The sequence below is a fragment of the Castanea sativa genome, chromosome 6 (assembly GCF_040712315.1).
Source record: "Castanea sativa cultivar Marrone di Chiusa Pesio chromosome 6, ASM4071231v1".
Taxonomy (NCBI): Eukaryota; Viridiplantae; Streptophyta; class Magnoliopsida; order Fagales; family Fagaceae; genus Castanea; species Castanea sativa.
In genome coordinates this window covers 970,058-1,199,769 of record NC_134018.1, presented here as the reverse complement: position 1 = coordinate 1,199,769, position 229,712 = coordinate 970,058, and the positions used below count along the sequence as shown (strand labels likewise).

Sequence of the window (229,712 nt, the reverse complement as noted above, 5' to 3'; positions counted from 1 at the left end):
GATTCCTCTTGTATCTTTATTTTTGAGATGCTTGATGACAAAGAAGAAGAAGATATGTTGTACTTTTCTGATAAAAATATTAGGTTTTATTGAATTCAAAGTTGTATTACATCTAGCAGTCTGTTATCATATTTGGGGAGGAGATTAATGCTCACTCTCCACACGAAGCTCTTAAACCTCACGCAATATTTAGAAAGTACCCCGTACGAATCCAATAAAAAATAATATTTTTTAGCATGTTTGGGGTGAACAATTATTAATACTAGTATTGAGTATTCAATTGTTACTTTTTTTTAATGAATAATCCATTGAAAGTGCTTTCAGTCTTCATAGTTTGATAATTCATAGGTTTCATGAAGGATACATGGTATACAATTATATAATTATATTTTCAAATAATAGACAAAGGAGAAGTGCCGCTTTTGGAAAAGCTTCAACTGGATCAATTCCACAACTAAAAGAGTTGGTCCCTAGCATTAACAACATGATGAAAAGTCTTTTGAACTGCAAAACATTATGAATTTATGAGGAATGGTTCGTTGTCCATACTCTTAATTTAGAGATAATCTATTTTGTTTATGAAGTTTGAGTGTTGTTTCTGTGTTTAGTGATTATTCTTGGATAATAGTTTATCAAGACGATATCATTCCAATGGCTGTTAATATACAGTCCATAACTTGTGATGTATTAATAATCTTAAACTAATTGTCACAAATCCATGTATAGATTAGATTCCTTTAGGAAATGAAGGATTTGACATTAAACAAATTATTTGAACCTATCTTTATTTTGTACTTTTAAAAAATACTATTCTTTATCAATATGCATACTTTGATGGAGTAATGGGAAAAGCAATGGAGAAAGAGAGAAAATGAAGAACCTTTGTCGATACTCGGGAAGTTTTTGCACAAAGTTGCATCACCTTGATAGGTTGCATGCACAAACAAACAAAAAAAACAATAAATAAAAGACAGGGCACTGACCCAATTGATTTAATTGGATCCCATCTTGGTCTATTTTTAATGTTTGAAGTACTCAAATTATTATAAATTTTTTAATTTGTAAATTGCAGAAAATGAGAAGTAGATTTATTTTTATTGTTGTACTATCTTTTTCGTTTTTCTTATTTTGCTTTCATCGTGGTCTGAGTGAAAGGTACATATATGCCTCGAACTTTTTGACTAATTGAACAAGATAATGATTGCCCAACAAACTCAAAGACTTTTGAGTTTTGCGAATTAAAATTAACCTTAGAGCATCTCGAATAGTGTATGTAAAGGAAAATATTACCTATAATAGAGAATGAAACCATAAAACTAGCCTCCAACTGCTTCTCTATACTTGAATTTTTTTTTTGGCTCATGAACAGTAGCTCATCAAATTTGATGGGCTACTATTCATTCTTCAAAATTTTTTTTTTCTATTATAATAATCAGATATTGAATAAAAAAAAATGTTGGAAGATGTGTAGTTGTTAAAAAAAGGATAAAGAATAAATGAAGAAATAATATTTAAATGAGATAGAGAATGTGATAGATAATCTGTTCGAAAATGTATTTGAAAAAGTGGGTAAGTAATAGCTAAATGTCACTGTTCATTCTCCAAACAGTACAAAAATTTAGAGAATCTGCTAGAGATGCTCTGTGTTTTGAGATTTAAAAGCTCATTCCGTCCAATATATATATATATATATATATATATATATATATATATATATATCAAAGAAAATCTAAGATGACTAATTTACTCAACTAACTAAGTAAAACTATCTTATTATCACCATTAATAAATGTTTTCATGCATAAGCACAACTTACAAGCTAGTGCATTATAAATTTTGAGCTCTGTATCATCATGCCGTCCAATGCAATAAATTTGTTTTACGATTTGAGGGTGGAATTGACAAACTCAGCCCATTAATCAATTTATGATAATTCACCTTTTGAGCCTTAGAAAAGTTCAATCCGGCCTTGTTTTTGTAATTCCAATGAGTATTTGCCTATGATAACATAAAACTTGTGTCCCCTTTTTCTTTGCAACATTTAAATGTAAGATCCAGGTAAAGTCTACAAGATATCCTATTATTATGACTATTATAATATAATTTTAGCATACAAGCAATGATATTATCAGTTTATCACCTTAAAAACTTTAGCTCCGTTTGGTATAGTAGTTTAATAATGTGTTTTCAGTTTTTAAACAACATTACATGTATTTTTACACATTTTTTCACTCACACGTACTTTTTTATTTAAAAAAACAACATTACTAAAATAACTTTATCAAATAGCCCTGTGTTGCTGAACAATCACTACCATAATACTAGAGACTTAAGTCACTATGGGACATATTCAGTTTCAAAGATTGTTGAATTTTAATACAAGTAATAAATAGGTGTTGGCCAATCAAGTCACCATGTGTAGAGACTTAAGTCAGTGGGACATATTCTGTTTCAAAGATTGTTGAATTTTGATACAAGTAATAAATGGGTATTGACCGATCAAGTCACCATGCGTTGCATTAGATGGATGGATGGGTCCGCTTTTTAATGTGTGGTTGAAATTGAAAGTATCAAAACAAACTCCTCAAGCACGATACAATAAGCGTGAGTTTGGATTGGGCGTTTTGAGCAATCTCATGTCAACGTTTTGTCTGCGGATTCTATAGGTACTGTTCACAGACCTTCATCTAAACACAAATTTTAATATAAATTTAGTACCTACAGCATTATTCACATATTTAAAAATTATTTTACTACAATATTTTCAGTAATAAATTTTCAATTTTTAACAAATAAGTCGTGTTCAAATGACCCATTTGCAACAATCACTACCATAATACCAGAGACTTAAGTCATTGTGGGGACTATGCTATTTTAAAGATGGTTGAATTTTGATACAAATAATGAATGGGTATTGACTAAATTAAGTTAGAAAATTGATATGTATCCAAATAGAGGGTCCCATCTACAAGACTTAGTCAGTCAATCCCTATGTGTGGTTGAAATTCAAAGCATCAAAAAACCGACTAAAAGCTCAAACAAACTCCACTCCTCGAGCACAATACAAAAAGATGGATGGGTCCGCTTCCTATAAATAAGTCCTATGCCATTGGTACCGAACGTAACAAAATCATAAACCAGTTTTATTTTTATAAAAGCATGATGATGATGATGAAGAAGAAGAAGGAGGGTTCGTTGTTGAGAACAGTAATAGCTGTTACTTTAACCCTTCTCCTTTGTTTCCTCACTACCGACTCTGAGATTCGTTGCATTGAAAGCGAGAGACGCGCGCTTCTAAACTTCAAGCAAGACCTTGATGTTCCTTCAGACTGGCTTGCCTCTTGGACTGCATCTGACGTGGATTGTTGTGACTGGGTCGGTGTTGTCTGCCACAACCACACCGGTCATGTCCTCCAACTCCATCTCGCATCCTTTATGTTCGGAGGTGAGATAAATCCTTCTCTGCTTGATTTGAAGCATTTGATTTACTTGGACCTCAGTGGCAATTATTTCATTCATACTCCAATTCCCAAATTCCTCGGTTCAATGGGGAGCTTAAGATATCTTAATCTCTCCAATGCGGGATTTGTGGGATTGATTCCTCATCAACTTGGGAATCTCTCTAATTTGCAATATCTCGATCTTGAATGTGATTATTATGATTTACATGTGAAGAACCTTCAATGGCTCTCTGGTCTTCCTTTACTACAACACCTTGATTTGAGTTCTGCAAACCTGAGCCAAGCCTCTGATTGGCTACAGGAGATAAACAAACTCCCTTCCTTGTCAAAGTTGCGATTGTCAGGTTGTGCCCTTTCTGGTTTCATCCCACCACCAATACCCAGTAGTATTAACTTCTCATCTCTCACCACCCTTGATCTTTCATCCAACAGTCTTGACTTCAATTCGATTCTGTTTTGGGTCTTTGGCCTTCATAATCTGATTTCTCTTGATCTATCTGAAAATTTGTTTCCAGCTCCAATCCCTGTTCATCTCCAGAACTTGACTTCACTTAGGCACCTCGATCTATCTTTAACCTTTTTCGACTCTTCAATCCCCAATTGGCTGTACAGTTTTAGTCATCTTGAGTTCCTCAACCTCGGGTACAATAATTTGCAGGGTAGAATCTCTAGTGCCATTGGAAACCTAACATCTGCCATTAGCATAGACTTGTCATACAATAAACTTGAAGGAAATGTGCCAAGATCTATAGGAAATCTTTCCTCTTTGAGATCCTTGGACCTTGGGCATAATCAAATTAACGGAACTCTCCCTCAAAGCTTTGGACAGCTCTCCAAATTAGAGTCTCTGAATATTGGTTTCAATATGTTGGAGGGTGTGGTGTCAGAAGTTCATTTTGCCAAATTAATGAGATTAAAAAAACTTTTTGCATCTCATAACCAACTAACTTTAAAAGTAAGTGACAATTGGACCCCTCCTTTTAAACTCAACACCTTAGTTTTGCGATCATGGAATTTAGGGTCAAAATTTCCTTCGTGGCTCTATTCACAAAAGCAACTTCTGAGCTTGGACATATCCAACACAGGGATTATAGATGCAGTTCCTCCTTGGTTTTGGAACTTGTCTTCTCAGTTTGATTTTCTAAATATCTCTCACAATCAAATCTATGGAGAGTTTCCACATATCCCTTTGATGTTGTCCTATCTTTCAACAATTGATTTGAGTTCAAATAACTTCACAGGTCCATTACCTTGTATATCCTCAAATGTGACCTTTCTTGATCTTTCTAACAATTTATTGTCTGGATCTATCTCTCACTTTTTGTGTTACAAGATAAATGATTCCCAAAGTATGGAATTTCTCAATCTTGGAAACAATCTTTTATCAGGGAAAATAAGTAATTGTTGGATGAAGTGGCAAAGCTTGATTCTCTTAAATTTGGAGAACAACAATTTCACTGGTAAAATTCCAGCATCCATTGGATCTTTAGTTAATCTTCAGTCTTTGCATATGTTCAACAACAAATTATCTGGAAAACTTCTATCCTTGTTGAAAAATTGTATAGACTTGGTTACTATTGATATTGGCAAAAATGAATTTGATGGGAGCATACCTAAGTGGATTGGACATAGACTTTCAAGCTTGAAGATTCTCAGCCTTCGCTCCAATAATTTCTGTGGTCAAATACCGGATGAACTTTGTGCTCTAGCTTCACTCCAAATCCTTGACCTTTCACATAATAAGCTGTTTGGAAGCATACCTAAATGTGTTAACAATTTCATTACGATGGCCAGAAATAACAATTCAATTTCTCCCTTTTATTTTTTTTATGTTGTGTCACCAGATTATAGTGATGGGCCTTTTGAAAGTGAATTGCTTGTGATTAAGGGAAATTCTCTTGAATATTCCACCACACTTGGACTGGTAAATATTATAGATCTTTCCAACAACAATTTGTCAGGAGAGATTCCTAAAGAAGTGGCTAGTCTTCAAGGACTACAATCATTGAATTTGTCATTTAATATCCTAACTGGAAGGATCCCGGAGAATATAGGTGATATGAGATCAATAGAATCTATTGATTTCTCTATAAACCAACTTTCAGGTCAAATTCCTCAAAGTATGTCAAGTTTGACATTTTTGAGCCACTTGAACTTGTCAAACAACAATTTGATTGGGAGAATCCCTTCAAGCACTCAGCTACAGAGCCTCAGCCCATCCAGTTTTTTTGGAAACAAGCTTTGTGGGCCTCCACTTATTGATAATTGTACTATAAATTATGTAAAACCAAACATTGAAAACAAAAGGAGCAAGGGTTTTGGTGGGCATATGGTGGATTGGTTTTTTGTAAGTATGGCACTTGGATTTGTGGTTGGGTTTTGGGTTGTATTGGGTCCTTTACTATGGAACAAGCAATGGAGAATTTTGTATTTTCAATTCCTAGATCACCTAGGGTACAAGCGTACTGGTGTAGTGGCACAAATCTGGTATAGCATTGTAAGTAAATGTTGTAAGATTCTTAATATTTAGTCCAAGTATCATGTAATCATATTAATCAATATTTTGATGATTTCTATATGATCTTCGACTTGGTTAATATTTATGATCATCTATATTTACTCTATTAACATGTATGATAGGATATTTGTTATGAATGTACACAGCAGTCCAATTTTAGTTTGATTATTCCTATACATTAGTGGTGTAAAATCACATTTCAGTTCATACAAGCAATTAATTTGTTAGAAGTAATATCCAATACCTTGTAATGATGCCCACTTTCTCTGTAGAATATCTTAGTGATCACTTTGTAAAGTCTCAATGAAAGACAACAAGTTTGTGCTTATTCAGGCAAAATAAGCAGGCTCTTTGTATCAAATTCGAAGGCTATTTTGGTAGATTCCTTGCAACCAAGTTTGTGCTTATTCGGGCAAAGTAATGAAGTTTCAGCAGTTAAGCTATAAAGGAGCTAGTCTGCCAAGTCTACTTTGTCCCGTGGAAGAATTGAAGGGGCTATGAGTCAGGCTCCATGCCACGGCTCTCATGTCCTGCCAGCCCAATCAGGTACAACAACCCATAATCTATCTCAATTCTAAATTCTAAAAATTGACTTGAGAAAAAGAACATGTTATTGGTTGTTAATTTTGAATTTTGTGTCTCTACGTAAGTGGGTAGATACAGATACATGGCTTATATGTGATTTTTGAAATGAAATTTTGCTAAATTGGTGATTTACCCAATTGGGGTACGTTGAAGTTGTGGGGCAAATTTAATTCTCTGTGGTGTTTTGTTGGGAATCTAACGTTGTTTGCAATGATTTAACAACGATTTTGTTTCAAATCTATTTGGTATGTTAGAAGATAGTCAACTAACAAAAAAAAAAATTGCAATTAAAGATAGCACCCTCTCTCTCTCTCTATCAACATTAGGGTCAATAACATGTGTACTTTGATTAGCACCCTAGAAGTGTTTTTATTTTTTATTTATTTGCTAGGTAAGTAGCGGGAAGAGGACTAGTGGGATTCAAACCCTAGTGTCAAGCACAACAAGAGGCGTTTTTGTTGTCTGAGATTTTCTTTAAATTAATTTGCATGTGTCTCATCATTTAAGCTATAGTTTTGTTTGGGTTGCTCTTGATACTTTTAGGTGTGATTTTATCATTTACTGAAGATATGTGTATGATGCTGAGACACAAACAGTGAAAACAATGTAGAGATTGCATTTGAATTTGGTTGAGTGATTTTGGAAAGTCTTTTCTTAAAACTTTTCTTGCATATAAATTTTAGACCCCTTTTGTAGAAATTTTAGGAAGTCTTGTTTTTGTGACATACTGTGTATCCCAAAAGCTAAAGCAAATGGGTTTTGAAAATTGAGCCCAATAATGTTATATTAATTTTTTCTTCGTTTCTTGTCATATGGAATTTCCACTCACGTGTGTATGTGCAACAATTTTTTTGCTTCTTAATATTTTGATTAGTCTTCTTTCTTCTTCTTTTTGGTAAGAGGTTTCTCTAAACATGTAGGATCTGGTTGGACAGCTATCATTTGACCCTCCTTTTTGTTCTAATACTTGTGCAGCATGATCAATTCTTCACTCAACACAATTTGAGTATGAGAAGCTTTGTATTTTCTGTATCTACAAGTGTAATTGTTAATTATATTTCACCACCAGAGGTTGCTTTCCTAAGAAGAATTACAGCTCTATTTAATCCAAAAATGACAAAACTGGTCTTTTGGTTTCTAGGACAAGATGAGATTGAGCCTTCAACCAACTAGACTTATGGTCCCTCTTAAAGAATCTTACATTTGTCAAGACATTTGCCTGTAGTGAAACTGATTATTTACAAGCTCATGAAGAAGAGCTAGAAGTTTTTGCATTAATTTGCGAATGGTGTTCCACTGAGCTTCAGTTACAGTTATGATCCAGTAACTCCATTCTTGAATTACATTGACAATGGCAACTTCTCTGTTAATGATGTGCTGGCTGATGTCCCACTTATACTCCATCAAAGGCTATAGGTTAATTTTTGTCTTTTTCACCCTTGTTAAGAAAGGTGTTCACCTGAAATCATCCATACCTAAAAACTTTATTGTATTGGTTCATTTTAAATTTCAAGCTGTTTTGATTGCTGTACATTCTCTTAAAAAATTAAATTGCTCTGCCTACCTGAATCCTCTAACAGATGTATTGGATTTCTAACAATCAAATCCATAAAGCTTCTAATTGCGATTTCCTTGGATTTGGCTACCAGGACTTGTTGCTAAATTTCTCCTTTGCCCATTTCTTGACCTTGTAGCACATTCAATGTGAACTGTTTTACTATTTGTCAGTGGATTCATGTGGATATCAGATTGCATTTCTAGATAATCTTAAAAACTTTCCTGCATTTTCTTAACTGGTGCTATTTCTAAATTTGAATAGTCATGTTCATGATTCATCCTACCCTTCATATGAAGTTAATTGTTTAATAAATTTAAACAGAAAAAATTACTAAGACTCGAACTCATTGTTTTTTGGAGACTTTTCAATTTCATTCTCAGTCCTGGGACTATCTTTAATGCAGAGCTCCTTGATCTGGTTACTATAGAAATGAAAATGGATTTTGTTCTATTATTAGTGCTTGCATATGATTTTTGTATATCACATTATCTCATGCCACAATTGCATTTTAGGAATTGAAGGATTAAAATATCATTTCTTATAGTTGCATTTCATTTAACAGTAATAACTTGATAATTCTGACATAATTAGTTAGTTTTCTCTATGATAGATTATTGCCTGTTCATTTCAATAATATTTTCTTCAAGATGCTGATCGCTCCTCACATTGCAGATTGCTTTGCTCATCCAGGCCAAAATGCTTCAGCAGAAGGTATATCACTATTGCATTTTGCTTCTAATCAAAGCTGATTCTTTTCTCCTCATAACTGATCGATAAGGTTGTCTAACTGTATGTTTTCATGAAAATACTTTTTTTTAGAATATTATTGTTGACCTTTTTCCTTCACCTCCCTCACTCCACAGCGAATCCTTTGGTTATCTCTAAATATGGAGCAAGCAAAGATTACCCGGTTGTATGGATTTAGCATATAGGAAAGCTATTGATGATCGTGTAGATACACTTGACTGTCTTGTTCGATTGGCAAAGTATGGGACTCCGTTTTGCTTTACTATTATTTTTTTCTAAGCATACCTGTGCTAATAGAATTTGGTTGAATGATAATTATATTGGTCAAATTTGGTCTAGGGGGCTCTAATGTGCACAACCATCTTCAGCTCTTTGCACAGGACATTGCAGAGGTCTAGGAATTCTTGAAGCAGAAAGGAGGTGACATTGGCTGTTAAGACTTTTTCTATGATGTTTTTAAAGAGCAAGATTAATCTTAATACTGGTTCAATATATATTACACTTGAGGTACAAATTGTGGATTTGAGGAGATAAGATTTGCTCGCTATCTAAAATTTTGATTGTTGTTTGAAACTAAGGATGAAAGATTTATTTGATGAGCATGTGTAGAAAGGAACATAACTTGGGTATGCTGTTCTTAATTAAAGATAACCTTATGAGTTATGACTGATTTAATTGACTTGACTTATTTGGTAGATTAAAATGATGAACATATGTAATTGGTATTAGTTGCCTCTGTTCACTAGCAGTCAACAGTAAAAAAAAATGACAGAATCAAATTAGGTGACATCAGTGGTTTCATCTTGTGTGTCATATTCAATTACCTGCGGTTGTTGTGCTGATTCTACAAGACACTAACTAAAAATCTTGAGCTTGGAAATTGTTTTTGCTTTGGGTTCAAGAATAGGGTACATCTTATCCTGATGCCTTGCTATCCAAACCTGAAAAACCACAAACTATCCATAAAAACCAACACAAAGTAAGTTGTAAAAGAAAATAATGATAAAAGTGACTCCTTGTCAAGAATAACCTAATAATTATTTTATGCTTTTTTTTTTCCAATTAGATGGGACTTGCTAATTTCATCTTTTCCAATTCTTATAATCATGCTAGCATAGTGTTCTTACCGTACCAACACAGAAGCAAGTCTCTATAATCCATCTTTCTTTTGAAAGTATGGTAAAGTTTCACTATCACAAAAGTTCATGAATTTTGACACTTAATACAATTTGTTCCATTTTTAGTCAAAGTTTGCCAACAAAAGAAGAAGATCAGTGAAAAGCAAGTTACTAATATATATGGGCAAATTACAACTTATTTATCTTTGGTTTGGCCAAAATTTAAGTCGTCTATTTATAGTTTGAAATTTGACATTTTACTTACTTGAGGTTAGCTCAGTTAGATTTTTGTAACTCACTTCTGTTAAAAACAAGACTAAATATGTAATTTTGCCCCACTTTAATATCTCCTTTCTCCAAAAAACATAAAAATACAAGATCAAAAAGAATCTAGTGGAACACTTGTATCATGAGATTTTAAATCACAGACAACTTAAATTTTGGTCAAACCTTAAGTGGGTAAAGTGTCAAATTTTAAACTACATGTAAGAAATTTAAATTTTAGATAAACCACAAGTGACTAAGTTGTAATTTGCCCAATATATATTGGCATGGATCTCAGGATGAACAAATTTAGTAACAAAAAGCTGGTGAATCTCCCAAGATAAACCTGCTTGTTAAATTTTTGACTTGACAACAGAAATTTATTTTGTTTGCAAACGAGCTAGTTGTGTATAAAGATCTGGAGTCTAAATTTGTTTATAATAATGATCAACTCATTGACATATTTTGATCAAGTCCTCTCTTTTCAAATTTTCATTGATCTCAACCACAAAGACACAAACTCATGCTCACCACTGTGCCCATTCATGTGTCAAGACAGTTGTCGAGTTAATTACCAATTTGTTGTAGCCCTTTGCTTTGAATCAGTTATCAATATGCTGTGATGTTTAATTGAGCGGTAACAATAGTTGTTAATGTATTTCCACACAACTTAGCTGTTAAGAAGAGGAAGAAGAAGAAACCTCATAGAACTCCATTTTGTTTTTGATTTATTTATAAGTTTTATAATGTTTTTAGTATAATTTTGCATTTTTGCATTGTCTTCATCACAGGTCAATAATCTTTAATTAATAACAAACAGCTAGTGAGAGAAGACCTGCTTGTTAAGTGTTGACCAAAATCTATTTTGTTCTACACATTGTTAATTTGTTATCACAATATCAGTCAATCATTTTTTGAATGAATGTTTTCCAGTAGGATATGTTGATTGTATTAGGGAAGGCAGTGTACAACTAGTCCTAAGTTTCTCTAAGTAAAAAATACATGCAATTGGATCATATTTCTATATAAACCACCATTAGTTTCTTGTTTGATATTTTCTTCCTAATTGACCTATTGAATTTAGTTAAGTACGCTATTGATATATCCAATTGGAACTTTAAAATGAGTGGCATTGGAAGTTTCATCAATACCACATATTGGTGGGATGAATGTTACCAAAAATAAAATTAGCATAAACTGATTTTATGCATATTTTTGAATAACCTCACTAAAATTACTAACAAGCACAACAACTTGGACGCTCCTTCATTTGACATTACATGAAATTCTGCTTCGTATTTGTAAGGCATTTTTTAGAAATTGTAGGCTTTGATTGAAATGCTCGGGTTGTGTGCATGGTTTGTGTTTAATTGTAGGTATATGGGCTTGGTAGTTTCTGTTCAAAAGACGCATTTTAATTTTTCTTCAGAAATTATCTAAAGAAAATATTATGCACGCACAAGAATTGAAAGGTTTTTAGCTTTTCTTGAATTCAAAAATGTTATTTGGAATTCGAATAAATTTTTTCAGATTTTTAATTTGTGTACGCTTTGTTGTGGATCAAATTTTAAGTCTATATGTACTGGTGATAATCAATGACAATGATTTTTAGATTTATTGGTATATTAATTTATTTTTCTTTTCCAATCTTTTCTACAACTTATAATGAAGATTTTAAATTCAAGATATCAATCTCTTTTACTTTTCTTTATTCCCCTGTGCTTCTTGTCTAATCTAAATCGTTTTCATACAAATTGTTTTTGCTATAGGAAAATTACCAGCAAGTCAATAGTACAAATTGTTGGCTTGAGTTTACTGAAATAATTGTTTGCTTGAAAAAGTACCAAAAAAAAATTTGTCAAATGTTTTAACCATGTCTAATGTGAATAAACTATGACAAGATGCAAAAGACCCTCCAACTTAGGGCCACTTTCACACATACTTCGGTTGTTTTAATTTAATTTTTCAACCCATAGGATAAGTGAAATTATCATATTGATTATTTTGTCCGCTCAATGACTGGAAAAAATGTATATACAATAACTCGACCATGGTTTTTGAGTAGAGTTGGAGTGTACCTTTGTGATAAAACTATTTTTCTAATAAAAAAAAAAAAAGTACAATGACTCGTAAAAAAAAAAGTAAAATATAATATAGATTTTTTTTTTCATCTTCTTCCTTTCTCTATCTTAATTCCTTCTTCCCTCTCATGAAACACACAAAAAACTCTCATCTGCCAAGAACCCCCATTAGCTTTAATCCATTCAAGAAACTGAGACACCAGTTGCCTATATATGCACCAAAACTTTGTTAAGAAATTAACATCATCTTCAACAGCCCGAGCTTCTTCTTGTTCACACATGAAGTCTTCTTAAACAAGAAATAAGTCATATGATAAGAGTAAAAATGATATATCTTAAAAAAGTGATGGAAAAAATGGAATTTGATCCTAAGTCTCTAATTAAAACTTTTATGCACAAGGGCTTTTTTGTTTTTTATAATTCAATCGTTACAACATGGGGAGGGTGACCTCATTCCTAATAATTCATAAAGAAGAGCCAACAATGTCATTAAAGTAAAAGACTCTTGATCATATACCTATACATGCCACCATTGGTATTTTATTTTTAGTAGTTTTTCCTAATCGACAAATTCAACCCAGTTAATTAAGCTATTAATATATGCAATAGGAACTTTAAAATAAGTGGAACTAGTGGTGTGTTTGAATGGCATGGTTTGGGTATTTGGAAGAGGCTTGAATTAATGGTGAGTTGGATTTAATAAGTTAAAGAATGTGTAAAATTGCAATATTTTTTTATATTAATATTGTTTAAAAAATGAAAAAAAAAAAAAAGATGGCATAGCTACTGGCGTAGCTCAACTGGAGCGTAGCAACAATAAATGCTACAGTTTAGCTTTTAAATATATACATACATACATATATATATATATATATATATATATATATATATATATATATATATATATATATATATATATATTGTTTTTGTTCTTCAGAGTGGTTTAAATGTATTCAAGGTCATACGTCTAGCTCACATGAATACATTTGATTGGAATAACATTGACAATGAGCAATGTTTATATATTAAAATCAGATAGTACAATGAGTTGTGAGGATTTGAATAGTAATTCTCCTAAGAAAGGAGAACATATATGCCATCGAGCTATAGGACTTTTAGTAATGATCAAATTATTTGAAACTATTTTTATTTCGTAATTTTTTATTATTATTATAAATACAATAGTTACAATTGGAGATAAGTGATTTGAATCATGAAAATTTCTATTGAAAATACCAAAAATTGAGTTACAAAATTTTTAGCGTACTTTTTAAAATACAATTCTTTGTAGCATACTTTGATGGAGTTATGGAAAAACAAGGGAGAAGAATAGAAAATAAATAAAACGTTTGTCAATGCCAGGAAGTTTTGCAAATAGTTGCAATACTTTGATAGTTTGCATAAACAAACTATAAATAAATAGTAAAAGATAGGGAACCAAAATAAATAGAAAAGAAGCACAATGGAACATATTGTTTGGCTAGGTTATTGCAAGAATGTGTGTTTTCAATGAAATGTGTTGCGAAAACATTAGTTGCGTATAAAATTAACATTTCAAGAAAAGCAACTTCTTCCTTCAGTTTTAAAACCCAAGTTTTGAGCATTTTTAAAAACACAATTTCTTAACAAAATCCTAGTTAGACACATGTTTTTTGCCTTGCTCAAATGCCCAATCAAACATGCTATTCAATATCATGTTAGTATATATGTTTGTCAGCTTAGTCCAGTGGGCTTGGCCTAGTATACTGTACTTATAGTACACTTACGTTACTTGAATTTCACACATAATATACTTATATAAGGCCATTTATTGTACAGTGTTACATATACAGAATATATATCAATATACAAATTATTTGGTTTCTTTCTTTTACTTTGCATTCTTAACGATCATTAGTTGGAAAAGGAATTTGATAAGATTCACATTAACTATCGCCATTTGATTTAAAAATTTTTTTTTTATAGGAAAAAAGTGATTTGTAGATCGTTGATGAAATATGATCCAATCATGTTAAATTTTTAATGATTAAATTACTCCAATCATGATAAAATTATAAAATTAAAAATTAAAAACCTTTGTCAATACTCAAAAACTTTGAAAATTTTCATTAGAATTCTCTCTTTTAGTATTCGTTTGGGACAAGTTGAAAATTTCAGTTTATTTGCAATTCAGTTTATTTTTGCCACTATTCATAGGTTCCACTGCACTTTTTGATATTATTCATAGGTCTTACTGTACTATTCAATTAATTTTGGATTCTACTGTATTTTCAGTAAAAAAATTTCAGTTTCAACTAAATAAGCTGTTTCTAAACAAACATTTCATGCTTTGTTTCATGCTTTGTTTAGCGGATCAAGATCATGACCTGACTGCTTACCTAAATGACTAAATCCTAGTATCCCTCATCCAATGGGAAAGATCTGACTTTTCTCTTCCTTCATCCAAAAGCTCTACCGGCAGTGATGGTTGTTCACGTTGAAAGATTCAACAAAATAATTAAGATACCTTAATCAAGATGTCTTGTCCCCATCGGGCTAACAAGACACCGAATAAAAGAACTTTTAAATATGGGCCAGCCCAGCCCAATATCCCATCCATTATCCTCCTTTTTAACCCAGTCAAATAACCCATAACATCAAATTCACCCCCCTCTCTCTCTCTCTGTGAAATTTGGAAAAAAAAAAAAAAAAACATGGCTATATCGTAGTTTCGAACTCCGTGACGCTCACTTCGATTCAGCCTCTCTTTTCCGACAATCCTCAGGTAAATTTTACCTGCCATTAGAAACGACGTCGTTAAGGTCGGTTTGAGCCGAATACGTCATAGAAAGTCAGTAATTTTCATAATTTTCCCGAGAAAACGTAAGAGAAAGATAATTAATTTAACTCTGGAAGAAATTTTGGAAATATATGAACAAAATTGTTAATTTCTGAATTAGTCTCTTAAGGATTAGCTACTATATAAACCAAGCGCCAACATGTACATTTCAATATATTAAATATGTAGCCACCAAGCGCTTTTCGCTATAGATGTGGTATGCAGGAAACTTTCAGTGTGTAAACATTTTAGTACCATGTGTTCTTTATCTTAAAAATTTCATTCTTATACATGGATTTCTCTACAGTTTATTTGCAATATGACAGCTACCCAAGTGCATATTAAAAAAAAAAAAAAATGATGGCTAGCAAGTTCGAATTATTAGTTTTATGATGAAAAACATGAATGATTCAGACTTTTTGACAGCTTTCTTGATGTTGTTGATATTCTGGGTTCCTCTGCTTAATCTAATAGACTATTTAACTTGATAACTTTTTTTTTATAGCTTAGTACACTTTCAAATGCTACTTATGCTTGGCTTAATTACTTACTGAGTCTTTAAAACATGGCCTTGCTTTATATGGTGTATATCCAATATTTTCATTCTCATAATTTGTGGGAGAACTCTTTTAGCTTGGATTTTTCAATTAATTAATTTATAGTGTGATATATGGTATGAACATAGGAATGGAGTTAGACTGAAGAGAGCTCAGATGACGATGAAGGTCCTGAGATCTTGAAATGGGAATCAATAATTTGGCTTTTGATTATGACAGCTTGGATCTCAATCCTATCCGAATATTTAGTTCATGCAATAGAGGTAATATTTTCTTGTTAGTGTTTCTTTCTCCTAGAAAATTTATGATTATATACTTTTGTAGGATAAATCAATTTTTTAAGGATATATATAATTTCCTTTTTCCCTCTTTACATGTAGGACCCATTGCAATTGGAAACTCTAATGACATAATACTTTGTTTTGCCATATTTTGATGTTTGTATCAAATGCTGGTTTGGTATATGGTTACTTTTCTATCACGTTTTGGGGCATTGACTGATATAAGTGACATAGGGCTGATATTCCAAATCTCTCTGCTTGTGCTTATGATGAGCTAAAGGGTTTGGATGTTGGGGATTTGGAGCTATGGATTATTGCTAAGACTTGTAGTTTGTTTCTGTCCTGAATAGATAGGATTGAATGGCAAAAGTGGGCTGAAATAAAGAACAAGCAGGTTGCAAGATTTCTTGGGCAGCAGAAAATATATAATTTAAGAGGCATGTTTTGATTGATTGTATGGTGGTTATTTGGTAGAGCAAAAATTGGCAAGGAACTTTTTCCCCCCCAAAAAAGGGCAGCTGCTGTCAAACTTAGGAAGCATAGGCATAGGTACAGGTACTAGTACGACACAAGCAATTTCTGAAAAGTTATAAAATAACATGGTGAGTGCAAAACTGGTATGACATAGTTATGTAACCTTTAAATGAAGTGTTAGTGCTTCCTAGGTTCAAACTCTAATTCTGGAAATAAGTCGGTGCCCTTTTACCTACCAGATAGAAGATGATTGAGGGCCAACTATTGTTGCGTTATGAAAGTATGTGGGGTTTTAGGATTTTGATGTATAAGTAGAACGGGATTCATTTGGGGTTGTAAAGAAGGAAAAGTGAGAAGTTTGTTGCTGTTTTGGGGCTGTGTGAAGAGTACTTGAACAGTAATGCAGGCCAAAGAAGAGAAGAGAGAGAAGAACATTCTAGGAACACATCTTCAATAATGCAAATCACCGATAATTCTGTTGATTAAGTTTGAGTTCTGTAAATACAATGAAGCATATATATATATATATATATATATATATATATATATATATATATATATTTGATAAGTAAATTGAATTTTTTATTTTTATTTTTTATATATATAAACTGATTGAATCTTATTTAACCTAGTTGGACCTGACTCCTAATATTGATTTCTAAAGTAAACCCTAAGAAATTCCACTAAAACAGTCCTAATAATATTACAAACTCTAGAATAATCTAGACCAAATATGATTAAGAAAATAACCCTAAAGTAAAATTATGTGCAGGAATCTTTGAAATTCCATAGTTTCTATTTGAAATGTTACCTTTTTACTATCACAATAGATGAAAGTTCTAATGGCAATCTTCTAGTAATTTTATATTTTTTTTCTCTACTGTTCTTTGACTCACGAAATCTTTGATTGGTTGATTGTTTTGCAAGGAGCATCTATTGCATGGAATGTGCCACTTGAATTTGTTAGTGTTGTTTTGCTCCCAATTGTGGGGAATGCCACAGAGCATGGAAGTGCTATTATGTTTGCCGTGAAAGACAAGCTTGTAAGCTTTCTAACATTCTCTTCTAACATTTTCTTTTTAGAATGAGTTTTAAGAATTGAGTTTCGTCACAGGACATTTCATTAGGAGTGGCAATACGATCATCAACTCAGATATCTATTTGATGTTTTTACTTTTAAAAAATAAGAGTTTGTTTGACCTTAGATTAATTTCTTGTTTATACTGTTTAATTTGAGTTGCATTTGAACCTATATTTGAATCACAGAAATGGATTGAACCATTTCAATCTTCAAAACTATCCTCTAACTTCTAAGTTATTGACAAGTCATTAAGTGTTTTGTGCATCCTCATGTTAAATAAATTTTTTCTTTTTTAGTAAATGAATAACTGAAAATTTTCGAGGAACAAAAAAGTGATGTGTTTCTTCAGCTGCTTTGAAATTCTGTTAAAATATTAAATATCTCTTTCATCGTTAAAACTATATTAGTAAATGGAGTTTGATCATCCCTTCCCCTGTCATGTTTCCTCCAAGACAAAGGCGTATACAACAGAAGTCCCAATCTCAATCAAGGCTTGTCATCTTCAAGAATACAGGAATAGTCCTTTTGTAGCCTTAGTTTTACCCCCCCATTGGCTGTCTCAACATATGGAATTATGGATAAAATTCTTAGCCGGAAAAGAGAGCTGTTGAGAATCACACTTACTGTCATGAGTAATTTCTTCTTTTGGAGCAGCTCCACCTTTTTATGGCAGGAATGTTGTACACTTTGAAATATATGCTTCTATTAAGACCTATTTACATGAATTTGTTTCGTGTGATATTTGTTACCTGTGATGTGATGTTTATTACAGCTTGAACAAGAAACCCTTGAGACAAATCCACTGTTTCAAAAAAACAAAAAAATGAGAGACGTTATTATTCTCTGTTTGTTTAGCTTCAGAAAAGTCTGTTACTTTATATATAATTATACATGTTTTATCATGCTGGGAGCAGGATTAGGTTCTCATCTGCATTGTTTTTCATGTTTGGATATTGTCATTAAAATGGCATCCCTGTACAAACCATTTTGTGCTTGGAGGCCTATTCATATATGAGATACTGTGCTTTGATGATTGTTCTATTGAGTATTACTGTATTGATGATTTTCATTTTGGCATCAATATCCGCTAAAATCATCTTTATATTGCTGCAGCTTCCCATTTCTGTACTTGTTGGTTGGATTCTGGGGCAACCTATGGACTTAAACTTTCAGCTTTTCGAGACAGCAATGCTTTTTTATGACTGTGTTAGTAGTAGCCTTCATGCTGCAGTTATGTATTTCGGTGACAAAGAATTAAAAATCTCTGTAGTTTGGTCAGATGTTTATAAGAGAAGGAAGCATTTTAAATAATATTTGCGATGGTAGGCTCTGATATAAGCTGGATGGTTATATATGCATTTTTAAAATAAGTCCACCTGCATTCTGAGTTCTCTTGTTTGCTCAATTCTGTTTTGAAATAAGTTTGTGATAATAATTACTCTCTTAATTGTTGTGGATTCCATTTTTGCGATATTTTTATCTTTTGGTAATTTTATGTACATAATTACATATTCTTATGTGTCGCAAATTTTTTGTTTGCAGGAATGAACTTCTAATTATTTTAAAGGTCTTATGCTTATTCTTTGCTATCTGATAGTCGCTGCAAGTTTTTTTGTTCAAGTAATCATTCTCAAGCAGGTCAGTTTAAAGTTTCTGCTGTTCATGCTTCAATTTCTTCATTGGATGAATACCTATATTAAAACATTCCTGATTTTATATTTCTGCAGGTGATATGTAATAAAAAAAAAATCAAAGAAGCTATTGATTCATGAGGTAGATCACCAAAAGCTTTGGTTCATTCACTAATATATCCCAATTTTCAACCATTACATTGTTCCAACCTCCCCTGCTTGTGCTTGTCAGTGAATTGACTTGACCGGTATCTTGCATATTGTATTCTCTCTTCTTCAGCTACTGTTTTGATTCAAAAGCTCACTTGGATCTGCAAGAGAGGTAATTTTTTTTTCCTTTCTTTTCAAATAACATGTACTGTTCCATTTTTGTTATTAAGGGGCATGCATCCAATAAAATTGATTGATTATGTTGTACACCTATTTTGAAGGTATAAATTCATCATAATGAATGGGATTTTTAGAACATAAGAAAACCAGCAGGACTGGTGGTAGATTATTGGTTTTGGGATATTATAAATTAAAAAAAAAAAATTATTGTAAAGTTAATTTTTATAATCTTATCCAATCATGTTGACCATATCTTGTAATGGCACCAATTAAGATGCTTGTTATGTGTAGAAAGTTTGGCAGCTTAGTAGCCGTTTGTTGCAAGGTGGAAGGATTAGTATGCGACTTGAGTTCCTGTTTCTTTATATTTCAGATGCTTAATGACATTGTTGATATGATGTACTTTTTCTTAAAAATGTTAGCTTTTATTGAATTCAAAGTTGCATCACATCTAGCTTAATAGTCTGTTATGGAGAAATTGTATTATACTTCCAGATTTTAATAACACCTCTCCCTTTTCGATAAGTAATAAGTAAAAAAAGCTAGTTGTAAACCCGGTAAAATATATAGTTAAGTAGTGCAGGTATTATTTAAAAGTATTTTTTATTTTTATAAGTTTTATGTAATATGAAATATTTAAATTGTATAATTATAATATTGTTTTATATAAATGGAAAAAATGTTTTAAAATGAGTTTTTTGAAAAAAATACCAGAAGTGGTTGACTAACTTGAACACATCCAAGAAATATTTAAAAAAAAAATAAAATGAACACCCCATTCCATGGACACATGTAACATGTTACACTAAGTTTAAATTATTACATATGTTTTAAATTTTAGCTCCCCCCCCCCCCCCCCACAATAATATATATATATATATATATATATATATATATATATATATATATATATAATGCCTATATTATTATTAAAACTTGAATTTTAAGGTCATCTTTTGAATATTATCTTCTTCTTCTTCTTCTTCTTCTTTTTTTGCCTTTTTAGGGCCTATATTTCTTATTTCTAATACCTATTTTGTTTGTATTTTTAGCCCAAAATTAAAGACTATGGCTCAAATAGAATAAAATTTCATAAATTTTAACCCAAAAATTAAGAAAAAATAAAAATTTGAGGTAACTTACAAAAATAATCAATTTAAAGGCATAATTAGTCCAAAATGGACTGAAGTAGACTGATAGGACCAAAGTGGACTGAAGTGTACCAAATGGACAAAAGTGGACTGAATGGACCAGAATTTATTGAATGGACCAAATGGGAGCGAAGTGGACCGGATTGGACGCAATAGGCCAAACGTACTTGTTGGACCAAAGTGATCTGAAGTAGTCCAAATTGGATCATATGGACTGAAATAAACTGAAGTGATCAAAGTGAACTAAATGGACGGAAGTGAATTGAAATGATATTGCTCAAAAAAAGCATAATAACGATAAATGCTATATTTCAGTTTTTAAATATTATATAGATTTGAAAGACATGTAGTAAAATTTTGCACTAACTACAGTATCACTAAAAAATAATTAAGAATTTATTTATTATGTTGTTGATGTGAAACTAATCAATCATGCCACTTTGTAAGTTGGTTAGTTAGTAAATGATATCCTTTAAAGTTTTAATTTTTACTATTAAAAATTTAAATGAAAACATTTATAAGATCCATTGCTTAAAAGATTTTACTGTTTGTAAGTGGGCATTGATTTCGTAATATATAGGCTACCTTGTGGTGGACTGGAGTGTCACTGCTTCACTGGCCACTCCTTTAGGTTGTTCCTGTGTGGGTCTCTTTTCTGTTGTCTTTTATTTGATCAGACATAATGGGATTCATTAATCACGGTGCACTATGCTAGAATTTTAGTGCTACGTGGGATGAGATCCTGAAGCCCTTAGGAAAAAAACGTCATTAACGCTTTGTTTATTGACTTGTCAAACATGTATTCATCCATATGTGCACACTAGCCTATTCTTAATAAATCAAGACTTAGGTGTGTTTGTCTGTTTCATGGGAGATGAAATAAGGCGGATGAAAAATTTTAGAGAAAAAATAGAATTTTTTTTTTAGTGTGTTTAGTTAGGTGGGAAGGAAGGAAAATAAATTGTAGAGCCTAGGTGTTTTGTTTCCAAGCTCACCAAAAAGTTCTCTCTCCAAGATTAAGAGAAAACTGCGAAATTATGCATCATTTTTGGACGAAAATGCCCATGTTTAATGAATTCATCCACATTACTTTTCTTCATACCTTTTTTTCCTTTTTTTTTTTCCCTTTGATTTACTGAGCAGGCGTTGCCTGCCTCTTCTTTTTCATTTTTTTTTTTTTTTTTAATTTACTGTCAGGCTTGTCCAGTTTTTTTTTTTTTTTAATAAGTTTAGGTGATCGATTTTTTTTTTGATTGTTTATCACTTTTTTGGTTTTAATTGGACATCATTTTTTAATATTATTGAGTATTGAACACTTGCCTCACAATTTGTATTGCCCTCGAATCCAAACAACACCTTTTACTCGTGGACTTTGCCAAATTACATTTAACTCGAACACCCCAGACGGTTGATCTCAAGTCCCTTTGTTTCATCACTTTTGAAAATTTTCCTTTGCTAGTGCCTCAGACACTGAAGTAATGAATTCATGCAAATACTTTTTTTGGCCTAATGTTAGTTAAATTTTCCTTAGCTAATGCCTCAGAAATTAAGTTGTGAATTGATCACAATGTTTGAATTTTGGTTATTATAAGTTGGGAACTATTTGCAAAATAATGGCAATAGCAATTAATTTGAGAGAAATTTCCTTGAAAAAATCTTTTAAATATGTGAAAAATTTGTCATGATAAGGCAGAGCTATCAAATGGTTGAGAAAGAATTACAAATGTGAAACCAAAGAAAATATGATTTCCTAAAATATCTATCTATAAAAGTAACTTAGAAGTCGCATACTATTCACAAACCTTACATTGGATAGTGTTTTGGAGTTTCTTTTGCTAGTTGTAATGCAAAGGTAAGGAATTTGTGTAAGAGCATAAAGACTGTAGTGTTTTATCAAATAAACTCAATTTGCTTATATCCCTTTTGGGGCCCCAAGCAATTCTTGTTAAGAAACAGACTGGTCATCATGTGAGTTAACTCTCCATTGGTTCGTTAAGTCCGACTTAATACTGTTTATTCTATTATTCTGGTCCCAAACACACAAATCCAAGCCTAGACATAAACCCACATTCATATAGAAAGGCCTAGACACAAAAATTCAGCGAGCCCAAAAATTAAAGTCCACTAGCCAACACTCATTCAATTGCAAATTGACCTCAAACTTTCAAAAAATTCCAATTTATCTACAAACCATCCCAAAATTACAACTTAACCCCAAACCTTTCTAAAATTATATTTTCCAACCCTTAAACCTTCAAAATTGCACAAAAGCCTCGAAGATCATGAAAATCATCACTTGGATCTTAAATTTCATCAAAATAATTGGAGTATTTCCAAGATTAATAAAATTATCAAATGTCATTCCAGTTGTCCAAAATATAGACCATTGCTTTCCCTTTGTCTTCTTTTTGCATGAGAAATTGCCTTGGAAAACAAATTGCCCAATTGAGCTATTTGAGCTAGGCTAAGGAGTGAGATAACTTTTCTTTGCTTTGAGTCACTTTGAATGGCTTCGTTCCATGGTGAAGAGAGAGGATTGTTCCTATGTTCTAAGTCTAGCTACTACGAGAGAGTCAAACAACAAATAAAAAATAATATTTTTTTAGCATGTTTGAGGTGAACAATTATTAATACTAGTATTGAGCAGGGGCGGTGGCACTTGAAGGCCAGGGTGGTCACATGACCATGCTGACTTGAAATTTATATATAATAATAATAATAATAATAATAATAATAATTTAAAATGTTATATTTGTCTACCATTCAAAAAAATTTTGGGAGCATCCTCAGTTTTTTTATGTCAATAAAAGTAAACTTTGCTTCATAATTTGTTCTACTTAACAATATACTGGGGCTTTCAAGCAAAAGGAAGCCCTAAAAAAAAATTTTGAACTAAAATCTAAAAAAGAAAAAAAATTATAATATAGCTAGCCTAAATGCCCAATAGACCCCAGGAAAAAAGCTCAAGATCTATCCCTTTTATTAGATTGTGTAATTTATGCTTCTTAAGGAACATTTTGAGAAAAATTCCTAGAGCTACCACTGGTATTGAGTATTCAATTGTTAATTTTTTTTTAATGAATAATCAATGAAAAGTGCTTTAAGTGTTCATAGTTTGATAATTCTTAGGCTTCATGAAGGATATGTGGGCATACAATTATATTTTCAAATAATAAACAAAGGAGAATGGCCTCTTTTGGAAAAGCTTCAATTGGATCTATTCCGCAACTAAAAGAGTTGGTCCCTAGCATTAACGACATGATGAAAAGTCTCTTGAACTGCAAAACATTATGAATTTATGAGGAATGGTCCGTTGTCCATACTTTTTAGAAATAATCTATTTTGTTAATAAAGTTTGAGTTTGTCTTTGTGTTTAGTGATTACTCTTGGATAATAGTTTATCAAGAAGATATCATACCATTTACCAATGACTATTAATATATAGTCCATAACTTGTAATGTATTAATAATCTTAAACTGATTGTCACAAATCCATGTATAGATTAGAATCCTCTAAGAAATGAAGGATTTCACATTAAACAAATTATTTGAACTTATCTTTATTTTGTACTTCCTAAAATACTATTCTTCATCAATATGCATACTTTGATGGAGTAATGGGAAAAGCAATGGAGAAAGAGAGAAAATGAAGAACCTTTGTCAATACTCGGGAAGTTTTTGCACAAAGTTTCATCACTTTGATAGCTTGCACGCACAAACAACCAAACAAAACAATAAATAAAAGACAGGGCACTGACCTAATTGATTTAATTGGATCCCATCGTGGTCTATTTTTAGTGTTTGAAGTACTATAATCATTATAAATTTTTTGATCTGTAAATTGCAAAAACTGAGAAGTAGATTTGTTTTTATTGTTGTACTATCTTTTTCGTTTTTCTTATTTTGCTTTCATCGTGGTCTGAGTGAAAGGTACACATATGCCTCAAATTTTTTGACTAATTGAACAAGATAATGACTGCCCAACAAACTCAAAAGACTTTTCGAGTTTTGCAATTTAAAATTAACCTTATGTTTTGCGGTTTAAAAGCTCATGCCGTCCAATAAATACATATATATATACGTATACATATACATATATATGTATGTATATATATATCAAAGAAAATCTAAGATGACTAAGGGGCTGTTTGGGTTTTTTATTTATTATTATTTTTTTTTTATCACTTATCACTTCTCACCCAATTTTCGTAACTCATTACCCATCACTTAAAATACCCCAATTTTCTAAAGCCCACATGTTTGGCACCTTAACTCAGTTTTGTTTTTCAACTTAAAAAACAGTCCCATTTTTAAAACTTAAGTCAAATAATGCGGCTGGTTTCACCCAAAAAAAAAATAAAAAAATCAATCGGTTTGTCAAACATTGTAGCTAGGTTTGTCAAACATTGCATCTAGGTATGTGTGTTTAATTACGAAAATGTTATCATAACTCTGTTTCTATAACTTGAAAACATTTAAAATATGTTTTCAGTTTTTATAACTCATCACTAAAAAATCAGAGAATTGAGTGATGGAGACAAAACTTGAAAACAAATCTAAATAGAGTTTTTTTTGTGGGACCCAAATTTTTGAGTTATGGGTGATGGAAACAGAGTTATGAGTTATGGAATCAGGAGATTGTTTTAGGTAATGTAGTTTTCAATGGGTCCTAAGTCTTTCTAACTAAAAGATTCAAGTAGAAGGGTTATTTTTATTTTTTTTTTTGATAATTCAATCATGACAACATGGGAAGTTTGTCCTCAATCCTCATAATTTATAACATCAAAAAATTATGCAATTCTTGCCAAAAAAAAAAAATTATTGAGATAAGTAAACTTCATTTTCAAGGGAATGTCGAAATTAGGTTAAACCACATATAGTGCTTTAAATGAATTTAGGACAGAAGGCCATTACTATCTAACATTTAAAAAAAAAGAAAAAGGCTTTTATCTATGAAATCAACTTAAAAATGTGTGGCAGTTTAATGTATGGCACCTTGAGATCCATTCCCCGCGTACAAAGTTTCTCATGATATCAACTTAAAAATGAATATTGGCTTGATTGTTTTTTTCAACCCTTGTTTGAAATATCAGAGGTAGTAATGAAGGGATTCACCTATGATTTTTGCATTTTTAGAGAAAACAATAAAAATAAAAGAAAAAAAAGTTTTAAAATGGAAATAGCTATCACAAATTATGTAAACAAGTAAAAATAGTGGGATTTATAAAAAAAATAACAAATCAAAATCATGTTTAAACAAGTAAACATAGTGGGATTTATTACAAATGACAAATCAAAATCCTGTTTAAGAAATGGTCATTTGGAGACATGTCATGGTGGGAACTTTCTTCTCTACTCCCACTTATTAGGAAATTTTTGTTGTTGGAAGCATTTGAAATTAAAAACAAATGTGGATCAGGCTGGCCTGCTTTTCTTTGTCTTTGTTTATTTATTTCTTTATAGGATTTGCAAGGAATTTTCCTGTTTTCACTTTTCCCAAGCTTTGGTTGACTGCACTGAAGGGAGAAGGAAATTGTAGTGAAGTTTCTTGGAAGTGACCTTAAAGTGTCTGTGGGCGGCCTATTGTCTTTGTTTTCCATGCAGTGGTTTTTATTTTAATGACATACATTTTCCACGAAATAGTTGACCGGTTTCTCTAAAATAGATGATGCCTTTCGTTGACAAGGCTTGAGAATGTATCTCATTCACTCGTATCGTACGCATTATCTCTCTTATAGTGTATGTATTCCACCCTAAGGTCATAATAGACCTATGGAGAGTGACTTGATTGTATGACATTGTCACAGTAATTTCCTCAGTGAATGCTTGGAAAAGTAGTAATGGTACGTATAGCCTGGAATTTGGAATTACTAGAACAATTTCCTTTTTCGTTCCATGCACGTCACGTGTGAGAAGGGAAAAGGGAAATTCAGACTTCATAGACTCATAGTCATGCCCACGTGATAAGCATTTGTGATTTATTTGGAATTACTGGAACAATTTCTTTTTCGTTCCATGCATGTCACGAGTGAGAAGGAAAATAAGGGAAATTCGGACTTCATAGACTCATAGTCATGCCCACAAGAGAGAGAGAGTCAGGTGTCAAACATTTTTGGGTTTAGAGATAGATCTAGAATGTAATAAAGAGGGTAATTAATGAGATTTTAATAAAAATATTTGTAATAATAAGAGTCTTCTTTTAACTGTTGGATTTACTTAAATCCAACGGTTTAAAAAATTAAAAAAAATATTTTGATAATATAATTAAATTTAATAACAAATAAAATGAAAAAAGAATTAATTCAAAATTTAAGATTAAAAAATAAATTGTACTTGTACACTTAAAAAAAATTTAATTTTTATTTCTTATTTTGATATTTAAATAATTTGTTTTAGTGTTGATTTCATTCAAATGGTTATAAATTATATCAACCCTAAACCAGCATATGTATCCATATGTAACATTCTAAATTAATAATAAATAAAAATATAATACTTTAACTTAATGTAACATTCTAACTTACTAATAAATAAATATAACAACCTAACTTAATGTAACGTTTGTAATTGTATTGTGTTTTATCCTTTAAGAACACACGCACGCACACACACATACACACATATTTTTATTATCATAAAATAACACAAATGTTAATATTACACATGAAAAAATAATGAATTCAATAATTGAAACGGTTGAAAACAAAATTAAGCCAAAACCTCAATTCATTAATGAAAAAATATCCAAAATTTTGAACTAATAAAAAAACGGAGTCAAGTAATGATAGACTTACATAGAAATTTGGACGGATGAATTTTCTCGTATCCAATTTCATGTTGACATTAAATTTTACTTTTAATTAAAGAATATAGATTAGAAGGAACAAAGCACCATACAAAAGCCATAACAAATTAAATCCATTATAAAATATTGATGTCAACAACAAATAACCATGTAATAAAAAATAAAAAAATACAAATATATTGCTTGTTATATTGACTTCTAAAAAAAACACTAAAATGTGTGATCAAATATAGAATCTCAGCCTATGTATAAAACTTGTTGATAAAAATCATATTATATATAATAAAAAGGCAATAAATGCACAAAATCTATTCAATTTGATGAAAAAAAAAATACTTGTAAGGTTGTAGCTAGGGTAGAGAGGAGAAAGGAAGAATATAACAAATAATTGTAAAATACATAATATAAATAATGAAACACCAAAAAGCTATGTGTATATATAGGACTGGTTTGGATAGCGTCTGCGTTTCCCACGACTAACTTTTGGCCTTTTTGTGTGGGTCTCGTGCACTGCTCACAAGACCCACAAGTACTTCATTCAGTAACTTTTGCTTTAAAACTGGGTCCCACGACAGTATGCACACATTTAAAATTTATTTTACTACAGTGTTTTCAGCTTTTAGTTTTCAGCAATAAGAAATATCCAAACACACCTATAGTGGGAATTTTAGATTGTGAAGAAGATGATATGAACAAAAAGAAGTTCTTTAGGTGAAACTCAAATACATTTTTTTTTTTTTAAACTTTATTATTGGGAAAAAGATGACATAAGATGCAAATTTATCCATTAAAAAAAAAAAACTTAGGAAAAAAAAATACAAGTTCTTATCTTTTTTTTCCTACGAAGGAAAAAAAATGTGAATTTGATCTTTTTTTTTTCTTTTACATTTTTTTTATCTCTCTTTTTTATTTAAATTCTATCCTTAAGTAATTCTATTCTATTGATTTTAAGTTTTGTTGATAATATTTTAGATAGACACAGCTGTTATAGTTGTAAATCAATTACTATTTTCTTTCGTTACTTGATTTGTCATATTTATCCAAAAAATATGTAAATATCTATTCTTAAAATCTAAAAATTTATTAAAATTTTTGCAATTTGGTGAAGCTACTTGGTGCAACCACGACGTCTAAGCTCAACTTTTATTATATAGAATATGATATATATATATATATATATATATATATGTATATAGTAATGAATGATGATGACCATTCAAAACTCCGTGTAAAAGATGTTGTACTGCAGTTTTCTCACGTTAGAAAATTGATATATGTTTCCAAAAATGAACCTATTATAATGTCCTACAAAATGACCACATTTACAAGACTTACAGAGTCAATACGTGGTGCCAAATCCTTAATGTGTGGTAGAAATTAAAGGGTCATATTCCATTTTAATGATCCTTGATTTTTTTTGATAAAGTAATGAATGATGATGACCATTCAAAACTCTGTATAAAAGAAGTTTTACTGCACTTTTCTCAAGTTAGAAAATTGATATATGTATCCAAAAATGAGCCTATTATAATGTCTCACAAAATGACCACATTTACAAGACTTACAGAGTTAATGCGTGGCGCCAAATCCTTAATGTGTGGTAGAAATTAAAAGCATAAGAAAACCGATTAAGCTCAAACAAACTCTTCCCTCCTCAGCAGTACAATACAATAAGACTTTCCGTTTCCTATATTATTATTACTATTATTATATAATTTTAGCATACAAGTAGCGGTATTATTATCACCTTAAAATTTTTTTTTTTATATGAGAGATTATCCCCTTAAACTTTGTTTTTATTAAAGATTGTTGAATTTTGATACAAATAATGAATGAGTAGTGTTAACCAAAAAAAGAAAAAAAAAAAGAAAAAAATATAATAAATGTTTTTGGGTTTAGACTTTAGAGATAGGTCTAAAATATAATAAATGAAGGTAATTAATGAGGTCCTAATAAGAATATTTGTAATAATGTAGGGTTTTTTTTTTTAACCATTGGATTTACTTAAATCTATCGGTTTAAGAGTTACACTAGGTGTAACTTGAATTCATGCCCGTGCGATGCACGGCTTAATAAAAAATATTTTGATAATATAATTAAATTTAATAACAAATAAAGTGAAAAAAGAATTAATTCATAATTTAAGATTAAAAATAAATTGTACTTGTACACATAAAAGAAATTTAATTTTTATTTAATTTTTTTTTTTGATAGGAAACTTAAAAACTTTATTAAAAAAAAATCAAGAAAGAACATAATGTGAAAGAGCTTGCTCAATAAAGTAAGGATTCTCTTCCATCCATACAAGAAAATCATCCATGCCTACGGCATATTTTACTAATAAATGAGCTAGTCTATTGCCATTTTTCTTAACATGAGAAAATTCAATCTTCCTAAACTCCTTGCACAAATCTAGCATCTCCATCACAACTGAAGCTACCGATGAAGGTGGTAATGAAGCTTCACAAAGAGCGTTATAAATAATCAACGAGTCACCCTCTAAAATAACATCTTGAATACCAATGTCTCTTGCAAGGAGCAGACCAGCTTCAAATGCTTTGCCTCAACCTCCAACGCACCCAAAGGGACCAACACCTTCTTGCTCATCGCTGCCTCCACTCTACCTTTATCATCCCTTATTATAACACTCAAACCTGCTGCCTTCCGAGATGCAAACACAGCCCCATCAACATTGATCTTAAATTATTTGTTTTAGTGTTGATTTCATTCAAATGGTTATAAATTATATCAACCCTAAACCAGCATATGTATCTATATGTAACATTCTAAATTAATAATAAATAAAAATATAACACTCTAACTTAAAGTGATGTTTGTAATTGTATTGTGTTTTAACCTTTAAGAACACACACACACACACACACAAATATATATATATATATATTTATTTATTTATTATCACAAAAAAAAACACAAATATTAATATTACACATGAAAAAATAATGAATTCAATAATTGAAACGGTTGAAAACAAAATTAAGCCAAAACCTCAATTCATTAATGAAAAAATATCCAAATTTTTTAACTTGAAAAAAAAAACGGTGTTAAGTAATGATAGTCTACAAAATATCTTATTATTATGACTATTATTATATAATTTTAGCATACAAGCAGTGATATTATCAATTTATCAACTTAAAAACTTTAGCCTTGTTTGGTATAGTAGTTTAATAACATATTTTCAATTTTTAAACAATATTACACATATTTTCATATACGTTTTTATTTACACATTTTTTTTTATTTTAAAAAAAACCTCTTAGAACTACTTTATCAAATGATCCTTTGTTGCTGAACAATCACTGCCATAACACCGGAGACTTAAGTCATGGTCGGACATATTCTCTCTTAAAGATTGTTGAATTTCGATACAAGTAATGAATAGGTATTGACTTAAGTTACCATGCGTTGCACACTTGCACTTTTCATAAGTTAGAAAATTGATATGTATCCAAACAGAGGGTCCCACCTACAAGGCTTGGATGGATGGGTCCGCTCAATTTCAAGTTATAATACATTTCAAGTTATTCTTAATAATCTCAATTTTGGTTTTATAATTATATAGTCACTTCACATTTTCATACGTAAAGCATATGACTTTCTAGTAGGGTGGTCGATACCATACCGGTACCGATTGTACTGGCTAATACATACTGTACCAGCCAGTGCACGGGTACCGGTACACTTCTATTTTGTACTGAAAAAAAAACCGGCCATATCGGCTAATTTCGGACAATACTGGCTGATACTGGACGTACTAGCAAGTACAGAATTTTTTTTTTTTTTTTTTAGTTTTCTAATTTTTGAATTTTTGTAAGGGCATAATGGTAACTTATTTATATTAACTTATTAGTATTATTTGTTTTCTTAGTATGCAATGAACAACTAAGCTTTCTATTTTTTATATTGTGTTTTTTTTTCTTTTAATTGATACTAAAGTCTAAAACTATGAATAATTTGTTCTGAATTGAGGTAATATTTTATAATAAACTTTTATATTTAGTATAATATAAGTGAAATATTATATGCTTATAAACATGGTTCTAGAGATTTTGGTGTGTGTGTGTGTATATATATAAAATAGCGGTAAACCCGAAACGGTACACCGGTATTGACTGGTATCCGAAATATATCGTACCGGTGGCCAAACCGGTACAGCCTCCAATACGGTATTGACTTCCTTACTTTCTAGTAATTAACCAACTAAAGCTATATCACAACATCAAGAAACAAACCCAATGTAATCGGTAAGAAATTCCTGTGTCTCCTATTTAATCAAATGAACATTGAATTGAATCACACAAATTTTGATTAGTAAAGATGCTCGCCAAGGTCTAACACGTTTTGACTTGACATGGATCATGGACGGCACGATCCACAACATATTATTATTTATGAAGAAAATAAAAGCTCTTGAGTGATTTAACGTTAGTGTGCAGGGGAAGAAATTTCGTTCAGGTAAGAAAATATATTTTCGAAGAAAGTTGTGCTGAGGACAAGAATGCAAACACTGAGAAGAAAAGCAATGTCCCCACTTTTTTCTTTTACTAAGATTTTGTTACTCACACATTCATAAACTTTTGATTTTACTCAGATGATGCTTGTTTGGTTTCAAAAAAGTGGTGTATCTACTTTTCATTTTCTTTATTTTATATTCAAATTTTTAAAAAAAATCCTGAATTTGAATATAGAAAAAAGTTTCACTGAATCAACTTTTTTTCACTTGTTTTTTAGATCAATCTTCTTATTTTTAATGATACTATTTCTTATATTTGAGCAACACACTTCTTAATACATTAAACCCAACTTAAATCTACCTTATTATAAGTAAAGCGCATTTTGTCAAAAGAAAAGGACCCAAAATATGCAAGGTCCACATTTACAAGACTTACCGTCAATGCTTGTCGCCAAATGTGTGGTAACATCAACAAACAAACCCACATTGTCTATATGAGTAGAAAAATCAAGGTGTTTTTTTTTTTTTTCCCCTTTTGTTTTTGAAACTGCTCCTGCATTTCAAGAGTTCATATTAGTAAAGGCAGTTTTTCTTTTCTTTTAATGCTTTTTGCTTTTTTGTTTCAATTTTTTTCCAAATAATCTAACTTTTTTTCTTCAAATAAACTAGTTTTTAATTTTTTAAACATATTTAACATAAAAATTACTAAAATTATATATATTTTTTTGATAAACACTGTAAAAATAAGCAACCAAAGCTCAACACAATATGCATGACTCATGTACAGTAAATATTGACACCTTTCCAAAGACACCAATATTTAAGATAGAATCCATCCAATGTAAGTATGTAACTAATTTGTTTTGCAACTCCACCAATAATAAATAAATAAATTTTTCTTTGATCGAGAGCTCCATAATTATTTCAATCCCGAACATTTTTTTAGAAATTAGAAAAAATTAGAAAAGAAAAAAAACAACTGAAACTTTTTATATTTTTTCATAAAAGTAGTATCAAAACTTTTTTAAGATGATCTATTAATAAATGACCTAAAAGCACCCGTTAACTAAACCTTTTTGTAATTCTAATAAGCAATATTTACCTAATGATCTCATTAATAATGCTTTTGTCATTTTTCCCCCACAATATTTCAAAGTAAATCCAGCTAAACCTCACTTTATAATAATAATAATAATCTATCCATCAAAATAGTACCACCTTAAAAAAAATCACTAGAATAAATACCAGCTAATTAAAAGTTAAAAGTTTTTTTTTTTTAATACAAGATAGAATTTCTATTTAGTCTAATCTAAGTGTATATGTGTGTGAAACTCGCTCTTGAAGACTTGAACCCCAGCCCTTTCCCCCACACTCCCACACCCCGGCCTTTGCCCCCACACCTCACAAGCACTTATACTTGTGGAGTGACCACCGCATTAAGGGTGCGCGGTGGTAAAGTTAAAAGTTAAAATTAAAGGGTCATATTCCATTTTAATGATCCTTGATTTTTTTAAAATTTTTTTTGATAAAGTAATGAATGATGATGACCATTCAAAACTCCGTGTAGAAGAAGTTATATTGCACTTTTCTCAAGTTAGAAAATTGATATATGTTTCCAAAAATGAACCTATTATAATGTCCTACAAAATGACTACATCTACAAGACTTACAGAGTCAATGTGTGGCGCCAAATCCTTAATGTGTGGTAGAAATTAAAGGGTCATATTCCATTTTAATGATCCTTGATTTTTTTTTAAATTTTTTGATAAAGTAATGAATGATGATGACCATTCAAAACTCCGTGGAAAAGAAGTTGTACTACACTTTTCTCAAGTTAGAAAATTGATATATGTTTCCAAAAATGAACCTATTATAATGTCCATAATATGACCACATCTACAAGACTTACAGAGTCAATGCGTGACGCCAAATCCTTAATGTGTGGTAGAAATTAAAGGGTCATATTCCATTTTAATGATCCTTGATTTAAAAAAAAAAAATTTTTTGATAAAGTAATGAATGATGATGACCATTCAACACTCCATGTAAAAGAAGTTGTATTGCACTTTTCTCAAGTTAGAAAATTGATATATGTATTAAAAAATGAATTTATTATAATGTCCCACAAAATGACCACATCTACAAGACTTACAGAGTCAATGCGTGGTGCCAAATCCCTAATGTGTGGTATTTACAAAGAAGGCATTCTCAATAATCACAATTTCGGTTAATAATTATTTCACCTCTTTATGTTAGGGAAATAAATACCTTAGGAAGCTTCCTTGAATAATTAATATAATTTATAAAAACACATTTTAACTTAAAAGGCCTAAGCTCAATGGGTATGTATTCAATTATGTTATATTAACCACTCATTCTTCTCATCACTATTCAATATGGGACTTTACTCACATGCGTAACCCAATGCTTCACACATAAAGCACATGACTTTCTATTAATCCAGTGTATACACGCTGTAAAAAATTACGATGTCTCCTATTTTGTCAAATGATTAGCAAATCATGGGCCAGGGCCTCACTCTTTTTGACTTGACGTGGATGGTATTTTCCACAACATGTTATCATATAAAGAAAAAAAAATCTATTGAGTGAATTTAACGTTAGGTTGAATGGAAAGAAATTAATTTTTATTAACCCAATGTATACGCACCAAGGAAGTCAATACCGTACCGGAGGCTGTATCGGTTTGGCCAGCGGTACGATATATTTCGGATACCGGTCAATACCGGTGTACCGTTTCGGATTTATCGCTATTTTTTTTACTATTTTATATGATATACAAAGTTATATTTCTAATAACTCAATATATCATTTTGGCAACTTTTTATATTTTTTTATGGAATTATCAAGATATAAATATATAATAATGAGAAGACACTTACCTCAAATAAAATAAAATATTTAAATCATCTAATAATTTAAAAATTAAAATAATTATTTAATAATTTATAATTATAAGTATAAGTATATCTATTTCAAAAAAAATAAAAAACTTTAAATATCATAGAAACATTAGTATTATAATATTTTACACAATTTTTATCACAACTCGTTATATGATAAGTTGTGAGAGGTGAAAAAATTTGTGGGTGTATGTGGGTTCACATTTTCATCACTTACAACTTTTTACACAACAAATTATGACAAAAATTGTTTAAAATGTTGTAATATTAACATTCTTTCAAATATAAATTTGTTGCAATGCAATGACAATTTGGCAATACGTGTATGTTATGTCACATCACATTGGGTCAAAAACCAAAGCTGAAAAGAACAACTGAATTCAGCTCATCCACACATTTTTTTTTTTCTTTTTTCTTTCCTCTTTTTTTCTCCACCACACCTTTCCATTAGCTGTATCTCCACTTTTCTTTTTTCTTTTGTTCTCTAGTACTCTCTGGACTTCACTTTCCTTTTCTTTTCTTTTTTTTCTTTTTTCCTTCTCTTCTCTTCTCTTCTCTTCGTCTACTCCACCGGAGCTCTCCACATTTCTTTTTTCTTTTCTTCTCTTCGTCTACTCCACCGGAGCTCTCTTCACTTTTCTTTTTTCTTTTCTTCTCTTCCACTTCATCTCCAGCTCTTTTCGTCTACACCACCGCAGGTCCTCCTCCCCACCGAGGCTCAGATGGGTCAGTTTTGTTCTTTCTTTTCTTTTTTTTTGTTCTAATTTGATTAGTTTTAAAATTGTGATTGGAGTTTATATTTTGATTGAGAGCTTCGTCAATTTTGTGCTTCACCGTTATTTTCTGATGAGAAGCAAATAGTGAGTTTTGTTCTTCATTTTCTCCTTCTCCTCTGTTTTCTATCCTTGCAAATGAGAATTTTTGTGTTTCGGTCCGGTATCCATTTACCGGCCGAAACAGCCGAATTTCGCCGGTACAGCCGGTATGCGGCCGGTACGGCCGGTATTTTCTCCGGTACGAAACAGGGGTGTACTTGTACCGGTTCATTGGCCGGCACGGTATATACCGGCCGTACCGGCCGGTACGGTACGGTATCACCCACACTGATATGCACAGTAGGAAATTACAATGTCTCCTATTTTGTCAAATAATTAGCAATTCTTGGGCCAAGGCATTGCTCTTTTTGACTTGACGTGGATGGTATTTTCCACATGTTATCATTTAAAGAAAAAAAATCTATTGAGTGAATTTTATGTTAGGTTGAATGGAAAGAAATTTCTTTCTATTAACCTAGTGTACACGTGTGGTAAGAAATTACAATGTCTCCTATTATGTCAAATGATTAGCAAATAATGGTCTAGGGCCTCGCTCTTTTTGACTTGATGTGGATGGTATTTTCCATAACATGTTATCCTATAAAGAAAAAAAAATATTAAGTGAATTTAACATTACGTTGAATGGAAAGGAATTATGTTGAATGGAAAAGAATTATGTTATATTAACCACTCATTCTTCTCATCACTATTCAATGTGGGACTTTACTTACATGCGTAACCCAATGCTTCACACATAAAGCACATGACTTTCTATTAATCCAGTGTATACACGCTGTAAGAAATTACGATGTCTCCTATTTTGTCAAATAATTAGTAAATCATGGGCCAGGGCCTCACTCTTTTTGACTTGACGTGGATGGTATTTTCCACAACATGTTATCATATAAAGAAAAAAAATCTATTGAGTGAATTTAACGTTAGGTTGAATGGAAAGAAATTAATTTTTATTAACCCAGTGTATACGCATAGTAGGAAATTACAATGTCTCCTATTTTGTCAAATAATTAGCAATTCTTGAGCCAGGGCATTGCTCTTTTTGACTTGACGTGGATGGTATTTTCCACATGTTATCATTTAAAGAAAAAAAATCTATTAAGTGAATTTTATGTTAGGTTGAATGGAAAGAAATTTCTTTCTATTAACCCAGTGTACACGTGTAGTAAGAAATTACAATGTCTCCTATTATACCAAATGATTAGCAAATCATGGGCCAGGGCCTCGCTCTTTTTGACTTGATGTGGATGGTATTTTCCATAACATGTTATCCTATATAAAAAAAAAATATTAAGTGAATTTAACATTACGTTGAATGGAAAGGAATTATGTTGAATGGAAAGGAATTATGTTATATTAACCACTCATTCTTCTCATCACTATTCAATGTGGGACTTTACTCATATGCGTAACCCAATGCTTCACACATAAAGCACATGACTTTCTATTAATCCAGTGTATACACGCTATAAGAAATTACGATGTCTCCTATTTTGTCAAATGATTAGCAAATCATGGGCCAGGGCCTCACTCTTTTTGACTTGACGTGGATGGTATTTTCCACATGTTATCATATAAAGAAAAAAAAATCTATTGAGTGAATTTAACGTTAGGTTGAATGGAAAGAAATTAATTTTTATTAACCAAGTGTATACGCACAGTAGGAAATTACAATGTCTCCTATTTTGTCAAATAATTAGCAATTCTTGGGCCAGGGCATTGCTCTTTTTGACTTGACGTGGATGGTATTTTCCACATGTTATCATTTAAAGAAAAAAAATCTATTGAGTGAATTTTATGTTAGGTTGAATGGAAAGAAATTTCTTTCCATTAACCCAGTGTACACGTGCAGTAAGAAATTACAATGTCTCCTAATATGTCAAATGATTAGCAAATCATGGGCCAGGGCCTCGCTCTTTTTGACTTGATGTGGATGGTATTTTTCATAACATGTTATCCTATATAAAAAAAAAATATTAAGTGAATTTAACATTACGTTGAATGGAAAGGAATTATGTTGAATGGAAAGGAATTATGTTATATTAACCACTCATTCTTCTCATCACTATTCAATGTGGGACTTTACTCACATGCGTAACCCAATGCTTTACACATAAAGCGGATGACTTTCTATTAATCCAGTGTATACACGCTGTAAGAAATTACGATGTCTCCTATTTTGTTAAATGATTAGCAAATCATGGGTCAGCGCCTCACTCTTTTTGACTTGACGTGGATGGTATTTTCCCCAACATGTTATCATATAAAGAAAAAAAAAAAAAAACTATTAAGGGTTTGTTTGGAATCCGCCTATTTTGCTAAAACTGAAAACTTTTTGCTGAAAGTAATGTAGATAAAGGTAAAAGTTAGCTAAAATAGTATAGTAGGATCTATGAATAATACCAAAAAATGCATTAGGGCCCATAAATAATAGGAAAAATAAAATAAATAGTAAAATAAGCTGGACAAAATAATTCTTTCCAAACGCATACTAAAGTTGTATTTAACATTAGTTTGAATGGGAAGAGATTTAGTTCTTGGAAGAAACAACTTTTTGAAGAAAGTTGTGCCCAGCACGAGAAACAATTCCAAGATACAAGCACTGATTGACAAGAAAATCAATGTCTCCATTTCTTTTTTGACACACTTAAAAGTTATGACATTCATAAATTTTTGTTTTACTTGTAGTTTTAGATGATAAAATTCATAATATTGTGCCTCTCATTCCATGAGTTCAGTTCATTGAGCTTCCCATGCGCACTAAAATTTTGACACCATGTAGAAATACACCAGTTTCATAGGGGTGGGACATCTTTCAGTCCACCAATCAGAAGTGAGACAAAAGGATGATTTAGATTTAGTGATTTACCCTAATTTGAAGGGTTCTTTTTGCATTTTGTCAAAGAATTAATAAGCATAACAATTTTCATAAAATGAGGCAGAGATCAAATGTAAAAATTAGGATAAACCACCACTAGTTACGTATTTTGCAATGGATTCTAGAAAACATTGTGTTTGATGTCAAAATTTTGGTTCACATTCATGACACTTACGTAAAAGTTATTCTTAATAATCTCAATTTTGGTTTATAATTATATAGTCACTTCACATTTTCATACGTAAAGCACATGACTTTCTAGTAATTAACCAACTAAAGCTATATCACAACATCAAGAAACAAACCCAACGTAATCGGTAAGAAATTCCTGTGTCTCCTATTTAATCAAATGAACGTTGAATTGAATCACACAAATTTTGATTAGTAAAGATGCTCGGCAAGGTCTAACACGTTTTGACTTGACATAGATCATGGACGGCACTTTCCACAACATATTATTATTTATGGAGAAAATAAAAGCTCTTGAATGATTTAAAGTTAGTGTGCAGGGGAAGAAATTTCGTTCAGGTAAGAAAATATATTTTCAAAGAAAGTTGTGCTGAGGACAAGAATGCAAAGTGCAAACACTGAGAAGAAAAGCAATGTCCCCACCTTTTTCTTTTACTAAGATTTTGTTACTCACACATTCATAAACTTTTGACTTTACCCAGATAATGCTTGTTTGGTTTCAAAAAAGTGGTGTATCTACTTTTCATTTTCTTTATTTTATATTCAAATTTTAAAAAAAAAATCCTGAATTTGAATATAGAAAAAAGTTTCACTGAATCAACTTTTCTTCACTTATTTTTTAGATCAATCTTCTTATTTTTAATGATACTACTTGTTATGTTTGAGCAACACACTTCTTGATACATTAAACTAAACTTAAATCTACCTTATTATAAGTAAAGTGCATTTTGTCAAAAGAAAAGGACCCAAAATATGCAAATATGCAAGGTCCACATCTACAAGACTTACAGTCAATGCTTCTCGCCAAATGTGTGGTAACATCAACAAACCCACATTGTCTATATGAGTAGAAAAATCAAGGTGTTTTTTTTTTTTTTTTCCCCTTTTGTTTTTGAAACTGCTCCTGCATTTCAAGAGTTCGTATTAGTAAAGGCAGTTTTTCTTTTCTTTTAATGCTTTTTGCTTTTTTGTTTCAATTTTTTTTTCCAAATAATCTAACTTTTTTTTTCTTCAAATAAACTAGTTTTTAATTTTTTATACATATTTAACATAAAAATTACTGAAATTATATTTTTTTTTTGATAAACACTGTAAAATTAAGCAACCGAAGCTCAACACAATATGCATGACTCATGTACAGTAAATATTGACACCTTTCCAAAGACACCAATATTTAAGATAGAATCCATCCAATGTAAGCATGTAACTAATTTGTTTTGCAACTCCACCAATAATAAATAAATAAATTTGTCTTTGATCGAGAGCTCTAGAATTATTTCAATCCCAAACATTTTTTTAGAAATTAAAAAAAATTAGAAAAGAAAAAAAAAACAACTGAAACTTTTTATATTTTTTCATAAAAGTAGTATCAAAACTTTTTTGAGATCTATTAATAAATGACCTAAGAGCACCCGTTAACTAAACCTTTTTGTAATTCTAATAAGCAATATTTACCTAATGATCTCATTAATAATGCTTTTGTCATTTTTCCCCCACAATATTTCAAAGTAAATCCAGCTAAACCTCACTTTATAATAATAATAATAATAATAATAATAATAATAATCTATCCATCAAAATAGTACCACCTTAAAAAAAAAATCACTAGAATAAATACCAGCTAATTAAAAGTTAAAAGTTTTTTTTTTTAATACAAGATAGAATTTCTATTTTAGTCTAATCTAAGTGTGTATATGTGTGAAACTTGCTCTTGAAGACTTGAACCTCAGCCCTTGCCCCCACACCCCACAAGTACTTATACTTGTGGAGTGACCACAGCATTAAGGGTGCGTGGTGGTAAAGTTAATAGTTAAAATCAAAGGGTCATATTCCATTTTAATGATCCTTGATTTTTTTTAAAATTTTTTTGATAAAGTAATGAATGATGATGACCATTCAAAACTCCGTGTAGAAGAAGTTATACTGCACTTTTCTCAAGTTAGAAAATTGATATATGTTTCCAAAAATGAACCTATTATAATGTCCTACAAAATGACCACATCTACAAGACTTATAGAGTCAATGCGTGGCGCCAAATCCTTAATGTGTGGTGGAAATTAAAGGGTCATATTCCATTTTAATGATCCTTGATTTTTTTTAAAATTTTTTGATAAAGTAATGAATGATGATGACCATTCAAAACTCCGTGTAGAAAAAGTTGTAATGCACTTTTCTCAAGTTAGAAAATTAATATATGTTTCCAAAAATGAACCTATTATAATGTCCTACAAAATGACCACATCTACAAGACTTATAGAGTCAATGCGTGGCGCCAAATCCTTAATGTGTGGTAGAAATTAAAGGGTCATATTCCATTTTAATGATCCTTGATTTTTTTTAAAATTTTTTAATAAAGTAATGAATGATGATGACCATTCAAAACTCCGTGTAAAAGAAGTTGTACTGCACTTTTCTCAAGTTAGAAAATTGATATATGTTTCCAAAAATGAACCTATTATAATGTCCTACAAAATGACCACATCTACAAGACTTACAAAGTCAATGCGTGGCGCCAAATCCTTAATGTGTGGTAGAAATTAAAGGGTCATATTCCATTTTAATGATCCTTGATTTTTTTAAAATTGTTTTTGATAAAGTAATGAATGATGATGACCATTCAAAACTCTGTGTAAAAGAAGTTGTATTGCACTTTTCTCAAGTTAAAAAATTGAGATATGTATCCAAAAATGAACCTATTATAATGTCCCACAAAATGACCACATCTACAAGACTTATAGAGTCAATGCGTGGCGCCAAATTCTTAATGTGTGGTAGAAATTAAAAGCATAAGAAAACCGATTAAGCTTAACAAACTCTTCCCTCCTCAGCAGTACAATACAAGAAGACATTTTGTTTCCTATATTATTATTACTATTATTATATAATTTTAGCATACAAGTAGTGGTATTATTATCACCTTAAACATTTTTTTTTTTTTATATATGAGAGATTATCACCTTAAACTTTGTTTTTATTCAAGATGGTTGAATTTTGATACAAATAATGAATGAGTAGTGTTAACCAAAAAAAAAGAAAAAAAAGAATGAGTATTCACCCAGCAAATTACCGTCTAAAATACTTAGAAAAAAAAAATATTTACTGTCCAAAATGCGTAGCACTTTTCGTAAGGATAGAAATTTGATACGATGTTTCTCAAAAAAGAATAAAAAGAAAAAGATAAAATTGATATGTATCCAAATAGAGGGTCCCATCTACAAGTCAGTCAATCCCTAATATGTGGTTGAAATTGAAAGCATTAAACAGACTCCTCCAGCACAATACAACAAGATGGATGGGTCCGCTTCCTATAAATAAGTCCTATGCCATTTGGTTCCAAACATAACAAAATCATATATCAGTTTTATTATTATTATTATTTTCATAAAAGCATGATGATGATGAAGAAGAAGGAGGGTTCCTTGTTAAGAATAATAATAGCTGTTACTTTAACCCTTCTCTTTTGTTTCCTCACTGCCGACTCTGAGGTTCGTTGCATTGAAAGCGAGCGACCCGCCCTTCTCAACTTCAAGCAAGATCTTGAAGATCCTTCAAACCGGCTTGCCTCTTGGACTGCTGCTGCTGCATCTGACGTGGATTGTTGTGATTGGATCGGTGTTGTCTGCGACAACCGCACTGGTCATGTCCTCCAACTCCATCTCACAACCTTTTATCCTCTGTATGACGAGCTTACTGATGATGTCCAATGGGATGCTCAATATGAAGCTTATGAGAGGTCAAGGTTCGGAGGTAAGATAAATCATTCTCTGCTTGATTTGAAGCATTTGATTTACTTGGACCTCAGTGGCAATGATTTCAATCATACTCCAATTCCCAAATTCCTTGGTTCAATGGGGAGCTTAAGATATCTTAATCTCTCCGATGCGGGATTTGGGGGATTGAATCCTCATCAACTTGGGAATCTCTCTAATTTGCAATATCTCGATCTTAGACTTAATTATTATGATTTACATGCGAAGAACCTTCAATGGCTCTCCGGTCTTCCTTTACTACAACACCTTGATTTGAGTTCTGCAAACCTTAGCCAAGCCTCTGATTGGCTACAGGAGATAAACAAACTCCCTTCCTTGTCAGAGTTGCGATTGTCATATTGTAAACTTTCTGGTTTCATCCCACCGCCGATACCCAGTAGTATTAACTTTTCATCTCTCACCACCCTTCATCTGTCAAACAACTATTTTGAAAACACTTCCATTCTGTTTTGGTTCTTTGGTCTTCATAATCTGGTTTCTCTTGATCTATCTTACAATAAGTTTCAAGGTCCACTCCCTGTTCATCTCCAGAACTTGACTTCACTTAGGCACCTCGATCTATCTGTCAACGTTTTCAACTCTTCAATCCCCAATTGGCTGTACTGTTTTAGTCATCTTGAGTTCCTCAACCTCGGGGGAAATATTTTGCAGGGTAGAATCTCTAGTGCCATTGGAAACCTAACATCTGCCATTAGCATAGACTTGTCATCCAATGAACTTGAAGGAAAGGTACCAAGATCTTTAGGTAGTCTCTGCAAATTAAGGGAAATTAGATTGTCATACTTCAATTGGGGTCAAGAGAAATCTGAAATCTTTGAAAGTCTATCAGGATGTGTTTCAAATGGACTAGAGATCTTAGACTTGTTTGGTGCTCAACTGTCTGGGCATTTGACTGATGAACTTGGGAAATTTAAAAATCTGGTCATCCTTTCTTTGGGGTATACTTCAATTTCAGGTCCAATTCCATTGTCTATAGGAAATCTTTCCTCTTTGAGATCCTTGGACCTTCAAAGTAATCAAATTAATGGTACTCTTCCTCAAAGTTTTGGACAGCTCTCCAAATTAGAGTCTCTGAATATTGGTTTCAATATGTTGGAGGGTGTGGTGTCAGAAGTTCATTTTGCCAAATTAATGAGATTAAAAAAACTTTTTGCATCTCATAACCGACTAACTTTAAAAGTAAGTGACAATTGGACCCCTCCTTTTCAACTCAACACCTTAGTTTTGCGATCATGGAATTTAGGGTCAAAATTTCCTTCGTGGCTCTATTCACAAAAGCAACTTCTGAGCTTGGACATATCCAACACAGGGATTATAGATGCAGTTCCTCCTTGGTTTTGGAACTTGTCTTCTCAGTTTGATTATCTAAATATCTCTCACAATCAAATCTATGGAGAGATTCCACATATCCCTTTGATTTTGTCCTATATGTCAGCAATTGATGTGAGTTCAAATAACTTCACTGGTCCATTACCTTGTATATCCTCGAATGTGACCTTTCTTGATCTTTCTAACAATTCACTATTTGGATCTATTTCTCACTTTTTGTGTTACAAGATGAATGAGACCAAATTTATGGAATTTCTCAATCTTGGAAAAAATCTTTTATCAGGGAAAATAAGTAATTGTTGGATGAAGTGGCAAAGCTTGATTGTCTTAAATTTGGAGAACAACAATTTTACTGGTAAAATTCCAGCATCCATTGGATCTTTAATTAATCTTCAGTTTTTGCATCTATACAAGAACAAATTCTCCGGAAAACTTCTATCCTTGTTGAAAAATTGTACAGACTTGTTTACTATTTATGTTGGCAAAAATGAATTTGATGGGAGCATACCTAAGTGGATTGGACATAGACTTTCAAGCTTGAAGATTCTCAGCCTTCACTCCAATAATTTCTATGGTCAAATACCGGATGAACTTTGTGCTCTATCTTCACTCCAAATCCTTGACCTTTCACATAATAAGCTGTCTGGAAGCATACCTAAATGTGTTAACAATTTCATTACGATGGCCAAAAATAACAATTCAAATTTTGAGGCTCTGTTTCTACGTGGTAATTCTTATTTTGAAAGTGAAGTGCTTGTTATTAAGGGAAATTCTCTTGAATATTCCACCACACTTGGACTGGTAAATATTATAGATCTTTCCAATAACAATTTGTCAGGAGAGATTCCTAAAGAAGTGGCTAGTCTCCAAGGACTACAATCATTGAATTTGTCATTTAATATCTTGACTGGAAGGATCCCGGAGAATATAGGTGATATGAGATCAATAGAATCTATTGATTTCTCTATAAACCAACTTTCAGGTCAAATTCCTCAAAGTATGTCAAGTTTGACGTTTTTGAGCCACTTGAACTTGTCGAACAACAATTTGATTGGGAGAATCCCTTCAAGCACTCAGCTACAGAGCCTCAGCGCATCCAGTTTTTTTGGAAACAAGCTTTGTGGACCTCCACTTACTGATAATTGTACTATAAATTATGTAAAACCAAACATTGAAAACAAAAGGAGCAAGGGTTTGGGTGGGCATATGGTGGATTGGTTTTTTGTAAGTATGGCATTTGGATTTGTGGTTGGGTTTTGGGTTGTATTGGGTCCTTTACTATTGAACAAGCAATGGAGAATTTTGTATTTTCAATTCCTAGATCACCTTGGGTACAAGCTTAGTGGTGTAGTGGCACAAACCTGGTATAGCATTGTAAGTAAATGTTGTAAGATTCTTAATATTTAGTCCAAGTGTCATGTAATCATATTAATCAATATTTTGATGATTTCTATATGATCTTCGACCTGGTTAATATTTATGATCATCTATATTTACTCTATTAACATGTATGAATAGGATATTTGTTATGAATGTACACATCAGTCCAATTTTAGTTTTATTATTCCTATAGATTAGTGGTTTAAAATCACATTTCAGTTCATACAAGCAATTCATTCGATAGAAGTAAAATCCAATACCTTCTAATGATGTCCACTTTCTCTGTAGAATATCTTAGTGATCACTTTGTAAAGTCTCAATGAAAGACAACAAGTTTGTGCTTATTCGGGCAAAATAAGCAGGCTCTTTGTATCAAATTCGAAGGCTATTTTGGTAGATTCCTTGCAACCACTATAATGAAGCTTAAGCAGTTAAGCTTTAAAAGAGCCAGTGTGCCAAGTCTACTTTGTCCTGTGGAAGAATTGAAAAGGCTGTGAGTCAGGCTCCATGGCACGGCTCTCATGTCTTGCCAGCCCAATCAGGTGCAACAACCCATAATCTATCTCAAATTTTGTTTTATATCACACTTTTAAATGCTACATATGGAGAATTCTTTTAGCTTGGATTTTTCAATTAGTTAATTTATAGTGTGATATATGGTATGAACATAGGAATGGAGTCAGACTGAAGAGAGCTCAGATGAAAATGAATGTCCTGAGATCTTGAAATGGGAATCAATAATTTGGCTTTTGATTATGAAAACTTAGATCTCAATCCTATCTGAATATTTAGTTCATGCAATAGAGGTAATATTTTCTTGTTAGTGTTTCTTTCTTCTAGAAAATTTGTGATTATACACTTTTGAAGGATATATCAATTCTTAAGGGATATGTATAATTTCCTTTTTCCCTCTTTACATGTAGGAGCCATTGCAATTGGAAATAATGACATAATACTTTGTTTGGCCATATTTTGATGTTTGTATCAAATGCTGGTTTGGTATATGGTTACTTTTCTATCATGTTTGGGGGCATTGACTGATATAAGTGACATAGGGCTGATATTCCAAATCTCTCTGCTTGTGCTTATTATGAGCTAAAGGGTTTGGAAGTTGGGGTTTTAGAGCTATGGATTATTGCTAAGGCTTGTAGTTTGTTTCTGTCCTGAATAGATAGGATTGAATGGCAAAAGTGGGCTGAAATAAAGAACAAGCAGATTGCAAGATTTCTTGGGCAGCAGAAAATATATAATTTAAGAGGCTTGTTTTGATTGATTGTATGATGGTTATTTGGTAGACCAAAAATTGGCAAGGAACTTTTTCCCCCCAAAAAATGGGCAGCTGCTGTCGAACCTAGGAAGCATAGGCATAGGTACGGGTACTTGTACGACACAAGCAATTTTTGAAAAGTTATAAAATAACATGGTGAGTGCAAAACTGATATGACACAGTTATGGCACCCTAAATGAAGTGTCAGTACTTCTTAGGATAAACTCTAATTCTGGAAATAAGTTGGTGCCCTTTTACCTACCAGATAGAAGATGGTTGAGGGCCAACTATTGTTGTGTTGTGAAAGTGTGTAAAGAGTACTTAAACAGTAATGCAGGCCAAAGAAGAGAAGAGAGAGAAGAACATTCTAGGAACACATCTTCAATAATGCAAATCACCGATAATTTCGTTGATTAAGTTTGAGTTCTGTAAATACAATGAAGCATATATATATATATATATATATATATATATATATATATATATATATATCAGATAAGTAAATAGAATTTTTTTTTTTATGTAGACTGATTGAATCTTATTTAACCTAGTTGGACCTGACTCCTAATATTGATTTCTAAACTAAACCCTAAGAAATTCCACTAAAATAGTCCTAATACTATTACAAACTTTAGAATTATCTAGACCAAATATGATTAAGAAAATAACCCTAGAGTAAAAATTATGTGCAGGAATCATTGAAATTCCAGAGTTTCTATTAGAAACGTTACCTTTTTACTATCACAATAGATGAAAGTTCTAATGGCAATCTTCTAGTAATTTTATATTTTTTCTCTACTGTTCTTTGACTCACTAAATCTTTGATTGGTTGATTGTTTTGCAAGGAGCATCTATTGCATGGAATGTGCCACTTAAATTTGTTAGTGTTGTTTTGCTCCCAATTGTGGGGAATGCCACAATGCATGCAAGTGCTATTATGTATGCCGTGAAAGACAAGCTTGTAAGCTTTCTAACATTCTCTTCTAACAATTTCTTATTAGAATGAGTTTTTAGAATTGAGTTTCTTCACAGGACATTTCATTAGGAGTGGCAATAGGATCATTAACTCATATATCTATTTTATGTTTTTACTTTAAAAAAATAAGAGTTTGTTTGACCTTAGTTTAATTTCCTGTTTATACTGTTTAATCTGAGTTGCATTTGAACCTATATTTGAATCACAGAAATGGATAGAACCATTTCAATCTTCAAAAATATCCTCTAACTTCTATGTTACTGTTGGTCATTAAGTGTTTTGTGCATCCTCATGTTAAATGAATGTATTCTTTTTTAGTAACTGAATAACTGAAAATTTTCAAGGAACAAAAAAGTGATTTGTTTCTTCAGGTGCTTTGAAATTCTGTTAAAATATTAAATATCTCTTTCATCGTTAAAACTATATTAGTAAATGGAGTTTGATCATCCCCTCCCCTGTCATGTTTCCTCCAAGACAAAGGCATATACAACAGAAGTCCCAATCTCAGTCAAGGCTTGTCATCTTCAAGAATACAGGAATAGTCCTTCTGTAGCCTTAGTTTTACACCCCATTGGCTGTCTCAACATATGGAATTATGGATAAAATTCTTAGCTGGAAAAGAGAGCTGTTGAGAATCACACTTACTTTCATGAGTAATTTCTTCTTTTGGAGCAGCTCCACCTTTTTATGGCAGAAATCTTGTACACTTTGAAATATATGCTTCTATTAAGACCTATTTACATGAATTTGTTTTGTGTGATATTTGTTACCTGTGATGTGATGTTTATTGCAGCTTGAACAAGAAACCCTTGAGACAAATCCACACTGGTTCAAAACAAAAAAAATGAGAGACATTATTATTCTCTGTTTGTTTAGCTTCAGCAAAGTCCGTTACTTTATATATAATTTTACATGTTTTATCATGCCGGGAGCAGGATTAGGTTCTCATCTGCATTGTTTTTCATGTTTGGATATTGTCATTAAAATGGCATCCCTGTACAATCCATTTTGTGCTTGGAGGCCTATTCATATATGAGATACTGTGCTTTGATGATTGTTCTGTTTAGTATCACTGTATTGATGATTTTCATATTGGCATCAATATCCGCTAAAATCATTTTTATATTGCTGCAGCTTCCCATTTCTGTACTTGTTGGTTGGATTCTGGGGCAACCTATGGACTTAAACTTTCAGCTTTTCGAGACAGCAATGCTTTTTATGACTGTATTAGTAGTAGCCTTCATGCTGCAGGTATGTATTTCAGTGACAAAGAATTAAAAATCTCTATAGTTTCATCAGATGTTTATAAGAGAAGGAAGCATTTTAAATAATATTTGCGATGGTAGGCTCTGATATAAGCTGGATGGTTACATATGCATTTTTAATATAAGTCCAACTGCATTCTGAGTTCTCTTGTTTGCTCAATTCTGTTTTGAAATAAGTTTGTGATAATAATTACTCTCTTAATTGTTGTGGATTCCATTTTTGCGATATTTTTATCTTTTCGTAATTTTATGTACATAATTACATATTCTTACGTGTCACAAATTTTTTGTTTGCAGAAATGAACTTCTAATTATTTTAAAGGTCTTATGCTTATTCTTTGCTATCTGATAGTCGCTGCAAGTTTTTTTGTACAAGTAGATCATTCTCAAGCAGGTCAGTTTAAAGTTTCTACTTTTCGTGCTTAAATTCTTCATTGTATGAATACCTATATTAAAACATTCCTGATTTTATATTTCGGCAGGTGATATGTAATAAAAAACATGATCAATGAAGCTATTGATTCATGAGGTAGATCACCAAAAGCTTTGGTTCATTCAAATAATATATCCCAATTTTCAACCATTACATTGTTCCAACCTCCCCTGCTTGTGCTTGTCAGTGAATTGACTTGACCGGTATCTTGCATAATGTATTCTCTCTTCTTCAGCTACTGTTTTGATTCAAAAGTTCACTTGGATCTGCAAGAGAGGTGTAATTTTTTTTCCTTTCTTTTCAAATAACATGCACTGTTCCATTTTTGTTATTAAGGGGCATTCATCCAATAAAATTGATTGATTATGTTGTACACCTATTTTGAAGGTATAATTCATCATAATGAATGGGATTTTTAGAACATAAGAAAACCAGCAGGACTGGTGGTAGATTATTGGTTTTGGGATATTATGAATTTAAAATATATATATATATATATATATATATATATATATATATATATATATATTGTAAAGTTAATTTTTATAATCTTATCCAATCATGTTGACCATATCTTGTAATGGCACCAATTAAGATGCTTGTTATGTGTAGAAAGTTTTACTTGAAATACATTGGCAGCTTAGTAGCTGTTTGTTGCGAGGTGGAAGGATTAGTATGCGACTTGAGTTCCTGGTTCTTTATATTTCAGATGCTTAATGACATTGTTGATATGATATACTTTTTCTTAAAAATGTTAGCTTTTATTGAAGTCAAGGTTGCACCACATCTAGCTTAATAGTCTGTTATGGAAAAATTGTATTATACTTCTAGATTTTAATAACACCTCTCCCTTAGTAAGTAAAAAAAGCTAGTTGTAAACCCGGTAAAATTTATAGTTTAAATAGTGCAGATATTATTTAAAAGTATTTTCTATTTTATAAGTTTTATGTAATATGATATATTTCAATTATATAATTGTAATATTGTTTTATATAAATGGAAAAAATGTTTTAGAAGGATTTAAAAAAAAAAAAAAAACCATAATTGGTTGGCGAACTTGAACACATCCAAGAAGCATTAAAAAAAGAAATTGTACACCCCATTCCATGGACACATGTAACATGTTACACTAAGTTTAAATTATTATATATGCTTTAAATTGTAACTCAACCCCCCCCCCCCCTACCCAACAATATATATATATATATAAATAATGCCTATATTATTATTAAAACTTGAATTTTAAGGTCATCTTTTAAATATTATCTTCTTCTTTTTTTTGCCTTTTTAGGGCCCATATTTTTAATTTCTAATACATATTTTGTTTGTATTTTTAGCCCAAAATTAAAGACTATGGCTCAAATAGAATAAAATTTCATAAATTATAACCCAAAAATTAAGAAAAAATAAAAATTTGAGGTAACTTACAAAAGTAATCAATTTAAAGGCATAATTAGTCCAAAATGGAATGAAGTAGACTAATAGGACCAAAATAGACCGAAGTGTACCAAATGGACGAAAGTGCACTGAATAGACTAAAATTTACTGAATGGACCAAATTGGACCAAATGGGAGTGAAGTGGACCGAATTGGACGCAATAGGCCAAACGTACCTGTTGGACCAAAGTGAACTAAAGTAGTCCGAATTGGATCATATGGACCAAAATAAACTAAATTAACCAAAGTGGACTAAATGGATGGAAGTGAATCGAAATGATATTGCTCAAAAGGAGTCTAATAACGATAAATGTTATATTTCAGTTTTTAGATATTATATAGATTTGTAAGACTTATATGTAGTAAAATTTTGCGCTCGCTACAATATCACTAAAAAATAATTAAAAATTTATTTATTATGTTGTTGGTGTGAAACTAATCAATCATGTCACTTTGTAAGTTGGTTAGTTAGTAAATGATATCATTTAAAATTTTAATTTTTACTATTAAAAATTTAAATGAAAACATTTATAAGATCCATTGCTTAAAAGATTTTACTATTTGTATGTGGGCATGGATTTCGTAATATATAGGCTACCTTGTGGTGGATTGGAGTGTCACTGCCTCACCAGCCACTCCTTTAGGTTGCTCCTGTTGTAGGTCTCTTTTCTTTTGTCATTTATTTGATCAGCCATAATCGGATTCATTAATATATCACGGTGCAATTTGTAACTGTTAAGCCTTGACTTTGCTAGTTCACAATTTTAATGCTACGTGGGATGAGGTCCTGAAGCCCTCAGAAAAAAAAAAATGTCATTAATGAATCAAGACTTGGTCACGATTTTGACGCTGTAAGTTATGTTACTTTTATTTATTTATTATAAAATGGTTTCAGAGTTTCAACCTATGTTGTCTGTTCTTGATATATAATAGTATTTTATTATTAAATCAAGACACTAATTAGTTTTTGATGTAGATAAAGATTGATAACTAGATCTCTTATTTAATCATAAATTTTTTTACCAGTTTAGTTAATTGAAACTAACAATTTACGTTACTTGTTATATAAGGAGTTTAGCTTTGTTGAACTCCTCTATGCTCTTTCTTATTTGCAAATAGCTTGTCAGATACATAATGGCCTCTCCCAACCACTCAATGCTCTTTCTTTGCTTTAGTTTTCTTCCCTTCCTTTTCTTTCACTCTTGTTCTGCTTTGCCCTTCAATCCACATGATGCCTTCTCGCTTGTCGACCAAATTTGTGGACAAACCAAAGACGTTAAGTTCTGCCGGAGTACATTCAACTCGAACCCTCGCGCTGCAACAGCTAATCTCAAGACCCTTTGTTTCATCATTTTGAAAATTTCCTATGCTAATGTCACGGACAATGAAGCTTATATTGCTGAGTTGCTTAACAATGCTAAAGACCGTGCAGTGAAGGAAGGTCTTCACCATTGCACCATCAACTATCTTGGATCAGTTATTGCTCTAGAGGAATCCTTTTATGACTTTAAAGATAGTTACTATAAAGGGGTACAAAAAAAGTCTAGGATTGCCTATCAAAATTCGAGAGATTGTGAGCATGCATTCATCAAAGGACCAGCCCATCAGTCACCCTTAACGAGTAGGAACAATGAACTAATACAGTTAACTGAAATCATCAATATTATCATTGTTATGCTTCTCAAATCAATGTGATTACATGCTTTGGTTATGTTTGAATGATCAAATTGTTCTCATTATCATTTCTATAGAGAATGAAAGACCATAATTATAGTTCAATTAGCTTATGTCAAGAAAACCTTGAAATGAGGGACTACATAAATACTAAATGTTAGTGGGTTTATTGTTTTATATGGAACCATCTTGTTAATTGTTAATGCTTGTGCCTTGTTGTAGCTTTCTATGCATGTGGTAGTTTCTCATATATTTTAAAGTTAACTCCTTTTTGGTCATTTACTTGCATGTAATTTAGTTGAGTGCATGATAGACAAGTGGAAGATTGTCATTAATGTTTGAAAATATATTCATATATTTTGAAAAGTCTAGAATCAATTCAATGAAGAAGAAGAAAAATAAATAAATTATAAACTCTCTCTCTCTCTCTCTCTTGTTTTGGAAAATATTTGTTATCCCATTAGAAAAATTGTTATTTGGTGGCAAAATCTTAGAAAATGTCATCAAAATCAATGTGCTCCTTTATTCTAAGCTAATACATTTTAAGAAAAACAAGTCTTTTTATCCTTTTTAATCTATCCATCAGCTCTTAAAATTGCATGAAGGCTCAATTTTCAACACAACTTTAAAATTTGGCCTTATGTTTTTCTTTGGGTTTATTGTTTTAAGGGTTATGTTTAGATTAAACTTGTTATAACTCTTTGTTATATTACACCACTATACAATTGTTTTTATTGAACAAGTATTTTGACGATCAATCATTGGATTACATTGCCCTATTATATTCTTCATGTTTCTAAAATAGCAAGGATATTAGAGTTCAATAATTGTCTCATCATAAAATATTGGGTAAATTATGTATTTAGTCTTTTGCTTTTACGTTGTGTGTCAATTTGATCACTAGCTTTTTAAATGTGTTAATTTAATCCATAACCATTTGATCTTGTGTCAAAATGGTCCCTATCGATTATCGTTAAGTGATGGATGAAAAATACTCATATGGCTTTTTATGTTACGTAAATTGCCACCTCGACTGCCTTGTCAACATAACATTAAAAAAAAAAAAAAAAACGCCTTGTCCCCTCAAATTATTCTTCAATTTGAATTCTTATTGCAATCAAATATCAAGAAGTTTGATCTACACTAAGAATCAATCATCCCACACCTTATACACATTGGCATTAATCTAAGGAAATACTTAAAAAGACCCTAGATGTCACTTTGTGAAACAAGACACTTAAAAATGCCACTTTTATTAACTTAGGAATCGGAGAATCCCTCATCGTTACAACCCAACAAACTTAAGGTTTTGTTTTCTCAATATTTGCAGGCATTTGAAATTGCCTAGCAATAACCACCAAACTCAATGGCTTAGTAGACTCAACAGACTTAAGCTTAGAGTACACATGACAATGTAGGTCTATAGTGTGCCATTCGAAACTCTACAACCCTAACATTATGGTGGATCTATATGTGTTCACATCTCAACCATTTACAACTCGCTATGTGATAGTTGTTGCAACAATCGTGTAAATTGTTGTAGTTCGAGCATTTTTCTCAATTGAGAGATTTTTCTTTAGGATCAAGGATTTCTCTCTTTGTAGTAGCAAAGATATGTGGTTTGAATCAAAGAGGGAGAATGTTTGATTTGTTGTAGGCTTGTAGCAAAGAGAGTTGGAAGGTTACCTACAGAAGGTGAATTTTAATTTTTTTTATTATATATATAAGTAGTGTGTTAACAAGAACCAACTTTTTGAGTTTCATTTATTTATTACTTTAGCGGTATTTTCAGCCACTTTCATTAATTCATGCTAATTTTTTTATTCTTTTTAATTAATTGGATCCTATAATAATTCATTCTTAAAGAATGCTTCTCGGTGCTTGTTAGCATTTCTCACACATAGATGCATATATATTGCAGGATGTTCTTTTACCCCATGTATTGTCAACGTCACCAACTAAAGACTTATGTTGTTGCTTTCACCACAAGTAATCCATAATTGATTTTCCATCAAGCCTCAATAAATTGGCTTCTTTGATTGCTTTCACCTCAATAATTGCATACTATCATATCTCAATAATGGACCGGCAAACTACAACTATTCTCAATAATAGCCTATACACTTGTATTCATACTTCCTATAGGCCGTTACTATTCTCTTCTGACTCAAGTTTCAGAAAAAAAGTTTAGGCAATTTGAACACCGAGCTAAAACTCAGGCAATTTGTTTTCGTAAACAATATTCATTAAGCATAATTTGTCTCTAATATTAGAAATGTAAAACAGAAGAGAGAGAGAGATAGAGAGAGAGTGTGTGTGTGTTAAAAGATTTCGGAAAGTGGAGGGAAGCTTCAACGCTGTTTAGATGTTGATATCGGATGGGACTCTTTTTCTTAAGTACCATTCGAGTTACTTTACAGCTGTGGCGTAATTAAGAGTTAAAACATAATTGATGTAGTAGTAGACTCAATGTATGTGGCTCAATAGCAAGAAAGTATAATGAAAGTAGGTGGAAGCTTATCTTTTTGAGAAAACCCAAAAACGTAAGCGAGTGTGGAAGCTTGATCATAGAGAAGAACCAAATTCAGATGAAATGATGTCAGTTTCCTTGGAGTAAAAAATACACGATATGGCACAGGATGCAGTGTCCTCTCTTATTGACAAGCTGCTTCCTTTGCTGACCAAAGAAGCAAAACTGTTACGAGGCATCCATGGAGAAGTTGCCGACATCAAAGGTGAGCTTGATAGCATTCAGTCCTTCCTTAAGGATGCAGACATAAGGGCAGCAGCTGAAGAAGACATGAGTGAGGGTGTCAAAACATGGGTAAAACAAGTAAGAGAAGTTGCTTTTCGTATAGATGTTGCGACCGACCAATACTTGGTTCAGGTGGCACTACATGATCCTCATTGGCGTGGCTTCGGTGGTTTACTACAGAAAACCACTCACTTGCTCAAAACATTAAAACCACGCCATGAGATAGCCGCTGAGATTCAAAAGATCAAAGCATCAATTCAGAAAATCAAGGAAAGAAGTGAAAGATATGGTTTCCAATCCACAGATCAAGGATCAAGTAGTGGTTCTCAGAGTGTTATGTGGGTTGACCCTCGAAAGGATTCCTTTTATCTTGATGATACTGACGTTGTAGGAATTGAAACTCATAGAGATAAATTGATCGGCTGGCTGGTAAAAGGACGTTCTCACCGTACTGTGCTTTCGGTGGTGGGAATGGGGGGATTGGGCAAGACCACTCTTGTTAAGAAAGTCTATGATCACAGGAGGGTACAAGGACACTTTGATTGCCATGCTTGGATTCCAGTGTCTCAATCGTACAACGTGGAAGGTTTACTAAGAAGCATGATAAGACAATTTCGCAATGCTAGAATGGAGTCTCTCGTGGCAAGAATAGATGCAATGGATGAGGAGTCGTTGATTCATGAATTGAGAAATTACTTACAAAAAAAGAGGTACGTGGTCGTACTTGATGATGTATGGAAAATAGACTTTTGGGAGGATATAAAACATGCTTTAATTGATAATAACAAGGGTAGTAGAATTATGATCACAACACGAAACACAGAGGTTGTTGATTTTTGTAAAAAATCTTCACCCGTTCATGTTTACGAGTTGCAACTACTACCTCCTGTTGAGGCTTGGAAGCTATTTTGCAAAAGGGCCTTCAAATTTGATTTTGAAGGACATTGCCCCCCAGAGTTGAGGGAATTGTCTTATGACATTATTGAGAAATGCAAAGGATTACCACTTGCTATTGTTGCTATTGGTAGCCTTTTGTCAACCAAAGATAAAACTATCTTTGAATGGAAAAGCTTGCATGATAGCCTTGAATTTGAGCTAGGAAGAAGTCCACATTTTTCAGGTGTCAACAAAATTTTATCTTTGAGTTTTGAAGATTTGCCTTACAACCTCAAGTCTTCCTTATTATACCTTGGTATGTACCCGGAGGACTATTCAATTAATTGCGTAAGATTGATCAGACAATGGATAGCTGAAGGCTTTGTGAAGGAAACTGAGGGTAAAACATTTGAGGAGGTTGCACGAGAATACTTGACAGAATTAATCCACAGAAGCTTGGTTCAAGTATCAGAGTTTGATTTTGATGGAAAAGCTAGACGATGTCGACTCCATCATCTTCTTCGTGAGATTATCCTCCAAAAGATGAAGGATTTTAGTTTTTGTCATGTTTTGTCACAAAAGGCGTCCAACTTTGAAGGACTGACTCGACGTATGTCAGTTGATAGAGTTTCATATGATGTACTAAAGGGATTTGAGGACTCTCACATTCATTCTCTTTTATTGTTCAATCTAGATGAGTTGCCAAAGTCCTTTATGCGTACTTTTTTTGCTAATTTCAAGCTTTTGAAAGTAATGGATTTTGAAGATGCTTTACTGGATTTCATTCCTGAAGATGTGGGAAGTTTATTTCACTTAAGGTATTTAAGTTTGAGAAATACAAAGGTAAGAATGCTTCCAAAATCCATAGGAAAGTTGCAAAATCTAGAAACTTTAGATCTAAAGCAATCTCTAGTGTTTGATATACCAATAGAGATTAACAAGCTCCGTAAGTTGAGACATCTTATAGCCTACCATCGCGACCTCCAAATTGATTTCAGTTTGACTCATGAAAAAGGGATAAAGATACAAAAGGGGGTTGGTTGTTTGAAGAACTTGCAAAAGCTGTATCATGTGGAGTTGAATCATGGAGGAGTTCATCTAATTAATGAGTTGGGAAGGTTAAGACAATTGAGGAAGCTAGGAATAAAAAACTTGTCAAAGGAAACCGCGAGGGCTTTGTGTGAGTCTATTGAAAAGATGAACTACCTTGAATCTCTAGATATATCCTCAACAAGTGAAGATGAGAAAATTGATTTGCAATCCATTTCACCTCCACCTCAGTTTCTTCAGCGCCTTCACATAAAGGGGTATTTAGAAAAGTTGCCGGACTGGATTTCAAAACTTCAACATCTAGTCAGATTAAAGATTTTTTGGTCAAGGTTGAATGATGACCCTTTGAAAGCCCTTCAAAATCTACCTAACTTATGTGACCTAGACATCTCATCCCAAGCATACAATGGAGAGCAATTACATTTTAAGAGAGGAGGGTTTTCAAAACTCCGTTTTCTATGTCTTAGGGAATTGGATGGATTGAACTTGTTGATTATAGATAAAGGAGCAATGGTCCTTCTTGACACACTTTTGATTGGGCCTAGTCCACAGTTAAAGAAGGTGCCCTCTGGAATCCGTTATTTGAAAAACCTCAAAGTATTGGGATTTTGTGATATGCCAAAAGAATTCGAAGAAAGTTTGAATCCTAAGAAAGGTCTATGTTACTCTATCGTTGAGCATGTAGCGCTTGTTTACCTTCGTCACAAGGTTGGCAAAGGATATTATGACTATACCAACTGCATTATCCGTTCCAAGAATTTGACTTTGGCAAGTTGAAGAGGGCAAACAATCGGACAAAATGATGATTACAAAGATTGCAACAACATCAAGGAAAATTATTAGGCACTCCCATATTGCGGTCACAACGTTTTTACTGAGAAAGGTTAGTGCAATTTGGTTTTAGAGTTGGTAGTTTTTGTTTTTGTTTTTCTTTGCTGGTGAATAAGGCCATGGAGTTGTGATGATGAGTAGTATTATAAATGCAATGGTTGTCCCTTCTTTGATTCACAACCTACAGTTTCTATACTCTTGTGGCATTTGGAATTCACTTGTTTTCATATTATGCTTGTATTGCTGACATTAGGAGCGTCTTGGAAATAATACTATACAATACTAATTGTTTTGAAGACCACCAAAACATTGTGGAAGTAATTAATTTGAGATTGATACTTATATTTTTCTGTTAGTGTAATTCTATTACCTATCAAAGTTTGTCCATTTGTGGTAGGTAAACAATCAAGTTCCACTCAGTGATGCTAATCCAAATCTATAAGCACGTTTTCTCCATAATTCGACGCTTTAATACTTTGAATCTATTCTCATTAGAACATTTTTATTCGCATCTTAATTAGTTCTGGAATTGTTGTGCTTTGTCTATAGACTTGCATGGAGAGTGATAATTAATGTTACTGTTGCTGCTGGGAGCCTGGGATACGTTGGTTTTATTTTCTCAAGACAATCAACCTGGAAAATCAGAAGGTTTTCATTTTAAATTTTTACAGTTGAATCCTGTACTAATCCGCTCATTTTTAATTTTACTTCAAATTAGTGGTTGTTTATTATGTGAAAGGATATGAACCATTTTCAATTATGCTCTTTTTTTGGTTTTGATATGTGTCTTTTGTTTCTCAAAAAAAAAAAAAAAAGATGTGTCTTTTGTACATTACTAGTTTTGAGGCATGTGCAAATCATGTGTAAAATTTAGAGAGTATTAATAACAGACAACATTATGATTCTATCACATGTAATATATATAGTCGAGATCAAGTTACATATGATATAATTTTAAGCAACATTAGATGAAAAAAACGATCTATAAAATAATTGATATAGTCCAAATGGATCTATGCAAGTGCTTTTCAGAGCTATAGTGGCGTTTTTGAAGCGCTAGGGTAGACATTTTTGTGTGTGGTGTTAGTAGTATCTCTAGAGTCCACTTCTATCCCATATAAGAGTGAAAGAGAAAATATAAAGACTACCATTGAAGTAGACTATCCATATAAATTATATATCTATTATCTATGCGAATACGAAGGAATTATTCCATTATCATTTCTATCCAATACTTTTTGTTGAATTAATATTTTGAAAATTTTACAATTAGATTATATGCTTTCTATGTTTTTAACAAGTATGTCCAATTTTATGTTAATCAAATGTTATTTATTATTCAATTCATAAACGTATTTATGCATAGTTTTAAAATATATAAACTTACAATTTAAATATTTTATAGATGAGATAATTTATTGCTCTTAGATTATTGTGAAATTTTACAAACTTAGAGGGTATAAAAAGAATATATATTCCAATTGTGGATTTGTCTAATATATGCATGAAATTAAGAAAAAAGAAGTTAACCATGATTCACTTGAACCCACTCATAACAACATAACTTTGTTATCACAAATAAGAAATAGTTTTTTTTTTTTTTTGAAATATAAGAAATGGTTAATCAAAATAAGAGAATGCAAGGAAGTGGATCATATCCACTATAATATTTTAATGGGTAAAACTTAAGTATAATTTTTCTTAGGAAATTCCCCGATTAAACTTAGGTACATCAGGTCTATTAATGACAACTTTTATTATACACCCATAAGAATAAGTCACACCAATGGTCCTAAAAAATTGTGAACATTTTTATGCCTTTAGATATGTTGACCTTGGGGAGGTTAATTAGTGCAATTGGGATGACGATTTTGCCATGCCTGCAGAGGTGATTGGGCAAGGATGGGGTGAGTAGCGATGATGGGTTTAGTCTTTTTAGTCCTACCCCGCCTTGATTTGCACTAATGATTATTTTGTTATGTATTAGGAGTTTGGATTATGTTGTTATGTAAAAGGCTATTAATGTTAAAGACATGGTTTGTATTACTAAGTATTTTTTGTATTATTAAATATTTAAATTCATGGACATTAAGACTTTTTATTTTTATTTTTTCTTATTAAATACCTTGGACAATATTATTAGCTATTGCTAAAATTAGTTTCAATTGAGGTGATATAATAAGACAAATTTTATATAAAAAAATATTGTAACAAGTGTGGGGCAAGGTGGATTAACACAAAGTAGAGTTTTGTGCTGGGAGGGCAAGGGACCGGGATGGGGCAAGGCAATTTGCTTTGTCATACAGGGCAGTGCAGGAATGAGACAAAACAAAACCATGCAAGGTGGGGTGAAAGACTTATCCTTCAGTCTTGCCCCACCCCACTGGCATCGCTAAGTGTAATGTTAGAGTCCAATTGTAACTTTACCATATCAACTAAAATATTCCATTCAGTTAAATCTAAACACAATTATTGATAGATTGCAGATTTTTTATTTTTTTAAGTCCACTGTTATAATGGGAGTAGAGGAGATTTAAACTTGGACTTCAGTTAGAAACATTAGGTGAATGTTTGGATAGAGCTAGAAAGTGTTTTCAGCTGCATTGTGCGTTTCTAGTGAGTCCCATATACTATTCACAAGACCTGCAAGTACTTTATTCAGCAAAAAAAACTTTAAAACTAGGTCCCAAAGTACTATTCACACATTTAAAAATTATTTTACTACAGTATTTTCAGTTTTCAGTAATAAGCTGTATCCAAATAGACAAGTATCAGTTAAGCCACATATTACTTAACAGGACTCTCAAGCGTCCAAGAAGTGGTGGATGGCTTGAGGCTTACTCAACTGCTGAAGCTCAAGGCAATTTTTGTGTTACCTCAATCTGGCTTCAGTTCTCACTCAAATTTAGAATAGTTCTTTTATATCTTCAATGGAATGGAATTTCAGGTTGGTCGGTGATAGGCTGAAAGCTAGCTTGGTTATCTGTGTTCTCTATCTCTTTATGTTTTCAGTGTAATAGCATTTTGTGTTCGTGCTAGTTTGGCTGTGGCATTGTTGGTGCATTTGTTATGTTTGACAAATTTGCTCAATGAACTGAATGTTCAAAAAGTGTTCTTGAATATGATTATATGTAGTAAAACATTTAAAATATATGTTTTGTTTGACATTTTCCTTTAAAAAAGGGTTCTAGAATATGATTATACTTTTTTTTGATAGGTAATCAGAAAGCTTTTATAAATGATAGAAAAAAGAGACATACAGGCATGTTTAGGAATGTGATCATTAAATCAGATTCTCTTGCACCAATTGATAATGCTATGTTTCGTTTTAATGGCTTCTCGTGTATCTGCACAGCTGCTTTCAATGCACTACAAAAAGTTGGATGGTTTTACTTTTAGTCTGTGGTTTTGTTTAGATAGGTAAGATTGATCGTTAATGGTTGATATTTGCAAGAGAGATTACAAACACCAAAAATGGTCCCAAATCCGTTTCAGGAGCAAAAACCCCTCACTTAATTTTGTGACAACAATATTCTATAACTGTAACACAAGCCACACCCCATTTCTCTTCACAATTCTGTTTCGTACAATTATTTATAAAAATCATGCTATTAAAATTAGAAACTTATATTGAATTAGACTAAGCATGAACAAATTTCTTGGACTTCTAATTTTCATCTATATTTTAAAATGTAGGATTTAACTTTTACTTTCATAACATAGCCTCATTCTACCTACTAATCCTCCCGCTTGATGAGATACTTATAAAATTATTATTTGAGACATTATGAAGTGTACATAAAATAAACTTTAAGCTTAGATGTGATTTCTATCTCAGAGAAAGATGCTAAAATTTTCTGCATCTTATTCATTCAGATGAAAGTAGATCATTGTCTGGAGGTTTACGAGGGAGTAGTATTCTGACGTTTATCTGCGTTGTGTATATGAGCATAAAGACTGTAGTTTTCTCAAACAAACTCAACTTGCTGATTGTTTTTGGGCCAACAGCAATTCTTGTTCAGAAATTGACTGACAAATCTGTGAGTTGCATTTCTCTCTGCCTTGATTCATTTGTTTCATTCTTTGAATAGGTTTTTGTTTATTTTGTTGAGGTGGATTACAGGCTTGGGTCTTCTTTCTAAGCTTAGTGGGCATAACACCTTTGGCTGAGCGTTTAGGTTATGCTACAGAGTAAGGATTTCTGTTTCTCTATTTTCTTTTCTTTTATTCTTTCAAAGAATTTGAATTATTAAGTAGCTAATGTGTTGATTTTCACTTTGATTTAGGCAGCTTGCTTTTTACACTGGACCTACAGGTAAAGTTTTTGTTGTTTCTCAATATTAACTAGAAATTTTATGCTTTTCCCCTCTTGAGTCCTTTTCAGTTTATAGCCTCAAATTTTAAAAAAATTCCTTCTAGTTTTTGTTGGATGTCATATAATTTCTCAAGCGCCATAGATATTGTTCATTTGACTTCCTCTCCCTTTGTATTGATCTCATTGAGGAAAATAGACTGGAAAATCTTATTGGGATTTTTCTTTTTTTCAAAATGCATTCCTGATCAGGAGATCAGGGGAGGAACTCAGTTTCTTCTTTGTTAGCCACAATCTTTTTAAAATATGTAATGAACATTGTGACACCCTGAATTGAGCGGATTTGGATTGTCAAGATGTTGTGTAGGCATTTGCTCAGTCCCACATCAGGTGTGAACTAGATCATTTTGAGCTTTCTAAGTGATTGTGGGGAGCTTTGATTGTGACTAGTCTTTTTAAAATATAGTGCAAATGTAGCTACCACTTTTCACAGGTAGTGGCAAATATTATCATACGCAACTTGATGTTACCATGCACATTGTTTATGTTCACCTTTAGGTTGGTAATTAGTTTTATTATCTGGATTTGTTTTTAATAGTGAATTTGAAACTGCAGTCGGTGGCCTTGTGAATGCTACTTTGGGAATGCAACAGAATTAATAATTTCAATCCTTGCACTAAAAAGTGGAATGATACGTGTTGTTCAGCTGTCATTATTGGGTTCAATTCTGTCAAACTTGTTGCTGGTACTTGGATGTGCGTTCTTTTGTGGTGGGTTTGTTCTTCATAAGGAACAACTGTTCAATAAGGTGGATGTATTAGTAACTATTCTAATTTTTTTCTTTTCTTTTAATTGTCCTGTATCTTCATGCTAAAGCTGATATATATGATATGCAGACAACTGCTGTTGTAAACTCCGGATTGCTGTTTATGGCAGTCATGGGCCTGCTTTTTCCAGCTGTTCTTCATTATACACACACTGAGCTTTATTTTGGGAAGTCAGAGTTGGCTCTTTCAAGATTTAGCAGCTGCATTATGCTTGTGACATATGCTGCATACCTTTTTTTTCCAACTAAAGAGTCAAAGAAATTTCAATGTTCCTCTTAATGAGGTTGGTTATGCATTTTGTCATACTCTCCACATACTCCCCCTTCCCACCAATTATTTACAAAATGTCAGTGTGTAAATTTTTAAGCACCATGCATTTTCCTATTTATTTATTTTATAACATTCTTATGCATGGATATATTAGGTTTTATTGTTTCCTTACTGTCAAGTGCTTCAAAGTTCAAATCACTAATTATTGTCAATCTGGAAAATTACTTATATTCTTAAATTTTCCAAGTTAGACACTTTTCATCTGACCGATATTGTTTAAACTAATCCTGTTTTATGCTGTCTCTTCTACATCTTTCTACGAATAGATTAAACAATTAAACTTCTTCTACATTTGACTGATTTTTCTAATGGCCTATGGAGTCATTTAGGATATTTATATTATGACCTCAAAACTGGTTGCTGCAGCACATTCAACAATTATCAATCAATTGTAGTTGTCCAAAAGAAAAGAAAAGATATAGGCTACACTACCCTTTTAGTTGTTAACCAGTGACTACACAAGCACTGGTTATATGTTTTAAAATTATCATATCATTATATAGTCAATAATCTACTATCCTTAGACAAGCACTACACAAGCAGTCAACATATAACCAACAAATTTTAAAGTTGTAATTAACCTCTTTAATTATTTACCTAAAAAAAATCTTTTTAATTTCTTAAAAGACACAAAATAACAAAAACACTACCAAATAAAACTACAAATCTACACTAAAATGCACAGAAATGTCAGAACATCTCATGGACATTATGTTTTTTTACGTAGTTCACGGGCATTGTGTTATTTTAAGTAGTTCACAGTTGTTAGTCACTAGACTAAAGACAAAACACCACCTGACCACCATTTATTAAAAAAAAAAAAAAAAACTTTGGTCTTACTAAAGATTGAAAGAGAAAGATCAAAGGTGGAGTGCCTTCCTTTCAATTTTCTTCACAACACTGTCAACACATATGATTAAATCTAAGTTAATCAACCAACTAAACAAGCATTAGAGATTCAATCACCAGACCTCTGGCACTAGTGGCTCTAGTGGCTAAGCCACCAATTTTAGTAATTTCTTTAAAAAAATTTACTTTTCATACCAAATTCTCGAAAATTTTTTACATATATCTTTTACCCATAAAATATTTTACGTTTAAAAAATGTAAAATACTTTACTTCAAAACAGAGTGAGCGTTAAAGACCTCGTGCATGCACCGTGATATTAGGACAGTACTAAAAATGCAGTAAAAGCGTCAAAACTTTCAAAGAAGAATATGGAAGGGGGGGGGGGGTGGGGGGAAGAAGATCTGCAATCACCCTTACAAAGAAGCTTTTCTTCACCTAGTGGTCAGAAGGAGCCCCTTGAAAGAACGGGTAATTAAATTCAGAAACCCATCTCTCTTAACAAAACAGAGTTTTTAAAGCTTTATTCAATCAAAACAGAGTCTTAACAAACAAGAAGCATTTGCTACAAACTTCAGCCTAACAATCACGACCATGACTACTCTACTCAACTTTCAATGACAGACTAAGGCAGGCCCCAAGATACAACATATATAATACTTTGTTTTGGTTTTTGTTTTTTGAATTTTTTCTCCATACTCTTCCATTGTGAATCCTTTTCATTCCTAAACCTACATCTATATGATAGATGCTCAAGCCATTTTGCATATTGAGTGTTTCACACTTCTTCCCTTAAACTTGGTTTTGCCCAATTCATCTCATCAATAGCCGTCTAGATTAAAGTAATACATCTACTTTGGACTATCTTTCTTAAGCTGAGAGGAATATCATCTAACCAAAAGCTCTACTCACTCACATTTAATGATGATTTAGCCAACTAAAACTCCATTCTGTTTCTTTGGCCTTGAAACATAGCATAATTCTACCTTCTAAATGAACCAATAAGCAATTACAAGTCCTCCACTAGCATGCCTTTCACGTATATCATTATAACTTTTGCCCTCCCCCCTCAACTTAAATCCTGGCTCCGCCACTGCTTGTGAGCAGCCTGTCTTTTGATAGCCAGCCAAGTCAGAAAGCATGTTTAGAAATCTGATCAGAAAATTAGATGCTCTTGCTATATATTTCTTTCTAATGGCTACCTAAGTGTCTGCACAGCTTCTTTCAATCAATTACACAAATTTAGATCGTTTTGCTTTTATTAGTATGCGATGATGTGAAAATCATTGTAATCTTCCCGAGACCGTCCTTTCTTGTGCTGAACCTTGGACTTGATCTTGTACTTGATTTTTAATGCTTGCAACTCAAAACAAGATACATTGTCATGGATTTGCCAACACCATACCTAAGATATTGAATTTGGAAATTTATATCGAATGACACCATGCAGGAATTTCTTGGATTTCTAATATTCCATCAACAATTAGGCTTTAACTTTTACTTTCATACCATAGCCTTATTCTACTCACTAATCCTCTCACTTGGTGAGCTTTTTACACCATTGTTAATTGAGCCATTATGATGTATACATATACTTAAAATAAATAATAAGCTTTGAGGTAATTCCTAGCTTGGAAAAGCATGCTAAAAAATTGCATCCTATTTGTACAGCTGAAAGTGGATCGCCTTCTGGAGGTTCACGGGTTAGTGGCATCAAGACATTGATCTATGTTGTGTATAAGAGCATAAGGACTGTTGTTTTCTCCAATAAACTCAACTTGCTGCTCCCTTTTGGGCCAGCAGCAATTCTTGTTCAGGAACTGACTGATCAATCTGTGAGTTGCAGTTCTCATTGACTTGAATCATTTAAATCATTGGTCGAAGATTTTTTTTTGTTTATTTGTTTTGAGGTGGATTACAGGCTTGGGTCTTCTTTCTAAGCTTAGTGGGTATAGCACCTTCGGCTGAGCGTTTAGGTTATGCTACAGAGTAAGGATTTCTGTCTCTCTCTCTCTCTAAAGAATATGATTTTTTTTTGAAAGGGAACATGAATTATTAAGTTGCTAATGTGTTGGTTTTCACTCTAATTTAGGCAGCTAGCCTTTTACACTGGACCAACAGGTAAAGTTTTTGCTGTATCTCAATTTTAAAAGTCCTACATTGCTATCCTCAGTATATGCCCAATTCACTTGGTTTTAGTATCAGGCACATGTATACATTACTCATTTTCATCGTTAGGTTGCGAATCAGTATTCTATCTGAATTTTTTTTTTTAATGTAGTGTCAAAAATTGAGAGAACGATAAATAAACTTCCTGGTATTATTGATTGTGAGTTATTTTCATCATTAGCTTCCCTTATATGTACAAGAGGAGGTACCACTAAGGCCAACCAAACAAGATTAACCAATTAGTTAACAAATAACTAATTCTATCTAATTACAAAAGATAAATGTGGAAAATATTGAAATTATGTAAAATTTCTGATATGTAGTGAATTTGAAATTTGCAGTTGGAGGTCTATTGAATGCTACTTTTGGGAATGCAACAGAACTTATTATATCAATCTTTGCTTTGAAAAGTGGATTGATACGTATTGTTCAGCTGTCGTTATTGGGTTCAATTCTGTCAAACTTGTTGCTGGTGCTTGGATGTGCATTCTTTTGTGGTGGGCTTGTTCTTCAAAAGGAGCAGTTGTTTAATAAGGTGGATCTATTAGCAGATTTTTTGAGTTTTTTTATTTTAATTGTCCTGTTATATTTCATGCTAAAGCTGATATATGTGGTATGCAGGTAACTGCTGTGGTAAACTCCGGATTGCTGTTGATGGCAATCATGGGCCTACTTTTTCCAACTGTTCTTCATTATACACACACTGAGGTTTATTTTGGGAAGTCAGAGTTGGATCTTTCAAGATTTAGCAGTTGCATCATGCTTGTCACATATGCTGCATACCTTTTTTTCCAGCTCAAGAGTCAAAGTAATCTATATGTTTCTCTTAATGAGGTTGGTTATGAATATTGTTATAAACTTTTTAGTAGCATATTTTTTTGGTATTTTTCTAACGTTATTATACATGGAATGATTATTTTTAACCTGGAAAGATACTTATATTATTTAATAATTTAAGTTGATGAGTCAAAGTCTTTTCATCTAACAGATAATGTTTAGACTTCTACAATTTTAAGCTGTCTCTTCTATATCTTTGGCACTAATACAATTAAAAGATTGAACATCTTCTACATTTGGCTGGTTTTTCTAATGGTCTATAAAAGTAGCTGCTGCAGCATATTCAAAGTGCACGAATCAATAGTATTTTCCAAATATATATAGTTTGCTAAAAAGAATATATGTGGCTTGCCCTAGTTATTCTGTTGAGATCCAAAGCTAGCTGACTCCAAAATTTTGGGACTTTGGCTTGGTTATTATTGCTACTGTTGTAGTTTTATAGTTTGCTCTAGAAGTGACTGTTTTGAAATTTTTTGTTGTACCTTATAGGGGACAATGACTAAGTAGAGATTCTAGTGTTACAGATACATTTGTACTGGGTTTACGTGTTTTATTATGAGTAAAGGCTCAACAGGCCCAATTATGCTGTAAAGCCTATATGGGACTAACACAACTCCTATAGTCCCTATATATACCCTACTAGGGTTCATTGTAATTTATAGTTGAGAATACAGTAAAGATGTAGCGACCAATGCCATAAATACAAGTCATCATATCTTTTTCTTTGGTTTAGGTTGGGGAGAAATGCAACATATTTCTAATGCCAATAAGGGATAAAATGCACATTTTAACTCCATCGAGACCACCTCAGCCGACCACACAATAATTTTAATACAACATTCTTATATTGAGAATTTTATTGGCTTAGTGACTTACTGAGTCTTTACAACTTACAAGGAGGCATTGCTATATATGTAGTATACTATATTTTCATTGTCATATTTTATAGGAACATTTCTTTAAGCATAGATTATTCAATTTATTAATTTATGACTCAACTAGTTGGCATCTTATGGTGTTTTTCATAGAAATTTCGGGGTTCAAATTTCCCCCTCTTATTGTAACTATCAAATTATAAAATAAAAAATATATTTATTTATGATGTTATATATGGCATGAACATAGGAAGGGATGCAGATTGAAGAGGGCGTAGATGATGACGAAGCTCCCCAGATCTCAAAATGGGAGTCAGTAATCTGGCTTTTGGTTATAACTACTTGCGTCTCAATCCTATCTGAATATTTAGTTGATACAATAGAGGTAATATTTTCTTGTTAATGTTTCTTTCTCCGTGGAATTTGTTATTATAGATTTTTAGATATACAAGTCTGGCTCCGCTTTTAATTTTTACATCTTGGAGCCATTGCAATTGGACACTCTAATTACCCACGAAATACATTATTTTGCTTTCTTTATATCAAATGCTGGCTTGGTATATGGTTACTTTTCTAGGCGTGCTTATGATGGACTTAGGGTTTTAAAGTTGAGGTTTGGAGCTATGCATTATAGTTTAGGCTTGTACTTTTTAAATTATTTGAAGACGAAGAATTAAATGGCAAAGAAGGGAAATAGAAAACAAGCAGGTTGCAATATTTCTTAGGCAACAAGCAAATAATAGAACCTAAAAAAGCTCGTTTGATGGGTTATTTGGTAGACAAAGTATATGAGGTTTTAATTCGGGCTTTGATATGTAAGTAGAAGGATTTGGTTTGGGGTTGTATAGAAGGAAAAGAGAGAATTTTTTTTAGGGGTTGTGTGAACTACGGACTTGAATAGTAATATCAGCCCAAAGAAGAAGAAGACCAAGAAGAGAGAGATGAGAAAGAACATTCTAGGCACACAGTTCTTCAATAATGCAAATCACTCATAATTCCATTGTTCAAGGTTAAATTCTTTAAATAAAATGAAGTATATTTTTAAAGACTCTTTGACTCTTTTTTGTTGATAATTCGATAGTTAGAAACATAAGAAGGTGTGAATCAGTTGAGTTAACCTAATAAGGCTTCCAACTCCTAATTTGATTGATAAATTATAGTCCAAGAAATCCCATTAAAAAATTCATGATTCTATTACAAACTCTAGAATAATTTAGACCTGATATAAATAACAAAATAATCCTAAAAATAAGGGAGGAGATTCTCGAACGAGGAAAAGGATCCAACAAAGTCAAAAGAATTGAACGAGGAGCGGTATGAGTTGCAGTAAGGGTGACTTTTCTGTCAACTTTTCCGCTATCACCCCCCAAAAAAACCAAAAGCTATTTAAATGCTAAGACTTATGAATTACTATAATATAAGCATCAAAAGCAGATAGGTCTTGCTTCTATCTGACATCTTATAATGGCCTCATGTATGTAAAACCCATAATTCATAGTTCTGCACAAAAGTACTTTTTTTTTTTTTTTATAGATACCAAACACCTACAAATCATCAGTATAGAAGTATAATTGGTGTAAAGCAAGGTGAAAATTGGGAGGATGGACAATGGAACCATTCAAGGGTCCATATGGGGTTGATTTGTGAAAAAGTATAAGCAGGGGATGTGAGTCCTCCAAATTTTTTACATTTTGAGGTATGAGATGGTTCAGAGTGAGATTTTGGTCAAGCATTTGGTGTGGTGACAATGCTCTCAAGGAATTCCCAGACCCTTACACCTTGGTGGTGAACAAGGAGGCATTGGTAGCACCATATCTAGCCAACCCAGATGAGGGAGAGATCTGACATTGGAGTCCTCTTTATTCAGGCTTCTCTGGATTGGGAGCTGGAATCAGTTGCTTCTTTTTTTGAGTTACTCTATGATAATTTACCTTCTGTGTGAGGTAATGATTGTGCCTTGCAGACGTCATTGAAAAAAAAATGGATGTTTGAGGTTAATTTGTTCTATAATGCCATTATGGGATTCCGCAGTTTCTTTCTTCCCGTGGAAGAGCACCTAGATCGCTAAGGCTCCTCGAAAGGTGGCATACTTTGTATGGACTGCAAACTCTTGCAAAAATCTTGGCATTCAATAATCTTTGTAGGAGGCTTTTGATGATGGTTGGTATTGTATGTGTTAGAGCAGCGTGGAATCTATTGATCACTTGCTTCTTCAATGTCCTGTCACAACAAATATTTGGTTCTTTGTTTTCACTTTTCAAATAGTTTGGGTTAGTGTTGTTGATGCCCAATCTGTGCATGAGCTATTAGGATGTTGGCACAGACGTTTTTATTGCCATAGAGCAGCCAAGGTGTGTGAGCCGTGCCTCTATGTGTCATGAAGAATCTGTAATACGAAAAAAATAAGTGGATATTCCCTACTTTTATAATCAAAGAACATAATTTGCAGTCTTTATGTGATTGGATGCATGTGCTAGGCAGCAACCCTTCGATGTCTTTTATTGATTTTTTTACTCTCTTTCCCTATGATTTATATTCTTTGAAAGGGATCACACATCCTTATATGCGTCCCCTCTTATCCTTTTCTAATGAAATTATTTACTTATAAAAAGAAATTGTTTATCAACTTTCTGATTGGTTGATTGTTTTGCAGGGTACAGCTATTGCATTGAATATTCCACTTTCATTTATTAGTGTTATTTTGCTCCCACTTGTAGGGAATGCTGTAGATCATGCAAGTGCTATCACGTTTGCCATGAAAGATAAGCTTGTAAGCTTTCTAACATTCACTTTTAACAATTTTTTTTTCTTAATTTTTATTATTATTTTAGAATGAGTTTTACAATTTGAGCTTCTCCACATGCAGGACATAACATTAGGAGTCTCAATAGGGTCAACAACGCAGATAGCTTTGTTCGTGGTAGGTATTAACAATATGAGTTCCTTTTAATTTCTAGTTTACATTTTTTTTACTTCCAAAAAATAAGAGTTATTTATAGTTAGTATTTGTACAGTTTAATCTAAATTACCTTGGAATCAAAATTTGAAGGAAGTAAATGCTTGGAGCCTGTTTCAATTGTCAATATATCACTGTGTTATTGATGAGTCACTTTGTGTTATTGCTTCCTCAAGATAGTAAATTCATTCTTTTTTTTGGTTGGTTGAAGTTTAGCTAAAATGTCTTTTGTAGTTAAAAATATGTTAGTAATTGGTGCATATAACAGACATCTCAATCCATATCAAGGCCAGTCATCTGCCAGAGTTTGGGAATTAAAGCTCTTTGAAAGTTTTTTGTTTTGCGTCACATTGGCTGTCTCAGCAAATGGATAAAGTTTTTAACTGGAAAAGAGAGCTGGTGATGTTCATATTGATCATAAGTAGTTTCTACTTTCTGCACTGCTATTGTTGCATCATCTGTCTGAAACTTATGTCATACACCTTCAATGATATGCTCCTGTTAATACCTATTAACATGAATTTGGTTTGGGTGATCTTTGCTGCTTGTGATGTTCATTGCAGCTTGAGCAAGAAACCTTTGAGACATTAATTTAGAGAAATGAAAGAATAGAAATGTACAAGTAGGGAGACATATTGAAGATGTTGGCGAGATAGTAATTTTAAGTCTATTATTATCTGTTTGTTTAGCACCAAAAACTGGCATTTCTTTGAGATACATTTGTATTGATGATTGTAGTGTTTAGTATTACTTCATTGAAGATTTTTATTTTATATTATTTTATCAACATCTGCTAAAACCATTATTATATTGCTGCAGATTCCTTTTTCTGTAGTCCTTGGTTGGATTATGGGGCAAGCTATGGACTTAAACTTTCAGCTTTTTGAGACAACTACACTTGTTATATCCATCTTAGTAGTAGCCTTAATGCTGCAGGTTTGTATTTCAGTGATAGAAAAGCAAATCTCCATGATCTGGTCAAATTTTTATAAGAGAAGGAAGCATTTTAAGTAATATATGCCATGATGGGTTCTAATTTAAGCTGGATGATGGGAAATTCCGAAATTGTATATTTCAACATCTTTTTGAGTTGTCTTATTCACTTGTGTTTTAAACAAGTTTGTGCTAATAGTTTTCCTTTAATTGTTATGGATTCCATTTTCTTTCGTAATTATTATTATTAACTTTTGTTAATTTTATATACACATTCTTATATGCTGCAAATGCTTTTTTGCAGGAAGGAACTTCCCACTATTTTAAAGGACTAATACTTCTTCTTTGCTATCTGATAGTTGCTGCAAGTTTTTTTGTACATGATTCATCTGCAGGAGGTCAGTTCTGACTTGAAGTGTCCATTTTTCAAGCTTAACTTGCATCTAGTCTACTTCCCATTGAGAATTTATAATTATATGAATACACTATATAAAGTTTGTCTTGAAGTGGAGGGTGACTGTATCAGTAATCAATAGTGTCTGCAGATGATAGGCAATACAAAATGTAGTTAGTGAAGCAATGGATTCATGAGGTCTATTTCCAAAAGCTTTGGTCTGTGTTTTTAGCCTTCTGCTTGTTCTTGTCAGTAAATTCAATTGACTGGTATCTTGCCTATTATGTTCTCTCTTCTTCAGCTAGTGCTTGGAGGTCAAATGTTCACTTATATTTACAAGGCAGAAGTGCCTTGTAAAAAATTGAGATACTTTTTCTTGTTAAATAATTTGTACCTTTTCATTTAGTTATGAAGGGGAAACACCCAATGAAATACTGGTTATACGGTCTGTGTCATTTGAAGAATTAAATGCATAATCGTGGAAGGGATTTTCAGATTACACATTTGCATCTCGCGTATTATATAAAATCGAGATTTTTTTGGTTATATGACATGTACCTTTCCATATTACAGAACATGCTTCCAATGTTGTATGCCTCATTTGAAAGTATGAATTTCTCATCATAAGTGGGATTTTTGGAACTTACGGAAGCCATTGGGACTGGTAGTAGAGAATTTTTTTAGGAATTATAAAATGTTCATTATTATTATTGAAAATTTTTATTATTTTTATTAAATCTTATCTAATGGTGTTTGTGATATTTTGTAATGGCCTGACTCAAGAAGATTGTCATGTGTAGAAAGTTTACAAAAAATACATTGGTAGGTTAGTAGCTGTATATTTGTGGTTTTGTGTCAGGTGCTTAATGGCATTGTTGGACTGGTAAGTGGTATTTGAGAAATGTACTTTGAATTTGATGGTTCAAATTGAAGACCCTTTTGAGTTTTGAGTATAATAATACAATGGGTAAACACCAACAGTTTTAGGAATTGGATATAATCTAGATTAGGACCACAGTGGGCCGGATAGGACCAATGTCGACTGTATAGGACTGAAGTAGATAGAATGGACTGAACAAGACGAATGTGGACTGAATAGAACTAAATTAGGTAAAATGGACTGAATGACCCGAATAGGACTAAAGTGGACATAATGGACCAAATAGGACCAATGTGGACCGAATAAAAATGAAGTGTATAGAATAGGACCAATGTGGACCAAATAAGACCAAGTGGACCGAATAGAACTTTTGAATATTTATCATTTTTATTGCATTTTTAGTGCTCATATTTCTAATTTCTAATGTCTATTTTTTTTTTAACTCAAAACTAAAAAGTTTAGCCCAAATATAAAATTTCATACTTTTTAACCCAAAAATTATGAAGAATAAAAAAATTGAACTAAACTTGAAAAGGCTACCTACAAAAAATAAAAAAATAAATAAAAATTAAAGGTCCAATTAGTCCAAAGGGGACTGAAATTGACCGAGTGGACCAAATTGGACTAAAGCAGACCTAAGTAGACCAAATAGAAATTGTTTAATTTTTAGGGAGAACAAATTATCTTCAACAAATTTTACAGAACAAATTATACGTTATATTACATTTACAAAATAATTATTTATTCTCACGCATCACGTGAACCTGCGACTAGTATACATAATAGCCTTTCCCAGCCACTCAATGCTATTTTTTGCTTGAATTTCCTTCCCAATCTTTTCTTTCACTCTTCTGTTGCAAACTGAAATCATTGATATTATCACTGGTATGCTCTTTTTTGCTTGAATTTCCTTCCCAGCCTTTTCTTTCACTCATGTGTTGCAAACTAAAATCACTAATATTATCACTGGTATGCTTTTCAAATCAATGCAACTACATGCATTGGTCATGTTTTTATGATCAAATTGTCGTCATCATCAATTCCATGGAGAATGAAGAACTGTAGTCATCTATAAACTTGGAGTTGGTAAATCTTGACAAATGGAAGTGATTTTACTCAATTTTTCTTTGTTTGATTAAGTTTTATTTTTTATTTTTTTTATGTTGGTACTTACAAATAATTTCATTTAATTGAGTTATTGAAATAGGTATTTGAGATTGGGTTTCAATATTTGATTGTGAGAATGAAATGGTTAAGAAAGTGTTTGGGAGGTTGCTAGTTTATCCTAATTTTAGGATATGAAAGTATTTTACGTTTTAAATTATTATTTATAGATTTCAAAATTGTTTAATCAGTTTAAAAAGTAAAGTCTACTTTTTATATTAATTATAATAATATGTTATAGTCTCTTATAAATATTGAAAAACTAGGCATTTCCATATTCTGAAAAATCTAGATTAGTAAAGCAATTCCACTTAATATTGGGAAACCAATTTTAGGAAAAAAAAATTTATAAAATATGAATTAAGAAGATCGAGTTTCAAAGCGTTTAGCAATATTTTGAGAAAACAAAAGTATTATACAACAAAATGAATATTATATATAAGTCTTAAAAAACATAAAAATTATTTTCAACATTTTGCTTGGGACTTGATGAAACTGGGTACTTAGAGAGAATGCCTTGTGACTTTTCCTTTTGTATGTATAGTTCTTATGAGTAAATAAAATTTCCCCTTCAGACCAAAAAATTTTTAAAAAAAATCCTATACATTTTAATTAGGCCCTTTTCTCTAAAATAAGAAAACATGTTAAAATACATACATTTTTTTTAAACATTTTCAATGATTATAGGTGTCATGCTTCAAACTCAAAAAGGTCCAAAGCATGAGAAAAACATCTCAAAGATTCCTGTAGATTTTTCCTTTTTAACAATTCGATCTAAATAAATCATATCAAGTACAACATCAAGAATTATCATAATAATTCCATTAAAGATATTCCCAAAGTAAATCAGAGCTCTATGCAATAATTACAATGACCATTGGCCACAAAAGAAAGGAGTTTGAATAAATAATTACACATTATTTACTTGTCCCATTAGTGGAAATGAAGTCATAACCACTATCATATACAAAAGAATGAATCTTGTCTACTCTATGATATACATCATTTAAATATCTTCATCACAAAAGTCTAGCTTCCATCAGTAGTTAGTCTAACTACTGCTAGCCACAAAAACTTATCTCAAAATGATCATTGCCTACTCTGAGAAACTTTATAAAAGAATGGGATGAGACAGAACCCAATAAGTAGCATCATTAATGGGAGTGGGAGAAATGCAAGTTTCATGATGATGAACAATTTACAAAGCATGTTTTAGTTTGGGAAATTTCTAATTGAATACTACAAGATCATTTTCAATAATAATATGACAATAATGATCAAATAATGCCACCTAAGACTTCTAAAAAAATGATCACCATGAAACTATATATATATATATATATATATATATATATATATATATATATATATATTTTTTTTTTTTGTGAGCATAACAACCTTTTTCTAAAAGATTGAAAAGCCAACCCAAGTCACAAGACAAGCCACCACAAAGATGGAAATGTCACAGACATTATACCACCATAGAGACAAGTCAAAACCCACAAACCACTAGCATGATATGTATCTCTTTTGGCATATAGTATATTGGCCTTGCCTAGCCTCACTCACTCCCTCAAGGATTTACCTATACCCCCATGAGCAGTAGGGGATAACGCATCGTGTAGTACCTCTTTTGTATGCAATCTCTTGGCTTTGCCTAGCCTCACCCACACACTTAAAAATTTACCTCTTTCCCTCATGGATAGCAAGGAATGACGGGTCACACAGTACCCTTTTTGCATGTGATCTTTTGGCCCTAAGGGCAATAGCTTCATCCACACACTAAAGGATTTACGTGCGTCATGCAAAGTGAAAGGCTTTAACTTGACTTGTCATCACAAAGACGGAGTAATTACAAGTCACAAAGATGTTGTCACAAAGATAGGGTAATCACCAACATCATAGCACAAGGGCAAACCCACATCAAAAACTCACAAGTTAAATGTATTCAAATACATAGTTTACTTCCAAGCAGTTTCATAAGATATTTCAATAACCAAATATTCACAACATTCTCAAAGTCCTCAAAACTATTTCTACTCAAAATATTTCTACTCAAAATATTTTGTATCAATTTCCCAATTAACAAGACAAGACAAGTATCTTTAAATTTCCTATTTTACCATAAAATCCATGAATTCATTATTAAAGGATTAAATCAAAGATGCTCATATTTCCTATGTCAACAATTCATGTATTTCCCCATATGCAATATTAAATATGATGTGCTTTTTTATATATAATAATATATAATAGTGTTACAATACAACACTTTTTAAGAAAACATAATCTCATAAATAATTTTCCAAAATGTGTTAACCCAAAAACAACGTTTATGCAACATAGTTATTTTCCAAAAAATCGCCATTAAAAAGTTACTTACCTTGAAACTCACAAAAAACCTAATTCTCCAAGTTCCAAAGGAGATTAGCTAGAACTTAAACAATACCAAGAAAACCTATCACGATAAGCATAAAGCTTGACATTGTGTCTAGTTATGAATTAGAGATTGCTAACTAAGCAATTAATTAGACAAGTCTAAGTATTTAACCTCATAAATAATGTATCCCACTTCCAAAGCTACCCAACAATTTAATTCACAAGACATAAGCTCCATTTGGTTTGCATTTGTGGACTGTGCGTTTGCGTTTTCAGCTTTTTTTAAAAAAAAAAAATTTAAGTCTAGCGTCTGTTGCACTATTCAAGGGACATGAACAGTGCAATCAGGCCAATAAACAGTAAATTCATTAATTAACAATAACCAAATTTTTTTTTTTTATTGTTTTCAGTTTTCAGCAAAATAAGCAGTATCCAAACGCACACTAAACTTCAATTTATAAAATTAAATCATCTCCCTAATACTTAAATCTTAACAATTTATAAGTAGCTCCCACAAAATTTACGCAACATCATCAAGAGACCTATGACACCAAAATAATAATATTCTCCAAGACAAACAATTTGAATCTTTAACTAGCTCAAATTAATCAATAAAAATTATATTTACCATCTACTTCACATTAAAAAGCCAAAACCCTTAAATCTTCACTACTTAGATAATCACCATTGTAAAAACTATAAACTCACTCATTAAATAAATCCACTAAGACAAAACCTATACACATAAATACATGAATATGACTTCTAAAACTCATAATCACATGGGTATTATTATTAAAGCTTAGATAAAGAAAGTCTTTATCAAAAGCATATAAACTCACCAAAAAGATTAGAAATTTTTATTTCAAATAAAATGAATAAAGATGTTTAGAGGTTTTGATTTTTTCGGTGACGATGGAGATGGTGTTAGGAAGTGAGGTACCGGTGGGAAAGTGTGAGGGACTGAGAGAGAGTTTTAGTGTGTTTGTGAGAAAATGAGAAATAAAAGTAGAGAGGACCACTAAGTTCACCGGCCAAGAGAAAATTAAAGACATATGTGAGATTTGAGTGGCTGAAGGGAGTGGGGTAACTGGAGTCAGACGTGTGTCTCTCCAAAAAAAATCTAATCTCTTTTTTTTTTTTTGGCATCGGGCTGGGGCGTTACAGTAGGCCATTTCCACTAAAAACAGAAAACAAGTTGTGAAAAAAATTTAAAAATCCGCATATTTTATTAAACATTGATGATGATTTCGAAGAGAGCCTTTTTAAAAAGGTGTTAAAAAGAAACATTTCAAAATTTAAGGTCTGTTTGGATAGAATTTATTGCTATAAATTAAAAATTGAAAACTGAAAACACTGTAATAAAATAATTTTTAAATGTGTGAATAGTATTGTGAGACTCATTTTTGATAAAAAAAATGGCTGAAAATGAAATTTGTGGATCCGTAAATAGTGTACCAATGAATGGTTCATGGAAAAAAATGGCTGAAAAGTTAGAAATATACGATTACTGTTCATGAACAGTAGCGGTTTGTCCCCTTAAAGGCGTACTGCAGCAAAAAAAAAAAAAAAAAAAAAAGGTGAAACGCAGGAAAGTCAACAAGTGCGGCTGGAAAAAAAAAATTGCAAAACGCACTTAGGCTAAACGCAACGCCAAAACGCTCTATCTAAACACATTCTTATATTGATCACATGCGAGATTATTTGGCATTTATAATATTCCCAATTTCATGATTTATATTGAGAATATTTTGCATTCAATGACTCAATATTTCCAACAGTACGTGTCACACTTTAACTACAATCCAAACTGTGGTAGCTAAGCTTTCACTAAACTTCCACCAAAATTTCAAAACTAAATGCGTACAAGCAAAGAATAAGACTTTCATTTCTGTCTTTTTTTTTTTTTTTTTTAAGATAATTATAACAGCATAAATTTTTGTTCCCTTCAACCCTGAAGTACTTTGTACATAAAAAGATATTAACTTAAAAAGATATTAATTCAACCAGAAGGCCCGTACTTTGTATATAAAAAGATATTAATTCAACTAGAAGACCCTCGGTCAATCCGTTGTTTCTTTAGTCGCTAGAGAAGGTAGCAATTGAAAAACTTGCCAAAGTTAAAGGAGTATTTTCTTGGTCAATCAAGAAGAAGAGGAATAAGGCCAAGACATGTTACTCTCAATCCTTTCTAGGATTTGATGCATATATTGTTTTTTAAGTAATGATATGACTTTAAAGCTATAGCACCAAGTGTCCTCACGTTTTTTCTTTACATCTGTTAAGAGCTCTTGACAGGTCTATTCCTTTGTGATATTAGAAAAGTATAACACAATAGAACTTGATAATTTTCAAGGGAGAGACATGGGTGGTGAGGAAGAAGATCAGGAATCACCTTTACTAGGAAGCTTTGCTCAACCTGATGAACCTGAGGAGCCTCTCAAAAGAACAGGTAATTAAACTTGAAATTCAGTTTTGCAGTTATTGCACATATAGTAGTCTTTTCTTCTTATTTCATTTCCTTTTTATGTCTCCTTTCTCCTTTTTCTCTTTTGGTATATAATTTATTGAGTAGCTAAGTCTAATATGGGTAAGGATGAAAATTGAAAATTTGAAACAATATCTGTATCTCTACAGAATGGGTAGAGCCTAATAGTGACTTTGGTGAAAACAGAATGGGTGACTGCAGTAATGCCATATGACCAAATCTTCTGCCTTTTGGGAACAGAGAACCATTTTCCAATAGAGAAATTATCTCATGCATTCATTGGATGCATATAATCTCTCATAGTAAGTAGTGACTTTCACATAATTTGGCCATATCTTGCACGCAACTGCTGTATATTTCTATCTTCAGTTGTCAGCGAAAATAACAATTCAAGTGGGTGCTAGATATTTTCCTCTTAGATTGCATATGGGAAGTGCAAAAAAAGTCAGTTTTTGGGTTTTTTGAGCTTATTTTGGCAGACCCATACAAAAAACTTTTCTCTATTATTTTCTACAATACTTTCAGTAAACAAACAATCAGCAAGCGGACACTTGGGACTGTTAACCCTATTGCATATTACTGTGCTCTAAAATGTGATTCAGCAATACGCACTGCACAAAGTCGGATATTTTCACTTTTAGTATGTGGTGGTATTTTGGTAGGAAGGAATATTGGAGGTTGCAATCAGGAGAGCACAAACACCAAAGATGGTCCCAACTCTAATTAAAATACCTTCCACTCTTGACAACTCCCTTTCAATACAATACAATACAATTATTTATACAAAGCATTATCGAAATTGGAATCTTATATATAATTGAACCAAGCATGATTATCTTGGCCTTCTAATATCCATTTTAATTTTCAAAATTTAAGTTTCATCCTTCACCCTCATACCACAGCCTTATTCTATGCACCAAGCGTGCGTTTGGATTGGGCATTTTGCCCAATCCGTGCATCTACTTTTTTTAGTGGGTTCGTGAACAATACCCATGGGTACTATTTATGGACCCACAAAAGTTAGCAAAACACAGATTTCTAGGTAAATTTGGGTCTTACAGTACTATTCACACTTTTAAAAATTATTTTGTTACCGTGTTTTCAACAATAAGTTTTCAGTTTTTAGAAAATAAGCGGTATTCAAACACACCCTAATTCTCCCCACTAGTTGAGCTTTTTATTTTTTATTTTTCTGAATGAATAAACTTTAATTAAGTCATCATGTAGCTAAGAGTCTTATATATCAACTCGCATCTGGTGTTTTTCACAAAGATCTTTAGGCTTCAAATTACCCTTTCCCCAACTATCAAATTATCAACCAAAAAAAATTTCATATGTTACGACTTTTTGGGCTAATATTTGTCTTTATTTTTGTGAAGGGACCATATGGACTTCAATAGCATATATAATAACAGGAGTGATTGGGGCAGGAGTTTTGTCTCTTGCATGGACTGTGGCTCAACTAGGGTGGATTGCAGGTCCATTACTCATGATAGTCTTTGCAGGCATCACCATTATTTCTACAAACCTTCTATGTGATTGCTATAGACACCCAGATCCTGAATGTGGCCCTGCTAGAATTCGGTCCTATATGGAAGCTGTCAAGGTGTATTTAGGTGAGAGATTTAATCCCAATTTTCTTATCTTTCTCAACCATCAATCAACGATGTATTGTCTTAGCTAAGTGATATTTGTCTTGCAAGTTGAAGTTTCTAAAATGTGGACCCATTTGGCAGAAAAGAAATCAAGAAGTGTGTGTGTGTTACGCTCCATTTATATTAATCTATAAGTTTTAGTGTGTGCTTAAGCTAGCTAATAGTAGGTTTGGGTTTTGATTAGTAAAAATAATAAACAAATAAATTCTAAATCCCTTTTAGCTTTGTTTTTAAGTTAATCAGTAATTCATGACAAAAAACAAAAGTTCATAAACTGTTCATTAGGATGAAATTCATGTTAACATTTTTTAATGTTGATCCTTGTTAAAAGATTGGAATTATAAGAATCGCATTCTAATAATCATCTTAAGGAAAAAATTTCGTTCAATCCAGTTGCAATTGAATAACTATCTATGTTATTTTTAATCACAAGACCGATTTAATAGTAATGTAAAGTGACCAAAGCTTTGAGAAGTCTTTATTGTTGTCTACTAAAAAGAAAGAACTAAGTAGTCCACCAGACCTGCAGATGTTTCACTAGTCTGCACTAGTGAAAACCCTTTTTATTGGGGGTGCCAATACATCTAATAATAAACATTGACCTTATAATGTACATGGAAATGCAGGAGAGAAGAGCCAGAAGGTGAGTGGAGTGATTGTGCTGGAGGGCTTATGGGGGGGTGCAGCTGCCTATGTCATTACGGCTGCTACCAGCATGAGGTATTCCTCATCTTTATTAAAATGTCAGTTTTTTTTTTTTTTGGTCACATGCTAGCTAAATCACTAACATTCTTAAATATTAATAGTCCTTTATATTAACTCCTCTGCCTACATCTCTTCAAAGAAAATCTTTTATTTTATTGTATTGACATGAAGATATATGTGTTAGTCTACACTTCAGACTACCATCCTACTAATGAGAAACCATCTCCTTTGTCAGCTTCATGGAGTGGGTGTCAAACAAGCCTCTAGGCAGGAGTCACAGACTTTTAAGAGGTCACTCCATAGATGGGGGTACAAGATAATTAGTATAACAAGACACGATAGCTCCAGGGACTTGGGCCATGGAAACTGGAAACTTTTGTTTCTAGTCTAAATGGGCTTTGCAGTGCCAGCCTCCAGCTGGCTCTGTTCCAATCAAATGCCAAGCCTGGCTAGCCACAAAATTTGACCTTCAAATGAAAAGGAAAAAACTAAGGCTTTGTTTGGTTGGAGGAGTGAAAAAGTGGGGGAGGATGGAAAATTAGTGGGAAGATAGAAAAGTTTTGGTTTTCCCTCATGTGTGTTTGGTTGGAGGGGTGGAAAAATGGGAGGGTAGAAAACTCTTTTGTTTAGTTGGAGAGAAAAGTGAGAGGATGGAAAATGTAGTTTATATGAATTGACTATTATGTGAAGAGATGGGAAAGTGAAGGGTAGGTGAGTGTAATAAAAGTGAAGATATTTGTATAATTTATTATCCAAATCATTTTTTCTCCTTAGTTTTCCTTCCAAATTGGTAGGACAAAATTATGTGGGCCTAGAGGGATTATTTTTCACACCATTTTCTTTCTCTCTTGTTTTCTCTCTTAAACCAAACAAAAGAAAATTTCATTTTTCACCTTAATTTTCTCTCTTTCTTTTCCATCCTCTCTGTTTTCACCCAACCAAACGAGGCCTAAGGAATAAGGTTAACAATAGGGAAAAGGAAAAATTTTCTCTTAAACCCGTTCACCTTCACTATTTTATGGCAATATATATTTGGTAATATTGTGCAAAGGGTGATAGGACTAAATAAACAGTGCAGCCAGATGACACATGGTTATGGGTCCACTCCATGTCCTTTACTAGTTAGATTTTGAGATTCTTGAAATCAAGTCTAAAGTTTCTCAAGCTGAAGATGATGTGAAAGGTCACGTTAGGTGTATTGAGGAAACAAACACAGCAACAAGAGTAAAAAAACAGGATGAAACATCCCTTTAGAAATGGTATCATGTTGGAATCGGAATCAGCTAAAGAGGCTGTGTTTCAAACTGCCTTTTTTTCTCCTTCATAGTTTAGGTTCTAAATGAGACTGTATATCTTCATGATGCTGAGAAACTATCCATGCAAAAGCCTTGTAAGTTTTAAGTCTAACCTTGCAGAATCTCACTGATCATGGCTTCGAAAACGCTTGAATGGCTTTAGGTCCTACTGCAGCCTTCAAATGATTGTCAAATTGGGGAGTAATCACCATGGTGTCAAGTACATGATACGTTTCTCCTTTAGTAGCCCATCAAGTAGCTGGCAACTCTTGTGTTGTCTTTTACAACTTACTAGAATTATTGGAACACTACAAAAATGACGAAGCTTATACAGCCACGTTCAAAATTTAATGTAATTTTAATCACTTGATCAATGATACATAAATGTGCACACATGCATGCACTCACTTAGGACCAATTTAAGGCTTTGTAGAACTGATGGAACATTCTGCCACAGCAAGCTAGTTAGTTTAGATGGAGATAAAAAGAAACATAAAATGTTAGCTGTCACAAGCATGGTATATTTATTTACATTTATGTATGTGTGACATAGTGTTTTGTTGCGCTGTTTCCAGATCATATTCGGACTGAGTCTGATTGCTTACGTAATTACTATAGCAACCAGTAGAAATAGAGTATAATAAAAATTTGTGAATTGCGAAATTGTCTTTGCACATCTCTCTCTTTTTATCTTCTTCATGTTCTCCTCTTTAACCCTTTGAACGTTCATTCTAGTATGAGTGTCATCTTCATCAGCTATGTTTATGATCCACTCTTTTTCTTTTCTTTCGCCCTTTCTGATTGAGTTCAAGTTGGCTAAGTTTAATCTTCCTAATGTTATACTTTTCCTTTCTTTGATATGTTCATAATTCACATATTTTCCTTTCTTTGTTATATTCATGCAGGGCAATTCAGAAATCAAACTGCTATCACAAAGAAGGGCACCAAGCTCCATGTGCATATGGTGATACTTTTTATATGCTTCTCTTTGGACTTGTTCAGATTGTTATGTCACAGATTCCGGATTTCCATAAAATGGAATGGCTTTCGGTTGTTGCTGCAATGATGTCCTTTACCTACTCTTCTATTGGAATAGCACTTGGCTTTGCAAAAGTAATAGGTATGGAAGTGTTTGCCTTCTTTTTGTCAATCACAGGCCTCCAATTTTACAACAAAAACACACCCTGTGATCACATAAAGATGTATACAGTAGTATGAAAAGTTGTTTCACTCTCTAAAATGTTGTAGTAATTCTTCAGGTTGCTGAGATAACCTATGAAAAGAATTAATTTTAGAACTTTGAGTTTTATATTTTCTTATCACTCCAAACTTGCAAAAGCAAGAGCTTTCACTCAAATGAGGCTAAAGCATATATATGATAAAGCAACAATCTGGTATCATCAAGAAAAAATTTTCAGAATGCGGCAGCTAAATGGAGGGTACTAGAAATGTTTGGTTCACCTAATAGGAAAGTTGGCTGCTTTGCCATTCATATATCAACATCCATGAGTTGTATTTGCAGAAAATGGGAAGATTATGGGAAGCATTACAGGAGTCCCGGCTTCTACTCTTGCCAATAAACTTTGGTTAGTCTTCGAAGCATTTGGGGACATTGCTTTTGCCTATCCGTACTCAATTATTGTTCTTGAGATCCAGGTATGGAGTACTATCTCATAATAAACCAGATTATAAACAAAAGCATATGAACTTTTAAGTTTGAACTTAACATTATAAATTTAGTAATAAATAAATAACTGCTCATATAAGTTCAGTATGTAAAATGTTTGGTGAAATTTGTTAAATGAAGGATACTTTGAAGTCCCCTCCCCCAGAAAACCAGACCATGAAGAGGGCCTCAATGGTTGCCATTTTTGTCACAACCTGTTTCTACCTCTGCTGTGGATGCTTTGGATATGCAGCCTTTGGAAATGATACACCCGGAAACATATTGACAGGATTTGGTTTCTATGAACCTTATTGGCTCATTGATTTTGCTAATGCCTGCGTTGTTCTTCATTTGGTAGGAGGATATCAGGTACTAACAATCAATATACAATTTGAAAATAATAAAGCCATAACTCACTTTTTGTTGACCTTTTCAAAATTTTGTTTACGCCCAAATGTTCGTGGCACATTCACTGGCAAAAAGTCTTGTGGCTTATGCAAGAAGCATTGCTTAAAAAGAAAAGTTTGTTGAACAGGAGTCAAATCCTTTGTAACATTTTTCTGTCATGCATAAGTAACCCAACTTTTCAAAATTATATGGCAAAATATATCAAGATATGCTTTGATTTTCAAACATATTTTTTTTCTTTTCCGTATTTCCTAGTCAAATCCTTTTTTGTAGTACTAGTGATTACTCATTGTCTTTGATTCCATACTGTAGGCGCTAGGCAGTGCCGAATGTTAATTACTTCTCTGCATCCTTGGCTTGCTTGTAGTTACATTCTTTCACATATTTTCTCTCTCAGATTTATAGTCAGCCAGTATTTGCATTTTGTGAAAGATGGTTTACCAAGAAATTCCCAAACAGTGGCTTTGTAAATAACTTCTATACCGTCAAACTCCCATTGTTGCCGGGTTTTCAATGGAATCTTCTCAGGCTATGTTTCCGAACTGCATACGTTGTATCAACCACTGGAATTGCAATGCTCTTCCCTTACTTCAATTCATTCTTGGGACTGTTGGGGGCCTTGAACTTTTGGCCTCTGACTATATATTTCCCTGTGGAGATGTACTTTGTACAAAAGAAAATAGGAGCTTGGACAAAAAAATGGATTGTACTCAGGACATTTAGCTTTGTCTGCTTTCTTGTGACAGTTGTCGGTTTTATTGGATCACTTGAAGCTATTATAAGCGCCAAACTCAGCTGAGTAATTACTGTAATTCTATAACGAATGGGGAAAATAAACAATATCTTATTCTTTTCATGATCTTAAATATAATCCAAGCTTTCAGGATGCTATGATTACAGATAAAAACTGCAATTTGTCAGTTTCTTCCCTGAGCAATCCACAACCACAATACTACTTTGGAAGTGGGCTTTTAACCACAAATCAATTGTGATTACATTGAGTTGCATTAAGATTTCTAGTATATTTTGACATTTAACTCTTTGTTAGTTCAGAATTTCCAAAATGTTTTCAAAATTAAAAGACCATTTTGTTTTCCACAAAGTTCACAAAATCAAAACCATTAACATCATCCCTCGTGCATCAGCCTTGATAAATGCAAATAGATTTACAAATTCACATTGAATTATGCCCTTGAGCATCACACTTGGACTCTCACAAACCCTCCATCGGACAAGAAACTCATTGGTTGCAAATGGGTTAACAAAGTCAAGTACAACCCTGATGGTTTCGTGGAGCGATACAAAGCATGATTGGTGTCCAAAGGTTATTGTGAGATAATGCTACTAACACCTAGCAAATATTTAGATCCCAATAGTATATATTACAGCTTAATCACAATAAATCCACTGACAATTGAAGCCCAATATACATAAGTAACCGATTTCACAGTCCATGTTTTGCAATGAACAAAATATTAAGCTTTTACTGGGCTCAAGTACACTAACTAAACAACATGTAATCCCATAGAAAATACATCAAAATATTAAGAATCATATGCAAATTTGGCATGGAATAAAGGCAACACAAATACATGGAAATATACAACTTAACAATTACAATTAGGGTGAAGGGAATACAGTTTGGTAACGTATCCTAGTCTTGTGCATGCGTTTGGAATTCATGTTGACCCCAAGAGTCTAGGACATGAATGTTGGGTACATGACAGAGTGATTTTGGAGGGGTTGAGCGTAGCTTTGAGTTTATCATAATTCATGAGTGATTTGAAGACACTCAATCTAATGTGATCAGATAGGTGTAAGGAAAACCAACTCGTTTTTTTAGGGTTCAACTAGCCACACAGTCAGGCTATTGTGTCCTAGAGGGACAAGTCAACTAGAAATTTTGCTGAATTGATTTGTGGAATTGCCAACTGCAGAGAGTTTGAATTTCCTTGAAGAAAGTGAGATTTTCATACTTCAATCTAACTAGTTTAATTCGTTCTAATTTTTTTCCCTACCTATAATTTATTTCATTACGATTTATTCTAATTTTAATTATCTTTTTAATTTTTATTATATTTTAGTGTATTATCACGAACACATTTGATTAAACATTGACAATGATTTATAAGCCCTTTTCACTAAAAAAGAAAACAGATTGTAAAAAAAAAAAAAAAAACATTTGATTAGAAATTGACGATAATTTGGAAGAAAGTCATTTAAAAAGGTGTTAGAAAAGAACCATTTAAAAATTGATATCAATCAATTCTCAAAAAAAAAAAAAATGTTGATATCAATCCCATGTGATGAAGTCCAACCTTTGCCGATCAATATTCCCAATAGTACCACTGTACACTTTTGGTGCAATGGTCATTCCATAAGTATAAGTGTTTGTAGAGTGTGGGGGGCAAGAGCCGGGGTTCAAGTTTTCAGGAGAGAGCTTTACACACATATACACTTAGATTAGACTAGTGTAAAATTCTATCTTGTAAAAAAAAAAAAAAAATTCCCAATAGTACAATGTGCGCACGTAGCTTTCATTTAATTTCCACCAAACTTTCAAAACTAAATGCGTATAAGCAAAGCATATAAGACTTTCATGTCTTTGTTTCTTTAATCAGTATAGAGGGTGGTGATATAAGACTTTCTACAGTTAGGAGTGGTAGATCCAAGAAATATGTGCTTGATGAATCAAAAGAAGTGAAGCTGTCCAATGGGGCCAAGACGTGTTACATTCAATCCTTTCTGGGATTTGATGGATCCTGTTGTTTTTCAACTAATTGTATGAAAGCTCTTGCACTAAATGACCCCACCACTGGTCTGTGCCTGGTGATATTGGAAAAGTACAAGACAAATAGAACTTGATAAATTTTCAAGGGAGAGATATGGGTGGTGAGGAAGAAGATCAGCAATCACCTTTACTTACAAGCTCTTCTCAACCTGATGAAACTGAGGAGCCTTTCAAAAGAACAGGTAATTGGTTGCAAATTGCATATACTATGGTTTCATTTCTTCTTATCTTTTTGGTAGAGTTCTACAAGATAAGGTATATAGTCTTTACTTTCCACACATTTGGTTTTGGCTTTATGTTTCCTTGATCATATCTATCCTAAGAGCTTTCATTTTCTTTGGATGTCTTCTCTCCTTTTTCTCTTTTGGTATATGATTATGGTGTAGTTAAGTCTAATATGGGCAATGATGGAAGTTGAAATCTTGAAATCATATCTTTTAGTGCAGTGCCATATTACCAAATCTTCTGCTATTAGTAGCAGAGGACCATTTTCCAACTGAGAAGCTATCTTCATTATGGAGGAGAAATAGTTGTGCATGTCTCATAGTAAGTGGTGACTTGCACATAAATAGACCATGTCCTGCATGTAATGGATGCACAAGATATGCATTCCATCTCCAAAAGTTGAAGGCAAATCTCTATCTTCAATTGCTGGAGAAAATATGAAATATCAATTCAAGTGGATTCTGGATATTTTTTTCTCTAAGATTACTTATGGGGAAGTGCCAAAAAAAGTTAGTTTTTGGGCTTTCTAAATTTTTTTTTGGTAGACCCGTGTATATATATATATATATAATTCTTCATTTGTTTGGGATTCGCTTATTTTGTTAAAAGTACTGTAGATAAAAGTAAAAGTTAGCTGAAATAGTACAGTGAGATATATGAATAATATCAAAAATTGCAGTAAAACCTATGAATAATAGCAAAAATAAACTGAATAGTAAAATAAGTTGGCTTTTTAATTTGGAGCCAAACACACACTTTGTTTGTAAATCCTATTGCCTATTATCATTCTCCAAACTGTGATTCAGCAATATACACTGTACAATAGTTTGGTAGGTAGGAATATCGGAGGTCAATATTTGTAAAGAGGTACTTAAAACACCAAAAATGGTCCCAACTTTAATTTAGATACCTACCATTCTTGAGTCTTGACTCTTGGCAGCTCCTTTTCTATATAGTTCAATTATTATTTATACAAAGCATGTTATTGAAATTGGAATCTTATATTGAATTTATCCAAGCATGAATTTCATGCCTCATCCTCCCTCTTAGAATATACTTTTTTTTTTTTTTTTTTTTAATTTAGTTTTGAGAATCAATTAGAATATACTTTAATTAAGCTTTCATGTAACAACTTTCTGGGCTAATATTAATATTTATTCTTGTGAAGGGACCTTGTGGACTTCAATAGCATATATAATAACAGGAGTTATTGGGGCAGGAGTTTTGTCTCTTGCATGGAGTGTCGCTCAGCTTGGGTGGATTGCAGGTCCATTGCTCATGATAGCCTTTGCAGGCATCACCATTGTTTCCACAAACCTTCTATGTGATTGCTATAGATACCCAGATCCTGAATGTGGCCCAGCTAGAAATAGGTCCTATATGAAAGCTGTCAAGTTTTTTTTAGGTGAGAGATTTCAATCCAACTCTTCTAACCTATATCTATGTCACGTGATTTACATCTCAACAGTCAATCAATAATGCATGGTCTTAGACTCTTAGCTAGTGATATTTGTCTTACAAGTTGAAATTTCTAAACTGTGGACCACCACGTAGCCAAAAAAAATAATCAAGAATTGTGGTTTGTTACGCTACTTATATTGCATTTATTAATCTATAATTTCCAGTGTGTGATTGAGTTAGGTGAGAACAGGTTAAGGCTCTGATTAGCAAAATATTATATAGATCTCTTTCATTTCTGTTTTCTCTTTGATCTGTCTCATCTGTCAGTTTTGTTTTAAGGTGAATAAACATTCAAGACAGAAATAAATATACAGTACATTTGAATGAATTTCACCTTAACATTTTCTAACGTTGATCGGTGTCAAAAGATGGGAATTACTAGCATCACACTATCACAATCATCACGTGGACAAAACAAGTTATTATAATTTTTTTAATGAATAGACCCTAGTAATTAACTAAGCATTCCAATTTTACACAATAAGACCAAAACAAGCAATATTAAAGTGGCAAAACTCTGACCAGAGCCCTAAATTGTGGTTCGCTAAAAAAGAAAGAGTAACTTTCTTACTGCACCAAACCTACATATATAGACTCCACTAGTCAGCACATTGACTCTATAATGTATAATTATAGGAGAGAAGAGCCATAAGGTGTGTGGAGTGATTGTGCAGGAGAGCTTATGTGGGACCGCAATTGCCTATGTCATCACCTCTGCTAGCAGCATAAAGTATTCTTCATGAACCACTTTCTCTTTCTATTCTGCATTGAAATATAGGTTTTTTTTTCTTCCTCAATTATTTATTTATTTTTTTTGCTTGTTTTTTTTGTCATATACTTTATTACCAATTAATCTGTTGAATATCCGTAGTCGACGTCAAAATTTTGAGATTAAGCTTTGTTGTTAGTTGTTGTCATTGTCCTTTGAGAATGAGAATTTTCTAAGCTTAGAGTTTGACAATGATTATACTTACAGAGGATTATATAGAGACTGTAGTGTTCTCACGTTAACTTTACTATAGAGTTTTTAAAACTTTGGCTATTTATGGGTGATTTAAATTTTATCATGCCATTGATATTAAATTTTTTTTTTATTCCTATTTTAATATCTATTTATGTTATTGATGATGTAGTAAACCTGTAAAACACTCAAACTAAATGATATATGTAAAACACTGGGGACTTGGGCTATGGAAACTCTTGTTTCTAGTCCCACACTGTAATTTATGGGGCCTTTCCAGTGTCAGTTTCCTGCTGGATTTGGCCTAATCAAATGCCAAGCCACAAAATTGGACCTTTCAAATGAAAAAGACAAAACATAAAGGATGAGGTTAGTATTCCCAAAGCAAAATAAATAATGTAGGGTCAATTAAGAATTTACATTTGGATGGAATCTTGGGCATGGGACCTTGGAATTTTTGTCAACATACTTGCTTTCATCTCCCTTGGTATGTGTGAGAAGGCAGCAGAGCAATAATGTCAAAGAAAAGTAGAAGGTCGAGTAGCAAATGAAAATTGAAAATTTTAACTAGGCATATACATTTTTATTTTTTATGGAAGCATTATATTTAAGGCTATATCCTGTTATATACAACTTATTTCAGTTAAAATTGTGAAATGATCAAAAATTTTACTCAAATCATATTTTCAAAAAACGATTTCAGCTGACATGCTATTGTGTGTCTCGTACACACGGTGTGTAACTATCACCACTCTATATTTAGATCGGTACCAACTTCTAAACCAACGCTTAAAGTAAGAAATGCTTTCTTAATGAAAGAGGGAATTGCTTTTTGAAAAAGATTATGATATGGTTGCAATAAAGAGACACTAGCAACATAACCTTTTTCACAATTCACTCGTGTCAAATTTTGATATAATCTTACCAATGACAACACTTTTATTGTGTATCAATTGCTGCAAGTTTATGTGTAATAATAGGAAACTTGGAATCAGTATTGCAGTGGAGATGCTATTACCGTTGGAAGTAAAAATGGTATGGCCTCCAAAGTTAGATGCTTTTGTTGTCAATAAATATGATAATAAGAGGCACTTGTGGTGTATATGTAAACAAGCAGATACCTGTTCCATGTCTGCAAGTACAAGGGGGTGTCATATTGCTTGAACTTACTAGTTTCAGTAATTTCGCAACTTGCAGTTTCCTTGTAGCTCAGTAAAACCAGAAGATGCAAAGGATGCACGGTTCTTGTTGTATTAGGACACTGGACAGCCAGTTCATTCTGGGTAATTGAAGTGAAAAAGCTGACTCGTGTTAATGTTTTCAGCACAGAAGCATTACCCTTTGGTAATATTGTGCAAAGGATGATAGGACTATATAAAGGCTGCAGCTGACACATGACTGTGGGTCTCCCCTGTTCCTTTCACCTTTTTCTAGTAAGATTTTGAGATTCTTGAAAGCAAGTCCAAAGTTTCTCAACTTGCAAATGATGTGAAAGGTTATGTTAGGTGTATTGAGAAAACAAACACAGCAACAAGAGTCAAAAAACAGGATGAAATGTCCTTTGAGAAATGGTCCTATGTTTGAATCGGTATTAGTTAAAGAGGCTGCGTATCAAACTTTCTTTAAGAAAAGGGATACTACCTTTTTTTTCTGGAAATTAGCAATTGGAGTATTGTCCATTGCAAAGGAAAAAAATTATGCTTGATTTCAAACTTTTACTTTGTTAGATAAGAAGACTATCCATTCACCCACTCATTGCTATTATTTGATTCTAAATAAAGTAGGGAGAAAGTAATAAAGAGGGAAGGTGAAAATTCCATGATGAACATGACAGCCAATTTCTCCAATATTGTTTAAGTTCTAAATGAGACAATATATCTTCTTGATGCTGAGAAATATCCTTGCAAAAGCCTTGTAACTAGTAAGCTGTAAACCTTGTAAGTTGTAACCTTGCATACTGTTTAGGCTTTTGTAAGTTGTGAGTCTAACCTTGCAGAATCTCACTGATGATGGCTTCAAAAACGCATGAATGGCTTTAGGTCCTATTGCTGACTTCAAACGATTGCCAAATTGGGAAGTAAATAAGTTTCTCCTTTTAGTAATCCATCTAGTAGGTACTAACCAAAAAAAAAATCCATCAAGTAGCTTACTAGAATTATAGTAACACTAAATAAATGATGAAGATTCGCATGTAATTTTAATCACCTGATCAATGATATTAATACATACACGCAAACGCATGCATTCGCTCACTTAGGACCTATTTAAAGCTTCTGTAAGAGTAAGAAGTGATGGTCATAGCTTCATAGAACTGATGGAACATTCTTATGTTATAGAAGCCTTCATTAAGAGTCACTCATAGTCATTATATTTGACCATCACATAATGGAGGCCACAGCTAGCTAGTTATTTTAGAGGGAGAATAATTAGCTACATAAAATTTTAGCTGTCACAAGCATGGTATTTGATTATGCATTGATGTATGTGTGACATAGTGTTTTGTGTCCGGAGACTTTTATATTGGTCTGTGACATAGTGTTCTGTGTGTTAGCCTCCTAGGCCTTTATATTGGGTATACAGGTATCAAACTTCTTGGCCTTCTTTTGAGTTGAATAAACATGGCTGTCCAACACTCTTTTGAAGTAGCTAATGGTTCCTATGATGACGATGGACATCCGAGAAGAACCGGTAAAGATTTCTTTCTAGGACCATTCACTAGTTTCTTTAAATTTACTTTCAATTCAGTCTTGAATTCAGTCCCTTTTGTGGGCAACTCAATCAGGAACCTTGTGGAGTTGCGTAGCTCATATCATTACTGCTGTTATTGGCTCTGGAGTTTTGTCTCTGGCATGGAGTACTTCACAGTTAGGATGGATAGCAGGGCCAGTTACCTTGCTTTGTTTTGCAATCATCACCTATGTTTCTGTATACCTCATTTCCGATTGTTACAGGTGTCCTGACTCCATAACTGGGACACGAAACCACTGTTACATGGATGCTGTTAGAGTGAATCTTGGTAGTAAAAGCACCGACTTCTTTTTCCTTCTTTTTCATTAAAAGGTTCTATATAATCTTTGACTTAGGACATGATTTGCAAAGATTGTAATCTTTTATATGCACCCTGACTTGATTTAGTGGAAGTTCAGGAAGAAAACACACGTGGTTTTGTGGTTTGCTTCAATATTTGAGCTTGTATGGGACCTGTATTGCTTATGTATTTACTACCGCTTCCAGTATGAGGTACTTTCACTGTGAATAGTGAATAATATAATTTTTAGAATTAGGAAATTGTCTCTGCACATCTCTCTATAGTTATCTCTTTCTTCTTATGATTTTTATTTTATTTTTTATAATAAATTTCAAATAATGTTCCTTTGAATGTTCATTTTATAATGGTTGTCTTCTTCCTAATCTATGTATATAATCCACTCTTTTTACTCTCTCCCATTTCTACTTTAGTTCAAGTTGGCTAAATATTTTGTTCCTATTTCTTATAATTTTCTTTTTTTTGATATATTAATTCAGGGCAATTCAAAGATCAAACTGTTATCACAAAGAAGGTCACCAAGCTACATGTGATTATGGGGATACTTTTTATATGCTGCTCTTTGGACTCGTTCAGATCGTTGTGTCACAGATTCCAGATTTCCATAACATGGAATGGCTTTCAGTTGTTGCTGCACTGATGTCCTTTACCTACTCTTTTATAGGATTCTCACTTGGCGTTGCAAAAGTCATAGGTATGGATGTGTATTTGCCTTCTTTTTGCCAATTACAGGCCTCCAATTTTACAACAAAAACAAAAACTCTTTGATCAATTAAAAGCTATTGACAGCAGAAAGAAAAGTTATTTCATTCACTAAAATTCTGTAGTACTCCATCATCATCAGGTTGCTAAGATAACCTATGAAAAGGATAAAAATCAGAACTTTGAATTTTATATTTTCTTGTCACTCCAAACTTTGCCAAAACAATAACTTCTACCCAAATGAGCTTAATGCAACTATCTGGTTTCATCAGAGAAAAAATTTCAGAATGTAGCATGTAAAGGGAGGGTAAAAGAAATGTTTGGTTTATCTAGTACAAAAGCTGGCTGCTTTGACATTTATATATTAACATTCATGTCTTTTTAATTGTAGAAAATGGGAAGATTATGGGGAGCATTACAGGAGTACCAGCTTCTAGTCTTGCTAATAAATTATGGTTAGTCTTCCAGGCACTTGGGGACATTGCTTTTGCCTATCCATACTCAATTATTGTTCTTGAGATCCAGGTATGGATTACCGTCTCTTAATAAACCAAATAATAAGCAAAAGCATAAGAAAATTTAAGTTTAAAGTAAACATTATATATTTAGTAATTACTCAAATAATATTAGTATCTTAAATGAATTCCGAAATTTGTTAAATGCAGGACACTTTGAAGTCTCCTCCTCCAGAAAACAAGACCATGAAGAGGGCCTCAATGGTTGCCATCTTTGTCACAACGTTTTTCTACCTCTGCTGTGGATGCTTTGGATATGCAGCCTTTGGAAATGATACACCAGGAAATCTATTGACAGGATTTGGTTTCTATGAACCTTATTGGCTCATTGATTTTGCCAATGCTTGCATTGTTCTTCATTTGGTAGGAGGATATCAGGTACTACCAATTAATATAGAATTTAAAAATAGCAAAGCTGTAACTTACTTTCTCATTGACCTTCTAAAAATAGCAACAAGCATTTTCCTGGACTGGTAAAAGGTATCATGGCTTATGCAACAAAGTTTTTTTTTTTTTTTTTAACTATTTTTTTAAAAAAGAGGTTTCTTGAACAAGACTTAAATCCTATGTGACATTTTCCTTAATGCATCCCAACTTTTCAAAATTATTCAGGAAAATATATTAGCACATGCTTCTTTGTTAAAACAAATGTTTTCCTTTATCTTCTATCATAGTCAAATCCCACTTTCTAAAGAAATAAATACCATTGATAACCCATTGATTTTAGCCACCAGAAAAAAAAGAAAAAGAAAAAAAGATAACCCCTTGTCTCTGATTCCATATTGTAGGCAGTACTGAATTTAGTTAATTCTTTGCACCCTTGGCTTGTTTGTAGTTACATTCTTTTTCCCATATTTTATCTCTCAGATTTTTAGTCAGCCAATCTTTGCATTTGCTGAAGGATGGTTTGCCAAGAAATTCCCAAACAGTGGCTTTGTAAATAATTTCTACACCTTCAAACTCCCACTGTTGCCTGGTTTTCAGCTGAATCTTCTCAGGCTATGTTTCCGAACTGCATACGTTATATTGACCACAGGAATTGCAATGCTCTTCCCGTACTTCAATTCAGTATTGGGACTGTTAGGGGCCTTGAATTTTTGGCCTTTGACTATATACTTCCCTGTGGAAATGTACTTTGTACAAAAGAAAATAGGGGCTTGGACTAGAAAGTGGATTGTACTTAGGACATTCAGCTTTGTTTGCTTTCTTGTGACAGTTGTGGGTTTTATTGGGTCACTTGAAGGACTTATAAGTGCCAAACTGAGCTGATGCATTACTGTAATTCTAAATGAATGGGGAAAAGAAATAATGTCCTCAACTTTTCATGACCATAAATATAATCCAAGGTTTCAGGGTGCTATGATTTCACTTTAAGCAGTAATGCTTTCAGACTACATTTCTCAGCTTGTTCCCCTGAGCAATTCACAACCACAATAGTACTTTGGAAGTTGGCATGCCTAAACACCTAGTTTTTGTGGATTTTAACCACAAATCTATGTACAAATTTATAACATCTTCATAATTGCTTCACATATAAACGGTGCTGAATTCCAAAAGAGCATGAAAATTGAAAACTCATATTTCTACAAAGAAATGAGGAAAAAACTCCTCTTGGAGTGAGGTAAGACTGACATTACGATCTCCCTTACATCTAATGAAGCATCCAATATCAATGTAGAACAGCTTCACATATTTTAATATGATCTGCACAAAGAAAGGCGCCGCTAGTCCTTTCTCAACTCTAGCTCTGGATCCGCAATTAATGTTCTCTGATTGCAATCTACAAAGTCTTCACATAATGTAACATTAAGACACGATGTGAGCAAGTGCGTATGCATGTGTCTTACAGATGATTTAAAACCGTAATAGTATATGACATTACATTGAATACCAAAAATTCTCTCTACTTATATACATAAAAAAAAAAAAAATTATCCAACCAAATTACCTAAACCTAAATCATATTTAAGCCCCTAATTTAAAAATAAAAAATAAAAATAAAATTACTTGTAGGGGTTTCAACAACTTAATGGTGGTGGGAGGCCGATATGATGGAGGTGGCGGCCCCTTAAATTCATCTTTCTCTCTCTTACAAATGCTTTGTCAATCTCAAGTTTTTTATTTTGGTAATAGTGAAACAGTTGCATTTTATTTAACAATTAACAACATTTTTGTCTCTCTATTGCTCCCCAAGACCTTATTTAGTTATTTATTAGTTATTACTATTAGTCCTTTTTAAAAAAAAAAAAAAAAAACTAAAACGATGGGTATGCTAAAAGATAGGAAAAAGAGATAAATGTGTGGTGTAAGCTCAGACAATTAATGAGAGATTAATGATATAATCGTAAAAATAAAGTAATGTGAACTTTTGGGTAGAAATAAAAAATGCTAAATGCAAAATTAGAGTGCCACATAGCAGGACCGCATGCACTTCCACATGAGGTTTTTGCAAGGTAAGATTATTATTTTTTTTTAAGGGTGTGTTTATTTGGAGGTGAAATAGGGCAAATGGAAAACTTTGGGAAGAAAATGGGAAGAAAAGCTTTTTGGAGTGTGTTTGGTTGGGTAAGGAGGAAGGAAAATAAATGGTGGAGCTCAAGTTTTTTCTCTCCAGGCCCACCAAAAATTTTTCTTCCCAAATTGGAGAGAAAAGTGAAAAGAAAAAAAATGAGGCTACTTAATGGACAAATTAAGATTCCCATGTGCACTTACACATGGGCAATTCGTCCAATTCCTTTTTTTCTTTTCTTTTTTGTGTAGTCTTGGGGATGTTGCCTCCCCCTTTTTTTTTTTTTTTGCCTTTTCCTTACCTAGGCTGGACGTTGCCTTCTTTTTCTTCTTTTGTTTTTGTTTTTTTTTTTTTTCCTATTTCTTTGTTTAACTAGACATGATTTTTTTTTTATAATAAATTGGGTGATTGTTTTTTTTTTTTGACACTTTTTTGTTTTACTTGGCCATCATTTTTTAATAAGGGTGTATGAGTAAATTTATATAAACTCATTTTTTCTATCCCTTCACTTTTCACTCCGAACCAAACAAAAATGAGAGAAGTTAAAATCTTTTTTTTTTTTTTTCCCACTTTTCCATCTTTTTACCATTCTCTTTCCTCCTACTTTTCTACACCTCCAACCAAATGAATCCTAAGTCATGAAACCAAAAATAAATACAAAAGAGTAATAAGAACATGAAAATCAATTGATTTGTGTTGTGTTCTTAGATTGCATACCATGAAATGAAGTATGCTCAACTTTCTCACTATCTTGTACTCATTGATAGTGGGACATTAAGACATAGTGTAGGCAAGTGTGTATTCATGTGTCTAATAAATAATTTAAAAACCATGATAAAATATGACTTTACATTCTGAACCAAATATTCTCTCTACTTATATGCCTAAAACAAAATCTATCTAACCAAATTACCCAAACATAAATAATATTTAAGCCCCTAATTTAAAAAGAAAAAAAATAATTACTCGTATGGGTTTTGGGGGTTTAATGATAGTGGGAGGCCAATATGATGGAGGTAACGGCTCCTTAGATTCCTCTTTCTCTCTTACAAATGCTTTTTCAATCTCAGGTCTTTTATTTTGATAATAGTGAAACAATGCATTTCATTTAGTAATCTACAACAGTTTTATGTCTCTCTATCTCTTCCTAGAGGCTTATTTGATTAGTTATTACTATTAGTACTTTTTTTTGTTTTTTTTTTAATATTAAAATAGTGGGTATGCTAAAAGACATGAAGAAGAGAGAAAGATGTGATATAAGCTCAGGTAATTAATGATAAATTAATGAGATAATAGTAAAAATAAGTTAACATGAACTTTTGGGTAATAGAAAAAATTTTTTTTAATGAAAAGAGGTAAAAAAAATGCTAAAAGTTAAGACATAAAATTTAATGTTGTCATGCTCTTGTTGAGCCACCTTAACAGTTACATCATACTCTTTTTTTTTTATTCATTTAATTGTTTATGATATCTGATTTTTCTATTTTTTATATAAAAGAATTAAATATAATTCATGGGCAAACCTATTGATGCACTACCTTGCTATTCAATTGTCTTAAATGCAAATTTTTTTGTTCCAAATTACAAATGTTACTATTTGTTGGATACAAGTACATGACTATCTAGCTACCCAAATTGATTTCAACTTTTTGTTTTATTCTTTCTAATTTTAAGTAATTGTTAAAACTGAATAATTCATTATCTTTTTAGTGGATACAATTAAAATTTCAAGTATCCAAACCGAACTTTAGCACCCAAATCTCCAGCTTAGAGTTGCATTCAGTGTCTTTTTGTTTATTTACCGTTATATTGTTTTCTCTTCTAAAATTTCAGTTTTTCACAACCTCATCACTCTCTCAGTCACACATTGATTATTTATTTAAGTTTTGCAATGTTATATATACCAATGCACATTCTAGATATGATCACCCCATCATCTACAACAAAAATTTTAGTGCAATAATAATTGTTCTCCATATTTTTCAATCAAGCTTTAATTTTCACCATTTTGAGAAGACATCGATTGTTTTTGTTAGAAATTTTCAAAGTTAAGGCAACAATAGGAAGACTATTGAGGTGAACAAAATGCACAATCAAAAGTGATCTTTTTTAAAAAATTTCTTTTTAGCATTCTTACATTTTGTGATGTGATTTTGTTGTTTTCCTTGCCAAAATTTTCAATGATATTGGCTTTTGTTATTGTTAATTGACTTAGAATTTTCAATGCAATTTTATTTGGTCTATTGAAACACATTGATTATGAACATTTTTTTTGTCTTTATTTGTAGAGTATCAAAAAAGTAAAAAAGTATTCAATATAGTAATTTTGTTATTGTTCCATCCCATTTTTTTGGTAAAATTTCTTTTAAATATCTTATGTGTTTTTCTCAAATCCGTTTGTTATTTTTATTTTGGTCATTCTATTACAAATAATCGGCATTTCCAACACCAAATTTTTTGCTAATCTGAGCTTTCTTGGAAAAATTTTACTTTGCTTAGTTGATCATCTTTAACGAAAGGGCCAAAAAGAGAATAAGACAAAATATAATTTATTCTAGAGTAGCATTATGCTATTATTATTATTATTATTATTATTTTTATGTATAAATACTTAAGGAACTTGATTATTTCTGTGGGGGGAGTTAGGCCCAAGTGACCCATTTTTACCCATTGGATCAAAACCCAACATAAAACCTAAGGCCCAACAGACGAATTAAGCTTGGTACACAGGGAGAGAGATAACCCTGGGCCCTATCACAATGGGCCCAACCCTGAGGTCGGGATTGTGACCAAGGAGACGACTACTTGAGGGATTCTTAAGTGGCCGGCTAAAGGCTGACCAATAATGAAAGAAGTCAGGGTGAAACATGAACCTAGTGAGATTGGTAGTCGAGGACTGATAGTGCCATTGGGGAACCACCACCGAACACTATCTGGTGTCTGGAACAAGTTTCAAGAGAATCCTCTAAAGTCATAAGGATCCCTTGGGATTCTGATGAAAATAGGAATATGTGTGAAGGGGGAAGGTAATGATGATCAGCCCACTAACAAGAGATTATAAGAAGGGGAAGAAGGTGGATGTTGAGGGGTTGGAAAATCTGGGGAGTGAGAGAGCGAGAGAGAGGAGAAACACAGGGAAACATAGGGGAATTGAGAGGAACCAAGTAAAGTTTGGGGCCTAATCCGTAGGATTGAGACTTAACTCACCCATAATAAATTATGACCTAAATACTTTCGTCAAAGCAGTCTTGGGTGGCCACAATTTCTTTGTTGGAATTCCTAATATCCTTATGTCTAGCCTTTTAGATTAATTTTTAGGGGTTCAAGTGATAGCTTAGCAACGATCTTTATGGTGTCCCATGTTTGTGGTTCAAACCCCACCATCCCCCCTCCACCACCATCTCTCTCTCTCTCTCTCTCTCTCTCTCTCTCTCTCTCTTTATATATATATATATGTGTGTGTGTGTGTGTGTGTGTGTGTGTGTGTGTGTGTATAATCGTCTGTTCAAATTAAGAATTCTCCATCATATGTTACTCTTTAAAGATCTTATTAGATGTATAGATGGTACTTTTGGTTTATGATACAAAATCAACAAAACGTGATTTTTATATAATTATTTTATCTAGACTACACTACAATGTCATGATGGATGGGTTGTTCTAATTTATTATAAAATCTAAGTTATCATGTAATTTAAGAATTAAAAAAAAAATCCTTTTGCCTTTTGCATTTATTTTATTTTATATTTCCACTTTATAATATATTATTTATTGATTATGATCTGTTGCATATTTATTTTTATTTACTTTTTCACTTAGTTTCAACCGCGAGGAAGATAGAGACATGGATCTATGTTTTGGAGAAAAATATACCTATAAAAATATATTATTCCATTGTGTTTTCATATGTATCTCACTATATATAATACCTAACTACAAAATATTTTTTGTTACACTACAAAAAACTTCTAATTTAAAACATAATTTCAAATAACACATATTGACTTTTTAAAAATATACAATCTAATATATTAATTCAATAATTACCAATAAAAAATAATTATATCAAATCTTTTCGTGCAATGCACGGGTTTGCCACTAGTATTCGATAATATGGTTAGTCATTTCAATGATATTGGCTTTTCTTATTGTTAATTAACTTAGAATTGTCAATGCAATTTTATTTGCCCTATTGAAACATATTGATTATGAATGTCTTTATTTGTAGAGTATCAAAAACGTAAAAAAATATTCAGTGTTGTAATTTTTGTTATTGTTGCATCTCATTTGTTTGGTAAATTTTCTTTTAGAAATCTTATGTGTTTTTCTCAAATCCGTTTGTTATTTTTATTTTGGTCATTCTATTACAAATAATTGGGCTACCATCAAATTTTTTACTGATCTGAGCTTTCTTGGTAAACTTTTATTTTGCTTAGTTGATCATCTTTAAGGAAATGGCCAAAAAGAGAATAAGACAAAATATAATTTATTCTAGAGCAGCAGTATCCTTTTTTTTTTTTTTTAATTATTTTTATTTTTTATGTATAGATACTCAAGGAACTTGATTATTTCTTTGTTGGAATTCCCGATGTCCTCACATCTAGCCCCTTAGATTAAATTTTGGGGGTTCAAGTGATAGTCTAGCGACATTCTTTATGGTGTCCCATGTTTGTGGTTCAAACCCCATTATCCCCCCTCCACCACCATCTACATCTCTCTCACTCTCTCTCTCTCTCTCTCTCTCTCTTTATATATATATATATATATATATATATATATATATATATATATATATATATTATAATCGTTTGCTCAAATTAAGAATTCTCCATCATATAATACTCTTTAAAGATCTTATTACATATATAGATGATATTTTTGGATTATGAGACAAAATCAACAAAACGTGATTTTGATATAATTATTATATCTAGACTAAATTGCAATGTCATGATGGATGGGTTGGTTTAATTTATTATAAAATCTAAGTTATTATGTGGTTTAAGAATTTGAAGAGATATATATTGCTAGATTTTTTTCATATGTTCATATGATGAAAAAAAATTGCTTTTTGCATTTTATTTTATTTAATATTTCTGCTTTATGATATATTATTTATTGATTATGATCTATTGCATATTTATCTTTATTTACTTTTTCACTTAGTTTCAACTGTGAGGAAGATAGAGATATGGATCTATGTTTTGGAGAAAAATATACCTATAAAAATATATTATTGTATTGTGTTTTCATACATATCTCACCATATATAATACCTAACTACAAAATATATTTTGTTACACTACAAAAAACTTCTAATTTAAAACATAATTTCAAATAACACATATTGACTTTTTAAAAGTATATATACAATCTAATATATTAACTCAATAATTACCAATAAAAAATAATTATATCAAATTTTTCCGCGCATTGGTTGGTTTTGCGACTAGTATTTGATAATATGGTCAGTCCTTTCACATATTTAGGTGGGAATTAGGATTACAATTTCATGGAAAATTAGACTAATATTGGTGGGAAAGAGGGCTGGTATAGTAGAGAATTTCGTAACAAAATGCTCTACCATGCTGAAGGTATGAGCATGGGGCAAGCTGCGTATGAACTCACTGGTCAACAGCTTTTCAAACTTGATCTTCGTACAATCTTTTGCCTTTTACCAATGCAGTTTGTAGGTACGACAAACACTTCAGTGCACTTCCTCTTTTGCACTTGGACCACTCCAAACCTCAAGCCCAGTACATGTAATATTTACATAGAAACAAAGAAATATTGAAACGCAAATACAATGAATGAAATTTGTCATGGTATTAGCCAACACTACAAGACTTAACAATTCTTTTCCATCCTTCTATCCTATCCAAAACCATTCTCTCATACCTTTTTAGCTCAATATGATATGCTATTTTTTATTACTTATACTAAAGTTATTTTAGTTCGTTCTATTTAATTCAATCCACTTGAATAATGCTTTGCGAACAAAGGTTTGTATAGAAAGAAAAGTTGTTTCGTTGACAAATATGTCAAATTCTTATCATAATGTTGGTAGTTTCTTAATAAAATTACACTTTTCTTACGATATTAAAATCTTGTATTTATTTTTTCTAACATGGAACAAATTGGCTGTTATCAAAATACAGGAACCAAAATATTCGTGACCTCAAAATATAGAGACCAAAATGGTATTTTCGTCTTCAAAAAAGGAAGTACACTATCAACAGCTGTCCTTAAGGAATTTATTAATTAATCATTTTAGGAATGTTGTAATATAATTTTTTTTAAAGAAATATATAAAAAAATCAATTAAATAATTTTTTGTCCTTTTCTCATCAAAGAAAATTTAAAATACATCTTAACTATAATAACTTTTCGACGCACGTGCCCATTTTATATTGTTGCATTGACATGAAGATGAAGATAGCTGTAGGGACTTGGGCTGTGGAAACTGGAAACTCTTGTTTGTAGTCCCACACTCTAACTTATTGGGCCTTTGCAGTGTCAGTTTCCAGCTGGATTCGGCCTAATCAAATGCCAAGCCTGGCCGCCAGCCACAAAATAGGATCTTTGAAATGAAAAAAAGACAAAACATAAAGGATAAGTAAGAGATTAGTATTGCCAAAGAAAATAAATAATTTACAAGCGTCAACTAAGAATTTTCATTTGGAATTGGATGGAATCTTGTGCATGGGCCCTTACTTTTTGTCAACATGCTCCCAAACCTACCGATCGACCGATTTCCTTGGTGTGAGTGAGCGGCGGCAGCAGAGAGTGTGAGTGTGACATTGTGGAAACTAGAAACAAAAAGAATAGTACAAAGGTCGAATAGCAAATGAAAATTAAAAATTTTAACTAGGTGTGTTATGGAGATTGGTGTACAAATAAAATACATTTAAAAAAAAAAAATTATAATGGAAGTGATATATTTATATCAGCACTAGCTTTTGGACCGATGTTTAAAGTAAGAAATGCCTTCTTAACCAAATAATCAATTGTTTTTTGCAAAAGATTAGATATGGTTACATTAAAAAGTTTTTTCACAACTTGCTTACGTGTCAAGTTTTGAGCGAAATAATATCACTTTTATATGATAACATTAATGAAGCATTTTTATTGTGTACTAATTACTACCTATAGTCTTAAGAGTATTGAAAATTTTTAGGCAATAATCCAAAACTAACTTTCTAACTTTCAATCTTTTTCATTTTTGTCTTATAACTTTCATTTTTGTCATTTTAGTTCTCCAACTTTCAATTTTTGTCAGTGTAATATTTCGTTAGAGCTCAGTTAGGTGTTACCGTTAAGGGTGCTGAAACGACGTTGTTTTGGCTTTTTTTTTTTTTTTTTTTTTTTTTTAATTTTGGAATTAAAAGGAAATAAGAAAAATCTGTAAAAAAAAAAAAAAAAAAAACATTTAAGGGGAATGCCCTTCCCCTAAAATCAAAACAAAGAACACGATGGTATGACACCGAAATCCCTAACTTGGAATCTGGAGCTGCTTGTACCTATAACTTATTTCATTACGATTTTATTCTAAATTTAATTATCTTTTTAGTGTATTACCACGAACACATTTGATTAAACATTTACAATGATTTATAAGCCCTTTTCACTAAAAAAGAAAACAGACTGTAAAAAAAAAAAAAAAAAAAAAAAATTTGATTAGAAATTGACAATAATTTGGAGGAAAGTCATTTAAAAAGGTGTTATAAAAGAACTATTTCAAAATTGATATCAATCGATTCTCAAAAAAAAAAAAAAAAAAAAAAATTGATATCAATCCCATGTGATGAAGTCCAACCTTTGGTATTCAATATTCCCAATAGTGCGATGTGCGCACGTAGCTTTCATTTAATTTCCACCAAACTTTCAAAGCTAAATGCGTATAAGCAAAGCATAGCATATAAGACGTTCATGTCTTTGTTTCCTTAATCAGTATAGAAGGTGGTGATATAAAGACTTTCTATAGTTAGGAGTTGCAGATCCAAGAAATATGTGCTTGATGAATCAAAAGAAGTGAGGCTATCCAATGGGGCCAAGACGTGTTACATTCAATCATTTCTAGGATTTTATTGCAGATCGTTTAAGGGAGAAGAAAATATTTTAATATTTTATGTCGTTTTATCATTCCTAGTGGAATTAGGATTTATTTGCTTTTATAAGTTCAAATAAAATTATTTTTCTAGTTGAATTAGGATTTTAATTGTTTTTCTTTTCTTAATTAAATTGTTTTTCTTTTCTCAAGTAGAAGTAAGTTTATTATTTCTTTTCCTAAGTAGGAGAAATTCTATTTCTATAAATACTCTTTATAGAGAGGTTGATTATTGTTATGAGTTGATTAATAAAAGCTTGTTAGATAGGTTTTCTCTATTATTTTGCTTACTAGTCTAGTATTCTTGTAGAACTTAAGTTTCATAGAAGAGTTATAATTGTGTGTCACAGATTCTGCTTCTACACGCCTACGCTGCATTAGATTTGATGGATGCTGTTGTTTTTCAACTAATTGTATGAAAGCTCTTGCACTAAATGACCCCACCACTGGTCTATGCCTTGTGATATTGGAAAAGTATAAGACAAATAGAACTTGATAAATTTTCAAGGGAGAGATATGGGTGGTGAGGAAGAAGATCAGCAATCACCTTTACTAACAAGATCAGTAATTTCGCAACTTGCACTTTACTTGTAGCTTAGTAAAACCAGAAGATGCAAAGGATGCAGGGTTCTTGTTGTGTTAGGACACTGGACAACCAGTTCATTCTGGGTAATTGAAGTGAAAAAGCCGACTCATGTTAATGTTTTCAGCTCAGAATCATTACCCTTCGGTAATATAGTGCAAAGGATGATAGGACTATATAAAGGCTGCAGATGACACATGCATGACTGTGAGTCTCCCCTGTTCCTTTCACCTTTTTCTAGTAAGATTTTGAGATTCTTGAAAGCAAGTCCAAAGTTTCTCAACTTGCAAATGATGTGAAAGGTCATGTTAGGTTTATTGAGAAAACAAACACAGCAACAAGAGTCAAAAAACAGTATGAAACATCCTTTGAGAAATGGTCCCATGTTTGAATCAGTATCAGTTAAAGGGGCTGTGTATCAAACTTTCTATGAGAAAAGGGATACTACCTTTTTTATTCTAGACATTAGCTATTGGAGTATTGTCCGTTGCAAAGGAAAAAAATTATGCTTGATTTCAATCTTTTACTTTGTTAGATAAGAAGACTATCCATTCACCCACTCATTGCTGTTATTTGATTCTAAATAAAGTGGGGAGAAAGTAATAACGAGGGAAGGTGAAAATTCCGTGATGAACATGACAGTCAATTTCTCCAATATTGTTTAGGTTCTAAATGAGACAATATATCTTCATGATGCTGAGAAATATCCTTGCAAAAGCCTTGTAAGTTGTAAGCTGTAAGCTGTAAGCCTTGTAAGTTCTAACCTTACATATTGTTTAGGCTTTTGTAAGTTGTAAGTCTAACCTTGCAGAATCTCACTGATAATGGCTTCAAAAACGCTTGAATGGCTTTAGGTCCTATTGCTGACTTCAAACGATTGTCAAATTGGGAAGCAATCAAAATAGTGTCAAGTAAATAAGTTTCTCCTTTTACTAATCCATCTGGTAGGTACTAACCAAAAAAAAAAAAAATCCATCAAGTAGCTTACTAGAATTATTGTAACACTAGATAAATAATGAAGATTCGCATGTAATTTTAATCACCTGATCAATGATATTGATACATACACACAAACACATGCATTCGCTCACTTAGGACCTATTTAAAGCTTCCATAAGAGTGAAGAAGTGATGGTCATAGCTTCATAGAACTGATGGAACATTCTTATGTTAAGAGTCACTCATGGTCATTATATTTGTCCATCACATAATGGAGGCCACAGCTAGCTAGTTATTTTAGAGGGAAATTAATTAGCAACTTAAAATTTTAGCTGAAACAAGCATGGTATTTGTTTATGCATTGAAGTGTGTGTGACATAGTGTTTTGTGTCCGGAGACTTTATATTGGTCTGTGGCGTTGTGTTCAGTGTCTTAGCCTCCTAGGCCCTTTATATTGGGTATACAGGTATCAAACTTCTTGGCCTTCTTTTGAGTTAAATAAACATGGCTGTCCAACACTCTTTTGAAGTAGCTAATTGTTCCTATGATGACGATGGACATCCAAGAAGAACCGGTAAAGATTTCTTTCTAGGACCATTCACTAGTTTCTTTAAATTTACTTTCAATTCAGTCTTGAATTCAGTCCCTTTTGTGGGCAACTCAATCAGGAACCTTGTGGAGTTGCGTAGCTCATATCATTACTGCTGTTATTGGCTCTGGAGTTTTGTCTCTGGCATGGAGTACTTCACAGTTAGGATGGATAGCAGGGCCAGTTACCTTGCTTTGTTTTGCAATCGTCACCTATGTTTCTGTATACCTCATTTCCGATTGTTACAGGTGTCCTGACTCCATAACCGGGACACGAAACTACTGTTACATGGATGCTGTTAGAGTGAATCTTGGTAGTACAAGCACCAACTTCTTTTTCCTTCTTCTTCCTTTAAAGGACATGCTTTGCAAAGATAGTTATCTTTTATATGCACCCTGACTTGATTTAGTGGAAGTTCAGGAAGAAAACACACGTGGTTTTGTGGTTTGCTTCAATATTTGAGCTTGTATGGGACCTGTATTGCTTATGTATTTACTACCGCTTCCAGTATGAGGTACTTCAACTGTGAATAGTAATAATATATTTTTTTGAATTAGGAAATTGTCTCCGCACATCTCTCTCTAGTTATCTTTTTCTTCTTCTGGTTTTTTTAATTTTTTTTTTTTTTATAATAAATGTCAAATAATGCCCCTTTGAATGTTTATTTTATAATGATTGTCTTCTTCCTAATCTATGTATATAATCCACTCTTTTTATTCTCTCTCCCATTCTACTTTAGTTCAAGTTTGCTAAATATTTTGTTCCTAATTCTTATAATTTTCTTTTTTTGATATATTAATGCAGGGCAATTCAAAGATCAAACTGTTATCACAAAGAAGGTCACCAAGCTGCATGTGAATATGGGGATACTTTTTATATGCTGCTCTTTGGACTCGTTCAGATCGTTGTGTCACAGATTCCAGATTTCCATAACATGGAATGGCTTTCAGTTGTTGCTGCACTGATGTCCTTTACCTACTCTATTATAGGATTCTCACTTGGCTTTGCAAAAGTCGTAGGTATGGATGTGTATTTGCCTTCTTTTTGTCAATTACGGGCCTCCAATTTTACAAAAAAAAATACGAACGTTTTGATCAGTTAAAAGCTATGTACAGCAGAAAGAAAAGTTATTTCATTCACTAAAATTCTGTAGTACTCCATCACCATCAGGTTGCTGAGATAACCTATGAAAAGGATCAAAATCAGAACTTTGAATTTTATATTTTGTTGTCACTCCAAACTTGCCAAAACAATGACTTCTACTCAAATGAGCTTAATACAACTATCTGGTTTCATCAGAGAAAAATTTTCAGTATGTAGCATGTAAAGGGAGGGTAATAGAAATGTTTGCTTATCTAGTACAAAAGCTGGCTGCTTTGACATTTATATATTAACATTCATGTCTTTTTAATTGTAGAAAATGGGAAGATTATGGGGAGCATTACAGGAGTACCAGCTTCTAGTCTTGCTAATAAATTATGGTTAGTCTTCCAAGCACTTGGGGACATTGCTTTTGCCTATCCATACTCAATTATTGTTCTTGAGATCCAGGTATGGATTACTGTCTCTTAATAAACCAAATAATAAGCAAAAGCATAAGAAAATTTAAGTTTAAAGTAAACAATATATATTTAGTAATTACTCAAATAATATTAGTATCTGAAATGAATTCCGAAATTTGTTAAATGCAGGACACTTTGAAGTCTCCTCCTCCAGAAAACAAGACCATGAAGAGGGCCTCAATGGTTGCCATCTTTGTCACAACCTTTTTCTACCTCTGCTGTGGATGCTTTGGATATGCAGCCTTTGGAAATGATACACCAGGAAATCTATTGACAGGATTTGGTTTCTATGAACCTTATTGGCTCATTGATTTTGCCAATGCTTGCATTGTTCTTCATTTGGTAGGAGGATATCAGGTACTACCAATTAATATAGAATTTAAAAATACTAAAGCCATAACTTTCTCTCTCATTGACCTTGTAAATATTTTGTTTATGCCCAAATGATCTAGACACTTTTACTGGCAAAAGGTAATATTGGTTTATGCAACAAATATTTTTTTTTAGAAGAAAGCTTTTTAAGCAACAAGCATTTTCCTGGACTGGCAAAGGTATCATGGCTTATGCAACAATTTTTTTTTTTTAATCTAAAATATATATTTATTAAGAGAGGTTTCTTGAACAAGACTGAAATCCTATCCTATGTGACATTTTCCTTGACATGCATAAGTAATGTATTCCAACTTTTCAAAATTATTCATGAAAATATATCAGGATATGCTTCTATGTTAAAACAAATGTTTTCCTCTACGTTCCATCCTAGTCAAATCACACTTTTTAAAGAAATAAATACCATTGATAACCCATTCGTTTTAGCCACCAATATATATATATATATATATATATATATATATATATATATATGAAAATCCATTTTCTTTGATTCCATATCGTAGGCAGTACTGAATTTTAGTTACTGCTTTGAACCCTTGGCTTGTTTGTAGTTACATTCTTTTTCCCATATTTTATCTCTCAGATTTTTAGTCAGCCAATCTTTGCATTTGCTGAAGGATGGTTTGCCAAGAAATTCCCAAACAGTGGCTTTGTAAATAATTTCTACACCTTCAAACTCCCACTGTTGCCGGGTTGTCAGTTGAATCTTCTCAGGCTATGTTTCCGAACTGCATACGTTATATCGACCACAGGAATTGCAATGCTCTTCCCTTATTTCAATTCAGTCTTGGGACTGTTAGGGGCCTTGAATTTTTGGCCTTTGACTATATACTTCCCTGTGGAAATGTACTTTGTACAAAAGAAAATAGGGGCTTGGACTAGAAAATGGATTGTACTTAGGACATTCAGCTTTGTTTGCTTTCTTGTGACAGTTGTAGGTTTTATTGGGTCAGTTGAAGGACTTATAAGTGCCAAACTGAGCTGATGCATTACAGTAATTCTAAATGAATGGGGAAAAGAAATAATGTCCTCTACGTTTCATTACCATAAATATAATCCAAGGTTTCAGGGTGCTATGATTTCACTTTAAGTAGTAATGCTTTCAGACTGCATTTCTATTGTGGTTGTGGATTGTTTCCTGAGCAATCCACAACCACAATAGTACTTTGGAACTTGGCATGCCTAAACCCCTAGTTGTTGTGGATTTTAACCACAAATCTATGTACAAATATATAACATCTTCGTAATTGCTTCACACATAAACGGTTCTAAATTCCAAAAGAGCATGAAGAAAAGTGAAAACTCACATTTCTACAAAGAAATGAGGAAAAAACTCCTCTAGGAGTGAGGCAAGACTGACATTACGATCTCCCATGCATCTAATAAAGCATCCAATATCAATGCAGAACAGCTTCACATATTTTAATGTGAACTGCATAAAGAAAGCCACCGCTAGTCCTTTCTTAACTCTAGCTCTGGATTCTCTATTAATGTCCACTGATTGCAATCTCCAAGTCTTCACATCCATATCTGCCGTTTATCTTTGAAAAAAGTCTTCACATTTATATCTATATATATATCTAAAAACTGAGATGTAATATTTAATGTTGCTATATTCTTGTTAAGGCCTAAGGCGAAAATTTTAAACGGGCCTTTTATATCTAAATATCACTTAAATAATATTTAGTTTATTTTTTAATATATTTTTTGTTTCAAATTTAATACTAATTCATACTTATTAATATGAATAATTCACCCAAAGTGAGCTAATGATACTTACTATATACGTTTTACAAATTAGCATATCACCAATTAAAAAAAAAAAAAAGTTATTCAAACATTCATTTATATATAGTTTAAGTGACACTAATCACATTACTGTTACATCAGTTTGCAAGATTTTTGTCGTAAAATTTGTATTAGCTTTAGTATTTTTCATATACTTAATGGAGATCAAGTTTCATTTCTATCATTTTTTTTTTTTTTTTGTGGAGAAAATACTAAACTTACTATAAATTTTATTACAAAAAGCTTACAAACTGATGTGACAATGAGGTGACACTTCAATAAAAAAATAAATGATAATTGAATTATTTCAAGTGATTGGTGACATGTCAATTTATAGAAGTTATATAATAAAACTTATAATATACTAGCATAACTCGAATATTATGACTTTGGGAAAAAATGTACACTTAACTCGCATTTTTCTTTAATTAAAAAAAAAAAAAACCTTACTGCCCCCATATTTGGGGGCCTTTCCATGTTAGGGGAGCCTTAGGCCATGGTCTAAATGGCCTAGGCTTAGGACTTGCCCTGAATGTAGGGCCAAAATGATATTTTTGCCTTCTAAAAAAAGAAGAGCTTTATTAACGGCTATCCTTAAAAAATTTGTTAATAAATCATTTTAGAAAAGTTGTAATATCATTTTTATAAGAAATACATAAACAAAAAATGTTAAAAAAAAAAATTGCATATATTTTTTTTCTTTCTCATCAAAAAATATTTTAAAATACTTATCAGTTAACCAATGCTTATCAGTTAACTTTTTTTTTTTTTGGCCAAGAAAGAATAAGAGGAGAAAAACCATAACTATAAACTTTTCTACGCACGTGCCCATTTGTGGAAACTGGAAACTCAAGTTTCTAGTCCCACACTGTAACTTATTGGGCCTTTGCACTGTCAGTTTCCAGCTGGATTCGGCCTAATCAAATGCCAAGCCTGGCCGCCAGCCACAAAAATGGATCTTTGAAATGAAAAAAAGACAAAACATATAGGATGAGAATGAGATTAGTATTGCCGAAGAAAATAAATAATGTCCAAGGGTCAATTATGAATTTTCATTTGGATGGAATCTTGTGCTTGGGCCCTTACCTTTTGTCAACATGCTCCCAAACTTACCGATTGACCAATTTTCCTTGTTGTGAGTGAGAAGGCAGCAGAGAGTGTGAGTGTGGCATAGTATAAACTAGAAACAAAGAAGAGTACAAATGTCGAGTAGCAAATGAAAAATAAAAATTTTAACTAGGTGTGTCATGGAGATTGCTGTACAAATAATATACTTTATTTACTTATTTATTAGAATGAAAATGCTAAATTTATATTAGTACTAGCTTCTGGACTAATGTTTAAAGTAAGAAATGCCTTCTTAATTTAAGAATTAATTACTTAAATAAGTGTCAAGTTTTGAGTGGACATCACTTTTATATGATATCATTAAAAGTGATATCATGACAGCATTTTTATTGTGTACCAATGACTACCTATAGTCTTAAGAGTAGTCAAAATTTGTGTGCCGCCAGAGAAGATGCTGGTGACATGTTTATGTAACAATAAGACACTTGGAATCAGTATTAAATAAGAGGATAAGAATTACTTGTGGGGTATATGTAAGCCATGTCGGCAAGTATATATACGGGGGTGTCATATTGCTAGAACTAGTTTCATTAATTTCCCAATTCCTGTACTTTCCTAGTATCTTACTAAGATGCAAAGGCTGCATAGTTTCTTGTTAAATTAGGACACCCAGTTCATCCTGGGAAGTAAAAAACCTGACCCATATCAGTGTTTTCAGCTCAGGATCGGAAGCATAAGTAACTCTGTGATAATATTGTGCAAAGGAAGGATAGGACTAAATATTGTGAAGATGCAAAGGTGTGGGTCTCCTTCATGTCCTTTTACCTTTTTCTAGTTAGATTTTGAGATTCTTGAAAGCAAGTCCAAAGTTTCTCAACTTGCAAATGATATGAAAGGTCATGTTAGGTGCATTGAGGAAACAAACACAGCAACAAGAGTCAAAAAAAGGATGAAACATCCCTTTAGAAACGGTGTCACGTTTGAATCAGTATCAATTAAAGAGGTTGTGTCAAACTTTCTATGAGAAAAGGGGTACTGCCTTTTTTTCTGGACACTAGCTATTGGAGTATTCTCCATTGCAAGGGACAAAATTTATGCTTGATTTCAATCATTTACTTTGTTAGAAAAGAAGACTATCACTCACCCACTCATAGCTACTAAAGTCATAAAGAGGGAAGGTGAAAATTCCATAATGAACATGACAGTCAATTTCTCTATTATTGTTTAGGTTCAAAATGAGATTATATATCTTCATGATGATGAGATACTATGTTTTGCAACAGCCTTGTAAGTTGTGAGTCTAACCTTGCAGAATCTCACTGATCATGGCTTCAAAAAAGCTGGGATGGCTTTAGTTCCTATTGCAGCCTTCAAACGATTGTCAATTAGGGGTGCATCAAGTACAAGAGTGGCAAGTACTTGATCGGTTTCTCCTTTTACTAGTCCATCAAGTAGGTACTTACCAAACAAAAAGTTCCATCAAGTAGCTGGCAACTCTTTTATTGTCTTTTACAGCTTACTAGAATCATTGGAACACTTCAAAACTGATGAAGCTTATGTGGCCATGATCGAATTCTCATGTAATTTTAATCACCTGATCAATGATGTTGATACATACACGCGAACACTCACTTAGGACATATTTAAAGCTTCTGTAAGAGTGAAGAAGTGATGATTATTGCTACATAGAACTAATGGAACATTGTTATGTTATAGAAGCCTTCATTTAGATCACTCATGGTCGCTAACTATATTTTTGTCCATCACATAATAGCACCACAAAATTTTAGCTGTCCCAAGCATGGTATTTTTTTTATGCATTGATGTATGTATGACATAGTGTTTTGTGTCCGGAGAATTTTATATTGGTCTGTGGCATAGTGTTCTGTGTCTTCGCCTCTTAGGCCTTTTATATTGGGTATACAGGTATCAAACTCCGTGGCCATCTTTTGAGTTGAATAAACATGGCTGTTCGACACTCTTTTGAAGTAGCTAATGGTTCCTGTGATGACGATGGGCATCCGAGAAGAACTGGTAAAGATTTTTTTCTAGGACCATCCACTAGTTGTTTTAAATTTACTTCCAATTGAGTGCTGAATTCAGTGCCTTTGTGGGTAACACAATCAGGAACCTTGTGGAGTTGTGTAGCGCATATCATTACTGCTGTTATTGGCGCTGGAGTTTTGTCTCTGGCATGGAGTACTTCACAGTTAGGATGGATAGCAGGGCCAGTTACCTTGCTTTGTTTTGCAATTGTCACCTATGTTTCTGCATTCCTCCTTTCCGATTGTTACAGGTGTCCTGACTCCATAACAGGAACACGAAACTACTCTTACATGGATGCTGTTAGAGTGAATCTTGGTAGTATAGGCACCAACTTCTTTCCCTTCTTCTTTTAAAGTTTCTATATAATCTTTGACTTAGGATATGCTTTACAAATTTATATGCACCCTGACTTGGTTTAGTGGAAGTTCAGGAAGAAAACACACGTGGTTTTGTGGTTTGCTTCAATATTTGAGCATGTATGGGACTGGTATTGCTTATGTAATTACTACAGCTACCTGTATGAGGTACTTCCACTGAGAATATAGCATAACAGAAATTTCTGAATTAGGAAATTGTCTCTGCACATCTCTCTTTATTTATCTTTTCCTTCTGTTTATTTATTTATTTATTATTATTTATTTTTTAATTTCAAATAATTCCCCTTTGAATGTTCATTTTATAATGATTGTCTTCTTCCTCAGCTATGTTTGTAATCCACTTTTTTTCTTTTCTTCCTCAGCTATTGTCTTCTTCCTAATTCTTATATTTTTCCTTTCTTTGATATATATGCAGGGCAATCCAGAGATCAAACTGTTATCATAAAGAAGGGCACCAAGCTCCATGTGCATATGGGGTTACCTTTTATATGCTGCTCTTTGGACTTATTCAGATCGTTATGTCACAGATTCCAGATTTCCATAACATGGAATGGCTTTCTGTGGTTGCTGCAATTATGTCTTTTACCTACTCTTTTATCGGATTCTCACTTGGCTTTGCAAAAGTAATAGGTATGTCTGTGGTTTTGCCATCTTTTTATCAATTACTACAAAACCACAATCCCTTTGATCACTTATAGCTATATACAGTAGAAGGAAAAGATGTTTCATTCACTAAGATGCTGTAGTACTCCATTAGGCTGCTGAGATAACCTACAAAAATGATATAAAATCAGAGCTTTGAATTTTATATTTTCACGTCACTTCAAATTTGTAAAAAAAAAAACATATTCAGCAAAACATAAAAAGCTTCCATATGAGCAAGCCTAATGCAACTATTTAGTTTCATCAAGAAAAAATTGTCAGAATGTAGCAGGCAGATGGAGGGTAATAGAAATGTATGTAATTGCAGAAAATGGGAAGATTATGGGGAGCATTACAGGAGTCCCAGCTTCCAGTCTTGCTAATAAAATATGGTTAGTCTTCCAAGCACTTGGGGACATTGCTTTTGCCTATCCATACTCAATTATTGTTATTGAGATCCAGGTAAGGATAACTATCTCTTAATAATTTATTTTATAAGCAAAAAAAAAAAAAAAAAAAAGTTTAAAGTAAACATTATATATTTATTGATAAATAAATAATTGCTCATATAATTTAGTACCTAAATGAATTGTGAAAATTTTTAAATGAAGGACACTTTGAAGTCTCCTCCTCCAGAAAACAAGACCATGAAGAGGGCCTCAATGGTTGCCACCTTTGTCACAACCTTTTTCTACCTTTGCTGTGGATGCTTTGGATATGCAGCCTTTGGAAATGATACACCAGGAAACCTATTGACAGGATTTGGTTTCTATGAACCTTATTGGCTCATTGATTTTGCTAATGCTTGCATTGTTCTTCATTTGGTAGGAGGATATCAGGTACTACCCATTAATATAGAATTTCAAAATAGTAAACCATAACTTACTTTCTCATTAACCTTGTAAAGATTTTGTTTATTTTCATATGTTCTTGACACTTTAATTGGCAAAAGGTAATATGGCTTATGCAACAAGGTTTTCTAAAAGGAAAAGTTTCTTGAATCCTATCTAACATTTAGAGAGGTTTCTTGAACAAGATTGAATTCCAATGTAACATTTTCCCTGGCATGCATAAGTATTGACTGTATTGTATCCTGACTTTTCAAAATTATTCAAAAAAATATATCTGGTTTTCCATTGTAAAACAAATGTTTTCCTTTTCTTTACTAGTCAAATCCCTCCTTAAAAAAAAAAAAAAAAAAAAAAAAAAAAAAAAAAAAAAAAAAATGATTACCCATTGTCTTTGATTCCATAATGTAGGCAGTGCTGAATTTTCGTTACTTCTATGCATCCTTGGCTTGCTTGTACTTACATTCATTTTCCCATATTTTATCTGTCAGATTTATAGTCAGCCAGTCTTTGCATTTGTTGAAGGATGGTTTGCCAAGAAATTCCCAAACAGTGGCTTTGTACATAATTTCTACAACTTCAAACTCCCACTGTTGCCAGGCTTTCAGTTAAATCTTCTCAGGCTATGTTTCCGAACTGCATATGTTGTATCAACCACAGGAATTGCGATGCTCTTCCCGTACTTCAATTCAGTCTTGGGACTGTTAGGGGCCGTGACCTTTTGGCCTTTGGCTATATTTTTCCCTGTGGAAATGTACTTTGTACAAAAGAAAGTAGGGGCTTGGACAAAAAAATGGATTGTACTTAGGACATTTAGCTTTGTTTGCTTTCTTGTGACAGTTGTCGGTTGTATTGGGTCACTTGAAGGACTTACAAGTGCCAAACTGAGCTGAGGCATTACTGTAATTCTAAATGAATGGGAAAAAGACAATGTCTTATACTTTCAATGACCATAATTATAATCCAAGCTTTCAGGGTGCTATGATTTCACTTTAAGCAGTAATGCTTTCAGATTGCAATTCTCAGCTTCTTCCCTGAGCAATCCACAAGTACAATACTAATTTGGAAGTGGGCATGGCTAAACTCCCAATTGTAGTGGCTTTTAACCACAAATCAATGTACAAAATTATAAAATCTCCACGAGTGCTTCACGTATAAAGTAGCCAAAATTTACAATTAGATATTAAGTAGATTGTAAGATTTTAATTTTGTTCTGCCATTCCAATAGAGCATGAAAACCCACAAATTCTACAAAAAAAAGGAGGAAAGAACTCCTCTTGGAGTGAGGCAAGACTGACTTTGTGATATCCCTGACATCTAATAAAGCATTCAAGATCAATGTAGAACGGCTTCACATATTTTAATTTGATATGTACAAAGAAAGCCATTGAACTAAGCTTATATACTAATGAAACATAGATGCACCTCCATGCAAAATGCTGCAATATATCCTAAAAGCAACAATAACCAATCTTTAGTCCCAAATTTTGGAGTCAGTTATGAATCCTTAATAGACTAAGTTAGCCATATGCATTCTTACCCGTCCTTCTATCCTATCCAAAATCATTCTCTCATACTTCTGTAATTCAAATTGACATGTCCTATTTTATTACTTCAGGATGAAAACACACGTGGTTTTGTGGTTTGCTTCAATATTTGAGCTTGTATTGGACCTGTATTGATTATGTATTTACTACCGCTTCCAGTATGAGGCAATTCCACTATGAATAGTGAAAAATATAATTTTTTGAATTAGGAAATTCTCTGCACATCTCTCTATAATTATCTTTTTCTTCTTCTGGTTTTTATTTTATTTTATTTTTTATAATAAATTTCAAATAATGCCCCTTTGAATGTTCATTTTATAATGGTTGTCTTCCTAATTCTTATAATTTTCTTTTTATTTTGATATATTAATTTAGGGCAAAGCTCAAAGATGAAAATAATGGTTGTCTTCCTAATTCTTATAATGGTTGTCTTCCTAATATTGTGGGGAGTAAAAAGACCTTGATGGGAATATGGGCCGTTGGGTCTTGCTAAGTAGAGCCGACCTGCTCTTGGGTTTAGGGTTTGTTGGTACTACGGGTCGGCCCATACGCCGAGGATCCGAAGATCCAGCCGAGGATGTTTTTCCCCTCAGACTGACGTCGGAGAACCCGAGACTTCATGGTAAAGGTTAGGGAATGACACGGTCAAGACCAATGGTTAGAGGGAGTGAACCTTTGAATGTCCTAGAAGCACCGATGTTGGAAAAATGTCAAAGATAAAGGCTGCTACCTCCACATTAAAGACCCTGCACCTACCACCCTGGCCGCATTAATGGGGAAGTGACACTTGAACAATGGAAGGGAAACTTCTGATTACTGTTCAAAGGCACTAAGAAAAGAAATATCTAGGCTAAGGGAGGAGTTGGGGCAACACGTGTACAAAGTATTAAAAAGAGGAGTATTTAAGGAGGAACCTGGAACCGAAACAAGGACAGACTTTTTGTAACCTAAAAAGAAAAAAGACAAAGAGAAAGATATAATATAAGAACAGCTCTCGGCTTACATCCGAGGAGGCCGATTTACAATATTCCTTGTTGTTTCCAAGTACTTGCAATCTTTAGTTTGTCATTTAATCCCCACACACTTCTAACCTGAGTTTCAAGCCCACACTCTACAAATTCATATTGTTTAAGGCTCATTGGGCCTGGGCCCATAACTGTTCTTGGGGCCAGGTGCACTTGTGCACTTACAATTGGCACCGTCTGTGGAAATCTAGTCTAGAAGAGGTAGGGGTATTATGGCAGGCTTAGGCTCTCACCATGCAGAGTCACAAGGATCACAGCCGGAAGATCATTTCGAACGTCTTGAACATCGTAGGGATCGTGAGGGAAGCGTCCATACAGAATACCCAGGGGCTAGCCATACTCATGGAGGGGGTAGCACTACCCATGATGAGGGTTCTAAATCCATGCAGAAGGAAATCAATCGTTTGAAGAGGAAGTTACGCCGTGCTAAACGTAAGGTTTCCCCGTCCTCGTCTAGTTCTTCCTCAGAGAAGGATAGGGGAGTTGGCTACAGTTCAAGGTCATGTTCCCCCACCAGCACAACATCCTCCGGTGAGGAGGACGACCAGCCAACTCGTAGACGTAAGAAGCTACGTTCTAGGGGCTTAGGCAACGATACCATGAGTAGGGCATTGCACCAACTCTCTAAATCTCCGTTTTCGCGGAGGATTGAGAGGGGGAGGCTTCCCAGGAGGTTCACCCAGCCCACCTTTACCATCTATAATGGTCGGACTGATCCGGTGGAGCATGTGAGTCACTTCAACCAGAGGATGGCAGTGCACTCTCACAACGAGACTCTGATGTGTAAAGTCTTCCCCTCCAGCTTGGGACCTGTGGCTATGAGATGGTTTAATGGTCTCAAATCGGGGTCTGTAGGCTCATTTGGGGAGCTAACTAGGGCATTTGCTTCGCGGTTCATTACGTGTAGCAGAGTCCCTCGGCCATTGGACTCGTTGCTATCCATGGCCATGAAGGAAGGGGAGACACTGAAAGCATACTCCAACCGATACTGGGAGATGTTTAATGAAATAAATGATGACTTTGATGAGGTGGCGCTTAATACCTTTAAGGTGGGTCTCCCTACTGATCACGACCTAAGAAAGTCTTTGACGAAAAAGCCCGTCCGCAGCGTACGCCGTCTTATGGATCGTATTGATGAGTACAAAAGGGTAGAGGAAGACCAGCAGCAGGGGAAAGGAAAGGAGAAGGTTATCCCGCAGGAGAGAAGGGATTTCAGGTCGGACAGATATCACAACAACAAGCCGAGGAGGGATTACTTCGGACAATCCGGCTCGACAGCACCTCAGGCTGTAAGTACTGTGTTCCGAGAACCAGTGCATCAGTTATTAGAAAAAATTCATAAAGAGCCCTTCTTCAGATGGCCCGGAAAGATGGCAGGGGACCCTGCGAGAAGAAATCAAAACCTCTTTTGTCAGTACCATCAGGATGTGGGCCACACTACCGAGAACTGTCGGACCCTGTGGAACCATCTAGAGCAGCTCGTCGGTGAGGGAAAGTTAAAGCAGCACTTGTGTCAGCACACTAGGCAGGTTAGTCAAGTTGGTTCAAACAACCAGAGGAACAATTCATCCTGGCCAGCATTGGGAACAATTAATGTTATCTTCGCTGCACCTGGTAGGACCGGCTCAGGTCCCACTAGGGTGATGGCGGTTTCCCATACTCAGGCCGAGGATGTGGGTAGCAGGCTGAAGAGATTAAAGGGCACTTTACCCGTCTTGGGTTTCTCCGAGGAGGATAAAGTAGGGACTATCCAGCCCCATGATGATGCTCTTGTGGTTACCCTCAGAATAGGGAATTATGATGTGAGAAGGGTGATGATAGATCAGGGCAGCGGTGCAAATATCATGTACCCTGATCTATTTAAAGGGCTAAGGTTGGAGTTGGAAGATCTAACTCCTTACGACTCCCCACTTATAAGCTTTGAAGGGAGAGCCGTTGTGCCGAAGGGACAGATCCGTTTACCCGTTCAATCCGGCACCGAAACGGTTGAGGTGGATTTCATTGTGGTTGACGCGTACTCTCCATATACAGCCATCCTCGCTAGGCCATGGCTGCAAGCTCTGGGAGCCGTCTCCTCTACCTTACATGTTAAGGTGAAATTCCCCTCGGGGGAGCATGTTGAGGAAATCCTCGGCAGCAAGGTGGTGGCTAGGCAATGCATATCGGCTGCGGTGCTTCGTCAGTCAGAAATTGAGTCATCAACTTTGCCCATCCAGGAGTCATAGCAATTAACAGCTCCGGAGGCACCTGGAGCGATGACAGGAGATGAGGCTGTTTGTGAGGAGTTAGAGAAGTTTGTAATAACAGATGATCCAGAGAGGTTCTTCCAAGTTGGCATACGTTTGCCACACCAAGAGAAGATGGAGTTGTTGAAATTTCTGAAGGATAATTTAGATGTCTTTGCGTGGGACCCCTATGAGGCTCTAGGTGTAGATCCGAACTTCATTTGTCATCGTTTAAACGTCAATCCTGCCATTGTTCCGAGGAGGCAGCCACCTCGGCGATCTTCCCGAGAACATTCTGAGGCTGTGAAGGAAGAGGTTCTTAAACTCAAAAGGGTGGGGGCTATCAAAGAAGTTTTCTACCCTGAATGGTTGGCTCATACTGTTGTTGTTAAAAAGAAGAACGGCAAGTGGAGAGTATGTGTGGACTTTACTGATCTGAACAAGGCCTGTCCTAAAGATTCGTTCCCAATGCCACGGATTGATCAACTGGTAGATGCTACTGTCGGACATCCTCGGATGAGTTTCTTGGACGCCTTCCAGGGTTACCACCAAATTCCCTTGGCGTTAGAGGATCAGGAGAAGACTGCTTTCATTACTCCAACCGGGAACTATCATTATAAGGTCATGCCATTTGGGTTAAAAAATGCTGGGGCTACTTACCAAAGAATGATGACCCGAATGTTTGAACAGCAACTGGGAAAAACCATAGAAGTATACGTGGATGATATGGTGGTGAAGAGTAAGACAGTACCTTCGCACATGACAGATTTGGCCGACACCTTCCAGATGCTAAGGAAGTATAAGTTGCGCCTTAACGCCTCCAAGTGTTCTTTTGGCGTGGGATCTGAAAAATTCTTGGGATATATGATTACTCATAGGGGCATAGAGGTAAACCCAATGCAAGTTAAGGCTATTCAGAATTTGCAGCCGCCTAGGAACCCAAAAGAAATTCAGAAATTGACTGGAATGATTGCTGCGTTGAATAGATTTATTTCTCGGTCAGCTGACCGGTGCCGTCCTTTCTTTCAATTGTTGAACAAGTGGAAAGGGTTTCAATGGACCGAGGACTGCGAGTTAGCTTTCCAACAGCTTAAGCAATATCTTTCTCGGCCACCCATTTTATCTCGCCCTGAGGTGGACGAGGTTTTATTCGCTTATCTGGCCGTGGCTATTCACGCGGTGAGCTTAGTCCTTATAAGGAATGAAAGCGGAGTGCAGAGATCGATCTACTACGTTAGTAAGTCCTTGAATGAGGCCGAGGTGCGCTATCTGCCCTTGGAAAAAGCGGTTCTGGCTGTAGTCCACGCCACGCGCAAACTTCTTCATTATTTCCAATCTCATACTGTGGTTGTTTTGACCCAGTTGCCTCTCAAGGCTGTGTTGCATAGTGCTGATTATTCTGGCAGGGTGGCAAAATGGGGAACCATTTTGGGAGCCTTTGATGTTAAGTACAAGCCTCGCACTTCGGTAAAGGGACAGGTCCTCGCTGATTTGGTGGCAGAGTTTGCTGAACCATTGTTAGAAGAAACTTCAAAAGAAGTACACATGGGTGAAAAATCAGTTGGTGTGATCACAGCCGTATCGCCCTCAGCTTGGAGAGTTTATGTGGATGGGGCTGCGAATCAAAAAGGGTCTGGTGTTGGACTTGTTTTAATGTCCCTTGAAGGAATTGTTTTCGAAAAATCTTTGAGATTGGCCTTCTCGGCTACTAACAATGAGGCCGAGTATGAAGCAGTCTTAGTAGGCATGCAGATGGTACATAAGATAGGTGGCAAGGAAATCCATGTGTTCTCAGACTCTCAGTTAGTGGTCGGCCAGGTCATGGGGACCATGGAGGCTAGAGACCCCAGAATGCAGGAATATTTGGCCCAGGTCAAACGCCAGCAGGCTGAATTCGACTTCTTTGCCCTAACTCATGTTTCTAGGAGTGGAAACACTCATGCAGATTCCTTGGCTACGTTGGCAACATCCTCGGCTCAAGGTTTACCAAGGGTTATCCTCGTTCAGGATTTGGTAGAACCTTCTCTTGTAACTGCTAACGCGCCTCGCATCCATCTAATAAGGCCTGGTCCTAGCTGGATGGATTCGATCATATCTTTTCGTAAAAATGACATTCTTCCCTAAGACAGGGCTGAAGCAGAAAAGGTACGTCGAAAGGCGCCGCGTTTCTGGTTGTCCGAGGACCAGAAGCTATACAAACGATCCTTTTCAGGACCGTATTTGTTGTGTGTGCACCCTGAATCAACAGAAATATTATTGGAGGAACTGCATGAGGGAATTTGTGGGAGCCATACTGGGGGAAGATCCTTAGCCCATAGAGCCCTGACTCAGGGTTATTGGTGGCCTAATATGCAGAGGGAGGCTCAGGATTATGCCAGAAAATGTGATCAATGCCAGAGGTTCGCCCCTAATATCCACCAACCTGGAGGGGTTCTTAACCCTCTCTCCAGCCCTTGGCCTTTCGCACAATGGGGCTTGGACATTGTAGGGCCATTTCCGAGAGCCGCTGGCAACAAAAGATGGTTGCTCGTGGGAACAGACTACTTCACTAAATGGGTTGAGGCTGAGCCCTTAGCCAATATCCGAGATGTTGATTCCAAGAAATTTATATGGAAAAATATTGTTACTAGATTTGGTATACCGCATACACTTATCTCAGACAATGGCGTTCAATTTGACAGCAACGCCTTTAGGCAATATTGTGGTGACATGGGTATCACAAATAGATATTCTACCCCAGCTTATCCTCGAGGAAATGGGCAAGCCGAGGCCGTTAACAAGGTCATAGTCAACGGGCTGAAGAAGAGGTTGGATGATGCGAAAGAAAAATGGGTAGAAGAGCTCCCTCATGTCCTATGGACGTATCGGACCACTCCGCGCAGGTCCACTGGAGAAACGCCATTCTCTATAACTTATGGAGCCGAGGCGGTGATACCACTGGAATCTGGTTTTCCTACTCTAAAGACAAGTTCTTTTAGTCCAGAGAATAACAAGGGACTTCTAGAGAAAGATCTTGATTTACTTGAGGAACGGCGTGAGGCAGCTATGGTCCAAATGGCTTATTATCAACAGAAGCTAAAATGAGGATATGACGCCCACGTGAAGCTAAGCCCACTTGCGCTTGGTGATCTTGTATTAAGGAAAGTTGTAGGCACATCTAAGAACCCAGCTTGGGGTAAGCTGGGACCTAACTGGGAAGGCCCCTATCGCATTGTTTCAATAGCAGGCATAGGGTCGTATAGGCTAGCTGACCTAGACGAACGAATTGTACCACGTCCATGGAATGTAAATAATCTTAGAAGGTATTATTATTAATGAAATGAGCTTTTGTCAATTAATATTTCAAAGTTATGGGTAGCTCTGATGCTCGCAGTTATTATTTTTAAAGAATCAAACAGAAACTTGGTTAAGTGCAGTCCTCGGACCATAAACCTTGTGGAAATTGATGTCTTGTCACTTGTTAAACAGAACCTTAGTTATGCCGGGTCTTCGGACCTCCTACTTTGGGAAAATTAACATTTGAAGTTACAATTTTTAAGAATCAAACAGAAACTTGGTTAAGTGTCGTCCTCGGACCATAAACCTTGTGGAAATTGATGTCTTGTCACTTGTTAAACAGAACCTTAGTTATGCTGGGTCTTCGGACCTCTTACTTTGGGAAAATTAACATTTGAAGTTACTGTTCTAAAGAATCAAACAGAAACTTGGTTAAGTGCAGTCCTCAGACCACAAACCTTGTGGAAATTGATGTCTTGTCACTTGTTAAACAGAACCTTAGTTATGCCGGGTCTTTGGACCTCCTACTTTGGGGAAATTAACATTTGAAGTTACAATTTTTAAGAATTAAACGAAAGATTGGTTAAGACTTATCTTCGGACCACGACTTTGATTAAAGTTAACTTCTGATTATGCCTGGGTGTTAATGCGTTGCTGTTTATTAACTTGGATCTTAAGTCTTATATCCTTAAATGTCAAGCAAATTTGTGTAAGGAATGGCCCTCGGACCTTACATCCTACTAGAAAGGATGCTGTACATTACAAGGGTTTAATCGTTATACAGGATCTTCTCTCCTTTTTTAATCAAAGGCACTGTTTAAATATCTCAACCATACCACCTTTTGTTAAACCTTTAATAATGTGCATATGATTATGTGGAAGTTATGATTGTGTAATCCTTGGAGTTAGATTTGTTTACTTTGAGAAATTTTTGTTATGTGCTAATGGCAATCTTTATAACAAATACAAAAAAAAAGGAGTAAAGTAAAACAGATACATCCCAAGTGAAAAGCAAAATGAAATTGTTCTTCATTAATTAGTCAAATATACATTACATATATATAATTCAAACATAGAAAAAGAGAAGTCCTAAAGATAGGTCCTAAGCTTTTGTAGGGGGGTCTTGCTGAGAGGTACTAGTGCCCTCGGTCTCCCTCAACTCCAGCTCAAAGGGGGTCAAAACTTGCTTTCCCTTATCTGCTGTCTTCGGTGGAAGGACGTTGGGTTCCACTGTCTGGTTCAGGTCCTTCTCTGCATCCCCTCTTCCTTCCTTCTCTTTGTTGGAACCAGAAGGTTCTGTAGGATCAGGAATTTGTTGTGGGACCACCGGAGGTAGAGCAGGAAGAGTTGTCTCAGGGGTAGGAGTGGCAGCAGGAGCCTCTTCAATCTCCTGTATTTCCAGGGGAAGCCAAACGTTCTCGGACTTCCTCAGATCCGAAGATAGAGGAACTCCTGCTACGTTTAAAGCTTCCCCCATACTTTTTGACAGTATTCGCGGCATAAAGCCGCGAGCTCCTCTGTCAGCTGCTCCTCTGTGGTTGCTACCCCTTCTTCGAAACTCGCTTGCTTGGCAGCTTGAAGAGAGAGTTGGAAGGAGCTGGCTTCTTTCTTCATCAACGCCAGTTCCTTCTTCAGATCCGAGCACTCCCTTTGAGCTTGGGAGAGCTCTTCATCTCTTTCACGAAGGAGCTTGCGCTGTCCTTCTATCTGGGTCTTCATGGTCTTCAAGTTTGACTCGACCCCATTTTTCTCTCTCCTCAGATCAGCCACCTCTGAGGTCAACTTCTCATTCTCAGCAAGGGCTGTGCCCAAGGACTTCTCAGTTTCCAGCCTGATTTCGAGCTCAGTTCTGGCTACCTTTTGAGTGTCTTCTATAAACTTCTCGGCTACAAAGACCTCCTGAATAGCCTGTAACAAAGGATGATGGAGTTAAGAATATTAAAAAACAAACTTACTTATAAGTATTGTTAAAAGTGGAATCTTCCTAAAAAAGGGAAAAACTTACCAGCGTTAAGTCTCTTTTTAGTGAGAGAAATAATTGTGGCTGGCCCATTTTTTCCAAGGTCTCCATGTCCTTGGGCAGCAGGAGAGGGCGTTCCAAAACCTCGGCCAAGTGGTGGGCATGGCCTTGTTGAACCGCCCTTATACTGGACTGGCAGGAGATGGGTGCGCCGTCCAGTCTTAGATCGGGGGACCAGGTGGTCGGTGCTCGGCGCACTTCAGCCTCGTCCCTGAATTCCCCGATTTCAACCGAGCGGGCCCTACCCTTGCCTTTGTCTAGCTTCTGCTGCTGGGCTGGTGGGAGTTGTTGTCGTGGTTTCTTGGGGTCCTTATTAGTCGTCCCCTCGTTATCTCCCTTCCTCTTCTTCTTGGGATCCTCGGCTGGAAGTTTTGGCTCAGCTGGAGGAGGGGGAGGTGGTAAAGATGGGGGAACTTGAGACGTCCCCGTCTTTTTCTCTACAACCTTAGCAGCCCTATTGGTGAGGAGACCCTGCATTCTTCCCATGTCTTCTTCAGATTCGTCCTCGGGTAGGGCAACCACAAACCCTGCAATTCCAAAGGCCTCGGTGGCTTCTTCCTCCTCGTCGGAAAGTACCACAAACTGGTTCCCGTGAGGTCTCTCGGTGTCTTCGAGATGGAATTGATCTATCTCGTCGTCAAGTGTGTGCGAAGAAGACACCTGCTCTTCTGGAACGACAGTTGCTTGTGAGTGCACAGCAAGGGGAATTGCTGCTATAAGCTGGTTGTATAAAACGGTGTTAGGAGCGTCCGGGAGGTCGCGGTCATCCAGAAAGTGGGGCCGAGCTACGTTTATCCTCCTTCGTCTTCGGTCACCCGCAATTATGGCGTTTTCTATCTCCTGGAAGTCCGAGGAAAGGGGAGTGTACCCTAGAATGAGATGAGCAGCTTGGAGTTGTAAATCTTCGCTAACGAACACCTCGGAGCGAAGTACTCGGTTTAGATCTGCGACGTTACAGTGACTCAGACGAGGACCCACGTGTTGCTTATCTGCAAAAAAGACATCAAAACAAACAAACCTGGTCAGATTCACACAGATATTTAATAAGTTTAAGTAATTACGAATACGCATTTCTGTGTGTGTTAGAAGAAGTTGTGTTGTGGGGAGATTAATCCTACGGCATCGCACCTGGATCCCCCCCACTCAACTGGGCAGTGGAGGCCGTCGTGCCAGTTCCCAGACACGGTCAAGTAGTCGTCCTTCATGCCTTTGTTGGATTTGGGCAGACAGGAGATTAGCCTAACGGTGCTGGACCGAGACTTAATATAATAACCTACCTTAGAAAGTTTATGAGACTCATATAGGAACACGACATCGTGCCATGTGAGGTTTAAACCCATCTGCTCGTTTAGAGCATCTACACTACCCAAAACTCTAAAAACGTTTGGGAGGCATTGATCGGGACACAACCGGTGGTTGCGAAGGTACTCCCTAGTTACAGGTTTCATTGGAAGGGTCATCCCACCCTCTATAAAGGCTATCATAGGGATGATAACCTCTCCCTCTTTCCTAGAACCGGCCACGGCTTCTGCCGGGCAATATTTTAACCCTACATCGCTGGGAATATGGTATTTGGCCCTAAAGCCTTCCATCCCAGCGGCGGTATCAACTAGAAACTTAAACCTACCCATTAGAAAAGAACGAAAGGCTAAACTCTAAAAGGGAGAATATTTACGAAGACAGCCGAGGAATGTATCCGAGGAGAAAAGGTTAAGAATAGAGAGAGCAAGAACTTACAATGTTGAAGGTACAGGTTCCCACGGTTTTCTGCTGGTAAAGAATGATTGTTGGTGTTTTGATGGGATTGGTCCCTGATGAATTAAATGAAGGCGCAGGTTCCCGAAGCGTCACGACGTGCGAAAAGGCGGCCTCGAAATTATATTTGTCCCGCCTAAAATTTCGTGGAGTAACGAAGATCGTTGGATGCCCATCTCACCGTTGAACATGGGAGACAAAGAGTAACTTACAGTAATAAATGCGCGCGTTTTTGAAAATAAAACCGCCAAATGGCATCTTCTGGGACACGAAACGATTTCCACACGTGCCATCACTTATAAAGTGTGTGGAGTGGATCCTCGTCAAATCAAAACCCTATTTTTCTCCTCGGATGTCGAAAATTAGAGTTTTGAGGGGCTATTGTGGGGAGTAAAAAGACCTTGATGGGAATATGGGCCGTTGGGTCTTGCTAAGTAGGGCCGACCTGCTCTTGGATTTAGGGTTTGTTGGTACTACGGGTCGGCCCATACGCCGAGGATCCGAAGATCCAGCCGAGGATGTTTTTCCCCTCAGACTGACGTCGAAGAACCCGGGACTTCATGGTAAAGGTTAGGGAATGACACGGTCAAGACCAATGGTTAGAGGGAGTGAACCCTTGAATGTCCTAGAAGCACCGATGTTGGAAAAATGTCAAAGATAAAAGCTGCTACCTCCACATTAAAGACCCTGCACCTACCACCCTGGCCGCATTAATGGGGAAGTAACACTTGAACAGTGGAAGGGAAACTTCTGGTTACTGTTCAAAGGCACTAAGAAAAGAAATATCTAGGCTAAGGGAGGAGTTGGGGCAACACGTGTACAAAATATTAAAAAGAGGAGTATTTAAGGAGGAACCTGGAACCGAAACAAGGACGGACTTTTTGTAACCTAAAAAGAAAAAAGACAAAGAGAAAGATATAATATAAGAACAGCTCTCGGCTTACATCCGAGGAGGCCGATTTACAATATTCCTTGTTGTTTCCAAGTACTTGCAATCTTTAGTTTGTCATTTAATCCCCACACACTTCTAACCTGGGTTTCAAGCCCACACTCTACAAATTCATATTGTTTAAGGCTCATTGGGCCTGGGCCCATAACTGTTCTTGGGGCCAGGTGCACTTGTGCACTTACAAATATATATTGCTAGATTTTTTTCATATGTTCATATGATGAAAATAAATTGCTTTTTGCATTTTATTTTATTTTATATTTTCACTTTATAATATATTATTTATTGATTATGATCTATTGTATATTTATATTTATTTACTTTTTCACTTAATTTCAATTGTGAGGAAGATAGAGAAATGAATTTATGTTTTGGAGAAAAATATACTTACAAAAATATATTATTGCATTGTGTTTTTATACATATCTCAATATATATAATAACTAACTACAAAATATATTTTGTTACGCTACTAAAAATTTCTAATTTAAAACATAATTTCAAATAATATATATATATATATATTAACTTTTTAAAAAATATATAATCTAATATATTTATTCAATAATTACCAATAAAAAATAATTATATCAAAATTTTCCACGCATTGTGTGAGTTTGCAACTAGCATTTGATAATATGCTTAGTCCTTTCACATATTTAGGTGGGAATTAGGATTAAAATTTCGTGGAAAATTAGACTAATTAATATGGGTAGGAAAGAGGGCTGGGATAGTAGAGAATTTCATAACTGAATACTCTACCATGCTGAAGGTATGAGCATGAGGCGAGCTGCGTATGAACTCACTGATCAACAGCTTTTCAAACTTGATTTTCGTATCATCTTTGCCTCGTACCAATGCAGTTCGTAGGTACGATAAACACTTCAGCAAGCTTCCTCTTTTGCACTTGGACCACTTCAAACCTCAAGCCCAGTACATGTAAAATTTGCATAGAAACAAATAAATATTGATACGTACGCAAATACAATGAATGAAATTTGTCATGGTATTAGCCCACTACAAGACTTACCAATTCTTTTCCATCCTTTTATCCTATCCAAAACCATTCTCTCATACCTTTTTAGCTCAATATGATACTTTAGGAGCAAAGGTTTGTGTAGAAAGAGAAGTTGCTTCGTTGACAAATATGTCAAATTCTCATCATAATGTTGGTAGTTTTTTAATAAAATTACAGTTTTCTTGTGATATTAAAATCTTGTATTCATTTTTTTTTTCTAAACATGAACAAAATTGACTGTTATCAAAATGTTCGTAACCTTAAAATATAGGACCAAAATAGTATTTTCACCTTTTAAAAAAGAAAGAGCCCTATTAACGGCTATTTTTAAGGAATTTGTTAATGAATTATTTTAGAAAGTTGTAATATTATTTTTATGAGAAATATATAAAAAAAAATACTAAAAAAAATCAATTACATACTTTTTTTTTTTCTTTTCTCATAAAAAATATTTAAAAATAATTTTTAAATCAATGCTTATCGGTAAACTTTTTTTTTTCCTAAGAAAGAATAAGAAGAGAAAAACCATAACTATAATAACATTTCTACGCACGTGCCCATTTCTTTTATTGCATTGACATGAAGATGAAGATAGCTGTAGGGACTTGGGCTGAGGAAATTGGAAACTCTTGTTTCTAGTCCCACACTGTATTTTTTTTGGGCTTTTGCTGTGCCAGTCTTCAGCGGGGTTTAGTCCAATCAAATGCCAAGTCTGGCCAGCCACAAAATTGGATCTTTGAAAAAAAAAGAAAAAAAGACAAAACGTAAAGGATGAGAATGAGATTAGTATTGCCGAAGAAAATAAACAATGTCCAAGGGTCAATTAAGAATATTTGTTTGGATGGAATCTTGTGCATGGGCCCTTACTTTTTGTCAACATGCTCCAAAACCAACCGATCGACCAATTTCCTTGGTGTGAGTGAGAAGGCAGCAGAGAGTGTGAGTGTAACATACTTTTAATTAGGTGTAGAGTAGCAAATGAAAAATAAAATTTTTAACTATGTGTGTTATGAAGATTGGTGTGCAAATAATATACTTTTTTTTTATTATAATGGAAATGCTATATTTATATAAGCACTAGCTCTTGGACCGATGTTTAAAGTAAGAAATGCTTTCTTAATTAAAGAATCATTTGCTTAGATAAGTGTCAAAGTTTTGAGTGGAATAACATCACTTTTATTGTGTACCAATTACTACCTATAGTTTTAAGAGTAGTGAAAATTTTTGTGTCACCATACTTATTCACAAATGTTAGAGAAGATGCTGGTGACATGTTTATGTGTAACAATAAGACACTTGGAATCAGTATTAAATAAGACGGTAAGAAATACTTGTGGTGTATATGTAATCCATGTCGGCAAGTATATATAAGGGGGTGCCATATTGCTAGAACTTACTCTAGTTTCATTAATTTCCCAATTCCTGTACTTTCCAAGTATCTTACTAAAACCATAAGATGCAAAGGCTGCACGGTTTCTTGTTAAGTTAGGACACCCAGTTCAACTTGGGAAATTGAAGTAAAAAACCTGACCCATGTCAGTGTTTTCAGCTCAGGATCAGAAGCATAACTCTGTGATAATATTGTGCAAAAGAAGGATAGGACTAAATATTGTGAAGATGCAAAGGTGTGGGTCTCCTTCATGTCCTTTTATTAGATTTTGAGATTCTAGAGAGCAAGTCCAAAGTTTCTCAACTTTTGCAAATGATATGAAAGGTCATGTAAGGTGCATGAATGAAACAAACACGGCAACAAGAGTCAAAAAAAGGATGAAACATCCCTTTAGAAACGGTGTCACGTTTGAATCAGTATCAATTAAAGAGATTGTGTGTCAAACTTTCTATGAGAAAAGGGGTATTGCCTTTTTTTCTAGACACTAGCTATTGGAGTATTCTCCATTGCAGATGACAAAATTTATGCTTGATTTCAATCATTTAGTGCACGTTTGGATTGCACTGAAAAGGAAAGTAGACGCCATCTGTGTTTTTTGTGTGGGTCTCATGCACTGTTCATGAGACCCGCAAGTACTTTTTTTTAGCAAAAATCACTTTAAAATTGGGTCTCACGGCACTATTCACACATTTTAAAATTATTTTGCTACAGTGTTTTCAGTTTTCAGTAATAAGCGGTATCCAAACAGACCATTATTTTGTTAGAAAAGAAGACTATCACTCACCCAGTCATAGCTACCAGTTGATTCAAAATAAAGTTGGGAGAAAGTAATAAAGAGGGAAGGTGAGAATTCCATAATGAACAACACAGTCAATTTCTCCATTATTGTTTAGGTTCAAAATGAGATTATATATCTTCATGATGCTGAGAAACTATCCTTGCAACAGCCTTGTAAGTTATGAGTCTAACTTTGCAGAATCTCACTGATCATGGCTTCAAAAAAGCTGGGATGGCTTTAGTTTCTATTGCACTAGAGGCTACAATATGTTTAAATATTAAAAGAATCCCTAAGGCGGTTAGGGCAACACCCAGAAACCCTAATTCGCACTAATCACGTAATTAGGTTGCAAAATAGTGATTTTTGGCAAAAACAGCAAAATTGAGATAATTGCGGAAATTGAAGATACTGTCTCTAAGAGACGTCTCAAAATAGACAAGACCTTATCCTAAATTTTAATCTAAAAATTATTAAGGAAAAACAAATATAACTATAAATAGGAAAAACAATATTTTCAGGGTCTTAACGAAGGAATTTGCATAAACTTAGGACACTCATGGTAATCATGAGTTAGGATTAGAATGCCGCTTCCCTTCAACCTATCAAATTTCATGCAATTCCGATATTGTCACCCCAATGGCCTCTATTGGCACCCCCCCTTGATCTTAAGTTGTGACTTTCGGTGCTCCTGCTGCTCTAGGAAGGCATGTGCTGTCTGTTCTACATCAATTACTCAATTTTTGTTGAACCCAAATTTTTGTAATTTTAAAGTCAGAGTATTCAACATTTTTATTAGAATGGTCACAATAAGTTAGTTTAGCATATAATTTTTTTTTTTTGGCAAGTACATATATACATTTTTTTTTAGAAGTCAGGGTGGTCTTGTGACCACCCTAACTTGCATGTGGAGCCGCTTATATATACTGTGGGGATAAGAAAATTGAGCGGGAACCTGAGAATAATCAAACATTAGGATAAGCATATGGGTCCATAGGCCGAGGACGAGGGTAAATAGCAAAGAACTGGTGATGTCTCCTGAGGAGCCAAGCCTCCTTGGCATACATTGTGGAGGGGTGGAGTCTAACTGCCTAGAGAATACTGTGTAAGAGGTAACCATACTTTTGAAGATAAGCTTCAGAGAAAGGAGTCAATAGTGAACTAATAAATATATGAGAAGAAGGCTTCCACCACCACATTAAATGTTCTACACCTAATCTCCTGGCCAAATTTATGTGGAAATAACACCAGAATAGGGATATTTAGTCTTACAGCTACATCCAAAACTTATAGGAGAATTCTGATGGGAAAAGCATCTAAGAGATCGTCTACATAATCAACAAGTGGAAGGCTGGAATGAAAGGAAAGAAGAAGACTATACAAGGGGAGGGCCACCATGAAAGAAGGGGCATCGAATCTAGTAGAAAAGAAAAGAAAGAGCTCTGTGTACTTAGAAAAAGTTGGAATATATATAAGAACATACCTTTCTCAGATTTGATTGAGGAGTTTTTCTCCCTTCAAATTATATTTCTTAATCATTCTAACACTAATCCAATCTATTGTGGCCCATATTTGATTCATTAAGTCTTCGCTTGTAAAATCCACTCTCTAGCAAATCTATTGTTGTGGGCTTATTAGGCCATCACTCACACCTTTTGGGCTGAGGGTCAATTTGAGTCCTTACATATATATATATATATATATATATATATATATATATTTATTGTAATCAATTCACAAGTGAATTATTGACTAATAACTAATTAATTCTCTCGTCAATCTAGCAAGAGTATAATTTGGATTTTGAAGTAATGCATAATGTTACATCTACAACATTTTAACAACAATTTCGCAACAAATTATAAGTGACAAATTGTTATTGGTAAGTAAAAGAGTGACATTAGTAATATGTCCAGATAAGAACCAATAACAACTTATCACCTAAAATTTATTGTGAAAATTTTATAAATCTAACATTACTCTTATTTTTAATTAATTTATATTCTTGAATTTTTTTTTTTTTTTTTTCAAGTCAAGGTGATGCTATAAACATCTTACTATAAGGTAGAGCGGCCACTGAGTCAAAGCATGTAACACATTGTGAAGAAGAGTACTTATTCATTCTAACGGAATTATTAAACCCATGAACGCATTTTCATGGCAACATCAGCTTTGTCCTCTCTTGAGTAATTGAAAATGTGGGAAGTGGATGTAATTATGAATCTCATCTTGCATTTGAACTCGTTTTCAAATCAATACTTTGCTGCCGCTAGCTATGTTATAGGCATATGCTTGTTAGTACAATATTCCATACGTAGATGGTTTCGTTGTCGGTCTATATATATACAACGTTGAGGACCACCAACAGGATGGTCCCTACCCTATAATTATTAACCCGGTAAGAAATTAACGTTTGACGGCCTGAAGAAAGGCAAAAGTACCTTTGCCAAAATTTAGGGGGCGTTTGGTAAATGTTTTTAAACAACAATTTTTAGTTTTTAAATAACATTACACATATATTTATACACTTTTTTATTTATACGTATTTTCAAAAAAATCTTTTAAATTTGAAAATTATTGTTTAAACACACGTGCCAAACGGGTCCTTAAATCTCAACCTCACTTACTATTAGGGCTGTCCACGGGTCGGGTTTGTGCCCAACCCGGAACCGACCTGTTGGAATCGGGTGGAGAAAAAACGCACCCGTTGCCAACCCGCCGGAGTAATTGGGTTGGCGGTTCAGATCATCAACGGGTGGCGGGCGGGTCAGTCAGAACCATAGATCTGAGAAGACGACGAGAAATCGATGAAAAAACACACAAATCTGGCGAAGAAACCCAGATTCCGGCAAAGTTTTCCAGATACCGACGATATTTCTCTTAGATTCGGTGAGATTTCGCAAGATCTGGCGAAAATCTCACCGGATTGGATGAGATTTCTCCAGATCCAGTCAAAATCTCACCGGATCTAAGGAAATATATCGCCGGAATTTGGGTTTTTTGTCGGATTCTAGAAAAATATTGCCGGTTTCTGGAAAAAAGTTGCCGAATTCTGGAAAAAACTTGTCGGATTCTGGAAATTTCGCTGGAATCTGGAAATCTCTCGGTCGATTCGGTTTTTTCAGGAGGAAAACCGAAACTGACCCGCCGAAAATCGGTTTCTGGTGGTGAAGACCCGCCGCCGACTCGCCGGAGCAGTCGGGTCGGCCGAATTCAGGTCGGATCTGGTCGGTTCTTCAGGTGGGTCGGGTTACCGGATCCTTCTGGACAGCCCTACTTACCATTTACATTGGGCTCTACATGATTTAATCAGAGATAAGCCTTGGGACACGTGAAAAGATCTCCGAAGTGCCACACGGAATAATCCATGCAAAATCAGAGATTTCAAGCCTCAAGACACGTGGAAAGATCTCTGGGGTGGCACACCGAACGATTCACGCAAAACCAAATAGAGGGAATATATATATATATATAACTTTGTTTGATGCGGATTGCAAAAGTGTCAAAATGTAAAACACATCTACTTTTAAAAAATAAGAAATAAAACACATTTGCTTATGAAAATAACCTCGAATCCATGAGGGTTCAAGGTGGCACACCAAAAAATTCATGCAAAATCAGAGAGAGTAAAGAATATATATAACTTTGTTTGATGAGGGATGCGGAGGTATCAAGAAGCAGAACACATCTACTTCTAGAAAATGAAAAACAAAACACGTTTACTTTTGAAAATAACATCGAATTCACAAGGGTTCCTTAAATCCACAAAGAGAAAAGGTTTTGGAATCCACCAAAGAAATAATAGACAAAAGTCTGAATTTTTATCAATATCAATAATAATGAAAAACGTTTACAGACTTGGAGGTCTATTTAAGGACTCAGTAAAATTTGATAGATAGGAAAATATATTTTAAAATAAGCCCTAATTAACACCTAACCATAATAGGAACCAAATTTGACCTAAAAAGAATTATAAACACCTAAAAAAAAAAAGGAAATAAATCAACTAAACCTAAAATAACGTTTTTTTACATAAAAATACCAAAATTAAATCAATACAAAAATTAAATTGTAGATTTTGTCCTACATCCGACCCCTACACTTGAAACAAACTTGTCCTTGAGTTCATCTTTGAAATCTAAAATCTCCCATGCCATGAAAACAAATACTTTGTATACTTCATCTTCTTTGTCTTATTGCCAAACGTGAAAGTCATTAATTGGGCAACTTGAACCTCTTCTGCCTTTATCTTCATGCAATTAACAATATTCACTACATAATAGTCAATGATCAAATCAAATATTTCCACCCCAATAAAATCAATAAACTTTGTTTCGGTGTCTCCCACCAAAATAATAGGAGCTTGAATGTTGCAATAATCTAACTTGACTTCATCAAGATTGTTGACAACTTCGTCTATAATTTCTTCTTTAATGGTCTCTACAATCTCGACCCTAAGATCTTTCTCTATGATAGGGTCTTTATTAATCACCTCCACAATCTTGATTTTAGGTTTTTCTTCTATAACAAGGCTTTAATTAATTTCCTAAAAAATCTCTATATTTTCTTCTTTGACTTTTACATATTCTTCAAGAAAAGTAAATTCTTCAACATGTAATTTTTCTCTTAATGGTGGAATATATGGCTCTTTAAAATAATTCAAGTGTGAACTTCTTGGCCAATAATAATCTTGTTTTGTATACGACAAAAGTTCATCACAATCCAAAGGATAAAATCTGATAGCAAGCATCTTTTTCATCTTTGGCCATGAACGAATTTTGTTTTTACCTCATATGAGTCTATCAAACTACATTCATTCCCACAATCGTAAGGCATACCCTCTAAGTTTATACAACACAAGTTCAACTTTTCTCTTATCACAAATATTCTCATAGTCAAATAAATCCTCTAGATCAAGTAACCAATCAAGAAAATCTTCTTTATAAAAATAACCATTAAAACTTGCAATTCTTTTATAAGACCTATCTGAAATTTGTTTAACAATAAGTTGCCCGTGAGTTATGTCTCTGCGACAATTATCCCTATAGATTCCATGCTCCAACGACGACATCCTAGCAAAGATATTTGTGAGTGCTAACTATACGTCACGTAATACTTGCTAAGTTTTCTGTCACTGGAATTGCTACCATCTCATACATCAGCCACCAGACCAGGATAAGTCAAAGCTCCGATACCAACTGATGTGGGATACAAAAGTGTCAAAAAGCAAAATAGGTGGATGGACGAATGAACTAAGCCACCTACAGGTGCCTTGGTAAAAACTTTAAGTCCTTCTACGGGTGGATGGATGAACCAAGCCACCCATGAGTGCCTTGGTAAAGATATAAGTCTTCCTACCTACAGGATGATGGATGAACCAAGCCACTCATGAGTGCCTTGGTAAAAAAGTTTTAAGTTCTCCTACCCACGGGTGGACGGATGAACCAAGCCACCCACGAGTGCCTTGGTAAAAAATCTAATTCTTCCTACCTATGGGAGGACGGACAAAACAAGGCACTCACAAATGCCTTGGTAAAATATTTAAGTCCTACCTATAGGTGGATGAATGAACCAAGCCACCCATGAGTGCCTTGGTCAAAAGTCTAAGTCTTCCTACCTACAGGTGGACGGAGGAACTAAGCCACTTACAAGTGCCTTAGTCAAAAATTTAAGTCCTCCTACCTATGAGTGGACGGACAAACCAAGCCAGCCATGAGTGCCTTATATAAGTCTTCCTACCTACGGGTGGACGGACGAACTAAGCCACTTACGAGTGCCTTGGTAAAAAATTTAAGTCCTCCTACCCACGGGTGGACGGATGAATTAAGCCAATCACAAGTGTCTTGGTAAAAAATCTAAGTATTCCTACCTATATGGAGGAAGGATGAAAAAGCCATTCACAAGTGCCTCGGTAAAAACGTTTAAGTCCTTCTACCTACAGGTGGATGAACGAACCAATCTACTAACGAGTGCCTTGGTAAAAGATCTAAATCTTCCTACTTACAGGGTGACGAATGATCCAGTTTACCAAGGTAACGAACAATCCAAGTGATCCTCCCAAGATGATTGACTCAAGTAGAGATCATCTAACCAAGTCACCAAGGTGATGAACGATCCAAGCGATCCATCAAAGCTGATTGACTTAAATAGAAATCATTGAATCAAGTCACCAAGGTGACGAACGACCACCCAAAGATGATTGCGTCAAGTAGCAATCCTCCAATGACAATCAACTTAAGTAACAATCCTCCAATTGAGTTGCTTATGGAATGGGGGGGCCAGAAAAAACCCCCAATATTCTATGATTACAACACAAGGCTTCATATTCCGCACTTGTCCACTTACGTGATGACTACGGAATGATGGGCAACTGATAGGGATTATTTTCACTAGTTAGAAAATTTTTCCTAACACCCTAAAGTCTTCGATCACCAAAAGTATCATGAGCATACCAAAAGAATCTTTGGTCACCAAAAGTATCGTTAGCATACCAAAAGAATCTTTGGTCACCAAAAGTATCGTTGGTCACAAAGGGAGTGTGACACCATATGATGTGTTCTGCCTTAATGGTCGTCATGTATCAATGGGTTTTTAGGTACCCAACGGTCATCAAGTACCCTCCTTGACACTACGCGACACGCTCCGCCTTGATGGTTGTCACGTATCAATTGGTCGTCATGTACTAAGGGGTCGCCAAGTACCTAGCGGTTGTCAAGCACCTTCCCTGACACTACGTGACAGGTTCTGCCCTAACTGTCGTCACGTATCAATGGGTGATCAGGTACCCAACGGTTGTCAGGTGCCTTCCCTAACACCACGCAAAATGTTTCGCCCTGACGGTCCTCGTGTATCAAGTGGTTATCAGGGACCCAACAGTCGTCAGGCACCTTCCCTAACATTGTGTGACATGTTCCTCCCTAACGGTTGTCATGTATCAATGGGTCGTCAGGTACCAAGAGGTCGTTAGGTACCCAACAGTCATCGGGTACCGTCCCTAACACCGCGCGACACGCTCCGCCCTGACAGTCATCACGTATCAATTGGTCGTCATGTACCAAAGGGTCGTCAGGTACCTTCCCTAACATTGCGTGACACATTTTGCCCTGACGGTCGTCATGTATCAATGGGTTGTCAAGTACCAAGGGGTCGTTAGGGACCCAGCAGTCGTTGGGTACCTTCCCTGACAGGTGAGACACGTTTTGCCTTGATGGTAATCACGTATCAATAAGTTGTCAAGTGCCTAGTGGTTGTCAGGTACCTTCCTTAACACCGCGCGGCACGCTCTACTTTGACGATCATCACATATCAATGGGTTGTCAAGTACTAAAGGGTCGTCAAGGACCCAGCAGTCGTCAGGTACCTTCCTTGACACCGCTCGACATGCTCTGCCTTGATGGTCGATATGTATAAAAATTAAGTTCGTATCTTGATCATACATAACGCAATTGTAGTGATTGAATATTTTTCATTGCTCTGTGCCTCAGGCTTTGTTTTTATTGATTGACTATGGAAGTCAGGGTTCAATTTTGGTGTGTGATTTTAAACTTTGCTTTAGTAGCTGAGTATTTTTACAATTCAACATTTCAACTAGCTATAGATGGAGTGCTGATGTTAGTTTTCCCTAAATCATTTCATATAGGTTAGTAAAAATTCTAAGTCTTTTTGCAATTTTTTTATTATAAATAAGTCTTTTTGTAATTCTATATTCAATTAATTTAGCAAGCTGATGCATAATAAAATTGGCTTGGCCAAGCTAGGATTGATTTTGGTTTTAGATTTGTGATTAATCAGGCTCTCTTGGGGTTGAGATTCATTCAATAGATATAGTGTCCAAGGAAACTGCGAGAACTTGTTTCTTTTGGTTTATATTGTATTTATTCATATTACATTGGTTGACTTCTTATGATATGATTGCCTTGCTCAAATGTTTATCATAAAATACTTTAGTTGAAAGATAGTGGGATTAATCTTTTCCCTTTGTTTATGATTTCTTTTTGTTAACCCTTTTCTGAATCCATTTATTAGAACTTATGTTAATCGTAAAACTTTCTATAATGTTATAGAAGTTTTAGCTTAAATAATTTCAATGGAACATTACCTATGCAGCTTGGAATGTTGACCTCCTTACAACAGCTATAAGTTATATATATATTTATATATATTTATATATATATATATATATATATATATATATATATATATATATATATATATATTTATCAAACCTGAAGTAACCTCTTCTAATTAGCTGTGCAGTATCCTTATTTACATATATTGTTTCAGGTACATTAAAACTCTGATAAAAGTTAAAAAAAACCAAGGGTTTGGTATACCTGTATGAAATAATGTTTATTTAGAATAGATTATATTTTCTCTGAACAATTTAGGCATGCTTTGGCACCAGACTTCTTGACGATTTCTTTTTAGTAAATGCAATTAAGATACAGCCCTATTCAATTGTCATTGGTTTACCGGATTCATAGCTTAAATTTTCAAATCTGTTCAATTTTTATATTACATCTCCTTTATCCTAACAGTTGTAAAACCAGCACATTCTAGGAGATGATCTACGAATCTCTCTCATACAACATGTGGATTCTACAAACATTATAGTTATATTGTGTTTCTCATTTTAATCCCAACTGGTAGCATTATATTTATGTTTCTCTATAAATCCCGACTAATGCACAGAACCATCCTTGCATTTTGATAAAGATCTTGCTATCACACATTGCCAAGGAGAGGGTTAGACATTAGAGCATAATCTGGGACACTGGTTTCCAGCACAAATGCTAATGAAAACAGTAGTAATAAGGATTATGAAGGTGTGCAGTTTATTATTGTTGACTTTTATTTCTGCTAGTTAACTCATATTATGATCTGCATTATGGTTCTTGTTTACTCTGTAGGGGTGTAATCTAGTTAATATGTATACTTTACGTTTTATGACCAGCCAAAGGTTATTCCATCTACAAAAAAGGCCTCCCTTTGAATGTCACACCTTCCCTACTAGAGAATGAGTTCGAGAAGTTTGGACCTATTAAGAATGGTGGTATTCAAGTTAGAAGCCAAAAGGTATGTCATATGTTAATCAAGTTTATGTTGTTCATTCTTAGCTGTTCCCTAAGCATATAATTATTCTTCATGTGTCAATACAATAGGGATTTTGTTTTGGCTTTGTGAAATTTGAGGTGGCAAGTGCTGTGCAAAGTGCAATCAAGGTATACATCTGTGTTATTCTGGGCTGATCTGTTTTCTGTTTCTTTGTTATTCTTGATATGATTGAGTAGATGAATGGGCCATAACTTCTTTCATTGTTGAATTTAGGACTTCTTAGATGTTGTTGGTGTAAATATGAGTTTTTACTCATTTACATACTAAATCTAAGGCTGTTTAATAATTTATGGGAATTTGTTATGACTGGGATATGCTGTTTATGTTTCTGAGTTTTTGGTTTAATTGAGCAAGTTCTCAAGGTGCAATTCTGTTGTGCTGTTGTTCATCAATTTTGCCTTGGTGATATGTTCTTCCTTTTTCCTTTACCTTTTACCTCTCCTGTTACGTTTTACACGATGGAGTAGATGGATGCACTATAACTTGTTTCATTAGTTGTTGTTGTTTACTCTGTATGGGTGTATTAATCTAGTTAATATGTATACTTTGCATTTTATGGCCAGCCAAAGGTTATTCCATCTACATAAAAAGCCTCCCGTCCTCATCTCTAATGTATGGCAACCCCTATTTACTTTCCTGCACCTATATTTTGGGTCATACTCTAGGGAGTAAATACTTTATGTGCTTGCACTGTGCATGATGTATGTATAAACATACCTGCTCATCTCTTCCAGTGTGATTGTCACAATCCATGTCACCTAAGACTAGTGATGTCTAATTTCTACCGTGAAAGTATGGTAACTGGTTGCTGGATTTTCGTCGTGAAAATCTGGTACTTTGGCTGAACGCCTTAGGAAATCATAGATTAGGACCACACCCATTCAAAAGCCAAAACTCAAAGCCCCCGTTCATGCAAAGCCCCGAAAGCCAATGCAAAAATCATGTTTTTTACTGTCAATATCCAAAAATTAAAATTTTATCAAAACAAAGGACTGTCTTTGGAAAGGTGTTGTGTGGTGCCTAACACCTTCCGCACACGTTACCAAACTTTCGAACTCAAGAATCAAGATTTTTTGTCATCCACATTAGATTAGGGAAAATGCCCTTTTTCTTAGCCTAGGATTGGTAATAAAATCAACTAGAAACAAGTAACCAATCACACCTTAGGAAAACCCAATGATTGGTGGCAACTTTACTTACCTTTGGTAATCACCTAAAATTTGGCCAAGATTTCTGCCACACCTCCATAAGTAGACAAATACCTTTCCTCCACCGAGAGAGAGAGAGAGAGAGAGAGAGAGAGAGAGAGAGAGAGAGAGAGAGAGAGAGAGAGAGAGAGAGAGCACCCAAGGCTCCATACGAACCATGAAAGATCATACTAGAGGGGCCTCCAACGGGCCTCGCGCGCACAGGAGCGTCACCATGGCGGGTGGTCGAATGAAGGCCCACGGTTCTCCTTTCCCCTGTACTCATATTTCCACCCCTATGCTTCAAAATTGTGAGAATGTTAGCTTCCTGAATGGGCTTAACAAAAGTGCAGAAAAAGCATAAAAGCATAACAGGTTTGAAACTCCGACCAACAGTCAACAAGAAGAGGAAATTGAGAGAGGTTGTAAGGAAGAGAGGGAAGGTTTCCCTATACCCATATTTTCACCCCTTAGGTTCAGAATTGTGAGAATATTTGCTTAGTGGGTTTTTGCTCTCAAGTTTTTGCTTTATGGGGAAAACGGGGTTCCTCCATTTTGAATCTGAATGAGGCTTTTTGTATTGAGCTTGGGGTGCTCTAAGTGACTGGTTTTTGGTCAATAGAAGAGCCTTTTGAACCCCAAGGTCTCAATCAAAAAAGTTATGGAAAGATTTGTTTTAATTGGATAAGAGGGTTGGCTTGCTTTTTGTATAATTTGGGAAGTGAAGTGGTCTAAATTCATAGGCTGATGTTTCCTAGATATGGCAAGACTCTGGAGTCTGCATTTGGTTGTTGCAACTAACAAGGCCAGCCACTTAGGGTTAGCTAGATATTTTAGGCCAAAAAATGGTAAAGCAGCAAGGTTAGGTCGCAATCAACCAAAGCATAGAGGCTCTTTTAAGGTGGAAATTTTGGGTATAAGACCTCCTCCATGAGCCAGAGGTGCTACCAATGTCCCTTACCCACTTGGTAGCACGCATGGGCTGGGTTCATGCAAAAGATCCGAAAGGAACCGACCCACACCCTCCATACCACACTTCATCAATTTCCCCCAATATGTTGCATGGGCTTAGGCCATGCTTAAAAGAATAAAAAATAATGTAATACATGAATTGAGCCCACAAGGAAGTTGGACTTGGACGAATTGGGCTTGTAGAAAATGTGTCATCAAAATGGGTATAAAAAAAAAAAAATTCAACTTCCTATGAGTTTACCAAAATGTTACTATGTGTCATATAATGTATTAAATTTTAAGTAAAAAACTAATGTGACAACTTCTTATTGGATGGTGTAAAACATGGTTTTTACACCATATTCTTACCACATTCGGACTCATTTGAAACAATGACATGAATAATTTAGGTGATGAATTACAAAGTCTCAAAAAAAAAAAAAAAAAATTTGACCATGATGCGGCATAAAGGTTATTATATTCTTGTCCGCCATGCAAATGCGCGTAAAATGTATGGCCGAACTTTTCTCAAGTTCTCTAAGGTTGCGAAATTCTTTTTTGGTTCTGCTCAATTCAAAAGTGAAATTGACTAATTACTAATTTTCTCATCAAATCTAGCGAGCAGGAGAGAATAATTTGGCCTTTGTAGCATCTGAAATTGGTCTCATATTCTGATATTGATCATCACATTTGACCATGTAACCATGAATTCAAGACAATATTTTTGACTGTTCTTATTGTACCTGTATGAATGTTCCCATGAGTAGCTACTACTTTAAAAAAAAAAAAAAAAAAAAGAAGAAGATATTCTTTCATTGTTGTCGATTGATCATCTTCAAATGTATGCCTTAAACTATGTTTCCTACGTCAGGGCTAAAATGAATAGGAGCTTATTTTAACTTTCATTATTGTTATGATTGGTAATTCACACTACAACAAAAGTGGGTTATTGTGACGAAACCTTTCGTCACAATATGTTCTTATTTCATCACCAAATACATATGGTGGCGAAATAGCATTCGTCACCTAGGCTCCGTCACAAAATGTATTGGTGACGAAAATGTTTCGTCACCAATAAAAAAATGATAGGTGACGAAATTTTTTCGTCACTAATAAATAATGATAAGTGACAAAAGTTTTTCGTCACCTAATATTTTCGTCACTAAACCTTATTTTCAGTGCCGGAATATTTCGTCACCAAATGTTTTTTTTTTTTCCAATTTTAATAGATTAGGTGATGAAGTTTTGCGACACCGATTGTTTTTTTTTTTTTTTTTTTTTTAATTTCAATAGATCAGGTGATGAATTATTTGATCACCAATTTCTACTTATAGTCAAATATGGTGACGAAAGTAAACCAATTCTATTTTTTTACTAATATTATTTACATTTACTTTCCATTACATTAACCTGTTCACTTCTAACCAAATCCATAAAAAAAAAATATCCATACAATCTAAAAATGCAATAAAGATGTTCACAAAGTAATCACAACCATTTATATACAAATGATGTCTTGGCTTCCAAACTTTACAGAAAATTATTTGAGTTCAAATAGTCCCACAAAAGCTATCTTTTTGCCACCAATCTCATATCTGCACAAGTATGAAGGAAAATACATCAATAACAAACTAGACTGCAAACCTATATCCCTAATAAGATGTAGTACAACAAAAAAAGATTATTATTAGTAAGACAATGCAGAAAATGTCCACAAAAAACCCAATAACAAACTAGACAAGATAATCATAATGCAGCATCATATGAAGTCAAACTATCAAAGAAAGAAGACCCATAACATTCTCATCAAATAAAAACCAAACCCCCATTACAAACCATGGAGAATCATAAAGAATGCAGAAAAATCCTAATTTAAAACAAACAAAAAAGTGAAATCCAAAAAAAAAATCCAGCCACCATCATAAACACAAACCCAACCACCACAACGAATAAAAAATCCAGCCAACACTCTATAAAAAAAAAAAAGAAAAAAAGCCACCACCATTTACAGAAAACCCAGCCACCACCATAAACAAAAAACCCAACCATCACAATAAACAAAAAACTTAGCCACCACCATAAACAAAAAACCCACCACCACTATTAAACAAAAAACACAGCCACCACTATTAACACAAAAACTCAACCACTACCATAAACAAAAAACTCAACCACCACCATTAAACAAAAAGCACCGCCACCACCATTAATACAAAAACCCAGCCACTACCATAAACAAAAAACCCACCACTACCATTAAACAAAAATCACAGCCACCACCATTAACACAAAAACCAAGCCACTGCCATAAACAAAAAACCCAACCATCACAATAAACAAAAAACCCACTACCAACATTAAACAAAAAACTCAGCCACCTCCATAATCAAAAAACCCACCACCACCATTAAACAAAAAACACAGTCACCACCATTAACACAAAAAGCCCAACCACTACCATAAACAAAAAGCCCAACCATCTCAATAAAATCGGTGTGTGCTTTTGTTTCTATTCCCCTTTTAATCTCAATGAGTTATAGTTCCTAACTAGAATTGACCATGTTGATGTAATTGAAAACAATATTGCAGGGAGTGCAGCTACATATCAAGTTACACTTTATGTGCACAACAAATGTCCCTTTCCTATATGGCCTGCAACAGCACCAAATATTGGCTATCCAAAACCCAAAACACAAAACATTTCAAGCATAAGAACAAACAAGCAAACCACATATAGGTAGTAGCTAAGCCAAGAAATTGGGTGGATAAACAAGCATACATGAGAAAACCCAAATCACAGACAAAATGAACTGAGCAACAAATCATATATTGGCAGAACTCACGTGTTTTTAATGGCCACAAAGAATTAAAAGTTTAAAAATTGATAAATACTTTATGTATTCAATTCTAGATATACTTCAAAACTTAGAAAATATACACAAAGAAATCAACACTCTCAATATCAACTCAACCGCCATATAACACCATGCAAATAAGAAAACATATAAAAAGAAAGAAAAAAAAAATTGTACCTATTTTATTCTGCATAACAAGAAGGAATTTTTTTTTATAATCATTATTTTATTTTTATTTTTATTTTAGGTTTCTTCCTTTTTGTGGTGGGCAATGACATATTTTGTTTTAGCAATCAATAGCTGACTACACTGTGAAGTCTCACCTAAAAATGGGAGAGGTGCACATTGATCAATGGGAAAACCATAGGTAATATGGTTGCCATTAGGTGGGTCTATATAAAACCTCTGCTTTTCTTTTTTATTTGTGGGTCCAATAATTCTTTTCTCTTTCTACATGTGGGTGCAATAATTCTTTTCACATTCTATTGATCTAAGGGCCTATATATATATGTGTGTGTGTGTGTGTGTGTGTTAAACATGTAAAAAATTAGAGAGTGGCGCCTAATTTGAACTATTCAAGTTCAAGGAAGGTGTGGAGTACCTTGGTTTTGCACTAGGGTACCCCACAACTACAAGGCTAAGCCAATAAGCCTAGCCCTTTTCATCTATTTATTTTGTTTGTCCTTTTTCCTATTGTAGGCTGAACTAATAATAAAACTATACAAGTGTGCAAACATCTATAAAAGCATTCAAAAGTGTGCAAATTTACGTGAGACTTTGCAAAGGTTTTGGCAAAATAACCGTGCTTTGACCAGTTTTTGGTTATTTACCCTTCATGCAAATTTACGTGATTCTTAGGAGCTAGTTTTGTAATTGGTGAATTAGTTAGTTTCAATTAGTTAGCTTTAATAATATTTTCTTAACATGAAGTTAGTGATGTAATTAATAAACAACCAAAAATACAAGAAGTTTATTTATTACACTCTCCATATTACAAAACAAGCCACACGTCTGTGTTAAGATCTTTAAAAAAAGTAATGCAATTATTGAAAGCAGTTATGCAATTATGAGAAAACCCAAATCACAGACAAGATGAACTGAGCAAAAAATCATATATTGGTAGAACTCATGTGTTTTTAATGGCCACAACTTCTTCCAATTGCTTCCCCTTGACCCACTTAGAAGCTAAAAATTATGATAGAGAGCAATTAGAACAATCCCTTGCAATAACAAAGGCCACAATGCCATGAAAAAAGGACAATAAGCTAATGCAAAACACAAACGGCAACTTCCAAAAACTTGACAAATCAGTTAAAGAGACAAATATTTAAAAGTAATTTCTAACTCTTGACCAAGTTTCAAATATTTTCTCAATAAACTGAGTGATCGATTGTTACTGTAGGCAATCTTTAAGTTAATGGAACATTGACTTCCAAACCAAATTACCCTAGCAAGATGACATTGAGTAAATAGATGTAGTGAGGATTTTATCTGAAATTTGCAAAGAGAGCAACTTAAATTTGAGTTGAGTTGAGAGCATACCTCTTTATATATATATATATATATTGATAGAAATTTTTTCTTTGGTATATAAAATATGTTATTGGTAGGTGTATAACATTTTGATAATTATCATCATATTATAAATAAAACAAAGAAATCAAACATCAACACGTCTCTTTTTCTATACTTGTCAGCCTTTTAAGGATCACTATTTGAGATGTATACAAAACCAATTTATAGATAGTGCAGCACAGTTCCATAGAAACACACTAAATCTATCAAAATAAAGAAGACCCAAAAGAGAAAATCAAACTGGGAATGTAAAAACTTGACTAAAAGATTAGACAAACCCACAAAGGAATTAACTTTTACATGTAAGTTTCAAACAAAGACAAAGTCAGCAACTTTAATTTGTGTTATCTTTTCTTGAGCATAACCATGAAACAAAGAGGAAAGACTCTATTACCTTCTCCAATCCCAAAATTTATGTCCTAAAACCAACACCCTCTCTAATCCCAAGCAGTTATATCAGCAACTACAGTTGCTATCCCAAGAATAATGAAGTTGTGGCCCAGCCATCCTCACTATAATTCAAATATTCCTAAGTAACAGAAAAAAGAACAAAAAATAATAAAGACCTATGCTTTTAGATTATATTATTGAAAAATAGCTATTCAGCCAATCAACAAACTATATCGTTTCAGTGATCCTAACCAAGGGCATTAAAATGTCAAGCCATTTTAACTTTTGGACAGCATGTCCTACTTTTAAATGGTCAGCTAACCTAGTAAACTATCATAGACTAGTAAGGTGCAATGTTGCAATGTGAATCATTCATGATTCTCATCTCAAACAATCTAGTACATAGCCAAACAAATGTAGTGTAGCTTTTATAAGTCAAAATGATACACATTTTTCTAAAAAAATTCAAGATTCTATGTGTTTGGTACACATCAATTTTTAAAATAAGAAACCATTTGATTAAAAAAGAATGACTGGAACTAGGAAATTAATTGTTGCAGGATTATTCTTGACTACAATGAGTACACATGCTTGATAAGGTAAGCAGAAAATATGCATCTTAAGTAGACCAATCAGAATCAATATCTTGCTAATCCTGAAAGAAGTAAAAAGAGTGATGAGAGAGAGAAGAGCGATGAGAGAGAGGATCGATGAGAGAGAGAGCTTACCGGTCTTTTTGGGAGGTTGAGAGGCGTGGGTTTGTACACTGTATGTGGGAGGAGAAAGAGAGAGTATCAGTGTTTTGTTTACACAAATAAGAGCTAATGAAAAAAAAAAATCAAAAAAATTTAGAACGCGCCTAAAAATTGGGTACCGAAAAAGAAATAATTTTTTTTAGAGATACTATGTGCACAATATTTCTATAATATTTACCCAACAAATTATAGGTGGTTACTTGTTATTGGTTTAAATTTAAAATTATTTTTTTGCCCCAACAATAACAACCAATAATAATCTATCACTTAATATTTGTTTTAAAAATATTGTAAAAATCTTATGAAAATACTATTTCTATTTGGATTTGAAAGAGGAGAGACCATGAAGCATGATCAATGTATTGCTTGAGTTTCTAGAAACGAGCTTCTTCAGAAATACAGAGAGAGATTAATAAATCAAAAGTTACAAAACAACCATATATTTAAAAACGTTGTGCTCGTACACAACAAAACAATGACAGCCACACCCATTTTTTTTAGTTTTTAATCTAGAATCAATGAGAACCACATGCTATGGCTTTACTTTTTAGCATTTGTTTACTCTTTTTTTTTTTTTTTTTTGAGAAAGAGCTTTTGTTTTACTTGACATAATGGACAGTCTGAACATTGTAGATTATAAAACTACAACTCTTTTGTCCTCAAAAACATTATTATATACTATATTATACCTCTTAGTTAAAACTAACGTGAATTTAATTTCTTTTCTTTTTCTTTTTCCTTTTTGTGATAATTATGATTAGAAAAAAAAAGTAAATTTAGTTAATTAAGTGAATAAAATTAAAAAGTTACTTAATTTTTATATAACATTAACTAATTCATTTACATATAATAATTTTTTTTTTTTTTATGATTACAGTTAAACATATGTGATTGGGTTTGAATTGACATAAAATTAAGAAATATAGGATTGGGTTCAAGTTACACCTGATATAACTTAAAAAAATGTTACACTGTTCAATAACTTATTATTGAATTCATATTTTGAAAATTCAACCGTTGGATTACATTTTCTATATGTTCTTAACAAGCATGCCAATTTTCATGTCAATCGGATGTAATTTACCATTTGATCTTTAAACTTATATTTTATGCATTATTTTAAATTACTAAAACTTGAATCTAGACAATTGATTGACGACATGACTATTAATCTTTGATCACTTTGAAATTTTGTAAGCATGGAAAATATATGAAGATACGTAATCTAACGGTAGGTTTGTCAAAATTCACATCGAATTAAGAAATATAGGGTTGGGTTCAAGTTACTCCTGATATAACTAAAAAAAAATGTTACACCACTCAATAACTTATTATTGAATTTGTATTTTGAGAATCTAACCGTTGGATTACATTTTCTATATGTTCTTAACAAGCATGCCAATTTTCATGCCAATTGGATGTAATTTACCATTTGATCTCTAAACTTATATTTTATGCATTATTTTAAACTACTGAAACTTGAATCTAAACAATTGATTAATGATATGTCTATTAATCTTTGATCACCTTTAAAATTTATGAGCATGAAAAACATATGAAGATAATATAATCTAATAGTAGATTTGTCAAAATTCACATTGAATTAAGAAATATAGGTCTGGGTTCAGATTACACATGATGTAACTCTAAAAAGTGTTACACCATCCAATAACTTATTATTGAATTCATATTTTGAAACTCCAACCGTTGGATTACATGTTCTATATGCTTTGAACATGTATGCGAATTTTCATGCCAATCGGGTGTAATTTGCTATTTGATCTTTAAACTCATCTTTCAAACGTTATTTTAAACTACAAAAATTTGAATTTAGATAATTGATCGATGACATGCCTATTAATCTTTGATCACCTTGAAATTTTGTAAGCATGAAAAATGTATAAAGATAATGTAATCTAACGGTAGATTTGTCGAAATTCACATTGAATTAAGAAATATAGGTTTGGGTTTAAGTTACACCTAATGTAACTCTAAAAAATGTTACACCACCCAATAACTTATTACTGAATTCATATTTTAAAAATCCAACCATTGGATTATATTTTCTATATGTTCTTAACATGCATCCCAATTTTCATGTCAATTAGGTGTAATTTGTCATTCAATCTTTAAACTCATCTATTATGCGTTAGTTTAAACTACAAAAACTTAAATTTAGACAATTGATTGATAACATGCCTATTAATCTTTGATCACCTTGAAATTTTGTAAGCATGAAAAAAATATGAAGATAATGTAATCTAACGGTAGATTTGTCAAAATTTACATTGAATTAAGAAATATAGGTCTGGGTTCAGATTACACTTGTTGTAACTCTAAAAAGTGTTACACCACTCAATAACTTATTATTGAATTCATATTTTGCAAATCCAACCGTTGGATTACATGTTCTATATGCTCTTAACATGCATGCCAATTTTCATACCAATCGGGTGTAATTTTCCATTTGACTTTAAACTCATCTATTATGAGTTATTTTAAACGACAAAAACTTGAATTTAAACAATTGGTTGATGACATGCCTATTAATCTTTGACCACCTTTAAAGTTTGTGAGCATGAAAAACATATGAAGATAATGTAATCTAACGGTAGATTTGTCAAAATTCACATTGAATTAAGAAATATAAAGTTAGGTTCAAGTTACACCTAATGTAACTCTAAAAAATGTTACACCACCCAATAACTTATTATTGAATTCATATTTTGGAAATCCAACTATTGGATTACATTTTCTATATGTTCTGAACATGCATGCCAATTTTCATGCCAATTGGGTGTAATTTGCCATTTGATCTTCAAACTCATCTTTTATGCGTTATTTTAAACTACAAAAACTTGAATGTAGACAATTGATTGATGACATGCCTATTAATATTTGATCACCTTGAAATTTTGTAAGCATGAAAAACATATGAAGATAATGTAATCTAACGGTAGATTTGTCAAAATTCACATTGAATTAAGAAATATAGGTCTGGGTTCAAGTTACACCTGATGTAATTCTAAAAAATGTTACACCACCCAATAAGTTATTATTGAATTCATATTTTGAAAATCCAACCGTTGGATTACATGTTCTATTTGTTCTTAACATGTATGCCAATTTTCCTGCCAATCGGGTGTAATTTACACATTATTATCCATTTAACTAATTAAATCTAACCCAAACCTAACTCAACTAAATTATTATGGGTAAACTCCAACCCACTCAATTACCCAATTATCAAAATTACCAAATTGCCTCTAAAACTTGCAAATAACCAAAGTACTCCTAAAATCCTCTAAAATTGCCGAAATGCACCCTAAACCTAAAAAATGACCAAAATACCTCTAAACTCATAAAATTACCAAAATACCCCTAAAACTTAAAACATTAGCAAAATATCCCCCAAAACTAAAAAAGTACCAAAATTCACCCTAAAGCTAAGAAAATAATTGAAATACCCCTAGAACCTTTAAAATGACCAAAATATCCCCGAAACTTAAAAATGACAAAAATACGTCATAAATCTAAGAAATGACCAAAATACTCCCCAAAAATTAAACATTACCAAAATACTCATGAAACCTAAAAATGGCCAAAATACCCTTGAAATATGAAAATTACCAAAATACCCCCTAAATCTAAAAAATAACCGAAGATACCCTCAAAACCTAATAAAATGACCAAAATACCCCCTAAACCTAAAAAATGATCAAAATAGCCAGAAATTATAAAAATGAGTATTTTTGTCATTTAGGGGTATTTTGATCATTTTTAGGTTTGAGGGCATTTTGATTATCTTTTAGGTTTAGGGTGTATTTTTATCATCGTATGGGTTTTAGGGCCATTTTTGTCATTTTATAGGTTTCAGGGGTATTTTGGTTATTTTTTAAGTTTTTGGGGGTATTTTGGTCATTTTTTTAAGATTAGGGGTATTTTGGTAATTTTCAAGCATTAATGCTATTTTGGTCAGTTTTTAGGTTTCAGAGCTATTTCGGTTATTTTTTGGGTTTAGGGGTTATTTTGGTAATTTTCTGTTTTGGGGGTATTTTGGCCAAATTTTAGGTTTCGAGGGGTAATTTTTTAGGTTTTGTGTGTACTTTGGTCATTTTTCAAGATTAGAGGATTTCGGTCATTTACTAGGTTTAGGGGATATTTTGGTAATTTTTAGTGATTTTTGAGCATATTTGGTGATTTTGGGGGTATTTTGGTAATTTTTGAGGTTATTTTATGGATATTTTGCTCATTTTAGAGATTTTGAGAGATTTTGGTCATTTTAGTGGGTTTTTAGCATAATTGGTGATTTTAGAGATTGTAAGAATATTTTGGTCATTTTAAAGGTTTCATGGGTATTTTGCTTATTTTAGAGATTTTGAGGATATATTGGTCATTTTAGTGGTTTTTGAGCATATTTGTTGATTTTATAAAAATTGGCTTTGTGTATGGTATGGATATCTATGGATAAACAAACTGGGTATATATGTGTATTCCTTACCCATGGCAATCCTTAATTATTTGTAAACAATAGGTGACAAACACTTATTTTGTCACCAAAAACACCTCCATCTTAATATTGGATGATGAATTTGGAATTTCATCACCTTCGGTTAGTCTTTGGTTAAACAATAGGTGACAAAAATTTATTTCGTTACCAAAAACACCTACATCCTAATATTGGGTGACGAATTTAAAATTTCGTCACCTCTGGTAAGTCTTTGGTGACATGAATGTTTCGTCACCCTAGGTTTACCTTTTTTTCATGACCTATAGTGACAAAATAAATATTTCGTCTCCAATTTGTACATCTTTGGTGACGAAATATTGATTTTGTCACCAATTGGTACATCTTTGGTGACGAAATATTGATTTCGTCACCAATTTTAATATTTTTATAATATTTGGTGACGAATTCTTCTTTTCCTCTCTAAATGTTATCATTTGGTGACGAAATTGTTTATCCTCACTAGATTTTGTCACCATACCCCACTTTTGTTGTAGTGTCAAGAAGATAATTATTTATCATGCAACAGGGCATATGTTGAAGCAAAGGCGGCTCTATGAAATTTTTAAAGAACTTAAATATATCAACATTACAACAACACCAACAAAAAACAAATATACGAAGTTTTACAATTTTTTTTTACTAATAAAATGAAAAGACAAAAAGAGACTGATAAGAGAAAAAGTGAGAATTGCTCATAAAACCATCACCATCACGAATACCTTTTCTTCTCATTCTTATCTCATTCACGTGTTCCCCTGTCTTGCCTTATTCTCTCTAGCTTTTATTTTTTTATTTTTTATAAATTGTACTCTCTAATCTTATCAATTAATAAATCCCAATATTCTCACATTCAAAACTTTATCCTCACCGTCAATTCAAAATGATATATTTAGCTTTCTATCTTCTCTCTTCTAGCTACCCTTCCTAATAGTCTAATACTTTGTTCCTTTTTCTATTTTTTCTTCCTTTTGGTTAGCTCCAAGAATGCCTACAAAACATCTCTTCAAAAATGCATGATTCAACTTCTATTCCAGAAAATCTAATTCTAGCATAAGTTTGCCCTCCATTTTCCATTACTATATTACTTCATTCTCTCTAATCTCTATTACTCTCGCCTTTTTCTCTCTCTCCCTCCCCTCTCTTGGTCTCTCATTAAATGGTGAAATTCGGTGATGTAGTTGACAAATGAGATGAAAGCCGGAGATTTTTAGCATAATTATGTGGGGAAGAAAACTAGAAAACCCATGCCTAGTTCCACAAACCGGACGGTTTGACCGGGGTTTGAATGGTTTGCTGCAAAACAGAAAGTTTCGATTTTTCATGTTTAAAAACCTGGATTGATGGCTGGTTCCCGGTTAATGTGGTCCAACTGTACGGTTTGGTCTAGGTTTCAAAACCATGCTCTGAACATACAACAATGAGAATCACCAACAGGATGGTCCTTATTACTTGGGACACGACCTAAGATACTAATGTTTGAGGGGCCTAAATAAAGAGTCCAAATCTTCTGTCTCACTTTTCCTGCTCCACTATATACTCCACCAATAAAAACTTGTCACGTTGTCACCTAACTAATTAAATACTACTATTAATTAATAACAGTAGCATTAATAAGTCAATAATGATAGTATTTAATTAATTAGATGAACACATGTCGGGTTTTTATTAGTGGAGTATAGAGTAGAACAGGAAAAATGGGACAGAAGATTTTGATTCCTAAATAAATGGTGAAGTAGCTCTCTCTAAAGAGAAATGCAATGTTAGTGCCACAAAAAGTTTCACAATTTTTAACATAAATCGCCACACAACACGTGGTAAGTTGTGAGTGGCAGGTACGTGACATTAGCATTTCTCTTCCCAAAACTTGATCTCAACCTCTACGCCTAATTTGATTAGAGACTTCAAGCTTGGGACACATGGAACGATCTTTATAGCCACTGCACACCAAAATTAGAGGGAGAGAATGCAAAGAATAAATAAATAAATATATCTAAACAATTGACCCTGGTGCTTGCTTATTTTTTGAGTATTTAGCTCTCTCTTTTTTTACCATATTCAGCTCGTGCAAAAATTCATGTTTATTTTAGTATAATAATTTTTATTTTATTTTATTTTACATACTCATTTTTAAAACATCTTGTATTAGATTATTTATTTTACCTTGCATTTCATTAAAATGTCAATTTTCTTGATTTTTTTAAAAATATTTATTTTTCTTCACCCACAACAACCAACATCTACCCTCTTTTTTTTTATCCTCAAAATACATAAAGAACTAATAAAAAAAACTAAATGCAAAATGAATAGTGTTAGAGTAAATTTGCACAATTACTTTAACAACTATGTATTTTTACACAACTTTACACGGCATGATGTATATGCATTTTAGACTTGATTGACTAAAATGTAGTATTTTCTTCTATTATACAAGCACTTATGTGAGTACTCCTACGATCCAAGACTTACATTGATGCTAATTGATAATCTCCAAATATCTAGATAAAAATTTATGCCTACCTTACGGCTACATAGAAGAAGTCAGTCCAACCTTATGCTGCAGCATGTAACACATTTTAAAGAGTGTTTTCATTCATGAAATCATGACTTTATCGAAAGCCCTTTCCGTTGCGCCTACCTTTTTTTTTTTTTTTTTTTTTTTTTTTTTTTTTTTTGTATTATTATCTTGACCAAACATATGATAGGTCCATCTTCAAGGCATTAATTATTGAACATTTTTCAACTCAATTTTTTTTGTATAAATATGCTACTTAGAGCTAGGGAATCACTTGACCTAAATTTTTAATTAGAGAGAGATGGTGAGAGCTCCCTTCTATGATAAAAATGGACTAAAGAAAGGTGCATGGAGTGTAGAAGAAGATAATAAACTAAGGTCTTATATTCAGAGATTTGGCCACTGGAACTGGCGGGAACTTCCCAAATTTGCAGGTAATTAAGAAACTCTTCGAAGCTAATAGAAATCAATCCAAGGACATTTGAATGATTTTCCTTTACTTTTATTGTCCATTTTTATGCATGATTTGCCTTTATTGACTATCATGATTGTCTTCCATTTTCTATCATAGTTTTCTTTCTGGGAAAATCGAAATATAAAAAAATAAATTGGAATCCTATGGCATTACAGTACTTCATGTTAATCAACCTTTTTTTGTTATACATTGGTTTACAGGTTTATCAAGGTGTGGGAAGAGTTGCAGACTGCGATGGTTGAACTACCTCCAGCCAGATATAAAACGAGGAAACTACACAGAAGAAGAAGATCTTATGATCATCAAATTGCATGAAGAACTAGGCAATAAGTACGGACTTAAATCCTTCTTAATTCTTCAACAAGAATTTGGATGAACATAACTTTATTTACAAAATCTCCCCTTCTTTCCATGCGCTTTTTCTTGTTTGCATGTTTTCATACTTGATAACAAATATTTATGAGCATAACCTAATTCACACATGCCAGTCATTTTGAAGAATTCAGCGTAAACATGTTGGCATGGTGAATACTCATAAGCATCTTATGTCTGCATTAAATGCGTCTGTAAGTAACCAAGATATCACCATAATTAGTCATTTTTTCTTTGAAATGATTCAAAATGAATTTTTCAATGAGCTAAAATATGTGAATATAAATATATAGTAATGTAACTACATATAAACTTTTGAAATTGAGTTAGATTTGGTGTATATACTGGTGTTCCTGTTCTGCTAATAGGTGCTGTTACTTGAACTTTGTACTCTAGACATTTGATGCAATACAATCTTCTCGTTCATCGAAAAGAAGACACAAAAAAACCTCTATATAAACCCCATGTATTTTTCTTTGTAGATGGTCTATGATTGCGGAAAGCTTGCCAGGGAGAACAGATAATGATATAAAAAACTATTGGCATGCCCACCTGAAGAAGCGCACCAAGAAAAATCCTACAACATCGAAGATGAAAACATTGTCCAATGAAGCTTACCAACATGACACTGATATAGTGAGGAAAACAAAAACTGACAGTTCTGTAAGCAGTTCTCCCTCTTACCAAGTTCAGGAGAGCTCCAAATTACCCCTAGAAACATCTTCTAGTGAATTCTCATACTCAAGCTTTGATAATGCACCTTTATCTGGCATAAATTGGACTGCAGAAGATAGTCTCGCTACATTGGAAACACTTGAGCAATCATTTAGTGACTTTTGGACTGAACCCTTTGTAATGGACAATACCTACATCCAGAGTAACTATCCAGTATCCTTCGCAGATGGAGGATTTAGTGCATCTCAATCATGCTACAATGAAGGCATAGATTTCATCTACAAGGCAATGCAAGAAGTCGAGAACTACAAGAGAATTAATGAAGATCCATATTTGGTGAACTAGTGTGTTGGTGCAATTTCATATTAAATGAAATATTTATCAATATAATAATTATGATTTTCTTTTTAATTAATGTGAAATAGATCAATTGAATGAGAGAAGGTGGGAGTTTCATGAGGTAATCGTTTCATGGAGGGGAGTTCAGTGTTAAGAAAATAGATTCCTACATCAATAAAGAGAAAATCTACATTATGTTATTATTGATGAAGTTATTTGCTTAAGAACATGATGCATACAAATGATACAATCCACACCAGGGGAGGTGAAACGCTGGAGGTTTCCAATCCAATTCCATTTTCCCTTGTAATTTCAAATTAATTATTGTATTTCTATTGACAAGATATGATAATTGTATTCTCCCAAATGCTTTCTTTTGTTTCGGTGGAAAATATTTTCCTGGAGAAAAAAAAATTTTGGAAAAAAAAAATCCAAAAAGAGTGACTAGTTTTCATGTTTATTGTAGCAAATCTAAATATGACCTTTGAAAATGCTTTATATATATTGATATGCTTAGAAATCATTAATATTTCATATAAACTCAATGTTGGTTTAGGTGAGAGTACTAATTGTAGTAGCCTCAAAATAGTAGTGGTGGCAGTGATAAAATTAGCGATGGTCGTGGTGAAGGTAGTGAAGGTGGTAGTGGTGATGGTGATGGTTTTAGGAGCAAGAAGAAATGAATGGGGTAGGCCATAAGGGAATTGTAGAAAACTACTCCCACTTCTCATAGAAAATGTTTTTCACCATTTTGACTTATTTTATATAAACCATGGAAAACATTTTAGGAAAATCTTAGACCCTAAATTATATATGCAGTGGATTAGTTGGTATTAATTGAATAATTTATGTGTATTCCAATAAGTAATTCAATCATAGTAATCAATCACCAATTCTAAAACAATAATAGTAAAAGCAATAAAAGGAACACTAATTTTGCTGATAAAGTGCAAAGTTAAGATTTCAATAGAGTATGTAATGTGTTATTGAAGTTCAAGTTGTAATGTTCAAGATATATGTCAAAGAAGATAGAATTTAAAAATTTTGACTGCCTTGACGCTCAATTGATCATACAAGAGTCTTCAACGACCTTTTAAATTATAATCACAGCTCAATCTATCAAAAGAAAATTCTTGATATGGCTTGATTGATCAAAAAATAAAGAAGCTATATCTGAAGCTAAATTATAAGTCAATGTTGTCTTGGTTTTTCGTTCCCTACATGCAAGCATATAAAATGCCATATTATAGCACGACTCAGAAGATATTTTAGAGAGTTATTCTCGTGTGCTACAAAGAGAGAAAATCTTAACCTAATTATCACCAATTTTTTTATAGAGATAATTATAATATGCTGCTAATTACGTAGCTTGAACCATTTCCCTAAGCCCTTAAGCACCTTGATTAGAATAGTTTGAAGCTAAAGAGCCAATCCTACGTTGTTTTAGGACAATTTGAAACTACTGTAGTCAATTTGGTCATTACCATTAATTCATGTCCCTAGTAAATTAACAGTAAGAATTAAATTGATTGCAAGTTTAAAATAACAGAGACCAAATTGATTATTACCGAAATATATAGACCAAACTAGTATTTTTGCTAAAAATAAATAACAAAAGTCTAATTGACTAATCATTTCAAACTTTGGCCAGATATTCTCTACATAGAACGCCTGAGCATTTAAATCAAAGTGTGTAAAAAAAAAAAAAAAAACTAAACAAGTAATGTTAGAAAAAAAAAATTATGTGCTTCAGCCTAATGGCCGAACTTGGGCCTATGTCCAACCTTAACCAAAGCAAGGAAGAAGTAACTTATCATGGGAATGGAATCAAAGACCAAATAGTAGGTATGGCCATTGGAGGGCCACACTAGTGGTCTAATGATGAGTAAGTTGGCGTATTCTTTTAACCATAAATCAATATCTAGAATTATAACATCTTAATGATTACTGCAGATATAAACACTTTCAGAATTTACAATTAAAAATTAAGTAGACAGTTACATTTTGATTATATTTTTGCATTTCCAAAAGAGCAAGAAACCTTTTTCTATGAGATTCCTACTGGAGTGAGGGCAGTAGGGTTATAAACGAGCCAAGGTTTGTCGAGTAGTGTGTGTTTGAGCTTAGCTCGTCAATAAAAATCAAATGTTTAAGCTTGAGACAAGCCTAAAAACAATGTTTGAACTTGAGCTCGTGAGAATGTCAAAAAGCTTAAGTTTGGCTTGGCTTGACTCAATTAATTAGTCAAGCCAAGCTTGAGCTTAATATCAAACTCAAACTCAAGCTCAAGTCAAGCTTTATAAGTTGAGATTCAAAAATATTGCATCATCAAATGCTTATATCAACTAAAATGAAGTAAACAAAAAAAAGAAAAAGGAATAACTGCAGATTATCCACATGTGGTTTAGCCCGAATTTAACTTATCCACCCGTGGTTTCTTTTTTGACACTTTACCCATTTGTGCTTTCCTCCGTTACTACTCCGTAACCCACCTCCCTTTCAGACGTTACTCTAACACATTTTTTATCAAAAACAAAACCCAAAACAGATCAAACACTTCTCTTTCTCCGAATTCGAATCCAACTCCAATTCCTTGAATTTCAAGGCATAAATAATTAAATACATAGCCTTTGTTTTACAATCCTTGTTAGAATTTCTAAAATTATATAAAAGTTGCTAAAATGTTTAATCTAGACTAGAATCACTACAAGGGGTGTGTCTGGAGGCAGTTGATCTACCATGGGTAGGGGTGGTGAACAGTGATGGGTTTGGAGAGAGAGAACTCACAGATCACAATAAACACAAAACAAATGTTCCACCATGGGTATGGATTTGGTTTAGAAATGTGATCTTGAGGGAGGTGAATTCCATCGATCCAGCGTCGTCGCTGAGCCCTAGCTCCACCAAGCCACGCCCCTCTCGAAAGTTTAAATTGGCCAAAGAGAATGCGCTGCCATTTGATCTGACCTCTATCCCCTCCAAATCCAAGCCATCGCTGGCTATGGCGGCCAAATTGAAGAGTCCATTGTTGCTGAGGCCACCTCCTTCAAATTCTCACATAAGTAAGCTCAGCTTTAAAGGTGATGGGCTCGATGTAGGAAATCGTTGACCGATCTGGTGATTTTGTGGGTTCTTTGTTGTTATTTAGCTTTGAAAATTTCACTTTGCTTCTATTATACCCAGCAAATCAAGTAATTTTTATTCTACTATTCACGATGTTGTGATTTTTTCTAGTGTTTGTTGTTTGGCTTTGAAACCTTCCTCTCTCATAACTCTATTCCCTTGGTCAAGCTTTGCCGATCCTCCCCTTGGGTGCTGCCAATGTATATACAGAGGCTTCGTGTGAGTGAGATCTTGGATGTTGAAAATCAAAACTTTAGAAATTAAGTGCTGGAAATTGTTGATCCTCCCTGTTGTTATGTTGTAAACTGTGTTAAGCTTTGATTTTAATAAATTCTTAGTTCGGGCACAAAAAATAAGTATAAGGAAGAAGACGAAGAACTCTCTTTCTCATCATTTTGCTTCATTTGATTTGTATTAGTTTTCTGGGTTTATGTTCTTCATGTTTGTGAATTATGAGAAAAAAATACCATATTTTAATCTTTTTTTTCTCTTGTTTTTTTGTTTTTCTTGTTTTGGGAGGAGAGAGACATAAAGGGGGTATAAAAAAACTTATTTACCCCTCTTTTTTAACAAAGGTGGGTAACAGAGACTAAATGGAAGTAACCTCAAGTGGATAAAGTGTCAAAAATAAAACCATGGGTGGATAAGTTAAATTTGAGCTAAACTACAGGTGGGTAATCTGTAATTATCCATATATATATATATATATATATATATATATATATATATATATACTTATTTTATCATACTTCTAATTCCTCTCATGGTTAGAAATTATTCAAATTACAACTTTGCATAATTGAATCCATCCATTCATCATTCATTGTCTATAGCTTGAGTAATTGTTCAAAATACAATTTTTACATCCACAGTTGTCACCCATGCAACTATAATTTTCACAAATCTAAATAAATTAATCAAATTACAACTTTGCATAATTGAATTCATCCATTCATCATTCATTGTCTATAGCTTGAGTAATTGTTCAAAATACAATTTTTACATTCACATTTGTCATCCATGCAACTATAATCTTCACAAATCTAAATAAATTAACATTCCAAAACATATATGAATAAACAAGCTACAAATTAACATTCCAAAACATATTTTAAATGTCATAATAATGAGTTTATTTTGTAAACATATATCAAGTTATAAATGAGCCTAGGCTCGTCATGACATATTTTGTATCGAGCCCTATTGTTCACAAACTTGTTCACAAACAATTTGTTTTGTTTAGGCTCGGCTTGTTTATCAAGCAAGCCTAAAACTAATGCTCAAGATTGGCTTATTTATAAACAAACGAACATGAAAGAGCATTTTATTGAGCCAAACCCGAGTTGATCATGAACAACTTGGTTCATTTACAACCTTAGAGGGGAGACTGACATTTTGATTTCCATTGCACCAAATCAACCATCTAAGATCAAATCATCCAGTAACAAATGTATAGTTCTTTACTCAATCATGCATTAGCAAACATTCATCTTGACTCCAAAATAAAACAAAACCTATTATTATTATAAACCCACATATGTGGACTAGAAAAGTAAGAGCAATACCCAAATAAGAAAGAAATGTCAAATTCAATAGCATATTAAAAATCGACTAATAAAGCGCACAATAACTTCACACGTTTTGTTAAAATATATATGAATGGATTTTTCCATTCTAAGTTTTCATTTCCAAAATCATCATTTTTTTTTTTAATGTCATCTTTGTTTTGCATGTATTAGGAGCATGAAATAATAGAACAGAAAATTAATTAGTTGCTTCGAATGCGCATCAATCCTCTATGGCAAAGTTCCTGTCCCAGGACATATGCTCCATTACTTAACGGATAACATGCATCTATTTATTCTTTTCGATTCTTAATATGTTAACTTCTTCTTAGGTTTTAAGTCTTACACCACCACATACTCTTGGCGCAATAGTAGAGGAGCAAGTCTCTAAGAGGGAATTTCACATACATATACACTTAGATTAGGTTAGACTAGAATTTCTATTATATATATATATATATATATATATATATATATATATGTATGTATGTATGTATGTATAAAAAGAGAAAGTTTTAAGTCTTACAAATATCCAAATTCATGGTAGAAACAAGCCACTAGAGCTGAAAGAAAAGTGAAAGAGGTGTGAAATGTCTTTGCACGTGATCAGACATTCACAATCACACCTAAGGGCTGAAGAAAACAAAAATATAAACTAAAGAAAAAAGATCCATGTGATGCCTTCTGAATTCTAACAATATGTATATATTTTTTTATCACTTTTTAAGTCTAATGAATAAAAGATTTGGAGTTCAATCTTTGCCTATATTAAAAATCGATTAGAGTCTTAGTTTGACAATAAAAAGCAAGGACTGAGAGGGACCTTTTCTTTGTTTTGTTTGGTTTGTTTGTTTGTTTTTTTTTTTTTGTTTTCTTTTTTGAGCAAGATTGAGAGGGACTTTGAGACAGAGGATGTGGGTTCCTTACTATCACACACGACTTTGAATAATCTTCCAAACGTGTTAACAGAAAGTTATATTTAAAGACTTTTCTAAACACCAAACTGAACTTTGACTATATGGCCAAAATGGAGTTTTACTCCTTTCTCACAAACTTTCCAGCAAAATACCTCATATCTGAAACTATTTAGGAATATGTCCTTGTTTTGAGCTCGATTTTTAGAAAATCAAGTAAAACTCAATTTTTGAACAATCGAGTTATAGCAAAATTGAATTTAGAAAAAAAAAAAAAATTTTCTGGAACTCGAGTTCCATACAAAGATCTATCTTCTTCTTTTTCCCCCTTAGACTTGTATCTCTGGAAAATCTACCATCTTTAATTTACAAATTTCAGCTATAAATTTAATTTCTGCCAGATTGGTTCTTCAAAAAAAAGTGAGAACTTAAAGTGTGTTTTAAGAACAAAGATTCAAGGGTCTCCACTTCTCATTTTTCTACGTGTTTCCTTTCACAGTATTGTCGAAATTCCAATGAGTTGCAAATTCAATATTCTTTCATTCTTTCTTTTTTCCATAGTTTTCATGATCCATGCGATAATGAGAGAATCATAGCATGGTATAGGAACTAAAGTCACAAGCAATCGGGAATTTTGGTGCATCTGCCTGCCAAATTTTCTCTCATTCTTTTATATTCTTCTAAAATCATTTAACTATTATGCTAATATCGTGTGCTCTCTGAAGAATTTAATTATAAAGTGAGGTACGTAATTGCATGCTAGTACTTATATAATGACGAACTGGAATGAAACCAGCTCGGTTTATTCGACCTCTTTCCAAGGCCTATAATAGCATTTCTTTGTGCCATTTTTTTCAGATTAGATGGATATACTGCACCAGCACCACCAGCCCTCAACCATGTCTTCTTCAACTTCATCATGCATGTACTTGGAAGTCCTTGGATGCAGTTTTGTCATTGTGGAAAAAAGGCACCAGTGAAGACATCATGGACTGGCGAAAGCATAGGGAGCAGGTTTTGGGCGTGTGAAAAATATGGGGTATTGTGCTAATCTAAAAGCATTTTCTATCATCTTTTTCATATCAGTCTGTGTCAAGTTGTTAGAACAACATGACGCTATTTTTATTAGCACTAATCATAAAATACTATAACACTTAGTGGAATTTTATGTGTCCAGACTTATTGAATCTGAAAATAATCTCTCTCTGTCTCTCTGTTATTTAAGTGTTAATTATGTTTAATCTCTTTTCGGCTGCAAGGTTGATGATACTTGTGGATACTTTTTTTGGCTTGACCCTCCCACATGTGCACGTGGTAGAGAATTGCTGCCTTCGCTTAGAGAGATGATAGATAGCTTAGAGAAGGGGGTGGCAGCAAAGGAGAAAAATTATTCTCGAGCAATGTGGCTTTTTGCCTTTGCTTTTATTGGGTCGACGTTGATGGACGAATTACGAATTATGGGAATTATCGGACGATATTTATGTACTCTCGACAACTAGATTTACTCTTCTTTTTTAACTTTTTAAATAAGTTTAATGAAATAAAAAACAAATGTCACTCTTTCGCAACTAAACAATGTTCCGCGCCATGCACAAATATTTTGTAATAAATTTGAAAATAATTTTTATGTGTTTTTATAAAGACCCATATATAATACTCATTTTATTGTATAATTTTATGATATTTTCTCACGTTATTGTTGAAGTCTTTGAAACCCGATTTTCTTAATTCATATCCTATAAACTTTTCTAGTCCTAGAAGTAGTTTCTGACTATTGAGGAGATTTTCTTTACTAATCTAGATACATGAGGTTAGAACTGAATAGTGCTTAGACAAGAAACTGTATTTTATTATAAATTTAATACTAAAACTAGTCGTAGACCCGCACGTACTGCGTGATAATTTTTTTTATAGTTATCTCATATATATATATATATATACATATTATTATTATTGTCGTTGTAAGTGCACAATTACACCTGGTCCCAGGAACAGTTATGGGCTCAGGCCCAATGAGCCTTAAACAATATGAATTTGTAGAGTGTGGACTTGAAACCTAGGTTAGAAGTGTGTGGGGATTAAATGACAAACTAAAGATTGCAAATATTTGGAAACAACAAGGAATATTGTAGATAGGCCTCCTCGGATGTAAGCCGAGAGCTGTTCTTATATTATATCTTTCTCTTAGCCTTTTTTCTTTTTAGGTTACAAAAAGTCCGTCCCCCATTTCTCTTCCAGGTTCCCCCTTAAATACTCCTCTTTTTAATACTTTGTACACGTGTTGCCCCAACTCCTCCCTTAGCCTAGATATTTCTTTTCTTAGTGCCTTTGAACAGTAACTAGAAGTTTCCCTTCCACTGTTCAGGTGTCACTTCCCCATAAATGCGGCCAGGGTGGTAGGTGCAGGGTCTTTAATGTGGAGGCAGCAGCCTTTATCTTTGACATTTCTTCAACACCAGTGCTTCTGGGGCGTTCTAGGGCTCACCCCTCTTAACCATTGGCCTTAACCGTGTCATCCCCTAATCTTTACCATGAAATCCCGAGTTCTTCAATGTTCATCCGAGGATAAGCTCACCCTCGGCTGGATCCTCGGATCCTCGGCGTATGGGCCGACCCATAGTACTAACAGATTCTAAACTCAGGAGCAGGTCGGCCTTCCTTAACACGGCCCAAAAGGCCCACATTCCCATCAGGATCTTTTTACCCCCCACAATAGCCCCTCAAAACTCTAATTTTCAACGTCCGAGGAGAAAAATAGGGTTTTGATCCGACGAGAACCTACTCCACTCACTTTGTGAGTGATGGCACGTGTGGAAATCGTTTCGCGTCCCAGAAGATGCCACTTGGCGGTTTTATTTTCAACAACGCGCGTATTTATTACTGCCAGTTACACTTTGTCCCTCACGTTCAACGGTGAGATGGGCATCCAACGGCCCTCGTTACTCCACGAAATTTTAGGCGGGACAAATATAATTTCGAGGCCGCCTTTTCGCACGTCGTGACGCTTCGGGAACCTGCGCCTTCATTTAATTCCTCAGGGATCAATCCCATCAAAACACCAACAATCATTCTTTACCAGCAGAAAACCGTGGAAACCCGTACCTTCAACTTTGTAAGTTCTTGCTCTCTCTATTCTTAACCCTTTCTCCTCGGTATTTGTCCTCGGCTACCACTACAAACATTCTCCCTCTTAGAGTTTAGCCTTTCGTTCTTTTCTAATGGGTAAGTTTAAGTGTCTAGTAGATACCGCCGCTGGGATGGAAGGCTTTAGGGCCAAATACCGTATTCCCAGCGACGTAGGATTAGAATATTGCCCGGCAGAAGCCGTGGCCAGTTCCAGGAAAGAGGAAGAGGTTATCATCCCAATGATAGCCTTTATAGAGGGTGGGATGACCCTTCCAATGAAACCTGTTACCAGGGAGTACCTTCGCAACCACCGGTTGTGTCCCGATCAATGCCTCCCAAACGTTTTTAGAGTTCTAGGTAGTGTAGATGCTCTAAATGAGCAGATGGGTTTAAACCTCACGTGGCACGATGTCGTGTTCCTATATGAGTCCCATAAACTTTCTAAGGTAGGTTATTATATTAAATCTCGGTCCAGCACCGTTAGGCTAATCTCCTGTCTGCCCAAATCAAACAAAGGCATGAAGGACGACTACTTGATCGTGTCCAGGAACTGGCACGACGGCTTCCACTGCCCAGTTCAGTGGGGGGATCCAGGTGTGACGCCGTAGGATTAATCTCCCCACTACACAACTTCTTCTAACACACACAGAAATGCGTATTCGTACTTACTTAATTTTGTTAAATATCTGTGTGAATCTGACCAGGTTTGTTTGCTTTGACGTCTTTTTTGCAGATAAGCAGCACGTGCGTCCTCGTCTGAGTCACTGTAACATCGCAGATCTAAACCGAGTACTTCGCTCCGAGGTGTTCGTTAGCGAAGACTTACAACTCCGGGCTGCTCACCTCATTCTAGGGTACACTCCCCTTTCCTCGGACTTCCAGGAGATAGAGAACGCCATAATTGCGGGCGACCGAAGACGAAAGAGGATAAACGTAGCTCGGCCCCACTTTTTGGACGACCGTGACCTCCCGGACGCTCCTAACACCATTTTGTACAACCGGCCGATAGCAGCAGTCCCCCTCGCCGTGCACTCACAAGCAACTGTCGTTCCAGAAGAGCAGGTATCTTCTTCACACACACTTGACGACGAGATAGACCAATTCCATCTCGAAGACACCGAGAGACCTCGCGGGAACCAGTTTGTGGTACTTTCCGACGAGGAGGAAGAAGCCACCGAGGCCTCTGGAATTGCAGGGTTTGTGGTTGCCCTTCCCGAGGACGAATTTGAAGAAGACATGGGAAGAATGGAGGGTCTCCTCACCAATAGGGCTGCTAAGGTTGCAGAGAAAAAGAGGGGGACGTCTCAAGTTCCCCCATCCTTACCACCTCCCCTCCTCCAAACTCGAGCCAAAACTTCCAGCCGAGGATCCAAAGAAGAAGAGAAAGGGGGATAACGAGGGGACGATTAATAAAGACCCCAAGAAACCACGACAACAACTCCCACCGGCCCAGCAGCAGAAGGTGGACAAGGGCAAGGGTAGGGCCCGCTCGGTCGAAATCGGGGAATACGGGGACGAGGCCGAAGTGCGCCGAGCACCGACCACCCGGTCCCCCGATCTAAGACTGGACGGCGCACCCATCTCCTGCCAGTCCAGTATAAGGGCGGTTCAACAAGGCCATGCCCACCACTTGGCCGAGGTTTTGGAACGCCCCCTCCTGCTGCCCAAGGATATGGAGACCTTGGAAAAAATGGGCCAGCCACAACTATTCCTGTCACTAAAAAGAGATCTAGCGCTGGTAAGTTTTTCCCCTTTTTAGGAAGATTCCACTTTCAACAATATTTATAAGTAAGTTTATTTTTTACTATTCCTAACTCCGTCATCTTTTGTTATAGGCTATCCAGGAGGTCTTTGAAGCCGAGAAGTTTATAGAAGACACTCGGAAGGTAGCCAGAACTGAGCTCGAAATCAGGATGGAAACTGAGAAGTCCTTGGGCACAGCCCTTGCTGAGAATGAGAAGTTAACCTCGGAGGTGGCTGATCTGAGGAGAGAGAAAAATGGGGTCGAGTCAAACTTGAAGACCATGAAGACCCAGATAGAAGGACAGCGCAAGCTCCTTCGTGAAAGAGATGAAGAGCTCTCCCAAGCTCAAAGGGAGTGCTCGGATCTGAAGAAGGAACTGGAGTTGATGAAGAAAGAAGCCAGCTCCTTCCAACTTTCTCTCCACGCTGCCAAGCAGGCAAGTTTCGATGAAGGGGTAGCAACCACAGAGGAGAAGCTAACAGAGGAGTTCGCGGCTTTATGCCGCAAATACTGTCAAAAAGTATGGGTGGAAGCTTTAAACGTAGCAGGAGTTCCCCAATCTTCGGATCTGAGGAAGTCCGAGAACGTTTGGCTTCCACTAGAAATACAAGAGATTGAAGAGGCTCCTGCTGCTACTCCTACCCCCGAGACAATTCTTCCTGCTCTACCTCCAGTGGTCCCACAGCAAGTTCCTGATCCTACAGAACCCTCTGGTTCCAACAAAGAGAAGGAAGGAGAAGGGAATGCAGAGAAGGACTTGAGCCAGATAGTGGAACCCAACGTCCTTTCAACGAAGACAGCAGATAAGGGAAAGCAAGTCTTGACTCCCTTTGAGCTGGAGTTGAGGAAGACTGAGGGCACCAGTACCTCTCAGCTAGATCCTCCTCCAAAAGCTTAGGACTTAGCTTAGGGCTTCTCTTTTTCCATTTTTGAATTCTATATGTAATGTATATTTAACAGATCAATGAAGAACAATTTTGTTTGCTTTTCACTTGGGTTATACCTGTTTTTACTTTATTCTTTTTGTACTTATTACAAAAGTTTCCCATTAAGTCATAGCAAAAGTTTCTCAAAGTACACAAATCTAACTCCAAGGATTGCACATTCATAACTTCCACATAACCATGCGTATATTATTGAAGATTTAATAAAAGGTGAAATGGTTAATATATTTAAACAATGCCTTGAATAAAAAGAAGAAAGGACTTCATATAACGATTAAACCCTTATAATGCATAACACTGTTTCTAGTAGGATGTAAGATCCGAGGACCGTTCCTTACACAAAATTGCTTAACAACCAAAGATATGAAACTTAAGATCCGAATTTAATAAACAATAACGCACTATCATCCAGTCATAATAAGGAGACAACCTTGATCAAAGTTGTGGTCCGAAGATAAGAGTTAAACCAATTTTCCGTTTGATTCTTAAAAATGATAACTTCAAATGTTAATTTTCCCAAAGTAGGAGGTCCGAAGACCCGGCATAACTAAGGTTCTGTTTAACAAATGACAAGACATCAATTTCCACAAGGTTTGTGGTCTGAGGACTGCACTTAACCAAGTTTCTGTTTGATTCTTAAAAATGATAACTTCAAATGTTAATTTTCCCAAAGTAGGAGGTCCGAAGACCCGGCATAACCAAGGTTCTGTTTAACAAATGATAAGACATCAATTTCCACAAGGTTTATGGTCCGAGGACTGTACTTAACCAAGTTTCTATTTGATTCTTAAAAATGATAACTTCAAATGTTAATTTTCCCAAAGTAGGAGGTCCGAAGACCCGGCATAACTAAGGTTCTGTTTAACAAATGACAAGACATCAATTTCCACAAGGTTTGTGGTCTGAGAACTGCACTTAACCAAGTTTCTGTTTGATTCTTAAAAATGATAACTTCAAATGTTAATTTTCCCAAAGTAGGAGGTCCGAAGACCCGGCATAACCAAGGTTCTGTTTAACAAATGATAAGACATCAATTTCCACAAGGTTTATGGTCCGAGGACTGTACTTAACCAAGTTTCTGTTTGATTCTTAAAAATGATAACTTCAAATGTTAATTTTTCGAAAGTAGGAGGTCCGAAGACCCGGCATAACTAAGGTTCTGTTTAACAAATGACAAGACATCAATTTCCACAAGGTTTGTGGTCCGAAGACTGCACTTAACCTAGTTTCTGTTTGATTCTTAAAAATGATAACTTCAAATGTTAATTTTCCCAAAGTAGGAGGTCCGAAGACCCGGCATAACTAAGGTTCTGTTTAACAAATGACAAGACATCAATTTCCACAAGGTTTGTGGTCTGAGGACTGCACTTAACCTAGTTTCTGTTTGATTCTTAAAAATGATAACTTCAAATGTTAATTTTCCCAAAGTAGGAGGTCCGAAGACCCGGCATAACTAAGGTTCTGTTTAACAAATGACAAGACATCAATTTCCACAAGGTTTGTGGTCCGAGGACTGCACTTAACCAAGTTTCTGTTTGATTCTTAAAAATGATAACTTCAAATGTTAATTTTCCCAAAGTAGGAGGTCCGAAGACCCGGCATAACCAAGGTTCTGTTTAACAAATGATAAGACATCAATTTCCACAAGGTTTGTGGTTCAAGGACTGCACTTAACCTAGTTTCTGTTTGATTCTTAAAAATGATAACTTCAAATGTTAATTTTCCCAAAGTAGGAGGTCCGAAGACCCGGCATAACTAAGGTTCTGTTTAACAAATGACAAGACATCAATTTCCACAAGGTTTGTGGTCCGAGGACTGCACTTAACCTAGTTTCTATTTGATTCTTAAAAATGATAACTTCAAGAATCAGAACTACTCATAACTTTGAAATATATTGACAAAAGCTCACTTTCATTAATAATAATACCTTCTAAGATTATTTACATTCCATGGACGTGGTACAATTCGTTCATCTAGGTCAGCTAGCCTATACGACCCTATGCCTGCTATTGAAACAATGCGATAGGGGCCTTCCCAGTTAGGTCCGAGCTTACCCCAAGCTGGGTTCTTAGAAGTGCCTACAACTTTCCTTAATACAAGATCACCAGGCGCAAGCGGCCTTAGCTTCACGTGGGCATCATATCCTCGTTTTAGCTTCTGCTGATAATAGGCCATTTGGACCATAGCTGCCTCACGCCGTTCCTCAAGTAAATTAAGATCTTTCTCTAAAAGTCCCTCGTTATTCTCTGGGCTAAAAGAACTTGTCTTTAGAGTAGGAAAACCAGATTCCAGAGGTATCACCGCCTCGGCTCCATAAGTCATAGAGAATGGCGTTTCTCCAGTGGATCTGCGCGGTGCGATCCGATACGTCCACAGGACATGAGGGAGCTCTTCTATCCATTTACCTTTCGCATCATCCAACCTCTTCTTGAGCCCGTTGACTATGACCTTGTTAACGGCCTCGGCCTGCCCATTTCCTCGAGGATAAGCTGGGGTAGGATATCTATTTATGATACCCATGTCACCACAATATTGCCTAAAGGCGTTGCTGTCAAATTGAACGCCATTGTCTGAGATAAGTGTATGCGGTATACCAAATCTAGTAACGATATTTTTCCATATAAATTTCTTTGAATCAACATCTCGGATATTGGCTAAGGGCTCAGCTTCAACCCATTTAGTGAAGTAGTCTGTTCCCACGAGCAGCCATCTTTTGTTGCCAGCAGCCCTCGGAAATGGCCCTACAATGTCCAAGCCCCACTGTGCGAAAGGCCAAGGGCTGGAGAGAGGGTTAAGAACCCCTCCAGGTTGGTGGATATTAGGGGCGAACCTCTGACATTGATCACATTTTTTGGCATAATCCTGAGCCTCCCTCTGCATATTAGGCCACCAATAACCCTGGGTCTGGGCTCTATGGGCTAAGGACCTTCCCCCAGTGTGGCTCCCACAAATTCCCTCATGCAGTTCCTCCAGTAATGAGTCTGTCGATTCAAGGTGCACACACAACAAATACGGTCCTGAAAAGGATCGTTTGTATAGCTTCTGGTCCTCGGACAACCAGTAACGCGGCGCCTTTCGACGTATTTTTTCTGCTTCAGCCCTGTCCTCAGGAAGGATGTCATTCTTAAGAAAGGATATGATCGAGTCCATCCAGCTAGGACCAGGCCTTATTAGATGGATGCGAGGCGCGTTAGCAGTTACAAGAGAAGGTTCTACCAGATCCTCAACGAGAATAACCCTTGGTAGACCTTGAGCCGAGGATGTTGCCAACGTAGCCAAAGAATCTGCATGAGTGTTTCCACTCCTAGAGACGTGAGCTAAGGCAAAGGAATCGAACTCAGCCTGCTGGCGTTTGACCTGGGCTAAATATTCCTGCATTCTAGGGTCTCTAGCCTCCATGGTCCCCATGACCTGGCTGACCACTAACTGAGAGTCTGAGAACACCTGGATTTTCTTGCCACCCATCTTATGTACCATCTACATGCCCATTAAGACTGCTTCATACTCGGCCTCATTGTTAGTAGCCGAGAAGGCCAATCTCTAAGATTTTTCGAAGACAATTCCTTCAGGGGACAAGAAAACAAGTCCAACACCAGACCCTTTTTGATTCGCAGCCCCATCCACATAAACTCTCCAAGCCGAGGGCAATACGGCGGTGATCACACCAATTGATTTTTCACCCATGTGTACTTTTTTTGAAGTTTCTTCTAACAATGGTTCAGTAAACTCTGCCACCAAATCAGCGAGGACCTGTCCCTTTACCGAAGTGCGAGGATTGTACTTAACATCAAAGGCTCCCAAAATGGTTCCCCATTTTGCCACCCTGCCAGAATAATCAGCACTACGCAACACAGCCTTGAGAGGCAACTGGGTCAAAACAACCACAGTATGAGATTGGAAATAATGAGGAAGTTTGCGCGTGGCATGGACTACAGCCAGAAGCGCTTTTTCCAAGGGCATATAGCGCACCTCGGCCTCATTCAAGGACTTACTAACGTAGTAGATCGGTCTCTGCACTCCGCTTTCATTCCTTATAAGGACTAAGCTCACCGCGTGAATAGCCACGGCCAGATAAGCAAATAAAACCTCGTCCACCTCAGGGCGAGATAAAATAGGTGGCCGAGAAAGATATTGCTTAAGCTGTTGGAAAGCTAACTCGCAGTCCTCGATCCATTGAAACCCTTTCCACTTGTGCAACAACTGAAAGAAAGGATGGCACCGGTCAGCTGACTGAGAAATAAATCTATTCAATGCAGCAACCATTCCAGTCAATTTCTGGATCTCCTTTGGGTTCCTAGGCGGCTGCAAATTCTGAATAGCCTTAACCTACACTGGGTTTACCTCTATGCCCCTATGAGTAATCATATACCCCAAGAACTTTCCAGATCCCACGCCAAAAGAACACTTGGAGGCGTTAAGGCGCAACTTATACTTCCTTAGCATCTGGAAGGTGTCGGCCAGATCTGTCATGTGTGAAGGTACTGTCTTACTCTTCACCACCATATCATCCACGTATACTTCGATGGTTTTCCCCAGTTGCTGTTCAAACATTCGGGTCATCATTCTTTGATAAGTAGCCCCAGCATTTTTTAATCCAAATGGCATGACCTTATAATGATAGTTCCCGGTTGGAGTAATGAAAGCAGTCTTCTCCGGATCCTCTAACGCCAAGGGAATTTGGTGGTAACCCTGGAAGGCGTCCAAGAAACTCATCCGAGGGTGTCCAACAGTAGCATCTACCAGTTGATCAATCCGTGGCATTGGGAACGAATCTTTAGGACAGGCCTTGTTCAGATCAGTAAAGTCCACACATACTCTCCACTTGCCGTTCTTCTTTTAACAACAACAGTATGAGCCAACCATTCAGGGTAGAAAACTTCTTTGATAGCCCCCGCCCTTTTGAGTTTAAGAACCTCTTCCTTCACAGCCTCAGAATGTTCTCGGGAAGATCGCCGAGGTGGCTGCCTTCTCGGAACGATGGCAGGATTGACGTTTAAACGATGACAAATAAAGTTCGGATCTACGCCTGGAGCCTCATAGGGGTCCCACGCAAAAACATCTAAATTATCCTTCAGAAATTTCAACAACTCCATCTTCTCTTAGTGTGGCAAAAGTATGCCAACTTGGAAGAACCTCTCTGGATCATCTGTTATTACAAACTTCTCTAACTCCTCACAAACAGCCTCGTCTCCTGTCATCGCTCCAGGTACCTCCGGAGCCGTTAATTTCTATGACTCCTGGATGGGCAAGGTTGATGACTCAATTTCTGACTGACGAAGCACCGCAGCCGATATGCATTGCCTAGCCACTACCTGGCTGCCGAGGATTTCCTCAACATGCTCCCCCGAGGGGAATTTCACCTTAACATGTAAGGTAGAGGAGACAGCTCCCAAAGCGTGCAGCCATGGCCTGGCGAGGATGGTTGTATATGGAGAGTACGCGTCAACCACAATGAAATCTACCTCAACCGTTTCTGTGCCGGATTGAACGGGTAAACGGATTTGTCCCTTCGGCACAACGGCCCTTCCTTCGAAGCTTATAAGTGGGGAGTCGTAAGGGGTTAGATCTTCCAACTCCAATCTTAGCCCTTTAAATAGATCAGGGTACATGATATCTGCACCGCTGCCCTGATCTATCATCACCCTCCTCACATCATAGTTCCCTATCCTGAGGGTAACCACAAGAGCATCGTCATGGGGCTGGATAGTCCCTACTTTATCCTCCTCGGAGAAACCCAAGACAGGTAAAGTGTCTTTTAATCTCTTCGGCCTGCTATCCGCATCCTCAGCCTGCGGATGGGAAACCGCCATCACCCTAGTGGGACCTGAGCCGGTCCTACCAGGTGCAGCGAAAATAACATTAATTGTTCCCAATGCTGGCCGAGATGAACTGTTCCTCTGGTTGTTTGAACCAACTTGACTGATCTGCCCAGTGGGCTCACACAAGTGCTGCTTTAACTTTCCCTCACCGACGAGCTGCTCTAGATGGTTCCACAGGGTCCGACAGTTTTCAGTAGTGTGACCCACATCCTGATGATACTGACAGAAAAGGTTTTGATTTCTTCTCGCAGGGTCCCCTGCCATCTTGCCGGGCCATCTGAAGAAGGGCTCTTTACGAACTTTTTCTAATAACTGATGCACTGGTTCTCGGAACATAGTATTTACGGCCTGAGGTGCTGCCGAGCCGGATTGTCCGAAGTAATCCCTCCTCGGCTTGTTGTTGTGATATCTGTCCGACCTGAAATCCCTTCTCTCCTGTGGGATAACCTTCTCCTTTCCTTTTCCCTGCTGCTGGTCTTCCTCTACCCTTTTGTATTCATCAATACGATCCATAAGACGGCGTACGCTGCGGACGGGCTTTTTTGTCAAAGACTTTCTTAGGTCGTGATCAGTAGGGAGACCCACCTTAAAGGTATTAAGCGCCACCTCATCAAAGTCGTCATCTATTTCATTAAACATCTCCCAGTATCGGTCGGAGTATGCTTTCAATGTCTCCCCTTCCTTCATGGCCATGGATAGCAACGAGTCCAATGGCCGAGGGACTCTGCTACACGTAATGAACCGCGAAGCAAATGCCCTGGTTAGCTCCCCAAATGAGCCTACAGATCCTGATTTGAGACCGTTAAACCATCTCATAGCCACAGGTCCCAAGCTGGAGGGGAAGACTTTACACATCAAAGGCTCGTTGTGAGAGTGCACTGCCATCGTTTGGTTGAAGTGACTCACGTGCTCCACCGGATCAGTCCGGCCATTATAGATGGTAAACGTGGGCTGGGTGAACCTCCTGGGAAGCCTCCCCCTCTCAATCCTCCGTGAAAACGGAGATTTAGAGAGTTGGTGCAACGCCCTACTCATGGTATCGTTGCCTAAGCCCCTAGAACGAAACTTCTTACGTCTGCTTATTGGCTGGTCGTCCTCCTCACCGGAGGATGTTGCGCTGGTGGGGGAACATGACCTTGAACTATAGTCAACCCCCCTATCTTTCTCTGAGGAAGAACTAGACGAGGACGGGGAAACCTTACGTTTAGCACGGCGTAACTTCCTCTTCAAACGATTGATTTCCTTCTGCATGGATTTAGAACCCTCATCGTGAGTAGTGCTACCTCCTCCATGAGTATGGCTAGCCCCTGGGTATTCTGTATGGACGCTTCCCTCACGATCCCTATGATGTTCAAGACGTTCAAAGTGATCTTCCGGTTGTGATCCTTGTGACTCTGCATGGTGAGAGCCTAAGCCTGCCATAATATCCCTACCTCTTCTGGACTAGGCTCCCCACAGACGGCGCCAATTGTAAGTGCACAATTACACCTGGTCCCAAGAACAGTTATGGGCTCAGGCCTAATGAGCCTTAAACAATATGAATTTGTAGAGTGTGGGCTTGAAACCCAGGTTAGAAGTGTGTGGGGATTAAATGACAAACTAAAGATTGCAAATATTTGGAAACAACAAGGAATATTGTAGATAGGCCTCCTCGGATGTAAGCCGAGAGCTGTTCTTATATTATATCTTTCTCTTAGCCTTTTTTCTTTTTAGGTTACAAAAAGTCCGTCCCCCATTTCTCTTCCAGGTTCCCCCTTAAATACTCCTCTTTTTAATACTTTGTACACGTATTGCCCCAACTCCTCCCTTAGCCTAGATATTTCTTTTCTTAGTGCCTTTGAACAGTAACTAGAAGTTTCCCTTCCACTGTTCAGGTGTCACTTCCCCATAAATGCGGCCAGGGTGGTAGGTGCAGGGTCTTTAATGTGGAGGCAGCAGCCTTTATCTTTGACATTTCTTCAACACCGGTGCTTCTGGGGCGTTCTAGGGCTCACCCCTCTTAACCATTGGCCTTAACCGTGTCATCCCCTAATCTTTACCATGAAATCCCGAGTTCTTCGATGTTCATCCGAGGATAAGCTCACCCTCGGCTGGATCCTCGGATCCTCGGCGTATGGGCCGACCCATAGTACTAACAGATTCTAAACCCAGGAGCAGGTCGGCCTTCCTTAACACGGCCCAAAATGCCCACATTCCCATCAGAATTTTTTTACCCCCCACAGTCGTTGTTGTTGTTGTTGTTTTACTATTGTCTATGTAACTTATGTAAAATTCTTATATAATAAAATTATCCAAATCATACTTTGTTATAGAATAATATTATGTTCTTTATAATGCAATAGGATAACATTTAACAATAAAAGAGAACAAAAAAGAAAAAAATTAAAAACACAAAACTAAATTGCATCAACTCAAAGTAGAGTTCTTAAAAAAAATAATAATAATAACCTAAAGCAAAGATGCAAGAAAAAAAAATCCACTAAAAAATTGAGAGAGAGAAATAACCTTTTTTGTGAGGGAAAATTATGCATAGAAATATAAGATAAAAAAGATAATGAAAAATTTAAGCTAAAATTCAAAATTGACCCTCTAAGTTTCAACTTTTCTCATTTCAGTCCTCTAAATTTCAGTTTTGTCATTTTAGTCCTTTAAGTTTCAAATTTTGTCAATTTAGTCCTCCGATACCCCCTTCAATTAAATCCTGCTGTTAACTACACCAAAACGACACCGTTTTTGTGTTTTTATTTTTCTTAATTTTACTAAAATGCGTTAATTAGAAAAAAAAAAAAAAAAAAACCCTACTACTAAGGGGAACGACGTCGTTCCCCTGCCCCTAAAAACCAAAGATGGTCACGGAATATTCTCACACTGTGGAGGAGTTCTTCCAGGTTGCGTTTGGGTATGTGGTGTGGGTTTGAATTGGAAAGATCATGTTGTGATTGACAAGAGGTATTTTAGGCCTACTGAGGTTGATAACCTTAAGGAAGATGCAAGCAGAGCTAAGAAAGTTCTTGGTTGGAAGCCATGATCAACTTGGGTCTTTCCAATTTTTACTTCAAATCCACAACAATGGGGTTTGGAAATGATTCTATTTAAGGGGTTCTTAGAGCTGAAGAGTAACGAAATACTGAATTGACAACATTTGAAATTTAGAGGAATGAAATGACAAAACTAAAACTTAAAAGACTGAAATGACAAAAGTTAAAACTTAGAGGGTCAGTTTTGAATTTTTGCCAAAAATTTATAATAGGAGGACAAGAAGAAGAGGAAACAAAATAAATGCAGATAAAGAGAAAGATGAAGAGTGATATTAGAGTAGATGGTAGTGGGGAGACGAAATGTGAAAGGAATGAGAAATGTTGGAGAATGTGTAAATGTTAAAAAAAAATGAGTCTGATTTTATAAGGAATTATTTATTTATTTGTATTTAATTAAAACATTATATGTTTAATTTTTAAAAATTAAAAAAATGAGAAAATATTAATAATTTAATGATATGGAGGATAGGACTGAATTTAAAAGGTCAATTATCGTAGTGCTATTGATGTTAGCTTGATATATATATATAGAAACCTTAAAAATGATAAACCCTATCCATATAACTAAATTAAAGTTAACTTTATTATGTTGAGTTAACCAAATGAATTTGTGGTTACTAGAAAACTAAGCATTTTTTATTATAAAAAGAATAAAATTGAAATTTGAACATTACTTGTCTTGTTTTATTGCTTGTTATTTGGGTGAGATTGAAGCCTCACATAAATTAATGGAGCCTCATTAGACCTATCAACCACTATAGCTCTAAAGAATACCAATAACAAAAACTTAGCATAAATTAGTACTTACCTTTTGCAAGTCAAGAGACTATACATACAATCTAACGTACATCACTACTCAACAATGTTTCAACTCACTACACAACAAAGTAATCATGCAAATGAACTTTGAAATATCCATTTGGTGTTACGATCAATGGTATGTAACTTTCAGGAAAAAAATATGTAGTATTGGTAAATTAAACAACAATACTATTTAACTACTCAAATTTATCACTTGGACCCTTTTGTTCCTTATGGCCCATACAAAATTTAAACTGTTTGAAGTCAATCACTGCACATGAGGAGAGAAAAAATAATAATAAAATGAAAAGATAATGTATCAAGTCTAAAAAGAACTTCATAGAACAAATGTCATGTTGTACAAAAATAACTTATATAGAATGAAAACTTGGATTTGTGTAAATACACAATAACTTGTTTAGACCCCCAAAGTAAAATTACAGCTAGATAACTTTTCCTCTAACTTAAAGTGTGGAACAAAAGTAAAGAAGCGCAAACAATCGTTATTACTACCCTAAGCCTTATTCATCTATTGTCAACAATATAAAGAAAAGCTTAAGAGTAGGGAAGAGAGATGCAAACATAAGATAACACCAAGGCGTATTATCGAAGAGGAAACCAAAGAATTTGGCAAAAAACCTCTCCGAAACCCTCCAAGTCGAAATCGATTCATTAAAGAATAAAGTTGGAGTACACAAATAACAAAAGACCCTCCAAGCTTAGTCTACTCCATGTACTTGAGCCCTCCAAACTCCTACTACCAACTAGCTTCTTGGAACCTTGTCTTTTCTAGATTTCCGGATCCCGCAATTCAGCCCGATTGCATTTGCCAATGAATGGCTCATTCCAATACTTCCCAACAACACCAAAATCTCAATTGACACTCAAAATGGGTGTGGTAAGTGTTTGAGCTATCAACCTCTCAAGAATGTAAAGATTAAGAGGTAGGAGTTGAGAAAAACCACAAGAAAATGTGTAGATGATTATGGGTATAACAATCTCAAACTCTCAAATTTATTTTCTAGGGATTTCTCTCTGAAAATCACTCTTTACAATATGTGGGCAATAAGGGTATATATAGTGTGGGTAAAGACTTGGTAAAACAAAACTTCACTTTTTGCCAAACAGAATGTTTTGCGAGTCCTTCGCAGGTTGGCATTACCTACGAGACACTCGCAAAAACCTCCAGACTGGCATGACTCTTCATCTTCTAGTCATGTGCTCTACATGTGGTTCTTTTGCAAATAAGCTTCTTGCGAGACACTCGCGAAATCCATTGTTCATTCTTTTAAGCTTAAGTCTTCACACTTTCTCACACTCATCCCTTACAATTAAAACCCACATGCATACAGGAAAAAATGATTGAAGAAATTACAATCAAATTCGGCATGGAATTAAAACAAAAATAAAATAGTTGTAAATCACAACTTTATATAGAACAACTAAATAGGTGAATCCAAAGCAACCCAAACTAAGAATTTAAAGAAAAACACATGCAATAAAATTAACAATTAAAGAGAGAAAACTTAAATAACAAAACTAAATCGCATCAGCTCAATATAAAGTTCTAAGGAACACAACAATTTATCAACTTAAAGTAGAGATGCAAGACAAATAATAAAAAATAAAATCCACCAAGAAATTGAGAGAGAGAGAGAGAGAGAGAGTGAGAGATAACCTTTTTTTGTGAGGGAAAAGTATGTAAAGAATGGAAGAGAGAGTGACAAATTTATAGTAAGGGTGTAAATAAGAAAGAACAAAAAATGAAAATGAAGGGAAAGATGAAAAGTGATATTAAGGTAGAGCTAGAATGGGTGAAAACGAAAACTGAAACTGACTCGGAATGCTAGTCGGATCTGGCAGTTCGAGTCTCGTCAGGTTTCGAGTTTTATCGCAGGTGATTTTATTTTGGCCGGATCTGTCGAGATCTCGCCGGATCTGAATGAGATCGTGCCGAATCTCGTCGGATCTGATGGGATTTCAAGTAACCTTCGCTGGAGAACTCCAATACCGCCGATCTTTGTAAGTTTTAGTAAAAAATCCTTCAAATATCACCGGAGGTTTCTAGGTTTATGATTGGGTTAGGTTGCTCGAGTTTTGGGAGAGAGAACCCGCCAATCGACCCGAAGGCGTCGGGTTCTGTGGGTGGGCACCCGCCATCGACCGTCGAAGTGTCAGTTCGGGTGGTTTCCAGTTTGAGCTCAGGCGGGTTGGTCGAGTATACGGGTTGGGTGGATAGTCCTAGATAGAGGGTAGTGGGAAGATGAAAAGTGATATTAAGGTAGAGAATAGTGGAGAGATAAAAAGGGAGAGATAAAAAGGTAAGGGATAGAGAAAGGTTCGAGAAAGTGTAAATATTTTAAAAAATTAGTAAATGTTAAAAAACAATTGTTGAAAAATTGGAAAGAAAAATGATAATGACATGAACGCTGATTTGGCTCAATTGGAGCGTAGCAACAATAAATACTAAGTTTTAACTTTTATATATATATATATATATATATATATATATATATATATATATATATATATATTATTAAAATAAAATCTAGATAAAAAGTAGTCTTTATTTTTATAACTAAACACTTATTAAACACTTCCTCAACCACTCCAATCTCACCACCAAATTCCAAGACCCCAATCGCAAACATTGTGTTCATTATCTAAATTAGATGAAATCATTTGTGTACCAATATAAAGAGAACATAATCAAAAAAAGAAAAAATGGCTAAAAACACTTCCATTTATTAAAATTTAATTGCCCTAACTAAGCCTCCATGTCCTAAAAAAATTGATGAATATCCAAAATTATAACATCTTCATAATTTCTTCAGTTATAATTTCATTATATTTTTGCGTTTCCAAAAGAGTAAGAAAACCCTTTTCTATGAGGAAAAATATAAGATTTCCTCTAGAGGGAGGTGAGATTGACATTTTGATCTCCATTACACCAAATCATCTAAGATCAAATCATCCAGTAACAAATATCTTTACTCAATTGTGCATTAGCAAACATTCTAGACTCCAAAATAAAACAGTACCTTTTATTATTATTACAAACCCACATATGTGGACAAGAAAAGTCAAGTTCAAATAGCATATTCAAAATTGACTAATAAAGTGCAAAACAACTTCACGCGTTTTGTTAAAATATCCTTTTTAATTTGGGTGTGTTTTTTTATAGGCTAATTTTTTTTCTTATTGAAAAATTAAATGTTCAAAAAGAAAAATCATAATCTTTTTTGTATTATTATTATTTTTTATGTTATCTGTTGAACAGCGAGCTGTGCCATTCTACCTTAAAACTAATTGGTGATGAAGAAGATATACACCCAAATCTTTTATTACATTTGATATCACGCCACGCATGCCTACTTTTAGAATGATTGTATTGAGTTAAATTTTGGTTCCCCAACATTATCTTTGTATTGCTTGTATTAGCTAATAGGAGCATGAAATAAAAGAATAGAAAATTAATTAGTTGCTTCGAATGGGCATCTTGTGTCTCAAAATTCATGTCCCAGTTTATGCTCCACCACTCAACGGATAACACAAGTCTATTTTTTTTTTCTTTTTACAAGATTGAAATTCTACTTTAGTTTAATTTAAGTATATATGTGTGTAAAACTCTCTTCTGAAGATTTGAGCTTAACTCTTGACCCCCAAACCTCACATATACATATGCTTGTGGAGTGACCATCGCGCCAAGGTGTGCAACGGTGTCTTGTGTATTCGCGTTAACTTCTTTTTTAAGTTTTAAAAGTCTTACAAATATCCAGATTGATGGTAGAAAGAAGCCGCTAGAGCTGAAAGAAAAGTGCAAGAGATGTGAAATGACTTTGCACATGATCAGACTTTCACACCTAAGGGCTGAACAAAAAATAAATAAAAATATAATGGGAATTTCTATTCTCAAAATGCTCCACCTCTTTTAATAATAGCATTTCTTACACACACACACACACTGTACCACCAGCCCTCAACCATGTCTTCTTCAACTTCACCATATACACTGGGAAATCCTTGGATGCAGTTTTGACATTGTGGAACAAAGGCACTTGTCCATGCATGGACAGGTGGTGGGAGGAGGTTTAGTTTTGACATTGTGGAACAAAGGCATCTGTCCATGCATGGACAGGTGGTGGGAGGAGGTTTTGGGTGTGTGAAAAATATGGAATATTGTACTAATTTGAAAGAATAAGAGGCTCTTTGGGTGAAAACAAAATGCTCACTTATCACTCATCACTGAAATATCATCACTCATCACTCTATAATTCATCACTTATCATTGAAAATTCCCTAACTTCCTTCGGTGGCATGTTTGGCATTTGCTTCCAACTTTTGATAAATCAAAATTTTTAATTTTTTGTGGGATCCAATGCCTGAGCACCATGTCAGGATCACAGTTAGCCTACCCGCATATACATTCAAGACAAACCAATTTCACCTCTTTTTTTTCCCAATTGCACCAATGCCACCGATGCAGCTATAGCTTTGTTCCTCCCTCCTCATCACTGAAATCTAACCCACAAACAACTGCTTCGATGCTTGAACCCATCATTGTTCACTGTATCCCAGTCCAATCCTTACCCCCTTCAAGTTCCGATCACCATTGTTCCAACTTGGCTATGTCTTTTTCTTGATTCAATTTTTTTTTTTTGGTCGTAGATGTCACTGTCTCGATAGGTGGTACATGTGGTTCTGTTCATACAATTGGGTCTCTGTAGGTGGTTTGCGGGTTCTATGTCGCCATCGTCCTTCTCCGGTCTGAGATGAGGCCACTGCAAGTTGGATCAAATTAGATGCATTGCTGGACATGGCTAGGCTGAGGGGTTTACTCTGAAGATGGGGCTGTGATGAGGAAAAGAAGAAAGAGGGGATATGTTGGGCTATGCAGATAGGTTTGGTCTGGTATAAAAGAGAGTCGTTGGGAGTAAAACCTAAACACTGAAAGAGAGAAGAAAGAAATAAAAGAAGAAAGAGAGCAGTAGGCGTGAAGAGAAGAAGGAAGAAAGAAAAAGAAAAAGAAAAGGAGAAACAGAGAAGTAGATGTGAAAAAGAAGAAGAAGAAGAAGAAGAAGAAGAAGAAGAAGAAAGAGAGTTGGTGATTAGACAAGACACCAAACAGTGGGTCCCATTCATTGCAAAAAAATTACGAAAAATGCCATCTCACTCTATTCTCTGTTTTCAGAAACTCCCAAATTGTGTTTTCAATTTTTGTATCTCATCATTCAAAAACCAGAGAATTGAGTGATAAAAACATCACTGAGTAAGCAAAGCCAAACAAGCACCTTGTGTTGGGGTCCATGGTACTTCGGGTTATGGGTGATGAAAACCTAGTGATGGGAAAACTTGAAATCCAAAAAACCCCTAAAATTTTGAGAAAATCTATGAAAACAACTTTTGATCAACAATTTTTACAACAACCTGACATGTGCGACTATAAATTGTGGAGAAAAAGCTAGTAGGTTTATGTGGAAGTTCACAAAAATAAAACAAAAAAGATGATATAGTAAAAATTTTCATAATGGTTTTCACAACTTGTTGACATGTTAAATCACGATTAGAACAACATTTTTATATAGGTCTATTATTGATATGATGTTGTTTTTATAAACACCAATTACAACATACCATCTTTATTATCATCTCTCTATCTCTCTCAACATACCATCTTTATTATTATCTCTCAATCTCTCTATCTCTCTTAATTTGCTTGGCTTGACCCTCCTACATGCACACGTGGTAGAGAATTGCTGCCTTTTCTTAGAGAGAAGATAAATAGCTTAGAGAAGGAGGTGGCAGCAGCCAATGCAAAGGAAATTAAAGTTTCTCCAACATTCACTTTTATAACTAGTACTATTTTAGGGTTTTGTTTGATAATAGTCTTTTGGGTCCTAGTTATCAGCTGATATTTATGTACTCTTAACAACTGGATATAGTTTTTTTTTTTTTTTTTTTTTTTTTTTTTTTTTTTCTGTAAATAAGTTTGCTGAAATAAAAATTCTCACTTTTTTTACAACTAGGGAATGTCTTGCACAATGCATGAATATTTTGCAATTTTATTTTAAAATAATTTTTATGTTTTTTAGGACCATATATAAAACTCAGTTTATTTATATAATATTTATAATGACTTTCCACATTATTGTTGAATTCTTTGAAATTCAATTTCTTAATTCATATTTTATAGTCTACTAGTTTTGAAGCATATGCTTTGAAGCACGTGTTAGCCAGTAAAAAGATTACAAATAGAATTTATTTATAGTTATTTGATTATTGGATTGCCTAGAAATTATCCTATTAAATGTTTCAAAATATTCAAATATATTATCAAATTTATAGGACTAATGTTACAGACACCAATACTTTAGCTACTAAATGCTATTTTATATATATATATATATATATATATATATATATATATATATTTTACTGTCAAAGATCACATACATAAAAAAAATGTAGTGTTTGTTATATTAAGTAGATAGTATAATTTTTTATGCTATATTTTATGTCAAAATCTAAATATATGAATTTTTTATATATATAAATTAACTATAATAATAACAACGTAAATCATATTAGATTTTATACAAAAAGAAGCTTCAATATCACATGCGTAGTTTATAAAGGTGAGTATATAACGTGTACAAGCAAAAAGAGGTCTAAAAAAACAAATGTATCCATATCTACACCTTTGATCTACAAAACGGAAGACAAATTTATTCATAATTGAGTAATAATTATGTCTCTATCTATCTTCCATGATCTTCATTTTTTTTTTTTAACCTCTAGTGAAGTTTTCAAACACATACATATTAATTTAATTGTCACAGTAGCTTGTATTTATTCACTTTCATTTGGCACATCCATTTTCCACAACACAAACTTTCACTTTCCAATAATTAGTTATCATTATATATTACACATACATTAGTTATCATTATATATCTAGTTTAATTTTAAACTATACTATTTTAAACATGTGTAAACTTACTTCTTTGCTGCGAGCTACCAGTTAACATGACCGACGAATCTGCAGCAATAGCATTATCATCAATAAAGCTTTGCACTTCATCAGCTCTTGATATGGCTTTCCTTTTTGGGATAGCTAGATTTATAGGAATTTCTCCTAGCTGAACTATCATCTATGTCCTTAGGCTCCATATAATCTTATGCTACTAAGGCTGCGTTTGGTTCAGTGTAAAATATTTTCCGAGTGTAAAATAATTTCAAGTGAAAACATTTTCAGGAAAGAAAAATATTTTCTAGTGTTTGGTTGCATTTTAAAAATTATGTTGGAAAATAATTTCAAGTGTTTGACAGCATTTTGAAAATGTAAATTTTCTACTAGTTTCTCACATTTTCTCAGTCATTTTCTCAAGTTTCAAACACATTTTATAATAAAAAATTGCAATAATCCACCACCGGCCACTATAAACCCAGCCACTGCCGGCCACTACAAACCCATCCACCATCATCCACCACATAACCAATTAATCTGAAAAATCATAATCAAAATCAAAGCCCATTAATCTCAAAATCTATATCAAAACCATCTACCAAAACTCAGAATCCACCACCATTGAAACCCACAAACCACCGTAGCCAACGATCCACCACCCCAATCGACCACCATCAATGCTTAAACTCACCCCCAACCCACCACCACTGAAACCCATGAGTCACCCCAACCACCAATCCTCCAAAACCCAAGCAAAAATGTTATTTTACAAAAATAAATAAATAAATAAGGCAGCGACGGTGTGGGTGGGGGATTGGATTAGATCAGCGATGAGTGAGAGAGAGGATGAAGGTGAAGCAGATGAGAAACTACCTTCACCGGCCGAGGGGCTTACAGGCACGATGGTCAGGGACTGGGATATGGTGAAATCGAGGTGGGTTTAGCTAGGTTCATCGGAGATGGATTTGAGCACGATGGAGGAGCTGAGTCGGTGCGATCAGATCGGCAACGGGTTTAAGTAGCGCGATCGGACTAGCAGGGCCGTGGGTCGGGGACTGGATCTGGTCTTCACCAACAATAGCTCTCTCCGTCATTCGGCTTGGGCTTGACGTGAGTGATGAGAGTGAGTGAGATGAGAAATTTTATAAGGAGAACGGAAATGGTTTGAAGGTAAAATGAAAGTGTAAAATGATTTTCGCCTGAAGCCCTCTTATTTTACAGTCAACTGATTTAATTTTCACTTTCACTGAATTTTCTGAGCATCCCAAATAGCAAGTACGGTGAAAAATATTTTCCTTATTTTTTTTACCGTTGAAACAAACGTAGCTTAAGCTTAAAATAAACAGTAAAATTAGAAAAGGGTAAAAAAAAAAAATATATATATATATATATATATATTTTTTAAGTAACCAAAAATTATACAGCAATAAGAAAAAACGGAATACATATGAATGATAAAAATTTGAGTGCAAAAATTCAGAAAGAGATGGCAAAATATATAAAACAACATAAGAGTTTATGATAACAATAATATCAATGTTAAAAAATATGACCAAACAAACAAGATACAATACAACTGGACTTACCTGTTACTTTGAAGCTTTAACGCAAATCAGATACAATCCGAAGATTAACGCATCCAACCAACTGCTAAGAAAGAGACAAGAATTTTGTTTTGGAATCAAAGAAAGGAAAAAGGAAAGATGAAAGTGTTTATGAAATGCATTTACGTCGTGGGAAAGCATATCACGCACCTTTCTCTCCGGACTTCTTCTTTTCTTATTTATTTATTTATTGTTTTTCTCTCTTTCTTGTTTCTTATCTCTAACCTTATCTCAGTCCCTTGATCCTGTGTTTGTATTTCTCTCTCGTGTTTGTTTTATGATTTACACATAGCTCCTCTCTGCGACTCTGTCAATCAGTGGAGCAGTTGCTAAAGCAGTGTCTCCTCCAGCGTTCTTCTTCTCCTTCAAACACGTGTCTTGTGCTCGTGTCAATGAATAGAGTTGTGGGCTGACCACAAAGGCTACCAAAGAGATATCATCAAATAAATTAAAAGAAAAAGACAAAACAAAAAGTCATTAAGGGTAAAAAAAAAAGTCATTACAATTATTAAACAAAAAATAAAGAAAGATCCAGAAAGTGCTGGACAAAGTCGGTCAAAAATAGAGAACGTGAAATAAATTAGGCCCAAAAGACAAAACAGACCCTTTCAGCCTGATTGTATATTAAGGGTAAAAAAGTCATTACATTTACTAAAAAAAAATAAAAGAGTTGGACAAAGAATCCCACAAACAATAAAGATAGAGGAAAAAGGTAGTGTACAAAGCTCATTCACAAGGTGATGAAAAAGACAAAACAAAGACAGAAACAATAAACAAATAGCACACAAGGTGCTCGACAAAATCACTGTTCAACAGGTGCATTCGCTCTTTTTAATATAGGTAATGGAAATATGTGTTAGGATAAGAGAAGACAAGAATGTTGGGCTAGACAGCTGTATTAGTGTACTTGAATGTACAAATCATACTCATGTCCCATAAATCTATGTTAATAAATTATGGCATAATTAAACACCAAACAAAATGTTTCTAATAAATTCTGGCATATTCTGTTTGAAATATAAAAAATCAATTTAATTATATACATAACCAAGCTTCAGCAAATACTACTTCATAAAAAATAAAAAAAACTTCAGCAAATACTACATGCCTAAATAATCAAACTGTCTATTGAACGAAACAACTTTCACAAAAAAAATGTTAGCAAAATTTAAGTTTGCCAATTATGTATACAACTTCCTCAAATCAAAATATCAAAATGACTGTACTCCAACCAAGTCAATCAAGTTACATATTTCAACTCACAAAAAATGCCCCTCAAAGTCAGTACTACTATTACCCAACCCATGTCCCTCAAAGTTAATGCCTTTTCCTAGGTCTAGCTCCTTCAAATTGGCTCGTTGTTATATCTGCTATTAGAATATAAGCAACAATAATGATGGGAACTTGCTCCATGCTTCCAGTACCACTTCCAGAAAAGCAGCAACTCTCTTGGTAATTAGGGAAAATCAAAGCAATTGATTATGAATTTTTTTAAAAAAGAACATTTATTCTTTTAAAAAGTACCACTACAAATGTAATAATTTTTTGCAATAGTTGAGTGGTCAATTTTCTACCGGTTCTTATCTAACCCACCATTAACATCAATTTTTTCAATTTTTTACCTACCAATAACAACTTGTCATCTCAAAAATTGTGAAATTTTTTTTCATATTTCTAGACTTATTGAAAGGAATAGGTGAGAAATTAAGAATAATGCTAGAGTGAAAATATTTTTACAAACGGCTGGCATGGTCCACATCAGCTATTAAATTACTAAAATACCATCAAATAATTAAAAGAGCTCTAAAGAAATTTCATCTCAACTCTGTGGGCGTAGGCAACTCTGTGGACGTAGGTAAATTGTCGAACCACGTAAATATTGTCTTGTGCGTGTGATTATTTTTTTTCTTTGGTGTGTGTGTGTGTGTGTTTTTTTTTTTTTTTTTTTTCTCACAGGTTAGGAATTTCGTGTTAATTCCCTACAACTGGTATCAGAGCCTAGGGTTAGGTTTGAGTGGGAGCAATGGCAGAGGAAGCAGGAAAGGTGTCTAGAATAGAAAAGTTTGATGGCACAGACTTTGGATTCTAGAGGATGCAAATCGAGGATTATCTTTATGGAAAGAAGTTGCATTTGCCGCTTCTAGGGTAAAAACTTGCGACTATGAAGGATAAGGAATGAGCTCTTCTTGACAAACAGGTACTGGGAGTTATCAGGTTAACTCTGTCTAGGTTTGTTGCACGCAATATTGTAAAAGAGAAGACCACAACAGATATGATGAAGGTTTTGTCTAGTATATATGAAAAGCCATTAGCAAACAGCAAGGTGCATTTGATGAAGAAACTATTCAATCTGAAGATGACAGAGAACGTATCAGTACACAACATCTGAATGAATTTAATACTACCACAAATCAATTTTCGTCTATAGAAACTGATTTTGATGATGAGATCCGTGCACTAATCTTTTTGGCTTCTATGCCAAACAGTTGGGAGGCAATGAATATGGCAATAAGCAATTCTATAGGAAAGAAAAGCCGAACTACAATGACATACGAGATTTAATTCTAGCTGAGGAGATTCGCAAAAGATATGTAGGTGAAACCTCAAGATCTGGTTCTACCCTAAACCTTGAAACAAGAGGTAGAGGTAATGATAGAAATTCAAATCGAGGCAGATCAAAATCTAGAAATTCTAATTGGAATAGTAATAAATCTAGATCAGGCCAACAAGTACAATGCTGGGACTGTGGGAAAACATGTCACTTTAGGAGGCAATGCAAAAGTCCTAAGAAGAAAAATGAAGATGATTTTGCTAATGTTGTAATAGAAAAGGTATAGGATGCATTACTTCTTACAATAGACAGTCCACTTGATGATTGGGTTTTGGACTCAGGAGCTTCGTTTCATACCACTCCATATTGAGAAATCATACAAAATTATGTTTCAGGTGATTTTGATAAGGTGTATTTGGCTGATGGTGCGGCCTTAGATGTTGTGGGTATGGGAGATGTCTAGATATTGTTGCCCAATGGGTCTGTTTGGTTACTGGAGAAGGTTCGACATATACCTAAGTTAAGGAGGAATTTGATTTCTGTAGGATAGCTTGATGATGAAGGGCATGCAATACTATTTGTTGGTGGTACTTGGAAGGTTACAAAGGGAGCCAGAGTATTGGCTCGTGGAAAGAAGATTGGTACTCTATATATGACCTCAAGTCCAAGAAACACAATTGCAGTTGCTGAAGCAAGTACTGATACAAGCCTATGGCACTGCAGACTTGATCACATGAGTGAAAAAGGGATGAAGATGCTATTGTCAAAAGGAAAACTACCAGAATTGAAGTCCATTGATTTTGACAGTGTGAAAGCTGCATCTTGAGAAAGCAGAAAAAGGTGAGTATCTTGAAAACTGGCAGGACACTGAAGGCTAAAAATTGGAGTTAGTACACACTGATTTGTGGGGGCCTTCTCTGGTTGCATCCCTTTGAAGTTCAAGGTACTACATCACTTTCATTGATGACTCAAGCAGAAAGGTATGAGTTTATTTTCAGAAAAATAAATCTAATGTATTTGAAACCTTCAAGTAAAATGTTTGAGGTCAGATAATAGAGGAGAGTACATAGATGGAAGGTTCAGTGAGTATTATATTGCACAAGGAATTAGGATGGAGAAGACCATTCCTAGGACACCGTAGCAGAATGATGTGGCTAAGTGCATGAATAGAACTCTCAATGAGCGTACTAGGAGTATGAGGTTGTATGCTGGACTACCAAAAACTTTCTGGACTGATGTTGTTAGAATTGTAGCTTACCTGATAAATCGAAGACCATTAATTCCCATGGAGTTCAGACTTCCTGAGGAGGTTTAGAGCGGTAAAGAGGTAAATTTTTTCCATTTAAAAGTTTTTGGTTGTGTTTCTTATGTTTATATTGATTTTGATGCTCATAGTAAACTTGATGTAAAGTCTAAAATATGTTTTTTCATTGATTGTGGTGATGAGAAATTTGGCTATAGGTTTTGGGATGAACAAAATAGGAAAATCATCAGAAGTAAAAATGTGATATTTAATGAACATGTTATGTATAAGAACAGGTCAACTATAGTGCCAGATGTTACAGAGATAGATCAAAATAAATATGAGTTTGTTAACTTAGATGAATTGACTGAAAGTACTATCCAGAATATGGGTGAAGAAGATAAGTAGAATGTAGATTCATAGGTAGATCAGAGTACACCTGTAGCTGAAGTCCGCAAATCTTCCAAGACTATTAAACCTCCACAACGTTATTCACCCACTCTAAATTATCTCTTGTTGACTGATGGTGGTGAGCCAGAGTGTTGTGAAGAAGCCTTGCAAGATGAGAATTCAAGCAAGTGGGAGTTAGCCATGAATGATGAGATGGATTCCTTGTTAGGGATCAGACATGGAAACTAATTGAATTGCCAGTAGGAAAGAAGGCTTTGCACAACAAGCGGGTATACAAAATAAAGAATGAGCATGATGGTAGGAAACGTTACAAGGCCAGATTAGTTGTTAAAGGGTTCCAACAGAAGAAGGGCATTGACTACTCAGAGATATTTTTTCTAGTTGTGAAGATGTCAACAATTAAACTGGTACTAGATATGGTGGCTGCAAAAAAATTACATCTTAAGCAGTTAGATGTGAAAACGGCATTCCTTCATGGTGACTTGGAGGAAGACATTTACATGATTAAGCCAGAAGGTTTCATTGTTCAAGGACAAGAGAATCTAGTCTGCAAACTCAAAAAGAGCTTGTATGGCCTAAAACAAGCTCCTAGACAGTGGTACAAGAAATTTGACGATTTTATGCATAGGATTGGGTTCAAGAGATGTGAAGCTGATCACTGTTACTATGTCAAGTTTTTTGACAATTCTTACATCATTTTACTGTTGTATGTGGATAATATGCTTATTACAGGATTTAGCATTGAGGAGATTAATAATCTGAAGAAGCAATTGTCAAAATAGTTTGCAATGAAGGATTTGGGAGCTGCAAAACAAATCTTTAGTATGAGAATCATTAGAGATAAGACTAATGGTACATTGAAGCTTTCACAGTCAGAGTATGTGAAGAAAATTCTCAGCAGATTCAACACGAATGAAGCTAAACTAGTGAGCACACCCTTGGGTTGTCATTTCAAACTAAGCAAGAACAATCATCGAAGACAGAATAAGAAAGGGACTATATGAGTAAGGTGCCCTATGCCTCAACTTTTGGTAGCTTGATGTATGCTATGGTGTGTACAAGGCTAGACATTGCACATGCAGTGGGAGTTGTGAGTAGATTCATGAGTAGGCCAAGAAAGCAGCATTGGGAGGTAGTCAAGTGGATTCTAAGATATCTGAAGGGCTCATCAAATACATGTCTTTGCTTCATAGGTGCAAGTTTGAAACTGCAGGGTTATTTAGATGTTGATTTTCCTGGTAATATTAATAGTAGAAAGAGTATTACTGGATTTGTATTTACTCTGGGTGGTACAACTATATCTTGGGCTTCAAATTTACAAAAGATTATTACTTTGTCTACTACAGAAGCTGAGTATGTTGCAGCAACCGAAGTTGGAAAGGAGATGATCTGGCTACATGGCTTCTTAGATGAATTGGGCAAGAAGCAAGAGATAGGTGTTCTACATAGTGACAGTCAAAGTGCAATTTTTCTTGCTAAAAATTCAGTTTTTCATTCAAAGTCGAAGCATATACAGAAAAAATACCACTTTATCTAGTATCTTGTTGAAGATAAGCTGGTAATACTTGAGAAGATTTGTGAATCTAAGAACCTAGCAGACATGTTGACTAAGGGTGTCACTATTGAGAAGCTGAAGCTGTGTGCGACTTTAGTTGGTCTTCTATAGCTTGAGGACAGGAGGATGAGTTGTAGGGATGAGGGATTGTTTTTGGAAGATAGCGGCTGATGTTGGTGATTGAACTAGTCTCCAAGTGGGAGATTTGTTAGGCTTTGTGGAGCCTAATCGTGTTTGATCCGGTTGATGGTCTGACCTGACCTGAATAATGTTGTGTGGTTTTTAATGGAAGATTTTTTGAGGCTTAGTCCATGGAGCGGAGGCTTGGGCCGATAGGCCCAAGCCGTAGCGCTCATGGACAAGCTTCCTGAGAAACGCTGTTTTGGCCCATTTTGTAGCCCATTATGAATCCTGAGAAAAATGTTGTTTTTGTGATTAGGGTTCTTGTTGTTGTTTTTGAGAGAGTGAAAAACTAAACGGCTGTACTTTGTATTTTTTCCTGATAATAGTGAAATCCCTGCAACTCCGTGGACGTAGGCAAATTGTCGAATCACGTAAATACTGTCTTGTGCGTGTGATTATTTTTTTCTTTGGCGTGTGTTTTCTCTATTTTTTTATTTTTTTATTTTTTTGTTTCTCACAGGTTGGGAATTTTGATGTTAATTCCCTACAATGTACTCCATTTGAAACAATGACATGGATATACTTTAAATTTTGAATTACAAACTCTCAAAAAAAAAAAAAAGTTTTTAGTCAATACTTTATTATGGGGCATAAAAGGTTAGCAAGGTTTTGTCCAATGTGTGCAAGATATTCTTGATGCAAATGCACATAAAAATTTGGATGCTAGTGATGCTGTAGCCTGTATATGAAATTAACAGCTTATACGTGATACATTATTTATATAACTATGTAGAAAGATGAGGAATCCATTGATCAATTAAAATAAACTAAGTAGAATGATGAGAGATCCATTGAACCTTGTTTTGGTGGTCTCGGACATGGGGTTTTACTTATTGTACTTCTGTTTTTTAATTTCATTGCTCACTTAGCTTTGCTTTGTAATCTGTTAGGCTCTGTGTTCACCAATTTGAACATGAAGTGCTTTTATTTGAAAAAAAAAAAAAAAAAAAACTATTCTACTTCCTTATCTAAAAAAAAAAAAAAACCCCCACTAAGTAGAATGATTAAATGGATTTCAGGAAAAAGGAACGCATGGGCGTGTGTCATCTTGGTGCAATTAAGCTTATTTGGGATAGGCATTGCCTATACAATTACATCTGCTATTAGCATGAGGTTTATTAAGCTACTCCTCTCACTCCAAACTTCATTTTTAGCATAGTAGTTTTGGCTATAGCTATTCAAGAATTGAAACCATTTAATAATACAAAATCGCATTATATGCCTTTTTGTTGCCAAAATTGTCATATGGGTCATTAGAATTCCAGAAAGATTTTATATAACCAAATCCAACAAGGGTTTGAAATGTTGAATATTGATTTCAAATTTTGTTAGTGTCATCCAAAATCACAGAAGAGGCACTTCTATGATTCACATAGTCAAACCTTTCTATTATAGTCACCCTTTTCTTTTCTTTTCTCTCTCTCTCTCTCTCTCTTTTCACTATGGATGCAGAGCAATTCAAAAATCAATCTGTTAGGCTGCATGTAACTTTGGAAATACCACTTATATGTTACTCTTTGGAATTGTCCAAATTGTACTCTCTCAGATCCCTAAGTTTCGCAAACCGCAATATTCAATGGCTATCGATTCTTGCTACAGCCATGTCCTTCGCCTATTCTTCCAATATTGGATTGGGACTTGACCTTGCAAAAGTTATAAGAATAACGCTAGTGAATTCACTAGTACATTATCTAGCTAATGATAGTGCTTCATAAACTGAAAAAGAGGAGGGGGGATATTGCAAGGGACTAGAAACTTAGTAGTGATTCTTTTCTTGTTTCTCTATTTTATTTTATTTTTTCTTCCAAAGATAATAATTTTCTTGTCATAAATATTGCAGGAGATGGATATGTTAAGGGCAGCATTGGAGGAATCTCAACTTCTAGTGCAGCTGATAAAGTATGGTTGGTGTCTCAAGCCCTGGAAGACATTGCATTTGCCTATCCATACCCTCTCATTCTTATTGAGATAAGGTTTGACATGTTATGTTCTCATATGGGTGAAATCCATTTCAAAAAAGCAATATGTATATAACGATTCAAGTACTTAAAATAGCAAAAAGGCTGATATATATGATGCATTTTTCAAAACATGAAGGATACTTTGAAGTCACCTCCAACAGAAAACCAGACAACGAAAAAGGCCTCAAAAATAGCGATCATAGTTACAACCCTCTTCTACCTCAGCTGTGGAGGCTTTGGATATGCAGCCTTTGGGGATTATTCACCAGGGACCCTCTTGATGGGGTTCAAATTCTTTGAACCATACTGGCTCATTGACTTTGCTAACGGTTGTGTTGTGCATCATCTAGTAGGAGGATATTAGGTACAACTTTATATGCTACATTTATCACATTTAAATCTTCTAATTCTTGTTACCATCTTTAATCCCTGCCTTTACAAGGAATAGGCCTTAGTTATGTATATCTTTGTGGCCAAGACTATAATTGTTGTTAGGTTCTAAAAGTTTAGAACAATTAACAAATCGTGAATACAAACTTGTCTAGATATAGATCCTAGAATCTATAGATATTATTAGACAATGTTCAAGTTGATACAAGTCAAGATTCAAGAACATACAAGCTATAGAAGAAGAATTCGAGAATCTGCCTGGTTTGATCGATCGAAAGACAAGCTCGACCAATTAAAAGTTGTAGAACAACAATTTATGTAAAATTCTATTTCAGCCCAAACTCTACTTAAATGTATTAGGGTTTCAGATCTACTTCTTCTAGTATATAAAAGAAACTCCAAGCACGTTTTTGTGAGACTTTTCAGATAGAGAAAAATGTCTCTCTTTTATAGATCTAGGGTTTTATACCCAAAAACTCTCTAAAGTCTTTGTTGAGTTGTATGTTGAATTTTTTATAGATCTAGAGGTGTTTACCTTCATACACACACACATTGAGATATCAAGATTAAGATTCACATCAAGAACTTGATGGTTGTTTCAGTTGCTGCATAAAGAACTTTAAAGAAGATCTTAAACTTTTGAGTGGAATCTCAAAGTCACAAGTAGGTGAACTTGTGGTTACTGCAGATCAAGGAAAGAAGTAGTACGTGGACTTGAAGCTGTCACGTGGACGTTGTAGTAAGTTTTTTTATACAAGGTAGCAATAGGATATTAGTACTCTAAGTCTTATTGTACAAACTTCAATTCTTTCATAGTGGATTTGTTTTTACTTTGAGGATAGCTAAGTTAAATCCTCCCCAAGTTTTTTATCGGTTAGATTTTCCTGGGTCATCAGATCTTTGTGTTTTTTACTTTTTCCATTATATTTGTTTAACCTAAACTTAATTAACAAACTTGTTAATCAACTTGGCTTAATATTATGTTAAACATATTGTGTTAAGGGGTTTAAAACTTAACCTTTGTTCTTACTAGTATCACTAGAAGAATTGCAAAATATAGAACACTACTGTATATATAGGGTCCGTTTGGATACAGCTGAAAACTGAAAACTGAAAGCTGAAAACGCTGTAGAAAAATAATTTTTAAATGTGTAAATAGTACCGTGGGACCCACTTTTAATTAAAAAATTGCTGAAAAGTATGTGAACAGTGCACGCACAGTACGTGAACAGTGCGTGCACTGTGCACGCACAGTGACTTGTCCCCTAAAAGTAGAAACGGGCAGCAGGGAAAAAAAAAAGAAAAAAAAAAAAGGAAAACGCTGAACACTGGATGCATTCAATGCTATCCAAACCAACCTATAGTCAACATATACAATAATTTCAATGTTATACCCTTGTGTTTTTGCATGTATTTACGTTGACAGATTTTCAGTCAGCCACTGTTTGCAAATGTTGAAAGAGGGTTTGCCATGAAGTTCCCAAGTAGCGGATTTGTAAATAATAATCACACATTGAAATTGGCATTTCTCTCTGTTATTAGATTAAATCTTCTCAAATTGTGTTTCCGGATTGTTTATGTGGTGTCAACGACAAGAATTTCAATGATGTTCCCCTACTTTAATCAGGTTATAGGAATAAATGGAGGCCTGAACTTTTGGCCCTTATCTATCTATTTTCCTGTGGAGTAGGGATGGCCATACCCATTGGGTAATGGATATCCAACCCTACCCGATCCAAATGTTCCGGGTAATACCCGGTTCTTCATGGGTAGAGCTTAACTAGGTAGGGTATGGATATTACCCGAATTATTCCGGTAGGGGATGGATATTATCCATACCCAACCTGTATTTTTAAAAAAAAAAAAAATTGAAGTCCTTCTCTGAAAATCAAATAGAATAAGATTCCTAGAATCCAACAAAAACTAAATTTCTGGGCAAACACAACCACAATCCACTACCACAGTCACTATCACAACCACAACCACAACCCACAACCACAACCACAGCCACAACCACAAACCACGAAACCCATAGCCAAAATCCACAAACCCACTGCCAAAATCATCCACCACTACTACCATAACCAAAATCAACCACCACCACCACCACCATAGCCACCAAACCCATATGAAAACACAAAAAAACCCAATCACAACAAAGAGAGAAGAGAGATGGGTGGCACGGTGGCTTGGGGCTTGGGTCAGAATAGGCAAGGTGGGTTTGTGGCGACTGGGCGAGGCGAGATCGGCGATGGGTAGGGGTGGGTTGAGCTGTGCAAGGTGGGTTGGCGAGGTGGGTTATAGCTGGGCAGGCAAGGTCGGCGAATGTGGTGACTGGGCAAATGTGGCGACGAGGAGTGGAGAAGAAAATGGAGGACTGAGGAGAGAGAGGGCATAGGATGAAAAATGAGAAGGAAAAATAAAAAAGAAAGGAAAAGAATAAAATATTCCCACTAGTGTGAACACTACAATTTTTTTTTTTTTTACAGTACACAGCCAAACACAGCCATATTTGGCTGTAGTATGAAATGGGTTAGTTTATGAATTGCTTCCAACTATGTATATATCTTTCCTAAGTTGATTTCATTTGTAGCTCTTGCTCAGAAACCTTAGCATTGAAGTAAAATTAATTTAGGCATTTGTGTTTTCTATCATTCTGGTCCCGAGAAGAAGAAAAAGAGGTCCGGAGATTAGATTGACTAAGGCAAGTAGTTGTATTAGTGTATGTTGATATTCAGTATCCATGGGTAATAAATGGATAATAATTCATGGATAATAAATGATTTGGATTAAAAAAAATAATAAATAGGTTTCGGGTAGGGTATGGATATCTATGGATAATAATTTGAGTAAGATTCGGGTATGGATACTAATGAATATTGATATTTAGGTATTCATGGGTAAACTTTTCGGGTAAGGTATGGATCGGGTATACCCATACCCTACCCATGGTCATCCCTACTGTGGAGACGTACTTTTAAGTAGAGGAATATTGGAGCTTGGACAACAAAGTGGATTATGCTTCAAACTTTCAGCATCATGTGCTTGCTTGTGACATTATTCGCCTTGATTAGTTCGATTGAAGGACTTGTAAGTGCAAGACTGAGCTAGAATCTGCACTTGAGTCCTTTCGTAATGGAAAGGAGGATGCACGTCTAAAGATTTCTATTGATTCACGAAGTATGATAAAGCTTCTACTTAACTATTTCTTTTGATGTAGGCATTGCTGAATCTTCATGGAGAAGCCTAGTACATTTTCGGGATTATAAGGATTGCTAAACTAGGAAACTGGTTGACAGAATTTAGTCTCGATAATGCTCTCATTGATTTTGCTAAGGCTTGCATTGCTCTTCATTTTGAAGGAGGATATCAGGTACTACCAATTGATATCAAAATTAAAAATTGTAAAAAATCATAACTTATATTCTTATTGACTTTGTAAAAATTTTGTTTTTGCCCAATGTTATTTACATTTGCCGAAATCCTATATAACAATATCCTTTACATGCAGATTGCAGAAGTAATGTATAACCCAACTTCCATTTTCATCCATATATTTTCCATTTCCTTGGTTCCAAGTCAAATCTCCTCTTCTTCTTCTTACTTTTGAAACACTTTTTATAACATGTTTTTTATATCACTTGCCATTTATGCCAACAGGGAGAAGCATCATTGGATCACTTATTCCTTAGTAAACTTGCAAGGGCAGTATGGTTTGGATCTAATATTATGATCCGCACGGACTGTTATTCCATCTTCTATTCAATACTGGTTGTGTAAATGGCTAAACATAGGGGAGTCAATCATCTGAAAGCACTGATTCTCAATTGTTAACAGCAATAAACTTGTGGCCATTACGATGCATTGTGAATGAATGCTAGTGTTATCTTGGCAAATAGTTGTGAGCGCCCAAAGGTGTGTGGACCGTGAATGCCATGTGCCCAGAACTATGCCATTAACTCAAAGGTTGGGCGAAGATTGGAATTGTCACTTGGTTATTGGTCCAAGAACCATTTTTTGACCCTTATGCAAAGGTCCAACTTAACCAGATTATGAATTTGGAGTTAAGGTGCGAACGTGGAAAAATGTTAGGCATCCAAATCTTTTTGGTCGATGGATCAGCCTCCACTTGTACCTCCTAGCCATGTTCTATGGATTGCCCTAAGTGAGATCCCTCCTAAGCAACCATAACGTCTTTAAATAGAGAAATTTCATGTGTTGTACAAAGGATCTCAAAAATTATACATTAGGATAGGGTCCCTATAATAATGGGGTTCCCCCCTAATTACATGTTTATAGCATTTCCAACTATCTACCATGATCATGTATTCATTCAGGAACTTGAAAGAGGAAGACATCTGTACCTACCTAGAAACAGTACCCATGCATATTTAGGTAACAAAAAGGCACGATGAATTGTGGTTTCTGGGGTGTGTACATAGGCTTGGTCTATGCATATGTACCCTATATAGAAGCAGAAACCCTAATTCTACTACATTTCTATCTTAGGTCGAATGTTGCTAACTCTACTCAAACATAAAAGAAAGCAACCAGAAGGCAAAACAAGCAAAAACTAAAGATAGAAACTGAAATTTTGGATGAAGGATTGAAAAATAAAAGATGTTAGAAACTAAGAAGCTTACCTTGGCACTACGAATAATGTAGTGGAGTAGTAACTATGAGAAATAGAATGCATCCATTCCAATGTGCAAAAAAAACAAAACATAGTTGCTTGGAACATAACCTTGAATCCACAAGGAGTTTTTTGAATCCATAAAACGATAGGTCTAAAATCCACAAGAGAAACAAAAATAGAGAAGAAAAAAAAACGTGTTATTTATTTATTTATTTATCTATTAATTTGAATGATTGAAGTGTTAAAAAAAATTATAGACTTGCAGACTTATTTAAAGGTTTCATAAAACTTGACAAACCAAAAAAATATATTCTAAAACAGATCTTAATTAATACCCTACCATAAAATATAATAAAAAAATATATAACTCTAATTTTACTTTTAAAAAAAAGTTCTATACTGCTAAAAACAATGAAATAAATACCCTAACCCTAAAATTCTAAAAATATAAATTAAATACAAAAATTAATAAATAACAAAAGTGTAATTGTAGATTTTTTCTGACATCAAAGAATTCTTGAGAAATTTAACCCGTTCTCTCAATCTTTGGGCGAATATTCTCTACCAAATAGAACGGGCGGAAATTCATATTCTCTACCAAATTAAATGGCCTGACTTGGGCCTATGTCCATCCTAAACGAAAGCAAGGAAGTGGTAACTTATCATGGTATTAAAGACAAATAGTAGCTATGGCCAATGGACGGTTAAACTAGTAGCCTGATGAATATCGGTATATATAGGACGTTGTTGTGATGATGAAGCACGTGACAAGTGAGCAAGTTGGCGTATTCTTCTTCTTCTTCTTCTTTTTGAGAAGAATTTGGCGTATTCTTTTAAAGATAAATCAATATCCAAAATTATAACATCTTCATGATTACTTCAGATATAAAAAATTTTAGATTTTACAATTAGAAATTAAGTATACACTAGTAACAATTTGATTATATATTTGCGTTTCCAAAAGAGTTAAGAGATGAGGAAAAATACAAGATTCCTACAGGAGGGAGGTGAGACTGACATTTTGATCTCCATTGCACCAAATCAAGCATCTAAGATCAAATCAGCCAGTAACTAATATATAGTTCTTTACTCAATTGTGCATTAGCAAACATTCTAGACTCCAGAATAAAACCGAACCTACTATTATTCTTATTAGTATATAAACATATATTGGTGATAAGAAAGATACACTTAAATCTTTTATGGCATTCAGTATTATGTCATTTATGCCTATTTTTAGAGTGGTTGTAGGAAGTCAAATTATCGTCCTCAACATTATCTTTGTTTTGCATGTATTGGGAGCAAGAAATAAAAGAATAGAAAATTAATTAGTTGCTTCAAATGCACATCCTCTGTCTCAAAGTTCCTATCCTAGTTCATGCTCCACCACTCAACACGTCTATTTAATTCTTTTTCTATTCTTAATGCGTTAGTCTTTTTTTTTTTTTTTTTAAGTTTTAAGCGTCCATTTAGGAAAAGCTTATTTAGTTGAAATTGAAAAAATTTTGCTAAAAATATTATAGATAAAACTAAAAAGTAGTTGAAATAGTACAATAAGACCTATGAATAATATTAAAAAGTGCAGTGAGACCCATAAATAGTAGTAAAAATAAGTTAAATAGTAGAAAAAATTGGTTTTTTTAAGCCATGTCAAACACACACTAGTCTTACAAATATCCATTCCAGATTGATGGTAGAAACAATCTGTTGGAGCTGAAAGAAAAGTGCAAGAGGTGTGAAATGTCCTTGCACATTATCAGACTTTCCCACTAAGTAAGTGTTTACAAAGAGTCAAAAGTGCCATTGACAAAAATTCAAAGGGTCCTGTTAATGTATACCTTTGAGTATACATTAATCATCTTTTTTAGAAATTTTTTTACTAAAAATTAAAAAAGTTGTCAAAAAATTGATAATTTTTCATATTTTTATAAAAAAATTTCTAAAATAGTTTATTAATATATTCGCATATGTTAGTAAAAACCAATCTCAAAACTCAAAAAATTTATATCAAAACACTACAAAGTACAAACATTAAACGCATGTTGCGCAGACCCTGATTAAGTAGACACGTGTCATTTGTTGAGTGATGGAGCGTGGAGTGAGAGGGACTTTGAGACAAAAGATGTGCATTAATTCCTTACTTAATTACTATCATATACAACTTTGAATAATCTTCCAAACGTGTTAACAGAAAGTTATATAGACTCTTCTAAACACCAAACTGGACTTTCACTTTATCTTCTTCTTTTTTCCACCATAGAGTAGACTTGTATCTCTGGAAACTCTATCATCTTTACAAATAATTTCAGCTATAAATTGAATTTCTGCCAGATGGGTTCTTCAAAAAAAGAAAAAAAAAAAACAAATTTGGAGACCATGGGAGAAGAAGCTGCAGATGATCAAACCCCATTTCTTCAAACTCAACCAGCAGAGCATCCTCTCCAGAGAACTGGTTTGGCTTCATCAGTTCACCCATTTCATTATTAATTCCAACTTTTGTGTGTGTGTGTGTTTTTTTTCAATGGTCATTATCATAAAGTGCTTTGAATGAACAAAGATTCTCATTTTTCTATATCTTTCCTTCTCAGAATTTTAAAAATTCCTATGAGTGGCAAATTCAATATATGTATTCATTGTGTTCACGATCCATGCAATAAATCGTAGCATTGTATCGGAACTAAAGTCACAAGCAACTGATTCGCAAAAAAAAAAAAAGTCACAAGCAACCGGCAATCTGGTGCATCTACCTGACAAATTATCTCTCCTTTTATTTCCTCTAAATAATAATATTAATTTTAGTGTGGAAATACATTATTTAGCCATTATTTTAAAATCTTTCATTCTCTAAAGAATTTAATTATTGAACTGCATGCCAGTAGTTATAGAATGACGTACCATATATAATTATTGGGAAAAGAGTAAAATATAACTAAATTTTGAAGTATATATAACACTTAATCTATCTCCTATGGTTATATTATATGTTTTAGGAGTAAACCCTTTAATCTCCCTCAATATTACAATTGATATCAACATGTACCTATCTTAATTCTTAAGAACTCGAAACAAGCTCGGTTTTCATGTGGGGAAATGTTCCACCTCTTTTAATGATAGCATTTCTTACTTTCTTCAGATTTCATGGATACACCGCACCAGCAGCCCTCAACCATGTCTTCTTCAACTTCACCGTATGCACTGGAAAATCCTTGGATGCACTTTTGTCATTGTCGAACAAGGGCACCAGTGAAGACATCTTGGACAGGTGGAAGCATCAGGAGGACGTTTTGGGCGTGTGAAAAATATGGGGTATTCTACTAATCTGAAAGCATAAAATTTTGAGGAAATTTGTGAAAACAAATTTTGTTCCACAATTTTTGCAACAACTTAACATGTGCAACTATAAATTGTGGAGAAAAAACTAATAGGTCCATTTGAAAGTTCACCAATCACAGTTCACACGGCGAAAATGGGTAAATGGCCCATTTCCCAAACTAATTAGGAAAATGTTCCTCTTTTGAAACTCGATTTTCTCAAAATCGAGTTAAAAAAAAAAAAAAAATTCTGAAGCCCTATAGCGACGTTTTAAGGACCTAAAGCGGCGTTTTGTAACTCGTTTTTTTTACTTATAGCTCGATTTCATGAAGCTCGAGTTCCAAAACGCCACTATAGGCTTTTTAAAACGTCACTATAGGCTCCTTAAAATGTCGCTATAGGGCTTAACTCGATTTTGAGAAAATCGAGTTTCAAAAGGGGGCACTTTCCTAATTAGTTTAGAAAATAGGGCATAATGCTTTTTTTTTTGTGCGAAAAGGGCATTTGCCCATTTTGGCCCAGTTTACACTATTATCAAGTCGTGGCAAAGTGTGTACGTAGTAGTAGATGATACATTATAAAAAATTTCATAATCATTTTCACAATTTGTTGACATGTTAGGTCACGATTAGAACTACACTTTTACATATATAGGTCGATTATTGTTTTTTATTGACACCAATTACAACATGCCATCTTAATAATTGTGAAAATTTGCGTCCCTAATTATAAACTACTTATTGAATATGAAAATATATTATCATCTCTCTATCTCTCTCAATCTGTTATTTAATTATTAATTACTTTTTTAACCTCTTAATGCTGCAAGGTTGATGATACTTGTGGATACTTTGTTTGGCTTGACCCTCCTACATGTGCACGAGGTAGAGAATTGCTGCCTTTGCTTAGAGAGAAGGTAGATAGCTTAGAGAAGGAGTTGGCAGCAGCCCATGCAAAGAAAATTAAAATTTCTTCAACATTCACTTTTATAATTGGTACTATTTTTGGGTTTTGTTTGATAATAGTCTTTTGAATTCTATTTATCGGATGATATTTATGTACTCTGAACAACTAGATATAGTTTTTTTTTCTTATAATAAGTTTGGTGAAATAAAAATTCTCACTTTTTTTACAACTAGAGAATGTCTTGCACAATATTTTGTAATTAAAAAAAAATGTTTTTAATGTTTTTCTAAGACCCATATATATATAAACTCTGTTTGTTTGTATAATATTAAGCATAATTAAGCACAAAACAAAAATGTTTCTAATAAATTCTGGCATCTGTTTGCAATATAAAAAATCAATTTATATACGTTACCAAACTTCAGCAAATACTACATGCCAAAATAATTAAACTGTACACAGAACGAAACAACTTTCTCACAAGAATGTTAGCAAAGTTTGCCAATTATGCATACAACTTCCTCAAATCAAAATTTCAAAATAATTATACTCCAATCAAAGCAATTGATTGTGAATAAAAATAAAAAATTTATTCTTATATCTTTTTGAATTATAGAATAATAATTGATTATAAGGGTATAAAATTAATTTTATACAAAATCCAACTCGATGTCCTCCATTTCACAAGGTATAAGAGTAAATTTTGCATAAAAATTGTTGGTGCAAATACAATGATAATGGAAATACACAAAGAAAAACTGAATAATACTTCTGAATTTTTTATTAATTTTAAAGAGATAAATTACACAACACTATTTGGACTGAGGCGCGGCACTCGCTCTCTTAAAGGAGATTCAAGCCCTTGGTTGGCTAAACTTTGTAACCGGTGCAGACCGTCTCTGACTTGTCTCCCCCAGGATACAACAGCCCAACAAGTGTCGTATGGCTAGAACAACCTCTGCACAAAGTGTTCAAGCCCAAAGCTCCACCAGAAAGAACACCCTTCCTTGCCAAGAACACCCTTCCTTGCCAAGAATCTCTCTATTTTTTCTTTGTGTGTGTATTGCAGTAATCTGAATTGTGTCTAAATGGGTCTATTTATAGGCTCAATGGGCCTCACGAAATTTCTACCCAAATTAATCTGATTAATTAGGTCCATTATTATGATATAGTGGGTGTTACAAGATTAATTGTTGGATATTATTCTGATGGGCTGGAGTTACACAATTAATGGTGAGATAAGGAGTTTTCTGAATAATGGAAAGGCCCAAACGGATAGTCCATTAAGTGGGTTAATGGCTCATTATTTTCCATAATAAAAATGGAATATTAATTCGGGCCATTTACTCACCAACGGATATGGTAATTACTCTGAATGGGCTGTCAAGTAGGAGGATCCAAGGTGCTGATTCATTTCCAATTTTGACACCTCCACCCTTCACCTCCCCCTTGCGCACGTATCTGGCCCAATATTTGAGACAATTCATGTTAGCCCATTAATCACCACAATTAAAAAGAACAAAATAGTCTCTCTCCTTTTCAATGTGGGATTAAACATTTTCACTAAACTCCTCATCTTCCACATTCACTCCCACATCTTTACATTTATGTTATCACATTTATTCATTTTATTTATTTAATATTAAAATGCTCCAACAAAAATTAATACCTTTCTCTTCTTTTCCATTCAAATGGGATGAAAAGCAAAAGAGTAACACTACAAAATAATAAATTTTGCAATAGTTGAGTGGTCAAGTTTCTACTAATTCTATTTTTCAAAAAAACAAAATTCTACTAGTTCTCATCTAGCCCATCATTAACATCATTTTTTTAACTATCAATATCAAATTGCCACCTTAGAAATTTTGAATTTTTTTGTAACTCTTGCCAAATGGCACTCTAACTTTGCATTTAGCCTTTTTTTTTACTTTTTTTTATTAATTTTTTCTATATCAATATGTGCTGTGATGGTCCCAAGCTTTTTCACTTTTCAGTTTTCTATTAAAAAGTGAGAATACACAATTTGACCGATTCGCCAATATTTCATACATTTTTTTTTTTTATGAAGTTTCATACTTTTCTTAGAACTCATAATTTTGAGTAAAGTTTGTGTTCTAGAAATTTTCTTAGCACAATCCTTCAGACGGTCCCATTATTTTTTCAAAGAAGACCTTTCATTTGAAGAAATTGTATTAATGCAATCCTTCTATGTAGAGCTCTCTCTTCTTCCCTTTCCCTTCCCTTGCTTTCTCCTCCCTTCTTTCCTTTTTATCTCACTTACAACCAAATAGGATATTAGTTTCTAAATTCAGCTAATAAAAAAAAGTGTTCTGAGGATAATAATAAAAAGGGTCTGAATTTAGTAAGAATAAGGTGTAAAATTCATGTTTTACACCATCCAATAAAAAACTATCATATCAGCTTTTTACTTAAAACTCAGTACATCATACCACAATTAATAACATCTTAAAAAACTCTTAATTTGGCTGAATTTTCAGTTGAGATTGAGTGTGGTTGTACTTATTCTTTAATATGTGATAAGATGATGTGGCATATTGGAATTGGAGGGTATAAAACTTGGGTTTTAAACCGCATCCTTATTGAATTTAATCTTTAATAAAAATATGTAAAAAACATGTTTAATTACTGTTTAGTCTTTAACACTTGTACTATGTGTCAAAATGGTTTTTAACATCTTAAACGTGTCAATTTTGTTTCGAAAATTTTCGTATTGTGTCAAAATAATCTTTATTATTAAGCGGTACATGAAAAAGAATTGATGTATCTAAAATTAATATCAAAATAATATTTTTATGCCATCTAAGCTATCCTTTGAATTATCATGTTTCCTTAATTAGAAAATAAAATAAAATATTTGAAAATATATTATTTGCATCTCCATAATGAAATGAGATGTCATTTAATTAGCAGAAATTGAAAATTTCTTTTCTTTTATTTTCCTCTACTTTCTCAGCAACTAAATGGGGTTTAAGTCTTGACTTTTTAGTTAAAGTGCTCATGAACATCATCTAAAAAACATATTAGTTACCTAATTTAAAAAAAACAAAAGGCTAAATGTCAATTTTTTACATTTTTTTTTTTTTAAGAAGTTAAAGTTATTATCAATTATATTATAAAAATATTGTAAATTAACAAAATTAGTGTCATGTCAAAAAGGTAATAAATCAATTTCCTAATCATTTCTCTATTTTGTGTTTAAAAATTGATACATCCATTTAATAAAAATAGTGTGTAACCCTATGCATATGCACATATACATTTAAAAATAATCACAATTATATATATATGTGTGTGTGTGTGTGTGTGTAATTTAGAATCTAATTGAATTTAGACTTTTCAGTTTTTGTATCCAATAATTTACTTGCTATAAAAATTAAAAAATTAGATGGGACACATGGCGCAAAACTGAACTCCAGTGTATACGGTGTCAAATTCCATTGTCTCATGTTATATCAAACTAGGTTGTAACTTTATGCATATGTATGGACACAGTTGAAGATATACAATAAAATGCATAATATATTTCCTACATATATAATTTAAATATTATTAATAGTCATTTTAAATTTTGTTAACTCTTTGAAAATTTTTATAAGGATGTTATCATGTATAAAATGTAAATTATCCATTTTTTTTTAATTATTTTGAAGCATTTTTTTTTATGATTCATTTATTCTAAACTGTTTGGTTTTTGTACTTATTAACTCACTTGAATTAATGTTTATAATGTGGTCCCTCATTTTATTTTAAAATTAAGAAGTAAAACTCTTTAAGAATAAATAATTTAGCACACATGGTGCAAAATTGGAACTCTAATTTGGAATTCTAATTTGAGTTTCTCTCAACTTCACCTATTATATATATATATATATATATATGAGTGTTTAATTTTTCTCGCAAATAATTGAATAGTACAGCTTTTGGGCCATGATCTCAACTACAACTTTCATTCATGTTGGACTTGGATGACACCTTTCCACAATGTATCATTATGAAATGCAGAAAAAATTTGGAGTGTACACAATGTTTAGTGTGGATGAGAAGAAATTTCATCCTATTCCAATTGATTAGATTAATAAGGGACCTATTCCAATTTAATGATCTTGAAATTTTGTATACAAGTAATAATTAAGGAAACTTCCACCTAAATTAAATCAAACTTTTGGCAAAAGAGAAAATTGATGTCTAGACAAATCAAGCTAAGGCCAACCAAAATGAACCATATTTTTAATTTCTTATCTTGATTTGTTCCATGTACAAGACTTACAGTTAATGCTTGGTGTATAAAAATTGTACATCTTATCTGAAGTCCATCCTCTAAAAACTTGAGAAAAAATTCATTTAAACCAACATAATATAGAAATTATAAAGGAATCAAAGAAGAATTGTCAAAAATACTGAAAATTTAATCTGTGCTTAAATTCTTATAAGGATGAACACAGTAGCAATAGTCTTTTTTTAAAAAAAAACTAAAGATAAAAAAAATCTATGTTTATTTTGTACGTATGATAAATTTCTATCACAAAGTTTTTTGAGATTTATGTTGGTTACCTCTTTCATTAAGTTTTTTTTTTTATTGTTACCAAAAAGTTTACATTGGCTTATTTATTGTTATCTCATTAGTCTCTCATTAATTGCCTAAGCTTACACCACACTTTTCTCTCTTCTTTATGTCTTTTAGTATACCCACCATTTTAATATTTTAAAAAAGCAAAAAAATAATAATAATAATTAAGGTCTAAATAACTAACCAGATAAGGCCCTGAAGAGAGATAGAAAGACACAAAAATGATGTGGATTGTTAAATAAAATGCATTGTTTAATTACATATTACCAAAATAAAACACCTGAAACTAACAAAATATTTGAAAGAGAGAGGGAGAGAAATTTGCAGGGCTGCTGCCTCCACCATATTTGCCTCCCACCACCATCAAGAAGCCAAAACCCCTACGGTTATTTTTTTTTCTATTTAAATTAGGGGATTAAATATGATTTAGGTTTGGGTAATTTGGTTTGATAGTTTTTGTTTCGGGTATATAAGTAGAGAGATTATTTTGTACGCAATATAAAGCTATATTCTATCATAGTTTTAAAACATCTATAAGACATATGCATACATACTTGAACATACTATCAATGAGTGGAAGACAGTGAGAGAGTTGAACATACTTTCATTTTATAGTATGAAATATGTGAACATAACACAAATTAGTTGATTTTCATGGTCCCATTACTCTTTTGCATTTATTTTTTGTTTCATGATTTAAAAAAAAAAAATTAATCTTACCTTGAGCAGGCTATAAATATGCAGTGAAACTACTAAATTAATTTTTAATATATCAAAATGTATATGTTTATTTACTCTAATTTAGTTTACTTTTTTTTTATAATATATGTACAACACTGTCTAAAACTTTCTTATATAAAATATTACAAAATTATCTATGTATCGCACATGCAACTTACTAGTTAAGAATAATGCTAGAGCCACAAATTATTTTTACATGCAAACTGCTAGTCTGACATGGTCCACATCAGCTATTAAATTACTAAAATACCATCAAATAGTTAAAAGAACTTTAATGAATTTTTTTAAGAACAATTTATTATATTTTAATAAGGACTTATTGTGAAAGTGTTGTGAACATAACATTTCAATATATTTATTGCATAATAGCCCATTCTTTATTTACTTTATTAAAATGTAATGTCACAAAAGATATTCGAATGGGATAAATATTAAATTTTACAAGGAATCTTTATGAAATTTTAAAATTAAATTCACATGGTATCGTTCGTTTGACAATTATGTATTTGTTTTTATTTGTAAGGTTGATGAAATTGAAATAGATTTCTAAACTTAGGACCTGTTTGAATTGAAGGGGGAGGGAGAGAGAGTGGAGAGGAGTAGGGTAGAATTGGCTGAAAATATACTAATTTTGAGCTAATTTTTATCTATTCTACTCTACTCCCCCTTCCTTCCACTCAATGCAAACGGACCATATTAAGAACTGACCAAAAGAGGATAATGTTACGTAGGATAAAACATACTAATCATTACCTTCATAAGTCATGTACTCCATTTGAAACAATGACACGAATATATTTTAGATTCTTAATTACAATGTCTCAAAAAACAAACAAAAAAATGTTTTAGTCAATACTTTATGATGCGGCACAAAAGGTTAGCAGGGTTTTGCCAAATGTGTGCAATATATTCTTGACACAAATGCACATAAAATTTTATGCAAGTAATGCTGTAGCCTGTATATGAAAGGAACAGCTAGCTTATAAGTGATATATATATATATATATATATATATATATATATATATAAAAGCTAAACCTCGAAATCAATTCACAAGTGAATTATTGACTAATAACTAATTCTCTTGTCAATCTAGCATGAGAGCATAATTTGGATTTTGGAGTATTGCGTAATGTTATGTTTACAACATTTTAACAACAATTTTACAACAAATTATAAGAAGCAAATTGTTATTAGTAAGTAAAAAAGTGACATTAATAATAGGTTAAAATTAGAACCAATAACAACTTAATTATGACCTAAAATTTGATGTGAAAATTTTATAAATGTAACATTACTCTTATTTTTCAAGTCAAGGTAAACACCTTACTATAAGGTAGAGCCGCCATTGTGTCAAAGCATGTAACACATTGTGAAGAAGAGTACATATTCATTAAATTCTAAAGGAAATTATTAAACCCATGAACGCATTTTCGTGGCAACATCAGTTTTGTCCCCTTTCGATGTAATTGAAAATCTGACTTTTCCGTCAGTACAATATTCCATACGTAATTGGTTTCGTTTGCTGTCTTTATATATACAACGTTGAGGACCACGGTGGTCCTGAGTTGATATTTGAAATCTGAAAACTTTCATGTTAAGAAAATAAATATTTTGAGTACTTCACGTTCTTTGTCTTCTTACCAAACTTGAAAGTCATTAATTGGATATCTTGAATTTTTTCTCCTTTCATGTTCATGCAATTGACAATATTTACCAAATAAGAGTTAATGATCAAATCAAATCTTTTCACTCAAATAAAATCAATAAATTTTGTTTCGGTGTCTCCCACCAAAATAATAGGAGCATGAATGTTGCGATCATCTAACTTGACTTCATCGAAATTGTTGATAACTTCCTTTATAATTTCTTCTTTAATGGTCTCTACAATCTCTACCTTAATATCTTTCTCTATAATAGGGTCTCCATTAATCTCCTCCATAATCTTGATCTCAGGTTCTTCTTTTATAACAATGCCTTAATTAATTTCCTCAAAAATCTCTATATTTTCTTCTTTGACTTCTACATATTCTTCAAGAAAAGTATTTTCTTTGACATGTAATTCTTATCTTAATGGTGGAATATATGGCTCTTTAAAATGATTCAAGTGTGAACTTCTTGGCAAACAATAATCTTGTTTTGTATATGACAAAAGATCATCACAATCCAAGGATAAAATGTGATAGCAAGCATCTTTTTCAACCCTGGTCATGAATGAATTTTGTTTTTACCTCATATGAGTCTATCAAACTGCATTCATTCACACCAACGTAAGGCATACTCTCTAAGTTTATATAGAACAAGTTCAACTTTTCTCTTATCACAAATATTCTCATAGTCAAACAAATCCTCTAGATCAAGTAACCAATCAAGAAAATCTTATTTATATAAATAACCATTAAAACTTGCAATTCTTTCATAAGGCCTATATGAAATTTTTTTACCAATAGGTTGCCTGTGAGTTATGTCTTTGCAATAATTATCCGTATTGTTTTCATGCTCCAATGACGACATCTTAGCAAATATATTTGTGAGTGTTAGCTGTACGTTACGTAATACTTGCTAAGTTTTTTGTCACTAGAATGCCGTTAGACGAGGATAAGTTAAAGGTCTGGTACCAACTGATGCGAGATGCGGAAGCATGAAAAAGCAAAACACGTCTACTTCTAAAAAACAAGAAACAAAACACATTTTCTTGTCAAAATAATCACAAATCCACAAGAATTCCTTGAATCCACAAGAAAAAAGGGCTATGGAATTTGCTAAAGAAACAATAGACAAAAGTCTGAATTTTTATTAATATCAATAATACTGAAAACGTTTACAACTTGGAGGCCTATTTAAGGGCTTTGTAAAACTTGACAGGAAAATAAATATATTCTAAAATAATCCCTAATTAATATCTAATCATAATAGGAGCCAAAATTGACCTAAAAAGCATTAAAAGCATCTAAAAAAAAGGAAATTAGTCAACTAAACCTAAAATAACTTTTTTTACATAAAAATACTAAAATTAAATAATTGCAAAAATTAAATTGTAAATTTTTTCCTACATCATTGTTAATGAAAAGTAACTCAATAGAGGAATTAATTGACTATTGAGTTACTATTCATTTGTTATTTTTGAATGCTAAACAATTGAGCTTGGTACTTGCTGTTTGTAGGGATATTTATTTATTTATTTATTTTAACCATATTGCTAGTTTGAGTAACTTGATGTGGTTATTCTTAGGATCCAATGCTTACATTGATGCTAATTTGGTAATCTCCAAATATCTACAGAAAACATTTTGACAACTGCTTCAGGAAAGAAGTGGCTTCTATACAATGGAACACAGCTTATGTTACAGTATGTAACACACTCTAAATATTCCTCAAATCAAAATATCAAAATTACTATACTCCTCCAACCAAGTCAATCAAGTTGCATATTTCAGCTCACAAAAAATGTTACCAAATTACATATATGGCAAGTCAGTACTACTATACCCCAACCCTTGTCCCTCAAAGTTGATGCATTTTCTTAAGACTCATTTGAAACGGAAATGAGATTAAATTCTATAAAGATGTGGTGTAAAACCTAAGTTTTACCTATCAAATCCTAATATGTTATATCATCATATTACATATTAAAAAATAGATACAACTGCACTTAATCAATTTCTAAAACCTATTTGAAAATTGAACTTCCTATAAGTTTATGTAGATGTTATTATATGTGATAGGATATATTGAGTTTTAAATAAAAAAACTAATGTAGCAACTTCTTATTAGATGGTATAAAACATGGTTTTTACATCATATCCTTACCAAATTTGGAATCATTTGAAACAATGGCATGAATAATTTACATGTTTCGAATCACAAAGTCTCAAAAAAAAAAAACTTGTTTTTAGTCAATACTTTATGATGCGGCATAAAAGGTTAGCAGGGTTTTGTCAAGTGTGAGCAACATATTCTTGACGCAAACGCACATAAAAATGTATGGCTGGCCTTTTTTCAAGTTCTCTAAGGTAGCGAAATTCTTTTTTGGTTCTGCTCAATTCCAATGTGAATTGACTAACAACTAATTTTCTCATCAAATCTAGCTAGCAGGAGAGAATAATTTGGATTTTTTTGTGGCTGAAATTGGTCTCATATTCTGATATTCATCATCACATCTGATCATGCAACCATGAATTCAAGACAATATTTTTTACTGTTCTTATCGTACCTGTATGCATGTTCCCATGAGTAGCTACTTCGTATAGATTAGTAATCCTTCTTTTCTTTTGTTTTTCTTTTTTGTTTACTTTTTTTTATTTTTTTTCAAAAAGAGATTCTTGCAATGTTGTCAATCGATCACCTTCAAATTAATGTATGCCTTAAACTATGTTTCCTAAGTCAGGGCTAGAATGAATAGGAGCTTATTTTAACTTTCATTATTGTAATGACTGGTAATTCAAGAATATAATTATTTATAATGCAACAGGGTATATGTGAAGTGGCGGCTTTAGGAAATTTTTAAAGAACTTAAATATATCAACATTACAACAACACCAACAAAAAACAAATATACAAAGTTTTACAATTTCTTTCTACTTATAAAATGAAAAAAAAAACAAAAAGAGACTGATTTGAAAAAAAGTGAGAACGGAGAATGCTAAGATGAAAGTAATAAAATGAGAGAAAATATGAAATAATTATAGAAAAAGGAAAAATGGAGAGAGAGAGAGAGAGAGAGAGCAACGCATGATACTTATTATGACTATGAGCCGAATATGGGTTTTTTTTTTTTTTTTTTTTTTATAATGAGTTTTTTGTTGAATTATTTGATCATTTTTTATTGTTTGACTTAGTCTTGTTTTTGTTTGAACTATTTTTTCTTTTATTTGATCTCATTTTTATTGTTGCTACTTGATCTTTTATTTATTTATTTGTTTTTTTGTTTAAGGGGTTAAGGATCATATTTGGGGTCTAAGATTTTTTTTTTTTGAGTAAAGCGTAATGTTACATCCATAATATTTTAACAACAACTATTTCACAACAAATCATAAGTAACAAACTGGTATTGTTGGTTAAAAATGTAATGTTAGTAGTAATTCCAAATTAGAACCAATTCTATCTTTTATCTAAAAAAAATTAAAACCAATAATAACTTATCACCTAAAATTTGTTATAAATATTTTGAATCTAACATTACTCATATTTTTATTGAACTAAAATTATTGAGATTCTCTGGTATTTATTTTTAAAAGGGCAGACAAGACTAGTTAGTTGTGTGAGTGCGGGTATATATATTATTCTTTTTTCTTTTTTCTTTTTCTTTTGGAAGTAAAAATTTTGTTAATTCAAAATGTTCTTGCGACACTGAACACCCTTTCTATAATATAGAGTTGCCACTTTGTCGAAGCATGCGACACATTAGAGTAATTGAAAATGTGGGAAATTGACGTAATTAAGATGTCATCTTGCATTTGACCACGATTTCAAATCAATACTTTGCTGTCGCTAGCGATCTTATCGGCATGTGCTTGTTAGTACACATTTTTCAAACATTGTTTGCTGTCTAATGTAAAGAAGTGACTTCTATACAATCAAACACAGCTTATGCTGCAGCATGTAACACACTCTAATTAAAGAGTGCTTTCTTCTTCTTTTTTTGCTGAATAATTAAAGAGTGCTTTCAAAAGCCCTTTTCGTTGCAACTTCATTTTGGGCGCCTACTTTCTTATATATTATTATCTTGGCCAAACATATGATAGCTAGGTCCATCTTCAAGGCTGAAATTATTGACCGTTTTTCAACTCAAACTGTTTGTATAAATATGCTACTTAGAGCTAGGGAATCACTTGACCTAAATTTTTAATTACAGAGATGGTGAGAGCTCCCTTCTATGATAAAAATGGACTAAAGAAAGGTGCATGGAGTGTAGAAGAAGATAATAAACTGAGGTCTTATATTCAGAGATTTGGCCACTGGAATTGGCGGGAACTTCCCAAACTTGCAGGTAATTAAGAAACTCTTTAAAGCTGATAGAAATCAATCCAAGAAGGACGTTTGTATTTTATTTATTTATATATATATATATATATATATAAGAAAAAGAGAAATGTATCATTAGTGGTTAACCATGTTAACTGCCTCATGAAATGCCTAGATAAATAAGGCTGTCTAATTCCTCGGCTTCTCTCAAATTATACTAAAAAATGAAACATTGTTTAAGCACTTATAGTTCTAATTTTTATGACAACCTTTTCCTTTACTTTTATTGTTCATTTTTATGCATGATTTGCCTTTATTGACTATCATGATTGTCGTCCATTTTCTGTCATACTTTTCTTTCCTGGAAAAATCCAAATATAAAAATATAAATTGGAATCCTGTGGCATTACAGTACTTCACGTTAATCAACCTTTTTTGTTATACATTGGTTTACAGGTTTATCAAGGTGTGGGAAGAGTTGCAGACTGCGATGGATGAACTACCTCCAGCCAGATGTAAAACGAGGAAACTACACAGAAGAAGAAGAGCTTATGATCATCAAATTGCATGAAGAACTAGGCAATAAGTACCGACTTAAAACTTCCAAATCTTCAACAAGAATTTGGATGAACATAACTTTATTTACAAAATCACCCCTTCTTTCCATGCGCTTTTTCTTGTTTGCATGTTTTCATACTTGATAACAAATATGTATGAGCAAAACGTACTTCACGCATGCCAGTCATTTTGAAGAATCTAGCAAAAACATGTTGGCACGGTGAAAACTTATAAGCATCTTATGTTTGCATTAAATGTGTCTGCAAGTAACCATGATATGTGACCATAATTAGTCAGATTTTCTTTGAAATGACTCAAAATGAATTTATCAATGAGCCTATATATGTGAATACAAATATATAGTAATGTAACTACATATAAACTTTTGAAATTGAGTTAGATTTTGTGTATATACTGGTGTTCCAGTTCTGCTAATAGGTGTTGTTACTTGAACTTTGTACTCTAGACATTTGATGCAATACAATCTTCTCATTCATCGAAAAAAAAAAACCTCTATATAAAACCCCATGTATTTTTCTTTGTAGATGGTCTATGATTGCAGCAAGCTTGCCAGGGAGATCAGATAATGACATAAAAAACCATTGGCATGCCCACCTGAAGAAGCGCACCAAGAAAAATCCTACAACATCAAAGATGATAACGCTATCCAATGAAGCTTACCAACATGATGCTGATATAGCAAGGAAAACAGAAATTGACAGTTCTGTAAGCAGTTCTCCCTCTTACCAAGTTCAAGAGAGTTCCCAATTACCCCTAGAAACATCTTATAGTGAATTCTCAAACTTGAGCATTGATAATGCACCTTTATCTAGCATAAATTGGACTGCAGAAGATAGTCTCGCTACATTGGAAACACTTGAACAATCGTTTAGTGACTTTTGGACTGAACCCTTTATATTGGACAATACCTACATCCAAAATAACTATCTAGAACCCTTGGCAGATGGAGGATTTAGTGCGTCTCAATCATGCTATAATGAAGGCATAGATTCCATCTACGAGGCAATGCAAGAAGTCGAGAACTACCAGAGAATTAATGAAGATCCATATTTGGTGAACTAGCGCGTTGATGCATTTTCATATTAAATGAATAAATGAAATATTTATCAATATACTAATTAGGTTTTTCTTAATGTGAAAAATTAGATTAATTGAATGAGAAAAGGTGGGAGTTTCATGAGGTAATAATTTCATAGAGGGGAGTTCAGTGTTAAGAAAATAGATTCCTACATTAGTAAAGAGAGAATCTACATTTATAATTGATGATGTTATTTGCTTCAGAACATGATGCATACAAATGATACAGTCCACACTAGGGGAGGTGAAACGGTGGAGATTTCCAATCCAATTCCATTTTCCCATGTAATTTCAAATTAATTTTTGTATTTCTTAGATATGATAATTATATTCTCTCAAATGCTTTCTTTTGTTTCTTTGTTTCAATGGAAAACATTTTCCTTGAAAAAAAAATTCCAAAAAGAGTGACTAGTTTTACTGTTTATTGTAGCAAATCTGAATATGACCTTGAAACCGTTTTATATACATCATTTAATACGCTTAAAAATCATTAGTATTTCATATAGACTCAATGTCGGTTTAGGTGAGAGTACTAATGGTGGCGGCCTCAAAGATAGTAGTGGTGGTAGTGATAGAATTAGCGATGGTCGTGGTGAAGGTAGTGAAGGTGGTAGTGGTGATGGTTTTAGGAGCAAGAAGAAATGAATGGGGTAGGCCATAAGGAAATTGTAGAAAATTACTCCCACTTCTCATAGAAAATGTTTGTCACCATTTTGACTTATTTTATATAAAGCATGGAAAACATTTTAGAAAATCTTAGACCCCAAATTATTTATGCAGTGGATTAGTTGGTATTAGTTGGTATTAATTGAATAATTTATGTGTATTCCAATTGTAATTCAACCAAAGTAATCAATCACCAATTCTAAAACAATAATAGTAAAAGGAATAAAAGGCACCCTAATTTTGGTGACAAAGTGGAAAGTTAAGATTTCAATAGAGTATGTAATGTGTTATCGAAGTTCAAGTTCTAATGTTCAAGATGTATGTCAAAGAAGACAGAATTTAAAAAATTTAGTTGGGCTTTAGATCCCTATAAATTAGACTTTTTAACCTAATTAATTAACTAAGTAAATACGTAGGTTTATTATTCAGATCTAGGTTAAAAGAAAACAATCATTTCATGCAAAACAACAGAAAAGTAAATAACACAACAATATGATGACTCAAGAAAATCAAACTAGTAAAATATTTGGGGAAGATTTAACTTAGTTATTCTCAAGGTAAAAAGCAAATCCACTAGAAAGAATTGAGGTTTACAATAAAACTTAGACCACTAACATCCTATTGCTACAACATGTAGAATTTACTATCACAATCTCATGATAGTTTTGAGTCCACAGACTACTTCTTTCTTTGAACTTTGCAACACAAACACCTACATTTGTGACTTTGAAACTCTACTCAAAGGCTTAGCAACACAAACTCTCCTGTTTGTGACTTGAAGACCACCCTTGAAGGTTTGGATCATAAGCACCTTTGATGACTAGAGAAGGTAGCAACTTTGACAACACTAGATCTTGAGATTCTTCAAGAAATAATATCGGTAGAAGACATGAGAGAGCTTTTTGGGTACAAACCCTAGATACAAAAGAGACACACTCTTCTATATCTGAAAAGCCTTATAAAAACGTGCTTATGATTTCCTTTATATACTAGAAGAATTAGATTTGAAACCCTAATCCTTAATGGGTTTGAACTGCTGTTAGGCCGAACTTAAAATTCTGCAGATACGTGTTTCAATCGATCGAACCTGTCTTTCGATCGGTCAAACCTGGTAGATTTCGAATTCTTCTTTTTGCAGCTTGTATATTCTTGAATCTTGACTTACATCACCTTGAGCATTGTCTAGTATCTATATCTAGACAAGTTTGTGTTCATGATTTGTCAATTATTCTAGACTTTTAGAACTCAACAATTTTGACTGCCTTGACACTCAATTTATCAAAAGCGAATTCTTGATATGACTTGATCGATCAAAAAATAGGAGAGCTAAATCTAACATGTTTTGACTAAGTCAATGTTGTCTTATTTTTTTGTTCCCTACATGCAAGAGTATAAAACGTCATATTATAGCACGACTCAGAATATATTTTAGAAAGTTATTTTTGTTTGCTACAAAGAGAGAAAATCTTAACCTAATTATCACCAACCTTTTTTTTTTTAGAAATAATTATAACATGTTGCTAACCACGCTACTTGAAATATTTCTCCCTAAGCCCCTAAGCACTTTGATTAGAATGGTTTGAAGCTAAAAAGCCAATCATAGAACGTTGTTTCTAAACAATTTGAAACTACTGCAGTCAATTTGGTCCTGACTATTAATTCATGTCCCTAGTGAATTAACAATAAGAATTGAACTGACTGCAAGTTTAAAATGACAGAGGCCAAATTGACTGTTACCAAAATGTGTGGAACAAATTGGTATTTTTGCTAAAAATAAATAACAAAAATCTAATTGACCGATCCTTGCAAACTTTGGTCAGATATTCTATACCATATAGAACGCCTAAGCATTTCAATCAAAGGGTAAAAAAAAATAACCAAACAAGTAATGTTAGAAAAAAAAAATACATAAAAAAAAAAAAATGTGCTTATGTCCAACTGGTGACGAAAATGGTTAACTAATGTCTACCAATAATTGTTAGATTATGTTTAACAAATATTGTCAACTTATGTTTAACAAACGTTACCAAATTATGTTTAACAAACGTCATCGAATTATGTTTAACAAATATCGTCAAATTAGTCAAATTCGTCAAACATAATTTCACTCATAAGCCTTTTGGCGTATGAGTTTTATTAATGTGAGTAGTGCGCATTCAAGATAATGTATCTCTTAATTACAATCCCTTATTTCAAGGGAAATACTCTTTGATTCCAACCCTGTCGTCTTTGTACATAAATTTATTTATTTTTATGTTTAAGGGAATATGTGTTTTTATTTATTTGTGGCTACACCTAAAAAATTATTTAGGTTGCCTATGTACCCTTGGCGAGGATCAAGCCAATTCATAGTTCTTAATTTGAGGTTTTAGATTTAAAGTCCTTAATTGATTTTGCCCAATTTAAATGATGGATATTTATGTCAAATACTTTGTATTTAATTAAGTATTGACTTAATTTTGCTTTTGGAGTGAGATAATTGATTTTAATCTCAAGGATAAATCAAGGTCCATGTTTTTATGGAAATTGAACCAAGGATTCTCTCTTTGAAACGTTGAATGCCCAAACAATTTTTCCTTTCTTTCATTTACTTCTTTGTAGGAATTTTGATTGAGGTTCCCAAATTTAATTAAGGGAAAGAAAACTCTTTTGAAACAATTTTTGGTATTTATATTTTTTGGTATGAACATTGGGAATTAGAAAATTTCCTTAATTCAATTTTTATGGTCATTTTGTAAGTTATTAACTCCAATCTTGATTAGGACATTACAAATCCCAAAGAATTAGTCATGTTGGATTTTGAAGGAATTAAAATCCTCACTTTATTTAAAATAATTTTGAGATTCAAGGACTCCATAAATTTTGTAGAGTTAAGGACTCCATTAATTTAGTAGAATCAAAGATTCTAAATAAAATGGTAGAGTCAAGGACTTCATTAATTTTAGTAGAATCAAATATTCCAATTAAAATAGTAGAGTCAAGGACTCTAATTAATTGGGTAGAGTCAAAGACTCCATTAAAATGAGATAGAGTCAAAGACTCCATTAATTTGGTAGAATCAAGGATTCTAAATAAAATGATAGAGTCAAGGACTCCGTTGATTTGGTAGAACCAAGGATTCTAAATAAAATGGTAAAGTCAATGACTCCATTAATTCTAGTAGAATCAATGATTCTAATTAAAATGGTAGAGTCAATGACTCCAATTAATTGTGTAGAGTCAAGGACTCCATTAAAATGTGATAGAGTCAAGGACTCCATTTATTTGGTAGAATCAAGGATTCTAATTAAAATGGTAGAGTCAAGAACTTCAATTAATTGAGTAGAGTCAAAGACTCCATTAAAATGTGATAGAATCAAAGACTTCATTAATTTGGTAGAATCAAGGATTCCAATTAAAAAAGACATTGCACCACAACTTGAGAGAATTTTTATTTGGTAATTTTCAAATAAGATTTCCGAGTCAGGAACTCGTATATAAAGCTTCATGTATGAAGTTAGGAACTCCTCATGAAACCCAACCTTATTTGTTTTACCAAATAAAAAATTTAGATTTGAAGAAGGGTGAGAGAAAGAGATTTTGGTAATGCCAAGATGAGAGAATTTTTATTTGGTAATTCTCAAGTAGAATTTACAAGTTAGGGACTCGTATCTAAAGTTTCACGAATGAAGTTAGGAACTCCCCATGAAACCTGACCCTATTTGCTTTACCAGCCAAAAGTTCATATTTGAGAGAGAGAGAGAGAGAGAAGAGAGGGATTGATGAAATCCCATATACAAATCTATACTACATATTCCTCCTATGCTTGATATTGCTCTCTCTGTCCGTGCCTCTCTTTTTTTTCTTCTCTCAATGTTTTTGCTATGTGTGTACTTGCTCTTTTTTTTGTGTGTATTTGCTTGCTTTTTGTTTCACGTGTTCCTCTCTAATTTATAGAGAAACTGAAAAGCTGTTTTTTTCCATTTTTTCTCTTAACTGATCAGTTCATGGAGCAATTTGCGTCAATTTTCCCTCCGCAACTTCTAATTTCATGTTCAGCCATGCCCCTTTATTCAGCTTTTTGCTCTTTTTATTTGTTCCATTGCTTTTTAAACTCCCTCTTTTTAGCTTGTAACATCCCCACTTTTCAACTTTTCAGGCTCACTTTCATCAAACCTTGTTCCTTACTTTCTGGTGGTGCCACTTTCCATTCACTTTTCAATTTTTTTGTTTTTTTTTTTTGTTTTACTCTATCTTTTGATTTTCACAGGAACTAGGCAGCAGGCTATTAACATGGCTCTCATTATTATTATACTTCTTTTTGTTAAGTTCTAAAAATTTAGAACAATTGGCAAATCATGAACACAAACTTGTTTAGATATAAATCCTAGAGTCTATAGGTATTATTAGACAATGCTCAAGGTGATTCAAGTCAAGATTCAAGAATATACAAACTGTAGAAAGAAGAGTTCAGAAACTGCCTGTTTCAATTGGTCGGGTCGATCGAAAAACAGGCTCAACCGATCGAAACATGTATCTACAGAATTTTAATTAGGCCCATATAGCAGTTCAAGCCCATAAAGGATTAGGGTTTCAGATCTATTTCTTCTAGTATATAAAGGAAACTCTAAGCACATTTTTAAAATACTTTTTAAAGAGAGAAGAGTGTGCCTCTTTTGTAGATTTAGGGCTTTGTACCCAAAAGCTCTCTAGAGTCTTTGATAAGTTGTGTGTTGAATCTTTTTGTGAGATTTAGAGATGTTTACCTTCATACGAACACATAGAGCTATGAAGATCAAGATTCACATCAAAAACTTGGTGGTTACTTCAGTTGCTACATAAAGAACATTCAAGAAGATCAATATTCACAGGTAGGAGAACTTGTGGTTGCAGTAGATTAATGAAAGAAGTAGTACACGGACTCAAAGCTATTATAGGGTCGTGGTAGTAAGTTTTCTAGTTGAGGTAGTAATAGAATGTTAGTGGTCTAAATTCTATTATACAAACTTCAATTCTTTCTTAGTGAATTTGTTTTTTACCTTGAAAATAGCTAGGTTAAATCATTCCCAGGTTTTTTACCGGTTTGGTTTTCTTGGGTCATCAGATCTTTGTATTTTTTATATTTTTCCACTAATTTGCATGATATGATTGTTTTGTTTTAACCTAGATCTGAATAATAAACCTAAGTATTCACTTGGTTAATTAATTAGATTAAACAATCTAGTTTACAGGGATTTAAAACTTTACACTTCTTTTTTCCTTTTTCTTTTCTTTTTTTGTAGTATTGGCTAATCAACCTTTTGTAGATGCCCATGCATAAACGACTATACATGACCATACTTTTTGAACTTATACTATTGTTAAATCCTAGCTGCCGTGTAGATGCAAGGACCTGTATGACACCCTTTATAAAGTTTTTTTTTTTTTTAGTTTCAATACCAACCTTAACGAAAGCAAGGAAGTAGTAACTTATCGTGGCCATTGGAGGGCTACACCAGTATCCTAATAATGAGCAAGTTGGCGTATTCTTTTAACCATATATCAACATCTAGAATTATAACATCTTAATGATTACTGCAGATAAAAAAAAATTTCAGATTTTACAATTAGAAATTAAGTAGATAGTAACATTTTGATTACATTTTTGCGTTTCCAAAAGAGTAAGAAACCTTTTTCAATAAGATTCCTACTGGAGGGAAGGGAGGGGAGACTGACATCTTGATTTCCATTGAAACAAATCATCTAGTACCAAATGTATAGTTCTTTACTCAATCATGCATTAGCAAACATTAATCTTGACTCCAAAATAAAATAGAACCCACATGTGGACTAGAAAAGTAATTAAGAGCAATACTCAAATAAGAAAGAAATGTCAAATTCAACAGCATATTCAAAATTGATTAATAAAGCGCACAATAACTTCATGCATTTTGTGAAAATATATGTGAACGGATATTTCCATTTTAAGTTTTCATTTCTAATTTGCGTTTTTTTATTTTTATAGGCTATTTTTTTTTCTTATTGTAAATTTGAAGGCTATTCAAAAAGCAAAATCATCATTTTTTTTGTATTATTATTATTTTTTATGTCATCTTTGTTTTGCATATATTAGGAGCATGAAATAAAAGAATAGAAAATTAATTAGTTGCTTCAAATGCGCATCCTCTACCTCAAAGTTCTTGTCCCCGTTCATGCACGTTTCACTACTCAACGGATAACACACATCTATTTTTTTTTCTTTCTATTCTTAATACGTTAACATCTTTTTAAGTTTTAAGTCTTACACCACTGTGCACTCTTAGCATGATGATTGGAATTCAAATTTCTAAAAGAGAGTTTTACATACATATATGCTTGAATTAGATTAGAGTAAAATTTATATTTTGTATTAAAAAAAGTTTTAAGTCTTACAAATATCCAGATTCATGGTAGACACAAGCCACTGGAGTTGAAAGAAAAGTGAAAGAGGTGTGAAATGTCTTTGCAGGTGATCAAACATTCACAATCGCACCTAAGGGCTGAAGAAAACAAAAATTAAACTAAAGAAAAAAGAGCCATGTGATGTCTTCTGAATTCTAATAATATGTATATATTTTTTTATCACTTTTAAGTTCCTGATGAATGAATAAGAGATTTGCGATTCAATCCCCATCTATACTAAAAATCAATTGGTGTTTTAGTTTGATAATAAATAGCTATCATTAGGAGCAAACGTCAAAATTAAAAGTCTCTAAAAAAAAAAGGTTTTAACTGGAACATCTATTCTCGACTAACGTTTACAATAGTAAGCTAACTTACAATACCTATAGCTTAAAGAGACATTGAAGAATTAAGAATAAAAAAAATATAAGTAGACACATGTAACCTGTTGAGTGGTGGAGCATGGACTGAGAGGGAATTTTTTTTTTTTGGGAGTGAGACTGAGGGACTTTGAGACAGAAGATATGCATTCCTTACTTACTATCACACACAACTTTGAATAATCTTCCAAATGTGTTAACAGAAAGTTATATATAAAGACTCTTCTAAACACCAAACTGAACTTTGACTTTATCTTCTTCTTTTTCTCCCATAGACTTGTATCTCTGGAAAATCTATCATCTTTAATTTACAAATTTCTGCTATAAATTTAATTTCTGCCAGATTGGTTGAGAACTTAAAGTGTGTTTTATGAACAAAGATTCAAGGGTCTCAACTTCTCATTTTTCTAAATGTTTCCTTTTACAGTATTGTCAAAATTCCAATGAGTTGCAAATTCAATATTCTTTCTTTCTATCTTTTTTCATAGTTTTCATGATCCACGCGATACTGAGAGAGTCATAGCATGGTGCATCTACTGCCTAATTTTCTCCCATTCTTTTATCTCCTTCTAAAATCATTTAACCATTATTCTAATATCGCATGCTCTCTGAAGAATTTAATTATAAAATGAGGTACGTAATTGCATGCTGTTGAAGTATTTTAATATTAAATAATTAAAATGAATAAATTTTATAACATAAATGTAAAGATGTGGGAGTGAATGTGGAAGATGAGGAGTTAGTGAAAATGTTTAATTCCACATTGAAAAAGAGAGACTATTTTGTTCTTTTTAATTGTGGTGATTAATGGGCTAACATGAATTGTCTCAAATATTGGACCAGATACGTGCGCAATGAGGATGTAATGGACCTAATTAGAATAATAGACTATATTTTTTAATCCCAAATTACTATATCAGAATAATGGACCTAATTAATCAGATTAATTTGGGTAGTAATTTTGTGAGACCCATTGAGCCTATAAATAGACTCATTTAGACACAATCCAAGTGACTGCAATATACACTAAAAAAATAGAGATTCTTGGCAAGAAATGATGTTTTTCTGGTGGAGTTTTGGACTTAAATACTTTGTGCAGAGATTGTTCTAGCCATACGACACTTGTTAGGTTGTTGTATCTTGGGGGAGACAAGTCCGAGACGGTCTACACCGGCTATAAAGTTTAGCCAACCAAGGACTTGAATCTTCTTAAAGAGAGCGAGTACTGCGCCTCAGTCCAAATAATGTTGTGTAATCTCTTTCTTTAAATTAATAAAAAATCAGAAGTATTATTCAGTTTCTCTTCGTGTTATTTCTATTATCATTGTGTTTGCACCAACACATGCTAGTACTTATAGAATGACGTACCATAATTATTGGCAAATGAATAAAAATTAACTTACATCATAAAGCATCCGAAAGAAGAAATTAGAGAACAATTTTGAAGCATAAAATTTTTTATTAACAGTATATCAGAAGTACGTATCTTAAGCACTGGAATGAAACAAGCTCGGTTTATTCCACCTCTTTCCAAGGCCTATAATAGCATTTCTTTGTGCCATTTTCTTCAGATTAGATGGATATACTGCACCAGCACCACCAGCCCTCAACCATGTCTTCTTCAACTTCATCATGCATGTACTTGGAAGTCCTTGGATGCAGTTTTGTCATTGTGGAAAAAGGGCACCAGTGAAGACATCATGTACTGGCGAAAGCATAGGGAGGAGGTTTTGGGCTTGTGAAAAATATGGGGTATTGTGCTAATCTAAAAGCATTTTCTATCATCCTTTTCATAACAGTCTGTGTCAAATTGTTAGAACAACATGACGCTATTTTTATTAGCACTAATCATAATATACTACTTTAACAATTTGAGGAATTTTTTGTGTCCAAACTTATTGAATCTGAAAATAATATCTCTCTGTCTCTCTGTTATTTAAGTATTAATTATGTTTAATCTCTTTTTGGCAGCTGCAAGGTTGATGATACTTGTGATACTTTGTTTGGCTTGACCCTCCTACATGTGCACGTGGTAGAGAATTGCTGCCTATGCTTAGAGAGATGATAGATAGCTTAGGAGAAAAATTATTCTCGAGCAATGTGACTTTTTGCTTTTGCTTTATTGGGTCGACGTGGATGAACGTATTACGAATTATGGGAATTATATATGGGATGATATTTATGTACTCTTAACAACTAGATTTACTCTTCTTCTTCTTCTTCTTCTTCTTTTCTTTTTTTAAATATTAATGAAATAAAAAATGTCTCTCTTTCCCAACTAGACAATATCCGGCACCATGCACAAATACTTTGTAATTTAATTTGAAAATAATTTTTATGTGTTTTTATAAAGGCTCATATATAATACTCATTTTGTTATATAATATTTATGATATTTTTCCACACTATTGTTGAATTCTTTGAAACCCAATTTCCTCAATTCATATCTTATAAATTTTTTTGGTCTTAGAAGTACTTTTTGGCAATTGAAGGTATTTTATTTACTAATCTAGATATATAAGGGTTGGAACTGAATACTACTTAGGCAAGAAACTATATTTTATTATAAATTTAATATTAAAATGATTAAAATAAAATCTAGATAAAAAGTAGTTTTATTTTTATCACGTCCTCAACCACTCTAATCTCACCACCAAATCCCAAGACCCCAATGGCAAACATTGTGTTCATTATTTAAATGAGATGAAATCATTTGTGTACCAACATAAAGAGAACATGATCAAATGAAGAAAAAATGGCTAAAAACACTTCCATTTATTAAAATCTAATTGCCTCTAACTAGGCCTCCATATCCTAAAAAAACTGATAAATATCCAAAATTATAACATCTTCATGATTACTTCAGTCATAAACATTTTAGACTTTACAATTAGAAATTAAGTAGACAGTAACATTTTGATTATACTTTTGCATTTCCAAAAGAGTAAGAGAACCCTTTTCTATGAGGAAAAATATAAGATTCCTTCTAGAGGGAGGTGAGACTGACATTTTGATCTCCATTGCACCAAATCAAGCATCTAAGATCAAATCATCCAATAACAAATATATAGTTCTTTACTCAATTGTGCATTAGCAAACATTCTAGACTCCAAAATAAAGCAGTATCTATTATTATTATTATTACTAGTCGCTAACCCGTGCGATACACGGATTTATAAATTATCTCTTATTTGAGTAGTTTTGCTATGAACATGTGAGTTCAAGCTTATAGAATGATTTGGTGTCCATAATTTTTTTTTCATGGTATAATAGCATCCATAAATTGCAAGAAATATTATATAGCTGAAACACTCAAACATGTAATGTAGTTCAAACTAATACAAAGTTAGAACATCTGTGTTTGTAATTTACTCTCATGAACAAATAATTAGAAAGCTAGTATTTCATTTTGAACATAAGTTGATGGTACATTTTCACCTTGTAAAAAAACACAAAACAAATAATTAGAAAAAATAAAATGATTTTCAAAAGAGAATCACATATTTGAATCTTTATCTAAGTAGATAATTTGAAACTTTCGCACATCTTAATTATCGTGTGTGGTACACTGCAATTTGTTGACGAAATTTCTCTTTGGATTCTCCCCTGGGATTTTGGTGCTTCCATTTGAACCATACACTTTCCCCTTTGATTGAAGATATCTTAGCAATATCAAGTTAGGATCTAAGCCACAAAAATCCACCTCCAAAATATGCATGCAGATTATATATATATATATATATATATATATATATATATATATGAAATGTTTCTAGTTCAACCTTAAAGTCCTTTAGCAAAACTACACCAATTATGCTTTATCTACCATTAATCCCACAACACAAAGCAAAAATCAACAAATAAATTGATATTATGAAATACCTAATCATTATCCTTCTTCAATTACTTATATATCATTGAATTAGATAGCCAATCCAGTGAATCAGAAGACAGAATCAATCCCTTCTATTCTATAATTTGACATCCAATTCTCTTTTAATAGCATCCAGTGATTCATTGTGCAGTAATAATTTATATCAATCAAAAGAGTTATGGATTAAAAAAAAATTAAATAATAATATAGTTCCCGTAATCTAGATTTAGCACGTTCTAAATAACTTTTTCTATTTTATCTAAAAAGCAAGCACAACAAATAACCAAAAGAATGATATCTATAATACAAAGCTATAGAGCCAATAATCTGAATAGAGCCAAGAATAGCCAAGCTTCTTAATAGAGCTAATACTTTTGAATTGAAAAAAGCTAAAGACAAAACAATACTTTGAATTAAAAGAAAATATAATCTTAAAATATTAGTAAACCAAAGTGCTTCACAAAGAGAATAGGTTAAGAGAGAAAATCCTAAAATTACATTCTAATTTTATCTTATAAGGCCAAATGTGTAGATGAAATTATATAGATAAAATCCTAAAATTATACAGATTTTTTTTTTTTTTTGTTGGCAAAATTCTTTTTAACTTTATATACTTTTTTTCTTTTAAAAAATAGATATCTAATGACATATATAAATAATTTAATCTTTCTTATAAGGCAAAGAAAACTAAATATATTTTGAAATGTGTTTAAATGGTACTAAATATATTTATATATTAAGCACCACCAAGGAAATATATTTATTATAAATGAAAGATTTTTAAGATATGAGATGTATATATAGATAGCAAGAGTGTAAATATTTATTAAGAAATTTTGTGGTTAAGTAGCTATGAAGTAAGGTGAACTTGATAACATAAGTAAGCTTCC

At 33.8% G+C, this 229,712-nt stretch overlaps 9 protein-coding genes, 1 long non-coding RNA gene and 1 pseudogene across 24 annotated transcripts; all 11 read left to right on the top strand.

The window, feature by feature from the left end:
• The first annotated feature begins 3,128 nt into the window (after window positions 1-3,128).
• LOC142638176 (receptor-like protein EIX1) lies at window positions 3,129-6,035 on the top strand. 2 transcript variants are annotated; one of them, XM_075812188.1, is made up of 2 exons: window positions 3,132-4,921; window positions 5,027-6,035. In XM_075812188.1, the coding sequence occupies exons 1-2, from the start codon at window positions 3,160-3,162 to the stop codon at window positions 5,989-5,991; spliced, it is 2,727 nt and encodes a 908-aa protein (XP_075668303.1). In that variant the 5' UTR covers window positions 3,132-3,159; the 3' UTR covers window positions 5,992-6,035. The 2 variants fall into 2 exon arrangements, with proteins under 2 accessions (XP_075668302.1, XP_075668303.1); XM_075812187.1 differs by having other exon boundaries at window positions 3,129-6,035.
• Window positions 6,036-6,948: 913 nt separating this feature from the next.
• Window positions 6,949-10,164, top strand: LOC142638177 (uncharacterized). Its single transcript, XR_012844985.1, has 3 exons — window positions 6,949-8,833; window positions 8,986-9,108; window positions 9,209-10,164. It is a non-coding gene; the product is annotated as an uncharacterized LOC142638177 (long non-coding RNA).
• A 4,833-nt stretch (window positions 10,165-14,997) lies between these two features.
• Window positions 14,998-72,699, top strand: LOC142640802 (vacuolar cation/proton exchanger 5-like). 2 transcript variants are annotated; one of them, XM_075815067.1, is made up of 16 exons: window positions 14,998-15,096; window positions 15,836-15,970; window positions 17,390-17,505; window positions 49,042-49,138; window positions 49,227-49,454; window positions 58,350-58,448; window positions 61,677-61,840; window positions 61,924-61,991; window positions 62,087-62,115; window positions 66,627-66,820; window positions 66,907-67,119; window positions 68,248-68,382; window positions 70,651-70,767; window positions 70,864-70,917; window positions 71,773-71,889; window positions 72,191-72,699. In XM_075815067.1, exons 6-16 carry the CDS (start codon window positions 58,373-58,375, stop codon window positions 72,293-72,295), a joined length of 1,272 nt encoding a protein of 423 aa, XP_075671182.1. In that variant the 5' UTR covers window positions 14,998-15,096; window positions 15,836-15,970; window positions 17,390-17,505; window positions 49,042-49,138; window positions 49,227-49,454; window positions 58,350-58,372; the 3' UTR covers window positions 72,296-72,699. The 2 variants fall into 2 exon arrangements, 1 of the variants encoding a protein (XP_075671182.1); XR_012845241.1 differs by lacking the exons at window positions 14,998-15,096; window positions 15,836-15,970; window positions 17,390-17,505; ... (10 more) ...; window positions 71,773-71,889; window positions 72,191-72,699 and adding an exon at window positions 54,815-57,852.
• Window positions 42,114-45,490, top strand: LOC142640801 (receptor-like protein EIX2). Its single transcript, XM_075815066.1, has one exon. The coding sequence runs from the start codon at window positions 42,147-42,149 to the stop codon at window positions 45,261-45,263; it is 3,117 nt and encodes a 1,038-aa protein (XP_075671181.1). The 5' UTR covers window positions 42,114-42,146; the 3' UTR covers window positions 45,264-45,490.
• Window positions 72,700-78,826: 6,127 nt separating the features above from the next.
• On the top strand, window positions 78,827-85,827 carry LOC142638551 (putative amino acid permease 7). Of its 2 annotated transcripts, none has more exons than XM_075812578.1 (7): window positions 78,827-79,155; window positions 80,571-80,807; window positions 81,473-81,566; window positions 83,752-83,966; window positions 84,369-84,502; window positions 84,654-84,881; window positions 85,233-85,460. In XM_075812578.1, exons 1-7 carry the CDS (start codon window positions 79,068-79,070, stop codon window positions 85,254-85,256), a joined length of 1,020 nt encoding a protein of 339 aa, XP_075668693.1. In that variant the 5' UTR covers window positions 78,827-79,067; the 3' UTR covers window positions 85,257-85,460. The 2 variants fall into 2 exon arrangements, with proteins under 2 accessions (XP_075668693.1, XP_075668692.1); XM_075812577.1 differs by having other exon boundaries at window positions 78,834-79,155; window positions 85,318-85,827.
• Window positions 85,828-87,521: 1,694 nt separating this feature from the next.
• On the top strand, window positions 87,522-95,989 carry LOC142639066 (putative amino acid permease 7). Of its 5 annotated transcripts, none has more exons than XM_075813163.1 (8): window positions 90,034-90,127; window positions 92,910-93,046; window positions 93,141-93,374; window positions 93,505-93,598; window positions 93,884-94,098; window positions 94,498-94,631; window positions 94,772-94,999; window positions 95,489-95,989. In XM_075813163.1, the coding sequence occupies exons 2-8, from the start codon at window positions 92,977-92,979 to the stop codon at window positions 95,888-95,890; spliced, it is 1,377 nt and encodes a 458-aa protein (XP_075669278.1). In that variant the 5' UTR covers window positions 90,034-90,127; window positions 92,910-92,976; the 3' UTR covers window positions 95,891-95,989. The 5 variants fall into 5 exon arrangements, with proteins under 5 accessions (XP_075669275.1, XP_075669278.1, XP_075669279.1 ...); XM_075813164.1 differs by lacking the exon at window positions 90,034-90,127 and adding an exon at window positions 91,533-91,791; XM_075813161.1 differs by lacking the exon at window positions 90,034-90,127 and adding an exon at window positions 91,533-92,272 and having other exon boundaries at window positions 92,355-93,046.
• Window positions 95,990-106,591: 10,602 nt separating this feature from the next.
• On the top strand, window positions 106,592-110,372 carry LOC142639067 (putative amino acid permease 7). Its single transcript, XM_075813166.1, has 8 exons — window positions 106,592-106,764; window positions 107,225-107,332; window positions 107,427-107,660; window positions 107,768-107,861; window positions 108,152-108,366; window positions 108,765-108,898; window positions 109,039-109,266; window positions 109,886-110,372. Exons 2-8 carry the CDS (start codon window positions 107,263-107,265, stop codon window positions 110,285-110,287), a joined length of 1,377 nt encoding a protein of 458 aa, XP_075669281.1. The 5' UTR covers window positions 106,592-106,764; window positions 107,225-107,262; the 3' UTR covers window positions 110,288-110,372.
• Window positions 110,373-112,765: 2,393 nt separating this feature from the next.
• LOC142641340 (putative amino acid permease 7) lies at window positions 112,766-117,027 on the top strand. 8 transcript variants are annotated; one of them, XM_075815753.1, is made up of 9 exons: window positions 112,766-112,956; window positions 113,471-113,613; window positions 114,085-114,192; window positions 114,286-114,519; window positions 114,635-114,728; window positions 114,997-115,211; window positions 115,552-115,685; window positions 115,835-116,062; window positions 116,563-117,027. In XM_075815753.1, the coding sequence occupies exons 3-9, from the start codon at window positions 114,123-114,125 to the stop codon at window positions 116,962-116,964; spliced, it is 1,377 nt and encodes a 458-aa protein (XP_075671868.1). In that variant the 5' UTR covers window positions 112,766-112,956; window positions 113,471-113,613; window positions 114,085-114,122; the 3' UTR covers window positions 116,965-117,027. The 8 variants fall into 8 exon arrangements, with proteins under 8 accessions (XP_075671868.1, XP_075671869.1, XP_075671866.1 ...); XM_075815754.1 differs by having other exon boundaries at window positions 113,442-113,613; XM_075815751.1 differs by having other exon boundaries at window positions 113,387-113,613.
• A 39,155-nt stretch (window positions 117,028-156,182) lies between these two features.
• LOC142638273 (transcription factor MYB30-like) lies at window positions 156,183-157,890 on the top strand. The gene is made up of 3 exons (XM_075812291.1): window positions 156,183-156,334; window positions 156,576-156,705; window positions 157,230-157,890. The coding sequence occupies exons 1-3, from the start codon at window positions 156,202-156,204 to the stop codon at window positions 157,765-157,767; spliced, it is 801 nt and encodes a 266-aa protein (XP_075668406.1). The 5' UTR covers window positions 156,183-156,201; the 3' UTR covers window positions 157,768-157,890.
• A 34,721-nt stretch (window positions 157,891-192,611) lies between these two features.
• Window positions 192,612-198,811, top strand: LOC142638486 (putative amino acid permease 7; annotated as a pseudogene).
• A 16,913-nt stretch (window positions 198,812-215,724) lies between these two features.
• LOC142638413 (transcription factor MYB30-like) lies at window positions 215,725-217,488 on the top strand. Its single transcript, XM_075812446.1, has 3 exons — window positions 215,725-215,872; window positions 216,304-216,433; window positions 216,951-217,488. Exons 1-3 carry the CDS (start codon window positions 215,740-215,742, stop codon window positions 217,486-217,488), a joined length of 801 nt encoding a protein of 266 aa, XP_075668561.1. The 5' UTR covers window positions 215,725-215,739.
• Window positions 217,489-229,712: the final 12,224 nt, after the last annotated feature.

Bases quoted from the DNA above. Each gene is read 5' to 3' on its own strand.
- LOC142638273 (XM_075812291.1), top strand. From the start codon at position 156,202: ATGGTGAGAGCTCCCTTCTATGATAAAAATGGACTAAAGAAAGGTGCA. The intron at 156,335-156,575 runs GTAATTAAGAAA...ATTGGTTTACAG, and splicing joins GGAACTTCCCAAATTTGCAG to GTTTATCAAGGTGTGGGAAG. The intron at 156,706-157,229 runs GTACGGACTTAA...TTTTCTTTGTAG, and splicing joins CATGAAGAACTAGGCAATAA to ATGGTCTATGATTGCGGAAA.
- LOC142638551 (XM_075812577.1), top strand. From the start codon at position 79,068: ATGGGTGGTGAGGAAGAAGATCAGGAATCACCTTTACTAGGAAGCTTT. The intron at 84,503-84,653 runs GTATGGAGTACT...TGTTAAATGAAG, and splicing joins TTATTGTTCTTGAGATCCAG to GATACTTTGAAGTCCCCTCC. The intron at 84,882-85,317 runs GTACTAACAATC...TTTCTCTCTCAG, and splicing joins ATTTGGTAGGAGGATATCAG to ATTTATAGTCAGCCAGTATT.
- LOC142640802 (XM_075815067.1), top strand. From the start codon at position 58,373: ATGTTACTGTTGCTGCTGGGAGCCTGGGATACGTTGGTTTTATTTTCT. The intron at 66,821-66,906 runs GTGGATCTATTA...TGTGGTATGCAG, and splicing joins AGGAGCAGTTGTTTAATAAG to GTAACTGCTGTGGTAAACTC. The intron at 67,120-68,247 runs GTTGGTTATGAA...GCATGAACATAG, and splicing joins TATATGTTTCTCTTAATGAG to GAAGGGATGCAGATTGAAGA.
- LOC142638413 (XM_075812446.1), top strand. From the start codon at position 215,740: ATGGTGAGAGCTCCCTTCTATGATAAAAATGGACTAAAGAAAGGTGCA. The intron at 215,873-216,303 runs GTAATTAAGAAA...ATTGGTTTACAG, and splicing joins GGAACTTCCCAAACTTGCAG to GTTTATCAAGGTGTGGGAAG. The intron at 216,434-216,950 runs GTACCGACTTAA...TTTTCTTTGTAG, and splicing joins CATGAAGAACTAGGCAATAA to ATGGTCTATGATTGCAGCAA.
- LOC142639066 (XM_075813160.1), top strand. From the start codon at position 87,806: ATGGGTGGTGAGGAAGAAGATCAGCAATCACCTTTACTTACAAGCTCT. The intron at 87,894-89,104 runs GTAATTGGTTGC...ATTCTTGTGAAG, and splicing joins GGAGCCTTTCAAAAGAACAG to GGACCTTGTGGACTTCAATA. The intron at 95,000-95,488 runs GTACTACCAATT...TTTATCTCTCAG, and splicing joins ATTTGGTAGGAGGATATCAG to ATTTTTAGTCAGCCAATCTT.
- LOC142639067 (XM_075813166.1), top strand. From the start codon at position 107,263: ATGGCTGTCCAACACTCTTTTGAAGTAGCTAATTGTTCCTATGATGAC. The intron at 107,862-108,151 runs GTACTTCAACTG...ATATTAATGCAG, and splicing joins ACTACCGCTTCCAGTATGAG to GGCAATTCAAAGATCAAACT. The intron at 109,267-109,885 runs GTACTACCAATT...TTTATCTCTCAG, and splicing joins ATTTGGTAGGAGGATATCAG to ATTTTTAGTCAGCCAATCTT.
- LOC142640801 (XM_075815066.1), top strand. From the start codon at position 42,147: ATGATGATGATGAAGAAGAAGGAGGGTTCCTTGTTAAGAATAATAATA.
- LOC142638176 (XM_075812187.1), top strand. From the start codon at position 3,160: ATGATGATGATGATGAAGAAGAAGAAGGAGGGTTCGTTGTTGAGAACA.
- LOC142641340 (XM_075815756.1), top strand. From the start codon at position 114,123: ATGGCTGTTCGACACTCTTTTGAAGTAGCTAATGGTTCCTGTGATGAC. The intron at 115,212-115,551 runs GTATGTCTGTGG...ATGTAATTGCAG, and splicing joins TGGCTTTGCAAAAGTAATAG to AAAATGGGAAGATTATGGGG. The intron at 115,686-115,834 runs GTAAGGATAACT...TTTTAAATGAAG, and splicing joins TTATTGTTATTGAGATCCAG to GACACTTTGAAGTCTCCTCC.